This window comes from Ambystoma mexicanum, chromosome 2q (assembly GCF_040938575.1).
Source record: "Ambystoma mexicanum isolate Mex_15411 chromosome 2q, UKY_AmexF1_1, whole genome shotgun sequence".
NCBI classification, from domain to species: Eukaryota; Metazoa; Chordata; class Amphibia; order Caudata; family Ambystomatidae; genus Ambystoma; species Ambystoma mexicanum.
Genome location: NC_090924.1, coordinates 904332276 through 904620633, shown reverse-complemented (window position 1 = coordinate 904620633; position 288358 = coordinate 904332276).

Here is a 288358-nt window from a genome sequence, read left to right as displayed (position 1 = left end):
AACATAGCCACAACCTGTAAAGACAAGGGTGAGTTAACACACTGGGAGCATTAGAACATTTTTCTGAGTCGTTTCCTAGCCTTGTGCTCAACAGTAAAGTTGTGCGTAAAAAACACACAATCGTGCAGGCAGAATAAAAAGCGGGCCTTCTTGAGAGAGCTGTAGCAAGTCAGGTAGGGGCTTGAGGTGATGAAGAATTGGTTCCCACTATTCGAGTAGGGTCTGCCGTTGGTGGCAGAACAGTTTTCAAAAGGTGAGAATAGCTAGGGAGCGCAGGCTAACTCAGCTAAAAGCGAATAACTTTTCAGGGATATTCATGCATAAAAGAGATCGGTTGTGCCAGGGGGCCACCGGGAAGTGATGTAAGTACTCACCGACCCTCAGCACAGTCCGAACCAAACTTTTCTAGTTTAGTCGAGGTCGTTAGTAGGTTCAAGTCCTGTAGTTTTGTAGCACTCTGGCTCTCCGGGGCTGTGGGATAGAACGATTGTCCGTGACAGGACAGTTGACTTTTATCAGCTTCCAAAGGAGATACAAAGAAAGTTCTGGTGCAGCAGGCTTCAGGGCACGGGAGAGTAGGTCAGCAAGACACATACAGCTACCGTCACCAGCAGGTAGTGACACAGGAATCGCAGATGTGTGCAGCATTATGCACTCTCCTAATTTGGGACCTAGAGGAGCTGGCCTACAAAATTGGGTGAGAGTGGGCAATGGACCAATAACAAGCTATGCCCCAAGTCTCATGTTTCAGCTCGAGACAACATCGATTCTGTGGGATACCCCGAGGTAGAGCTGGACAGTTCACTTTATGGCCCAGTAACACTTTCGAAGGGGCTCATTCAGCGGGTAAGCAGGGGGCGCGAAGAGCAGTTGTTGCCACTACTCCAAAGGGGCAAAGCGGTTTTGCAGGCCTTCTTGATTGATGAAGCAAACAGGGGTCCGATGGGATTGCAGAGGGCTAAGGGTGCCAAAACCTGCTATTGCATTTCTGGCGGTTCCACAAGTTTGTTTCTTTGTACAGGATACTTGGCTCCTTCTGTAGTTCCGGGAGAACTCAGGTGATCAACCTGGAATGGATGAAGAGCCCATTCTCTTATCCAAGATTAGCTTCTCGCAACCATCGAGGACTTCCAATCGAAGATCTGCTCTCATGCAGGCATCCCAGTAGAGGACCAATCACAGTCCACGGTAGTCTCAGTCATTCAGGCACTCAAGTCATCCTGGCACCAGTAGTGTGGGTTGGGACCAGACAGTCCTAACCCTCTTCCTGGGCACACACACTTGACAGGCAGAAGCCTGCGAAAGAGATCTTTTTTGCGTGAGGCTGTGTGTCCAAATAAGGAAAACCTGGGTTACTCGACTTTGGTGAAGGCAAGGGACAGAATGGCCATGGGACAGAACAAAAGACATTGTGGCTCAGCCATTTTCAGACCTGGCCACACTATTGAACCAGACACGGTTAAACTCGATGTCATTAAGTAAAAAGAAGTAAAACACTTATAAAAAGTAACTGCTGCCACCAGTTCGTCCCAGACACACTCGTACAATCACCATAAAATCCTTTGAGGGTGTTTAGGGCCATAAAACAAAAAGGACCCCAGCGCACGCTACTGAAAGGAACATTGTGCACTGCTAAAAAGTTACCAAGAAATGGCAACATAGCTAAAGACTAAGGGAAACATAGTTTTCCAGTACTGACAGTCTAAAGGACATGTCAGTATCCCCATAACAAGGGAGCAAAAGCCCAGGGGAGCGGAGCTGAAGGCTGCACTCCACTGGCAAAAGTCAGGATAGCATAGCCAAAAAAAAAGTTAAAAGTTTGGGCGGTCCACAATTGGAAGGAAAATTACATACAGATGAAATCTTTCCTAACACTCAAGGAAACTAAGATCCTATCCCACAGGGTAAGGAGTAAGAAGAGAAGAATGCCCCTGTGAGTATTTCTTCCTCATCATGAGAAAAAGCCGGATTCACAGAGTGCACAACAAGAAGAGGGTAAGCGGGCACTACTTAAGGATAAATAAGGTTCTTACTGATCCAGTTATGAAGTTCATTGGTTGATATAGATTTAAGGGTGGGGTGCAACCCACTATATCACGCCTCTGTGCTGGGCATGTGTAGAACTAATAGTGAAAGACAAACCTAGGCTCAATAGCCTTCAGAGTGGGTTGCACACCCTAACTACCACACAAGTGGTTTCTTTAAGCTTCGATAAATAAGTTGATAATTAGTTCATAATTAATCGTGTTCATCAGTAATGCTTTGTGAATAAATTAAGAGTAGTACATTTGTTATAGGTTCAAAAAAGAATGTATGATTTATTCCCAGATGCCGTGAAACTGCCAATGCATTTCGGACTATAATAAGTCCTTCATCAGGGCGTTACTGTTTCATTTGATAGACACATATAGTCAAGATATAACCACCAGTCAGGGTGCCAATGTGTGTTAAGGTTTCCACGTCAAAACAACAATCCAATAGATGTTAAAATGAAAACATCATAGCTCTCAACTCACCCGCTTTTGGCGGGTGTCACCCTACCAAAGCATCTACACACCCGCCCACCCGCCAGCTCATCTGTTTCACCCGCCTTGGCAAAGGTGGGAGCTACGATTCATATTTTTGCCGGGACCCGATTTCGAGATCCCGAAATCGGGTCCCGGCGCGACTCTTCCTGCGCGAATGGAGGCGTGCAAAGCAAGTGTCATGCTTTTCACGCCCCCATTTCCTCCCCCTTCCCCTCCCTGGCGCTCTCCTCCAATGAGAGGATTGTGCCTGGGAGCATTCCTCCCCACCGCCCTCCCGTAAAAGGTCAGCGACATAGAAGTAGGACTGCCGTTTCATGTTTTTACGGCAGTCCTACTTTTATGTTTATGGCCTTTCTGGATTTTCACCCGCCTTGGTATCAAAAAAGGTTGAGAGGTATGAAACATGCAAATCATTTCGGACAAATAATATTTCGACATCAAGTGCATACAGGCCACATGACAATGACATACGACAGTAGACCAACATTGAAGAAAACATTCAAGAAAAGAGAAAAAACAAAAACAGCGCATATTAGTCAATAACTATCATCACATAGTGGAGCTTAATTGCCATTTGAGTGTTCCTTGGTGTATATAACTATTGGTTTCCATGCATTCATATCCCAATAATTACCATCTCCTTCCTATGTGCTCATCACTTTTAAATGGGTTTGCAAGTAAATGATAGTCGTGACTGTCAAACTAGACTCCTTGTTAGTGCTTTACCAAATTGTTGTTGTGGTGTCTAAGTAAAACCTGGTGCTGAGAACACTATATAAGTGCCTTATTTGTACTCCTTTGTCACTGTGATTCCTCGTGTAAAGTGACATGCCTCTTACCATTTATCATCTGCTGACCACTCTTTCTCGTAGAAGTACGTCGAGTTGGTTAGGAAAAAAACGAGCGTATTTTGTTCTGTGGAGGTACATGACACGCATTATTAAACAGCTGTGCGAGTGGCGTTAGCCATTATCAGAAATCGAGATTTCATATTTTAAGTTAGTGCAATGCTTACCCCCTAATTGATTGTCTTCTTCGTACCTAATCACAGTGTTCTGTTGAACTCTTCTGTCGCAAGATACATCTTTCTGCACACAGCCTTCTTAGAAGCAACTAAGGTAATAGCAGTGACTGATTTCATAGGTTTAGCAGATGGTTTACAATTACTAGCTAACAAAAGTCACTGTGTTACTGTGTAACAGTAATCCAGGTACTACACCAGTGTGCAACACCAAAGTACCTCTGTTGTTATACCACCGCTGCACACCAATTTGTTAGAATGGATTTCTATCTTTGAGTTACCCATTCACTAGGGTTTGTGGCCAATTCACATAACTAATACAGATTCAAACAACTATACATTGTTCAATGTTTTCCTCAAACACTAGACATGTTTTTTCTGCACATAAAACACAATGGTAACAGTCCTTGTTTCATTTACTCATATTTGTCTACCGTTTGTTCTTAAGTTTAAAGTCAGCTTAGTTTCAAGGAACCAAAACACAGATTTCTGCAAAACAACATATTCAGCTATTCAACATTCTGTTTTGCTTTTTGAACAGAGAAGACACTATTGATACAGATGGTCTCTAGATTACTGTTTAAATACGGCTCTTGTTTAGCTCCAAGGTTTCTTAGTGCAGGACAAACAATTCCACCTTAGCAGCTTCAATATGCTAATCTACGTTGACACAGTACAAAGTTCATTTTTCGCTGCTGGAGCCAAAAACACAATTTCTAGCATGGGGCAGAAAGCAGGAGTTAATCAAAATGGCGCATAACTTTAAGATGGCGGCGTAGACAGCTTATTGCAAGTTCATTTAAATGCGATTTACAGTACAATGAGAATGCACTTAGGCCAATGTTCATTATCAGGCAGTATTATGCGAAATATGCTTTTACAAACCCTCCTTTTGGCATAAGCCAAGAGCATTAAACATTAGCATCATCCGAAACCATATCTCATCATCTGAACATCATTCGTACAACCCTCAAATGTACCCATTTTGTTGGGAACCTTCTCGTTGTATGAAGAATGTAACAGAGGTTGGACTATGGTTGATGGTATAGGAGGGAGGCATGGCATCCCTATTACCTACAGGAGCCATTTTGAAGTTAATTATTGATTGGAAAGGTCTAGAGAGTCTGTCAGAAGGTCTAATAGAAACAACATTTAGCTTTCTCCTATTTGCAAACAGAGAACATCCTAAAGGTGTTAAGACTCATTTTTCAAATTTGTTAAGATTAGTTCCATCATAATTCCCAGTGACACTATTGTTCCATCGGCCAAATAATAATGCCCTTGCGAAGCATAGCAAGCAGTAGTTAAAGGGAAAGGATGTGTACACCAGACCAGTCCCTTTTCCCCATGTTGTGGCAGATGTGAACATACCCAGCAATTGGTCTTATTTGAAATGACATGGGTTGCATTCGTAATCATTATGAGGGTATTGTTATGGTAACCCCCTCTATGTTGGAGATCTCAAGGATGAAGAGTGTGCAAATGCACATAAGGAGAAGGCACAGTGGAGATACTTGCAGTTGGCAATAATATATCAAGCGGATGTGCATTTTCCAGATACCAAAACCCAAATGTCAATGCAATTGTAATATAAGCTGCTATTTTGACCAGTATCCATTTGATCCTACGGGACCATGACTCTCGATGAACGGATTCATTATCAACAAAACGATCAAGATCCTTTTTAGTACGAGTGGCCTCTAAAATAGGCATAGTTTCTCAGCTTCTGTTAAGAAGCCTCACTGTTAGGCTTTTTAGCTCATCCGTGGGTGGCACTTGACCACGTGGCCTATGTTGATAGAAGGTAACTTTGCCGGTCCCTGCCTCTTAATATATGCAGCAGAGGAATGACGAGGGACTGGCTCAACAGTGGTTTCTTGTGGTTTTCTTGTGGGCACAGCCTAGCTGTACTTTCCTATCCTATTTCCATTAATGTAATGCCAGCAAAATCTAAATCTAAATCTGGTTCTGTGGTCGCAGATCATACCTTGTGACTCTGGGTATGGAATGATCATGATCAGTGAACAAAGCGTCGTCGTGTCCTGAAGAAGATGAAGAAGCAGAAACAGGATCGGTCGACGGTGAAGAAGAAATTGAAGAACAAGCAACAATCTCCTCAGGCCCCACAGGCTCAGGAAGGACTTTCAAAGAAGCAACAACAATCTCCCCAGGCCACACAGGCTCAGGAAGAACTTTCCTGACACTCTCTGTGCCGATCAAAGCAGGTTCGTTGTGAGCATCGGGATCATCAATTCCCTTCTCCTGCCCTTTGTCATAGGGCAGAGGAAAAGGAATCCTCTTCACGTGTGTCGCGTAGATCCAGTGCTTCATTCCAGCCATTTGTACGGTGGTTTGTGTCGCCAAAAGGATCTGATCCGGTCCTCTCCAAAGAGTTGCAAGGCAGGTGCCCCTCTCAAAATTCTTGAGAAAGACTCAATGGCCAGGTCAAAGTCGATGACCTGGACCCTCGTATTTTACAGGGAGGGCTGCTCGTACCTGTTGATGAATCAAACACAGGTTTTGAGTCAACTGGTCACAATAATCAGACAAAAGCGGATACTCGACATCTTTCAACTGCTTGGGTTTTGGAACATTCCATATATTTGCTGGTCTTCCCATTATAATTTCATAGGGGGACCACAACTGCCCTTTGGTGTCGGTGTTCCTTTCCAATGTTATGTTGCAAGCATATCATGCAAATTTGGACAAAACGTTCAGCAGTTTTCTGAATATTGGTATTATACCAGACAGGATCTAACTGTTTACAAATCATTTTGGCACATATGTGTGTTGGGCCATGGGCCATGGTAACTAACCATAGCAGTGACATAGGCATTGGGTAGCATCCATCTTTGTTTTTCACTATCCACCCAACAACCCTCATCATCTAGACCCGCTGGACCCTCAGCCCACTGTTTGATTTCTTCTAGAGTAGCTTCAGCCTGAATTTCTTTTATACAGCTAATCCCTTCGTCTATCATGCAAGTGTCAGTGACCCCTTTTGTTGGATCCAACACGTACATTTTTTAGTGCAAATCAGTAGCAGTCTGTCTAGCTATTCTGTCAGCAAAAGCATTTCCTTTTCCCACATCGTCCGTCACTTCCTGGTGTGCGGCACACTTCATTATTGCTAACTGTGTAGGAAGCGCAAGTGCTGAAAGCAACCAGACTATTAAAGTACCATGCTGAATTTTTGTTCCATGTGAGATCAAGAATCCTCTCTCAGCCCATAGTCGGCCAAAGTTATGTACTACCCCGAAGGCTTATTGGCTACCTGTTTATATATTTACACTAAGCCCTTCAGAAATTTCACAAGCCCTAGTTAACGCAATAATCTCTGCGGCCTGCGCAGAATTATGTGGAATTTGTTTAGTTTCCATGATAGTGCTCAATGTGGTGATTGCGTAAGCAGCAGTGGATGTACCATCCGGAAGTTTGAAACAAGAGCCATCACAGAACAGCTCGCCTTGCAGATTCTTTAAAGGTATATCAACTAGATCAATTCTGCCTAATATACTGCTCTGTAGTATAGAGGCAGTCATGTCTTGCCACTACAGTCTGTTTCTTGTGGGAGAGGCAATAGTTCAGCCGGATTTAATGAGCAACATCTCTTAATTTGGATATGTGGAGCAAATAGAATCAGCTCGTACCTTGTTAGTCAAGCTGATGTTAGATGTGGCGTCTGCGTTCTGTTTAATAGAACGTCTATGGAGTGGGGTACCATCACCATTAAAGAATGACCTAAAATCATACCCTCAATTTGTGTCACGGATGCAGCAGCAGCAGCTACAGCTCTGAAACATCTTGGCAAACCACATGCAACAGGGTCTAACATGGAGGAAAAATAGCGGCACAGTATATTCTTGCCCCATGTTCCTGTGTTAATACAGCCAAAGCATATCTATCACATTCATGCACATACAACACAAAGATCTTTACGTAATTTGGTGTGCCCAGAACCGGTGCTGATCACAACACAGCCTTAAGCAAATCAAAAGCGTTCTGTCAATCCATGTTCCACGGTAAAGGCAAAGAAATACCCTTCTTTGTCAGTGCCAACATAGGTTTTATTATCAAGGAAACATTTGGGATCCACTGTCTACAATATGAGGCCATGCCTATCAAAGCTCTGACCTCTTTCTGTGTATTTGGGACAGACATACCAGAGATGCTTTGTATCCGTTCAGGTGTCAGTCTTCTTCCCTCCGTTGCAGGAGATAGCTTAAATAGGCGACGTCTGTTGACAATATTGAAACTTCTTCAACAAAGCCTTATGCCCATGTTCTGCAAAATGAATTAGCAGCAACACAGTGCCCTCTTTGCAAGCAACTTCAGAATCAGCAGCTAGAAGTAGATCATCGACGTATTGCAACAATGTGAAAGTGGGAGGCAACTCAAGCGTAACAACCTGTTCTTTCAATGCTCTACTATAAATGCTTGGACTCTCAGTGTACCCTTGCAGCACACAAGTGTATGTAAACAAGCATCCCCCTAGGGTGAACGAAAACAAATATCTACTATCAACATGTACAGGAATACTGAAAAAAGCGTTTTTCAAATCCATAACACTAAAATGTGTAGCCGTAGCTGGAATCATAGTCAGAATTGTGGTAACATCAGGCCCAATCGGACACTGTGGAGCAACAACCTTATTAACTGCGTGTAAGTCAATAATAAAACACAAAGGAATCGCACTATCCCCTTTCTTATAGACTGGCAAAATTTGACTATTACACACGCTTGCTGCAATTTCCTCAATTACACCTCGATGCACAAAATCAGAGACAATACTTTTTAAAGCCTGTTCACCTTCAACCGAAATCTTATACTGCAGAATACGTGGCAATTTTACACCTGGTTTCAACACAATTTGAACTGGTTCAATTTGTAAAATTCCGTTATTATCATTAACCGCCCATAAACATGTCGGAACCTTATTCAATTCAGTTGGTAAAGGCCTAGACAAAAATTGTGGAACAGAAGTTTATTGGGGCGAAATCGTTAAGTATACTCCATCTGGAGAACAGTAAATCACAGCATTCAATTTCTTTAATAAATTCAATGCAAACACATTTTCACCAGAATTTGTCATCAAAATAAATGGACACGAATCAGTGAATGGTCCCAGTGAGATCGGTATCAGCCGAGAGACCGGACTAACCACTGGCGTACCAGAGAACCCTACAGAAATGTTGCTCTGCCCTGACAGTGGAATATCTGGAACCCGTGAATGATCAATAGAACACTTCTGTGCTCCTGTATCTATCAAAAATAGATGCTCCCTATTCCCCACCTTCCTTTCAACGTAGGGGCCTTCCTGATCAATGGGAATGGGTACTGGTTCCAGACCCTGCTTCGGGCTGTCCTAATGGAACAGTACATCATCAAATGCAAGATCCTCAGAATAATAGACAGTCGAAGGATTATCAAAAATGTTTCATATTCCCACTATTAACATTCTGTTGCAGACTATCTTGCGAAGGTGTCTGTTGATTTTGTGCAAACTGACTTCTACCAGGGCCCCCTACCCCAGGACGGCCTCTGGCACCATATGTGCTATTTGATCTCTGCTGTAGGATCGGGCATTGTGCTCGCCAATGACCCTCCTGTCTACAATATGCAAATTAGTTCATGTGTACAGGACCTAGTTGTGCGCTACCGTGTGGTGTAAATTGGCCTCTAAACTGTGTATTCCCACGTCTGGCTCCTCGAGCTATGTGTTTCAACAATACTCTAGTTTTCAGGTCTCCCTTCTTCTTTTCCACCTTTTTCGTCTCTGTATTAACCCTATTCTCATAGTACTGAGCCATATGTAACACTTCAGATTTTGATTTTGCTTGCCAAGCACTCTAAGAAGTCATAATCTGTGATTGGATTTCAAGCAATAATCCACGCACAAATTTATCTACAAACAACCTTTTTCCTGGCCCTGTACTTAAATCTTGACCACTAAAATCTGAAAATACTTGCTCAAATCTGTTAAAATATTCTGTTGCACCCTCTGACTTCAATTGTATGCAAGCCGTAAGCTTATCCCATATAATTCTTTTTTCAGGAAGCAGAGTTTTCAATTTAGTCACTATTCTGTCTAGCAACATTAGTATCACCTGTGGCGGTTTCTCACCAGCATTTGTTTCCCTATCTATTCGTACTAAGGCATCCCATGTATCACCCATCCCTGCCTGATCATCTACAGTTCTAATCTGCTTCCACAAATCAGCAGGAAGGATCATGGGAAACAACAAATCTATTTCACTCAGCGTGAAAAGTGACAAATGCAAGACAGATTCAATTTCTTTATAAAATCCTGTTGTATTCGTCATAATATCTGGAATTGATTGCCTAATGGTATTCACTTCCTGTCTAGAAAATTGGACATGAACAAACTGTGAGACATAATGTGCGTCAATAGTAGTAACAGGTGTTCCTGCTACAGCATCAGCTGGAATCTCTACCTTTGGGACAAATGTCGGAGGAACCTCCCTCATCGGCAAATGTAAAGTAGGCAAATCTGAACGTCTATTTAGCAACAAGGCTAAATCAAGTGACAAAGTAGTCAAAGCAGTATCGGGCGAAAATGCTCTCTTATAAATGACCATCAAATCTGCGGGACAACAAACCTTTCTCTTCATAAATTCATCTTGTAGATACTCTACCATCACCTGTAACACTTTCCTTTGCATTGCTGGAGCATACTGAATAAACGTGTCATGCCCTTTAATGGGAGAAATTGAACATCCGAAATCCATCTAAGAGCGTCTCTTGTGTAAATGCGCATTTCTTCACTCATTACTTTCAATGGTGTAAGAAATCGCTTCTGCACATATGAAGCTTGCCGTTCACTTACATCCATCTCATCTTTCTGTAACCGATCTAGCTCCCTTTTAAATTCAAATACCTTCTCTGCATGCTCATATACTTTCTCCGCAGTGTCCCTTGAGTGGGCAAGGACATTTCATTAAATATGATAGTTCCTAGGCCATACTTACAGTACATTAAAAAAGCCGGCGACCCATTGGGTGGCGCCAGTTGACATTGTTCCAAAGATTGTCTATCTCTGCAGAATAATACCCTCAAACAGGATGACAATTTCTCAGGCATATCAGATTACTGGTGTTACCTGGTGTCGTTTGTATTTGCAAATACAAATCTGCAACCAATATCGGGATTCTTAGGGTCACCTGATTTCAAACAAAGCGGTCCGATCAGAATACAAATAGTTGTGAGTGGCTTTTTTTGCAAAATAGGCTTCGATACGGGGACCCTCGTCGTGATGTCTCACCAAACGCTGCTCACCGTCCAGGGATCGGGTCGTACAGTACTGCGGAGGAATTGCGTCTCACTTTGCAGGGGCCCCTTCACTGTCCGATCCCGGTCCGGCAGCCTCGTCTTTGTCTTAGCGATGTGACATCAATCCTGAGGGTCCCTATTCGGGCGCCATCTGAAAGATTAAATAAATATCGAGGCCTAATACCACTTAATAGAAATATGCCAGGCACGAGTACAATGGTACAAGTACACTTTTATTTTGCAGAACAGCTGTCTGGTCTCTCAACACCTTGCAATGTGTGGTAGCGGACACCGTGAGATGAGAGAGTGCTGGACATTACAAAGCATGCATATTTATACATTTCTCTAACAATCCCGGACACATCATCCAGCCCATCTTTGAGTTACCCATTCACTAGGGTTTGTGGCCAGTTCACATAACTAATACAGATTCAAACAACTATACATTGTTCAATGTTTTCCTCAAACACTAGACATGTTTTTCTGCACTTAAAACACAATGGTAACAGTCCTTGTTTCATTTACTCATATTTGTCTACCGTTTGTTTTTAAGTTTAAAGTCAGCTTAGTTTCAAGGAGCGAAAACACAGATTTCTGCAAAAGCACATATTCAGATATTCTACATTCTGTTTTGCTGTTTGAACGGAGAAGACACTATTGATACAGATGGTCTCTAGATTACTGTTTAAATACGGCTCTTGTTTAGCTACAAGGTTTTTTACTGCAGGACAAACAATTCCACCTAAGCAGCTTCAACATCCTTATCTACATTGACACAGTACAAAGTTCATTTTTCTCTGCTGGAGCCAAAAACACAATTTCTAGCATGGGGCAGAAAGCAGGAGTTAATTAAAATGGTGCATTACTTTAAGATGGCGGCGTAGACAGCTTATTGCAAGTTCATTTAAATGCGATTTACAGTACGATGCGAATGTGCTTAGGCCAATGTTCATTATCAGGTGGTATAATGCGAAATATGCTTTTACACTCTGCTCTGGTGAACTGATGTTTAGGAAACAACCCTAGTTAGTGTAACATGGAACACTTCTGGGAAGATAGCCAGACCAATTCCTGGTAGCTTGAGCAGTGAAGGTTAAGCCACAGGAGGAGTGGGGGTGATCTGAGATCTTTGATGAGCACACACAGAAAGATACCAAGAATTACCCTTGGACAGTGGTAAACGGAAATATACAATTAGGCCCAAGAATAAAGTCACAAAGTACAATTTCTCAGCAGCTGGCAAAGTTAGAGACAGACTTCTGAAGGGTGAAAACTGTTTCCAAGTGTCGGATGAGGATCTGCTGCAATGAACAAAGCTATTCCCAACTTTGGGAGGACTTTAGGAAGCAGGGACTACCCACGCCAATGAGAATACCACAAGGGATCCTTCGTGGGTAAAATATAAAGGATGTACAAGGGGCCACTGGTAAGTGGGTTCACTACTCACTGCCCATAGCTCGGTTTGGGTGCAAACATGGTAGGTCTGGAGGGGGTCGCCAGAGGTACGATTTCCCACCCTTGATTTGGCTTCAAAATGCACAGGTGCTGCGGGTGAAGATGCAGGTTAGGTTCACACCACAAGCTGTATCTCTCATCTCGGTTGAAGAACAAAGAAAACACCAATGCACCTGGTCTCAGGGCACAAGAAGTAATGCAGGATAACCACTTTCAGTGACTGTCACTGTCGCACAGTGACGCAGGGCACCCAACTCTTGTAATCTGATGCATGCTTCTCTCTCGAGGCGTAAAGCAGTTGGGATGATGAAATTCAGTGAAAAGGTGCTTTGCAGTGCAAGCTAGGATTCCTCAAAGGTTTGAGGCAAAACTTGATGCAATGACACTCCTGCATGGGTGCCAAGGTTCAAGCTGGACTGTCCACTGGCTGATCCAGGGACACTTCCGCACAAGCTCTTTTGCAGGGAAACCAGGAGGTGTCGATAGTGATTGGTCCCACCAGTCCAAAGGATTGAAGTACCTTCATAGGTCTTCTAAGATTGAGCGCAAAGCAGGGCTTTACCAGGACAACAGGGGGCTCAGGGTGCCAACCTTCTTCTGTGTGGTACCGGATGGTCCTTGGGTCTGCTCGGCTCTTCTGAATACTTGGCTCCATCTACAGGTCGATTTGGACCTGTTGCTGATCTGCGGCATTCAGGACCCCATCTCATCTCCACAAGTCCGTTCAGTGCTCGCCCCCAGCCGGCCAATGAGGAGATCTGCACCACTCATGCATGCCAGCAGTGGTTCAATTAGGGACCACTGCAGCTCTCATGTTCTTGTGCACACCAGACATCTTGGCACCAGTAGTGTGGATTGGGACCAAGCTGTTCCAGCCCACTTCCTGGTTACCCAACCACGTGACCTGAAGTACCTGCTGAAAGATGCAGCTTTTGCGGGCAACTGCAGGCCCAAATAAGGAATTCCTGGGCCACAAAGACCTGGGGGAAGGCCAACAGACTAAATGGCCAACATAGTAGACAAAAGACCTTGTGGCACAGCCATGACGGAAAACTAGCCACAGTCATGAGCCAAACGCTGCGGTATGGCTCAGTTAAAAGTTATAAAATTACATGAAAAAGCTTTTGCTGCCACCAGTGTTCTCCTAGGCAAATATTTCTGTCACCAAAAATTCCTTAGTGGATGACTAGGGCCAGAAAACATGAGGACCCCATTGAGTGGGACAGTAACGTATTTTGCGCAATGATAAAATGTTACCAAAAGTGGCAACAAAGTCAAAAAGACTAAGAGAAATAAAGTTTCTCAGTACTGACAGCCTGAAGGACGTGTCCCCATAACGATAAGCAAAAGCCCAGTGGAGTGCAGCTGAAGGCTGTGCTCCACTGGCAAACGTCAGGTTAGGATGCAGAAACAAAAGAAAAGCAAAAAGTTTGGGGGGATCCACAAATACAGAGGTGCTAAATCCTTCAGTTTGTTGACATGCTTCAGTTTCTGCGATCTGGGGAACCCCCCCAGTAAACAGGCCCAGGCTGAGTTTATAACTATAGTGACCCCGTTTTCTTCTAGTTACCCCGCTACTTCGCTCCAGAAGCGCTCAATCACCGGACAGGACCAGAACATATGTACCATATCAGCCTGCTCTTCATCGCATTTGGGGCATGCTTGTCTACCAGCATTTTCAAACCTTGATATCTTCAGAGGTGTCATATAAGCCCTGTGCATAATATATAATTGTATCTGTTTCAACCTGGCGTTTCTTGACACCTTTTTATGATACCACAGGGCACGTTCCCACATCCCAACCTCTATCGGGGCTCCCACCTCGGTTTCCCAGTCTAATCTTAGTTGTGTTGGTTCTTTCCCAACCTTGGACATTATCATTTCGTACAATCTAGAAATCTCATGCCCTCCCTCCGTTATATCATATATCGTGTCTACAGTACCATCTGGCTCTTCATCGAGTACCGTTTCAGGCCAAGTTTTCTTGATTTCCCGCACCAATCTACGTATGTAATATACTGACCCGCGTGTAGTCCTATTTCCTCACCCTGCTCTTCAAAATTGATGATGGTCCCCTTCCGCCAGACATCTCCCATAGTTACCAACCCCACCGATTCCCAGTGGTTCCTGATTATCATTCGTAGTTGCACATCTCCTCCAGCTAGCGCAACCAGCGGTATCTGCGGGGAGCATGGGGCTGGGTTTCCCCTCATCCGGCATGCTCGGCGCCAGACCCTCCACCCAAGCATCATCGTCTCAGGGCGCACTTTCATTTCTGTCTTGGGCAACCAAATCATTTCTTTTAAATAAAATGGGGCACAATCTGCCCTAAACAACCTGGATTCAGGGGTCACTTCGTCTGAGAGCCATTTAGCGATGTATTGCAGCTGGCTCGCTATATAGTAGACCTCATAGTTGGGGAGCCTTATCCCTCCTTTTTCGTAAAAGTTCTGCAACTTCCATAGTGCCACCCTATTCCTGGTGCCCTGCCACAGGAAATCCCTGCACATGCCGTTCAGTCTGGTGAAAAACTTCCTAAGTATGAGGTATGGGATGTTTCAAAATAATGCAGAAGCCTGGGTAAGACCACCATCTTGAGCATTGCACTACGCCCCATCATCGCTAGTGGCAGCTTCAACCAAAATGTCATTCTCTTTTCGATTTTAGCTATAGCTACCTCATTGTTATTCCTATGTTCTTTTTCAACCGTATGGTACACATCTATCCCCAGGTACCGAAATGTTTCAACAACCCAAGGAGCTTGCAACACCGGTAGCTGCCCGACAGGGGTCCCCATATAGCTGCCTAGCGGGAAAATGATAGACTTCTGAGGGTTCACCGCTATCCCAGACAGCCCCGTATACCTATCCATAACCTCCAGGATGTACTGGAGATTCTCTTCCGGGTGCTGCAGGTACAGCAGCAAATCATCTGCATATAAGGAGATCAAGTGACGCTCCCCTCCCACCTCGATGCCTATGGTATCATACTGTTGTCTGAGGTAAATAGCGAAAGGCTCTAGAGCTAGTATGTATAACATGGGGGACCATGGGCACCCTTGTCTAGTACCTCTGCCTTCTCTCAGAAATCACGGCTCCTGTTTTGACTCTGGCCAACGGCTCACTATATAGCATCTCTGCCCATCTTATGTATCCAGGCCCCATCCCATAGCCCGCCAAGGCTGCAAGCAGCCAGGGCCACTTGACAGAATTGAAGGCCTTTACCACGTCTAGAGACACTATTGCCATTTCACCCTCGTTCTTGTTTGCCCATTCGGCAATCCGATGGAGTCGCCTGTGGTTATGAGTTATGTTACTGTTCGGAACATAGCCTGTCTGATCGGGGTGTATTAGTTTGCCTATGACTCTTCGCAGTCTGCTTGCCAAGACAGCTGTCAGTATCTTGCTGTCCTGATTCAGCATTGATAGTGGTCTGTAGGAGCCACAGCTATGTCCAGGCTTGTTGGGCTTAGGAAGCGGTATTATAATTGCCTCTCTAAGCGACTCTGGCAGCCGTCCTATCTCAAACGCTTCGTTTAGCATATCTAACATCGGGGGGAGCACTTCTGCTTTATACACTTTATAAAACTCACTTGGAAACCCGTCCGCTCCTGGGGCCTTACTAGTAGGTAGCTGTCTCACCACTTCTTCTAACTCCTCTAGGGTAATCGGTGCATCCAGTTCCTCTCTTTCTTCAGCACTTATTGTAGGCAGACCTATGTCTTCTAGTGTTTCTTTTATTTCCTCATAACTGCTCCTCTCCACATCCCCATATAGTTCCCTGTAGTAGTTTGCAAACTCCTGATTAACTCCCTCCTGGGTGTCAGCTACACTGCCATCTTCTCTTGTTATTGTCCTAATGGTGGGTCTGGGGGTTTCGCTCTTGTGTAACCATGCCAGAAGCCTTCCCATTATATCTCCTCCCGCATGCTGTCTCTCTATATATTTCTTGTAATTTAGGTTACACAGCCTATCCCAATGCTCCGCACATGTCTGTTGCAATTTGAGTATCAGCTCTGTATCTATTCCAGTATCATCATTCTCCCTCTGCGCTTTTTCCAGCTCCCTTTCAGCTTCATGTAGATCGGTCAGGATTCCTCCTTGCAGGCTTTTAGATTTTGCTATGGCTACGCCCCTCAACACCACCTTAAAAGCTTCCCATAGCGTGCTCGCTGAGTCCACGCTGCCAGTATTCACCTCGAAGTAGTTTATGATCTCCTCCCTTATATCTTCCCTAAAAAGGGGATCTTTAAGCGCCTCCGCCCAGAGCTGCCACGTTGGGATCCTCGCTCTTGGGGGGTGGTATTGCCAGCCAACAACTAGAGGCAAGTGGTCTGACAAGACCCTCGCTTTATATTATGCCTGCACCGTTTCCATCATTATGTCCGACGTGGCAAAGACATAGTCCAGCCTCGTATGCAACTGTTGTGGGGCAGAATAGTGCGAGTACTGTCTTTCATGGGGGTGCTTCGTTCTCCACACATCCGCCAGACCAAAGTCGTCTAGCAGTGTTTGCAGCGCTCTTGCCGCCGGGGCAGGTCTATCCAATTTCCGATCTGATCTGTCCACCCTGGGGTTTAGTACACAGTTAAAATCTCCACCCCAGATCACCGCACTTCCCATACACATGCTAAGGTTAGTATTCAAGGTTCTGAAATATGTTGCCGTATTCTGATAGGGTGCGTATGTATTCACTATACTTATCTCCCTATTCTCCACCATTCCCCTCAGTATGACCATTCTTCCAACCGCTTCCGCAGTTTCCTGCAACATGTGAAAGGGGACATGCAGTGCCACCCAGATGAGCACACCTCTAGCATAGGCAGAATATGTCGAGCCCACCACGACCCCTTTCTATTTTTTCATAACCGTTCCCAGTTTTTCCTGTGTCAGATGAGTCTCCTGTAGCAGCGCAATATCTATCTTTTGTCTGCGCAGGTATAACATAACTTTATTTATTTTTAAATAGCTGTTGAGGCCCCTGACATTCCATGTGAGTATCTTAAGGTCCCCCATGGCTTGATCTAGTTCCCACCCCACCCCATCAGTGCAATATAGTTTCTGTTTCTGTTCCTGTCTATATAGGCTCGTACCCCGGTTCAAACTTCCCCTATCTACAAACACTTCAAACACCCCTCCCTCCCTCCCAACAGCCCTCCCTCCCAACACCCTTCAATTCCCCAACTCACCCAACTCCCCGTCCCCCCCCTCCACCCCCGCTCTCATCCCCAACATCCCCCCTCCCAACTGTTGCCCAGCTCCCTCCCTGGATCTCAGGCACCCCCGCATCTAGCTCTTTCTGGCTTCTGCCTGTACTCGAAGCTCCGCAGGGTGAGGCCGCCCTAGTGGCTAACCTGCTACAACTACAACTATTACTCGGGGGGATAGGGTGCTTGCGTCCTGCCACTCCTATTTGCTATAGTTCAAACGCACTTTGCTGTACATTTTGCGCATGTATACGCGCTACTATATTCAAGTCTTTTGAGTTCGCTAAAGTCCATGGTGTCCCCGCTAAATATTGACCTTGCTCAGTCGCACCCCTTACTCATAATCACCATCATTATTTCTACTGGGGTACCCGCTTTGCATTGTTTGTTTGTTTGTTTGTTTTGTTTTATTTATTTATAATGCGCTCCAGACCCTTAGGTTACCGGGCGCAGCAGCAAGTATATGCGAGACTTACAATGCTACAATGTTACATGAATTTACAATATTACAAAATTACATGAATGTACAATTAGCGGTTGCAGTATTTACATGAATGTACAGTTAGCAATATACAGAGTTAGCAGTTATAAACATAAGGGTTACTAACGCATCTGAGTGCATTAAGTAGGGCTACACTTGTGAAGGTTCAGGTGTCTAGTCGTTGTTAGCGTTAATATGTTTGATGAAGTTCCTTCTGAAGTGTGGGAAGGGTTGGTCTACTCTTAGGTTGGGTTGCGTCACATCAACATATATGCAATGTCCCCATCACTTATCGTGTTCCTCTTGAGCTTGCTCCGTATTTCGTTCCGGACAACCTGGAAGGTCTAGCCATGTCGTTGCTTCTTCGGGGGTGTAAAAAAAAAACATCTTGCTTTTGTGCAGCACTTTCAATTTTGCGGGGTACAGAAGCATGCACGTTATTCCTGCCATGCGTAATCTCCTTTTGATTGCCACATAACTGTACCGCTGCCTCTGGACCAACATTGTATAATCCGGATATGCTGTGATGGTGCATGAAGCCCTTTCGATCGTTCCTCCTTTGCGAAAGTACTCCAAGATCCTCTCAGGATCCTTATAGTTCAGTATTTTAGCGATTATTGCCCGGGGGGGGGGCCCTGACTTCGGCTTCCTCATAAGGGCTCTATGTGCACGCTCCACTGCGGATCCTTGCAAAAGTTTTCCGGCTCCTATTGCTTGTAAGAATAGGTTCTCAACGTAGTCTGTAGGGTCTTGGCCTTCCTCCCCCTCCGGCAGGTCGACCACGCAGATGTTGTTCCTCCTTGCTCTCCCTTACGCTTCCTCCGCACGGTTCTCCAGGTTAGCTACCTGCTGCTTTAATACGTGAACCTCCTTTGCATTGTTGGAGCTGGTATCCGAGTTGATTTTCACTGCACTTTCCAGGCTGCTCGTCCTCTCCGCCAATGCCCTAACATCCTGTCGTAGCAAGGCAACGTCAATGCCTACTGCGTCTATCTTGGCCTCCAGTGAAGTGCGCAGGTCTGCCATCGCTGTCCCCCATGAGTCTCTCAGCTCCGTGATAGCAGCTAAAATCTGATGATTTTCTGTCGCTACGGTGCTCTCTGCCGGTGCTGTCTTGCCCTTAGGCGCTGTGGTTGCTGGAGACAGTTGCGTCTTGGCGAATGCTTCCATTGTGGATTGTTTGTTCTTGTTCTTGCTTATGGCCCCTCGCCCAGTCATCTTGCAGCCTCAGTTTGTGTCCTAGGTTGCTTGCCTCAGATGTGTCAATCCTGTTCCTCTGATTCGATGCGGCCTCAGAGTAGCACTACAGATCTGGGTCTGTTGTTTAGGAAAACCTCTATTTAAGCTTGTGCTCGCTGGGTTAGTTCTCGAGTGGGTTGTGTCCTCCCACGTTTCAGCCTATTTTATTGCATCCTGGGGAGCACTCTTTCTTTCTGTCTAGTTCACCCGGCTTTTTGGGGCTCTGCGCACGCCGTGTGCAGCTGCCTATATCTTCTGCAGTCTTACTTACTTCTTCATTAGCGTGAGTCCACCCCACAGGTCGTGTCTTTCTTTGTTAGCATCCATTTTGTGACTTTGTGTAGTGTCATATGCTAGTATAAAGCCACCACTCGTGCCCCCAGCTCCCAATGCACCGCCCTTTTTTATCCTGAAGAGTCCTCGATTACCACTGCCTGTGTCAGCCCAGCAGTATCAAAAATGTTTCCCAGTGGCCGTTATCGTTAAATACACAATTGCACGTTCCGGTTGCCAAATATTATTTATAAGCCGCCGCTTGCTGCATCCATTGCGCCTTTCGCTTGAGCGTAATGCTCTGCTTCCAGTTCGGTACACACGAGCTATTATGTTGCCTAACGCGCCCATAGCGATGTTTCACAGAGTTCGGGTACGCGGCGCTTACTATTTCCACAACAAAGGCTTTAGGCGGCCACTCCAGCTGATCTCTTTTAAACTCGGGGGCCTCGCTCGTGCTTCGGTGTGCAGTAATATCGCCGCTCCCAGGCTTGCCTCCCCGTGACCGGGTGTTATGACAGACGGCTGCTCCCTCGAGCTGCTACAGTCAGCGATCAGCTTCTGCGAGTCTTGTTATACAATATAGTACCTCGCCGAATGTTTTTCAAATGATCCGATGATCTGCCGGGCACCACAGCAGACGCAGGCTTCACGAGCGCTGCTGTCAGTAGCCGCTCGCGCCAATGTAATTTTTGAGCTTTCTCTTCCAGGTTCGCCCCGCAGTGCAGCACGTCGATTGATGCAATTTTGCGTATTAAGTGTTCCGTTCTGCTCCCCGCTCGAAGCAAGCCCTTCATTTGCAGCTAACGGCCTGGCTCAGTCATTACGGCCATCGGGGTATTTGCTAGACCCGATGCCTTTGTCTGCCGCCATTTTGTGGGACTTCGTGTTCCCGACAGCAAACACTGAAAAGCTCATATCTTGGGCATCCTTGCCACAACTAACTGGTCCTTTGCTACTGTGGCAGGGAACGTGTTCGAACACCTCCGTTTGTGATTCCAGGAACTTTCAGTCCGTATAAGCGCTTCAAAACGGATCGTCGTCGGATCAATAGGAGCAGCCACTCCGGAGCACGTCCTACTCCATGGCTGGCTGGCCACGCCCCCCACTCAAAATCTTGCTTGCTGCTAAAATTCATTTAATGTAATGAAGCACTGTGAATTTACAAGGTCCTGAAATGTTAAGAGCCAAACATTTTCCTCAGCAAAACTGGATTGCCTATGAATGACAATTCCTGTCAAAAATCTGTGTGCAGCCACACTGGGCTACCTGTGAGTGACAGCCCCTGTCAAATGGGCTCTCCTGATTAAACTTTAAAGTTGTCTAAAACTAAAGATCTCCCGGATTAGCAAATATAAAAGGACTGTTGCTAAAAGGAACACGAATCTCAGTTGTTTTGATCCCACAGGTTTAAATCTAAGAATATAATTTATCTATGCCATCTGATGCAACAAGTTTGTTTTATGCTGAATTTCAAGTCAAGAAATTAAGAATTAACTTAGGCTGGCTGGGCCTGCAAGAGGTTGAAAAACAGGTTTCCACCCAAGGGAAGGACATTGATCTCAGCAGATGGTCACTGACACATGATAAGTGTGGGGTATGCCAGACTTGTGTCTGCAGGCAGGGACTGAACCATGGCAGATTTGAAAACGTCATAAACTAGGCTTGCAGAAGGAAATCCCAAAGGTGGGGACTGCTCCTTGCCTCCAGAGACAGACAAAAGGCTGACCATTTGCTGCTAAGAATATGTAATGAACATTTTTCATTTCCAGCGAAGCACTCTGATCCAGCATTCAACATCCAGCCTTTAACATCCTTCCAGATCCAGATGCCAATCACCAGGCCAAGCAGTAGCTGAACCATTTTCAGCTAGGCCTCAATCCTCAATTAATCCTGAACTAATCATTACAACCCAGTGAAGCGCTGTGGTGTGGGGAAGCATCCTGAAACTATATGGCTTGCTACCATAATGCTTGCCTGATGAACTCACAATCCCGCTAATCTGAAATATCCAGAAACAAGAAGGGCAGATGCCGTGCAGTTCCGGTGACCGGCCTAGTTGATGCGCTGTCCTTCCCTGATAGACCCGATCCATTGACCAGAATCATGACGGGCCAAAAATCTTAAATCCCAGTGGATTGTGGGTATTAATAGTATGCTAGAGAACTATTGTATACCTTGCCTTATCTTGTTCCACCCTAATCTCTGAACCATCCTTACTTTCATAACCAGTAACAGTGTCCAAATCTTTAGTGTTATCCTACCCTGTCTATTTGCTAAAGCGTCACTGTCATAGTCATTTTTATTTGTGTAACTCTCATCCAAAAATCCCACTTCGAGTGTTTGGACTGGTTCCGGCGGGGAAGGCGCTGGGGATCTGTTGCTGAAGTCAGGAATCAGTCTCAGAGTTTACTTCATCGCAACCTGGTTATCTAGCCTGCATGCTCTAGCCTTGAGTAGAAGCATAATCCATATTTTCTAGTTTTAAACTGAAGTTCTTGTCCAAATTCGTGTCTTTATTTTCGAAAAACACCTCTCACTAAAACCCCCATAGCTCCCTCAGTTTTAAAGTTAGAAACAAAATTCCAACTCCCACTGATACCTAACATCCTCAGCTATCTCCACTACCCGTTTTCATCAAAAACTGCATAGTAAACGTTTGCTGCGAATTTACATTTTGCAAATGTTTTACACGTGTGAATTGTCTTTAAATTATTTCCCACTTTGCCTTTGAGATTCCAATAGTTTTCTTTTGATGTAATCATTGCTTTTGCTTGCTTGCATCTGTTCAAAGCGGCTCCCGTAGACATTTAAAATAATTTAAGCATTTTTTAACTCATTTAGTGTTTTTGCTCAGCCAGTTTCAAAGCCATCCTGACAGTTGAAAAGTCAAATCCTTTTTTCTCTTGTGTTTAAGTGGGGAAGGTGGGAGGGATATCTGTTTGGTCTGTATTATTCCTGAGTACCTGCTCTCTCCTCACATCTATTTAAATTGCCTATTGGTGGGTTGAGGGGTGTTGCAGGGGGAACCTCTAACCACAGTGCTATCTGTTCCAAACTAACCCAAAAGTATTCTTTTCTTTGCTGCATTCTTGTGCTTATTACATGATTCTCAGTGCATTAAAGATATTATTCATTGGGCCTCATTACGACCCAGGCGCTAAGTGAAAAACGATGGCGGTAAATGATTACCGCCATCGTTTTCCACTAGGTGCGATCATGAGACGTGACCGTTAACTACGATGCCATTAGCGGCATCGTAGTTAACGCTGCCGCTAACTGCACCAAGGACGCGCGCACGTGAGATCCCACACCGTAATTACCGGCATGGCGCAAAGGTACGCGAATGCCGACCCAAGTGGACATGCACCTAACGCCATCACCCAGCCCGTTAAGTACCTTACCGCCATGGTGCTAATTACGCCATCGGGAACCAACCGTAAAGAGCCATGTAAAGTGAATCCAGCTTCCACAGGTGCACAGAATCAGCACAGGTGGAGGCAATACAGACTCAGGAAGTACAAAAAGAGCACACCCAACCCCTTCCCACACCCAGTCACACTCCACAATGATACCAATAGGACTAGCAATGTTGGGGCTGGAGGACCTGATAGCAATGCAAGTGCTACAACTGCAAATACAACAACACAACAACAACAACAAGAGGCTGCACAGAGGAGACGCAGGAGGAGAAGGAGGACAAGGCAGGGCCAGCAAGCCCCACCAGCACAGCCAGTGGCACCACGCAGGCAGCCCCCAATCCCACGCATCAGAGCCAGTCCATTCACCCTCACCGCTGAGCAGATCCGCACCCTGTACCGACTGGACCGGGACACCATCACCACCATTGTGGACATGATACACAACAACATCGTCAGCATGATTGAAACACCCACCGCCATCCCCCCCCTACTGAAGGTAGTGTCCGTGCTCCACTTCCTGGCCACAGGCACCTACCAGCACACAGTGGGGCACTTGCATGGCATATCACAACCATTATTCTCACGTACACTGATCCAAGTGCTGGATGCCCTCCTGAAGCACACAGATGACCACATCTCATTGCCACGGTCTGCCCAGGAGATTGCTAACACCAAAGTGGGTTTCCATGCACTAGCTGGCATACCTGGTTGCATTGGTGCCATTGACTGCACCCATGTGGAATTGTCAGTCCCACGTGCCATGGAGGTACCGTACCGCAACCGTAAACTATTTCACTCAATCAACGTGCAAATGGTCTGTGACTCTAACAGGATCTTCACACATTGTTGTGCCCGATTACCCGGATCAACCCATAATTCAATGGTCCTGCGTAACTCCACAATACCACGCTACATGGAGCGACATGCAGGGCCAAGATTCTGGCTACTCGGTGAGTCTCATGTCACGAGCATGGAAATGTGAAGTGGGTAGGTGATCGACGTACCAATGCATACTTCACCTGGCAGAAAGGGAGGGGGGTGATGCATACTTCACCTGGCAGAAAGCGGGGGGGGGATGATGCATACTTCACCTGGCAGAAAGGGCGGGAATGATGCATACTTCACCTGGCTGCGACTAGCAGTAGCCAGATCATACCCTGAGGCAGCACTTACGTCATCTGACACCTGTATACGTGATGCCTGACCTAAGCAGCCCTAACATGTGAATGAAGGTGTGTCCCAACCATGACACAACCATCTTCAAGTGCATTGTACAAAATGTGACCACATTGACTCCAACGAAATGCACCTACATGCACGTCACCAAACACCATCTACTGAAAGGCCTGTCCCCCATAACTGTGCCCAAAGGAGGCACATGATGGACTGGAACATCAATGCACCACAACACAGACAGCAAGGCCCACAAATTGTCCCTATTGACATCAGTATTGTTCACTGGGGTCATAATGAGGCAGACAGCAATGTTGTGATCATGTGAGCGTTAACCTCACAGGACACGTGCCAGGTCACCTAAAGATACGGCCTGAACGTACACAGTGGATGGGAACTCACAAGGCACTTGCCCCCCCTGCATACATTATGTTTTGGCATGCAAAACAGTACATGAGAGCCATGAACATATACCGGTTGCATAGTGTGAATCCATTAGCGCAATTAAAAGTGGTGCAAAGTAACAGTTGAATGCAAGGCATGGTGGCACGTCATGTTCATAAATCAATTCCATCCCTGACACATATATTGTCGCCCACATACAGGTGATGCAGGCTATCCCCTGAAGAGGTGGCTTCTTACACCAGTCCGGAACCCACAGAACCAGCATGAGGAGGACTGCAACCGTGCCCATGCGCGTACCCGTGTGGTGATTGAGCAGGCTTTCGGCCTACTGAAGGCACGTTTCCGCTGCATCAGCAGGTCTGGCGGGGCACTCCTGTACCGCCATGAGAAGGTTGCGAAGATCGTCATGGCATGTGTCATGCTACACAATATGTGCGTCAGACGAAATGTGCCCCTGCCCCCTGACGCAGAACTGCAACCACCTGACGATGAGGATGAGGAGGGTGGGGATGTGGCAGCACCTCAAGGAGGCAGCGATGCACAGGAGGGGCGTGAAATGCATCAGAATCTCACTGACCAATGCTTCTAGCACACACGGCGGGTGTGTGTAACATGGAGACGGCACTTGGGGCACTGTGTGTGTCTGGGACATGCACACTGTGGACTGTACAACAATAAAGCACACATACGCATTGAGCAATGTCCACACATTGGATTTGTGCTAAACGATAAAGTGTATTATAATAGTGAAAAGGTATGACACACCCACTCCCCCCTCCCCCCTCCCCCCTGAACAACCCAACACACCCACTCCCCCCTCCCCCCTCCCCCTGAACACCCCAACACACCCACTCACTCCTCCCCCTCCCCCCTGAACACCCCAACACACCCACACCCCCCTCCCCCCTGAACATCCCAACACACCCACTCCCCCCTGGAATCCCTACGAAGGTGTGGTTCAGTCTGTGCAGCAGTGTGTGATGTACTTCTTCTCCACTGTCCGGGCACTAATGACTGTCCCCTCCCCTGGCCCCCGGGGCACCCATGCCCGTGCTGCGCAGGATCCTCCCTGATCTGCGGATGGGGCTGCTCTGTGCAGAGCAGGTAGACGAGGAGGGTCCTGGCTGCACATTTGGGCGGCTGTCCCGAATGGTCTGCACCAGTTCTGAGAGGACGTGCCGCACAGCGGCGAGTTCTGTGCAGATGTCCTTCGTGGAGGACTCAATGGCAGCCGTGACTCTGTCTGCGCATTTCTTCATGGCATCCCTTGCCCCCACACACTCTGCAACGTGTTCATTGAGGAGGGTGGATAGCTGCTGCTGCCGGGTGACAATATCATCCAGGGTCTGCTGGTTCCTCTGGCTCATGGCCAATGGCATTGGCATGCCCATTGGGCTGCTCATCTCCGGCTGCGGGGATGGGGTGGCTGGCCAATCCTCGGCCTCCATCTGCCCCTGTGTGGCATCCGCCTGCAGGGGGCTTAGGGATGTGTAGGGGGAATTTGTGTGGGCAGTGGGGCGTCCATCATCAATCTCCCCGATGCTCCGTGCCTCACTGTCGGAGGATGCTGCTATGGCAGCAATTTCACCAAGGGTGCTGCTTGCAGCAGAGCCTGTCCCTTCGGTGGGCACGATGTGTGTCATGTGCGCTGCTGCTGCTGGTTCTGTGGTGACAGTTGTGGTGGCTGTCAGTGCCCTGTCCTTTTCCCCTGGCAGTGTTTGTGGCTGCTGGGGTGTCATCCTCGGGACGGCAGAGGTGGAGGCTTGCGGCCTAGGCACAGTTGTCCTGGCCCTCCTGGTGGCTGTGGAGGCAGTGGTTTCCTCATCCTGGAGGTCTGAATCAGAGCCTGTGATGGAGCAAAGGAGGGAGAGTGTTATAGATGGGTCTGCGGACATTGTGCGTGCATTGTGACGAATGACATCTTATCAGTAGGTACATGCTGCACATTTGAGGCAGGGGCATACAGGTTGTCTGCCTTTTGTGTGGAAGTAGCATGGGGGTATGTGGGGGCCGGCAGTTAGGGTGTGCATGCTGCATGTGTACAGGGTGGATTTCGGATGTGTCTGTGGCCAGTCTCCTGCTGATGTGTTGCATTTGCACTATGGGGCAACATAGTACATCACATGATTGGACTTTGGTGATTTTTGCAAGGCTTGATTGGAGCCACCTACCTGCATCTCCTGATGTCGGGACTCCTCTCTCCATCCCTCCGACTCCTTGTATGCTCTCCATTCCAATGGTGGATGCACATATTTCCTCCCATGCTTGCAATTTGATGGGGGAATCACATCCACCCCCGGTTGCCGTGCCCAGGTTCCTATTCGCCGAGAGGATGCTCCTGACGCGGAGCCTCAGGTCGTCCCAGCACTTTCTGCACTGCTGTGTGTTGCGGGGTACGCTCCCCACCGCACTGACACGCTGTGCCACCAGGGACCATATGGCCTTTCTTTTTGGCTATTGCCGGCCTGAACATTTGCGTAGAGAAGACCACCACAGCATTGTCCTGGAGGGTTTCAGCAAGCATGGTTCGTTCCTCCCGGGAGAAGCGGTCCTGGCGCTGCCGGTCGCATGCTTTCTTAACAACTTTGGGCATTTTCAGATTGGTAATTGGGTGGGTTATGGGTTTGGACAGGTCTCAGGGTCGGATGTGGAATGGTTGGGGAGGATGGCAATGGATTGTGTTTTTAAAGATGGCCGCCGTGCTCTTTCCCGTTCCGCCGCGATGACGCTACTTCCGGTTCCGCATATTTACGGTCACCGCTAACTGCGGTGACCGCTAATTACGGTGACCGCTCACTACGGTCGCCGCTATGATGGGTGGCGGTAGTGCACCTTGCGCAGCGTACTATGCCGGTAGGGGCCGTTTTACGGTCATTTGCGCCATGACGTAATTTACATTACCGGTATGGCGTAATGCTTGTGCGCGATGGGTCGGAATGTGCCGCTCTTTACGCCATCGGGCCACGGCGTAAACGTTCATTACGCCATGCCGGTAATGTTCAATACTTACCGCCTGGGTCGTAATGAGGCCCATTGTCCTTGTCACCCCTTGGTGATTGTTGTTACCTATTAAAATATATTGTGATTTTAAATTCTAAATAAATAAATAAATATTTAACGTTGCAAACTAGCCTGATTCCTGGTTCAGTGTGACCAGGGGGTGTGGGGGGGGGGTATTTTGAGAAGGGTGTGATATGAGTGGTATATCATTCAGAATATTGAATTTATAGACAAAAATAAATAAGGGTTTCATTTGTGCACTACATGCTAGTCGAGACTTGGGTGTGTGCCTGATTAAAATCCCTTACAGCTTGGGGGCTCGTGTCTGGGATCCTGAATTTGACCTACCACTCGTGACAGTCTAACACAGCATACTAGCCGGCAGGGTACATACACCTTGTTGAGTTGGCGTACTGTGCCACACGGTACAAGCACCCCTCAAAAGAAATACTCAAAAGAAGTGGGCCTGTTTGCAAAGTAAATTAACCCTGAGATATGTCAGAAGGAAATTAATATTTCTGGAATGGCAACCCCACAGGAAATTAATATTGCTAGGGAACACTTCCTGCACAAACTGTTTGTTAGGGGTGAGTGGCCAGAACAGGATGAACAGGTATGGCTGCAGGAAATAAAACAACACGTCCGTGCAATTGACCTTGATACCTAGCAGGACAAGGGTCCATTACAGCAAGCGCTTACCGAACTATACATGGCCCCAAAAATAAAAGAGGAGCAGTGTAAAATTGCCAAAATAGCGGCCTACCGGTACCTTCACATAGGAATCATACAGGAAAAGTATGCAGACAATATAGATTTGACAAAGAGGCAAGGGGAAGCACTGCAGAAAATCCAGACTAATCTGGACTCTGCAGACCAAAGGCTCCAGGAAAGCAAAGAATCAGAAACAGAGGCTAGGCAGTATATCACCAAACTCCAAGAAGATCTGGCTCTCTTGCAGCAAAAGAATGTAGAACAAGATCTCAAATTACAGATACTGCCAGAGGAGTATCAGGAAAGAGTTGACTCTCTACAACAGAGTCAACAGAAACTGGAGCACCAATTGAATTATAATAGAGTCTGTGCAGAACAGATAGTCACCTTACAAAACCGCATAGAATCCTTGAAAGAGGAAAATAATAAATTAATTATTAAAGACATCCACTCTCAAGAGGAATTTGATGAGGAGCACCAGAAATCCAGTGCATTTAAAAAACAGAGGGATGACCTGGCGGCACAGAGGGGCACTCTAACTCAGGAGAGGGACGCCTTAGGCCAGGAAGTCAGCCAATTAAAAACCAAGTTAGAGGAAAGAAAGCTGGCCCTTCAGGAGTTTAGTGAAATTAAAACTGATTATGAAAAGCTACTAGAGCACACCAGGCGGGTGGAGGATGCTCTGGCAAAGACTAATAAAGAGCAAACTCAGGAGGTGAGTCTCCTGCAGCAGAAATTGGTCCAGTATTTCCAATCCAGTCAGGAAGCACAGAGAGACCATGAGGCTCTCTGTGAAAAGAATGACAGGCTACACAAACAGATAGCCATGCAGGAGCAAATCATTGAGACCAGTAAGGCCCTAATAGAGGAGCAAAATGGTCAGATTTTGCCATGTCATCAGGAAATAGGGGCTTAAAGAGATGAGGTAAGAAGGGACAGAGAACCCCTGAGCATAACCTCAGGACCCCTGTCATCAGGGACTTTAATCCCTTCAGTTCCATGGACTCTGCCACCCTTGTGTCCACTGGCTCATGTGAACCAAGGGCCACGGGGATGGTAGACTTCAGCACAATGGGAAATATGGGACTGACGGATCAGCGCCTCCCAGAAATGGATGGGCGGGCATCGCTGTACAGATTTCCAAATGTTAGGGCTAGCCTCTGTGATCAGGAAGACTCCAGTGAGGGGAGAATCAGAGAGTTAGATCCGCAAAAATATCACCTACCAAGGGATCAGTCTGTCAAATTTGGTGGGTAACTTCATGAAACTAGACCCACCAAGAGTATCTTAAAAACCTCTTCCCAGCTAGGGCAGCGGGGGGTACTCAGCCAATCCTGGGAGCAAGGGAGAATCAGAAGACTCTTCTGAGCGCCACAGGTCTCAAGAGACTAGGCCCCCCATATTCTGCAAGCCATTCCCATGCTCGCAGAATCAGGGAGAGCCTAGAGGATCAGATAGCCACCTCCTGTAGCAGTGCCTCTGAGTCAGAGGATGAGTGGACAAGGGTGACTAAGACTAAAAAGGCCAACAAAACTAAGAGGGCCCTACTGAAAGATCCCCTGAAACAAATCAAGGCCATTAGGAGCGTCATAACTCCCTATCATAAAAATGCAAAATATTCAGTTTGGGAGCACCTCGAGTTGTATGAGCAAATGATGGATACTTTCCACCTCAAGAATAGCCAAAGTTGCATTCAATATGTCAAGTGGACATTTTCCCCTGAATACTCCAGCTTCTTTGCGGGGCTGGAGGATCAGAACCACTCAAGATGGTCCACCTATAGGGCGGTCATCGTAAAGCATTTCTCCATACATAGAAATCCTCAAGAGGCCCGCAAGGCGGCCTACAATCTGCAATGTGGGGAAGACCAGGCCCCACAAGAATTTGTACAAGAGTTAAAACGTGCCTTTGCGCAAGACCACCAGGAGGGTGCGCACAGACCGTAGGGAGTTCATTAATATCTTCTTTCATGTACTCCCTAAATACATCATGACCCAGCTGGTGAGGGACTTTCATGAGAAGAGATCACTAGACTGGGTCATTGAACAGGCAACTCGCATTTATGCAGTGCAAAAACCGGTAGAAAATAAAAGTACCACTAAAAACCCCAAACCAACCCACACCCCTGCTGGTGCTAAGGTGACGGAGGTGAAGGTTGCCCCCATTTTAGATCTGGAGATGGGGGGGCCTAAAAATATTCCTGCGCAAAATCCTCCTAACCAAAGACCCAGAAGGAAGGCCCTCGGGCCAATCCCAAACAGGTAGCCAGGGAGGTAACTCCACAAATGGGACCCCTAACTCCCCTGACTATATCAGCCCCGGTACAAAGGCAGCAGACCCATCCTGGGCTATGTGTTGACTCCCCCAACCCAAGGGGGGGATCCAACCAGGCAGTGACCCATCCAGGAAACTTCCCTCCTAACTTTCCCCAGGAGGGCACTAATCCCCCAAATGCCGGGTTGAGTTTCTTTCCCCGGTACCCGCCAAACATCAACCCCCGAAACAATCCTTCTTTCTATCCCCACTTTCCTGAGCCCAGACAGCCCAATCCGGGAGAGGGGAGGCCAAGGGTGAAGGGGTACCAGAACTATCCCAACCAAGGGAATCATGGGAGAAGGGACAGTTACCCTTCCCGTGATCAACCTAGGATGGACCAGAGAACCTCGTACCAGCCAGAGCGGGTGTCCCAACTGGAGCGCCAGGTCCAGAACTTGCCACAGGATCTGGGTCGCATGTTGAGGGCTCAGCAGAACCCTCAGATGAACATGACGACGCAGAACCCCTCAAATCAAGATCTCGTACTCCAGAGCAATGACGGGGAGAGAACCTGGACAATCCACCGGTTCCCAGGGAGGAGGCACAGGAGAAAGAGGGTGTAAAGCCTTAGATGAAGCTTCCTTCCCCACTTGTGAAAAGCCCCTGGAAACCCAGGAACCGGAAGCAAAATCTCCTGCCCCCGAAAGTCTGCAACCTAAGGAACAGAGGGCCGGGAGGAGAAATAAAGGGCCTCAAAAAACCCATTTTGTGGAGGAGATTAGAATCTTCCAATTTGAAGGAGAGGAGGATTCCAGGAAAAGGATTTTCTCCTTCAGGGATGGGGGACCTCCTCCCAAATAAAAACAGGTCCCGAGAGATCCTGATCCAGACTGGTTAGATGTGGGGACTGAGTTAAAACCACCCATCATTGAACCCCAGAATGACCAGCCAGAAAATCACCTGGTCCAAACCAATTTTGGTGACTGCCTCCAAAAAGGGGGATGGGGGCAGCCCAGAATCAGAACCAGAAGAGTCCAAAACTCCCCCCCCTATCCAACTGTCACCTTTTTCTTACAGATTCCCAAGCTCCCAAACAAAATCCTGGCCAAACTACCCCTCTGTCAGAATCAAGAGTAAAGAAATTAACCCACCAATTGGCCCAAAATGCGCATTATCTTTGCCCCCTTGAGGAGAAGGAGGGAAGATTTTATGCCCCGGTCCAAATACAGGGGTAATGTACATTTTTGGCACTGGTGGACACTGGATCCCAAGCCACCCTTCTGTCAAAAAGGGCCTTTGATCAGCTGAATTTAGGAGGGGGGGAGAGATACCAGATCCCTCTCACCTCTCTTCCTGGCCAACTTCAGAACTTCGATGGGAAGGAAATTCCTGTCGAGGGGACTGTTGATTTAGACATTAAAATTGGGTGACACAAGGTGAAACACCCGGTCATAGTTGTGACTCCAGAGGGCACGCCATGTTTACTAGGGAATGACATCCTGCGTAGATTGTCTCCCCTCATAGATTGTGTAAACAAGGTCCTCTGGACCCAGACTAACCGACCAATAAAATTAAAACATAGTGTCAACCATGTTAGTTTAAATGGCACATGCCACATGGTTGAACAAAAACCTGACCAAATTGAATTCCATTTTCGAAACAACCAAATCCCTGATGTGGCAGTAATTGCAGTAGGACAACAGACTGGTGATGGAAAGTCCTCTCTATTTCTGAAAATCCACCTTCCTTCCAGTTTAAAGTGACATTTCAGACTGGAAGGGACTACTCTGAAATTCTATACAAATTCACAACCAGAAAATCCCACTTCTATAGTCCAAAATGATGAGAAACCAGCTCAAAGCTTGGCTGACATTCAGAAAATTGGAGAACAGTTGTTCATCCCCATTCATTTAAATGGGGGGAAGGACTCTGTTCTCGCCCGAGTGTGCGTGAACAACGGTAAGAGCTTCATCAGCGAGGCCATGTTCTGAAAACTCCCAAAAGATCCAGCCATTCCCATATTTAAATTGATAGACAAATGGGAAACGGACCTGGAAACACCCAATTCCAAACATCTCCTGCCTAGCAGGTGTATGCTCAAAATGTCCATAGGCAACAAGAGCATACTCCATAATTGTTGGGTCGTGCGAGATGTCCCAGCCGCATTTTATTTAGGCAGTGACATTCTCAATCGCTTTGCCATTAGTTTGGACCTAATAAACTTCAAAGCCTGGTCCCGATTAGCGGGTAATCCCCTGGACTTTGATGACCCAGAGAAAGCATTTTGGTCAGCTCAATTGCTGCCATATGCAGTTGAAATTCAGATTGGAGAGGAAGTCACCATCCCAGTACGGACCCGACAATTCATACTTAAAGTAAAAATAAAAAGAGGACAGAAACTGAAAAATCCTGACGCATATGTTCACCTCAATGCCCATTTCCAACAGCAAGGGTTGGGGTTAAACCCAGCACCACTAGTCAATACAGAACACAACACCATTCCAATAGTGGTGGATAACAGCGACCTTAGGAGTATCACTCTGGACGCAGGCACCATTATTGGAATGGCGGTTGATGACCAACATTTTTTCATAGATTTAGGTAATGAACTGGTAGGACCAATCCCCAATTACTGTTTTGACAGTGATAGCGACAATGACACACCACCAGACAGGATCTTCACCCGGCATGGTGGGAATTTCCAGGTGTACTCTTCCTGCCCTTATGATAAGGAAGAGGTGACCTGTGACTTCAGGAGGGATGAGGTGATCTTTCAAGTCCACCAGAACTGCCTTCCCCACCTGAAGCCATCGTTCCAAGTCAGTACTTTAACCTGGGACTTCTCCACCCAGGTGGAGGAGGCCACTGAGATAGCCAAACCAGAAGTCTTTCCAGGCTTCAGGCAGATGGTTGAAGAGAGAGTCCACCTAGCTGATGCCTGTAAGACTCTGGAGCAGATGCAAACATTGAAACAAGTTTTCTTAGATTTTCAAGATCTCTTTGCGGTAGACTCATATGACTGTGGTTGCACCGAAATCCACACAACAACAATTCCCATGGACCCTGGCATGACTCCAGTGTTTGTGAAGCAATATTGCTTGCCTCTCGCATCAATGGAGTCCCTTACAGAAATAATTAAGAACCTTGAGTCCCGTGGGATAATTCGTCCACACTTCCCGATGGCCTCTTCCCTACATTGACCAAGGCCTGGCCCAGATCCAGGGGTCAAAGGTATACACTGCCATTGACCTGACCAATGGGTACTGGAATGTACCTGTCAGTAGGGAGGACCAATACAAGCTGGCTTTTACCTTCGGGGGGCAGCAGTAGACTTGGACCCGGAATCCCTTCAGATACATCAACTCTGGCAATGAATTTAATATCTTTTTGCATAAGGCCATGCCCAACTTGGGTGAAAGGGGTAACTTGGCCTATTTAGATGATGTTCTAATCAAAAGCTCAACTGTGGAGAAACACATAGCGGAGATCCGTTATGTTCTGACACAGTTGAGGGCTGCCAGAGCAAAACTCTCTTTCTAAAAGGCACAGTGGTGCAGGACTTCTGTCAAATTCTTGGGGCATGAGATAAATCCTGAGGGCCTCTGTCCCCAGGAAAAGAAAGTAGAAGCACTCCAGAAACTAAAAGACCCCACAACTCTGCGGGGGCTAAGGAGCCTCCTTGGACTGACTAATTATAGTAGAAAGTTCATTGAGGATTACGCAGAGGACCCGAGACCCCTGATCTATCTGTTGAAGGGGGGGGTCAAGTGGGAGTGGGGTCCAGAACAAGCAGAGGCAATAAGACAACTCAAAAGAAGCCTCTCACAAGCGCCTTGCCTAGCTTACCCTGTCAAAAGCAAAGAGTTCTTCTTGGAGACAGGGTTCTCAAATACATGCTTGACTGCAATATTATATCAAAAGCATGACAAGGTCAATAAAGTAATCTCCTATGCGAGTAAGACTTTGTCCTCTGTGGAGGAAAAATTCAACGACTGTGAGAAGGCACTCCTGGCAACGGTGTGGGCATTGAAGAATTACCGCCCGTTTATCCAGGGGGAACACATCATGGTGGAGACTCCACACCAGCATCTGCAATATCTCCAAAGTGACATAACCCTTGCCGGAAATGTGAGTAATTCCCGAATTACTACCTGGATTCTGTCAATGCAAGGCTTTCCTGTGGAGGTCAGATATGGCCAAATCAAGAAGAGTCCCCTCGCGGTCTGGCTGACTTGCATGCTTGTGCCAGAGAAAACTGTCTCGAGGACGAAAGTCTTAAAATCAAGGACAACATGGAGGCATACCTTAATTCCCCACACAAAGTCCATGACGAAGACAAGTGTGAGGGAATGCCCACTGTCTATGTGGATGGGTGCTCCTACCATGTTAACAACAGGGAAAAGGAACTGGTGGCCGGCGTGGGGAATGCATGGGTGAATGATGCCCCAGAACCCTCCACTGGGTACTAAATCGATCCCCGTAGTAGTCAAGTGGCAGAGCTGATGGCTGTGCATCAAGCCATCCTCACTGCTGTCCAACACCAACTCCACGAACTGGTCATAATCACTGATTCAGATTATGTACGTAACGGGTTTGTGGAGCACCTGGTTAACTGGAAAACCAGAGGCATGCTATGTGCTAACAATAAACCACTAAAACATGGAAAACTAATACAAAATATTGATGATCTAGTCACCTCGAATGGGATGACCATCTACTGGAAAAAGATTAAGGGTCATTCTAAAGTAGAGGGACTAGACAAAACTGGAAATGACCTAGCTGATCAGAAAACCGAAGCCATCCAAGGGGATCTACTCGATATCGAGTCCCTGTAGTGGGAAATCCAAGTCACTGCTATCACTAGGTCACAGACAAATGCTCACAATGAACTCTCAACTGCCCAATGGAGTAAGGAGACCCCAGGTGCTGATTTGATTACGGCTCAAAAAGGGGGGATCCAATAATTGGTAAGTTTTATGAACACAGTGAGGACCCTGAGAACTTTCCCCTGACGGATACTGATTGCATTGGGAAAGAGGACCTCAGAGTGTTGATGAAATGTCCAAAAATGTTCCGAATCCAAGGCGGCTTGTTGGTGAGGAGATCCATATCTGGCCATGACCAGTGGGTGGTCCCTACCTCATTTCGAAGCCTGATGCTAAGTCACGCCCATGATGCGGCCACAGCCGGTCATCAGGGGTTTCATATGACATTAGAAATCTTGCGAGAGGTTGCATACTGGCCACACATGGGGCAGGACCTCGACCAATACTTGAAGGGGTGTCTTGTGCGTGCACAATTTCAGCCAACATCACTCACACACCGTGCTCCCCTCCAAAAGATGGGGATGACACTGCCCTGGTCAGATTTGCAAGTCGATTTTATCGGGCCCGTGATTCTCTCCTCTAGGGGGAACAAGTACATGTTGACCGTAACATACTTTTTTACTAAATGGGTGGAATGTCTCTCGACCCCAATTTGCAAGGCAGAAACAGCAGCTGCCCTGATGATTAATCGCATCTTCTCGCATTTTGGACTACCTCAGAGGATTGAGTCAGACTGAGGTAGCCACTTCACTAGCAAAGTGATGACAAAGATGTGGGAGAGACTTGGGGTAAAATGGAAACTACACATAAAGAAGTTTGTTGCAGATTGTGGTCTAAGTTGGGACATTCGATTACCCCTTGTCCTGATGGCCATCAGATCTACCCCTTCTTCTGCAACAAAAATGTCTCAATTTGAGCTGATGACTGGACAAAGGATGGTGCTACCCCAGCATCTGCTCTACAGAACCCAAGAGCAGACCTTAATAAATGCCTCCACAACTCATGAGTATGTTGAGAATCTGAGAAAACACTTTCAACATGCTTTTGTGTATGCTCAGCGGAATCTAGAAAGATCGGCAGACAGTATGAAGACCCACTATGACCTTAAAACAACTAAAAAGGAATATCAAGTAGGAGACCAGGTCTACTTGTACAATTTCCAAAGGAACCAAGCCAAAGAGGGCAAATTTCTCCCAAGTTGGTGGGGACCTTTTGAAATTGTGGACAGAATCTCACCAGTCGCCTACAGAATCTGCACCCCCAAGGGCAGTTTGACAGAGGGGGAAGATAAGTGGGTCCAGATAAAACAGCTAAAGAGTTGGCACCACAGGCATACTTTGCGGCAGATAGAAGAGCTTACCAGAAACCCAGAGGGGGAAAATCCAGACAGCTAGAAAAATTATTAAATATTAATTGAGTACACCTGAGAAAATGAGTAAATGATCACTGAATACAGATGGGGAATATTGCCAATTGTTAGGGAATGCAAGTGTCTTTCCCACTGCTGAGATCCCCCGAAGATGTGTGGGTACAGTAGTGGGAACATTTTCATAACCGTGTTATGTTCTGTTTTCTAGTATATGCACCAAATCCCAGGAATCACCAAAGAAGACCACTTGGGGACCGGGAGGAAAAACCCAAGGAATCCGGAGTGTCGTCCGATCCCAACCCGAACCGTCGAGGAGAGCGTGTCGCCTCAATCACTGATGGGAGAAGCAACAGAATTTCTCCACATGGACTGAAAACAACATCCCAATCGCCCGACTCCCCCTCGACTGGAGGTAAAAACGAAGTTGTGAGGGGGAATTTGCGGGATGTATTGACCCACTCTGCTATACTATGCGGCCTCACTCTGCTATCTATGGTACGAGAAACAGCAAAATGGCGGCAAAACCCTTATGCGCGCCAAAACCTCCAAAACCGCATTTTCAACACACAAAAAGATGGCTGCACAACCTGCCACACATGGTGCATGTGTGGTGGAACAGAGCACATGATGCAGAAAAAGTGCCAGTGGGCTCCATGACAAGTAACATAGAGTGCAGAGGGAGCAGCAGTGCTTTGCAAGTGAAACTCCAAAATTTGCCTGTAAATGACATTTACTTTGCTGCTGAAACTTCAAAATGCCTGTACATAACACTTTCCAACACTCAAAATCTTGCTTGGATCTAAAATTCATTTAATCTAATGAAGCACTGTGAATTTACAAGGTTCTGAATTGTTAAGAGCAAAACATTTTCTCAGCAAAACTGGATTACCTGTGAATGACAATTCCTGTCAAAAATCTGTGTGCAGCCACACTGGGCTACCTGTGAGTGACAGCCCCTGTCAAATGGGCTCTCCTGATTAAACTTTAAAGTTGTCTAAAACTAAAGATCTGCCGGATTAGCAAATGTAAAAGGACTGTTGCTGAAAGGAACACAAATCTCAGTTGTTTTGATCCCACAGGTTTAAGTCTAAGAATGTAATTTATCAAACAAGTTTGTTTTATGCTGGATTTCAGGTCAAGAAATTAAGAATTAACTTAGGCTGGCTGGGCCTGCAAGAGGTTGAAAAACAGGTTTCCACCCAAGAGGAGGACATTGATCTCAGCAGATGGTCACTGACACATGATTATTGTGGGGTATGCCAGACTTGTGTCTGCAGCCAGGGACTGAACAATGGCAGATTCTCCAGGCCAGGAAATGGACATGTGAAAAGGTCATAAACTAGGCTTGCAGAAGGAAATCCCAAAAGTGGGGGCTGCTCCTTGCCTCCAGAGACAGACAAAAGGCTGACCATTTGCTGCTAAGAATATGTAATGAACATTTTTAGAGACTTATAACTAGTTTTCAGAAGTGGTGAAAAATAGAAAAAAGGCTGATTTGTTAATCAAATTTTTGGCCCTATATTTCAAAACGTGGTGGAACTGTAGCATATTCTGAAAAGGAATGGCAGTATATGCCGTTTTATGGGAACTGTATTTATGCTAGAATTGTTAAACTTTGCACACACATACCTATGGTGAACATGCATATTTGTGGAAATTTGGAGAACGTTTGGAAAATGTGTTCATGGCGAAATGGACAAAATGCTGCAAAAAGGCAAAACAATGTCTCACAGCTGTGGGATTTTGATGAACAGATGCTCCATAAAATATGTAATCCTTGTATGTGATTTTCATAGAGGTTACAAATATATAAATATGTATTTAGGACAAAATTCGATTTTGATACTAGTGGCTAGGGGAGGTTTCTAAGGATTGTAAAAACCAAACCATAAACTTGACATCATCTGTCTTTAATCCAATCACTCCGATGCAAGGCGGAGATGAGGCTCTGATCTAATCCCAGTTCACAGGGGCAAACTTAGTTAAGCCGGCCCATACACCCATTTTTGTGATGTCATTTTGACATGATGAATAGGAACATCTGACAACACATAGAGACTCTCTCTTTTGATTCCAGCGAAGCACCCTAATCCAGCATCCAACATCCAGCCTTTAACATCCTTTCAGATACCAATCACCAGGCCAAGCAGTAGCTGAACCATTTTCAGCTAGGCCTCAATCCTCAATTAATCCTCAACTAATCCTTACAACCCAGTGAAGCGCTGTGGTGTGGGGAAGCATCCTGAAACTATCTAGCTTGCTACCATAATGCTTGCCTGATGAACTCGTAGTCCCGCTAATCTGAAATATCCAGAAAAAGAAGGGCAGATCCCGCGCAGTTCCGGTGACCGGCCTAGCTGATGTGCTGTCCTTCCCTGATAGACCCGATCCATTGACCAGAATCTTGACGGGCCAAAAATCTTAAATCCCAGTGAATTGTGAGTATTAATAGGACGCTAGAGAACTATTGTATACCTTGCCTTATCTTGTACCACCCTAATCTCTGAACTCTCCCTGCTTTCATAAGCAGTAACAGTGTCCAAATCTTTAGTGTTATCCTACCCTATTTGCTAAAGCGTCATTGTCATAGTAATTTTTATTTGTGTAACTCTCATCCAAAAATCCCACTTCGAGTGTTTGGACTGGTTCCACCGAGGAAGGCGCTGGTGATCTGTAACTGAAGTCATGAATCAGTCTCAGAGCTTACTTCGTCCCAACCTGGTTGTCTAGCCTGCATGCTCTAGCCTTGAGTAGAAGCATAATCCATATTTTCTGGTTTAAAGTTCTTGTCCAAATTCGTGTCTTTATTTTCAAAAAATACCTCTTACTAAAACCTCCATAACTCCCTCAGTTTTAAAGAAAGAAACAAAATTTCAACTCCCACTGATACCTAACATCCTGTGTATTTAACCCACTTTTAACACATAGTAAAAGTTTGCCGCGAATGGACATTTAGCAAAAGTTTTACACGTGTGAATTGTCTTTAAATTATTTCCCACTTTGCCTTTGAGATTCCAATTGTTTTCGTTTGGTTAAATCATTGCTTTTGCTTGCTTGCATCTGTTCAAAGCAGTTCCTGTACAAATTTATAATAATTTAAGCATTTTTTAACTCTTTTAGTGTTTTTGCTCAGCCAGTTTCAAAGCCATCCTGACAGTTGAAAAGTCAAATCCGTTTTTCTCTTATGTTTAAGGGGGGAAGGTGGGAGTGATATTCTGTTTGGTCTGTTTTATTCCTGAGTACCTGCTCTCTCCTCAGATCTATTTAAATTGCCTATTGGTGGGTTGAGGGGTGTTGCAGGGGGGACCTCTAACCAAAGTGCTATCTGTTCCAAACCAACCCAAAAGTATTATTTTCTTTGCTGCATTCTTGTTTTGTTCATTACCTAATTCTCAGTGCATTAAATATATTATTCATTGTCCTTGTCACCCCTTGGTGATTGCTGTTACCTATTAAAATATATTGTGATTTTAAATTCTAAATAAATAAATAAATATTTACCGTTGCGAACTAGCCTGATTCCTGGTTCAGTGTGACCGAGGGGGTATTTTGAGGATATGAGTGGTATATAATTCAGAATATTGAATTTATAGACAAAAGTTAATAAGGGTTTCATTTGCGCACTACATGCTAGGCGAGACTTGGGTGTGTGCCTGATTGAAATCCCTTACAATAGCGCTGCATCGGCTGGCCCACACCCGGCCGTCGCCAGCACTGAGAGTCGCGGGGGCTAAGCCGCGACAAGTAGGAGGGCTACTGCGGTACACACGAAAGCTGTGCAGATGGCTTGGGTGGAGCCACTGCGGGTCAGATCTTGGTGGTAGTTGCAAATATTCCAACAAAATCTTTGAAGGCCAAAGTGGAGAAGGGTTCCATGTGAAGAACAGTTGAACACGGGTTAGTCCATCCTAAGACATGGGTGAGCGCTGTTCATAAGGGATGGGCTATGGGTTTCCTTGCCCTCAGCCAATCGAAAGGGAGTCAGGTTCAAATCCCTAAACCCGGAGTGGCGTAGACGGGTGCCCTCGTAGCATTCAGTGCGGTATCGCAAACGATCCCAAAGAAGTCGGTGGGATCCCCGGGGACAGTTCTCTTTTTTTTGTGAGGAGCAGGGCACCCTGGAATCGGTTCGTCCCGAGAGAGAGGCCTGAGCCTTGGAAAGCTTTGCGTTCTAGTTGCGTTGGGTTGAGTTCTCGCTGGTCCTTTAAAATCTGGGGGAGATGGTCTAAATCTCGAGCCGGGCCATACCTATATCCGCAGCAAGTCTCCAAGGTGAACAGCCTCTGGCATGTTGGATCAATGTAGATAAGAGAAGTTGGCAAGTCAGATCCGTAACTTCAGAATAAGGATTGGCTCAAAGGGCTGAGTCGGTCGGGTTGGGGCAAGAAACAGGGCTGGGCGCGTGCCATGGTTGTACGAGGTGTCTCTCCCCCAAGAGGCGGCGCCGACTCTGGCTGCGAGAAGGGCCCTTCCCGTGGATCACCCTAGCTGTGGTGGTCACCTTCTCTCCCTTCCCCTCCCAGGGTTTAGGGCTGACGTTATACCTCAGCCAACGATTAGCAGCTTACTTAGAATTGGTGCGGTCTAGGGGAATCCAATTGTTTAATTAAAACAAAGCATTGTGAAGGCCCCAGCTGGAGTTGACGAATGTGATTTCTGCCCAGTGCTCTGAATGTCAAAGTGAAGAAATTCAATGAACTGTGTGTAAAAGGCAGGAGTAACTACGACTCTCTTAAGACTCTTTTATGGGGTAGCCAAATGCCTCGTCATCTAATTAGTGATGTGTATGAATGGATACACGACATTCCCACTGTCCCCACCTACTATCTAGTGAAACCAAAGCCAAGGGAATGTACTTGTCAGAATCCACGGTGAAAGAAGCCCCTGACTCTAGTCTGGCACTGTGAGAGACATGAGAGGTGTACGAGAAAGGTGATGCCTTCACGCTGTTGGTGAAATATCACTACTTCTATCATTTGTTCACTTACCCGGTGTAACGCTCACCTGGTTCCCTCGGAGGCGCAGGTCTTGACTGGGCGGTGAAAACGTCTTCAACGTTAGGCGTAGGATTCGTCTGGCTCCCGGATTTGGCCCCTTCCTTACCGAAAGCTTGACCTGCAGAGTGAGGTGTCTGCAAGTGGAAAATCAAGGTATTAGTGGCTGGAAGGTTGGGAGTAGTTCTTAGCCCCTCTCTCCCTCTCTTCCCGTGGTACTCGGGTGATTGTTGTGCTCACCTTAAGTAAGTGAATGCTGAGCTCTCCATCCTGTGTCTTGTGCAGGGGCGCTGGGTCCAGTTACTTCACTGGATGTGAGTTCCGCCTCTTGCAGAGGGTAGATGAGAGCGAAGCCGCCGTTTGCAGCACGAGCGTGACTTGTAAGTATTAAAGTTTTCAGATTGCTCTCTTCAAATGTCTTTTTCCTTAAGTCTATGTCTTTTATCTTTTCAGATGCTGTCGATGCCAAAGAAACTGCTCTCCCCGATTTGTGGCAGAGAGCGTGACAAGAAGATGATGAATTCGAAGGCACGTAAGTAGGAAGGCTGTCTTAGGGCCGTAGAATGCACCTTAATGTCCCCTTTTGTCTTTACAGGTGCCGGAATGCAGTGCGAGCAAGTTGGAGCTAGCGCAACACAGGTAAGCAGTATTGTAACTGAGCGTTACTAACCAATGTTCTTTGTCTTTGCAGGCCCGATGCCGGACGAGAAATGCAGAAAAAACGTCTTGGATGCTGCCGATGGATCGGGTGAGTTGAAGCGCTAACTTTGCCTTTGTTTAATCTGTGCCGTTTGTTTTGCAGGAGCCGCTGAAGATTGAAGACTGGTTCCCAGCAGGTAATTATCGTAATTACAGGATCCGGAGCTGAAGATTCGCTGGAGCTGACACGGTGAGCGTCCTGCTGCAGATGCAGAATAACGCGAAGCATGTGGTACCAATCGGGCGTGGTTTAAATAGCCCATAGGAGTGCTTAGGTGTCTTCTTCCACAGCAGCCTCGCCCAGGTAAAAGAGTTCCTGCTTCCAGAAGGGTTCCAGCATCCATGATCCAGGGAGTGGTGCCTGCCCCACCCAGAAGGAAAAGTAGTCCCTGCCAGAAGAGAGTAAAACATCATCTTGCGGGTAAGCAGCATGGTCTGCTCCAGGTAGGTTCACCCAAGCACTTTTACACTTGATATGAGCCCGGCGCTTCCTGTGCCGGGACGGGTCCTTACTATGAGCCTGGCACCACCGGTGCCAGGACAAGGTCCAAAAGGTCCCAATTGGGACTTGCTGGTGCCGATAAGACATGTTATGAGTCTGCTTCCAAGGATGTTGGGTAGGTCCTGACTCCTTGAAAGCAGTGGTCATGACAGCACCCCCCCCTCAAGGCCCCTCCCAAATTTGTCTTCTCCGGGGGTTTTGGTTTATCAGGAAAACTTCGATGAAATTTCTTAACCAGACGAGGTGCATGAACATGTTCCGACGGTTCCCAAGATCGTTCCTGGGGGCCATAACCTTTCCAGTCAATCAGATAGTATAATTTAGATTTGGAAATCTTGGAGTCTAATATGTCCTGTATTTCGAATTCTAGTTCTCCGTCCACAAGAATAGGGTCTGGAGATTTTGTCAAACGGGTTCCAGGTTGCATGGGTTTCAGTAGTGAAACATGGAAAACTGGATGTATTTTCATATAGGCAGGAAGGCCCAATTTAACTGCCACTGGGTTGATTATGGCAGTGATTGGGTAAGGTCCCAGGTATCGTGGATTGAAAGTACGTGGTCCTTTTAGGGGTAAATGTTTGGTGGATAGCCAGACCAGATCTCCCACAAGATATTGAGGAGCTTCCTTTCGATGTAGATCCGCACACTTCTTGTATTGCTCCTTGGCCTGCTTAAGGTGAGATGTGGCCTCTTTAAAGGCTTGAGTGATTGTTGAATGCAGGTGATCTACAGCGGGTGTTCCAAGAGTCTGAGGTGGGTCAAGATTTGAGGTGCGAGGGTGGATTCCATATGAAAGGAAAAACTGAGTTTTTCCGGTTCCGGCGTGGACTGAATTATTATAAGCGTACTCCGCAATCCAGAGAATGTCTTTCCAAGTGCTCTCTGATTGTTGTAACATGCAGCGTAGATACTGTTCTAAGGTTTGGTTGGTCCTCTCGGTCTGCCCGTCGGTCTGGGGATGGTGGCTGGTCGAAAGCCTTATGTCAATTTGGGCTAGGCGACAACAACTCCGCCAAAAGTGGGAAATAAATTGACTCCCTCTATCTGAGATTAAAGCTGAAGGAAAGCCGTGCAACCGAACGATGTTTTCAAGGAATTCTCGGGCCAAAATTGGAGCTGTAGGTAACCCTTTCAATGGGATGAAATGAGCCATTTTCGAGAATAGGTCCACAATCACTAAGATTGTATTAAATCCGGAGCATGGTGGTAAATCCGTGATAAAGTCCATGGAGAGAGTATGCCATGGGTGTGGAGGAACGTCTATTGGACGTAGGAGGCCTGCTGGTTTCTCCTTCTGGCTTTTGCTTTGAGCGCACACACCACAGGAATTTATGAAATCCTTAATGTCCTTTCTCCAAGACGACCACCAGAAATGTCTTTTTATCTTTTCCAACGTTTTGGTAATGCCAGGATGTCCTTCCATTAAGGAGTCATGGTAACAAGAGATCACCTGTCTTTGTAAATCAGTACGTGGTAAATATAATCTTCCTCGAAAGTATAGTAGGTTCTTATCCATTGTGAAATCGTTTCCCTTGAGTTGCCAGTCTTGCACTTCTGCCGGAGTCAGAAGATCTTTAACTTTAGCTTCAATGTCTTCAATGGATTGTGCATCTATCAAACCCAGGATTCTCTGTTCCGGAATTATGGGGACGGGTTCAGGATTGGTCGTGAGGTCATCTACTCCAATTCGGGAGAGAGCGTCTGCTTTACCATTCTTGTTGCCTGGTCGGTAAGTTATCACAAAGTCGAATTCGGCGAAAAACAATGCCCAGCGAAGTTGTCTGGAGGATTGAGCTTTGGCTGATTTAAGGTACTGTAAATTACGATGATCCGTGATGACGGTGACGGTGTGTCGGGCTCCCAAGAGATAATGCCGCCAAGCTTTAAAAGCGGACTTGATAGCCAAAAGTTCCTTATCTGTTATAGTATAGTTGATTTCAGGAGCTGAAAATTTGCGGGACCAAAATGCCACGGGGTGTAACTGATTTGTTTCCGGGTCTCTTTGCGAAAGCACTGCTCCCATTGCGAGACTGGAAGCATCAGTCTCTACGATATAGGGAAGTTCCGGGCGAGGATGTTTTAAAACTGGAGCCGAGGTGAATTTTGTTTTCAGTTCCTGAAAAGCTTGTTCAGCCTCTGTAGACCACTCGAAACGCTTATTCTTTCTGAGGAGGGCTGTAATGGGTTGGACTACTCGAGAAAAATCTGGGATAAATCTTCGATAAAAGTTGGCGAAGCCCAACATGCTTTGTACTCCTTTCACTGACGTTGGTGAGGGCCACTTAATGATAGCGTCCACTTTTCTTGAGTCCATGTGGACTCCATTAGGTGACAAAATAAATCCCAAAAATTCGACCTCCGTGACGTGAAAAACGCATTTTTCCAATTTTGCAAAGAGTCTGTGTTTTCGGAGCCGCTCCAGTACTGCGGTGACATGTTTTCGATGTTCCGCCTCAGAGGACGAATAGACCAGAATGTCATCAATATAGACAACTACACATACGTCAATGAGCTCTCTGAGGACGTCATTCATAAAATATTGAAAGGCTGCCGGAGCGTTGCAAAGCCCAAAGGGCATTACTTGATACTCGAACAGTCCATATTTAGTACGAAAGGCCGTCTTCCATTCATCGCCCTCTTTTACTCGTACTAAATGGTAAGCTCCTCTGAGGTCCAGTTTTGTGTAGATACAGGCACTTTTAACCTGGTCAAGAAGTTCAGGGATCAATGGTAACGGATATCTGTTCTTAATCGTTATCTGGTTCAGGGCACGGTAATCTATACATGTTCTTAGGTCTCCCTCTTTTTTTGGCACGAAGAACAAAGCTGAAGAGGCTGGGGACTTCGAGGGACGGATAAATCCGTTAGCCAGGTACTGGTCCAAATACTGCCTCAGGTGAAGATTTTCAGGTTCTGTGAGGGCATAAATTCGACTGCATGGAGGAGTGGATCCTGGAACCAAGTCTATTTGGCAGTCGTATGATCTGTGAGGAGGCAGCGAATTAGCTTGATCTTTCCGAAAGACATCCTGAAATTCTCGGTATTCAGGAGGCAAGTGAGGACTTTCAGAAGCAGTTGCAGCTAGCTTCGTGGGGGGCTGCGGATAACAGGTAGGTGCGCATTCTGGAAACCGGATTGTCTTTGCTCGCCAATCAATTTGAGGATTGTGTTTCTCCAGCCAAGGGATTCCCAGGATAACTTGAAACTGTGGAGCCTTGATCACGTCAAATACGATTTTCTCTTGATGTCCATCTTGGCTTACCAACGTCACTTTCAGGGTGGTGTGAGTAACTGGTCCGGAAGCTATTTCCGTACCATCCACGGTGGTGATGACGTCTTTCACAGATTTAGGAACAAGAGATAGATTCATCCTGGCGGCCAATTCACAGTCCACGTAATTGCTGATGGCGCCACTATCAATGTATGCTTTAATGGCATGCATACGATTGGGTTGCTCCGGACTCACGAGGACCATGGGCATGGTAAAATGCGAGGTCAAAGAACTGGTTTTTACGCTCGGCAAGCGGACCTCTACACTTGTCGGGCGAGGTTGTTTTCCGACTCCGAACCTTTGGCACCCTTATCGGAAGCTCCTACTGTCTTCTTCTTTGGTTTCACTGGGCAATCTTGGAGGAAGTGCCCTGAGTTCCCGCAATAGAGGCACAATTGCAGTTGTCTTCTCCTTTCTCTTTCCTTTTGGGTTAGAGGTCCTTTCACCACCCCTATCTGCATGGGTTCCACGGTATCATTCCCTTTAACGGAGCTCTGTGGTCTTGAAAAAACTCGATTCTCAAACCTAGAACGATCGGCTTTTCGATTTTGTATTCTATGATCCAATTGCACCACCAGATCAATGTATTCGGAACAGTCTTGAGGAGGATTCACCACCTGGGCCAGAACGTCTTTAAGTTCTCCACGAAGGCCTCTATAGAAAAGGGTGACTCTCTTATCCTCAGGCCATCCGGTTTCAACCACTAGTCTGTTAAATGATGCAATGTAGGCCAGAAGATCTTGACTGCCCTGTCGTAGTGAAAGAAGTTCGTTGTCCAGGGCCTGTCCCTGAGAATGTCTTGCGAACAATTTTTCCATACTAGCTTGGAAGTCCTGGAAATTGTAAAGAATAGGGTTATCTTGAGTCACTAAAGGAATAGACCAATCTGCGGCACTTCCACTAAGATATGAAAGCACGAAGGCCACCTTAGCCTGGTCCGTTGGAAAAGCGGCAGGTCTACACAGAAAGTGCAAACGACACTGATTAATGAACACAGCAAATCTTTTTGGATCACCTGAAAAGCGTTCGGGCGGAGCCAAAGGTACATTTCCTGGTAGATTAATGTGCACCGGATTTGAGGAAGCCGTTGGGGCATGGCTTCCACCAGGGGTAGGCAGAGGAGTCTGTCCCGCTTGGGCTTGTAACAATTGTCTAGCCAAGTCGTCTGTTTGCTCCTTAGAAACCACTAGCTCTCTCCTTAGGGCATTTGTTTCCTGGCGTGCTGCGTGTACTTCTGCTCTCAACTCCCCGAGCAACTGGGCCAATTGGTCTGTGTCTGAAGTCTCCATTGCGCCTGGGCGGGAAATGTATGATGAGGCTTCGCGTTCTGTAACGCTCACCTGGTTCCCTCGGAGGCGCAGGTCTTGACTGGGCGGTGAAAACGTCTTCAACGTTAGGCGCAGGATTCGTCTGGCTCCCGGATTTGGCCCCTTCCTTATCGAAAGCTTGACCTGCAGAGTGAGGTGTCTGCAAGTGGAAAATCAAGGTATTAGTGGCTGGAAGGTTGGGAGTAGTTCTTAGCCCCTCTCTCCCTCTCTTCCCGTGGTACTCGGGTGATTGTTGTGCTCACCTTAAGTAAGTGAATGCTGAGCTCTCCTTCCTGCGTCTTGTGCAGGGGCGCTGGGTCCAGTTACTTCACTGGATGTGAGTTCCGCCTCTTGCAGAGGGTAGATGAGAGCGAAGCCGCCGTTTGCAGCACGAGCGTGACTTGTAAGTATTAAAGTTTTCAGATTGCTCTCTTCAAATGTCTTTTTCCTTAAGTCTATGTCTTTTATCTTTTCAGATGCTGTCGATGCCAAAGAAACTGCTCTCCCCGATTTGTGGCAGAGAGCGTGACAAGAAGATGATGAATTCGAAGGCACGTAAGTAGGAAGGCTGTTTTAGGGCCGTAGAATGCACCTTAATGTCCCCTTTTGTCTTTACAGGTGCCGGAATGCAGTGCGAGCAAGTTGGAGCTAGCGCAACACAGGTAAGCAGTATTGTAACTGAGCGTTACTAACCAATGTTCTTTGTCTTTGCAGGCCCGATGCCGGACGAGAAATGCAGAAAAAACGTCTTGGATGCTGCCGATGGATCGGGTGAGTTGAAGCGCTAACTTTGCCTTTGTTTAATCTGTGCCGTTTGTTTTGCAGGAGCCGCTGAAGATTGAAGACTGGTTCCCAGCAGGTAATTATCGTAATTACAGGATCCGGAGCTGAAGATTCGCTGGAGCTGACACGGTGAGCGTCCTGCTGCAGATGCAGAATAACGCGAAGCATGTGGTACCAATCGGGCGTGGTTTAAATAGCCCATAGGAGTGCTTAGGTGTCTTCTTCCACAGCAGCCTCGCCCAGGTAAAAGAGTTCCTGCTTCCAGAAGGGTTCCAGCATCCATGATCCAGGGAGTGGTGCCTGCCCCACCCAGAAGGAAAAGTAGTCCCTGCCAGAAGAGAGTAAAACATCATCTTGCGGGTAAGTAAGCAGCATGGTCTGCTCCATGTAGGTTCACCCAAGCACTTTTACACTTGATATGAGCCCGGCGCTTCCTGTGCCGGGACGGGTCCTTACTATGAGCCTGGCACCACCGGTGCCAGGACAAGGTCCAAAAGGTCCCAATTGGGACTTGCTGGTGCCGATAAGACATGTTATGAGTCTGCTTCCAAGGATGTTGGGTAGGTCCTGACTCCTTGAAAGCAGTGGTCATGACACCCGGTTAGGAGAGGGGGCAAGCCCCATGGGGATCTCGCTTCTGGCTCCAAGCACCCGGCACCTGCTGCTTGCGACGTGCTCCGGGGACAGTGGCACCTGTCAAACAATAACATAGGTGTCCTAAGGTAAGCTCAGAGAGAACAGAAACCTCCTGCGCAGCAGAAGGGCAAAGCTCGCTTGATCTCGGTTTTCAGTATTAATACAGACCGTGAAAGCGGGGCCTCACAATCCATCTGACTTTTTGGGTTTCAATCAGCAATTGTCAGAAAAGTTACCACATGGATAACTGGCTTGTGGTGGCCAAGCATTACTAGCAACGTCGCTTTTTGATCATTCGAAATTGAATCTTCCTATCATTGTGTAGCAGAATTCAAGCGTTGGATTGTTCGCCCACTAATAGGGAACGTGAGCTAGGTTATACCGTCGCCAGACAGGTTAGTTTTACCCTACTGATGATGTGTTGTTGCAATAGTAATCCTGGCAGACAAATAGGTGTGCACAAATTTGTGGAACACTCCCGTCCCCTGCACACAAAGTTCTAATGTGATCCAATCAACATGTAAAACCATCTAGATAATTATTTATGATTATAAACTTTCTACTCAAGAATGTCTTCACTGCATAGCATTTGTATAAACAATCCTGATTGTTTATGTAAATAATTAATAAACACAATTTGTTTTACACAATTATATATTCAACAAAATACTGATCTAGGTTTTTAAATCAGCAATCCATCAATCATATGTTCATATGATCTATGCGTTTCGGGAAATCTTTGCCATCCTCATGAGCTATTATTCGTAATGTTCATGCATCAAGTTGCACACTGATCTACAGAGTAAACAAAAAAACAGAGGGTATATTTATTTAGGGCGATACTGTGTCTGCAGCCAATCTATACGCATCAGTAATCAATATCTGTCATGATTTGTTTCCTTAGTATTCACCTGTTGTCAATCTGGCTAACACAGGCCAAGCTGTGTACAGTATGGTTTCTTAGCGGTTGAAGCTGTGAATGGTATCCAAAACATCCATGAGTTCCTAATAATTTAAAGTAAAAGCGTATCAAATATTTGTATCTAGTGCTGCCCTATAACTGCTGTAATCTCTCAAATCAACACTGTTCTCACCTTAAGTAGAGGATATCCGGTCAACTAGCTGTGTATAGATCTTTGTTATGACTTTCCAGAATTGGGAGAGACGTGTCTTAAAGTTTTCACCCTCTTGGGTAGAGAAATCTATGAAGAAATAACAGATACAAAAAACTCTGTTAGGACTCATTAATGCAGCTAATGTGTTACCCAAAACAGAGACATGTGAAAAATCTGAAGGTGTCTCACCCGCTCATCCCCGGAGATCTGTCATCCAGGTGGTCAGGACACAGCCATCGCTATTGGATCCAGTTCCAGGGGTGGACCAGTGGGGGAGGGTCACCTGGATGGGGGGTCTTCAGGGAGTGGAAGTGGGACACCGAAGGTTGAGATGCGGTACCCCCTTCCCATTAACAGCTGTTCCCCATCCTACCCTGTAGGATATGTAGAAGATCTACCCCCCCCCTTTTCTGACACAAACACTTTTCCATACTGTGGCCGGCAGCCAGACTTGTGGGGATTAACCGTCTCCAGACTTGGTGGAATCACCAGGGCATTACAGCCCAGGTAGTCCGGTAATTCCGGGGCAGGCATTCGGTTACTCCCCATTCCTGGTGAGTCCCAGAGGACTCCACGGGAATGGGGGGAGTGGAAACCATGCGGTAATGGTGCCGGTGTTTCCACATCCGTGTGTGGCCGGTGGCGTTACGCCCGTCAGGTCAGACCTGGCGGGTGTAACACCACACGGCCACATAGCTCTGAGTTAGCCGGTATGGAAAAAGGTGCCAGTACGGTTTTACCGGCACCGTTAAATCCAGACCGGCTAACTCATAATGAGGCCCATTGAGTGTCTTGAATATTATACTGTGAATGAAAGACCGTAGTGAACCCGACGGAAGAAGGCCCACGTTGCACAAAGGATCGAATCTGGCAGAGGGGGATCCCAAGGTGAAGAGTAATTGCCCCATGAAGACTCACTGAAGGAACTTTTTGTTTTTGTGGATTGCAACACATCATGTCCTCTGAGGCAAGAGAATTTATGTGAAAGAGACTTGGCCACAGAAGGCCCTGATATTTTGAAACCAAACTATAACCTTGTGCTGATGAGGCCCAGGAGTGTGCTGTGCCCAGGAGTCCCACATTGCCCTGTGCTAAAAACATGGGGAAGGCAGACCCCAGCCATACCATCCTGATGTATCATTTTGAGAACACTTCTTTCTTTTCTGATGAACATTATCCCATAATATGTTGTAATTTAGCGGTAAGGATTGGCAATACGTTTTTAGTAGAGACCCTTTTTATCTTTTTATTTGACAAGACGCCACTAGGACTGCCTTATTATTATTATTTGATGGTTGTAGCTTGCTACCATCTTAGATTTAGGTTTAGATTAGGCATTTATCTCACCCATTATACAGTTTCATAAACACATTTGAACTGTGATCACTTCTGTCTGTCTTTACTGTTGCCACCATGAGTTCCTTAAATATGGTGTCAGTAGTAGGATATGAATCAACTGATAAAAATTGAAACCCATGCTGATAATTGTGGTACCACGAGAAGGGGGAAATAAAATAACCGATCTCCTCGACTCTGACCCTGTATTCACCCTGAAAGAGGTGTTGTTCTCTCAACTACATGTTCCTCCTGCTGAAGTGTTGCTAGATACCTTCCTCTCTACCATTACCACATACAACCGTGTATCTGAATAATCCTAAACGTTCGGCCAGTTCTTTTATCATACCTAGTACTCTGATTCCTCCTTCCTTAGAACCTTTATTTTTTCTGGTACCCAGTCATCATCTGTCGTGCGACCATCAGGTTTAAGGATTAATTTACCAGAGTCCACTCCTCCGACTGATTCTGAATCAGAAGACTCAGAGGATCTTGAAACCCTATCTGAGGGAGTCGAACGTTTTTTAAAAACATTTTTTATTATTTTATAACAACACACCAAACATACAATGATTAGGACTTCCATGTTTAAGTATAACATAACATTACAGAATACGTTCTTCTATCCCATTCCCTCCTGGCCCATTAACTCGAGCCACTGAATCCGTGTCATCAGCCTGTTCCTCTTCAGGCGGGTCTATAGACATTGGGCCTCATTACGACCCAGGCGGTAAGTTACCGCCTGGGCCGTGACTTTACCACCATGGCGTAAACTACGTTTACGCCATGGTGGTTGGCGGACTTACCGCCCCATTCCGAGGTCGGCGGGGCGGTAAGTCCCCAATCCCCATTTACCCTTCCCCATTCCCATTTTTGCCCCATAGGGCATAATGGGAGTGGGTAAGGCGTTAATTACGCCACCGTAAATTACGGTGGCGTAATTAACTCCATGGTCCCTTAGCGCCATGGATTTTAACACCTGCTAAAAGCAGGTGTTAAAAGCGCCATGGCGCTAAGGGACCTCGTAGTTGGCGGTAAGGGGTCGGCGCAGCTAACGCTGGCGTTAACCCCTTACCGCCAGGGTCGTAATGAGGCCCATTGTCTTTTCCGTGTCATCATCACTGTGATAGGACTGGGAGGGGCTCGCCATAGTGGCCACCAGTTGCCTCCATTTGATTAAGGGTGCCACCTCTTCCTCTCCTCCCCTGCCGACTGCTTCAAACCAAGCCGCCGTTTCTGCCTCTGCCCACTTCATGAGGTTAGCCCACCACAACTCTATCCTAGGCCTATGGGCTGCCTTCCAGCACATTGCAATCCTTCGTTTGGCCAGGATGTAGGCCTGGTCTTTCATCTTACTAATGTGCCTCAGGTTACGTGGTCTAGGAAAGCCCCCGAGCATGCATGCCGAGGCTGACTCGACCTCCAGTGTAATACCTTTTCCTGCCAAGCGTATCTTCAGTTCTGGCCAAAACCTTCCCACCTCTGGGAAAGCCCAGAACATGTGTAACATCCCCGCTTCCTCCTCCCCGCACCTGGTGCATCTCTGAGTCGACTGGCCTCCAAACCTGGCAATCTTACTGTTGGTCAGATATGCTCTATGTGTGACAGACATATAGTTGGATCTGTTGGAGCCTAGCGTTCCGGGACACTTTCTTATGATATCTTTGGGCTCTGTTCCATAACCCGTCCGACATGGGTTCTCCCACCTCTTCTTTCCAGAGCTGTCTCAGTTGGAGCAATTCCTTCCCCACCTTGGACCCCAGTAGCTCATATATGCGGGATATCTCATGCACACCCTCAGAGATGTCATATATCGTCTCCATTGTGGCATCTGGCTGTTCTGCAAGGGCCGCCGCCAGCCACTTTTCTCGCACTCGCTTAACAATTCTGGAGTAGGTAATGTGTTTATGCACCCCGGTGACCTCTATTAGTTTCTGGAATTCCAGTGCCTCCCCCTCCTGCCAAATGTCTCCCAGGGTGGCCAGGCCCATTGGTTCCCAGTATCTACAGACCCCTTTCATCAATTGGGGGTCCTCTCTGCATAGCGCCACCAGTGGCACCTGCGTAGAGAACGGAGCCGGGTGTCCCACCATCTGCCATGCCCTCTGCCACACCTCCCAGCCAAGCGCCAACAGCCTCGCCATCTCTAGTACCTTTGGCTTTGATAACCACACTACCTCTGTAAGCAAGTAGGGGGCAGGTTCCATGCACAACAGTCTGATTTCGGCCGTTTCTTCTTCAGACAGCCACCTAGCCACATATTGCAGTTGTCCTGCCAGGTAATATAACTCAAAATTTGGCAGGTTTATTCCCCTCCTATCGCACGAATTTTGTAATTTCCAGAGTGCCACCCTGTTCTTGGAGTCATGCCATATAAAACCCCTGCAAAGGCTGTGGAGACTAGCGAAGAAGTGCCTAGGGATCCCATACGGGATATTTACAAAGAAGTGTAACAGTCTGGGCAGGACTACCATCTTAATCAGAGCAGCTCTCCCCATCATGGCCAGAGGCAATCTGGACCAAAGCCCCATGCTATTTTTAATGCTTTCAACTGCTTTTTCTGTATTGTGTGTATGTTCTTCTGCTGTCGTGTGGTATATGTTGATTCCAAGATATCGGAACGTCTCGGTTCGCCTGGGAATTGGCAATACCGGTAGGCTCCTTGGTAAGACAAGTCTATATCTCCCCAGGGGGAACATGCTAGATTTTAGGGGGTTTACTGCTATGCCGGAGAGGGTAGTATAACGCTCCATCACCTCCAGGATGTATTTATGTTCTCTTCTGGGAAGCGCAGGTACAAGAGTATATCATTAGCATATAATAAAATAAGATGCGGTCCACTTGCCGTGCGGATCCCTATCTCCCCATATTGTTGTCTTAGGCAGACAGCCAATGGTTCCAACGCTAGCATATACAACATGGGCGACCAGGGGCAGCCCTGTCTAGTGCCCCTGCTGAGGTGCCATTTGTCTGAGATAATGGCACCCATTTTAACCCTTGCAATTGGGGAGATGTATAACATTTTGACCCACCTAAGATACCCTGGCCCCATTCCGTAGGCTCTTAAAGTCGCTAACAGCCAGGGCGATCTTACTGAATCGAATGCCTTTACCGCATCAAGCGAGACGATCGCCAGTTCCCCCGGGTCCTCCTCTGTCTGATCAATAATATGGTGCAGTCTTCTATGGTTATCAGTTATGTTCCTACCAGGGACGTAGCCAGTTTGGTCGGGGTGTATCAGTTTGCCGATAACTCGCTTAAGCCTGTTTGCTAGCACTGCCGTAAGAATTTTGCCATCTTGGTTAAGCATCGATAGGGGTCTATATGACCCGCAGTCTGTGCTAGGCTTACCCGGCTTTAAAAGCGGAATGATCATCGCCTCCCGTAGGGACTCTGGCAACCTGCCATGCTCGAACGCCTCATTAAGCACAGCCAGCAACGGGGGAAGCAGCTCTTGTTTGTAGGTTTTATAGAATTCGCTTGGGAGTCCGTCTGACCCTGGAGGTTTGCAAGTGGGCAGGTGCTGAATCACTAACTCAAGTTCTTCTAATGTGATTGGGGCATCCAGGTCTGCCCGTTCTAAGTCATCTAAGGTGGGCAAGCCTATATCTTCTAGCGTTTCCTGGATTTCTTGGTCCCTCTCTTCGCCTGGGTCCTCATAGAGACGTTTGTAATATCCAAGGAACTCTTCATTCACTCCCTCTTGGGTATCCAGGATCTGGCCTCCCTCCCCTCTAATTTCCCTGATCGCCGGCCGTGATGCCTCGCTCTTATATAGCCAGGCCAGCAATCTGTCCGGCTTGTCTCCCCCCACATGCTGTCTCTCCACATACTTCTTATAAATTAATTTACATAACCTGTCCCAGTGTTCGCCACTAGCATGTTTAGCTGTCTCATTCTGGCCCCATCTTCCTGAGAGGTGCCACCCCTATGCATAATGTCTTCCAACTCCTCCTTTGTCTCCTGTAGCTCTCGATCGATGCCCCCCTGGAGCCATCTAGATTTTGATATAGCCCCCCCCCCCGCACTACTACCTTAAACGCCTCCCACACAGTTCCCATAGTTCGGACACTACCGGTATTGATCTGAAAGTACTCTGTGATCACCTCCCTCAGATCCTCCTGGAATCCCGAGTCCTGCAGAGCCTCAGCTCTGAGTTTCCACGTCGGAATCTGCACTCTAGGGGGTTGGTGTCGCCACTCTAGGACCAGGGGGGAGTAGTCTGAGAGCACCCTGGCCTTATATTCCGCACCTCTCATCTCACCTACCAGCTCAGCCGCGGCGAACACATAGTCCAGCCTCGTGTGCAGGTCATGTGGTGCCGCATAGTGTGAGTATTGCCTATCTGCTAGGTGCAACTGCCTCCAGACATCTACTAGGTGGAAATCTCTCAGGAGGGCCTGTAGCACCTTTGCAGCCGGGGTAGGTTTATCTAGTTTACCATCTGATCTGTCCATTTTAGGATTCAGTACACAATTAAAGTCTCTACCCCATAGGATCACGCCACCTAAAAGGGGGCTAATTTTGCCATATAGAGTCCGAAACTAAGCTGCTGTATCCTGGTTAGGGGCGTATAAATTTATAATACTCACTTCCCGGTTTTCCAGCATCCCCCGCACTACTATAATTCTGCCATCCGGGTCTCCCGTAGACTGAAGCAATTGAAATGGTACGTGAGGTGCTACCCATGTGATAATTCCTCTTGCGTACGTAGGCCGAGTATGTGGCTCCCGCAATGCTCCCCCTCCACTTCCTCTTGACCACCTCCAGTTTCTCCCTGGTGAGGTGGATCTCCTGTAATAATGCTATGTTGATCCTCATCCTTCTCAGGTATATCATTATTTTATTACGCTTCAGGTAACTATTGAGGCCCCTGACATTCCAGGTAACCATTCTAAGGCACCCCGACTCCATAGATACGATCTTCCGCCTTCTCTCCCTGCCTCCTATCCCGCCTAATAAGATTCTCAGTTTGGCTCGTTACCCACCCTCTCCCCACAAACTCCCCCTCCCCCCTTCGCCAACAACAAACCCCAACACACCACCCCTTCCCTCCACCCCTCCCAGCCCCAACAAGTGCCCAGCTCCATCCCTGGATCTCAGGCAACCCTGCGTTTGGTCCTGCCTCGGGGTGCCGAGGGCAGGAACACGGCAGGGTTTCACCGGTCTACCGGTGACCTGACTAAACTATTCCTTGTGGGGGTATGAGGACTAGCTCTGCAAGGCTCCTGTGCTCATGTCAAAAGTCTCAGTGCTCACAGATCATATCCACTTATACCACTAATCATGCACGCCCATCGGCGACATCTTATCTAATAATCAAGTCCCATTGTCTTAGGCTGCGACACCCCTTGGTGCCACGGGCACAGATTACTTATCTCTTCCTTCTCCTTCTCCCGTCTGGGTGCCCGACTCCTGGAGGCAGCTCTGCGTGTCGAGCCACCCCATAGCTTCTTACTGTCATGACCACAGGTTAGGTTTCCCATACTAGTCCTAAGAGATACAGGTTCATATGGAATTCATGTTGCCCTAGCTGGTTATTGATTCTAATTCCCCCATGTTAATGGTTGGTTGGAGTTTCCTTAATGGCTGCTAGGTGGTGCCTCTTAGTCAGTTAGCTAGCGGGTCTAGTTGTTTTCATGTGCCGGCTATTTAAGCCCCGCCCATCAGGAGGCTCGCGCTTCGCGTCGTTCGTCTGAGTTCAGATGGAACGCTCGCCGCGTACCTCCGTTTTCTGTCACAGCTCAAATATTCCTTGCCCACATACAATTACCGTTCGTTCCATTAGTAACTATTACTAGATATCAGTTCCCTTCCTGTTTTTTCCAGTTTGCAGTCGCTCCCGCTCCAGTCACAGTCCGTAGTCCGGAGTCCTGTCATAGCGGTCTCCTCACCTCACAGTCCGTTGCAGTTTCTCTCACGCAAGAACTCCTAGTGATATGCGAATGTATTTGCTTCATTTTGCTGCCTTATCAGATACTTCGAATTGTGTATAAATGTTATTAGGCTTCCTCATGCATTCTATGGTATTACGCTGTCATTAGCGGGTCCTTGCCTGGCTGTGGAGTTTGCCTTGGAAGTTCTGTTCTAGTCAGATATTTTGGTCACACTCATGTTCATTTTACGCAAGGTCATAAAGTGCTTCCATGTTTCCGGCTGAGTAGTTCTTTGACCCTTCTACTTAGTTTCAGGGGTTTACTATTCTGTCACGCATTGTTGTGAGGAAGTTGGCAAGTCGTAATAGTTCTTCACTGCTCTTTTGTCTGTATTTTTACACACGCATCTCACCACAGCATATTGCCCCTTTTTAGGTCAAATTAGGATAGGGTTAACCTTCATTTTGATCATTCCTCTTCCCAGTGATAATTGCTCCCCATCACAGAGCCTATTTAGCCTCTTCCCCTTATAAAGAAAAAAGTAAAATTCTCCTGTGTCCCATCTTCAGGACTTGCGCCCCTGTATAGAACAGGATGGAGAGCTCAACAAATTAAATACCAAGGTGAGCTATTGCTGGTCCTATAGTTACAAGTCTGTTCCTCCTATTTAAAAAGAAAACTAAGGAAGGGAAAATTGTTATTTTCTTCACAGAAATTCCGTGTCTAGCTCCCAGGAAGGTAGAAGTCAGTTGGAGTTCCAGAAGGTTCCCGCAGAGTTCAGGTGAGCGTTACACTTACGGGGATTCTAAAAACAATGTTCTGTTTTTGTGGAAAACCTTCAGCTTCGCCGGGTAGACCAACATATACTTGAGGCCTGCTTCTCGCAACCTTCTCTTCACATTCCCAAAGTTCATGCGACTACGTTGCACCAACAGGGTGTAATCTGGGTATGCGGTTATGTTTGCTGTCCCCCTTTGTATCGTTCCGCCCTTCCGGAAGTGTTCAAGGATTCTTTCCCGATAGTTCAGGATCTTGGCGACCATCGGCCTAGGGGAGTTTCCTGGCAGAGGCCTCCTCGTTAGGGCCCTATGCGCTCTTTCCACCATGAACCCCTGGGACAACGCTCCTCCGGTTATCTCCTGCAGCAGCATGGATTCAATGAACTCCGTGGGGTTAGGTCCCTCAGCTCCCTCCGGCAAACCAACGATGCAAATGTTATTCCTCCGGGCACGTCCCCCTGCCTCTTTCGCCCTGCTTTCAAGGTTGCCCACGCGTTGCACTAGGGCATGAAGTTCCGATTTGTGTGTTGCACAGTCCGCTATGTTCGGGCCCATCTCTTTTTCTAAGTTCTCTGTGCGTTCTGCCAGTGACCTGACATCTTGCCGGAGAAGATTCACTTCCTCTTGTACTGCCCCAACTTTGAGCTCCAGTGCTGCTTTCAGTTCGGTCATTGCCAGTCCCAGTTTAGTCTCCCAGGGCACTTTCAGGTCCGCAATCGCAGCAAGGATCTCCTGGTTCGTGTCCATGGTGGCTGCGCGCCCAGTGGGGGTTTTATCTTTACTCTTGGCTCCTTCCGGGCCCGGTGGTGTTCTGGCGTATTCGTCCAGTGTGGGTTGCTTGCCCTTCGTTCTTATAGGTTTGCTGGACATGGCGTTGTGCCAGAAACTCATGGGTGAGCCTCACCACTTGTGGTTACCAGCCCCGGCAGGGTCAGGCTGCTATTATCGGCTGGGCCCAAACAGGCCACACAAGGGGTATCTCGAGGCTACCCGTTTGCTACAGGAGTGGGTTGTGTCCTCCCACGTAATAATGTGGGTCTCCGCTCCGCTCTTTCCAGCACCCGTCTGTGCTGTGGGTCGGCTGATTAAGGTACAGTGTGTCCAGTCTAACTGCGGGCCCAAACAGGTCCTCCAGCTCTCCTCATGTGACCCTCTCCTTAGACCCGCTCTTTTCGCTAGTGACCGCTGGGTGGTTGCGACTATTCGGGATACCTGTCTCCCAAGATCAGTCTATGTCTTTAGTCCCCGCCACACCCCTCTGTGTACCGGACCTGCAACCCTCTAGGGACTATCAGCCAGCCATTGTACTCTCCCTTCCTCCGTACGGTGGGGGAGTGTTGAAAGCTCTTTGTTCCGGTTCCGAAAGACTGGCTCGAGTGAGGGGAGCACTAGCGGATTGCAGTTTACTTAGAACTCCACACTGACCTCCTGGGATCCAGTTTTGGGTGTTCGCCAGACTGCCCTCTTCATTTCACCTTGTGATGATCACGTCCGCCGGCGCCACAATGTATCTTTTTGGGCGCTCCACAGCTGGCTGCTGCCTCCGCAGCTCCGGGCACTCGGCTGTGAGGTCGGGTTGCTGCACCCGCCGCTCTTGCTGTAGGATGCCAGGGCCGCTTCGCGCTCGGGCTGCGGGGTCCAGCTGCCCCTGTCCTACTCCATGTGTGGTCCCAGCGCTGGTCGTTTGTTCTTCTGTGTGCCCGGGTACGCAGCGTGACCCAGGCGCTTCTTTGTGTTCCATGCTCCGCGCACACCATCCTTGTCTTCAGGAGCAACGATGTTATTAGTGGGCGCCTCTCGGGTCAACGCTGCTGTCTCCGACTCCTCAGGCAGGCAGCTGTTGGGCTGGGATCTGTTACTTGCCCCCTCTAGCCCCGGGATGTCCGGATCAGAACACTGCCTGGGCCGCAAGGTCCAGCAGCTCCTGCCGTTTCACGGATGCGGTCCTAGCGCCAGCCGCCCCTCCGCCTCGCTTCGCCTCCGGCTTCACATATCCCTGCGATCGGGGCCATCAAGAGCATATTACGTTCGTCCATGTCACCAAAGCTTTATCTTCTCCTTGCTCAGCCCGCGCTCCGGTTGCTCGTGCAGAGGGTGCTGCTTCAGGTCTGCACATTAGTTCCTTTGTCCTGTAGCGTCCGCCATTTTGCGTTTTCAGGTCTTCGTCCTCAGAATCTTCACCTGCTCATATCAGATATCTCCTTATGGCCATCAGCATATGCGCTCTGTATATTCATGAGCTAGCGCCTATGTTTTCATTTTCCAAAGGCTCGTGCATATGCACTTTATGTCCGGATTACTTCAGGATCAACAGGAGCTCCTCCAAGAGCACGTCTGCTCACATGGCCTTCTAGCCACGCCCCCAGGGAGTCGAAAGTTGTTTCTTTTCTGATTCAGACAGCACAGAAAGTACCCTTATCCCCGGAAGAAATGGACGACCTAGCCAATGTCATTGCCCAAATAGCGACCCATCAGATACAGGCTGAAAATAGACTCCAAGAATATGTAACTTGATTAATTGAATTGCAAGCAAGACCCTTACTACGCCAGGGCGTACTTCAACCATAACTTGAAGGCAAAGATTTAGCATTTTTTTTCTAAACTTCGAACGCCTGGCAGAACAACTAGGATGGGAAGAAAACCTTAAAAGATGCTATTTGGGTCATATGTTGAAAGGCAAACTACAAACTTCCTATCAACTACTCAACCTTGCACAGGGAGCCATCTTTCTATCCATCAAGGAAGGGTTGTTAATAAGAGTGGGGAAGACCGGCAATTTTTATCGGCAGAAATTACGAGCCTTTAAGTTGAACCCAGGAAAAACTCCTTTAGAACTAGGTGAACATGTCAAAAACATGGTGGCCCTATGGGTTAGTAACAAATCTTTAGAAGAACTGACGGAGATGATTACCCTACAACAATTTACATATTCCCTACCCCCTTTTTTGCAAAAATCCATCCTTCAGTAAAATCGACCTACCCTGAGTATGGCCATTGAGACTGCACAAAACCACCCAGATGCAGCTAAACACTACCATTCGGAAACAGAAGGACCATTAGCCCGTACAACAACCTCAACCGCAGGGAATAGATAAACAAGCCGGGTCGCATAGGATCAAGGAAGGGAGGGTAGAAATCAGGAAAACTGATCTGAAGAACAATGATAAAAGCAGAAGGGGGGAATTAAAAGGAAGCAGACCACCTCCTCTGGTCTGTTTTCATGTAGAGAAACAGGACACTTGGCTAGGAACTTTCCAAAGAATATAAAGGACGAACCTATGGAAATAGGATGCTTGAAGGGCGAAGAATGGGAAGAATCTGAGGAAGGGCTACCGACTTTTAGCATCTGTCTGTGTCAGACTCCTACTGATTTCACCTATGATAAGGCTTGGGTGAATGGGAGGAAAGTAAGGGCCTTGATCAACTCAGGTAGTAAACAAAGCGCTATACAGGCCGATTTAGTAACAACAAAAGACATAGACAATGCAACCTTAATTAGAGTGAAATGTGTACATGGAGATAAGGAAGTATATCCCAAAATACCTATACACATTGAAATCTGGGGAGAATGCTACGAACTAGCATCAGCCTTAATTCCTGTGCTACCCAAAGAGGTTATTCTGGGTCGAGACTTTCTCACCTTCTCTACTCTCTTACAAGAATCTCCACCTTCCTTTGGAGATTTTCTACCCCAGAGATCCTGGCAGGCGAACTACTGCTCCAAAACCTCTCCTGCATGGGAGTGGGAGAACTCAGAGTCTATGAAACCCAAAACAGTCCTTGAAACCAATTCATAGCTTATTGTAGAGAGACTGGTAAAACCACGCCACCTTTACCTACACCGACCAAACACAATCAATGGAATATGCAAGAGTTACTGGACATCTCTCGTCCCTGTTCTCTTCCAGGTCTTAACACTAGGAAACCTGGACAAAGAACAGGCATATTCACCTCGCATAGGGCAAGGGTATGTGAGAAACCTGAAGGTGTCTCACCCTCTAGTCGCCAGAGATCTGTCATCCAGGTGGCCAGGACACGGCCATCACTATTGGATCCAGTACCTGGGGGTGGACCAGTGGGTGAGGATCACCTGATGTGGAGGTGGGACACCGAAGGTTGAGATGCAGTACCCCCTTCCCATTAACACCTGTTCCCCATTCTATCCCGTAGGATATGTAGAAGCTGTACCCCCCCTTTTCCAACACAAACCCTTTCCCATACAGTAACAGGCAACGGACTAACATTCGAGCCGTTTACCTGCTATGTCCCAACACCGGGGTCAGGCAAAGTCAGGCAATTGATAATAACTACGCACACCTGACGGCCCTTTCCCTTCCCCACAGGGATAAAAGGCGGAGCATGAAAGCACACTTCGAGCAAGGCCAAACGCATGAGGAAGCAGTAATACCGAGACGGCAGTTCAAACGGAGAAGAAAGGCGGCGAGACCTGAGAGGATGACAAGGAGGGAAGTGCTCTTGCCCTTTTCAACCCAGACCTGCAAAGCCTCTGTGGAAAGAATAATAAGACCGGGATCTACAGCTGGGTGTAACAGATGCAAACAGTTCACGGGGGCATCCTGCATTGATAACCGAGGTGGGGAGGTACGTTTTCTACTGTGGTACCGTCCTTGATTTCAGAGGCAAGAAAAGCCAACGGGTTCAGCAAGGCTGGTAAGTCGGAGAGAGCTGATAGCAAACCGGACTGTGTTGAGCCCAAGGTAGCAAACTGCAACATTGTGTGAATCTTTTTGAACAAAGAACTTGCATGTTTAAGATTGAAATAAAGTCCACTGAAGGACCAGCTTCAGAGTGGTCAGGCTCCACGTTGGCACTCATTCGATGGACTCTGGCTGGTCCCCTTTGTTGAAACTACAAGTACCAGGAGGCCCCAGGATTGGCAATGGGTTTTTAGTATAGGCCCTTTTTATTTGACAATACGCCACTAGGACTGCCTTATTATTATTTGATGGTCGTAGCTTGCTCCCATTTTAGATTTCAGTTTAGATTAGTCGTTTATCTCACCCAGTATACAGTTTAATAAACACCCTTGAACTGTGATCACTTGTGTCTGCCTTTACTGTTGCCACCATGATTTCCTTGCAGACATTATTGTGATGTGGTAAAAAGATTATTTATAATGAGAGTATCCTCCAGTAGTCTTACCCTTATGAAGGGAACTGCTTCCCATGTGCTTCTAGGATAGCCGATCACTCCCCATGCATTAATGAGTCCTAACAGTTTTTTTTATCTATTATTTCCACATAGATTTCTCTACCCAAGAGGGTGAATACTTTAAGACAGGTCTCTCCCAATTCTTGGAAGTCACAAGGAAGATTTTTACACAAATAGTTTACCTGATATCCTCTACTTAAGATGAGGACAGTACTTAATTGAGAGATTACAACATATACATAGGGCAGTACTAGACACAAATATTTGACAGGCATTTACTTTAAATTACTAGCTCTTCCTGGATGTTTTGGATACCATTCACAGCTTCAACATCTAAGAAATCATACTGTACACAGCTTAGAATGTGTTAGCCAAACAGACACCAAGTGAATATTAAGGAAAATAATCATGACAGATATTGATTACTGATGTATATAGATTGGCTTCAGACAGAGCATCTAACTAAATAAATAAACTCTCTATTTTTTTTAACTCTTTAGATCAGTGTGCAACTTGATGCACGAAAATTACGGATAATGGCTCCTGAGGAAGGGAAAGATTTCCCTTTAAAAACCTTGATCATTATTTTGTTAAATATATAATTATGTAAAGCACATTGTTTTCATTAATTATTTACATAAAGAATCAAGATTGTTGATATAAATACTGTGGAGTGAAGACATTCTTGAGCAGAACATTTAAAATCTGAAATAATTACCTAGATGTCTTAGATGTTGATTGGATCACATTAAAACTTGGTGTGCAGGGGACGGGAGTGTGCCACAAATTTGTGAATACCTGTTTGTCTATTTGGTAATACAGCCTAGTATCAAGGTTGTTTTTCTCCCCCGCAACCAATTACTTGACCTCAAGAAAAGTTACCTTAGATTAACACAAAGGTGTGCACCTAGACAACTGGAGTGAGTATTGCTATAGTAATCCTGCTCAGTATAATAGGAACCACAGATTCAGACATTTGGTGTATGTGTTTGGCTGAGGAGCCAAAGGGGCAAAGCTACCATCTGTAGGATTATGAGTGAACGTCTCTATGTCAAAATCCCCTAAACCGTAACTAAATTGCAGTGCTGTGGAGCCTCTGTTGGCCTCGGATAGCTGGCCTCTATGCTCGTGCATACAGCCTCTCGCATTGGGACTCGGATTTGGAAAGAAGGTGGCTACCTCTGTTACCCGTTGTGCACTGCATGTACGTGGGGAACCTGGTGCTAAATCATTCATAGACAACCTGATTCTGGGTCAGGGTTTTAGAAGTAGCAGAACAGCTACCTCACTGTGATCTATTGAAAATCATCCTCTGTACCAAGCTTTTTCCAAAAAGCACCTCTGGTGCGAAAGGGTGTCCGTCCTTCCTGCTGAGCCAAGTGGTGCACAGAAACCATCCCACCCACCGTGGATGCACCCGAGGGGGTCCGGGCAGGCCGGGGAGCGCAGCTGTCAGCAGAGTGGCAGCACCCAGCCTGTGGGAGGCAGGGAAGAGAGGCTGGGCCTTGGTTGCGGATGGAGGCTTTAACACTGGGCCCAAGGAGCTGAGCTGGTAGCTTAAACCCCAGAACCTGGGTGGTGGCCTTAAGGCAGGCATGACCTCATGGCCACCTGGACATCTGGTTGGGGCGTGATGGCCCGGGCCGTCTGGTCCTTTGGCTGGACACGACTGGCCATCTGGCTGGGCATTCGACAAGATGGCCAGAGTCATGGCTGGCTTGGCTGACTCCAACATTTGTCTCTGGCCGGGCTCCATAAGCCCCCACAAAGTCAAGGTTGATGGGAAGTGTCGTAATGCGGGGCAACTGTGCGGGTAGATGGCAGACTCTTCCTCCGCACCTGGACCAGTGTCCCAGGAAGGCAGGGAGCCAACCCCCATCCAAGGTTACCAGGGGTCCCCAGTGCAGATTGTGTCCAATGGGCCTGAGTGCAGGGCGAGCCCAGCAGCTGAGGCCCATGCAGGACCTGGGGTCAAGTGGGAGTCCCAGGGGACAGCTACCAGGGGTCCACAAGGCAGTCTGTTGCCCCTAGGTTGGCATCCCAGAGCACAGGGCCTTAACCGACCAGCCCCAGAAGGCCAGAGGAGAATGAAAGTACCACCAAGCACAGCAGCTGGACACCCAGGCGTATAGGTATGCAGTCAGGGTGAGTCCCAGGTCCTGGCCAGAGCTCCGCGAGGCTGGCTGGGGTGTTCCCGGTCTGCACCATGCAAGAACCAAGCCAGGGTGCTCACCACCCGGCCATGGCCGACATCCTTGCGCATCCTGGCAGTTGCCTTGGACCTTTCCAGAGGAAAATACGAGCCCCGACTGGCCCCGGCAGCTGCCCCTTCCTTTGGGTGCACAGCTAAGCTCTAAGACCTCGATGCCAGAGTCCCGGATGCCCCATGTGCTGCAACCCCCTTTACCTGGGCATGGTCACTTAGTGGCCGACATAGGCGCAAAGACCCCTTACCCTTCCTGCCAAGTTTCCATTCATGACACTTCAAGCCAGTCCTGGTTTTTGCTTCCAATTGCATGCTGGAATTTGTAGTATTGTTTTTCTCATTGCAAGGGTGGGCGTACAAGTACCAGCAAGCAGTGCAGAAAAGAAAAGGCACTGTCTCAAAAATTCTGCATGGAACAGGGAAACTCAGCAGCTATGTATGGGCTTCAGCTGCCGGCAACATATTGCTATGCCTTTCAGATTGGAGAGGCCCAGAGGTACTACAGCTCTGGATTTTTGCTGATTATGAACACTCATACCATATGAGCAGGATTAACTGAGATGGGAGGAGCTTGTTATGAGGCATCAAACAGAGGGAAAAGGCACAGAGCTGACAGGTCCTAGAAGCTCACAGGAGACCCACCATCATGCCTCGCCCCTGCATATATGTTCTTAAAAGCAGTGTCCACCATATGGTCATCTGGTAAGCCATTTCTTCAGCAGGCAGAGATACTTTTCCTTTGAGGTTTGAGATAATGGAATCCACTGTTAAATGCTCCTATCCTTCAGCATCACCAGCCTGTGCCATATATTTCTTGGATAAAAACATGGGGAGGGGGATTTTTTCTGTGGCCTGTCGTTCTCTATTTTTTTTTTTTTAAAAAAAGCTTTATTTATCCATTTTGCAATTGTAAACGAAATAAAAACAAGCTTAACAACAAATAGAAGTAAGGAGTGCACAATAGAAGATGCAGAATTACTGAAATTACAGAGCGTCACAGTCCAAGATAAAGCCATCCTGTACATGCACATTCCCTCTGTCACTCCCATCCCAAACCCAACATGATAATCAGAGGATCCCATATCAAGGAGAAATGCCTTAGATTTTGTGGTTTGATGGAACGAGCTGGGTACTTTTTGCAAAATTCATGCAACGGGAGCTAAGTGGTGGAATATTTAGCGAAAGCACGCTGTAACACTGCCCCCACCTTTCTGCGGTGGCCACTGTTAGGACTGATTTTCTATACTCTGGCCTGGCCTGGTCGACAGATGTATAGAAGGCCAACCCATATTGTAACAGGGACAACTCTGGGGAGCTGTAGCCAAACCAGTTTAGGTAGCAGTGACAGGCTTAGATCTTCAGAGGTGGTGAGCTTGTAAGGGGTCCACAATGAGGTGACACAATGGGAATCACAAATTACACTTAGACAGGAAAAATACAGTTATTATTTATTGCCCTTAACACACTATGAAAATTGACTACTAGCAAGTAGGGGTATCACACAAGACTAATAAACAATAGATACATATATACAGTCACTTCTTTTAGGGCATAATACACATCAGAAACTCCTGGAAAGGAAAGGTTAGATTAGTATTATGCATTTATGGCGCACAGAGATGATTCTGTCATAACTCATGTGGTGGGAGCACGAGCGCTGGAATGCTGGCTCGCTGTGCAGAGTCGGCATTCCAGTCGTGCTCTTGAAAAGACTGTTGGGCTGTCTCAGTAGCGGTGCGCCACAGGTTTCTGCCGAAAAAAACTCAAGATACCTTAATTACGATTGGTGTCCGCCTTTTTGTCACTGGCGACGAAGGTGGAAGCAGACACTGTACAATAACCCATGCGGATGGTGCAGGTCTCGGTGCTCAGGCGGTACCGGTCGGAGGTCTGGTGCAGGTCTCGGTGCTCAGGCAGTACCGGTCTGAGGTCAGGTCTGGTTGGAGCCCCGTTGGTTCCATTAGCTCGGGATGCACCGCAGCACTTTGGGGGAGTGGCTGATCTCACTCCTACTCTGGTGCCTGCCAGTACGGCACAGGAGATTGGCTCGACAGAGGCAGCGAGTGTATGGAGAGATATCGTTGGTTCATAGGTAACTGAGGATATGTTACGTTGCAGATGTAGGGAGACAGACTGCGCATCAGAGCAGGAGTATCTTTGCAGCTTAAGCGGAGCCTGAGAGACGTTGGTGGCGGTGTCCTAGAGACATTTGTGAGAGACTTCGGTGGCGCTTCAGGGGACAGCGGAGGGCATCTTCGCTACATTCCTACAGGTACTGTGAGCACTGCCATTGACTCTGGTGCGGGTAGCAACACTTGGGCGGTCATTTGGGGGACAGCGTTATTGCTGCATTGCGCAGTCTTAGGGACAGCACCATTCCCCTACCGCGCGCAGGGGTGGCAATTGGCCCAGCAGCCCACAAGTGTCTCTGGCGGCTGTGGCAAGAAGGGAGGCTGCACCAGACTTCGGGAGGCATAGGTGAGGGGCAGGTCCTATAGCATCATGCAGCACACCAATGCCCGGCCTCCACCGACGTTTTTGGCGACCCTAGGTGAGCCGCCAGTCGCATGGGACTTGTGGGTGGACGCTTTCAGGGTGTACATGAGAGTGGCAGGTGGATCAAGGTACAGTAAGGATGAGAAAGAAGCAATGCTACTGAACTGCATTGGTACGGAAAGGCTTTGCATCTTCAGGCACCTCCCAGGGGAAGAGGTGTATGTGCCAGCTGTTGGAGAGGGGGAGAGAGTGTTCAGTCCTTATGAAACTGCTCTTAAGAAACTGGAAGGGCAGTTTGGCAAGAGAATAAACGTAGTGCTTGAGCACTATGACTTCTTCTCCAGGGCGGAAGGCACTGGGGAGAGCATTGACTCGTACGTCACGGCACTCCGGACACTTTTGGCCACTTGTAAGTTCACCGGCTCACACGACGAGTACATCAGGGATCAAATTATGATGAGGACCAGCAACTTCAAGGTCAGGGAGAGACTATGGATTGAAAGTGATCCCTCGCTGGAAAAGGTGATTGAAATCGCCAGAGCAATAGAAGAGTCGCAGGCCAGTGTCCAGGTGGTGACAGAGAAAGTGTAGAGGGATGGCCAAACTGAGTCAGTACAGGCCATTCTACCCTTTCACAAGAAGGGTCCTGCTGACTTTCGGAAGAGGGCGGAAAGGTCTGAATGGCAATTTGGCAAGACTGGCAAGGGGAACTATGGGGGCGAGGTGAAGGAGACTGGCAAGAGGTGTGGTTGGTCCAGTCGCCCCACCAGTGCCAAGGACTGCTCTGCTGGAGCTGTCGAGTGCAGGTGGTGCAAGTCCAAGGGGCACTTTGTCAGAATGTGTAGAGCTCTCACTGAGGAAGACACACAAGGAAGACAATCTGTCAGGATGAGTGAGGCTGTGATCTTACATGTGGAGGGAGAGACCAGAAAAGGGCCATGGGACACATTAACGGTTAATGGGGTACCCCTTGAAATGTTGGACTCTGGCTCCCCGTATACAATGATTTCACCCGAGGTATATATTGACAAGTTTGGGAAGGGGGTGGCAGATCTTAAACCCCCTGATATAAACCTGTGTGCTTACTGCCATGTGCCCATAAAAGTGTTGGGGTACGAGTGGGTGCAGGTTGAGTTTAAGGGAAGGTGCACACGGGGTAATCTGTATGTGGCACACAAGGGGGCCAGCGTGTTGGAATGAGCAGGCTGCCCAGGACATTGAAATCTGTCCCGGACAGAGGGTGCCGGTATTGTGTATCAAGGAGGGACCAGAGGAGACTAGGCCCGTGCAGTATTTGCGGAGCAGGTACCCTGATGTGTTTGCTAAGCGTCTGGGGCGGTTACGGGGATTCTCGCACAGCATAGTGCTCAAGAGAGGGGTGGTGCCCAAGGTGCACAACGTTAGGAGTTTACCGGTGCTGGCCAGGGCGAGCTTGAAAGCTGAGTCGAAAAAGCTGAAAATGGCAGGCATTATTGAAGAAATTGAAAGCTCGGAGTGGTTGTTCCATATGGTGTTGACCCGCAAACAGGATGGGGGGGTTGAGGATATGCATTGACCTTAGGGAACTTAACTCGAGCATTTGGGTGGATCGCCATCCCCTCCCCAACATAAATGAGTTGCTTTTGACCATGGGGCAGGCCAAGTGGTTTTCCACTTTCAACTTGCCATCAGCATACCACCAGATCGATTTGCACGTTGATTCACGTTCGTTGACTTCGTTCGTGACCCCATTTGGTGCATATAGGTTTTGCTGCATGCCGTTTGGGTTGGCTTCGGCGTCGGCTGTTTTTCAGCGTCTCATGCAGGAGTTGTTCGGGGTGTTCCTAGAGTTAGTTATTTTCAAGATGATATTTTGGTCTGGGGCAAAACCAGGGAGGAGCATGATTGCAGGGTGCATCAGATGATGGTATCTTGCAAGGGAGCGGTTTGACCATGAAATGGGCCTAGTGTCGGGTAGGGGTGACTAGTGTGTCATATTTGGGGCATTTGTTAGCTGCTGATGGCATAAGGCCGAAGGAGGAGCTTGTGAGGATCATGAGGGAGGCACCCAACCCCACCAACTAGGATCAACTCAGATCTCTCCTGGGTATGACCGAGTACTATGGGAAATTCATACCCTCATATGCTGAAAAATCCATGTGCATGTGGGCCCTCTTAAAAAAGAATGTTAGACTTGTTTGGTCTGAGGAGTGCCAGATTGAATTTGAGAGAATGAAAAAGGAGGTGGACGAGGCCCCATCTTTAAGATCCTTTGATCCTAAAAAAAGGACAGTGCTAATTGTCGATGCCAGCGAGGCTGGCATAGGAGCTGTTTTGGAACAGTGGCAGGAAGGGGAGTGGACGTCCATTGCTTTTGCGTCTAGAGCTTTGAGGGAAGCCGAAAAGAGATATGCGGTCATTGAGAGGGAGGCATTTGCTGCTGTGTGGGCTTCTAAACATTTTCGGACATTTCTTTGGGGGACCTATGTGATAAGGACGGATCACAAACCCTTGGTGTATGTGCTCATGACCAGGGGGACGGCGTCAGTGTCTCCCAGGATAGTAAAGTGGGTGGGAGATTTGCAAGAATTTAATTTCAGGGCAGAGTAAATCCCGGGGGAAGAAGAACATGGTGACAGACTGTTTGTCACGCTTATCTGTGGGGGTGCGCGGTGATGGGGAGTAGTCTGATTCAGAGGCACATGGCATGTTTACTTCCTGCAGTGGATAAGAGCGAGTGGGAGGTGGAGTCAGCAAAGGATGCTGAACTTACCTGCATTAGAGAAGGCCTCCAGAATGTGTCTCATGTGTTGTGGAGGCGTTTATTAGTGTCTGCTCTTGTGTTCTACAGAGCAGATGCTGAGGTAGCAACATTTTTTGTCCAGTCATTTGCTCAAATGGAGACATTTTGGTCACAGAAGATGGTGTAGATCTGATGGCCATCAGGACAAGCGGTACTTGTTCCCCCCCTAGAGGAGCGAATCATGGGCCTGATGAAATCGACCTGTAAATCTGACCAAGGAAGTGTCAGCCCCCTCTTTTGGAGGGGAGCCCGGTGTGTGAGTGAACTTGGCTGAAATTGTGCACACACAAGACAACCCTTAAAATATTTGTTGAGGTCCTGCCCCATGTGTGGCCAGTATGCAACCTCTCGCAAGATTTCTAAGGTAGTATGGAACCCCCGATGACCGACTGTGGCCGCGTCATGGGCGTGACTTAGCATCAGGCTTCAGAATGTGGTAGGGACCACCCACCGGTCACATCCAGAGATGGATCACCTTACCAAAAAACCGTCTTGGATTCTGAACATTTTGTGAAACTTCATCAGCACCCTGAGATCCTCTTTCGCAATGTAATCGGTTTCCGTCAGAGGAAAGTTCACAGGGTCTTCAATGTGTTGGTAAAATTTCCCAATAATCGGATCCCCTTTTTTGTGCAGTAATTAAATCAGCATTTGATGTCTCCTTACTCCACTGGGCAGTTGGGAGTTCATTGTGAGCAAGTGTCTGGGACCTGGTGACAACAGTGACCTATATTTCACCCAACAGGGACTCGATCTCAAGGAGATCCCATTGGATGGCTCCGGTTTTGGCCAACTGATCAGCCAGGTCATTTGCAGTTTTGTCTGGTCCCTCTATTCTGGAATGACCCTTAATCTTTTTCCAATAGATGGTAATCCCATTAGAGGTGACCAGATCATCAATATTTTGTATGAGCTTGCCATGTTTAAGTGGTTTATTGTTTGCACACAGCATGCCTCTGGTTTTCCAATTTATCAGGTGCTCCACGAACCCGTTCCGGACATAATCTGAATCAGTGATTATGACCAGTTCTTGGAGTCGGTCTTGCACGGCAGCGAGGATGGCCTGGTGAACTGCCATTAACTATGCCACCAGACTACTGTGGGGAGGGCACCGGGGCATCATCCACCCAGGCATTTCCAATGCCGGCCACCAGTTCCTTTTCCCGGTTGTTGTCAACATGGTAGGAGCACTGGTCCACATAAACTGTGGGCATCACCTGGCATGTGTCTCCTTCATAGACCTTGTGCAGGGAATTCAGGTACCCCTCCATGTTGTCTTGGGTTTTGAGACTTTTGTCCTCGAGACAGTTTTCTCGGGCACAATCATGCAAGTCAGCCAATCCGTGCGCGAGGGGACTCTTCTTGTTTTGGCCATATCTAACCTCCACAGGAAAGTCTCGCAGGGACAGAATCCAGGAAGTAATTCTGGAATTACTTACATTTCCTGCCCAGATTCTGTCACTTTGGAGGTAATGCAAAGGCTGGTGTGGAATCTCCACTATGATGTGCTCCCCCTGGATGAACGGCCAGTAATTTTTAAATGCCCACACCGTTTCCAGGAGTGTCTTCTCACAATCGTTGAATTTCTCCTCCACAGAGGATAAAGTCTTACTTGCTTAGGAGATTACTTTATTGACCTGGTCATGCTTTTGATATCATACTGCTGTTAAGCATGTATTTGAGAACCCTGTCTCCAAGAACAACTCCTTGTTTTTGACAGGGTAAGCTAGGCAAGGTGCTTGTGAAAGATTTCTTTTGAGTTGTTTCTCTGCCTTGGCTTGTTCTGGACCCCACTCCCACTTGACCCCCCCCTTTAACAGATGGACCACGGGCCTTGTGACCTCTGTGTAATCCTCAATGAACTTCCTACTGTAATTGGCCTGTCCAAGAAGGCTCTGTAGTTCACGCAGAGTAGTGGGGTCTTTCAGTTTTAGTAGGGCTTCCACTTTCTTTGCCTGGGGACAGAGACCCTCAGGGGTGATTTCATGTCCCAAGAAGTTTACATGTGTCCTATACCACTGTGCCTTCTGGAAGGACAGTTTTGCTCCGGCAACCCTCAACTGGGTCAGAACATAGCGGATTTCCGCTATGTGTTCCTCCACAGTTGAGCTTTTAATCAGGACATCATCCACGTAGGCCAGGTTACCCCTTTCACCCAAGTCAGGCATGGCCTTGTGTAGGAAGAGTTTATGTATCCGAAGGGAGTCCAGGTCCATGTGTACTGCTGCCCACTGAAGGTAAAGGCCGGCTTGTACTGGTCCTCCCTACTGACAGGTTCTGTCCAGTATCCGTTGGTCAGGTCAATGGTGGTGTACACCTTTGACCCTTTATCTGGGCCGGTCCCTGGTCAATGTAGAGAAGAGGCCATCGGGACATGGGGACCCATTTGTTCAGCTCCCTAAGGTCTGCGCAAAGTGTCCATTGGCCATTTGGTTTTAAAATTCCCAGTACCGGATTATTAAAGGTACTGTGGACTGGACAAATTATCCCACGGGTCGCTAGGTTTTTTATAATTTCTGTAAAGGACTCCAAGGATGCGAGAGGCAAGCGATATTGCTTCACGAATACAGGAGTCATTCAAGGGTCCATGGGAATTGAGGTAGTATGTATGTCGGTGCAACCGCAGTCGTACAAGTCCACAGCAAAGATATCTTCAAAATCTAAAGACACATGTTTAAACTTTTGCTTTTGTTCCTCGGTCTCACAGGCATCAGCGAGGTTGACCTGTTCTTCAACCATCTGTCTGAAGTCTGGAAAGACCTTGGGATTTGCGATCTCAGCAGCCTCCTCCAGCTGTTTGGAGAGATCTCTGGTGAGGGTGTTGACCTGGACAGAGGGTTTCAGGTAGGAGAGGCAGTCATTGTGGACTTGGAATAGCACTTCACCCTTCCTGATGTCACAGGTCACCTCTTCCCCCCCGTAAGGGCAGGAAGAGTACACCAGGAAATTACCCCCTTGCCGGGTGAAGATCCTTTCAAGCGGTATGTCATTGGGCCTCATTACAAGTTTGGCGGTAGCTTTGCCAGTAAAACCGTCAGGCTGCCGCCAAATTTGCTATTTTTTCTGGCCCCAGCAAATGGGCAATTACTGAGTTATTATGGCCAGCCGGACCCGGTAATTGCCTATTCGCGGGCGCCGGAAAAAAATGCTCCCCATTCCCATTTGAGCCCCCCAGGGCTCAATGGGAATGGGGAGGTCGGATGCACTGGCACCATTCGTGAATGGTGCCGGTGCATGCGAGATGCACTGCTCGCGGGTGCCGTACACCCGCCCGGTCAGACCGGGCGGGCGGGTAGGCACCCCCGAGCAGAACTCGTAGTTTGCTGGTCCGGTAACAACAGTACCGGCAAACTTACTGGTACCGTTGTTACTGTACCGGCAAATTTATAATGAGGCCCATTGTCACAGCCATAGCAGTCATTGGGGATTGGTCCTATGATTTAATTTCCTAAATCCATGCAAAAATGCTGGTCATTAACCGCCATTCCAATAATGGTGCCTCCGCCCAGAGTGATACTCATAGGGTCGCTGTTATCCACCAATATTGGAATGGTGTTGTGTTCTAATTCAACTAATGGTGTTGGGTTTAACCACAACCGCTTCTGTTGGAGATAGGCATTGAGGTGTACATAAGCGTCTGGATTTTGAGGTTTTTGTCCTCTCTTAATTTTTAAGTCAAATGGTAATTGTTGGGTCCATCCTGGGATGGTGACCTCCTCTCCAATTTGAACTTCAACCGCATTCGGCAGTAATTGAGCTGACCGAAATGCCTTTTCAGAATCATCAAAGGCCATGGGGTTGCCCCCCAGTCGGGACCAGGCCTTGTAATTTATAAGGTCCAAATTAATTTTCGACCCAATTGAGAATGTCATTGCAGTGAAGAACAACCTCCTGGAAGACAATAACCTACCTCCTAGAAGACAACAACCTGAAGAAAACAACTCTACACATCCTACAAAGTAAGTGTACTAGTGTAGTAGCATTCTTTCTGTTACTCAGACAGTACAGTGTAGCCGCATACTAGCCTACAAAATTTCTTTAAACCAACAACATTTACTTCACTTATATTCATTGTTCCTCAGCAGGTACACTTTGTATTCTTACCTGAACACCATTATCATACACCCACTAGTATCATGAAAACATCATACTGTCATTACTTATTCATGCACACTACACTCTCTTATGAACTAACCCAAATCCTTCACACTACTACACACACAGCTATTCTTACAACCTTCCCAACCCGAGCTAGCAGCCCATTGCATAATCACACAGCCCTCTATGTCTGCCTTCATATTCATGTACTCATTCAGAATGCACGCAAATATATTCTACAACTTTCAAACTCACAATTTCATTTTTTCTCCAACAGACAGAACAGAATGCCTACTACAAAGAAACTCAATCGAAAACAACGAAAAAATAGAGCACATAAAAATATAAGCATGCAAAATCCTCATCCACCTCTAGCAGAATGTATAGCAAATGTTCAAACAAAACTGCTAATACAGTCAGTCAACAAAACTGAACCAGCTAGCACTAAAACAACTAGGTCCCCTCTTCCAAAAAGTAAAAATAAAAACACGTGTGTAAAGAAGAATAAAACTGCTAATAACGCTACCACTATATCTACCAATGTTAACATGGCCAGGGTATTTTACAAAAAATGTTCCACCATAGAGTACTTCAAAATCTTATAAAAACAGCAGAAAAGTCACGCTCGACCCTTAAAAATTACTGCAGAAGACAAATCTTGCAAGCTCTCTTTGACAGCGCAATGCTCCTCAAAAGAAAATTGTTTATATTAATTTTAACCAGAATGAAACCACTAAAAACATTTATCAGTAAACTACAAAAAGTACTCCTAATTATGTGCAATGTCAACATAGATACCTTTGCGAACTTCTGTGCAGGTGAATTGATTCACACAAGCAGCACATTACCATATTTCAATGAAGAGGCTTATAAATAAGAACAGAAAACCCCAATTGCCATACACAGTAGTGGCCAAAGCTATGAAATGCTGGACAACACCTTTATGGCACAAGAAAGCCTTATTGAAAAAACATCCCCAACAAACTTACAATCAACTCTTCCTTCCACTGAACCAATCCGTCCAGTCTACAAATGGCCATGCACCTCAATGTGTAACATACAGAAACAATCCTTGAAATCTTTACGACAAATCCTCAATCACTATGTGAAAGTAAAAGACAAAATTAGAATAAAACCGTTACAAACCATGGACTCCTGTCCAGTACGCAATTACACTGGACTGCGAGGACATTCATTAACCTGCATTTTGTGGACCTGTTTGCAAAAGATCCTTCCTACACATCAAAATGCAACACACCATTCCACTGTACTGTTAATTCCTCTACTATGAAGCCCTGTTGCCAGTAGCAGTTTTATTTAACTCTGTGTATGTGTTGGATCGTTACATGTTCTGACAATGAATGACCAGTAGCACCTGTGCATTAACTTGATGACTGTTTGATAATTATTTGTCTGGAAATTAATGTCCCAGGACTCCAAACCCCAGGCCTAGTAGCACTTGTGTCCTAACGTTATGATTGGGCTGGCTCGTAATTATGTACTAGCTATGGACTATGTTCTTAGATCATCTGTGTGTGGCAAATTCAGCTCTTTTAAGGGACAATGATGCGATGTTGCTCATAATTGAAACCTTAAACTACACCTGGAATACTGAGCCATCCGCTGTAAATGAATGCCCTGGACTTGGAACCCTAGGCCTAGTAGCACTTATGTTTTACCATTATGACTGGGCTGGTTCCTTTCGGTACTGGCAATGCAGTACACTCTTAAACTAGGTAAGGGCTCTGGCGAGTTCAGCTCTTGTAAGTGACAACGATGAGCTGTCGCTTACAACTCATACCATACACTGTACCTGGAATACTCAGCCATCTGCCACACCTACAAATGCCTGACAGGCACAGCACTAATTAACACGGTCTGGCTTTTGACGCAGGACCCTTTGGGTTCATAAAGCACCCAACCACATATTCCGGAAGAACTCGTATACCTGTTATTTGGTCAGATCACTTTATTCTTCCCTTTGTGATCTCTGCCCCTTTTTTCAACAAACCCAAATGTCAAGCCTGAATTTATCGGTGCGTTTGGGCAAAGATTACCCCAGCCCAAGTTGATGGCTATCTGAAAGATAATATGCTTAATCTTACAGACCAAAAGGATGGCTTCCTGGGCCCATGCACTGCCCTTATAAGAGCAATGGCCCTCATTACGACCCAGGCGGTAAGGGGTTTACGCCGGCGTAAACTTCGCCGACCCTTACCGCCTGAGTACGAGTTCCCGTAGCGCCATGGTGATTTTAACGCCTGCTTTTTGCAGGCGTTAAAATCCATGGCGCTAAGGGACCTTGATGTTAATTACGCCACCGTAATTTACGGTGGCGTAATTAACGCCTTCCCCACTCCCATTATGCCCTATGGGGCAAAAATAGGAATGGGGAAGGGTAAATGGGGATTGGGGACTTACCGCCCCGCCAAGGTCGGAATGGGGCGGTAAGTCCGCCAACCACCATGGCGGAGTTGGCAATTTAGCGCCATGGACCATGGTGCTCATAGCACCATGGTTCTCCGCCAAGGTCGTAATGAGGGCCAATGTCTTTTACTGCGGACACACTAGCCCCTCTGAGACAGAGTGCCTGTCGTTTAAAACCATCAGCCCCTTGGTTTTCTCCCGAACTACGGCTTCTTAAACAAATATCTCGTAGGGCTGAACGTAAGTGGCATCTTACCTCTGACCATGAGTGTAGAGATTTCTGTAAACATACCCTTCACAACTACCAGAAAGCCATAAAATAAGCCATATGACAACATTACGCTGATGGTATTACTTTGGCCACCTGCTCTTCACCCAAATTGTTTAAAATAACTAATAAATTGTCCATGCCCCCTCATCCTGCGACCGACCCCTCCCACTTTCAAGCAGTGTGCTGAAATGAGTGTTTTTTTCATGATAAGATCTCTAAGATTAGGAACTCAACAGTGGATGTGGGGTCAGGTAGCTCAAATACTGCACCCTTGTTATCAGCACACCCCAGGGATTTACTCACTTATACTTTTCTTTTTGAACCTGTCCCAAATGAGATCATTGTCAAGGCCATTAACAAATTAAAATCTGCTTCGCCTGCTGACCCTATCCCTCTACATTTGGTTTAAGCCTTGTCTCTGGATTGTGCCCCCTTTTTTATGGCAGCTCTCAAGTACTCTTTTACGAACTGTGTTATACCAGCCCCGTTAAAACATGCCATTGTCTCCCCCTTTAAAAAAAAAAAACTTAACCTGGCGTTACCTGAACGTTATCACCCTATCTCACTGCTCCCTTTACTCATGAAACTCATGGAAACCATTGTTACTGCATAGTTCTCAACATTTCTCGAGGCAAACGCCCATTTACACTCATTCCAAGGAGGTTTCAGACCGCTTATGGGAACTGAGTCGGTAATGATCTCGGTTCTCGATGACCTAGCATTGATGCAGGACCACAGGGGTGTCAGAGTTCGGATTCTCTTTGACCTCTCCATGGCATTTGATACAATTGACCATACCACACTTATCCAGCGGCTTAAACAGATTGTGGTGTCAGGTGCAGCTTTGGCCTGGTTTACCTCTTTTCTATTGGAACGCCAGCAGATGATCTGCCTGTTCCCTTAATCCTCCACTCCCACTTGTTTTCTGTGGGGTCCCCCAGGGGTCCTCCCTGTCCCCTCTTCTTTTTGATCTCTACTTGTGTCCTCTTGCTAACCTCATCTCCTCACATGGTGTCTGCTTTTATACGTATGCGGATGACACTCAGCTGGTTTTCTGCCTCGGTTCCCCTACCTCAGAGCTTCCCTCCAAACTTAGGGAGTGTCTCTCTGAGATCGGGTGCAAGATGGCAGAGAACTGGCTGAATTTAATAGTGGTAATGCTGAGGTCCTTGTGACTGGCACTACCGATCCTTTGTCTGTCTGGAACTCCGATTACTGGCTTGATTCCTTTGACTCACTTCCGGCCCCTAGTGCTATGGTAAAAATGTTAGGTATAAAACTTCTCCCCTCCGGCTCGTGTGAGGCCCAGATCGCCTCAGTCTGTAGTGCAGGCTTGCTCAAGCTGAAAATACACAGGACAGTCCTGCTGTTTCTTTCTCCTACCTACCGAGCCTCGCTTGTCACAGCCTCTATCATGGGTTCTCTGGACTATTGCAACAGAATTTATCTGATGCAGCCCGAATTCCTGGTCCAGAGACTCCAGATTCTCCAAAACTTTGTGGCACGGTTGCAGCTAGGCATGCCCAAACTTGCTCACTTGGCCCTGCTCATTGCCAGGCGACACTGGCTGCCGGTAGAAGCCGGATCGTTTTGAAGGTTCTGTGCACCACACAATATGCCGTTCATTCTGTAAAGGCTTACGTTTCTTCAGTCAAACTTAAGGGGTATGTACCATCACGCAGGTTACGCTCAGCTTTTAAAAGTCTCCTAGTGGTCCTGCGCTTCGGCAAGACAAGGTCTGGGGGATGCTCCCTCTTTTCCTGGCACCACCGCTGTGGAATTCTCTCCCAGAGATCTTGCGTGAGGTCCTGGATTACCTTTGCTTCCTGAAAGCACTGAACATTTTTCTGTTTAGGGCTTAACTCTGCTGTCTTTCCCAGTTCTCTGCTAGCGCCCAGATGCCTCCAAGCCTTGGTTGTTACGCTTTACAAATTTAAATACATACATACATACATACATTCTCAGTGACCTGGATGCAACTGCTTATTGAGAAGGTGTTATTCAATGAGCATTTGCCCGCTCAGCTAGACACAGGGATGGTTAACAATAGATCTGCAACTGCCTGGACCCTGTATTGCTCCAGGACTAGAATTGCTTCTACCCTCTGCAGCCCCTGCCATGCCGAGACCTAAATACTTAACATTCCTAGGCATAGGGAAGCTACTAGCCCCATAAAGTAGGTGGGAATGACCAAACGCAACATTAATTATAATGTAAAGACAGGGAAAGGTATGAACATGATTTGCAAAACTGAATTGAGTTCACACTAGACCTAGATGTTCCTGAAGAACCAAAGCACCAAACCTCTATAATAGGGAGCAAAGTTCATTCAGTAGGCACAGGAAGCTAATCAGGAACAGGGGGGCCTCTTTCAACTGCAAGGATTCTCACACATACCTACCCATATACTGACTCTCGCCTCTACACCATGAAACAATAGAATGCAGCTATCCCTGTTGCAGTTTATTATGCGGTCACACCCAACTCATGGAGTTCCTTTCCCCACAATGAATGTGGCGCACAATAAAGCACTTTGGTTTTGATTCAGGTTCTATTTGGTGATGCCTCCAACCCGTCTCGCACCCAACCCCAACAAGTACCCAGTGCCACAATGGAATAGGAACCAGGCCGGTGTGCATTCAGAATATATTTATTAATTAATTTGTTTAGCCAAATATCCCAAATTAACATCAGCTACCAATGTTGTGGCAACACAAGAACAAAATGACTTCCGTAAAGGCACCAACATAGAGATATGCTGTCACAATGAATTCCTTTTAAATCACCCACCAATACATAAAAAGAGCAATTCAACACACACAGTGATTTCAAACAGGGTTATGCTTTTCTCCCAGCAACCCTCACCCTCCAAACATCCCTTAGACTTGACTCCTCTGAATGGAAGGCAGTGGCAGAGAGTGGGAACACAATGGGAAAATCGGATTTGCGGTCTTAATCACAGAAACAATATGAAAGAAAGAAAAGCAATGGAAATTCGTTTTGCCACACCTAAAAGGAACAGGTAGGGCTTCAGAGATTTAGTCAGCACACAATGGGAAAATCGGTTTTGGGGATATTTGATCACAGAACCAATATGGGAGATAGAAAAGTAATGGGAAAAAATCGTTTTGCCTCACCTAACAATAACACACAGGGCTTTGGGGTTTTTATCAGAGCACGATGGATACAAAGGGGCAATTTCAATTTGCACCTTGCAAAGGCACTACCAGGATTCACGCTTCTGATTTAAAATGAATGGGATCAATGGGGAATGTTGTTTTGCACCCTGCGCTCGCACGTGGAAGTAGGGCTTTGGGATTAATTCTTTGGGCAAATCTATATGTTTATAACGGTTCAAATCACACTGGAAAAAGGGTTGTTGGTTTTGAATGACAACAATCAGATCCCATGATTTCAATAGGGGAATTCATTGATTTACTTTGATTAATATGCTAAGGATCTACACAGACCAAAAGGATATTTTCAATGGGGAAATAATTACACAATGCTGTAAGAATATAGGCCCTACACAATCTATGGCTTTGGGGTAGGTCTGCTTACAGGAGAGGCCTGGAACTGGGCATCAGGGATTGTCAGAGCACTGCTGGGATAGCAAGGGGGCCAGGCAAGGGTCTCCTCTCTTTCCTCCAAGGGGTCTCAGTCAGTTTCTATGTCTCCTGGCTCTTGTCTCCAATGCAAAACTTAGGTCTTTCTGCTGGGATGTTTCTCGCCATATTTCGGCAGCAAGTTGGATCCCGGAATTAGTGGAAGAACCCTAGTTCTGATGCAAACTTGCTTATTTATAGGCCAAATGACATCACAAACTTGTCATGATTCTAGCCAAAGGGATTGGTTGATGATCACTACCCACCTCCCGCCTTTGTGCTGATAGGACAAGGGAATGCGGGAGTGCTTTGGGATAGCTGTTGGAGGAGAGAGCTTCATCATCTCACTTTGGGCCTCATTACGAGTCCGGCGGTAACCGCAGCGGTAAAACTGCCTGGTTACTGCCGGACTCGTATTACCATTCCGCCTCCGTGATTCCCGGAATTACCGGGGCATTACAACCCCGGTTTTCTGGGAATCACGGAGGCGGAATGGTGTTAATCCCCATTCCCATCGAGTCCTATGGGACTCGATGGGAATGGGGATCATGGAAACACCGGCAGCATCTCGTAATGCTGCCGGTGTTTCCTCGGCCGCCTGCAGGTGGGCGGTGTTAAACCCGCCAGGTCAGACTTGGCGGGAACATCACCTCCCGCCTGCAGAAGTCGGGATCAAGCGGTCCGGAAACAACGGTGGCGGCGGGTTTACCGCCACCGTTATTTCCGGACCGCCTGAGTTATAATGAGGCCCTTTGACAGGTGTGCTCGGCATGCTTTAGGACATAGAAATCTCACAACATGCAAGTACCCTTAATTTTCAAATCTTTACATGTATGAATATATTTATAAGAACTACATTTTAAAGTGAATCTGATGAGACTAGTCTCGAGTCTGCACGTCCTTCCTGCAGAGATACAGTTTTTCTTCATTTACTCAAGAACCATCCCAGTGAAAAATATGCCATTTTACAGTTGTCATATTAATTATTACGGGCATGCTTTTACCAACTTTTGAATCTCTTGGACTGAAGGGAAGGCCCAAATTACATTTTCAATAATAGCTTTAGTTGTATTTATCCCACCAAAATCGTTTTTGCATGGTTAGAAGGGGGTGACTGTCACCTTTAATAAAAGCCTGGAATGACGGTTGTGACATGAACGCTGCCCCTTTTATGCGATAAAATGTATTCCTCCCATTTAAGCAAACTGCAGTTTCATATCCTCTGTCTCTCTGGCCCCCAACCTTGCTCTCCCAGTTTCGTTTCTCTTCAGGCATGTGACCTAAGCAGAGCTGCCTGATAGCCTTGCTAATGGACTTTTTATGAGACTTTTGACTTGAAGGTCACTCCTGCTGCAGAACAGACCTGACTTTATCTGGTATCCACCGTATTTATGACCTAAAAGGTATTCCTGCTTGTATTCTTAAGAAAGGGCAATGATGGATGAAGACAACCAGGCCTGAATCTCCAGGGCAACAGAAGGAAGTCATGGAGGTTAGTTTCAAGTTTGGAGAAATGACTGTTCATGTAACCTGCAGCAAACAGCCTTTAACTCGCACATAATTGTAACTTTACGCAACATCTTATAAGGCTTTCACAGTTTCAACATACATGTGTGTTGCTTTGAAATTGTCCATGTGAATGAGCTAGTTATAGGCAGAAACCATGTTCACACTTGGAAAGTCTGGCGAGCATTTCGCTGGGCATATTGTCAATATAGATGAGGGAAAAACGAAAGTGACCTTTTATTTATTACGCATGAAATGCTCCGTTTCACTTTAGCTGCCTGGAGCACAATTCTGGTATCCCATTGAAGATACTGTGCACCGCGGTTTCTTTATCTGTCAGTGCAGCTCTCCATAGATTGTCAACCACAAGTCTTCCTTTTCCATCCTGACATGCATTGCGCACATTTTAGAATTTTTGGATTCAGGCCCACTTTCTTTCCTTTATGATTTAGTTTCCATAGGCCTTATATCAGACCTCATTTCTGGGCTGGCCTTATATTTCGGTGCACCCTCATAACTGACTCTTTCCTCTGTATTTCTGGCATCTCAGGGTATATTTCAACCCACATCCCCCACAATCAATTCGGCCTAGCTGCACACATAATTATACACCCCCTTGTGCACCTCAACGACCTTTAGAATGCAGCAATCCCCCATGAAAAATTTGGCTTAACTGCACGCATAATCTCAGGTACAAGCTCCACCTCTGCTGGAATGCAGCTACCCCCAAGGCAATTAGGCCTATCTGTACACATACTACTGGTTTCACACAATCTTCACACTACCTCTAACTGCAGTGCTGGAAATGGAGAACATGTATTGGGGGAACCGTCACTTCTTAGGAGGGGCGGGGCATTGGGAAGGAGGGGGTGCTGCCAAGAGGCATAGCCCCTGGCCAGGTTGCGCCACACAGTATCTCTATATAGAACCTAATCCTGGTGATTTGAATGAAAGCAAAGAGCATTATGGGAACAACATAATGCCCACAATTTGTTGAACATGTTTTATAGTGATTCATTAAGAAACACTTTGAAGAAAATAATGGACTCTTATGTTTTGCTTCGTCACAATATTCACCCTAATAAAGATATGTCTGTAAAATGCAGGACACATATACCAGTTTGAACAGCTGCAAATGTGTATGTGAAGTTTTGACAGTTTCTATATGCAGTCTCCAGTACTGCATGTTCTGAGCTACTCGTTGAAGAATGGGTTGTGCAGCGAGAGCAGCCTGCACTACAATGAGCAAACTGCTTTCAGAAGACTCTGCATGAACGCCAAGTCTTCTGAAAGCGGTCTTCTCTGTTTTGCCGTCTTTGTATGGCCAATTTCCTGCACTGAGCTGCACACATACACGCACTCCTTACTACCCTACTTTCTCCACTGACCTGGACTGCGTTCCCCCGAGGGCGTTCAACCAACAGAGCGTTGAGATCACATCAGTGGTGTAAGGCACTATATAAATGCTCAATACATAACATTAATTTATTTTTATAATACTATAGTCATAGATTTGGCTTTTTTTTTAAATTTAAAGTTACAATAGATCTTAACCAAGAGAGTAAATAAAAGCTTCAATTTACGAAGTAAAAACAATCAGCCTGAAATAGATTCATATATGCTGTGCCACTAATACTATCCTGGCAGTTTCCCATAAACTAATACCCTGTATCCAACCAAGATTTGATATGTACCCATAATTTGGTTAGATGATAGATCGGTGGTGTATTTTTCCCCTCAATGTACTGCAGTCACAGGCTATCACTATCCAGGTGTAGAAACTTTGTGTCCCCGGTTCTACAGACGGCACTGATTCTTCGATCTTGTGTTTTATGGCAAGAACAGAGGCGATGTTTATCTGACTCGATTTCGCTGCTGTGCCATAGTCTGCATTTCCGTTCCTCTCTTGGAATGCCATGCCTAGCCCCTAGTACTTCACTTGTATCCACCAGATTTAATTTTATTTTGATGTAGTCTGTGCGTAAAAATAAGTAAGAAAAAGCGAAGAGGCAGATCGGTGGTCGAGGTTGTGGTTTACGTAAACCCACATAGTCTCTGCTGCAACTCTTTTGCTTATAGTCAAGTTCCCGTAATTTGCATTTGAGCATATTTTTTTTATAGTTGGGCCTTGTCGTTTTATTTATGTCAACGGTAGTAGATTTTTTAAGAGTCTTAAGAATCTTCAAGGCTTTTTCTAAAACAGCTAGCGGTAGAATGATAAAACCAGCATTAACCAATGTGTGGTGATACATAATACATTGCATCGTTTTAAGGGTCAGTAAGCCTGGGCGTAGGACATGAGAGGACAGGGGGGACAAATCCCCGTCCCACAATTTTAAGTGCGGGGGATATAATGGCATTTATCCCTCCCAAAATTTTGTCTCTGCAGCGTGTAAAAATACATCTGGCACTGGCAGCCTGCAGACTGCCAGCGTGCGTGCAAGACAGAACAAGTACAAGTTATAACTAACAAGTACTTCTGATGCCTGCACATTTGGAACGGGGAACAAACTACACGTGCCCCTGCACAGTGCACTGCTGCGCAGCCTGAGCCTGAGCCTTCATTTTTCAGAAGCAAGGAGAAGCCAGGCAGCGACGCGTGCTCGTGCTGATCGAGAGAGAGACTAGAGACAGGGTGTGGGACTCTGACTCGACCTCCTCAGCTACTATGTACCTAAGGTAAGTGAAGTGTAATTCTGTAATCTGTACCCTGTCCTTGAGTTGGTCACTCACTGGACTGGGCATGACACAGCCCAGTCAGCCCACCCCTCGTCGTCCCAACCATAGACGGATTACAAAATATTTTCCGTAGCTTTTGTGTTTGTGCATAAATGTACTGTCTCTATGAATCAAATGCGAACCTTTCCTCTTCTCCCACTAATAGACCCTTATTTCTTGCAGGACCTAACGTACCATGAGACCGTGTAAACTGCATAAGTATGACACAGAAATAAGTTGTTAGATTAAATATTTGAAGCGCTTAGCAGTGTGATGTACTACGTAATCACCCACTGAGCAAAGAAAATAAAACTGACATTGGGCAACTTATGCATTTTTGTCCAGAAGAGACTATAGACATGGAAAGAAAGGAAAACTGGTTTTAGAGTTTCACTGGCCCTCATTACGACCCTGGCGGAAATCGAAAAACGATGGCGGAAATGCAATACCGCCATCGAATAGCGCTCGGTGCGATTATGACCCGTCACCGTAAAGTACGATGCCATTAGCGACACCGTAGTGAACGCCAACGCTAACTGCACCAAGTACGCGCACGCGCGCCATGCGAAACCGTAATTACCACCATGGCGCAACGGTACGCGAATTCTGACCCTAGCGGACATTTACCTAACGCCATCAAGCATGGCGGAAAGTACCATTCCGCCATGGTGAGAAGAACGGCAACGCGAACCAACCGTAAATGGCCCTACTGAGTGCCTGTACACCACTCCCTGGCCACATTGCACAACTCCTCGTAGGTGCAATGAAGTCACACAATGCAACCAGTGAAATGTACACGTCACCCATGCATGCCAACGAACAAATGAATGTAGGGGCTCCAAGTGCCTTGTGAGTGGCCATCCATATTTGCCATGTCACCATTGCCGTACTGATGCAGCACAGGCACGTGAAGGGTCAAGTACAGCAATATGAACTGAAATATGAGACAAAACAACAACAGGCCCCCATCGCTTGACACCAGTGTAAGGCAACATTCAAAGCAGTAACCTGAGGGAGACTGCACCAGCCCTGTACTCTTGCCAGTAAACAAACCAACCATCAGCATAAGCATGTACCACACAAGTTGGCAGAGTGACTGAGCAGCCAGGCCCATCTCAAGAGGGGCCAATGGGAGCTGCAGGGCACAGATGGCACGAATACAGAAGCTATTCCAATGGACATGACCTCAGTCTCCCTCCAAGAAACGCACGCAAACACAGGCACCTGTGACCAGCCATATTCTGATAATCACATCATTCCACCAATCCACCTGGCTGACCGGCATCTGTTACACAAAAGCTAATCCCCCGCCCCTGAGCATGACATCATTAAAACAGTCATAATGGCAGCCCCTATCCCTGACCTCACTGGGCTTCGTAGGCAAACGCGCCCAGTACAGTACCACGCAACTATAACCAGAAGCCGGAACCCAATGCAGATCTACTCACAATACATCGCTCCACAAATAGGAATATGCTACATTACTTGCAAAGAATAACGCTACACGGTTAATATCATAATAGAAATTTAATGCACTACAAAATCACCAAGCCCATACAGACATTAGGTCATGAACTCCAAAATACATTTCAGTATTGTGGGCTGCATCCGCAATAAATGACCAGCTTCTGCTTGTGTGACGCCCTGTTCCTTCATGGTACACAGGGGCTACATACACGTTCAAAAAGGCAACATGGAAGCGCCTAGAACCGCAGGGCCGTCCCATTAGGTAGGCACTAGTCCAGCTGAAAGGTCGATATGTTGCTCCTAGCCACTAGTACTGCGTAAGGGCATGTGGCCCATTGGCGATCGTCCCATAAGATCGTAATGGTGCTCCACTGATTAACACGAAGCAGCAGGTGTCGGGAGTAAAAGCCATCTGCAGGAGTGGCATACAGATGGCAGCGGCAAAAGGGGAGGAGATACCTGTCACCCAAATGAAATGAAAAAGAATGGTATGGGCATCAGAACTTAATTTGAATTACTCACTTCAATGATCACACTAAATCTACAGCCATATGCATGTTAGCCCACTCAAAAGGATCATTCACACCCAAAAATCACTTGCGAATCATAACTATATAAATCGAGGTGAATACACTATTACAAACGAGTGTTTGTGTGCATGCGTCTGTTAAAACAGAATCCATTAGATGGGATTAGTAACGTGCATAGACACAAGTGTTTGAAGGCGCGTCGAGACAGGGAGGGTTCAACAAGGGCAGATAGACGATGGTCCCACTATGGCAGCTCTGCATCACATAGCGCAGGGGAAGTGGATAGATTCCAAAAAGCCATGTACATGGTAAACTCTCAATTAAATCATCTGTCCATGCATCCATACATCATACCCTCATCCCGGTATGAAAACGACTGATTATTTACTCACATTACATGTGAAATTTCCATTGAGTCTGTGCGTAATGCAGTCTGCAAAATCCACTGTGCTCCAGGCCGGAATTCTAGTGTTGTGAAGTAACATGTATTTGGGAACGTCCTGCCTTATCGTCCACTACGCTATTGCGCATCCCATACTATTCATATCAATCATTGCATTCTCGCCATGGCCCCTGTCCCAAGGACATTAAACAATAGAACTTAATATCTGCAGTCAGACCTGTGGGCGTCTCCTCGCCGCTAGCTGAAAACCGAAAGCGCTGTCCTTCGAATTCCACATTTGCAGCATCACGTCGAAAAGGCATCTGTGACCGCTTGAAATCACAAATTCATCCATGTAGTGCGGCAGTGTGTGAAAATGGCAACTGGCTTCACTCACAAATGGGACGCCCCGCCCGTCGGTGAACCTCGGTACAGTGCTGCATGAGGGTCCAGCGTTAATCGAGTACTACATTCCACTGACCCTTCACAAGTTTGTTCGCGACTGTAAAGATAGTATGTGAAACAATGGGACCATTGCAGAATGAACATATGAACCAATATTCCACTGCCATCGGGATTAAATACATGATTGTAATAGCAAGATGCCATGCGTCGAATTGCAGCGTTGTGTGCGGGACGTGCTCGCCCAAAGGGGATTGCAGCTTGCACAGGTGGAATGAATCACCACAGGTGGAGGCTATACAGCCTGAAAACACATAAATTGCACACCCAACCCCCTCCCACAACCACACCCACTCCAAAATGCTACCGGCAGGACTAGCGATGTTGGCCCTGGGGGACCTGATAGCACTGCAAGTACTCCAACTTCAAGAAGAAGACGAACACCAACTACTACAACAACCGCCCGCACAGAGGAGACGGAGGAGGAGGAGGAGGGCAAGGCAGGGCCAGCAAGGCCCACCAGCACAGCCACTACCACCACGCAGGCAGCCCGCAATCCCACGCCTCCGAGCTCATCCGTTCAACCTCACTGATGAGCAGATCCACACCCTCTACCGTTTGGACCGGGACACCATAACCGCCATTGTGGACATGACACACGCTGACCTTGCCAGCATGATAGATAGCCCAACCGCCATCCCACCCCTACTGAAGGTGGTGTTTGTACTACACTTCCTGGCCACAGGCACCTACCAGCACACAGTCGGACAGTTGCATGGCATTTCACAGCCACTGTTGTCACGGACACTATCGCAAGTGCTCGATGCCCTCCTGAAGCACGCAGACGACTACATCTCTCTACCACGCTCGGAGCAGGAAATTACGAACACGAAAGTGGGATTCCATGCACTTGCCGGCATACCGGGTTGCATTGGTGCCATCGACTGCACCCATGTGGAATTGGTTGTGCCACATGCCATGGAGGCCCAGTACCGCAACCGAAAACAATATCATTCTCTTAATGTACAAATGGTGTGTGACTCCAACAGGATCATTACACATTGTTGTGCCCGATTTCCTGGATCAACCCATGATTCTATGGTCTTGAGGAACTCTACAATACCACGCTACATGGAGCGACACGCAGGGAACAGATCCTGGCTACTCGGTGAGTCTCATTTCATGCATGATAATGTGGGGTATGTGATGCGGCAATGACCTGGCAGGAAGGGGGGGGTGATGCGTATGTAGCTATGTCATTCCACAAACATCCTTTATTGTCCACATACAGGTGATGCCGGGTATCCACTGAAGAGATGGCTCCTTACACCACTCCGGAACCCACAGAACCAGCATGCGGAGGACTACAACCATGCCCACTCACGTACCCGTGTAGTCATAGAACAGGCATTCGGCCTACTGAAGACTCGTTTCCGCTGCCTCAGCAGGTCTGGCGGGGCACTCCTGTACCGCCATGAGAAGGTTGCAAAGATGGTCATGGCATGTGTCATGCTACACAACATGTGCGTACGTAGAAATGTGCCCATGCCCCCTGACGCAGGACTGCAAGCACCTGAAGATGGTCATGATGAGGGTGGGGATGTGGCAGCACCTCAAGGAGTCCGCGAGGCACAGGAGGGCCGTGAAATTCGTCAGATTCTCATAGATTCATGCTTCTAGCACTCACGCCTGGTGGCTGATACATGGACACGGGACTTGTGGCACTGTGTGTGTCTGGAACATGCACAATATGGACTGTACGCCTATAAAGGCCTCGTACACAAAGATCAATGTCCACACATCTCATTGGATGATTGTGAAATGTTTATAGCATATGTGAAATTATGTTACACACCCCATCGACCCGCCACCCAAGAAAGCCCAACACACCCCCTCCACCCTCCTACCTCCCCCCCGAACACCAGTGTCCAAAGATGCTCATTGTCAGTGGGCAGACGCTATTGCAAGCCCCTTCTCCGGGTATCAGGGGCACCCCTGCCTGTGGAGCGCAGGTTCCTCCCAGATCTACGTTGGGGGCTGCCCTGGACGGAACTTGCAACGGATGATGTCTCTGCCTGCTCACGTCCATGCATGTCCCTAAGGGTTTGTGAGAGCTCAGTGAGCACACGGCGCACAGCGGCAAGTTCAGCACATACGTCTTTGGACGTCGCATGCAGTTCCCCCCTCAGGCTCTCGGTGCTTCTCTCCATTTGTACCCTCAGGCTCTCGGTGCTTCTCTCCATTTGTACCCTCAGGCTCTCGGTGCTTCTCTCCATTTCTGACCTAAGTGTCTCAGTTGATGTTTCTATGGCTGCCTTAGTACCCCCACATTCATCAGCATGCTCCTTGAGGAGCGTGGCCAGTTGCTGCTGTTGCACGATCACCTGGTCGAGGGACTGTTGCCTCTGCTGGGCCATGGCCATTTGCGGTGGTGTCACAGAGGGTCTGATCACCTCATGTTGCCTTGCCACAGGGCTTGTGGGGGATGGCCAGTCGTCGTCTTGTGGGTGCCCCTGCGTGGTATCCTCATGGTGTACGGGATGAAACAAACAGGGGGATTGAGACAGGTCATGGATGGATCCTACATCGACAGCACCGTTTTCTGTGTCGGAGCATGCTGCCATTAATGCAGTGTCACCTATGGTGCTGCTGCCACCAGAAGCAGTGCCTTCTGTGGCATCCATTGGGGGGACCTGTGGTGCTGCTGTTGTGGGCATGCTGGCTGCTGGGGTGCCTGTTGAAGTCCCCTCCTGTGTGCTGCAACTTGATTTGTGCTGCTGCCGTGTCTTGATCTGTGCAGCTGAGGTGGAGGGTCTTTGGCCGTTGGTCTTGGCCCTCTTTGCAGGTGTGCTGGTAGGGGTGTCCTGGAGCTCGTCGTTTGAATCGGACCCTGTGGTGGAGTAAAGGAGGGCGAGCGTTATTTATGGGTCTGTGGAAATTGGAATGGCAATGTATCACATGCATTGGGGTGGTACCTGAGGGTGATTTGGGTCAGGGCCTTGGAGGTGGTTTCATTTTTGTGTGGATTGAGGATGCAGTTGTTTTGCAGCCTGCAGTTAGGGTGTGCATGCTGCACGTGTAGAGGGTGTTTTTAGGATTTTTAATTATTTATGTATTTAATGTGAGTTTTAAAGTGCGCTATCAGGCCAATGTATGTGGACGTTCTCCTGGACATGTGTTTCTGTTGCACTATGTGGACACATGGTACTTCACATGATTGGACATTGTGGATTTAGCATTGTTTTATTTGGCCCACCTACCTGATTCTTCGGATGTCTGCACTCTTTTCTCCATCCCTCTGACTCCCTCTATACTCTCCATTCCAATGGTGGAGGCACAGATTTCTTCCCAGGGGGTCAACTTGATGGGTGATTCCGATCCTCCCCCGGTAGCTGTGGCAATGTTACGGTTGGCAGATAGTATGCTCCGTACGCGTATCCGCAAGTCGTCCCATCGCTTTCTGCATTGCTGTGGGTTGCGGGGTGCGGTCCCCACCGCACTTACCCGCTGTGCCACCAGGGCCCATATGGCCTTCTTGTTCGCAAGTGCCGTCCTGGTCATTTGCGTCGAGAAGACGACGGCAGCATTCTCCTGGAGGGTCTCTGTGAGCACGGTGAGTTCCTCATGGGAGAAGTGGACCTGCCGCTTGCGGTCGCACGCTTTTTTCGCAACTTTTCCCATTTTTATTGTTTTCACTAGGGTGGCTAACGGGTTGGGATGTGTTTCAGGGTAGGATTTTTGATGGTTGTGTTGGGATTCTGATTTTATAGGTGTACGGCGTGCTGTTTCCCGTTCCGGGACCATGTTTTTACTTCCGTTTCCGTATATTTACGGTCACCGTATTTTGCGATTACCGCTCATTACGGTGACCGCTATGTTGGGTGGCGGAATTGCACCTAGGGCGCCGTACGACGGCGGTGAGGGGCGTTTTGGGGACATTTCCGCCATCGCAGACTTTGCACTTCCGCCATGGCGTAGTGCTCGTGCCCGATGGGTCAGAATTAGCCGCACTTTACTCCGTCGTGCAATGGCGGAAACGCTATTTACGCTATGGCGGTCCGGTCAGTTACTTTCCGCCAGGGTCGTAATGAGGGCCACTGTGATTAAACACGCTTCCTTGTACTACAGGGACGCATGTCAGGAAATAGAGGTGTCTGAACAAACCTACCAAGTAAAAAAGGGACTTATTCCACTTGAGCACATCTTGAACACACAGCACTGCTCCAGTTGTGTCTGTGGCACTCAGGAGCCCATTCACCAATGTGTGTGTTAACAACACTCCCGAGCACTTGCGCACCACGTTTTCAGAATGGAGTTTTGTTTTTTTAAATGACCCTGAATCCAATGGCCAATGAATTCACCTTTAGCCAATGAAAGGCTTTGTCTGGCCCGCTGGCATCCTTCACGTTTCTGGGCCCGCATCTGATCTGTTGCCCTTTGTGTTTCTAGTAATCTAGGCCTTGTGCAAGCTCATCGGGTTAATGCACTTGCAGCAGAGATCTTGCCATAGTCCAGAACTGGGGGCCTCGACTTTTCATACCCCGGTGGGCTTGCCGTTTGCACATAAGTGCACTCTTGAGTTGGCTAATGGTGGCGGTGCCTTTCTATGACATCAGTTGTTAATGACCCTGAAACAGCCTAAGCGCCCCGTCCTTGACGATGGTGGACCTGATGTACTCTTCTTTTGTGGCATTCTTACACACATGAACGCAACTCGACGGATGGGGAAAGGTGTTTGTATTGGCCATAGCCAGCGGCAGTTCCGCACGGATGTTTCCGTTCCATCGTGTCTGTGTGCCCATCTGTGCCATTGGAGAGAGACACAAAAGCAGCGGGTTGGAAGCAGCATTAGAAGCATTAATCAAACCTCCCTATGTGTTTTGGCAGTCTCGAGTGTTTCCTTAAGAGGATGAGGACAGGCTACCCATATTGGGGGACAAGGGCTTCACGGTGTACTTTACTGATAATTGATGGAGCCCTGAAAGGCCAGGGGATGGTTATGTGCCCGGCATTAAAGAAACATTGCCTAGTAGCCTGGGTAGGACTGCTGCTCCATTTCGAAGGGTTTGAGACAGTGTGTGTGTGTGTGTGCCACTGTATGTGTGTGTGACTGTCAGTGACTGACCAAAACTAAACTGTAAAGTGACTGTTCACCCAGAGGAATGACCACTGCTGTTCCTTCTTGGTTCGGCTGGTGTTATATGCAACTTTTTTGCTCGTGTGTTTATTACATTGTGTTTGCAAAGCAGTCTCTGCATTTTTGGGGCCACTGTAGTTGAGCTGATGTGTTTTCGACTCATTTTGTCCATTCCCCGTCCATTTTATTCCTTTATATTTATATTTTTTTTATCTAAATGCTTTTTTCCGATCATGTAACCAGAAAATGCTGTTTCTCATCTTTGGTCTCCCACACAACCAATTGTGTGATCCCTAGCAAAGCTTGTTATATTCCAGCATATCAAATTTCTTTTAGGGGGCACCTTTAGAAGCTGGGCATTCTAATACTCGGTGCCTGTTTGGGGAGATGTGCAGGTATTTTCCACAATACACCTAGACGGGTGTTTGTGAAACTCACAAAAATTACAAAATGAAAGCAAATTCACACCAATATAATAGTGACCATTAAGGTGCGGGGCATGAAGTAGACTAAAATCCAAGATCCTGGAAGAGGGTGGAGTGGGGTTGTGTGTAAGATGGTGAAGGGTTTTGCTAGAGGTTTAAAAGTTGCGAATTTAGCACCCGATTCATGGAAATATCTGCACAGAAAATAGGGACTTTGCACACCTAACCGCACCCGAAATCCCGTTTGTCGATCCATAGAATCGACTACACTGTACTTTTTCACAGGGACTTAGTGCAGGCCTGGCACATCAATGCGAGAGGCAGAAGGCCTTTTGCGAGATGCAACGCAGAGCGTTGGCGTGGCTTGCGCGGAGGGCAGGGTAGGGGGCAGAACTCGGAAAAAGAGGAAGAACACGGAAAATGTGGCCATTACGAGGCACGGTGTTAAGACTGATTTCCTATACTGTGGCCTGGTGGACAGATGTATAGAAGGCCAACCTATATTGTGACAGGGGCTGTCAGGTTGTTAGTGAGGGCTATACAGCCCGCCCACATCGTTGTGTGGGCAGACCGCCGTTGCGGTCTTACCTCCCGGCACAAGGGAAGTGATGTTGGGCTAGGGAGGGGGCGGGATGTTGGGACGGGCAGTTCCTGTTTGAGTATAGATTAAAGAGGTTGCACCGTACCCCGGCTCCCGTGTGATATTGTTCACCGCGGTTAGGGGACCCGCGCAAAGCCCTACATTTGGCGACGAGGGGTACATCGTACCCACTCGCAAACCCAAAGATACCGCCCGTCGCCCAGCACTACAGGGGCATTCCAATAAATATACAACATCAGGTCGAAGAGGAGCTGGACAAGCTAATCAAGCTCAACGTCATTGAACCAGTCTCAGGGCCCACTCCATGGGTGTCCCCCATCGTTCCCGTCCCCAAGAAGTCACCGGACGGATCGATACGCCTGTGTGTCAACATGAGGAGAGCCAACGTGGCCATTGAGAGAGAAAGGCACCAGGCGCCCAGGATCACCGACATGATACACCTGCTCCATGGTGCACAGGTCTTCTCGAAACTGGACCTCACCAAAGGCTATCATCAAATTGAGATTGCTCCCGAATCTAGGTACATCACGACATTTGTCACACACCTGGGTCTGTTCCAATACAAAAGGCTTAGCTTTGGGATATCCTCAGCAGCAGAAATCTTCCAGGAGGAAATACATAGAGTCATCAGGCACGTGCCCAACTGCCTGAATTACTCGGATGACGTCCTTGTATTTGGAAAGACCAAAGAAGAGCACGACACTGCTCTCCACAGAGTGTGCGCCGCACTGCAAGAGGCCGGGCTGACGCTCAACAAGGCCAAATGCGAATTTGGGAAAGGCTCCCTAAGATTCTTCGCCCACATATTCTCTGACAAAGGGATGCGACCAGACCCGGAGAAGGTGGCGGCACTCAACTCAGCCGCACCCCCAACGAACACAACAGAGCTTCGCTCCTTCCTGGGGCTGGCCAGCTACTGCTCCAGATACCTGAAGGACTACGCAACCATCAGTAACCCGCTGCGCCTCCTAACGTGCAAGGATCAACCCTACACATGGTCCTCAGACTGTCAAAAGGCCTTTGAGGCGATACGAGATGCCATTTCCAAGGCAGAGGACATGGCGTACTATGATGCGAAAAGGCACACCGAGGTGATAGTGGACGCCAGCCCCGTAGGCCTGGGCACCATATTAACGCAAATTGACCCTCTGGAACCCGCGAAAATATACGTGGTCGCATACGCCAGCAGGAGCCTAACCCCGACAGAACAAGCCTACTCCCAGGCGGAAAAGGAGAGCCTAGAGGTGGTATGGGCATGTGAGTACTTTCACCTGTTTGTGTACGGCAAGGAGTTCACCATCGTCACGGACCACCAGGCACTGATCACAATATATGGGGACCCCAAGTCTAGGATGCCGCCCAGAATAGCCAGATGGGGCCTACGACTGCAGGATTACAAGTTTATCATCAAGCACCGGCCTGGGAAAGATGAAAATCCTGCGGACTATCTGTCACGCCACCCGATTGGCCCCGCCATACCCCAACCATCCATCGCTGACGAATACCTCAATTATGTGGTGCATCACCTACAGCCGCTACCAGTGGGGTGGGCAGACATCATTGCACACTCAGAGCAAGACCCGGCTCTACGCATCGTACACCACTGCATACAAGAAGACAGAAGGGCACACATGCGTCAACAGGCGCAGCACGAAGCGGAAGAGGTCCGAGAGGATGTCAAACTAATAGACCACGTCCGGGACGAGCTCTCCATCGTCGATGACCACGTAATACTAAAAGGATGCAAAGTACTCCCCCCGAAGTCACTGCGCACCAGAACAATCCAGGTAGCACACGAAAGCCACCGAGGAGTGGTTGCCACCAAGATTACTAAGGGAAAAAGTGTGGTTCCCCAAACTCGACATGATGGTGGAGGAAATCATAGGTCAATGCACGACCTCCGCACCCAAACCCACTCCAAATGTCGCCACTACCGAAAAAGGTATGGGAAGAACTGGCGGTGGACTTCTTTGGACCCCTAAGAAATGGCACATATGTGTTAGTGCTAATAGATGAACACTCCCGATTCCCAGACGCACAGATTGTGGACAGCACGGCAGCCTCCAGCGTCATCCCGGTACTGGACCGCATGTTGTCCACATACGGAATACCCAGGATCATAAAATCCGACAATGGAGCACCGTTCAGGAGCACAGATTTTGAGAACTTTGCGAGATATATGGGCTTCCACCATCGGAAGATAACTCCGAGATGGCCACAGGCCAACATGAGGTCACACAATGGGAGTCACAAATTACCATTAGACAGAATATATAAAAATACAGTTATTTAATTATGGCCAAATATACTATAAGAAAAATGAACACAAGCATGTAGACTTACAACCAATACCATCAAACTAAAATACATATATACAATCACAGGTTCAAGTGCATAATACAACTCAAGATACTCCTGCAAGGGAGTGAACAGATGAGTATTACACACAAAAAGGTACACAGAGAATTAAACCCTAACTCATATTGTCCAACCCTAAATTGCCTGGAGCCTTGTGCCCTATTGTTCAGGATACAAAGATACAGCACTCAGAAGGCAGGGGAAAATGTAGGTAGGGTCTGTGGGGTCCAGTGATTCTTAGAGACAGGGTTCAAGATAGATAGTGTCCAAAATTCCCCCCAAAAGTTAGAAGTCTTGCCAAGGTAAGTATTGGCAAAGCAATAGGTTTAAGATAAAGAGTATTATAAGTCCATTGACTTACAATGGGAGTGTAGGGGCATGTAGGGGTATGTTAAAAGCTCAATAACTTACCCCCCTCACTCCGAATCGTCCCAAGACTTTCCAGAACAAAGGAAGGGTGTCCTGGCTTGCTTTTCCTGCCGAATTCCGCGGTCCACGATTTTCACGGGTTGCAGGTTCAAGTGATTCTCCGGTTAGGATCTTTTGCTGGTGCAAGGACTCTTGATGAAGAATTGCAGAAACAAACGATGCAGCACCCTTCTCGGGTCTGGAGGCGGGTCAGAAAGCAGGTTTCGGACCGTGCACGCCGTGCACAGCGATGCAGCAGGACTCAGTAGCTCGGGTCCCCTTGGTGCTAGGACGTCGAAATTTCGCAGACAGTGTTGTTGCAATGGCAGCTGGGAGTGTACCAAGTTTCAGGCAGAAACTCGGAACAGCAACGAAGATAACCTGGTAGCCCAAAAACAAAGCTGGTCAGCCACAGGACAATTCCCGAGCACTTCCGAAGGCGGTTTTTGCACTGGGCATCGAGTAGGCTTCGGGAATGGATGGTCCCTCCAATCCAGGGGTTGTAGCACCTTCGCAGACCTACTGGAGATCAAGAGACAGACAGGGCTCCACCGGGACTGCAGCAGAAGTTGGTTGCCCGGCCTCCTTCAGACAGGTTACAGGTTTCTTTGCGGGTCTTCTCAGCTGGACGGATTCTTGGCTCCTTCAGGTTCTTCCACGATCTCTGAGAATTGCATGCAGGAGCCCTCTTCTTATCCTAAAAGCCAGGTAGGAGTCGAAACTCCCACTAGCCAATGGCAGAACTAGCCCACACACACCCCCCACAGTGGTTCAATCAGGACCACTGGCGGGAACACTCATGCATACCACTCAGACACACAGAAACCAGGATGTGTATTAGGGTCAGACTGACTCAGCCCACATCCTGCCTGCAAACACACAAAGCCCTCCAGTAGCCCGCCAAAAGCTCCTGCTTTCCCGGGCACTGGAAGTCCTTATAAGGATCTTTCTGACCTCTGAGGCCAGGAAGAAGGCTAAATAACAAGATGCAAAAAGAATGGGCGAAAAACCTTGTGGCACAGCCATGTTTGGCCAGTAGCCACAGTAAGTAGCCAAACGCTGTAATCATGGTTAAGGTAAAATGAAATTCCCCAAAAAGTGGGGAAAAGTCACTGCTGCCACCAGCCCACCTTTTAAGCACCTCAAAATAACCAAAAAATCCTTTGAGTGTTAGTCAAGGGCAAAACAAAAATGAACCCCATTGCACTGCAGTGTAAGCTGCTTTGTGCAATGATAAAAAGTTACCACATGTGATACAAAAGTAACCACAAGTAGCACCATAGTCACAAGACTAAGGGAAACACTGTTTCCCAGTACTGATAGCCTTAAGGACATATCAGTTTCCCCATAACATGTGAGCAAAGGCCAGCACAGTGAAGCTTAAGGCTTCACTGTGCTGCAAAAAGTACAGGTCAGATTGAAAAATAAAAGCAAAAAGTTTGGGGGTTCCATAATGATGGAAGAAAAGGTGCAGTAAAGAGAATCTTTCCTAACACACGCCCCCCCTCAGGCTAAGGGACAGGGGGAACTAATCCACCCCTGGATGGGTCCTCTGTTCCAGTCAGTTAAACCTGTTGGACAGCCCATCAACACTGATATATTTGGGATCTGGCCTATGCCCAATAGTGAAGTTCAAGGCCTGAAGACTCATGAACCACCTGAGCCACTTTGGATTCTCTCCCTTAACATCTATCAACCCCTTCAAGGTTTGAGGGGGAACATACACAGTGAAGTGAGTCCCATAGAGGTAGGACCTCCACTTCCTAAGGCACCATACATTGGAAAAGCAATTCTTTTCCACCTGGAGCCAACTGAGTTCTCCACTCCTAAACTGGTAGCTGACTAGACATATAGGGTGTTCCTCACCTTTGTCATTTAACTGTGAAAGTCTTCCAACTATCCCAGTGTCATAGGTACATGTCTGCACTATGAAAGGTCTCTTCCAATCAAGTGCCCTTAGACCAGGGGCCTGACCTAGGGATTCTTTCAGGCCAGTGAAGGCCTTCTCACACTCAGGATTCCATAAGAAATCTTTAGGTCCCCTATGAGTAGTGAGGGCAGTCAGAGGGACAGCCTGCTATATTTCTATAGGCTGCCACTTTACTCCTGTATTTCCCAGTGAGGCCCATGAAAGTCCTCACTTGGGCTTGGGTAGTGGGGGTTGCCCAGTTCTGTACATGAAGTACTTGACTGACAAGAGGTTGCATCTTGTCCCCACATACACCAACTGTATGCATGAGGAAGGCCAATGGCTCCTGTTCATTGTGACACTTGGCTGTCTTTCTGAACAAGTTGGCCTGATGAAGGTCCTGACACCCAGTCTCTTGAGTCAGACCCAATTCCTCCCAAGTGGGGGTTGAATCTGCCATGTCATCCAGACATGTATTGCTGAGATCCATTTTCCCATTCAAAACAGGGGCTAAGCTCAGTTGACAGGTGTCAGTTGCAGCCACCAATCTGGAAGACCTTACACTGAAGTAGGGCTCTGAAAAGGCCGAAACTGCTGTCTCCTTCTCAGCACACACTGACAGGGATATGTTGCCATACCCTGCAGAGAGATCATAACAGCCTCTGTACTTTTCAATACAGAGCTGACCCACTAAGGTGTTACCCTTTAGTGAAGAGTGTGCTTCTGTCGTGGGGACAGAACCCAGAGCTCTAGTGTCCATACATAATCCAAAACTGGCTTTACGTGTATATCCCTCCAGTTCCTCAGAACTGAACTCTTGACAGCTAGAATCCTCGGACACTCTTTGTTCCAACACAGGGTGGATCTCACACCAACTGCCAGAACTTTGTCTTGGTTCTGGACCACCACAACACCCAATCTTGGTGGGTTCACTTATTCCCAGTATACAGTCCGGTTCCCACCATCCTGTTATAAAGGGTGTCAGTGACAACAAGAGGGGAGATTGCCTCAGCAAACTCTCCAGCTCACCTTGCTGATGTGGGGTCAGGTGAGGAGACACTAGGCCATCCTCACTGAAGCCATTTGAAAGGCTGCATTGACACAGGGTAGGGAGACCCAGAGATTTCTCTGGCTCCCACTCTATAGCCATAAGCAGGGCTCCAATTTTATCTCTCAAGATAAAATCCACCATACTATTCACAGGAAACTGTATGGCTATCTGTACAGGTTCACCAAAGCCTTGAGAATAGTTTACCTTGCCAAGCTGTGAAACATGACTAGGACCAGACCACTGACAGGTAGTCAGAGATTTGTAGAACAGATTTGACAGGAGAAGGTCCCACCTCCTTCTCTGGGGCTCACAGAGATCTCCAATCAAACTCCTGAGAGATCTGACAGATCTCTCTCTCAGACTATCCTGTGGGTGACAGCTCAGTGACACTTGACTGTTCCCTTCACGATCCCTCCACTGGGTCTGATCACTACTGATGACAGCAGAGGTGCTATCTCTGTAGCTGTCATTCAACATGGTGTCAATGACTGACTTGGCAGTCATTCCCTGTGGGTTGGAATAAGGGCATATGGGACTATGCTCAGTAATCCCTGATTGCAACCTATTGACCGAGGTCTCTAGAGTCAAAGGGCTAATAAAATTAGGCCTTGTTTCTGGTAACACTGAGTTCACTCCTAAAAGTGTACTCTGGAGTAACTGAATTCCTGTCTCACTTATGTCAACCTGGTGACATAGGGTGAGACCCCTACATTGGTTTTCCTGTGGGACCCCCATCATGGGCCAGCAGGAATGTGTGTCAGACCACACAGGTGATATCCTGACACTAGGATGCATCACAAGGGGAAAGTCACACACCAACTGTAGTAGGAAGGGCCTCACAACCTGAGTAACCTCCAACCTCTCAAGGTTTGCTCTGGTGGGCTCTGTGGGCTTACTTTGCAGTAACCCGCCTTCCTGGTGAATTCTTTGCTTCACTGGAGGAGAATCCTCTAATTGGAAGCAGGCCTTTCTCCATAGGCCTAACCATGATGGTTTCCTTTTCTGTTGGCCCATACTTCTTGTTCTCCTAGGACTCTCCTCTACCTGTATACTAGGCAGCTGAGGAGGCCCATAGGATTCAAGGTTTTCTGGGGGTCCCTCTTCCAAACTAGGAGTGGGGACCCTTCCAACTACCTCAACATCAGTTGTAGGTAAGGCAGGAGGAATATTCTCCTTTCCTCTGTCTGTTTGTCTGACTCCACTGGCCATGGGTTTCCCCTTAGGCCTAGGCTTTCTCTTAGGCTTGGCTGAGACAGCCTGATTCTGAGACATAGTGCTTGAAGGGTCTGGTGAGGGCCTATCAGGACCTAAGTCTTGAAGACTCAACTCACCCAGTACTCTTCTAGGAGCCACTCTCCTGACATTGACAGATGCCCTGACAATTTCTCTGTTCAAAGCTTGAATGACAGATGCTACTGGAACATTAAGAGAGGGCCTACCAGTCAGCTGACTATCCCCCACAGGAACTCTGGCGAGAACCTGTGGGTTTACCATGAAGGAAGCTACTTCAGTAGGACTGGGCCCAGTGTTTCTAACAGTAGAGGTACTTACACCTACTACCTGAACACTATCCCCAACAGAATTATTACTATGCAATAGAACAGGAATGGGAGCCAAGGCTCCAGCACTGCTAGTTTCCAAGGAATCTAGACAAAGTTCAGACTCTTCCTCTGAGGGAATGGAGTCTAAAGGGAAGGACACCCCTGCTATCCCTTCTTCCTCATACTGAGAGAAGGCCAAACTAGCAGAGTGGACCCCCAAGGTCTTACCCTTACATTTGGGGTCCCCCTTCCTGTGGTCACTTACTCCACAAGTGTAACATGCACCACTGGCACTTGACACATAGGGAGTCTTAGAGTAGCCACTTACTTGCTTGGGAGGGTTAGTCCCTCTACCCTGGCCTGATTCTGATGACTTCTCCTTATTAAACTTTTTGTGGGCCTACTTGGAGATAGTTTTATCAGTATTGCACCCTCTTTCTGCTTCTTTCCCTTCTCCTGCTTACCTGAAGCAGGCTTGTCCTTATGGGACACTCTATGTGAAACCCATAAATCAGTAGCAATGGTTAGCCTCTTTTGATTTAACTCCTTTGAGTCAGCCAAATGCTGCCTAAGTTCTGGGGAACAAGAGGCAAAAATATGTTCAAGCATGACCAAATGAATCATGCCATCAAAGGTGGTTACCTGATAGCCTTCTATCCAGCCACTCAGGTTTTTCAGAGAATCTGCAACAAAACTTACATAGGTCATACATTCTTTTCTATATTATCTAAACCTCCTCAAATATTGGGCAGGAGTCTTCCCAAACTTGAGGATAAGAGATTGCTTAGGTTTTACAAAGTCTAACCTATCAGCCTTTGACATTTCCATAAGGGCACTACAGCCAGAATTGGCAGTCTGCTGGTCAACCATGCAATTCTGTCAGCATCACTCACTCCTTGTACCTCATAAGCATATTCAAAAGTTACAAGCCAGTCAATTATATCATTATTTTCCTCATACATACTCAAAAGATCTTTAGGAAACTTAGGATGTGAAGAGGACCCAGAACCATCTCCAGATCCTCTGGAAGAACCTTGTGAAGCCTGAATCTTGGCAAGCTGCAGCTGGTGATCCCTATCTTTCTGCTTCTCAACTCTCTCCAGCTCCAATTTGGCCATGGCAAACTCAAGTTCTTTTTCCTTGAACCTGAGGGTGTCTTTCTTCAAATTGAACAATGCCTCAGCATTAGAGTAGGCCTCAACCAGAAGTTCAGAGGATGCACTTTCTCCCTCCTCATCTACAACACCAGTCACTGGAGTGACAGTAATGACATTACTGGTGCTGGGTCTACCCCTAGCTCCACTATCAGGACCATTAGTTAAGATAGGCACAACTTTGTTTCTTTCAAAATCCAGAATTTTTACAATTAACTCAGCTTTTAAACCAGAGACTGTCAAGCCTCGGTAAACACACAACTTTCCCAATTGCTCCACTTTTAAGGCACTCAAAGTGGTGAAAGTGATTGTTTCCATGATACTTAGTTTAGTAGGTGACTTATATCCACAAGGCAATCAAATATTATAGTGTCTTGTGTAAGTATAATCTGGACACACCACCAGTGATCTACACTGTGGCACCCAATACTGATCCTGTTCAAGAAACACCCAGATGTTATGTGGAGAGGGTCATCCCACCGCTGTACACCCATTTGTTAAGACTGATTTTCTATACTCTGGCCTGGTGGACAGATGTATAGAAGGCCAACCTATATTGTGACAGGGGCAACTCTGGGAAGCTGTAACCAAACCAGTTTAAGGTAGCAGTGACAGGCGCTCTAGGCTAAGATCTTCAGAGGGGTGAGATTGTAAAGGGTCCACAATGAGGTCACACAATGGGAGTCACGAATTACCCTTAGACAGGATGTATAAAAATACAGTCATTTAATTATGGCCAAATACACTATAAGAAAAATTAACACAAACATGTAGACTTATCAACCAATACCATCATACTAAAATACATATATACAATCACAGGTTCAAGTGCATAATACAACTCAAGATACTCCTGCAAGGGAATGAACAGATGAGTATTACACACAAAAAGGTCCACAGAGAATTAACCCCTAACTAATATTGTCCAACCCTAAGTTGGCTGGGGCCTTGTGCCCTATTGTTCAGGATACAAAGATACAGCACTCAGGAGGCAGGAGAAAATGTAGGTAGGGTCTCTGGGGTCCATTGATGGATTCTTAGAGCCAGGGTTCAAGATAGACAATGTCCAAAATTCCACCCAAGAGTTAGAAGTCTTGCCAAGGCAAGTATTGGCAAAGCCAATAGGTTTAAGATAAACAGTATTATAAGCCCATTGACTTACAATGGGAGTGTAGGGGTATGTTAAAAGCTCAATAACTTACCCATCTCACTCCAAATCTTCCCAAGACTTTCCAGAACAAAGGAAGGGTGTCCTGGCTTGCTTTTCCCGCCAAATTCCGCAGTCCACGATTGTCACGGGTCGCAGGTTCGAGTGATTCTCTGGTTAGGATCTTTTGCTGGTGCAAGGACTCTTGATGAAGAAATGCAGAAACAAACGATGTAGCTGCCTTCTCGGGACTGGAGGTGGGTCAGAAAAGCAGGTTTTGGACCGTGCACGCCGCGCAGAGCGATGCAGCAAGACTCAGTAGCCACGGTCGGACTTTCCGGTCTTTCTTGGGTCCCCTTGGAGCTAGGATGCCGAAATTACGCAGAGGGTGTCATTGCAATGGCAGCTGCGAGTGTACCAAGTTTCAGGCGGAACTCTCGGAACGGCAATGAAGATAACCCGGTATCCGAAAAACAAAGCTGGTCAGCCACAGGACGATTCCCGGTCACTTCCGAAGGCCGTTTTTGCACTGGGCACCAAGTATTCTTCGGGAATGGATGGTCCCTCCAATCCAGGGGTCGTAGCACCTTTGCAGGCCTCTGGAGTTCAAGAGACAGACAGAGTTCCACCGGGACTGCTGCAGAAGTTGGTTGCCAGGCCTCCTTCAGACAGGTTAAAGGTTTCTTTGCAGGTCTTCTCAGCTGGACAGATTCTTGGCTCCTTCAGGTTCTTCCAGGATCTCTGAAAATTGCAGGCAGGGGCCCTCTTCTTATCCTAAAAGCCAGGTAGGAGTTGAAACTCCCACTAGCCAATGGCAGAACTAGCCCACACACACACCCCACAGTGGTCCAATCAGGACCACTGGCGGGAACACTCTTGCATACCACTCAGACACACAGAAACCAGGATGTGTATTAGGGTCAGACTGACCCAGCCCACATCCTGCCTGCAAACACACAAAGCCCTCCAGTAGCCTGCAAAAAGCTCCTGCTTTCCCGGGCACTGGAAGTCCTTATAAGGATCTTTCTGACCTCTGAGGCCAGGAAGAAGGCTAAACAACAGGATGCAAAAAGAATGGGCGAAAAACGTCGTGGCACGGCCATGTTTGGTCAGTAGCCACAGTAAGTAGACATATGCGGTAAACGCGGTTAAGCTAAAAACGAAATTCCCCAAAAAGTGAGGAAAAGTCACTGCTGCCACCAGCCCATCTTTTAAGCACCTCAGAATAACCAAAAAATCCTTTGAGTGTTAGTCTAGGGCAAAACAAACATTAACCCCATTGCACTGCAGTGTAAGCTGCTTTGTGCAATGATAAAAAGTTACCACATGTGGTACAAAAGTAACCACAAGTAGCAACATAGTCACAAGACTAAGGGAAACACTGTTTCCCAGTACTGATAGCCTTAAGGACATATCAGTTTCCCCATAACATGTGAGCAAAGGCCAGCACAGTGAAGCTTAAGGCTTCACTGTGCTGCAAAAAGTACAGGTCAGATTGAAAAATAAAAGCAAAAAGTTTGAGTGTTCCATAAAGATGGAAGGAAAGGTGCAGTAAAGAGAATCTTTCCTAACAGACGGCCCGCAGGGAGTCCACCGCAAGCCCACTATTGCTTGGAATGATACGTATTCATGGATCCAAGTGCGCAACCTCTTGGCGGGGAAATGACAATGCAAAGCCCTAATGCTATCCGCCACCTGAAGGCAGGCATACAGACACTTGTACATAGGATTCACCACACAGAGGTAAGATCTGGTGTCAGATTTAGGGGTGCGTGTACGCAGCCCTGGTTCCGATCTGACTTAGGGGTGCACGTACACACTGTCGCTGGGTGCAGGAACGGTTTACGGGGTTCGCACGCAGATTGTCAGAGTTTTACCTGAGCTACGATAAAGTCAGGACTAACCTTAAATGATATGATAAGTCAATGGAGCAAATGTCTTAGGCAATGGAGTGTTGCGGCTCCGGTCGTTGAGCAGCACGATGTCAAGTTGTTCCTGCGTCTGGGCAACACACTTCGACGGGCTTCCAGCGGTTATAGCAAACCTGCGAACCCTGGTCAACGACGATGGACTTGGATGTCCGGGTGCTTCACTTCGGGTTCCGCGGCAGTCCCCTTCTCCGGTCGGCAGCCTTTTGAGGGTCTGACTTTCAGGGAGCTTTGGCAAAGACCAGCTGGTGCATGATGGTCCCTTGTAGCTCGGGAAGAGGTCTCTTAGCCAGGTCCTCTCTTGGATCAGTTCTTGAAGGCACATATGTATATAAGGTATATATTCACCTCTGACCTGTCCTGTAGTGGGAGCTGGTGCCAGGGTGCGTCGCATCTTGCCTTGTGACACAGCATCATATTATTTGGGCTATCTTAGCAACTTTCATGGGTTTTTGGTGGATGCCACGTGGGCAGCAGACTCATTTTACGCCATAACCTATTCCTTTAAAAAACACTAGAATGATCTATAAAGGGCACGTAAAGTGCCAATTCTGGTTTAGATAAAGCCATTGACTTAGGCATGTTTACTACAAAGCCCTGTGTAGTTAATAGCTTAATTGGAGCTGGGAACATACTACTGGTGTAATACAAATGTCTTATCCAGGGCTGTCTTCAGCCACTCTATTAGCACTATGCATTTCCTTCACTGAAGTCCTGCTAAAAACCAGCAATGGCAAGTGTTTGCTTCTGTATACGTGTTCGGCATTTGCCTAGCACTGCTATTATATGTCCAGGTACTTGCACCATTTTGCAGTTGCTACCATCAGTGGGTACCTAATACCACTATGGCGGTGCCTGGCAAGTGCCATTTTCATGCCTACATTAAACCCCAAACTGTTGCCGTTGCCAACGCTTGTTTTAAAATAGGGATGCAACTGCATATTTGGTACCAACCACAAACTGAATAATGAGTTGTTGACAAGTTTTAATAGAGGCCATCATAAGCCATCTGGGTGACCCAGAAAAAAAATAAAGCAGAGCCTGGAGTTTCACAACAGCACTTATTCCGCTATCCATGTAAATCCAGTGAATACCCTGGTGCCGAGGTATGATTGCAGCTCATACACTGCTGTAAAGGGGCACAGTCATGTTCCATCATTGAGGGTTCAAGTTGAATAGGATAGGATGGGTCCCATGTCCCCCGCAGATTTTATGAGTCTCCTATGCCCCTGTCAGTAAAGAGCGCACAGAAAGTTCACTTTGACGAAATTCCACCAGAGACGAGTTCTATTTGGGAGTTGTAATAATGATTTTCAACAAAGGGACTCCAATCTGTAACTCGCTTTTGTTCTTTTCGTCCCATGCCTCGATGCCATACATCAGTTTCCTTACCATTTTAGCATTATATATGGTGACTGATTAGCCCAAACCCGTTTGATAGCTCCCATGAGTTGTCGAATCTCCACTTCCAGAGTTGCCAAGCAAGCTTTCAAAGAGAGATTAATTGCTCTTGTTATGTATTTTTTCATCCATTGTTTTAAAGCTTTATCAACAAATTACATCATGTATTCAATGAAAAACATACAGTAAAACACTTGTGAGAGTAAATGCCTTTCGAGAGATAACTTTTTAGGGTGTCCTTTAACCAAATGCAAAACCTTTTTTTTTATCTTAAAGCTACTCTGGATTTGCATACAGTTACTTTTTTAAAGCTTGGTAAATATAAATGTACTTCAACCATTTTGGCCTGTTAACCAGTATTTGATGTGCGACCACCCCGCCCCTTTGTTCTATCTCCCCGTCGCCCTCCCCACCCTCTAGCTTTCATTTCTAGAGACAGCACTGCTCTTGACCCCTCTTTTTAAAACGCTCTCCCAGCCCCCCAATATTTTTGGGCTGGCTTTGCCAAAGTGTAACAAAAAAAATGATATTGCAAGTCTCCAGGGTGATAGACCAACCGTATTGCATGAAACATCTCATTATTCCGGGCGTGCACATAGCAAACATACGTATGCTGTCTCTCAATCTGTGCCCCGGGCCCTGACGACGCACTCGCTCTGCGTGCTTCCTGGACACGCACACAAAAACAATCACTCTGATTTGTGGTGAAAAATCTCGCTGGGCAACGGCCACGGCAAAAATAATGCAGGCGGCTTTTCTCAAAATTGCAAACCAAAGCAAGAACTCCTTACCGGAAGCTTTCGCTGTTGGACATCAACTTGATAACATAGGTGCACGACACGAGGCTCCAACAGGCGAACCAGGCTCTGGCGGAATTTATCCTTTCAATCTGCAAAAAACTCCGCCTTGACTTGATTTGATCTGTTTTTACATCAACTCTTCAAAACTCTGTCCAATCCCTGGTGTCTGCACCTGTGTAGGTTTTCGAAACTTATGGAAGCAAGATCTGATACTTCTTGTAAAAATCATGTTTTTCTTTGATTATGTACAAGTAATAAAAAAAAAAAAAAAAAAAAAAAACAATCACTCTCTCTTTTCGTCGACGGCTGTACCTCTTCTACAGCAGTTAGAACTAAGCCCACCGCAACAAAAGGGAGGCAGGCCCAAGAATCGAGGCGGGCTTCCAGCTCTGCTCTCCTGGGACTGTAATGGCAGCGTGCATCTAGCACCGGTCGCCCCGAAAGAGCGTTGCCCAAAAGATTCCCCAGGCCCCTGTTTTTTCTGCATTCATTCCACACTTGATTTACACGCAGCAGTCAGGGGACAGACATCCTGTCATCATCCCAAAAGGCATGTCTCATTAAAAAAATGATCTCTCTTGATCTAACCGCCAACGTGCTCCTTCATAATCAAATTATGTAAGCTTAGCCCTCATGAAAACTCGCGATATTCTCATATAATTGTCATCAATCATTCTTATTGTGTTGGAGATTTTCGAAAGTATGTCGGGTCATTCAGGGTTTTCAAATGTGTGTACTGCCCTCTAGTGGCATGCATGACCACTGTCCGAGAGACTACTTCGGGTCGATTTTCTATTATTTTCCTTCAAGTGAACATATCATGAAATATTTTCTAAATACCTATTTTGCCTCGAATATTTCCGGTACACGGTACGGACTTGTTCGGAAGTTTAAAATATATATGTAATTCCAGGCGTTTGTATAACCTAAACCGATTCTGGATTTTAACTTCGGTTTGGGGTGTATTTATGTTTTCATTTTTTATAGGTTTTAGATATTCCTGTCACCTCGCACCAGCGGGCACAGCCAATGGGCGCTCTGGAGCGAACATGTGTTGTAACTAGGACAGTAGTCAACTTGCCACCGAGTAACTAGTTCTAAAATGAGGTTGTATAATCTTTCCGAGTTTGCCACGACAGTTGAAGAAACATGATATTCAAACTACAACCAATGTCTTCTGGTTCCCAAAGCAGTTCAGCTGCTAGTCTATGCTGGCACTCGTTTTAAACTATGGAGTCGATACAGGAAATCGACTACATTAACACTGAAATTATCAATCAAACAATCGATGGCATCCCCGCCACTTACTTTACCATCTGTTAATCCGCCTGCGCTTCCCCCAGTGGGTGCCGGAACCCCTAAACAGCTAAATACCCGTGACCATTGAATGGAATAAAGACATATTACGGAGAGCAGCATACAGGTATGCATAGGCCCCCAGGCATTGCCCATGAATGCTTCTGAAGCGGCCTGGTCATAAACATAGCGCTTGGAAACACTTGCCTGTGTGTAGGCGCTATATAAATAAAGAATACCATACATACAAAATAAAAGAAACACACAATAACACACAATGAGATTTGAAATAGCAATGAAGGCAGGTAATACAATCATATTAAAAAGGAATGGAAGTAGCATAACATTTAGTTCAGTGGATGTTCATTACGTCAGAAACTACATACTTTGGTGTATTTTTTAAAAATGTGTATATGATTTATATTAGAAACCTTTACAATTACATTTAATACAAGAAAAAGAAAACGAAGAAAAAAGAAAATATATATATATATATATATATATATATATATATATTTAAAGAAAAAACCAATTCCCAGATCCTGGATCGAACCGGGAAAAAAGTCGGCGGAAATGCACTCCCAAGAACAGTAGAGAATGCCTGAATAGCTCTCTACAAAGAGGTAAAAGCACACCAATGTTAATCCAGACTGACAATGCTTTATTCTTCATGTCAGCATGGTAAGGAAAAAAGACCAGAAAACGACGCGTTTCACGGTACACAGACCGCTTGATCACGTTAGAAAAGGTATATATATCAGTAAATTGTCAATACAGCATTACCCTGCACTCCTTCCAAAATGTAAACAGAGCATATAAAATCAGTGCACAGAGGATAAAAAAAATCAGGCAATTAAAATCAATATAAGTTCCAATTTCATACGACACATTGCATAGGAAACAGTCGAATTAACTAATATATGAGAAATACAGTACAATCGTTAAGCAGACACAGAGACAGTGTAGACAGAAATGCATTAAACAAGGAACTCAGCACAAGGGTGCATATCGATCTAGAGATTTGCTGAATCCTGCAACCGCAAGGCCCTCTGTAGTATTGGAAATTGAGAGACATCTCGACCAAATAAACATTTCTGCCCCCAGAAGTCCGAAAGTGTTGAATTTTCCCAAATGGAGTGCCCTTAATCCTTTCAATGCAGCACAGTCTAAAAACAAGTGGCGGGCAGTTTCAGTGACCCCTGAAGTAATACAAAAGCGGCAGAGGAGTTCCAAATCTTTAATCACATTCCTTCTGTGTAGAACCTCCTTAGTGGGCAGAATGTTCCATCTAAGTTTCAGGAGGAGGGAGCGATAGTAGCGGTTGGGAAATTGTGTCAGAATAAAAGACAAAGTACCTCTCTTCTTATGGTCCAATTTTAGGTCACAGAGAGAGGGGTAAGAGTGGAATTTTTCCAATGTATTATTCCAATCAAAGGAATAAAGAAGTTTTTTCACTTTATTCGGATTGGTCAGCAGAGTATCCCTGTCCATAGACAGATCTAATAAAGTCTTATCACAGAGATCTCTGAATTTTAGAAGATATACATTTCGATCCAAAGATCCCTGTGAGAGAAGAATGTTACCCAAATCGTCATAAAGAGTAGCCTCTTTAGGGCAGAGCAGAGAACAGAATAGCGCCAGAACCCGCCAAAGGATTTTGGCTCACAGAGACACCAGACCCAGTTCAAACCTTATAGCCACTGTAGAGATACTATTGGGAAGTTTCATAACCTTTCTCCAAAAGATACCCTCAAGGGAGTCCCAAAAAGTCAGGATATCCAAGTAATGGAGTTCCATGCCATATATTAATTTAGGAATAACCTTTCCTTCGAAAAGTCTACCGCTGGCTTGAAAGAGAACCTACCATACTTGTTATCCAGCTTAATAGTCTGTGAAATAAGGGGGAGTGCTTTATATCTGAGCGATCGTCTGAGTTCAGCAACTGATGGTTGGGCCAGAACCAGAAATCCCAAGTAAACAATTTTATGAGCTCTCACAATCGGATTCCCACCAATTTTCCACACTTGTTTATTCCCTTTTTTCCCTTTAGAGAAGACCATCGTGCAGGTTTTACTCGGGTTGATTTTTAACCCATTTATTGCGGCATATTCTTCAAACTTACATATTCGTCTTTGTAAGCCCACTTTAGTCTGATCAAAGAGAAGGATATCATCAGCATATGCCAACCACGAGAACCTGAGATCCCCTAGTTTTGCATTCACCAATCCTGCATCCCTAAGGTACTCCCTTGTATCTGCCAAATAAAGGATAAAAAGACAGGGAGCCAGAGAGCAACCCTGTCTCACCCCTATACGTGTCCTTATTCTTCTGGAGAGGGTCCCCTCTAGGTTAATCCTTTTATGGACCCCCAAGTTCTCATACATGGCCATAATCAAATTAAGCAGGCCTGCCGGGAGCCCCCACTTTGACAGTTTAGCCCAGAGACGTGACCTAATGACTAAATCGAAAGCATTTGACAAATTGATTGAGGCAACATATAGAGTACCACCAAATTTGCCCCATATTGAGCCTTGTAGAGCAGTTAAAATAAAGCCATTTAAGTTGGTTGAATGACCAGCCCTAAACCCTGTTTGATGTTTCGGTAGAATGCGATTCTCCTTAATCCAAACATTGGCATGGGATAATAGCAGGGAAGCAAAAAGCTTACAATCCGCATCAATAAGAGAGATCGGTCTGTAGTTCTTAACCATAGTCCGCTGACCTCTCTTAAAGATGGGAACAATATGGGCAGTCTGCCAACTAGTAGGTATAGTACCAGTTTTTACTATGTCCTGAAATAGCATGCAGAGTAACTTAGCCCAAATTTCCGGTAGGGCTTTAAGTGTATTATTGGTCAAGCCATTAGGGCATGGAGCCTTAGATTTCCTGGCTTTGACGATTAGCCCAAGAACCGTCTCGTAATCAATAGAAGGCTCCCACATGATATTAAGTGCAGCCTCCCCAGTTGCAGCTTCTTCCCAACCCTTTTCCCCTTTACCAAAAAGCTTGGTGTAGTAATCTACCCATTGAACATCCGGGATGGCATTCAATTGATCGGTAGCCGAAATAGAGTCTTGAGATGAGAAGAGAGCCCAGAAAGCCCTGAGATCCCTTTTAACCAGAACTCGTAGCATTAGCTCTGCATCATTTTGAAGCAAACTGGATTTTCTTGCTATCCAATATTTTTTATATTTTTGATGTATAGATTTAATCTTAGCTTTTTTATTGACCTGGTCAATATCAAGAAGTCAGGTTTCTCTGATAAGTTTGCGTACATGGATCTTTTCTCTAGCCAGCTCCTGATCAAACCTGTGGACATGATCCCTTTTGGTTTTGCCCTTCCTGAGTGTATCGTAAAGACTACTATGAAGAACATTAAAAAAGCTATCATAGTGTTGAGTGTTAAAAACCACTTGTTTCCACAGGAGAGAAGTGTGGTTCAGTGAAGAAAGGAGTTGGTCATTGAGAAAATTAATATTACCCGGTGACCAGCGTACCCCCGTACCTTGTCCCAAAGTTTTTAGATTTCGTGGCCCCGCACAGGGCAGCTTTTTAGTTGGAAGACAAAAGGAAACAGACAGAGACCCATGATCACTCCAGGTGTTAAAAAGAACCGGAACTTCAGAGGAGAGAGGATGCAGGGAATGATCTACAAAGACATAGTCTATAGTAGAAGTTGACAGGCCTCTGTGCCAAGTAGGGCGTAGAGGGTGGGTAGAGTCAAAGATACCATTCAGACATATCAAGCCCACCAATTCCAAAGAGAGATTCCAAAGTCTGCCCCAGGCATATTTCTGACCCCTCTGGTTATCATCCTCCAGATCCTGCTCCAGATCCCCGTAATCGGCATCAGACGATATAGAGCAGTCAGAGTTCAAACCACCTGCCAAAATCACTTTCCCCCTGATATTGGCAGATTTCCAGGCTAAAATCAAATCCGTTAGGCTTTCCAAAAAGGACTCAAGAACAGCTAGGCCTTGATGCCAATAGATGTTAATCATAAGAATATTAACCAAACCCTCTCTGGAGACGGTCTCCACTGCCAGAATCCCAAATGGCGCATCCGAGATAGCCACGCTCCTAAGGCCAAGAGAAGCTCACAACCCAATAAGTAGTCACCCTCACGCTCTCCCTCCCAGACTAGGTTTTGCATTTTGAGAGTACATTTCATAGCCATCAATGAAGGGAGATGAGAGCAGCCAGGTTTCCTGCAGATAGAAACAGTCTGAACCGTTAATCATAGCTACTGTATCAGTATTTGTCAGGAGATGTAAATTTCCCCTTGTATTCCAGGACATAAGAACCAATGTATTAGAGACTATTTTATTTGTTACAAGGTCCGGACTTATAGAACAAAGCTCAGTTCCACAGGCCAGAGGTAACCTGGGCCCAGTTTCTAGCATCTCCATGATTTCTGGACGAGAAATGCCTCAGTTGAGGCTGTGAGAACCTTTCCGGGTGTTAAACCATAGTCAGATTTCCCCTCTACTCCTCAGATCTTCCATGCATACATCTGTCTTGGTTTTACCAATTGTATTTCAAAGCCAAGCTCCTTTAAGCCCTCTTTTTGTCCTGTTATCAAGTCCAGCACCACTCTTGATTTCAGAACAATATTGCTGAGATCTGCACGGTCCTTAAAAGGGAAGTAGATCCTTTCTAGATCATAGCTAGAGATCAGAGACAGTGTTGAAAATTAATGTAGAATTTTCAAAATAGTCCCTCGGTTAAGACATATAGGCATGTCATTACCCCAGAGACTAATAAGTTGTAGGATCTCTAGCGGTTCTTTTTTCCCCAGGGTTTGGGGCCGTGCATCTGCAATATTCTTAGTAAATTGGTTTAATTGATCATCTTCCGAATCAGGGTCCCTTGCGCCCTGTAAAAATTGTCCTTTTCTGTATTGAGTGAAAACACATCGGAAATCTTTCCTGGCCATTAAAGGGACTCCCATTAGCAGACTCTATTTGAGCGGAATTTGAAATACTGGGGACATAGAGATCCCCCACTGCCCTAAATCCCGCCATACATTCCCCCAAAACCGAATGGGGGAGACCCATATGGCCATCGAGAGGAAGAGATGATTGGCCAGCTATAACAGGAGAACATGTGACAGCAGCATTGGCCTGGTCTAAACCCAGGGTAGGGCTAACGTCCACCACAGAGGAGGACTTCATTCTATATAAACCTAAAAGAAGTTGTTTCATCATGTCAAGGTTAACCAGGGTCGCAGGTTTAGAAGTTATGGAAGTCAGAGAGTCAATAGAAATTGGACAAGGTGACAATTTCACAGGAGAGATAGGTGACACTTTCACAGAACAGGAGATGTCAGAGTGATATTCTTTTTGAGTATTCAGAATAACCGGACTGCTATTTTTTAAAGGCTCAGAGACCACTAGGATATCATTAGAAATAGGGAGAGCAGGAATGTCCTGAGCCAAGATTGCAATACCCAAGACCATAGGACAGTTGCTATCATCCGGAGCAGGGGTAAGGATAAGGATGATAAGGATGTGTTATTCATATAGCGCCTTAATCCAAAGCGCTTTACAGAGCACATATTTACATACAATATCACCCAACCGAAATTGGTACTCATTTATCGACCTCGGAAGGATGAAAGGCTGAGTTGGCCTTGCCAGGATTCGAACCTGCGACCTGCAGATCACGCTCCGATTACAGCAGCGAGCGCTCAACCCGCTGAGCTATCTTAGCTATCTTACCAGAGGATCTGTCTGGATACCTACGGCTGTTTTAGCAGGTATTAGATTGGCCACAGTAGCCAGAGAACCGGCATTAGGAGCGGCAGTGAAAGGTACCGCTACCTCCCCAGAGGTGGAGACCCCCTTCCGAAGCATAGTGAGGCTTAAGAGAAGAGAGACTGTAGGTAAAACCACATTTTTTAAGAATTTGTTTGTGAGTGAATTTAATTTTTTAATATTTTTCTGGTTTTTAGTTTTCTTAATTTGTTGTATAGTTTTTTTTACCTAAAGCGACAGAGCCCTTAAAGGGTAACGTTTGTTTAGTTAGATCTATGAGAGCAGGGGCATTCTCCAGATTTAGCTGGAGTTTTAAGCCTGGAGTGGAAATATCATCAGCTCCCTTATCTCGTTTAGGATCTTCAGGTGTATTAGGGTCACAAGCGTCTGTAGGGGCAGATGGACTGGGAGTATAGACAGTCAGCCTATCTGGAGCTTCCTCTGGGGGTGTAGCCAATTTATTTAGGTCTATGATAGCAGTCACCTTTTGGAGGTTGAGTGGTAATTTTGTTCCTACGACATGAGCAGTGACGACTCCCTCGTTCTGTAGAGATGATGTTGGCAGAATTTGAGCCGATACTCCCCTCCCTGGAGAAAGAGAAGAGATTGTGAGAGGCATCTTATATAGTCCTTCCCTAGAGGCACTAGCCATTGCCAGATTGCGGGCCCTAATAATAGCACCCCCTTCAGTGCTTATCTGAGACCTGGCGGCGGTCCCTGGGACAGAGCCGGGAGGGCAGGAGAGTCTTGCCAGAAGTGTGGATATGACCTGCCCCACCCAACGGAATGCCCGGCGGCCGAAAAGACTGGTGGACGGTGTGGGCTGCCAGACCACTTCTCAAGAGTGTGCAACGCGGCAATGCCGGTGTTGGTGCCACGAGGCCCGGCCCATCTTCATTCGCCAGGGTCGACCGCCCAACGTCGCCCAAGTGGACCAGGGCGAAGAGGATGCACAGGCAGAAGAAGCTGACGAAGAGGAGGAAGAGAACATCTTCTTTGTCTGAAGTGTGGAGGTCCTGAAAGGAAAGAACAGGAGACAGCCAAGATGCGTGGTGGAGGTAAACCATTCTCCAGTCCCGGTCCTGGTCGACACGGGGGCGTCCGTCAATGTAATGGCCCGTGGACACTATGACGCCATGAACCGGCCTCCCAAGTTGGTCGCACCCAGGGCCCGTATTTTTGCGTTTGGTGGTCTGGACCCTATCCCAATAGACGGTGCTTTTGTGGCGAAGGTGGAGCACGATGGATCCCAAATCACTGCACGATTCTATGTGACACCAGTGAGCACCAATACCTTGCTGAGCTGTGCAGCGGCGGAGGCCCTTGGCATCGACAGTTTCGCATACTCCGTCTACCTGGAAGACATCAACGATTTGCTTGAGAAGTATGCCGCACTATTTAAAGGGATTGGACAGATGGCTGGTGACCCAGTGAGGTTACACATTGACGAATCTGTGCAGCCCATCGCCCTGAAGCATCGCAGGGTACCTTTTCACCTTCGTGAACATGTCGACAAGGAGCTGGACAACTTGGTCGATCTCGACATCATAGAGAAGGTGGAAGGTCCGAATCTGTGGGTGTCCCCAATTGTGGTGGCACGAAAGCCGAAACAACCGGATGCTGTCAGAATCTGTGTGGACATGAGGTTGCCGAACAAAGCAATTAAGAGAGAGAGACACCTCACCCTGACGATAGACGACATCATTGCCGAGGTACAAGGCGCTCGCTTCTTTTCAAAGCTGGACCTCCGGGCGGGCTACCACCAGGTTGTCCTCCACCCCGAGTCGAGGTATATCACCACCTTTACTACTCACCGAGGTCTGTACCGTTATAAGAGACTGAGTTTCGGTGTGTCCTCAGCGGCTGAGGTGTTCCAAAACATCATCCGGGGCACCCTAGCAGATCTGGAGGGCGTCCTGAATGTCAGTGATGATATCCTGGTGTTTGCCAGAACGGAGGTAGACCACCTGAGACGCCTGGCGAAGACGTTTGAGAGGCTGCAGTCCCTGGGCCTCACCCTCCACAAGGAGAAATGTGAATATCTGCGACCATTAATAGAGTTATTTAGCTTCGTGTTTAAAGAAGGGGGGGTGTCACCTGATCCGAAGAAGGTGCAGGACATTAGAAGGGCGCAACCCCCTGAATCTGTGTCGGATGTGAGGAGTTTTCTGGGTATGGTTACATACTGTGGACGATTCATCCAGAATCTTGCCTCCAGGTCGGAGCCGCTCAGAGCACTGACAAGAAAAGATGCCACCTGGAACTGGGCCCGCTTGAACAAGCGGCTTTTGATGATATCAGGGGCACCCTGGCAGCAGAGGACACCATGGCTTTTTTTGATCCTGTGTTACAATCAGAGATCATTGTTGATGCCAGCCCGTTTGGCCTGGGCGCTGTGCTGACGCAGATTAACCATGATGGGGGTGTCCGCCCGGTGGCCTACGCCAGCAAGGCGCTATCGGAGGCGGAGCAACGGTACTCGCAGATTAAGCGAGGCGCTGGCCGTGCTCTGGGGCTGCTGGCACTTCCAGCTCTACGTTCTTGGACGCCCGGTAACGGTGGTGACGGATCACAAGCCGCTGCTCCCCATCCTGGCGGGGTCGTCATCCAAGCCCCCAGCAACAATTGAGAGGTGGATGCTCGCCCTCCTGGAATATGGAGTCACCCTGGTGTATCGGCTGGGGGCGAACAACGCGGCGGACTATCTCTCCAGACACCCGGGTTCGCCAGGAGTGGAGGACTATGACACCTGTGCGGAGGAGGCCGAAGAGCACATCCGGGTGGTGGTGGAGGCGGCCACGCCGAATGCCATACCCTTGGGGGAACTTGAGACAGCTGCAGCGGACAATGAGTATTTCAAGATCTTAAGGCACTCAATGCAACAGGGATCCTGGAAGTCGGTGCTGGAGGCCCTGGTGGGGCGCACTCAGGAGGCCAGAACTGGACTTGAGCAGTTATGGAAGGTCCGGGAGGAACTATCGTTTTCAACGTCCGGCCTTCTACTCCGGGGAGATCGAATTGTTGTGCCCCAGTCGAAGGTGGGGGACGTGATCGCCCTTGCACACCGTGGTCACCAGGGCACTGCCAAGACCAAAGCACGCTTAAGGCTGAAGGTGTGGTTCCCGGAACTACTGCGGAAGGTGGACGACTTCATGGTGGCCTGTGTTTGGTGTCAGGCGGCGTCTCCCCTGCAGCGTGAACCTGTCATAGAGGCGATGCCTCGGGGGACGCGTCCGTGGGAAGTCGTTCATGCAGATTTTGGCTCCACCACGATGGGCACCCACTTCCTCGTGCTGGTTGATGAATACTCAAGGTACCCCGAGGTGGAGTTTGTCGAGTCAGTGTCATTTGAGCACATCGTGGTGGCCGTGGAGAAGGTGTTTGCGGCCCATGGTTTCCCACACACGGTGTGCTCGGATAACGGGGCTCCGTTCCAGAGTGAACGGTTCTCGGAACTGATGGAGAGCTATGGGGTGGTGCACAGGAAGATCATGCCGCTCTGGCCAAGGGCCAATGGTGAAGCTGAACGGTTGATGAGGACTCTAAATAAGACCTTTCGGATGGCCCAGGGCCAAGGGCAGTCCCTCCAGAGAGCCCTCTATCAGTTTCTGAGGGTGTACCATACCACACCGCATGCGTCCACCGGAGTGGCCCCGGCAGAAGTGTTATTCAAAGGGTGCCCTCGAGGGCTGTTACCGGAGGTGGGAGAGAAAGAACCAGGGGTGATCGACAACCAACAGGTCGAGACAGACCGGCGAATAAGGATTGAGCAGGAGAACCTCTGGAGGGGGCTTCGCCCGCAGCGGCTGGAGCCGGGTGACGAGGTCCTAATTCGGAATAGACACCCCCATGGAAAACTCTCCCTACCGTATGAGCCGGTGCCGCTGTACGTCGTTGCAGTCAAGGGATCCATGGTGACTGCATCGGATGGCTGGTCTGAGGTAACTTGCAATGTGAGCTTCTTTAAGAAGTTGCGGGATCCAAGGACTGATCCGCCCCCTGACCCAGACTTAGCGGTCGTTCCTGAGGACGAAGGAGAAACACCATGTCCGCCTGAGTCCCCGGCCCGGGGAATGACTATGGACCGATCACCCGTGCCGGAGGTGAGTAGGAGGTACCCCCAGAGGGCTGGGCGAGGGAAACCTGCTCACCTCAGCGACTACGTCTTGGGACAGTTGTCTGATCATCCTGACAAGGGAAATTGTTAAGGGGACCCGGGTGGATGTCAATAAAGGGTTTTTTTCAGAACGGGAAATGCAAAGTTTATAGGTGTAGTGTGTTTTGGTTTGAAGTGTATAGTTCGTGAATGTTTGTTGTTTGTCCTCCCGAAAAAGGAGGAGTGTGGCGCTGCCTGATGATGGAGCGCGCATGCGGCGGCATGACGTTACACGCCGCCGCGTGCAGCATAAATAAACAGGGCGTTTCCCGACCGTGTCAGAGCGACCGGGAAGACCGAACCGAGAGGATGTGTGAGCGTGAGTCCTTGGGGGTCTGGGGCTTACGGGCAGCGCTCGGGGGGCTCCAGTAACCCCCAACATCTCCCATGGACGGGAGCGGGAGACCCCCTGCAAACATCATGTAGGTTTTTCTTACCATTCATGCAAGGACTGGACTCGTGCAACACCAGCAGTTTATCCCTGTGAACTAGGCCTTTCAACACAGAGGGAAACTAAGGAAAATCTGCTCTCAAAATGCCCTATTTTATTTGTGAAATTAACACGTTTTCCAGAAAAGGCACCATTTAGAAAACTGTGAGAGATCTTACAGCTTTGTTTATTCATTTCACCTACCTTAAATACAATGAAAACATTCTGACAATGGGTCTGCTTCTGGTGTGATCTGATGATATTCAGACCGCTGTGTTGACTGGGGGCCTTTAGCTAGACGGATCATACGTTGGTATGTGTGTGCGTGGTCCAACTAGTGCAAACTGCTTTTGATTTCCCTTCTTTCCCTGGGCGATAGTGATCATTTTTTGTTTTTTTAGAATTGTAGCCTAATCATTGGACACATTTTCTAATGTAATTCTACAATTTGTAGTATTAATTTGTCATTGAGATGCTTATTGTCACGGGTTTTCCTTACATCTCACCGTGCCTGTGACAATCGCTGGCAGCCTTCTGTTCTGGTTCCCAGTCTCGGACTAGCCTAAAGTGCATTAGGCCGATGGCTGAACCAAAAACTCAAAATGCTGGTATGGGCAGGTTTTTTTGGTCAAAGCCGGCCACTCTTTTGCCCAATGTGGGCCAGATTGATGAGTTAATTCACTATGCAGCTAGTAGTTTTGACCAGTGTTGCTGAATACATATTCTTTAAAATGCACGATTTGCATCACATTTTGTGAAAACTCCCCTCGGTACTATTCAAACAGTGTCACAAAAGGAATGAATATCCATTTGCAACTGTGGGCCAACTTTTCATTGGTGCCCGAGACAATTTTATGGTCCAGTCCGACCCTGCTGGTTCCTGCTCTCCCTGGGGGAGGGGGGGACAGGAGGGAGGGGGGGATGTCTTCCTAAGCCATAGAATGGCTCGTTCCGACCTAATACCCCTCTTGATAACATTCATATACATGACAGGTGCATTTGTAGTGGTCACGTTCACACCCAGGGGGGTCTATTCACCACCGTCCCCTTCCTCCTCAAAATCTTAGATAAAGCCGCCCATACCCAAATCCAACACTACCTGGAAACCTATGCCATTCTAGGAAGAAGACAAACGTGATTCCGCAAAGGCCATGGGACGGAAACTGCCCTCCTAGATTTAAAGAATTAAATCACCAAAATGATGGACACAGGCAAACCTGCTCTCCTTCTACTGCTCTATCTCTCTATTTGACCTAGTGGACCATGGCGTCCTCACCTCTTACTTATTCAATGCAGCTCACTTCTCTCACAAAGCAACCACATGGATCACATCATCATTTCTAGAAGTCAGAGCCATGAAAATGTACTCTAACCAGGTCAACGCTCCCCCCACCACCATCAGCTGTGGAGTCCCACAAGGGTCATGCACTGCACCGATCCTCTGTAACCTCTTCACTAAACCCCTCTTTGATTTACTGGACACTATCGGCATAGCTTACACAAACTATGCCGACGACACACAAGTACTCCTCCCCCTCACCGGAGACTATGACCAAGACACAGAAGCTCTCCTCCACATTTACACCACTATCCAAACTTGGATGGCTATTAATGTTCTTTGCCTAAACGGCGACAAAACCGAGATCATCATCCTGGCCCCTAGCGAAAATCTAACCAAGCTCAGCCAAGATTATTCACACATGACCATTGACAACATTAACATACCTGTCTCCACTGACGTGAAGACCTTAGGAGTCTACCTAGATGCCACACTCTCCATGACAAGACAAGTCAGCGCCATTTCCTCCGCATCCGCACTGACCACCAAACTCATCTATGCCATAAAACCCTACCTTACCGCACCTCTCCATCGCCAGAGCCACCATAGGGGCCAGACTGGACTGCTGCAACGCCCTTTTAGCAGGCACGTCAACCAAAAACCTAAACAGGCTCCAAATAGTGCAAAACAATGCGCTCTGCGCTGCACTGCACATCCCCAAATTTGACCATGTATCACAGGCCCGAGGAAATGCATACTGGCTCCCAGTCAAGGAAAGAATCAATTATAAAATACTCACCCTCACACCCAAATGTATCAATCACACTGCACCTCCCTACTTATCAGAAACCATAACCAGGAATTCTTCCCTCCGTCCTAAAATAAGCCACCATGCTAACCAACTCCAAGTTCCCACTATAAGAAGAGCCAAAGCTGGCGGCATTGGCTTCCCTCACATAGCACCCAAGCTGTGGAACGTACTCCCCAACTCTCTCAGAGCCGAACCTCCTCTGTACTCCTTTCGTAAATCCCTTAAAACCACACTTTTCACATAACCTCTATCCTTTGCCCTCTCCTCCCCTGACCTTCAACTGTACCATAACGAGTTATGTCTGTAATGCCAGCATATATAACCAAATATGCTCTGGTAAAGCAAATTGCCTTGTAATCATTATTTGCCTTCCTTTGTAAGCAGCTTAATGTCTCATATGTAACAGCGCCACGATGCCCACGGGCTGTTGTGTGCTTTGAAAATATGAATAAATAAATAAATATTATGGCATGGGCAGTTAACAGAAGTTTTTTTTAAAAATTATCATTGTTCTTTAGTAACGTCGTCGATGGCTCTCTCTGCAGCTGGTTATGCTTGACATGCAGATTGTTTCTAATTGAGTTGCAGCAGTACTCATCGCTTGAGTGGAAATTCCAGCGTTTAGAACTCACACATAACATACAGACCCTACCCGAACATAGGCCCCAGGCCTATGTTGAATGATTGTAAATCGGAATTAGTCAGATTCATGTGTGTGTCTGCTGATGTGTCGCCTGCCATTGCAAAGGACTGAATGAAGTAGGGTGCCGGGCTTCATCACCTTGGCTCATATCATCAAATTCCGTCCAGTGATGCAATGCACAGTGAGCCAGCCTACCGAATTCAGCAATGAGATGGTGGAGCCTGCGCCCGCACTGATAGATGGCCACCCTGCATTTGGAAACTGAACAGGAACAAAGGATAACATCAGCCTCATTTAGTAAGCGAAACTATAGACCAGTGATTTGAATCGACTTTGTGAAGGCTCCATGAGTTTAAAAAAGTGAAATGATAGGCAGGATTGGCTGGGTTTTAGCAATACTTTTATTGGCCCTCATTACGACCCTGGCGGAAATCGAAAAACGATGGCGGAAATGCAATACCGCCATCGAATAGCGCTCGGTGCGACTATGACCCGTCACCGCAAAGTACGAAGCCATTAGCGACACCGTAGTGAACGCCAACGCTAACTGCACCAAGCATGCGCGCGCGCGCCATGCCAAACCGCAAACACCACCATGGTGCAACGGTACGCCAATTCCGACCCTAGCGGACATGTACCTAACGCCATCAGGCATGGCGGAATGTACCATTCCGCCATGGCGAGAAGTACGGCATCGCGAATCAACCGTAAACGGCCCCACTGAGTGCCTGTACACCGCTCCCTGCCCACAAAGTACAACTCCCCGTAGGTGCAATGAAGCCACAATGCAACCATTGAAATGTACAAGTCACCCATGCATGCCAACGAACAAAAGAAACACAAGAGGGGCCAATGGGAGCTGCAGGGCACAGATGGCACGAATACAGAAGCCATCCCAATGGACATGACCACAGTCCCCCACCAAGAAACGCACGCAAACACAGGCACCTGTGACCAGCAATATTCCGAAAACCACATCATTCAACCAGTCCACCTGGCTGACCGGCATCTGTTACACAAAACCCAATCCCCCGCCCCTGAGCATGACAACATTCAAACTGGCATATTGGCAGCCCCCATCCCTGACCTCACTGGGCTTCGTAGGCAAACGCGCACAGCACAGTACCACGCAACTAAACCCCGAAGCTGGAACCCAATGCAGATCTCCTCACAATACATCGCCCCCCAAATAGGCATATGCCACATCACTTGCAAAGAAAAACGCTACACGGGCCAAATCAGAATAGAAATTTTATGCACATCAAAATCACAAAGCACATACAGCCATCAGGCCATGAACTCCAAAACACTAATCACCATTGTGGGCTGCTTCCGCAAGAAATGACCAGCCACTACCTGTGTGTCGCCCTGTTCCCCCATGGTACACAGAGCCACATTCACGTACGAAAAGGCAACATGGAAGCGCACAGAACCGCAGGGCCGTCCCAATGGGGAGGCACTAGTCCAGCTGAAAGGCCGAAATGTTGCTCCGAGCCACCAGTACTGCGTAAGGGCATGTGGCCCATTGGCGATCGTCCCATAAGATCGTAATGCTGCTCCACTGATTAACACGAAGCAGCAGGTGTCGGGAGTAAAATCCATCTGCAGGAGTGGCATACAGATGGCAGTGGCAAAAGGGGAGGAGATACCTGTCAACCAAAAGAAAAGAAAAAGAACAGAATGGCCATCAGAACTACATACCAACAACTCACTTCAATGATCACACGAAATCCACAGCCATATGCATGCTAGCCCACTCCAAAGGAACATCACCACCCCAAAACCACTTGCGACTCATAACCATCTATATCGAGGTGCAAACACCATCACAAACGAGTGTCTGAGGGCGCCTCGAGACAGGGAGGGCTCAACAAGGCCAGATGGACGATGGTCCCACTATGGCAGCCCTGCATCACATAGCGTAGGGGAGGCGGATAGATCCCAAGAAGCCCTGTACATGGCAAACTCTGTATCAAATCACCTGCCCATGCATCCATCCATCATTCCCTCATCCCGGGATCAAAATGCCTGAATAATTACTCACATAACATTAGAAACATCCATTGAGTCTGTGCGTTATGCAGCCTGCTAAATCCACAGTGCCCCAGCCCGTAATTCCAGTGTTGTGAAGTAACATGTATTTGGGAACGGACGGCCTCATCGCCCACATAGCTATTGCGCATCCCAAACTATTCATATCAATCATTGCTCCCTCGCCATGGGCCCTGTCTCAAGGACATAGAACAATAGAACGTTACATTTGCAGTCAGACCTGTGGGCATCTCCTCGCCGCTAGCTGGAAACCGAAAGCGCCGCCCTTCGAATTCCTCATTTGCAACATCACGTCGAAAAGGCATCTGTGGCCGTTTGAAATCACTAATTATTCCATCGAGTGCGGCTGTGTGTGAAAATGGCAACTGCCTTCACCCACGAATGGGACGCCCCGCCCGTCGTTGCAACTCGGTACAGTGATGCATGAGGGCCCACCGTTACTCGAGTACTACGTCCCACTGACCCCTCACAAGTCTGTTCGCGACTGCACAGATAGTATGTGAAACAATGGGACCACAGCAGAATGAACATATCAACCAATCTTACACGGCCATCGGGTACAAATACATGATTGCAATAGCAAGATACAATTCCCCGAATTGCAGCGTTGTGCGCGGGACGTGCTCGGCCAAAGGGGAGAGCAGTTTGCACAGGTGGAATCAATCACCACAGGTGGAGGCCATACAGCCTGAAAACACATAAATTGCACAGCCAGTCTCCTCCCACAACCACACTGAAATGCTACCGGCAGGACTCGCGATGTTGGCCCTGGGGGACCTGATAGCACTGCAAGTGCTCCGACTCCAAGAAGTAGACGAACACCAACTACAACCAGCCGCACGGAGGAGACGCAGGAGGAGGAGGAGGCCAAGGCAGGGCCAGCAAGGCCCACCAGCACAGCCACTACCACCACGCAGGCAGCCCGCAATTCAACGCCTCCGAGCACATCCGTTCAACCTCACTGATGAGCAGATCCACACCCTCTACCGTCTGGACCGGGACACCATAGCCGCCATTGTGGACATGACACAGGCTGACCTTGTCAGCATGATAGATAGCCCAACCGCCATCCCACCCCTACTGAAGGTGGTGTCTGTACTCCACTTCCTGGCCACAGGCACCTACCAGCACACAGTCGGACAGTTGCATGGCATTTCTCAGCCACTGTTCTCACGGACACTATTGCAAGTGCTCGATGCCCTCCTGCAGCACGCAGACGACTACATCTCTCTACCACGCTCGGAGCAGGAAATAAGCAACACAAAAGTGGGATTCCATGCACTTGCCGGCATACCGGGTTGCATTGGTGCCATCGACTGCACCCATGTTGAATTGGTCGTCCCACATGCCATGGAGGCCCAGTACCGCAACCGAAAACAATTTCATTCCCTGAATGTACAGATGGTGTGTGACTCCAACAGGATCATTACACATTGTTGTGCCCGATTCCCTGGATCAACCCATGATTCTATGGTCTTGAGGAACTCTACAATACCACGCTACATGGAGCGACACGCAGGGAACAGATCCTGGCTACTCGGTGAGTCTCATTACATGCATGATGATGTGGGGTATGTGAATTGTCAATGACCTGCCAGGAAGGGGGGGGGGGGTGTGCGTACGTATCAATGGCATTCCACATCATACGTTTCTCGTCCACATACAGGTGATGCTGGATATCCACTGAAGAGATGGCTCCTCACACCAGTCCGGAACCCACGGGACCAGCATGAGGAGGACTACAACCATGCCCACTCACGTACCCGTGTAGTCATTGAACAGGCATTCGGCCTACTGAAGACCCGTTTCCGCTGCCTCAGCAGGTCTGGCGGGGCACTCCTGTACCGCCATGAGAAGGTTGCAAAGATGGTGATGGCATGTGTCATGCTCCACAACATGTGCGTACGTAGAAATGTGCCCATGCCCCCTGACGCAGAACTGCAAGCACCTGATGATGGTCATGATGAGGGTGGGGATGTGGCAGCACCTCATGGAGTCTGCGAGGCACCGGAGGCCCGTGACATTCGTCAGCATCTCATTGATGTATGCTTCTAGCACTCACGCCTGGTGGCTGATACATGGACACGGGACTCGTGGCACTGCGTGTGTCTGGGACATGCACAATATGGACTGTACGCCTATGATGGCCTAGTACACAAAGATCAATGTCCACACTTCTCATTGGTTGATCGTGCACTTTTTATGGCATATGTGATATCATGTTGAACACCCTATCGACCCGCCACCCAAGTGAGCCCAACACACCCCCTCCACCCTCCTACCTCCCCCCCGAACACCAGTGTCCAAAGATGCTCATTGTCAGTGGGCTGTCGCTATTGCATGCCCCCTCTGCGGGTATCAGGGGCACCCCTGCCTGTGGAGCGCAGGTTCCTTCCAGATCTACGTTGGGGGCTGCCCTGGACGGAACTTGCAACGGATGATGTGTCTGCCTGCTCACGTCCATGCATGTCCCTAAGGGTTTGCGAGAGCTCAGTGAGCACACGGCGCACTGCGGCAAGTTCGGCACATACGTCTTTGGACGTCGCATGCAGTTCCCCCCTCAGGCTCTCGGTGCTACTCTCCATTTGGACTCTCAGGCTCTCGGTGCTACTCTCAATTTGTGCCCTTAGCGTCTCTGTACCTCTCTCCATTTCTGCCCTAAGTGTCTCTGTTGATGTTTCTATGTCTGCCTTGGTGCCCCCACATTCATCGGCATGGCCCTTGAGGAGTGTGGCCATTTGCTGCTGTTGGACGATTAACTTGTCGAGGGACTGTTGCCTCTGCTGGGCCATGGCCATTTGCGGTGGTGTCACAGAGGGGCTGTTGTCCTCATGTTGCCTTGCCACAGGGCTTGTGGGGGATGGCCAGTCGTCGTCTTGTGGCTGCACCTGCGTGGTATCCTCATGTTGTACGGGATGGGACAGACAGGGGGATTGGGACAGGTCATGGATGGATCTGACCTCGACATCCCCGTCTTCTGTGTCCGAGCATGCTGCCATCAATGGGGTGTCACCTATGGTGCTGCTGCCACCAGAGGCAGTGCCTTCTGTGGCATCCATTGGGGGGACCTGTGGTGGTGGTGTTGTGGCCATGCTGGCTGCTGGGGTGCCTGTTGATGTTCCCTCCTCTGTGCTGCCACCTGATTTGTGCTGCTGCCGTGTCTTGATGCGTGCAGCTGAGGTGGAGGGTCTCTGGCCGTTGGTCTTGGCCCTCTTTGCAGGTTTGCTGGTAGGGGTGTCCTGTAGCTCGTCGTTTGGATCGGACCCTGTGGTGGAGTAAAGGAGGGCGAGGGTTATTGATGGGTCAGTGGGAATTGGAATGGCATTGTATCACATGCATTGGGGTGGTACCTGAGGGTGATTTGGGTCGGGGTCTTGGAGGTGCTTTGATTTGTGTGTGGAGTGAGGGTGCAGTTGTTTGGCAGCCTGCAGTTAGGGTGTGCCTGCTGCACGTGTAGTGCGTGTATTAGGGGTTTTTAATTATTTATGTATTTATTGTGGGTTTTGACGTGCGCTTTCAGGCCGATGTGTGTGGACGTTCTCCTGGACATGTGTTTCTGTTGCACTATGTGGACGCATGGTACTTCACATGGATGGACTGTGTGGATTTGGCATTGTTTTATCTGGCCCACCTACCTGAATCTTCGGATGTCTGCACTCCTTTCTCCATCCCTCCGACTCCCTCTATGCTCTCCATTCCGATGGTGGAGGCACAGATTTCTTCCCAGGGGGTCAACTTGATGGGTGATTCAGGACCTCCCCCGGTGGCTGTGGCAATGTTGCGGTTGGCAGAGAGTATGCTGTGGACGCGTATCCGCAGGTCGTCCCATCGCTTGCGGCATTGCTGTGGGGTGCGGGGTGCGGTCCCCACCGCACTTACCCGCTGTGCCACCAGAGCCCATATGGCCTTCTTGTTTGCAAGTGCCGTCCTGGTCATTTGCGTGGAGAAGACGACGGCAGCATTCTCCTGGAGGGTCTCTGTTAGCACGGTGAGTTCCTCACGGGAGAAGTGGACCTGCCGCTTGCGGTCGCACGCTTTCTTCGCTACTTTTCCCATTTTTCTTGGTTTCGCTAGGGTGGTTGACGGGTTGGGGTGTGTTTCAGGGTAGTGATTTTAGTGGTTGTGTGGTTTTGGTGTTTTTATAGGTGTACGCCGGGATGTTTCCCGTTCCGGGCCCATGTTTTAACTTCCGTTTCCGTATATTTCCGGGCACCGTACTTTCCGGTAGGCGCACACTGCGGTGACCGCTAAGAGGGGTGGCGGTATTGCACCTAGGGCGCCGTACGGCGGCGGTGTGGGCCGTTTTGGGGTCATTTCCGCCATCGCGGACTTTGCACTTCCGCCGTGGCGTGGTGCTCGTGCCCGATGGGTCGGAATGGGCCGCACTTTGCTCCTTCGTACAATGGCGGAAACGCTATTTACGCTGTGGCGCTCCGGTCAGTCGCTTTCCGCCAGGGTCGTAATGAGGGCCATTGTGTCAAAGCAACCCTGAAGACAATTGCAGAGGAGGCTGTTTTTTTTACATTACCACACGCAATAGTTAGGGCCTAATTCGTAGAAGGTTTTGTGCAAAGGGAAAAAGTACACTTTGCACCATGCAAAATGTAAGTTACCGATTCATAGATCGGACTTTGCGCTGGCCAATACGTACTTTGCGCTGTGCTGAGCGCATTGCGCGAAAACAAAACACAAAGGGCCTGATTCGTAGAAAATGCCCAAAGTCTTTTTTATTTTTATTTAATTTTTTATTGTGCATTTAGTCATAGAAGAAAAGGATGACTTTTTACACATTCCAACAGTTTAAAAATACAAAATTTACGAAACTAAGAAAAGTATGAATAATAAATAAATAAAATAAACATTAAATCTAAAAATACACGTGTCAAAGATGCTGAACTATACAATTAACGCAATTTAAAAGTAAGATAAAACTAATTTGAGATATAAATAACATCTCTGTTGGCTAAACACAGGATCTAAAAATAATCTTTAAATAAGTAGAATATAAAAAATTTGGAACATGACATCATTATTTCAAATACAATTTCAAAGTGATTTTGATAAAATTCAGTTCATTCAAGATTTTTAGAAGTGCGATTGACAGCGCGATTTCTTTTCCTGCAGATAACCTATGGCAAAAATCTTGAGTTGAGATCTGTGTGATTTCCTGCACACATTTTAAGAAATATTTCTGTTAAAGCCGAAGTGGAAGAGCAAACTACTAATATATGTTTCAGGTCTTGGATGAACCCTCCTTCACATAAGGTGCAGGGGCCAGCAGAGAGATCTAATTTATGCCAGCTATGGTTCATCTCATTTGTTTTTATGAGATTTAGACGAAAATGTAATAACTCTTGGCACCAGATGGGGTTAGGGAATCTTCTAATATATGGGAGAACATACGAGCTGGACTTTTCGCACAAAGTAAACTATTGTTTTTTTTTTTTTAGATTGGTTAGCGTCACTCTTGTTTTAATCCAATCAGATCTCATTAGAGCATGCTAAACTTTGTCAGGATTATTTTTGAGTGTCTGTCTTGTACACTCACATTGCTCGAGTATCTTTTCTGCATCAGCTTGCAGATTGGATAAATAGTAGTTGGTGCCTAAATTAATGAGATCATGCATATCTAGATAAAAGACTGGTCGAGAGGTATGAGAATCAATCTATAAAGCGCCAGCACTTTCCAACAGAAATGAGAATAGAGGGAATGTAGGCTCAATTCGTATCTCACCCGCGAAATGGGTAACGACTGTGGTAAAGTTAGTGTTTCCCTCCACAAGCGACCCTCAAGGCGATCCCAGATAACCTTTCGTGCACACAGAGAACATTCCATCCCGTATAGGAGCGAGGGGATAATTTTACTCTTATATAGCTTTATTAAAGGCATCAAGGAGAATCGTCAGGAAGAGTCTAAGAGTTTCATTAATTGACACATATATTGATTCGTTTTGCACTCTAATTCCGATGTCAAAGCATGCAATGATGGATTAGCTCTGAGAGTGAAACCTAAGTATTTTACTTTTTTCACTATTTGAATTTCCTGCTTATCTATTCTCCACTGTGGTTTGAATTTTCTGTTTAGTGGTTTCCCATTAATAATGATGTTTGATTTTTTTGTAGGATTGATTATCAAATCATTGGACTTTGCATACGCTTCCAAGGCTGAAATTGGATGGGTTAGCCCTAAAGGGGTGTTGTCTATAAGGGTTATATCATCAGCGTATGCTAATATATGAATTATGGATTTTCCAATGAAAGGTGAGGCAAAGGTGTAGTTAAATAAACTGGGCGCCAAATCAGCGAGATATAAATTGAAAAGAAGCGCTGCAAGTATACACCCTTGCCTAACACTATTATCAATGGTTATAGTTGAAGATAGTTCACCTGACAAGTTCAGTCTTACCTGTATGGAAGTTTGGTCATGTAGAGCAATAATTATTTGCAGAAGACCGGGAGGGATGTTCCATGATTGCAATTTTCTCCATAACTCCATAAGAAATCAAAAGCCGTAGATAAATCAATCAAAGCTATATTGAGAGGGAATGTTTTTTCAGGCTTTGGGCTTGCAGAGTATTAAGGGCCAGCCCACTCCGGATCATTGAGAGACCTTTTAGAAATCCTACCTGGAATTTAGATTAGAATATATTGGCTGATGGCCATTTTTCTAAATCTTGTAGAACCAATCGTGTGAAGATCTTACTGTCATAATCCATTAGAGAAATCAGCCGATAATTTGCCGATAATTTGCCGGATCAAGTTTGTGATCTTTTTTTATAGATGGGGATAGATGGGAATTATTATGGCTCTTTTCCAAGACGTAGGTATTTCTTAGGTCTGCACAATTTTCCTGAATAGGATGGTGAGAATTGCAGCCCAAGTGTCATGGTCAGATCTGAACATCTCGTTGGTTAAGCCATTAGGGCCTGCAGCTCATGATCTGGAGGATAATAAGAGTAAGCTCAAAATCTCACACTCCTCTACATGCAAAGTCCACTTTACGGTGTTGTCTATGTGGGAATGTGATAAACTGAATGTTGTTCTTTGAAATAGACTTCCCATATAGTCGAGGACAAGATGTTTGTTTTACAAACAGTTTGAGAGGTATGTTGAATATTTATTAGGGCCCAGAAACTTTTTGTTTGTGAGGACAGGAGTTTTTCTAACCTATTTTGCCCGTCTTTGATGTGACGTAATTGTCGGTGCCTGCAAGACCATTGTTTATATGAATTTTGCAATTTTGATTTCTCAACAATGTAAGTATGTGGCTCAAGATGCATAGCTTTTAATTTATGCAGGCTTTTATTTAGATGTTTTTTTGTGGAAATTAGTTATTTGATCAAAGGTGTCAATAAGTCATAAGGGAGGAGGATATCAATCCTCTCTCCCGAACCCCAGAAGCCGAATAGATCGACCCTCCCACCGTGGTTGGCATGGGCACCTGAATATTAATAATACAGGAAACCACGTGGCAGCCAATGGGGGGAAGACGGAGTTGGGGAAAGGGGATGGAATGACAAAGGTAAGATAGGGTAAGGAAACATGCATACATAGAAAAACCTAACTGCGCATAACTCCTGCTTAAAAAACAGCTCCTCACTTAATACCACATGAATTCTACTCTCCAACCCTGGACTTGTAACCCTAATACATGGAACTCAAAGACAATTACATATTCAAAAGACTCACAAAAGCACATTAAACATATAGGTTAGAGATCATGACTTAAATGCAGCAAAACACCAATAACCAACTCTTCCCACACAGGACGTTACATTGCATAAGCAGGATGGCACAAACTAGGGAATTCCCTGTATTTATTGTGAAATAGACACATGACCCTAAAAGGGCAAGCAGAAGCCACAAAACAAGGAACATCACACAGTACATGTAATTGAGATAAGCCTTGTGTGTGCAAAAGTTCCATTAACAGCCCATGTGCGTTGGCTATAAGAGTAACTCAGCGTTTTAGTTACACCATCTCTCAGTCACAAGCATATGGCAATCAAAACATGTGCATTCTTTTGTAGAACACACTTCACTGAATGTCCGGGCGCCTCATGAGGCAGTCCGGACCTGAAGAAATGAAGCAGAGTTTGAGCCTGGCCGCCTCCTTTCACCGCCACGACCCAGGCTTTAGTATCTAAGCATTCAAATAAATGCATAGGCAACACTTAACTGGATGTCTGGGCACCTCCTGAGGCTGCCTGGACCTGAAGAAATGAAGCAGAGTGAGAGCCCAGCCGCCTCCTTTCACCGCCGTGCCCCGGGTCTCTTACAGCATGACTCCCGACAGAGTCTCTGGAGTGGAGAGTCCAACGCCCCCTCCAGTGTGCCTTCAGCTACAAAGCCTCACTGCCTCCTCAGCATGCTACTTCACTGCCACCGCCGCCCGTGCTCTCGAACATTAATCATCAGCACCGGAGCATGGGCGGTTGACGGTTATAAGCATGCCCCTAGATTGCTCATATCCGCTTAGTGGCACGCGTATGGAACTACACAATGCCCATTGCCTACAAGAAAGTGTAGTTTTCCACATTTCACTTTAGTTTTACACACCTTTTCCTTAGTTTTACACACCTTTTCCTGCCTAACTCCTGAATCCTGACAGTACCTCCTCTCCCAGGGCTCTTCCCAAGCCCTGCTTTTTCAGGATTTCGTAAATGAAACAGTCTTACCAGGCGCGGAGCATTCACCGAACTAGCGGGTTCCCATGAGCAGTCTTCCAGTCCATAGCCCGCCCATTGAATCAGATACCACTAGCCTTGATGTCTTCTCCTTGAGTCCAACATTTTCTTCACCTCATATTCCGCCTGACCTTCCTTGTAAATAGCTGGGGGTCTCTGCACACGTGTTCCGGGCACTGCAGGTTTTAGCAAACACACATGGAATACTGGATGTATCTGTAAAGTATGAGGCAATCATAATTTCACAGCTACTTCTGATACACATTTCACAATTTTATAAGGTCCAAGAAATTTGGGTGCAAATTTGCGAGATCCAATTAAGGGCAAATTTTGTGTGGACAACCATACTTTGTCCCCCACCTTGTATTGAGGGGCCTTCCATCTCCTCTTATCTGCATATATCTTGTAATCTGCCTTTGCCTGCTCTAAATTGGCTCGAGCCTTCTGTCTGATGGTCAGAAGTAATTGTTTCCTTTCCTGGAGCACTGGAAGGTTTGCCACCTCAGGTAACTGCTCAGGCAACATTTCCTGCACCTGCCCAGGCACTCATTGGGAGCCATACCTAGTGATGCATGCTCCGTATTGTTGTACGTAAACTCGGCTAACCATAATGCTTGGACCCATGACCCCATGCCTTCATGTAAATAACAGCGCAAGTATTGTTCAAGCGTCTGATTAACTCTTTCAGTCTGTCCATCCGTCTGAGGATGATAACTCGTGGACAAGGCACAATTGATTCCTAACATCTGATAGAAGGCGTGCCAAAATGTAGACATAAATTGAAGACCTCTATCTGATACAATGCTACGAAATAATCCGTGTAGCCTAACCACGTGTTGCAAAAATAGTTCTGCCAACTTCTCTGCTCCTGGAATTCCTCTACAGGGCACAGCATAAGCTTGTTTAGACAAGTAGTCCACCACCACCCATATAGTGTCATATAGTGTCATACTGATCATCCAGAGGTAAATCAGTGATAAAGTCCACACTTTCTCAGGAGTAGGCAATGGTTTAAGTAACCCTGCTTTTTTAGTATGGTGAGTTTTACTTCGTACACATGTTTCACATCTCTGCACATACTGATTGATATCCTGTCTCAAATTTGGCCACCAAAAATATCTTTCTAACATATCCTGCGTCTTTTTACTGCCCGAATGACCTGCCAAGGGCGAATTATGACACCAATGCATTGCTTTCTTTTGTAACTCCAATGTGGTCCATCATAGTAAGGAAGCTTATCTCTAAAGGTTTCTAAAGGATCATTCACTCCCCAGTCCAGATTCTTTTGTTTTTTCATTTCTTTTTTCACCTGATTCAATAATTTGTCACCATAGCTCTGACCACTTTTTCTGCTGGAATTATGTATGGACTTTACCTCAGTCACCATTTTATCTAGATTTTGCTGGCGGGATAATGCATCTGCTTTACCATTTCTTTTTCCCGGCCTAAAAGTCACCCCAAAATAAAACTTATTGAAATATTGCGACCACCGCAATTGCCTGGGACTCAACGTATGGGCTGTCTTGAAGTACTATAAGTTCTTATGGTCAGTAACAACCACTACTTGGTGCTTGGCTCCCAATAAATAATGCCTCCACTCCAGAAACGCAGCCCGAATTGCTAGCAGCTCCTTATCTGTGATAGAATAATTTTGCTCACAGTTAGTGAGTTTCCGCGAATAGTAAGCCACTGGGTGCCAAACCTCCTCTTGATCTTTCTGAGACAACACAGCCCCCACCGCCACATTTGACACATCAGTTTCCACTCAAAAACATTTTTCCGGATCCAGGTGTCTTAATACTGGTGCTGATGTGAAAGCATTCTTCAACTCTTGGAAAGCCCTTTCCGCTTCCTGATTCCAACAAAAACTCATTGCTTTTCTTAATAATTTAGTTATAGGTGTCACAGTCTGTGAAAAATTAGAAATAAATCTTCTAAAGAAGTTAGCAAAACCCAAAAAAGACTGAATATCCTTAACACATTGAGGTGTGGGCCAATTCGGAACTGCCTGTACCTTACTCTTGTCCATAATTATTCCTTCAGGAGTCAAAATAAACCCCACAAACTCGACCTGTGTGGTGTGAAAGGCATATTTTTCTAATTTTACATATAACTGATACTCTTGCAATTTTTTCAACACGGCTCTAACATGGCCTACATGCTGATCCTCTGCCGCGGAATAAATCAAAATGGCATCAATATATACAATAACAAAAATGTCAAAAAATTCACTCAATACCTCCTGCATAAAATACTGGAATGTCGGAGGAGCATTACACAAACCAAAAGGGATAACCAAATACTCAAATAACCCAAACGTAGTCCGAAATGCAGTCTTCCACTCATCCCCTTCTTTTACCCGAATCAAATGATATGCGCCTCGTAAATCAAGTTTGGTATACACCACTGCTGTCTTTACCTGATCTAACAGTCCTGAAATTAAAGGCAATGGGTATCTATTCTTTATCGTCACCTTGTTCAAAGCACGGTAGTCAATGCATGTTCTAAGTGTTCCTTCCTTTTTTTGAACAAAAAACAAAAGAGATCAGACTGGTGACTTAGAGTGTCTAATAAACCCTTTTTTCAGCATGTCACCCAAGTACTCTCGAAGATGTTGATGTTCTGTTTCTGTCAAAACATATATCCTGCTACAAAGCAATTTGGCCCCCGGTTCTAACTCAATTACACAATTATATGGTCCATGGGGCGGCAATCTGTCTGCTCCCCCTTTATCAAAAATACTAACAAAATCTTGATACTGATCAGGAACCTTAAATCCCACAGCTCGCACTACTTGGGATGCGGATGTCTGGTCCACCAAAAACAAAGCGGGCCCAACTCTTCCTCCATGTGGCCCATACATTCTTAACCCTCAAAACAAACCTCTCTAGTAACCCAATCAATCCTCGGATTATGCTGTGTTAACCAAGGAATGCCTAAAATGAGCCCAAACTGAGGTACCGCTATCAAATCCAGTACAATCTCTTCCACATGCCCTGACCCACACCTCATTCTTATGGGTTGAGTTTATTGACAAATGGGCCCTGAAATTAAGGGTGAACCATCCACCGACTGCACCCCTTCCACCTGTGTCTTTTCTCTCAACGGTAAACCCAATCTTTTGGCCAAACTAATATCAATGAAATTCCCGGTTGCCCCAGAGTCCACCATAGCTGTCACCATTTGTTTCGTACATGCAAAAAATAAGGTCATCAAAATGTACAAGTGGGAGTTACCCTTTCGTGTAGTATTTGCTACCCACGTGGGGAACCTTCCTGCCACTGGGCCCGACACTTGAGTTCCCCCTAAGGCCGGCCCAATCCTTTTCCCGACTCCCCCTGGCTCCTTTCCCCACCAGCAACCTTCTTCGGTGTGTTTGGACAAGTCCGAATATAATGTGCTGGTTGCCCACAGTACAGACACAAATTACTAGCCTTTCATTGCTCCTTTTCTTCTGCCGATAATGGACCTCTGACCCCTCCAATCTGTATAGGTTCTCCTTCACCATTTCTGTTTACCTTTCCCCTATCCAATCTTCCAAATGGTACCACCTCTGGTCTTTTCCTGTCTCCCTTGAGCCCATTCATGCAATGGTCCAACCTTAGTGCCAAATCAATCATGGATGTACAATTACTGGGCTGTGGCTCTACCTGAGCCATAGCATCCTTTAACTCTTCTCTTAAACCTTGGTAAAACAGAACCGTCTGTTTATTTTCTGGCCAATCTGTTTCAATTACCAATCTATTAAATTGGGTTACATACGAAACCAAATCCCGTGTACCCTGTTTTAATGCCAATAATTCTTTATCTTGTGCTAAAGTAAGTTCCCTGTGATCAAACAATCGACCAAATTCTGCCAAAAAATTGTCCCAGTGATAAAATAACGGGTCATCCTTCTGCACCAATGGCATGGCCCAAGCTGCAGCATCTCCAGTTAAATATGATGTGACAAATGCGGTCCTAGCTTGAATAGTTTCAAAAGCTGAAGGTTTGCACAAAAAATGCAATCTACACTGTGTCAAAAACATCCTAAATTTCTTGGGATCTCCTGAAAATCTTTTAGGTGCCGCCAGAGGCACACTACTTGGGGCCTAGACAATCACAGTAGGTGACCTAGCTGCTGCCCTTCCTGTGGAGGACCCTGCTTCCTCCAAAGGTGCACCTTGCGCTACTAACCCCTGCACTTGTGTCTTCCGAGTGACTGATTCCTGTCTAACCTGTACTAATTCCACCTGAATTTCTTGTAACGCTTTTAGCATATCCGCTAATGAGGGAGGGTTCTCCATTTGGCCTGGGTGGTTCAATAATCACGAAATCGGGGGCTGATGATTCTGTCAATAAGTCATGAGGGAGGAGGATATGAATCCCCTCTCCCGAACCAAAGAAGCCGAATAGATCGACCCTCCCACCGTGGTTGGCACGGGCGCCCGAATATTAATAATACAGGAAACCACGTGGCAGCCAATGGGGGGAAGAAAGAGTTAGGGAAAGGGGATGGAATGACAAAGGTAAAATAGGGTAAAGAAACATGCATACATAGAAAAACCTAACTGCGCATAACTCCTGCCTAAAACACAGCTCCTCACTTAATACCACATGAATTCTAATCTCCAACCCTGGACTTTTAACCTTAATACATGGAACACAAAGACAATGACATATTCAAAAGACTCACAAAAGCACCTTAAACATATAGGTTAGAGATCATGGGCCTCATTACGAGTCCGGCGGTAACCTGCCAGTTTTTCCGGCTCGGTTACCGGCGGACTCGAATTACCATTCCGCCTCCATGATTCCCGGAATTACCGGGGCATTACAACCCTAGTGACCCGGGAATTCCGGAGGCGGAATTCGGTAAATCCCCATTCCCATAGGACTCAATGGGAATGGGGACCATGGAAACACTGGCAGCATCTCGTGATGGTGCCGGTGTTTCTACGTCCGCCTGCAGGCGGGCGATGTTAAACCTGCCAAGTCAGACCTGGTGGGAATGACACCTCCGCCTGCAGGACTTGAGATCAGGCGATCCGGAAACAATGGTGGCGGTGGGTTTACCGCCAACGTTATTTCTGGACCGCCTGACTCGTAATGAGGCCCCATGACTTAAATGCAGGAAAACACCAATAACCAACATAAGCCTGATGGCACAAACTAGGGAATTCCCTGTATTTCCTGTGACATAGACACATGGCCCTAAAAGTAAAAGGGCAAGCAGAAGCCACAAAACAAGGAACATCACACAGTACATGTAATTGAGATAAGCCTTGTGCGTGCAAATGTGCGATTAACTGGCCTCTCCAGTTCTCCCAACACCTCCGTAATGAACCAGTCCTTATCTGGTGCTTAACCAGAATGCCTGTCCGTAATACCCTGCAGGCACAGCCCATATGCGTTGGCTATAAGAGTAACTCAGCATTTTAGTTAACCATCTCTCAGTCACAAGCATATGGCAATCAAAACATGTGCATTTTTTTGTAGAACACACTTAACTGAATGTCCGGACGCCTCATGAGGCAGTCTGGACCTGAAGAAATGAAGCAGAGTTTGAGCCTGGCCACCCCATTTCACCGCCGCGACCCAGGCTTTAGTATCTTAGCATGAAAATAAATGTGTAGGCAACACTTAACTGGATGTCCGGGCTCCTCCTGAGGCCTCCCGGACCTGAAGAAATAAAGCTGAGTGAGAGCCCAGACGCCTCTTTTCACCACTGCACCCCGGGTCTCTTACAGCATGACTCCCGATAGAGTCTCTGGAGTGGAGAGTCCAACATCCCCTCCAGCGTGCCTTCAGCTACAAAGCCTCACCACTTCCTCAGCATGCTACTTCACTGCCTCCTGTGCTCTCCAACATTAATCATCAGCACCACAGCGCGGGCCGTTGACGGTTATAAGCATGCTCCTAGATTGCTCACAGCTGCTTAGTGGCACGTGTATGGAACTACACAATGCCCATTGCCTCCTGGGAAATGTAGTTTTCCACATTTCGCTTTAGTTTTACACACCTTTTCCTTAGTTTTACACACCTTTTCCTGCCCAACCCCTGAATCCTGACAGAAGGTGTGTGCATGGGACTTTCTTGGCACATCTCTTTTACATCGTGGTGGATTTCACTCCCAGATAAATTCTTTGAAATGGCAGGGATGCTTAGCCTTTCAAATTAATTATCTGGACCATGATTAACTAAGTGTTGGAGTTTTTGTTTAGCACGCGACCCCTGCTCGGAAAGCACACAATGCAATTTCCTTTTGAATTGATCTGCACTCTATGTATGATCATATGTTTTCAGTTTCATATTTCTCTAAGGAGAAAGACACCAGTAGTGAATTGTGAGTGTGATGCTGGAAATGCATTGGAGGGACAGGGCCTCCATGTCCTTGTTCTGTAGTCCTTTTATCATGTGTGTTCTGTGTTATTTTCTGCTCAGGAGTCCATGTGGGTCTCCTGGCAGTGCAGCTCTTCCTCTTTTTGGTATGGCGAACAGACCCTTGGGATATTTTTATGGCACCCATGGGTGGGAGTACAACACTGTACCCCTTGTGTATGTTTCTGGGCACCTGTGGGTGGCCCATAGAGCAGGGTTTGGGCTGGTGGCAGCTCCATGCTGAATTTGACAGGTGTTCTGAGTATCCTCCATTTTGGGATACCCAGGCCCTGCCATTGGAATCAGTTTATTCTTTATAGGAGACAAGATGGCACCTGTGGCCTCTTGCTTTCTATTGCCTGTTACCTTGTTTTCCCTAAGTCCAGGGAAGCCCTGACTCTGTCCCTTCCCCTGACTGGCTGTTGGGTGGAAGTTCCACATGTGGTATTGTGGGGAAGTCCAGGCCAGACTGGCTGGAGCCTTCCCAGTGACTGTATGTTGTGGGTACACCCCCGGGGTGGGACCTGGGTGAATGGAGTGTGTGACCAATATACATTTCATGGTATAGGTTTCTGGTTTCTGGTGTGTAACACAATGACCGAGACAGCCCTGCCTGAAACTGGTATGAATGCAGTGTGGAGTGCTGAATAACTGTGTGCTTGTCCCAATCCAAATTCCTTGTTGTCAGTGTCTGGATGGAGAAGAATGGCCTGAATACACTGTGAGCTTGATTGGCTGCCTGTCTGCATGAATGCCCTGCTGAATGATTGGTTGCTTGAGTCTGACCCAGCAGAGTGAATGAGAGACTTAACAGTATATCTGGGGACCTCTCAGTGATGGAAATCGATGCTGCTGCCTCAATGCCATGCCATTGTTCACCCTTTTCTTCGAGGGATCTCGATGATCCGGGGCTCCTGCCTTAAAGGAAGTTCACTCAAGAAGGATCCGTCGACAACCCGACGTCGAACTCTGCTACTCTCAGGTACATTGGGGGTAGTAGAACATTCATAGAAGGAAATAAGACTCTGCTAAACAATATATGGACTGGGATTTTTTATTATCTTATTTACAGGTTGCCTAGGTGGGGGATTCCTCACACAGAACTGTCTTTGGTGGGGACCCAGTATTCTGCCAAACTAACTTGTTTCTCTCCCAAGTCTATGATTGATACCTTTTGCTGTTCATTTGCATGCAATTTGAAACTGTCAGCAGTTTGTGCATTTTAATGGAGTCAAAGAGTAATTGTGGTACCACATAGAAATTGTACATTTATCATTATAGTATTGCCTGAGCACAAAGTGTGTTATTGTATGTGTATATAACTTGAACCTTATTTATATAAAGAACTGTGTTATCACTAACATAGTGTGTGGACATTCCTTTGTGGGAGCTTGGGGACTACACTGTACTTAAGAACCAGCCCGCATCACCTCCTGAGAGCTTAAGCCTTGATTGTTCGCACATAGCTACCTTATAGAGAATCTTGGCTGGGGTGCTCTGTGCTTCTACTCTGCCATATAGAGGGCAGGAGTACAGAAAACCCCTCTCCAGTGTTTACAGTGATCACTGTGAATCAAGGCAGCAACCTTGACCCTTTTACATTGATGGAATAGGTCAGAGGACACTATTATATAATCTATGACAGATGAGCTTTTACCATTTACCAAGTCATAACAGGAGGGCAGTCAGTATCAACGTTGCCATTCAGGATGTAAAGATTCCAAGATGTAAACAACTGTTCCCACAATTCACCATTGATATTACTAAACATTGATTTTGACAATAGCCTGGCTTCTGATGAACATGTGGCATTAAATTTGCAGCCAATTAGTATGAGATCATTGGGAAATTGTACATTGCAATCAGTAAGAATAACAGAAAGGTCTTCAAGCAACACGGTTAAGTCATGACTGGCTGTGTTCCATTAAACATTTATCAACTGTAAACCTCTTGTTGCAACGCCCCCTCTAATATTGCATCTTGACACTTGAATTCTATGTATGTCATTACTTATGCATTGTGCCGTGCGAAATATCGAATTACGAACTGCTGTCAAAAGGCTGCCCGATGGATGCCCTCACTTTAAACAGGTTGCATTTTGCGAAATTACATTGAAACCATCTAAACAAAAAGGGGAGCTAAGCCAGGTTTCTTGCAAGAGTGCTGCGTCAAACTCTCTAAAAAGGACGTCACTGTTCACTTTGTATTGGAATAATAAAGAACCTTGTGTGTTCCAACTCACTAACTTAATTGTACCATCAGTCTAAAGATGGTGAGCTGTGACATTCAAATGCTGAAGCACCTGGGTTATGATGTCTGGAAGTAGAGTGAATAATTTGGAATTGTCTTTATTTGCATGGATTAATTCTTTGGGACCGAATTGCTTCCATTTCTGTTCGGTGTTGGCTAGATGTAGTAATTGTTTTCGAGGCAGTAACCTGGCTCAAAATCGACCCATGTGGAATAGTTTGAGTCAACTGAGGTTTATGAATAAAAATCTCTACCACAATGTTCTTAAAGTCTGTTGCACATGAAAGAAGCGCCTGGGCACCTTCAGTTGATTTCAAGATTAATTCAACAATGTGAGTGATTTTTTCATATGGAAAAGAGAGGCGGTCTATGTCATTGGATGAAAAGAGACAGAGATCCGGTATTCTTTTTGTGTAGGATAGAATGTTACTTCTGTTCAAGCTTGCTGGACTTGTAAGTGATTTCAACCTGGCACTCCACCTAAGTCAATGCCTAGCGTGTTATGCACAATTGGAACCCTTAATTATATATTTTTGTCTAGAAGTTCTTTTATTTCTGAATGATGTACCCTTATATCACGCCCCTCTCTTTGAATCCCCCCCGGCCTCACTGAACCAGGAAGCAGGTTGTTTTGCAAAGTTAAAAGATTTATTTTATGGCTTTGAACAATATATATAATATATATATATCACACTTTTATGAATTTGAACAATATATATATCATACTATTAATATTTATACAATGATCACCATTGGGTGATGTCACCACAATCAACAATCTCTTTAATCAGAATGAGTATGGATAAGAAGACAATGCAGCATAGAATAATACTTGATATGGATAGGACAACAATGCAGCACCGAATAATACTTGATATGGATAGGAAAACAATGCAATGTCACTTTTTCCCCCCTGTACACTACTCAATCCCCCCTAATAGGCAAGATGAAGAGATGGAAGGAGAGAACACAGGTTTCAGGAATGAACACTCAACCAATGCAGTTTGAATCCCAATTCCCCCGAGCAAGCATAGAGAGAAACTGGAAGGATTTCAAAACAAGTCAAATGCTTTTGAATGGGGCTTGTAATGAATGGGAAAAACACTGAAAAATGACTTTTATTCTCTAAATTGGATTCAAAACTAGTGGGAGCCGCTTTGGATAGTTTCAGGTGAACACTAGCAATGATGATTGAATAACTAGCAGATTGAAAACTGAATTCTGAAGTCAGATGCAAAGAATCGCTGTTTTTGCAGGAAGCCTTTCCGCGAGCGAGAAACTGCGGTTCTAGATTTGTTTGAAAGCTGAGGATGTTAGCTTCAAATTGACACTTAAATTTAATTTCTAGCATGTACGGTACGGAAGTTATGAAGGTTTTAGTAGAGGTCGGTTTTTCTCAGAAAGAGTCAAGATTTTCAAATGAAAGATGCGCTTTTGAATTACAAACAAGGATTTCTTTACACTAAGGAGTCTATGAAGCCACAAGTTACACGACAGCACAGCCACCGATCCAGTGACGCCCCCGGATGGTTTCTACCTGCCGAGACGCTTGCCTTTCTTCAGAAAATATATTAGCGCAAAGATGAATTTATCACTACAATTAACAAAGGACTATATGGATGAGGGAAAGATTCAGAAAAGACAAAAAGGAGATTCTAAAATGCAGTTCTGGATATGATAGAATGGTTTTGGATTGGATTACTTAAGGATACGATACTCGCTATGGACAATTCTATGCTATAGATACTCACAACTATTGTTTGGAATAGGCCCGTCAAAGATCTGGTCAAGGGTTTTGGACTGGAATTCTGCTATCCCACCGGACAGGATTCAGGCGCTTGGTTCTGCACTCAGCACGGCACTGGGGACACTGCATGGACTCTGGTCTGGATCTGACGGGTGGGTTCTGGGTTGCATCTATTAGGTTGCAGCTCTGCTCTATTGGTTTGGATCTCTGGGTTCTGGTAAGAGTCCTTGGCAAGAAAGCAGAAACAGCACAGCCAGGATGTTGAATTGTTGGTGTGCCCCTCAGGTTTCAAGGTTTTAAAGTCCAGCTGAGAAGGGTTCAGCTTTGGAATTGGGCCTTCTGCTTTCAGGGTTCTGGAGTCTTGGATCTGGGTTCTCCTGCAAAGTGCTTCGCCAGTAAATCAGTTGATGGGTGAATCTGTGTGTGTCTCTCTAGGTCCTAAACTGTCCCTATTTATGTATTTCCCTAAGAGGTGGGTAGACTAAATTATACTAGGCACACCCTCTAGGAATCCTATTGGTTAGAGTCTGTCCTCTCTCCTGATTTGAGAAGGAACACATGGTTTCATGATGATGTGGCATTTTACAATCCAGGGAGTACCTCCCCTTTGTTTCAGTATAACAACTCTATTTTTCACATACATCATATTTACAATATCACCAACTTGTTAACGATACATTTTTACATCACAGCTTTAGTAGAGCACGTATCAGTCAAAGTCCCAACTCAGTGAGAGCTTCGGTTCAAAATTGACAGTTTTTCGCGCCTTTGGTTGGGTACCCAGTGTCAGATCTGTCCACATTTTTTTCCATACGTGCGCATGACATCTGGGCATAATCCTGTGAAGTTACATATTTCTAGCATTATCACAATTGCTACAAAATCAAAATGTCGGTTGTTCTGTCTCTGAACATCGCACAGAGTTCAGAGTAGTCTCAAACTGTGAGCAGCATTTTCATATTAACAACCTATAAATTACAGATTTTTACAAGTTTTGCACAGTTCTCTATGAGTCTTTTTTTAAAAGATATTTTCTACAGTTTCAGATACACAAATCTGTCTGGTCCCGCCTCCATGGTTTGCTGGGCCCAGAGCAGTCCAGGGCTCTCTTCCTGCTGGCAGTTGGTTTCTGTTGACACCTGAATTTACATTCCCTTTCAGTCCAGGAAGCCTATTGTCTCTTCTCAGAGAAGCAGAGCAAATTCCCCTCCTCCTTTCATTAACATCTAAATGATAGTTCCTGGGCAGAGAGCAAAAGGAAGGCAGCCTTTGTTGGAGCAAACTGTGGAATGTGCTTTTGAAGTCCAGTGTGGCTGGCCTCAGTTCACTGTAAAACACTTTGTTCAAAATTGTCTTTTGCTAAAAATAAACCTTACATTTTCAACAAATATACACACTGATCTCTTAATTCCAGTCTTTTTAAAATATAGAAATTGAATTGTAGCAACCTATATTGCTTTTGATGGCAAGTCTCTTCTTTTCCACAATTTGATCTTAATGTACAAGTTTAAACTACAGGGTAAGTAAATGACAGCTTTGACACAGGCGAGCGGCGGTGCTGCGCCCATATCTGACAGGTTTTTCCAGGCAAGCACCCTTTTGAATGGGGATATTTTTGTGATGCAAGGTGCTTCTCCTGACATTGTGCTTATAGGGTTTCCTTAAATAAGGTGATGGTGAACACCCCACAAGGATGTTGGATCTGCTCTGCTGTTTGGGGAGCATGATTTTGCAATTTCAACAGCCAAGGAAAAACGGACTTTAAAGCACTTCTGGGTTATCCTGGGAATGCAGCACTGCCTTTTCAGGTAATTCCATTTCACTCTATGGGCAGCCCAATGACAGGTTTTGGCAGTGTGGTCTCCTGTTTTACCACTGACATGGGCAAAATGGATTGGCAGCCTATTTTTCCGGTTTCCCTGCACACTTCTCAGAGATTTTTAGCGCATAGGGCTTTTTGGCGGCCATTCTGTTGTTTCTGATGAAAGCAGCACACAGTGATGTTGCAGTGCAGAGCCTAGTGGGTCAGAACATCCCACAGCCTTTCCTTTGATTAATTAATTGGAACCATGCTTTTGGTACAGCAAATAGCTTATTGACAGGTCTGATATTATAAACTATCTCTGCATCAATTGGAGAAGAAGGAATCGATGGGTGAACCTCAGATGTGACTGTGAGCTCGACTGATTGCGGAATTAACTCAATATTTATAAAAGACTCTGAGCTTGTAACTGAAGGCCTTATTTGAGTCTTCTTTCAAAATATTGGCGCTAATTTCAAGACTTTCAAAGGAGTAGTTTTGGCCTTGGGTAAATTATCCGTTTGAGAACCAATATGTATTTTTATTGGAGCTACTGCAATAGGTTGTTCTGTGCAAGATAGTGTATTGGCAGTCGCTGGTCGGGGAGATTGTATATTATCTTTCATTGGTACTTCAAGTATCGGCTCCTTTGCGCATTTTAACATTTTTCCATTCATTTTTATGTGATTGCCCAAGGCTTAGAAGAAGTTCCCTTAACCCTCCTTTTTTTGCTTTCTGCTTTGCAAGCTCCCTTTGGGTTGGTCTGAGAGATTTACTTCAGCTGACTTTCTATGAACATATCTTTTTGATTTCTTTTTGTGAGTACTTTGTCGAATTTTGAGCATCCACCCCTTCATTTATGATGATTGGAGTTGCGTCCTTGTCTGGGGATTTATTGGAACAATTTGCAGAGGACTATGTTTTTACTGGCTGTGTTAAACCGTTCTGGTTAAGGCAACCTTGCGCGGATGGGAAATTTGACTCTTGGTCATCAGCGATCTGTGCTAGCCTCAAGTATTCTTCTAGGGTCGATGCTGATAAAGGAGTGTCATCTTGACCGTATGACTCCGCAGTATGAGCTTGCAGCTGTGCACTTTTTGGGGTTGCATGTGTATTTAGAGCGAATTTCATAGTTTTGATTTCAGACCACACAATCTCGTTGTGATTTTTCAATTGGCTGGAGTCATTATTGAGAGTGGTGAATGTGGCTGTCTGATGTTTGTCATTCATAGACAATTGCGTAACAATGTCTTTGAATTGAGTGTGAATTACTCTATTCAGACCAACTAGTGTAGACTCACAACTGCTGACCTCTTTTGTCCCCTCCATGACAATGCCAGAATAAGTGTGAACCTCGTCCTGTAGAGATTCAAAGACATTAACCAATGAGTTTAGGATAAAATCCAAAGCTGATAGAGTTGGATCTTGGCCCCTCTCATTGTGTGCGTTAATAGTTTTCTCAGTGGATTCATCACTGATGTAAATATTGTCACACCCACTTTTCTAGCAGGATCTTGAAGCTTCAATAGTTTGAGAACTGATCGATGAAGTTGACACACGAAGAGATCCTGCATCATTTTTATGGGTTTAAGATCTGTCTTCTCCCAGGCATTTAAACTTTGGGATCTAGGTTTTCTTTTTTGAGCAAGATTATGTATGTGACGTTTCATGGTGGAAGTACACTATATTCCAAGTTGGAGTTTAGTGTGTTTTTCACTAATTGAGAAGAAGTCACTTGTATACACGATTGCTCTTTGATTGGCTGCAGTAAACAAGGCAAAGGGCAGCATTGTGCTGGATTTTTAATAAGCACGTGTATTAATATGAGAATTATGTACAGGACTTTGTGATCCTAGACCATTAGGTGGTGTAATGTCACTACTAGATATTATTGATGAGTAGTGATCTGTTTCTGGAGCTTTCAAATCTTCTTTAAAAGTGGAACTGCGTAGTTTGTATATTTTTTTTGTTTTTATTTTTGTTTCAGCAGTTGTTAAACAACTTTATCACAGATGAGTCACCACTATCTTCTCTCGGTAAATACTGAAGTCACAACAAAGTCAAACAAGAACAAGTGACGCGAGTGAGCAGAGATCTAAATGGCACAGAATAGAAACGTATGAAGCGGCTGCACGTTTAGAATAGGAGCTTGGAGGACCGTGTAGAAGCAGTCAGCGGACACTCTACCAGCAGTCTATAAGCACTGGCCAAAAAGTTACAAGCAAAATAGATTGCAGCATGCAAGGGCTCAAAGGAGAAATCGCAGACAGTCACCCGAGGTAACTGGAGTACAAAAACAAATGCAGTGAGTACACTCGCAACGTAGTAGGGCTCAAAGGCTGAATACGCCTGGAGTCACCCCGAACAGAAGCACAGAAATTCACAAACGCAGCAGCATTTGGCGAAATTTTCAAACTGTCTCTTGTGGAAATGTATGAGGGCTCAAAGGCAGTAACTGCAAACAGTCACCCACAGCAATTATAGGATTTTTCAATTGACGGTATTATGAAAACAATCTTCGTCAACACGTGCAGTTACTTCTCCAGTTAAGTAAACAAGTGTTGCTCACCTTGCTAGATTTAGGGCCCGATTCATGGAATGATTTGTGCGGAAAATAGGGGGAATGAGCGCGAAAGCGCGCGCAAGTGCGAGTTTGTGTATTCATGGAACACAATGCGTGGGGATTATGAGGGACTTGCGAGGAATCCGCGCCAGTCCAATACCTCACTGCGACACCACAAACCCCTTGCGCGAGACTCGTAGTGAAGGGCGCATTGGCGCGCAGTCACCTAAAAAGGGGGCAGAACACGTGGAATGGGGAAGAACAAGTGAAAATATGGGCATAATGAGGGATGTACCAAAGTAAAATCCTTGCAACGCCCATAGGCGTGCTAAAACCCGTATTCATGAAATTGAACAGGGCTCGCAGGCGCATGGTAAAATACATGAAATTCCTGAAACACGTATGCCACGTGATAGCTGGCGGATACGTCAACGCACACAAAAATAAATGCATAAAAAGCCAGCGCGATCAACAAATGCGTGTATACAGCTACGATGAATGTACCATTTGTTGCAGCAGTGATTCGGAGGAGGAGGAGGATGGGCAGGGCCTGGATTTTCTACCTAGGACCAGCCTTTTTGGGATGGCTGATGACCAGGTCTATGGCAGGTATAGGTTTTCACCTCATATCATATTAGACCTGGTCACGGAGTGGGAGGATGACCTTACATAACCCACCCTGTGCTCCCAAGCACTGAGCCCCTTGGAAAAGGTGCTTAATGTTCTACATTTCCTGGCTACTGGGTCATTTCAGCGGACAACTGCCATAGTTGGTGGCATTTCACAGCCCATGCACTCACGCTGCCTACACCAGGTGTTGGCAATAATGACTGCACACCCCCTCAGTCCGCAGGCACATCTACATGCCGAGAACACCTGCAGAAATGCAGGCCGTGGTCCGGGATTTTTATGGGGTGGCGTACTTCCCTAGAGTGCTTGGTGCCATTGATTGCACCCATGTGGCTCTACGTCCACCTAGGGTGACAGAGTACATATATCGCAATCTCAAGCACTGGCATTCCATCAACGTGCAGGTTGTATGTGATGCCAAGGGTATCATTACTTCTGTGTATGTAAACTATCCAGGGTCCACCCATGATAGTTTCATATTCAGAATGTCACCCCTACACCAGGCCCTGGAAGCTGGGAGGCATGGCAACACATGGCTCATTGGTCAGTATAAATGCCCGTGCACATGCATGCATGCCACACACACACAAATACACACCAATGACAAACATTGTCGCCTGTACAAGGGACAGTGCCTACCCTCTGAGCACCTACATGATGCCGCCAATACGGAACCCGGCCACACCACCCCAGGTAAGATACAACACAGCCCATATTGCAACTCGGGGCATAGTGGAGCGCACATTCAGAGTGCTTAAGTCACGTTTCCGCTCCCTTGACCACTCTGGTGGTGAGTTGCTCTATGCACCACCACTAGTGTGCAGGATCATTGTGGCTGCATGTGTCCTGCACAATGTTGCAACATGGCATGGCGTACCGGTGGAAAAGGTGGTGCCCCCACACCCTCAACCCCATGCATGCCGCTTGCGCATGGCAGGTCAAAGGGCACTTGGCCAGGCTGCCCGTACCAAGCTTGTGGCTACATTTCTCATCTAAAATCCAACCCCTGTGAAGTGCACACAGCCCTGGCACATTCCAGGTGCCATTCAATGATGACAAAGGGACAATCATCTGTGCCCACCTAACCACCCTGAGAATGTGTCTATGGAAGTGCAACATTGTGTGCATCCCTTAGAACTAAAACAAATTTAATTTTGGGTTTCCAAAAGAAACACATAGAAGAGGGAATACGCCACTAGCACCATGCCAAACTAGACATCCAATCACCTGTGTGTCGTGCCATATGTCATGTTAAATTATCACCAGACTGTGCTATGGTATGTAATGTCAAAATAGACAGATAAATGGCCAATATATAACACAGGTGTCTCAATGCACTCAACAATGTATGAAACAACTACAAAAATAACACCCGCTCATAGAGATCCATAATAGTCTGGACAGGAACTATACTACACTATCAACAGTGCATGTAACAGTGAATCTGTGGGGCAGTGATTCATCATATTTTCACAAGTGCATCAATATGCCATCATGCTGGGACCGAGGACAGGGTGGAACAGACAGACACCGTACCGGCATGGTGCAATCAGAATGAGCAAGTGCACAGATGTTCAGAGGGGTGTGGTATTCAGAGGGTGGTAACACGTTCAGGGCTAGTTCAAGTGCAACCAATCAGTGGATGCTTGTGTAAGTGCAGAGAGATGCAACTGTCTCGAGTCATTCCCCAAGTGCATTGATGATGACACTAGTCCACGTCAAGGAGGCAACTGCCCCACAAATTGCTGGGATTGACAGTGGCGCATGAGACCTTGAGGCGCATCAAGCAGACAGTCATCAAGCAGCCAGGACATAAGGAATGCAGGGAGTGAGAGAGCATTGGGATTGCTTAGCAGGGAAGAGGGAGAGAGAAGGAAGAGTAGAACATGAAACACATGGGTAGGTCATGGAAAACAAAGAAATGAGTCCCCAAACCGAGAGCAGCAGAATGTGTATCCCAGAGGTTGGCCCCTCCTGACGATAAAGATCCCCTGCAAAAAATCTCCATCAATAACTGGCTCACCTGTAGAAGGTCTGTGTAACATGATGAAATGGCTCTGGAGGGACAGCCTTGAGGAATGAACATTGGCAGATAGGGAGTAAGTACACACTAATAGTTGGACCATAAATTCGACCCAGCAAATCTGAGAAACATTCCTAATCCCACAAACCCTGATAGGGATCTGATGTACCATTCATTAGACCAGATAAAAGTTGAATGAGGCACACCTCAGCTCAAACAACTGCCCTTGCCATAGTCCACAAACAGTTGACCATGCTGCACATGCGCAACCAACCATGAAAGGTGGACACACAGTCAGAAAGCACTGTTATCATAATCAGTAAACAGTGTCCCCAGCAATACATCAGATTAACAAGACCATAACCATAATTGGCATCACCCCTGGGTGAGTAATACAATCCCCGAGCAATAGTGACAGAAGTAAAGGTTAGTAAAGCCAGAGAGAACACACACAGTACCCCGTTCCCATGCAAACACCACCGAAGTGTCAGCAAATGCCATGCACTCACCTGTCCGTGGAACTCACCTGCCTTGCATACGATGCACACCATTGGGAGATGCTCTACCTACATGGAATGTAATGCAGAGTAACAGCACAAAATACATGCACATACATGATCACAGTTGACACCAGAAAGAAAATATGCATACAACACAGAGTGCAGGAGCAACACAGGGTGACACAGAGTGAATGGCCATTGACATTGATTTGTACATTAATACAGTGTACCAAACCGGAGAGAGGGAGAGAGAGAGTGGCACAGAGAGTGAATAACAAGCAAATGACAGATCAAGGAGTCCCTGACCTGGTTTACCGATGTACAATGTCATGCTTCACAGCACAGTCAGTGCACCCATTGAGGTATCCACATAGGTAGCTCACACAGTGACATGACCTCCATTCAAATTACCACAACACCATGTGAGCATGCAAATGGCAAATAAGAAAACTGACACATGCAGCAAAGATGCCCAACAATGAAGCATGCTCAACATGCAAGACTGTGCAAATGCTTACCAAATAACTGTGTCTGCATGCTGTAAATCCCACATGACCTTCACCACTAAGTGTGTTTCCTAATTTGTTAAAGGAACAACATTGTCTGGTGGAGGGCATGAGGAGTGTGGACTTCGAATGGTGCAGGATGTCTCACCCGGGACAGCAGTCACTGTCGCATCACGGATTACTGGAACAACATGGGCGAACATATCAAACACCCATTGTGCAGTATAATTGACACAGCACCCATATGCCAGGGGAAAAACAGAGCTATGATTACCTGCACATGCCATCCTGTGGACCCCCATGCAAACATGCTAGATGACTTCACTAGGCATGCCTGCACGTACACCACTGCACATGTATAGTCCCTGAGGAGTTAATGGCACACCTCATAGGCAATCAATGCATAAAATAACAAAGACCACAACCAGGATGGGGCAAAACAAAATATGACATGACAACATCTGGCTGGGGGGTGGAAAAAAAAGAAAGAAATGTCAATATTGGACCAGGGGTGGGGGTGTCTACCCAGGAGGGGGGAGGGACAGGGTGCACGTCAACACACACATCTGTGGAATTTGAAAAAAACAATTCCCTCCATGGGTACATGGACCGCAAGGCTATCATGGATTGAGAGGGCTGTCGCCACCTTCCTGTGTACAATTCGAAGGTGGTAGTGGTAAGGGAGGTAGACCATGTGGAGCCCTGGTCTGGTCCTCCATGGCAGCAGCCAGGCGGGACCCAAATGAATGCATCTGCAACATGAAGTTCCTCCGAGATGGTATGACTCAACAGTTCAATCTGCTGTTGGTTTTGTGTACTGCAGACTGCCTCTAGCACTTCCATAGAAGCTCTGAGGGCCAGAAACACTTGCCTCAGGATTTCCCTGTGCGCCCGACCCTCTGCAATTAGGGATGCCTTCAGAGACCTCAGTTTGGCCCGTCGGCTCCTGTTGCTGGCCTCCATGTGCAGCCTGTGTGAGTGGATTGTGGACCACAATGCCTGCAGCTGGTGCTCTACCTGTGTTTGTCAGGAGCATATGGAATTGGCCACCCTATCCATGCCCTGAGCCAACATCTCATAGGAAGCACCCTGTTGTTGTGCAATACTATACATGGACTGCTCCCACACTGTCTTCCGAGCCGCTACACGTCCACCACATGTGCGTGCCCCATGCCTGCCGGACTCAAGGGAGCATGGCCCTTGATGAGAAGCCGCTGTCTGTGGCTGCAGGACTGCATCCCTCCCTTGGTCATCCATCCCAAGACCAGAAGCCAGTAAAGTGGAGCGTGGCCTTGCTGCCATAACCACCACAGATGGACGTGGAAACACTGACTGGCCCTGTGAGGGGACGTGACCCCCTGCAGACGCACGGGCTACTACAGCTCCAACACTTGATGCACTCACCTCCGACAGCATAGAGGAATGGACATCCAGTTCACCACCAGAGCTACTGGTATCATTGGAGTCAGACTCATACTAAGTCCTGCCCCGGATTACCTGTAGCACCAGTGGATTCTCATGGGCTGCCACAACACGTCCTCCGCTGGTACTCTGTTGGGGCTCAGGCTCCCGTTCCTCCTCTACCTTCTCCCATGAATCTGGTGGCTCATCACCTGCACATGGAGACATAATGACATGAACAATAATGTTAAATGTATCTACTACATGCATCGTCATCACAATGCTGTCCTGTAACACATTGCCATGCATGTTAACATGCCATAATTTGCATACAGACACTATGTGCAAAAATCCTTGAGATCGTGGCGTATGCAGACTTGCCACAGTAAAACTAAAACATGAGGTTTGTGACTCATCAAGTGGATATGCAACATGACATTAACCTGCAGGAGAACATGTGCACACCTAATTACAGCCAAGTCCACTACAATTATATCTAACACCGGTGTACCACTGGCACAGGGAGTGCACACAATGTGGAAAAGCCCCAAGTGTGGTGTCCCAGGTGTGTGATGTGGAGAGAGTGATGGCATGTGCTGGGAGATAGGAGGAGGGGACAGTGACACACAAGAGGGACAGGGCCATGCACTCATCGGGGTGTGTTGAGTGCGGCAGGTCAACATGGATGACGTCAGACAAATATCTTACAAGGGGGTCAGTGCCATGGCTGCGGCAGGGATTTGCACAGTGTAGTAAAATGCTATGTCACTCATGGCACAATGTCCCACCCGCTGACAGTGTACATGGAAGGTATGGGTATGATGCTGGAAATGCATTGGAGGCACAGGGCCTCCCTGTCCTTGTTTTGTAGTCCTTTTTCATGTGTGCTCTGTGTTGTTTTCTGCCCAGGAGTCCATGTGGGACTCCTGGCAGTGCAGCTCTTCCTCTTTTTGGTTTGGTGTACAGACCCTTTGGATAGGCTTATGGCACCCAGGAGTGGGGGGTACAACCCTGTATCCCTAGTGTATGTTTTTGGGCACCTGTGTGTGGCCCCTAGAGCAGGGTATGGACTGGTGACAGCTCCATGCTGAATTTGACAGGTGCTCTGAGTATACTCCATTTTGGGATACCCAGGCTCTGCCATTGGAATCGGTTGATTCCTGATAGAAGACAAGATGGCCCCTGTGGCCTCTTGCTTTCTATTGCCTGTTACCTTGTTTTCCCAAAGTCCTGGGAAGCCATGACTCTGTCCCTTCCCCCTGACTGGCTGTTAGGTGGAAGTTCCATATATGGTAGTGTGGGGAAGTCCAGGCCAGACTGGCTGGAGCCTTCCAAGTGACTGTACTTTGTGGGTACACCCTTGGGGTGGGACCTGGGTGAATGGAGTGTGTGACCAATATGCACTTCTTGTTATGGGTGTCTCGTTTCTGGTATGTGACACAAAGACTGAGACAGCCCTACCGCAAACTGGTATGAATGCAGTGTGGAGTGCTGCATGGCTGGGCACTTGTCCCAATACACATTCCTTGTTGTGAGTGTCTGCAGGGAGGAGAATGGCCTGAATGCACTGTGAGCCTGATTGGCTGCCTGCCTGCATGAATGCCCTTCCGGATGATTGGTTGCCTGAGTCTGACCCAGCAGAGTGAATGAGAGACCAAGCAGTATATCTGTGGACCTTTCACTGATGCAAACTGTTCAGAAGCTGAAGTCAAAACTGATGCTTAATCTCGAAGCCAAGCACCAAAGAAGAAGGTTGACTGCTGTTACCTTTGACACAATCCGATAGCTGCTGTGTCACCGAGAGACTGATCCAAGAGAGGACCTTGCTAGGAGACCTCTTCCCAACTGTCAACCAGAGACAAGGACTGCCAAGGAATCTGAAGAGAAGCACCCAGACTGCCGTCCACTGTCGTCGACCAGGGTTTTCAGTTTTGCTATAACTGCTAGCGGCCCGTCGAAGCTGCGTTGCCCAGAGGTGGGGACAGCTTGACGCCGTGCCACCGATGACCGGAGCAGCAACGCTCCACTGATTAAGACACTTTGAAATCAAGGATGCTCTCGCCAGCACCGCCGACCGCTTTGTACCACCGGAGAAAGTCAAGGCTGCAGACATGCCGAAGAGCATTGGCCAGTGGGTTTCCAACCCCCCGAAGACCGCAGAGACGCTGATGACTCGACGCCCTTGCTGGGCCAAAGTTCTTCATAAACTCTTTGCAGCAACAAACTATTATCATCGAGGTGCACCACACGCCTCATCTTCGCAGGGCGTCCACGACTGATCATCAACGAGCACCTCCAGGACCGAAGCTGCTGCATCAACATCTTTGTTCATCATTTCCTCGAGGGATCTCGACGAGCCGTGGCTCCTGCCTTAAAGGGAGCTGCTCAAGAAGGATCCGTCGACGACCCGATGTTGAACTCTGCTATTTCGGGTACATTGGGGTGTTAGAATCTTTTTAGAGGGAAATAAGACTCATATAAACAATATATGGACTGGGCGTGTGTTATATCTTTATTTACAGGTTGCCCTGGTGGGGGGATCCTCACACAGAAATGTGTCTAGGTAACAGGGCCAGTATTCTGCCTATTGTTTAACCAACCTGCTTTCCTCCTATGTCTATTGTTGGTTCACATTATTAACTGATTTGTATGTCATTTGAACTGAATACATTTGATGTATTTTAATGGAATCAAAGAGTAATTGTGGTACCATATAGCAACTGTAAATATTTGTCATTTTAGATTAACCTGAGCGCAAAGTGTGTTATTGTGGTTGTGTCCATAACTTGAGCCTATTTATATAAAGAACTGTGTTTTCACTAACATAGTGTGTGGACATTCCTTTGTGGGTGCTTGGGGACTACACTGTACGTGCAAACCAGCCTGCATCACCTCCTGAGAGCTTAAACCTTGATTGCTCGACCATAGCTACTGAATGGAGAATCTTGGCTGGGGTACTCTGTGTTTCGACTCTGCTATATAGAGAGCAGGAGTGCAGATACCTGCCCCAGTCTTTACACTGGTGGCAGCAGTGGGATGCTAATGGTTTTAAGAATCAGTGTGTAACCTTGTGTTACTCTCTGCCATTCTGGCCGGTTCTCAGGTAGAAGAGCCTCAGGTCAATCAGGGGGAGGAAGCAGAACCAGACTCTCAGTTCTCTGCACTCTATCCTGGGTTCTTCCTGAACCCAGGCCTCCTCAACTTGAGGGAACTCTTTCTTATGATACACCCCTCTGCTGTTAAGAGATAACAGCCAGAGGAGTAAATCACACCAAAGAGCGGGGAACACGCGCACCGCTTACACCAAGCTGTGAAAGAAACAACAACTGATTAACAGGATGGTCAAACGAAAACAAGCCATAGGGTTCCCTGCTTTCCTCCCGTATACCTTAATCGGAATGATTTGGAACCCAGAGTATAGACCTAGAAAAGACAGAGGACACTCATTACCCCCTTAATTCTATTAGCGTTTATAGAAGAAATTAGGGTAAGGATGAATCAGGGGTTAGCACAGCAGGGGTATTCGAGTAGCAATGTAATTGAAGTAATCAATGTATTGGAAACAACAGCGTGGATAAATTAACAAAATAAGAAGTTAGTATAGGGTACTAGCCCGAGCAGAACGAGGGTCGCACTAGTGCCGTGTTGGTGCACTGATCTGCAGAGCATTCAATTGTGCACTAATATCAGGATTGGTGAATGTAATGTCCCCACTTGTAGTCAGGAAGAAAGGCGTGGACTTAATAAAGGTTGATGGTTCAATGTCAGAGATGGCATAGGCTTGGTGTGTTGTATTTGATTTTTACAGAGTACAAATGAATCCAAGAATAGCAAAACCCTTATCTAGTAAGCACGTGTTAGCCCCAATAGAATTCTCACTGTGTGCAGTCCGTGGTGGAAGTTCTTAGATGCCAGGAATGCCAGAACGCTGAGCGGAATGGAATCCGCTTCAATTCCGGTATGGCAACAGTAAGCAGAAGTGCAGCTCACGTGGAAAGTCCTGAAATGACGTCTGAGTCGGTGTTACTCACCACACTAAACAGCTCGGGGCATTTATTTAGGGACCCAGCAGGAAGCGTTGTATAAGTGGAGTGACAATCAGTCTCCAGTTATCCAGCACCCCTGAATGCAAAGATTCAGGCTTCCTCAAAGAGGGACTCTTCTTTACGATACACCTCTCTGCTATTCAGATCAGGACAGACAGAGGAGTTGATCGCACAAAAGAGCGGGGAACACGCACACCGCCAAACCAATGCTGCAAGAAATCATAGGAATCTTTAATAACAATAAATCTCTGTTTGACTATAAATCCTAAGAAACCTCACACCTGTGAATATCTGATGGCAAGGTGACTATAACGTGAAAAAACAGTTCCTGACCTTTAGTTCTGAACCTATAAAAGAAAACCCCAACTATAACCTCAGAAACCTGGTAATTAGGATTCTTACAATGATGACTAAGTGATACTACTAATCTGAGTGAAGACTGATTTGGAGATTTAGAATATTACCAGGGTGGCAGTACTAAGCAACGAAAGGAGAAAATAACAAACAGGAAGATTAGTACAGGATAGTTAACCCGGGCGGCACGAGGGACGTGCTAGTTACGGGTTGGTGCATTAATCGCCAAAGCGTTAGAAATGCACAGTACTCGAGGATCTGGGAATAGCACAAAGCTGGTTCGTGTAGTGTAGTCAGGGAAATGGACGATGAAGTTCCAAAATCTCTTCCTGATGAAGCGAGGAGCATGTGATTCTAGTGGTTTAGTAGGTTTTCACAGGGCAGGAAGAATGATCACGCAGAAGGAGTACCCCACTTTCTATTTGAGATATGTAACTGAATACCGTACAAAAGATGGCAGAAGAACTCACGTGTAAATAGAAGTGAGTGGCGGTAATCCGGGGTCAGTAACAGGGATGCAGTTCAACTCAAAGCAGGAGGAAACTGGAGGCAGTCCGGGGACGTTCCGCTTTCATGTACCAGGTAAGCAGAGCTCAATTCAAGGCAGGAGTAGGACAGAAGTAGTCCGGGGACGTTCCATGTTCGTGTACCAGGTAAGCAGAGTTCAATTCAAGGCAGAAGGAGGACAGAGGCAGTCCGGGGACGTTCCGCATTCGTGTACCATATAAGCAGAGTTCAATTCAAGGCAGGAGGAGGGCGGAGGCAGTCCGGGGATGGAAGCAGAGTCTGAACACCAAAACAAACAAGGAAATCTTCAGTTGAGAACTCCGGAAAGATTGTAGACAAGTGTGATGAAGACGCCACAATTAGCAGCACCATAACACACCACCAATGCCAGATTTGAACCTCCAGGGGGTGGGGATACCACGTACGTGAGTTGTTGGCACGCATGTAACGCGTCACCTGACGTGGGTGCGCTCTGTATGCAAACAGCTTCCATGGCAACCTGTGACTCTGCCATACGGATGCAGTGATGCTACATTTCCAGCGAGAAACAGGGGAATGCATCAATGTATCTGAAGAACCCTGTTGCCGATGCATAACAGCATCCACCCTCAAAGACAACAGCAACCCCCTGGCGGAATGGAAAGGCCTTAACAAAGCGGCGCAATGGAGATTAGCCATGGGTTCCTAGGTGCGGTCCTCAGAACCAAAGCTCTTCCAATCCACCAAGTAAAGGACGGATTCCCGGGACACCCTGCAATCCAAGATGTGAGACACCTCATACTCTTCCTCACCATCCACCAGGACCGGCAGAGGATGGGACAGCAAACGGGTGGATGGAACAACAGGTTTCAGAAGAGACACAGGATGGATCTGCCATGACTTTGGAAGGAGCAACCTGACTGCAACAGGGTTTATATCTGAAGAGATGACATAAGGACCCACAAAACGAGGCAGTAGCATCTTCTTGCCCGCGATCTTCAGGTTACGCAAATATTTCCAAACCTTCATGCCAACTTGATATGTAGGTGCAGGCAATTGATGGTTGTCAGCGTATTTCTTGACATGTTCCTGCATCCGGAGTAGATCACAACGTACGTCACGGTGTACTTGATCCAAATCACGTACTCAAGCCACGGCAGCCGGGTTGGACCCAAGAAGAGTAGGGTCGAGAGGCAAGGACCGGGGATGGAACCCGTATAATGCAACACCAGCAGATGAATGCAGAGAATTATTGTACCCAAATTCAGCTTGTGGCAAAGCCGTAAACCAGGTTTGTTGGAATTGGAGGCATAGACACCGTAAGTACTGTTCAAGAGTAGCATTAGCCCTTTCTGTTTGGCCGTCTGTCTGAGGATGGTAAGAAGAGGAGTACCTGTCATCGATGTGAAGCGAGGTCATAAGAGCGCTCCAGAAACACGAGGTAAACTGCGTTCCACGGTCTGACACTATAATAGATGGCAACCCAAAATGCCTGAAGACATTGGCCAGGAACAGTTTGGCTGACTGGGGTGCAGACGGCAAACCGGAACAAGGCGGAGTTTTTTGTAAAGTATTCAATGACCACCCAGATGTGTCTCTGACAAATCAACAATAAAATCCATCAACGCCATCTGCCATGGCTTGTAAGGGACCGGTAAAGGTTGCAACAAACTCACCAGCTTGGATTTGGAGGATTTACACTGGGCACATATCGCACAGGACGCTATATAATTATTTACGTCTTCTGATGTTAGTCCACCAAGCCCAACGCCGTAAGGCCTCTAGTGTTTTCTAGTGACCTGAGTGTGCAGCAGCCACAGAGTCATGGGCCCATTGGAGAGCTATAGTATGGGGCTGACCAGGTGGTATGAAAATACGCCCTTGGATAAACGGTAAACCCTGAACAAGGTCCAGTTTGAATTCTGTTACCTCAATCGGATAGGTAGATACCCATTCTTTAATGAGCAAGCGCAAGGAAGGTTGAACCGTACAACTGCATATTACCCCATCCGGCAGTAGTGATGGCGGTTTCATCCTCAATAAGTGCTTATCTGTATGAAGATGGGATAGAGCGTCTGCCGACACTTGAGCCCTCGCTGGGCGATAAGTGATGGTAAAACAATATTATGAAAAGAATAAATGACAGCGTGCTTGTCTGGTTGTGAGGCATTTCATTGATTTGAAGTCTAGTAGACTCCTGTGATCCGAAAAGACGGTAACTGTATGCTGGGCACCCAGCAAATGGTGTCTCTATTCGGAGAAAGCCTCTCTGATGGCCAGTAGTTCCCTTTCAGTGATAGAATAATTTCTTTCATAGGCAGTCAATTTGCGGGAAAAGAAGGCTATTGGATGTATATCGCCAGACTGAGGACACTCCTGTGACAATACTGGACCAATAGCAAACCCAGAGGCATCAGCTTCCACAAAGAATGGTAGATCGGGATCCGGGTGCTTCAGAACAGGTGCAGAAGTGAATGCAGATTTCAAAAGATCGAAAGCGGTTTGTGCCTCAGGGGTCCATTGATAAGAGACTTTAGCACTCTTCAATGAAGTGAGAGGCGTAGAGATTGCAGAAAAAACCATGAATCTGTAAAAATTGGCAAATCCTAAGAACGATTGTAGTGCTTTAATCGTCTTAGGTACCGGCCCCACCAGAACGGCTTTTACTTTGGCAGAACTCATGCGAACACCATGATTTGTCAAATCATAACCAAGGAACTCTACCTGAGACGCATGAAAGATGCACTTCTCTGCCTTAACAAATCATTTATGTTCAAGCCGTCGCTCGAGTACCGTTCTGACATGCTAAATGTAATCCGTGAATGTATGGGAATAGATCAATATGTCGTCTAAGTAAACTACGACATATTGGTCTAAGATGTCGTAGAACAGGTAATTCATAAAGGCCTGGAAAGTAGCCGGGGCTTTACAGAGCTCAAAGGGCATAACTAAGTATTCATATAAACTGTAACGTGTCTTGAAAGCCGTTTTCCACTAGTCACCTTCTCGTATGCGTACCAAATTGTATGCCCCTCTGAGGTCGAGTTTAGTGAATACTTGTGAAGATTGGTCAAGAAGGACCAATATCAATGGAAGCAGGTACAGGTTTTTTATGGTTACCGCATTCACAGCCCGGTAGTCAATACAGGGGCGTAAATCACCCTCTTTCTCGGGGACGAAAAAGAGGGGAGACGCCGCCAGAGACTTTGAGGTGCGAATGAAACCCATAGCAAGAGCCTTATCAATATACTCTTTTAGCACTTTGTCTTCTTTCAGAGTCAGGGATTACACTCTTCCTACAGGGATTTTTGCCCCAGGTACCAAGTCTATTGGGCAATCATAGATTCTGTGCGGAGGCAACATCTCTGCCATTCCTTTATCGAATACATCCAGATAGTCGATGTACTCTGAAGGGATAGATGTAACGCTCACCTGACTCCCACGGGGGCGCTGGCCTGGTTCGCGCTGCTGTGACCTCATCTAAGGTGATGCGCAGGGTTCGGAAGACGGACTGGACCGGGCCCCAGATCTGGCTTGTCTGACTCGCAGAAGTATCCTTCTGTAGGTGAGAATAGTCTGTTAACTGTATGCGGGGTAATGTAATCGGCCTCCCACTTACCCCTCTCACCCTCCTCAAAACCCTTCTGTGCTTCCCCGTAGCATCTCACCTTAGGGTCTGGAAGGACGAGCTCTCCATCCTGCTTCTGATGCAGGGGCGCGTTGGTATCCAGTTACGTCACTGGATTTTCGGATGGGTGAGAACCAAACTTGCTTGGCTTCCAGGTAAGTTTTTCTATAAGTGGTTCCCCTTGTGTCCATGCATTAATGTTCTAATGCTAGTGTCTTTTTCCCCATAGGGGCCGGGGTACGGAATGCCGGGGAACAGGCACCGACCCGAGGTGAGCGGTGAAATCCTTGTGGAAATCAGGTAAGTCTTTAATGAGTGTTTTGGTAATGTCTTTTCATTCACTCATTAACGCTGATGTCTTTTTCCCTTTAGGGGCCGGGGTCCGAAATTGCCTGGATGCGGCGCGGACCCGAAATGAAAAGGGAATGACTCAACAGGTAAGTCTTGACATGGAGTTTTAGCTTCCCTTTTCCCTTCTTTCTCTCACCTTTGTTCTTGTCTTTTTCTCCCTAGGCGCGGGGGCGCGACTGCGAATCCGGATGGTCGCTGCTGAACATGGAGGCGCCCTGTAAAGGTGAGTAGAATGCGGCGCTGCAGCGATCGATGCGATGTGCTTTTAAAAATAAATGTCTTCCTTTTCAGGATTGTCGGCGAAATGTCTCTGGGATGCAGATTTAGCAGGTGAGGCCTTTTCCTTCTTCTGTTCTCTTGTTCCCTTCCTTTGCAGGTGATTCAGGATGCTGGCAGGTGTGGCAGAAGTCAAGATGCAGAGCAGACACGGTGAGCGTCCAGCTGCTAGATGCAGAACAACGCGAAGCATGTGTGGCTGATCGGGTGTGGTTTAAAAAGCCTTGGAAGAAGTTCCTAGAATGTGTCCTTCCTCCAATCAGGTATGTATCCTTCCCTGACCACGCCCGGGTGGTAAATGAGTCCCACAGGTAAAGTAGTTCCTGTCAGGCCTCAAGGAGGCCGGGGTTCTGCAGCATGGTCTGATTCAGGTAAGTGCACCCAAACACTTTCATAATGAGCCTGGCGCCTATGGCGCCAGGACTGACGTTTTCTATGAGCCTGGCGCCATAGGCGCCAGGACGCTGTCCAAAGGGCCCCTATAAGGGGTTGCTGGGACCTTCCCCGGGGACTTGATGTCCGCTTTTGGGGACGCAGGGCCTGAGCCGGCTCCCCGGGAGCGGACATCGTGACAGCACTCCCCCCCAAGGCCCCTCCCAAGGTTGTTCCCTCCGGGGGTTTTGGTTTGTTTGGGAAGAGTCGGTGGAATTTCCTGACTAATCGAGGTGCATGCACATGGTCACTGGGTTCCCACGACCTCTCCTGAGGTCTGTACTCCTTCCAATCAATTAGGTAGAAAAGCTTTGACCTAAACATTTTTTAATCTAAAATGTTCTTCACTTCGAATTCGGGTTCCCCATCTATTTGAATAGGTTCTGGAGGTTTGAGTAGTCGGGTTCCGGGTACCACTGGTTTCAGAAGTGACACATGAAAAACAGGGTGAATTCGCATATTAGCTGGTAAATCAAGTTTAACCGCTACTGGGTTAATTATTGCCGTAATAGAATAAGGTCCCAGATATTTTGGGTTAAAAGTTCGAGGCCCTTTGAGCGGTAAATGTCTGGTAGCTAACCACACTTGATCCCCAATCTGATACGGAGGTGCTTCACTCCGATGTAGGTCAGCATTCTCCTTGTATTATCTCTTGGCTTGTTGTAAATGCGTGGTTGCCTCTTTGAAGGCTCGGGTAATGGTAGAATGCAGATGTTCTACTGCGGGCACTCCGAGGTTCTGAGGTGAGTCGAGGTTTGAGGTTCGAGGGTGATGTCCAAACAAGGTATAAAAAGGACTATGGCCGGTTCCAGAGTGTACTGAATTATTATATGCGTATTCGGCTATCCAAAGAATGTCTTTCCAGTTGCTTTCAGATTGCTGTTACATACACCGTAAGTACGGCTCAAGGGTCTGATTTGTCCTCTCGGTCTGACCATCGGTCTGAGGGTGGTGACTGGTCGATAATCTTACGTCGATTTGTGCCATTTGACAACATTTGCGCCAGAAGTGGGATATGAATTGGCTTCCCCGGTCAGAGATTAGTATAGATGGGAATCCATGTAGCCGAACAATATTTTCGAGGAATTCTTTGGCTAGGACAGAAGCTGAAGGTAAACCTTTCAAAGGAATGAAGTGGGCCATTTTGGAAAACAAATCCACAATTACCAGAATGGTATTGTATCCCGAACAAGGAGGCAAGTCCCTAATAAAATCCATTGATAGGGTGGCCAGGGTGCTGGCGGTATGTCTAGAGGTTGAAGGAGACCGGCTGGTCTTTTCTTTTGACCTTTATTTTGGGCGCAAACACCACAGGACATCACAAAAGATTTAACATCTTTTCGCCAAGAGGGCCACCAGAATTGTCGTTTCACCTTTTCCATTGTCCTGGCAATACCGGGGTGTCCCTCTATTAATGTATCATGATAACCTGAAATAACTAGTTCATGTAAATCCTTGTGCGGCAGGAATAAGCGTCCTTGGTAATAAGGTAAACCATTATCTATGGTAAAGTCTGATCCCTTTTGTATCCAATCCTGTAGGACTGTAGGGTCCAGGAGTTGTTTCACTCTGACTTGAATGTCTTCAAGCGTCTGTAACGAAGTCATGCCTAGAATTCTTTGTTTGGGAATTATTGGTACTGGTTCTGAGTTTGTATCAGATTCTCCCATTCCAATTCGGGATAAGGCGTCTGCTTTGCCGTTCTTGCAGCCAGGTCGATAGGTAATCACGAAATCAAATTCAGCGAAAAACAAAGCCCATCGGAGCTGCCGTGATGACTGAGCCTTGGCGGTTTTCAAATACTGTAAATTCCGGTGATCAGTGATCACCGTGATGGTATGTCGAGCGCCAAGCAGGTAATGCCGCCAGGCTTTAAAAGCGGACTTCATGACTAACAGTTCTTTGTCAGTGATTGCGTAATTAATCTCTGGTGCCGAGAATTTTCTGGACCAAAATGCTACGGGATGCAGTTGGTTGGTTTCAGGATCTCTTTGAGACAGAACTGCTCCCATGGCTAGGCTGGATGCGTCAGTTTCGACGACATACGGGAGATCTGGACGTGGGTGTTTCAATATAAGTGCGGAGGTAAACTTAGCTTTTAAATCCTGGAAGGCCTGCTCGGCTTCTTCAGACCATTCAAAACGTTTATTTTTCCTCAAGAGTGCAGTAATGGGTTGTACTATGCGTGAAAATTCCGGGATAAACCTGCGATAGAAATTGGCAAAGCCGAGCATGCTTTGAACCACTTTTACAGAGCTAGGTGATGCCATTTGAGGATGGCATCCACTTTTCTTGAGTCCATTCGGACTCCTTTGGGTGTCAGGATGAAACCGAGAAACTCAACTTCTGTGGTATGGAAAACACATTTCTCCAGTTTAGCAAATAGTTTGTGTTGGCGCAGTTTTTCCAGAACTGCCCTAACGTGTTTTCTGTGATCAGATTCCGAAGAGGAGTACACTAGAATGTCATCGATATAGACGACAACACAAACATCGATGAGTTCCCGAAGGACATCATTCATGAAGAATTGGAAGGCAGCAGGCGCATTGCACAACCCGAAAGGCATTACATGGTATTCGAATAATCCATATTTTGTACGGGAGGCTGTTTTCCATTTGTCGCCTTCTTTTACTCGCACCAGATGATATGCCCCCCGGTGATCTAACTTGGTGTATATGCAAGCGTCCTTCACCTGGTCAAGGAGTTCAGGAATCAGAGGCAGAGGATAACGGTTTTTAACCGTTATCTGGTTCAATGCGCGGTAATCGATACAAGTTCTAAGGTCGCCTTCTTTTTTAGGCACGAAGAACAAAGCCGAGGATGCCGGGGACTTTGACGGGCGAATAAAACCATTGGCGAGGTATTGATCCAAATATTGTCTCAAATGCAGGTTCTCAGCTTCGGTAAGGGCATAAATCCTGCTACAAGGGGGTTGTGCACCGGGCACCAGATCGATTTGGCAATCGTACGATCGGTGAGGAGGTAACGTGTTGGCCTGTTCCTTTTGGAAGACGTCCTGAAAGTCCTGGTATTCCGGAGGTAATTGCATGGAGGCAGAGGTTACAGATGCTAGATTAATCTTCAGGTTTTCTGGGTAGCAGGTTTGTGCACAATCCGGGAATTATTCTCTTAGCTCGCCAATCAATTCGAGGATTATGTGTCTCTAACCAAGGAATTCCAAGAATAACCTGAAACTGTGGAGCTGTGATTACATCAAACACAACTGCCTCCCGATGGCCGTCAGGACCAATAAGAGTCACCTCAGTAGTGGAATGTGTTACCGGTCCAGAGGCAATTTCAGTTCCATCGACTGTGGTGATGACATCTTTGCTGGTTTTAGGACGGAGAGGGAGGTTAATCCTAGAGACCAATTCACGATCCACATAGTTTCCGATAGCCCCACTATCGATGTATTCCTTTATTGCATGCAACCGCTTAGGCTTTTCTGGATCTACGAGAACCATTGGCACAATGAAATGCGAGGTCTGAGAGTTAGTTTTCAAGCTCGGAAAGCGGACCCCTACGCTTGTCGGGCTGAGTCGTTTCCCGAAACAGAGTCTTCATGGTTTTTATCAGCGGCTCCTACCGCTTTTCGGGGCGGTTTTGCCGGGCAATCTCGTAGAAAGTGTCCAGAGTTCCCACAATAAAGACATAATTTTAACTGCCGCCTCCTTTCACGTTCCTTTTGAGTTAAGGGTTCTTTAACCCCTCCAATTTGCATAGGCTCAGAGACATCAACTCCCTTGCGGTTAGCTTGGGTCTTGACCAACACCCGGGTCTCAAACCTGGACCAATCTGTTTTTCTGTTTTGAAGTCTGTGATCCAATTGGACCACTAAGTCTATATATTCTGTGCATTCTTGGGTCGGATTTACAACTTGGGCCAAGACATCTTTAAGTTCTCCGCGTAGACCTCGATGAAATAACGTGACTCTTTTATCCTCTGGCCATCCAGTTTCCACAATTAGTCTATTAAAGGTTGCAATATAGGATAGGAATCCGGATGGTCGCTGCTGAACATGGAGGCGCCCTGTAAAGGTGAGTAGAATGCGGCGCTGCAGCGATCGATGCAATGTGCTTTTAAAAATAAATGTCTTCCTTTTCAGGATTGTCGGCGAAATGTCTCTGGGGTGCAGATTTAGCAGGTGAGGCCTTTTCCTTCTTCTGTTCTCTTGTTCCCTTCCTTTGCAGGTGATTCAGGATGCTGGCAGGTGTGGCAGAAGTCAAGATGCAGGAGCAGACACGGTGAGTGTCCAGCTGCTAGATGCAGAACAACACAAAGCACGTGTGACTGATCGGGTGTGGTTTAAATAGCCTTGGAAGAAGTTCCTAGAATGTGTCCTTCCTCCAATCAGGTATGTATCCTTCCCCGACCACGCCTGGGTGGTAAATGAGTCCCACAGGTAAAGTAGTTCCTTTCAGGCCTCAAGGAGGCCGGGGTTCTGCAGCATGGTCTGCATCAGGTAAATGCACCCAAACACTTTCATAATGAGCCTGGCGCCTATGGCGCCAGGACTGACGTTTTCTATGAGCCTGGCGCCATAGGCGCCAGGACGCTGTCCAAAGGGCCCCTATAAGGGGTTGCTGGGACCTTCCCCGGGGACTTGATGTCTGCTTTCGGGGACGCAGGGCCTGAGCCGGCTCCCCGGGAGCGGGCATCGTGACAATAGATGAAGTGGAAGTACCTGATATGGCCCCAATATGCGAGGAGTGAACCACCAGGGCATTAGATGGTCTACCCTGGGTAATGCCATGCAACGGCATACATTGTGTGTTGCATACCACCGAAGGAAATTGGATCGCTTGTGTAGCCCAATCAATGGCAGGGTTGTGGTATTAAAGCCACGGAATATCCAATATGACCTTATAGGCCGGGGCTCTGATGATGTCAAAGGATATTTCTTCAGAATGTCCATCCTCTGTGCCCATGACCAGTGGTACGGTTTGATGAGTAACCATACCAGAGACAAGGAGTGATCCATCCACTGCATTGACCGTCTCTGGTTGTTTCTTGCGTATCAAAGGAATTTCTGATACGGAAGCAAAACATTGATCAATATAATTACCCGTGGCACCGGAATCGATGATAGCCGCTGCCCTACATGAGACCCCTTGGGCCGAAGTAAACGTGACAGGAAGGCAAAACAACGGGACTTGTACAGGTCTGGGTGAGTCCAATAGTGCACCTCCCAATGTAGGGATTTAGTGTTTCCCGCCTTTCTTTTGGTTTTGTTGGAGCATTCGGGTAGCAAATGGTCTGCAGCACCACAATACATACAGAGGTTGTGAGACCTGCGATACTCATGTTGGGCTGGTGTCAGTGGGCCTCTAACAGCTCCGATCTGCATAGGCTCCGGGGCTGGTAAGTGTGAAGCAGCGGTTTCAGAGGTTGTAGAGGCCGGAAGAGACGACCTCTTCTCTCCCCGTCTTTCTGCCCTACTGGCATCGATTTGCAGTACTAAGTCAAGTAATTCCCCAAAGGCCGTGGGAACAACGGATACTGTGTACAACGTGTCCTTTAATTCCCTGGAAAGGCCTTGATAGAAAATGGCAGCATTCTTCTCCTCAGGCCAGTCTGTTTCTGCCGCCAATTGGTTGAACCGTGCCAGATATGCAAGTAAGGAGGAGTTCCCTTGTCTGTGTTTGCGTAGCTGCAAGTCAGTAGCCTTAGTGGCGTATCGAGTGTCAAACACCTTACTCATCATAGTAAGAAGAGCATCGCAGTTTGTGGGATATTTTGACCCATTCCAATGTGCCCCACTGCATCACTTTACAAATGGGGAAAGAAACAGCCTAAAATGGATGCGCTGACTGCTGTGCGCACCAAACTCTACAAAACTGCGTTTGGGTACAACCAAGAGAAGGCTGCACACCCTGCCACACACAGTCAAGAGGGGGTGAAAACAGAATTGTCACTGCAAGAGCATGCCAGTGGGTTTTGTTACATACAACATGGAGCAAAACAGAAGGATTATGCTGAAAACCAAAAATGCCTTTTAAAATGTAGCTTTGCAACCTTCAAAAGTGCTGTTTTGGCGCTAGATCCATTTATTTTCCATTGAATCTTTGAGATTAAGAAAGGTACTGAAATGTCAGGATCATTTAGTGTGGACAGAGGAACCGGGCCTCATTGATTGACAGCAGTTCTGAAATGTATCTAAGGAAAAGGCAGTCCAGGATCATTTGTTTTCAGTTCCACAGGAAAAATGCGGCTAAAATTGCAACATGTAACAATTTCAGCTGTGCAGACAGAAACTTTAAACAAAGGCTGGATACATGTATCCAGACTGCAAAGAAATCCCAGCACTCAAGGGAAGAACTGGTGCTGAATAAAATATATGTGCTGCATAGGAAAAGTGGATTTAAAAGAACTCAGTTTAATGTGTTTTTCCAGTTGGAAAGTGCAAAATCGCCTATCTTGAAAGCATGTTTTTGTTGGAAGGCCTAATTCTTGAAGAAATGTCAAAGGATTGCTAATGTAAGAAATCCCTATAAACTGTGTTCATTTTATATGTTTTAATGGAAGTTGTAGGTAACTTAAAGTTAAAACCTAGTCTTGAGTTAATTAACTATTACATTTCTGCTTTGACAGTCCTCAACCTGGGAAAGGTTGACACTTCAGATTGACACTTCACAGCTGGCAGGAAGGACTAATTGCTGGGGGGAGGCTTGCATACACCTGGCAAAGGAACCATTAGACTTTCGTCTGGGCCCCAGGCAAAGACAATGTCAGGCTTGAACACTCATCCCTACAGGGGGGGAGCAGGATATTCCATTCTCTGGGAGGAGCTTTCTCATTGAACTTCAAAGGACTTGCCAGTTGCTCACACTTCTGAAGCAAAAAAAAAAAACCTGACATGGATTTTGAATTTAAATTGCTTATTTTGCCACAGAACTTCAATACATAAGTAAATGAGTGAACAATACATACATAGAAATTTGAAATCATGCTAGCCAGTTGAAAACTTGGTAGGATTTCTTACTGCGTAAGGAACAAAAGTTATGCAAAAACACTAATTGCACAGAGACTATTAATGCTGCAACTCTAATATTATTTACTCATGTTCTAGGGGTGATTGCACCTATATGTACCGAATTAGGAATTGTTAGACCAAACCTTTATGATCAAAATTGACAGAATTCAATAGAAAGAAAAGACCAGGTCTCACCGACGTATGAGATGTAAATGTAACCAACAAAATATGTAATGTATGTGTCTGATTTTATTACAGGGCATAAGCATATAAATGTGTATTTGTGGGAAAGTTAAATTTTGGACCCAATAATTATGGGAGGTTCCCAAGTCACATCATAAAACACGACAACACTTTCTGTCATCCTACCAGCAGAGCAAGGCGGGAGCTGTGCCTGTGACCAACCATAGCCTTGTGGGTGTGGGTAGTAAGTCTGCCCCTACCATAAACTGAGTGATGTCAATTGGCAGGATAAATAAGGGAACCTCACAAAACACAGACACTGATTCCTGACTCCATCCTGATTTGTGTGTGACGCTCTGTTCCTGAATTCTTCATCTTGCTACTGATTCCAGATTTCTTTACCAAGCCAAGGCCTCAGCATTTTCTGAACTCTTTTCGGCTAGGCCCAAATCCTGAACCATCCCAAACTTCAGGGAAATAATTCTGATCCAGTTTGGCTTGCTACCATTAATGCTTGCCTGCTGAAACTCGCCATCCTACTGATCTACAGTGTCCAGCAACCAGAAGGGCCAATCCAATCCAATCCAGTCCAGTCTGAGGTGCCAATCCATTGACCAGAACCGCCAAGCTGACCGATCCCACCAGAAGTGCCCTGCTATCTGTAGACCGGATCCGGATAACCAGAACCCTGACGGTCCAATCTTAAATGACAGTTGACAGAACATGAAATAGTGTCACACCAGTCTTGAAACCTTGCTTTGATTCCTTTTGCTAGTGATAATTTCTTTAAAATTCTTTTGTCTTGTGAAATCCCAAACCCTTAAACCTTAAAATCATCCCACGGGTAATCTGACTGAGTCCACCAAGGCAGACACGGAAGTGCTGGTGTTGGTTTCCGCGGACCACTCAGGAGCTTAATGTGTTTCAAACTGGTAACCAACCTGAATACCCTAATTTAGAGTATAATTGTCATTATAAAACTGATTTCTGTTTTAATTTTCGCGCCTTTATTTTCAAAAACACCTCTCATTCAAACTCATATAACTTCCTCAATTTTACAGCTAGAGACTTAATTTCAACTCTGACTTAAACCTAAGACCCTGAGCTACATCCACACATAGATAAAGCATCAGAAACAGTATATTTTACCTGTTTTTCTTAAAAATCACACAGTGAAAATTTGGTGGGAATTCACAATTTTGCAAAAGTTTTACACATGTGTTTTCCCATTCAAAGTATTTCTAAACTTCCATTCTGATTCAAAGTGTGTACTGTTGCTCATATTATAGCTTATGTTTGTTAGAATCTTGGTAGTGTTGCTCCCATAGGAATGTATATAAATTTAAGGATTTTTGCACACTTTTCATTGTTTTTCTCAGCCATTTTCAACTGTCATTTTAAAAGTGTAAAATGTTCAAAATGTGTTTCTCTCTTGTTTAGGGAGGGAAGATTGCATTTTAAACCCTGTACACTATTCTTTCTTCCTGGATACCTGCTGCTTACTTACATCTGTGTAGAATTGCTTCTTTGTGAGTTGAGTAATTTGCATGGGGAAATCTTAACTGAAGCGCTATCTTTTCAACAAGCCAAAAGTGTTCTTTTCTCTGTGTTTCATATTCTGTGTGCTAAAAAGTGAATTCAACTGCATTATCTACTTTCCTATTTGTATTGCCACTCCATTGGTGATTGCTGCCCCATAATTATTAAAACTTGTGTTTGATTTGAATTTTAAATAAATAAGTAAATATTACCTTTACCAACCAGCCTGATTCCTGGTCCATTGTGACCTGGGGGTATTTTGAGGAGGGGTGTGATATGAGTGGTATATCACTCAGAATATTGAACCTATAGACACAATAAATAAGTATTTCATTTGTGCATTGCATGCTAGGCTGAGACCCGGGTGTATTGCTTCATTGAAATCCTTAACAAGTTATAGAGGACATGGCTGTTAGATTCCAGTAAGGGATTAGCCCATGCTGCGGCGGTAGCCCACAAATGGGAAAGAACAAAAGCCGCTTTAGTTGTAGATGTGGGAAAAGAAGCAGGACAACACAAAAAATGCAGCTTGTATTGATTGACGAAGGTCCTATATTTTTTAGGATCACCCAAAAAACGTTCCGGGGGAGCCAACGGAAATTGGGTGGTAAGCATCACAGGAGCGGATTCCTGGTTCAGTGCAGGAAAACCAGACACTGAAGCCGTGGCTCCTGTTACTGCCCCCTGTGGTGCTGTAGTGGTCACCAATGCCTGGATCGCATCCATGCGTTGACGTAATTCTTGTTGCGCACTGGTCTGATCCGCCCGTATATCGGTGACCATTTGTATAGTTTGCGCCAAAGCATCTGTCGATTGATTTAGCGACCCAGCAGGAAGTGTTGTATAAGTGGAGTGACAATCAGTCTCCAGTAATCCAGCACCCCTGAATACAAAGATTCAGCTTTCCTCTTTATGATACACCTCTCTGCTATTCAGATCAGGACAGACAGAGGAGTTGATCGCACAAAAGAGCGGGAAACACACGCGCGGCCAAACCAATGCTGCAAGAAATCATAGGAATCGTTAATAACATTGAATCTCTGTTTGACCATAAATCCCAAGAAACCCCACACCTGTGAATACCTGATGGTAAGGTGACTATGACGTGAAAAAACAGTTCCTGACCTTTAGTTCTGAACCTATAGAAGAAAACCCCAACTATAACCTCGGAAAACTGGTAATTAGGATTCTTACAATGATTCACTGACATGAGTGGAGACTGATTTGGAGATTTAGAATATTCCCAGAGTGGCAGTACTAAGCAACGAAAGGTGAAAATAACAAACAGGAAGATTAGTACAGGATAGTTAATCCAGGCAGCATGAGGGACGCGCTAGTTACGGGTTGGTGCATTAATCTGCAAAGCGTTTGAAATGCACAGTACTCGAAGATCTGGGAATAGCACAAAGCAGGTTTGTGTAGCGTAGTCAGGGAAATAGACGGTGAAGTTCCAAAATCTCTTCCTGATGAAGAGAGGAGCATGTGATTCTAGTGGTTTAGTAGGTTTTCACAGGGCAGGAAGAATGATCACGCAGAAGGAGTACCCCACTTTCTATTTGAGATATGTAACTGAATACCGTACAAAAGATGGCAGAAGAACTGAAGTGTAAACAGAAGTGAGTGGCGATAATCCAGGGTCAGTCCGTTTTCAGTAACAGGGACGTAGTTCAACTCAAAGAAGGAGGAAAATGGAGGCAGTCTGGGGACATTCCGCTTTTGTGTACCAGATCAGCAGAGTTCAATTCAAGGCAGGAGGAGGACAGAGGCAGTCCGGGGATGTTCCGCGTTCGTGTACCAGGTAAGCAGAGTTCAATTCAAGGCAGAAGGTGGATGGAGGCAGTCCGGGGACGTTCCGCATTTGTGTACCAGTTAAGCAGAGTTCAATTCAAGGCAGGAGGAGGACGGAGGCAGTCAGGGGACGGAAGCAGAGTCTGAACACCAAAACAAACAATGAAATCTTCAGTTGAGAACTCCGGAAAGATTGAAGAAACAAGTGTGATGAAGACATCACAATTAACAGCACGGAACACACCACCAACGCCAGATTTGAACCTCCAGGGGGAGATTTGAACCTCCAGGGGGAGGGGCTACTAGCATACGTGAGTTGTTGGTACCTACGTAACGCATCACCTGACGTGGGTGCGCTCTGTATGCAAACAGCTTCCATGGCAACCTGTGTCTCTGCCATACAGATACAATGACGTTACGTTTCCAGCGAGAAACAGGGGAACGCATCAATGTATCTGAAGAACCCTGTTGCTGATGCTTAACAGTTGGCAACAGGTGGTCTGAAGTATCAAAGGAGGAACCGTAAGCAGTCTGTGAGACGTTGGCAACAGACTCCACAATGTCAAGAGGAGAGGGATTGGAAGTTCGTGTCAGTTTTAGGTAACAATGACACAGAAGTAGTTTGGAGTAATGCTACAACAAGAAGCAGCGTTGTTACTGCAAACACTTCCTTCATGCCTTGTATCAGGGGCAGAGTCTACGAGCCCGCGTAACTGGTGATAGCGTATGATCCATCAGGTGACGCAACTCACGCTTGCTATACAGTGTATTGGGAGCAGGCGCTAGTCACCATGGTATCTTCCAACGCTGCCAGGTTGGCGCGGACATGCAACGGGAATGCAGGAACACACGCCGGTTAGCACGAGGACTGCACCGTGCCTCGCGTGTAACACCTTGCTACTTACAAAATATCTACCGTTTGCTAAATTGAGGTTTAGTTGTGTACTAGATAACTACGTTACAAGCAATGGAATCTATTGCAAATGGTCAATTGACTAGGAAGAGCTTAGAGGCTCTGCAGAGTACTTGTGAAGCCAGGGAGTTAGACTTTGAGGATAAGGCTAGGGCTGAGCTGATAGCTGCCCTGGTGGAGTACCAGACTGATTGTGAAGCTCTTGAAGGGGGGATGCAACCATAGAGGCCCCGGCCCTGGGATTGTTATTGAAACTGATTCTGGGAGTGCCACCACTCCTGCTGCCCTGCTGCCTCTATTTCGAACCCCAGCAATGTTTCTTCAGGGAATTCCTTGGACCTTGAATTGTTAAAGATGAAATTGGCCTTTGAATATAGAAAGTTGGAAACTGAAGCTACTTAAGAAAGAGGAGTTGGCACAACAAGTGATTCTCAAAGATAAGGATCTTGAACTTAAAAACAAGGACACTGAATGGCAGAAAATTCAGCTAGAGATAGCTAGAGTGGAGACTTCAGCAAAACCAGTTGAGAGTGTCAGATCCCCTGCCCCCAAGTTTATGAAATATTTGGTTGCTGTGTATGTGGAGGGTTCAGATATCCTCCAATGGATTGAAGCATTTGAGATGGCTTGTGGAATCCATGATGTTGACAAAAGAGATTGGGCTAAGTGTTTGTTAAGCAGAGTGCTTCAGACTGGATATGACTGTATTCTGAAACTGAGCGTGGAAGAAAGGTGTCATTATGAGCGCATGAAGCCTACTTTGATTGCCAAGTTTGGCAAGACACTTACCCAACACCTTAAGCGGTTCAGGGAATTTAAGAAAAGAGAGAATGTGTCTTGGGGTGACTGTGAGTGCTGCACATATGAACAAGATGGGGTGGATTGATGGTTACAAAGTAAAAACGTTTGTTGAATTGTCACACCTTTTGTTTTTTTAGCATTTTTCTGAAGACTGTTCACCAGTATGTTGCTGACCAGAACATTTTGGTTCCCTTTAAGCTGGCCAGGCTGGCTGACAAGTGGGTCTACCACAGGATGTCCCCTAAGGACTCCAGTGGGAAGGACAAGGACAAAGAAAAGGGGACCTCTGAGAAAGCTGAGGAGTCACAGAACCAATCACAGTCGAGTAAACCAAAACCTTCCTCTCCTAAAACCCCAAAATCTAGTGGGGATAAGTCCTATGTGGGTGGGAGTAAAAGTAGTGGTCCACCTGTTGCAAAGCAGGCTCCCAGTGGCCCCAGTACTGTACCCCACATTCCTGGCACTTGTTGGGACTGTGTGGCTCTGGACCACAAGAAGGGTAACCCCAAGTGTAAGGTTAAGGCCCTTGGAGTCCAGGCTGTCAGCCTGACCTACCCTTACCCCATGTCTGAGGTGGAGGCCACAGTCCTCCCCTCCTCTATAGGAATCACATTTGGTGCTCCTGTAGAGAATTCCCTGGTATGCCTTTGGGCCTGGGATCAGTACGCGGAAGTACTGGCTACAAGCCCACATATAACCCAAAGGTTTTTAAGAAGTGTCCTCCTGAATGGCCAGTCTTCTACTGGCTTGAGAGACACTGGGGCAAGCATGACATTGGTGGACGGGACCCTGCTCAAGCCAGAGGACTATGTAGGTGCTCCTCTGAGAACCACCAGGTCAGCTGGTGGGCCTCCCAAATTATTGCCTGTAGCCTTAGTCAACATTATGATTGGAGACAAGACAGAAAAGCTTCCTGTCCTGGTTCAGGACAATGTACCTGCTAACATTTTTTTAGGCAATGATCTAGTGGAGTTGGAGTTGATCTCTGATGATCTTCTACTGACTGCTGCTGCAGTCACTAGGTCACAGGTACCTTTGGGTCTGACTGCCAGTCAGGAACCCAAGCCAAAGCGGCAACCCAAGGCAAGAAGACGGAAGAGTAAGAAGGCCACCTCTTTGAATGGGGCTCTTTCTCTTCCTGCTGCTTCAGCAGCACCCACTGAGATTCATGCTCCGGACGGGCTGGGTCCAGTGGTAAACCCAAACTCAAATCCTGAGGCAGAAGACCCTCCTGCAGGAGAAGTGGTCAACCCAGAGCATCACCCCAACCTTGAATGCCTGCTGGCTGAAGGGGAGCCCTCTAGGGGTGACTTCTGTAGGGGACAGAGAGAGTGCCACTCTTTCGAGGGTCTGAGGAAACATGCCCTGGCCCAGGCACAAGGAGAAGTACCTAGGTCATTACAGATTTTTTGGGAGGGTTAGCTCCTTTGCAGTGAGCCTACTAAGCCTGAACCTGGTGCCTTCAAAAGATTGGTGGTACCCCAGGTTTACAGGCCCTTCCTTCTGCAGCTGCCACATGAGGTACCCTTAGCTTGTCATCTTGGGACCAAGAAGACAAAGCACAGGCTCTCTGCCCATTTCTACTGGCCCTGGATGGGAGTAGAGGTGGAGTTCCACTGCAGGACCTGTCCCACTTGTCTGGCAAGACGGGAGGCAGTGTCATTGCCCCACTGCAGCTATTGCCAGTGGTTGGCACACCATTTGAGAGGGTGGGCATCGCATTGTTGGTCCCCTTGACCCTCCCACTCCAGGTGGCCATCGGTTCATCCTGTTCTTGGTAGATCATGCCACCAGGTACCAGGTACCCTTTGGACTGCTACTGACAAGGTGGTTACCAGGGCTCTCCTGGGCATTTTCACCAGAGTTGGATTCCCTAAGAAGGTTGTCTCTGACAGAGAAGCCAACTTCATGTCGAGTTACATGAAAACGATGTGGAAAGAGTGCGGGGTAACCTACAAGTTCTTCACCTCCTACCATCTCCAGACCAATGGTCTGGTTGAGAGATTTAACAAAACTCTCAAGGGCATGCTAGGTGCTTTGGAAGAGCCCCTGAGGAGGAAATGGGATCTCCTCATGACCTGCCTGCTGTTCGCTTACAGAGAGGTTCCTCAAGAGGGTGTTGGTTTCAGCCTCTTTGAGTTGCTCTTTGGACATTCTGTGACAGAGAACCATAAGGCAAGCCAGGAATTGAATAAATACTGGCATGACCTTAAAGCATCACAAGTGGATTGGACTCCAGGACAGGAGATCCTTGTGATGGAGCCTACCATGCCTCGTGCTTTTGGCAGATAAGTGGACTGGATCCTTCAGGATCATCTCCAAAATGGGCAAAGTCAATTATCTGTTTGACATGGGAGTCCCTGGGGTAGCCCCTCAGGTTTCCATGTTAACAGGCTTAAGCTTTTCCACTGGCAAGCGGAAGTCTCATACCTCTTGCTAGTTTCCGAGCAAGAAGGGGATGAGAGTGAGCCCCTTCCTGATTTGCTGTATAGCAACCCTCAGGATGGCTCAGTGGAGGGAGTGCATCTCTCTTCAGATCTGACACCAGAGAAGCACAGGACCTGCAGGCCTTTGCTCCAGCAGTATGCCCCTCTGTTCTCGCTGATAACAGGCATCACCCCATGGTGCAGGCACGAAATTGACACTGGTGACAGTGTACCTGCCAAAAGCAGATGCTACAGGATGTCAGACACTGTTAAGAACCACATCCAGGCTGAGGTGAGGTTGCCAAGATGTTAGATCTGGGTGTTATTGAACCCTCAACGAGTCCCTGGTCCAGTCCAGTGGTCCTTGTCCTCAAGGCAAGTTCCCAGGCAGGTACCAAGGATTGGCGGTTCTGTGTGGACTACAGAGGAGTCAATGCCTTCACCAAAATGATGCACACCCATTGCCCATGGCTGATGAGCATAGGTGCTGCCAAATTTGTGAACCCCTTTGACCTTACCTCAGGCTATTGGCAAACAGCTCTAACGGACCATGCCAAGGAAACGACTGCATTCTCAACACCTGAGGGGCTCTACCGGTTTAGAGTCATGACTTTTGGGTTGAAAAATCCACCTGCCACCTTCCAGAGATTAGTCAATCATGCGCTCAGTGGGCTGGAGGCCTTTTGTGTGGCCTACCTAGACAACATTGCTGTCTACAGTTCCACCTGAGAACAGCATTTGACTCATCTGTATAAGGTGTTGCAGGCCTTGAAAAGGGATAATCTCACTATCAAAGCCACCAAGTGCCAGACACCTCAGGGGAAAGTCACTTACCTTGGTCATGAGGTAGGAGGGGGTCAAATCCAACCTCTCCCCAGTAAGGTACATTATGTGCATGACTGGGAGACTAGAATTGAAGAATAGGAGAGGGTGCACAGCTTGTTTCTTTAGTGTTGATTGAGTTAATATCTGTTGAGTATTCGCTTAGACTTACTTAGAAGGGTGCAGCCCATAGTACTATGCCACCGTGTTGGGCACACATTATGTGCTGAGAAAGAAAGGACCTAGGCTAAATAGCCATCGGTGTGGGCCGCACTCCTAAATTTATCCAATAGGGTTTAAAACATTTGGTTGAGATTATAACATGACAGTAAAATCAAGTTCCATAGTGTTTCTTCAAAAAGTGCTTTTATTTAGCAAGTTAATCCTTTGTACTTTCTTTCCTTGGGTTAACAAATGGTTAAACTTCACCAAATCGTTATTTGCTGATACAATGGCAAAGGAAAAATAACCTAGGGCTAATGCATTTCGGAAAGGTAACTTTCCTTCTTCAGAGCCAGGTTAAATGCACTAAAAATCTTGCTGTTAGAACATTTAGAAAAACATCAGGTATGCATGCATTCAAAAAAACAGGGTACCCACAAATAACAAACACATACATATAAAACAGAGAGAAGAGAACATTGAATAGTCAGTAAATTGTATATATCACATTGCGCATATATGAGGCAGAATTATTTAAGCCAGGTTAACTCAAAAACATAATAATAATAAAGTTGTGTTTAAGTAAAATCCTCCAGTAGCTCTGATTCACGTATTAATTCACTAATCCACCTAGTGTTCTATGGCAAAGTCCTCATTGAGATATTGCTTGCTCCTATGTCTAAAGAGTAAAGTGGTGCCATATAAATCAAACAACTTCGCCTTGTGGTGTCGCTAACCTGAAAATGTTAGAAGCGAGCGTTCAGTTCGAAGCGTTCCTTCCCAGAACGCTGCAAGACAAAATGGTATGCTGCATTTAGTTATGGCCGCTCGTGATCTGTTCTAACGTGCGCTTATCTATGTGAAAGTAGTGACCGCTTACCTTGTAAATGCTTGACACTCTCAAACAATGTGCTTCTCCGATGGCGGATAGCTTGAAAGCTGTACTCACGTCTGTGTATGCATATCTAACGTTGCCATGGTGATGTGAATACCAAGATGGCGGATCACGGGTACGTGAAACGGCCATTTTGGTGTGGGAAATTACAAAATCTGATAATCGTGTTTGGGCCGATACTTGGCAAGGACCATCTCTTTAAAAGTTGGGATGATGTCCTCGATAAGGAGAGAATCCCCTCTCTACCTTGTTATGACGTTACTGTCGTATGATAGTGAAGTATGTGGATGCGAGCTTGTAATTATAAGAAGAAGAAGCTGAGGATAATACACTTCCGAAGGAAATATTGAGTAAACACTTGGAGTAAGAACCACTCTAAACAGAGAGCTATATAAACCTTTGGAGTAGATTGTGAGTAACAATATACACAAATATAACAAGGTGAATGAATGAACTGAAAACAAACAAAACAATACCCAAGAATGTATCGTGTATGCTTATACATACAAAGCAAACTAAATTTAGTTCTCTGTGAATTGCATGGGTTAGTTAACATACAATCTATATTCCACTTTGTGGCATATAGCGCTTGTTGTTACAATACTGGTGAGTACTTGGATGCTCAAAATTGACATGTCTGAAAGACAGGTTGATTGGATATTTTATAAGAAACAATTAAGGTCTAACTCGTCATTCATTCCTCGAGGTGACAATGCTTCCAGTCTGTCAATCCAAAAGGATTCTCTTTGTTGTCTCTTCTTCTTGGTATCCGTGCAGGTATTCACAATGACTTCTAATACCTGAAATTTGATTTGTGAGATGTTGTGCTTCTTTTCGTTGAAATGTTTAGCTACTGCTGAATTAATGTTTTTGTTTCGAATGCATGACTTGTGCTCATTAAGACGAATCCGTACTTTTCGTCCTGTTTCGCCCACGTAGTACAGTCCACAAGGACAGCGTATGCAATATACACAGTTCTCCGTGTTACATGTGGCGTAGCATTTTAAAATAATTCTTTCTCCTGTGTATGGGTGTAACACAAAGGACCCTTTTATTATGTTATTGCAGTTGCTGCAGTTCAGACACGGATACGTGCCAGTTCTTTTTGTTGAACTTCTTGGTTTGTCATCGCGTGTGTTCACAAGAAGGTCTCTTAGGTTGTTAGATCTCTGATAAGCGAATGTGGGTGGATCAGTAAACAACTCTTTGGTTCTTTCATCTTTGGTCAAAATTTGCCAATGTTTTTCTACGGGACGAAGTCTATACATGGGCAGACAAATATCAAAGTCAACCGCAACGACCAAGTAACCCCAACCCCAGCTCTGACAATAGCAGCTCAGATACAGATTCTAGCAGAGACGGACATATTCCAACAGCAACCACAGCGGAAACGGAAGATGGGGCAAGAGGATTCACAAGACCGGGCACAAGCAACATTGCTACTCATCCTTCCACTTTTTTAGACGCAAACCAAAGAGGAAACGAACGAGGAGGGGGCAGAGGAAAAGGCCCCGGAGTGCAGACTCGACACCAGTCTCGAATAAACTAGTGGTCAACTAGTGGTCAACAACCTAAGAGACCTTCTTGTGAACACACGCGATGACAAACCAAGAAGAAGTTCAACAAAAAGAACTGGCACGTATCCGTGTCTGAACTGCAGCAACTGCAATAACATTGGTTTGAAACCCACCTTATGCAAGGAAAGTAAGGAGTTTGTGAAAAAATGGGAGCAGATTCTCAATAAGTGCTCCCTAGATTTAATCTTATTGACCATCAAAGAATTATCAGCAAACCTATTGGTCCTGGAGCAAGAAATTAAGGATCTCACAATCGAGATCACTACACTTACCAGTGCAGATACATTTAAAGATATCTTGATTGACACCAACAAGAAATTGGAGAGTTATACAACAGACTTAGAAGCCAGGAAAATAAGGAAATTCAGACGCGACACTTTTGACTATCTACGGGACGAAGTCTATACATGGGCAGACAAATATCAAAGTCAACCGCAACGACCAAGGAACCCCAACCCCAACTCTGACAATAGCAGCTCAGATACAGATTCTAGCAGAGACGGACATATTCCAACAGCAACCACAGTGGAAACGGAAGATGGGGCAAGAGGATTCACAAGACCGGGCACAAGCAACATTGCTACCCATCCTTCCACTTTTTTAGACGCAAACCAAAGAGGAAACGAACGAGGAGGGGGCAGAGGAAAAGGCCCCGGAGTGCAGACTTGACACCAGTCTCGAATAAACTAGTGGTCAACATTTCGCAACGTACGCTGAGTCAACAAGAAGAAGCAGTATTGCAAAAAGGTTTAAAATTCGTACCAACTTTTGGCACGAATCTATTCAACACTAAGGTTGAACTACACAAATTAACTAGAAAATTGAAACTTAAAGTGTTCTTTGCAGAAATGGAACACGAAGCGAAAGAAAGAGAGCCAACAGAATTTGTCGAGTTCAAACCAAAAAGCAAATTTATCCAACCCATTAGTGTACCTGCAATTGATATCTTTGAAAAGATGGTAATCTCGGATCTGGAAAAAATCAAATATGGAACACCACAAAGGAAGAACTTGAGCAGAGGAGAGATGGCATTGATACGCAATTTATACTCTGATGATAGTATCACTATAAGACCAGCAGATAAAGGGGGAGCATTGGTGATACAGGACACACAAGACTATGAAAGAGAATGTAAAAGACAACTGGATGACCAAACTGTTTATTTGAGAATTGAATATGACCCAACCAAAGACATCAGCAACAATCTGGCAATTCTATTAGACAGGGCGGAAGAAAGAGAAATGATTACAAAGAAAACAAGAGCATTTCTACAGACACCAAAACCAACTGTCCCACACTTTTATCTCTTACCAAAGATACACAAAGGATTGACAAACCCACCTGGGAGACCAATAGTGGCGGCCACAGGTGGCATCTTGCAACCACTTGGCACTTACATCGACTACTTTCTCAATCCGTTAATACAAAAAACACAAACCTTTGTCAAGGACAGCACACACTTTCTGAACATTCTGGAAAAGATACAATTGTCTGAACATGATACACGAGCATTCCCCACAATATGGGTCAAGAAGCAGTCGAATGGCTCCTCTTACAAGAAGGAGAAATAGGGGCAGGCAAAGAATTCATCATGTCTCTCCTGATTTTCATCTTTACAAACTCCTATTTCAGATACAAGAATGACTATTATATTCAAACATCAGGCACAGCCATAGGTGCAACCATGGCACCGCCATATGCCAATGCTTTCATGTATTGCTTTGAAATGATGAACATCTTAGAAAAAGCGCAATGGAAAGACAAGCTCCAAGTGTGGGTACGATATATCGATGATATTTTCGGTATATGGCAGGACACAAGAGAAACATTGAATGAATTTCTTCAATACATCAATAGTATTGACCACCGGATACAATTTACCTCCGAAATAGGGAACCCTGGGATACATTATCTCGACATACAAGTCAAAGTACATAATCAGCAGATCACCACAACTCTTTTTTCCAAACCTACAGATAGGAATAACTTACTGCACCGGATGAGTTTTCATCCTCAGAACACTTTACGCAATCTACCCTACGGACAAATGCTTCGCCTCAAGAGAATTATCAGTGACCAAAGTGAGTTTGAGCAAGAACTTGCTAAATTAAGTAAGAGATTGGAAAACCGAGCATATCCCGAGGAGGATATCAAAATGGCCACAGAGAAAGTAGCAACCAAAACAAGATTAAGCACTCTGACTCCTAAAGATACTAAAACATCACCATCTCTGGTATACGTGTCCAAATTCTCAACCCAGAGTATGCAAATCAAGAGGTGCATTAACAAACATTGGCAAATTTTGACCAAAGATGAAAGAACCAAAGAGTTGTTTACTGATCCACCCACATTCGCTTATCAGAGATCTAACAACCTAAGAGACCTTCTTGTGAACACACGCGATGACAAACCAAGAAGAAGTTCAACAAAAAGAACTGGCACGTATCCGTGTCTGAACTGCAGCAACTGCAATAACATAATAAAAGGGTCCTTTGTGTTACACCCATACACAGGAGAAAAAATTCTTTTAAAATGCTACGCCACATGTAACACGGAGAACTGTGTATATTGCATACGCTGTCCTTGTGGACTGTACTACGTGGGCGAAACAGGACGAAAAGTACGGATTCGTCTTAATGAGCACAAGTCATGTATTCGAAACAAAAACATTAATTCAGCAGTAGCTAAACATTTCAATGAAAAGAAGCACAACATCTCACAAATCAAATTTCAGGTATTAGAAGTCATTGTGAATACCTGCACGGATACCAAGAAGAAGAGACAACAAAGAGAATCCTTTTGGATTGACAGACTGGAAGCATTGTCACCTCGAGGAATGAATGACGAGTTAGACCTTAATTGTTTCTTATAAAATATCCAATCAACCTGTCTTTCAGACATGTCAATTTTGAGCATCCAAGTACTCACCAGTATTGTAACAACAAGCGCTATATGCCACAAAGTGGAATATGGATTGTATGTTAACTAACCCATGCAATTCACAGAGAACTAAATTTAGTTTGCTTTGTATGTATAAGCATACACGATACATCCTTGGGTATTGTTTTGTTTGTTTTCAGTTCATTCATTCACCTTGTTATATTTGTGTATATTGTTACTCACAATCTACTCCAAAGGTTTATATAGCTCTCTGTTTAGAGTGGTTCTTACTCCAAGTGTTTACTCAATATTCCCTTCAGAAGTTTATTATCCTCAGCTTCTTCTTCTTATAATTGCACGCTCACATCCACATACTTCACTATCATACGACAGTAACGTCATAACAAGGTAGAGAGGGGATTCTCTCCTTATCGCTGACATCATCCCAACTTTTAAAGAGATGGTCTTGCCAAGTATCGGCCCAAACACGATTACCAGATTTTGTAATTTCCCACACCAAAATGGCCGTTTCACGTACCCGTGATCCGCCATCTTGGTATTCACATCACCATGGCAACGTTAGATATTCATACACAGACAGGAGTACAGCTTTCAAGCTATCCGCCATCGGAGAAGCACATCGTTTGAGAGTGTCAACCATTTACAAGGTAAGCGGTCACTACTTTCACAAAGATAAGCGCACGTTAGAACAGACCACGGACGGCCATAACTAAATGCAGCATACCATTTTGTCTTGCAGCGTTCTAGGAAGGAACGCTTCGAACTGAACGCTCGCTTCTAACATTTTCAGGTTAGTGACACCACAAGGCGAAGTTGTTTGATTTATATGACACCACTTTACTCTTTAGACATAGGAGCAAGCAATATCTCACTGAGGACTTTGCCATAGAACACTAGGTGGATTAGTGAATTAATACGTGAATCAGAGCTACTGGAGGATTTTACTTAAACACAACTTTATTATTATTATGTTTTTGAGTTAACCTGGCTTAAATAATTCTGCATCATATATGCGCAATGTGATATATACAATTTACTGACTATTCAATGTTCTCTTCTCTCTGTGTTATATGTATGTGTTTGTTATTTGTGGGTACCCTGTTTTTTTGAATGCATGCATACCTGATGTTTTTCTAAATGTTCTAACAGCAAGATTTTTTGTGCATTTAACCTGGCTCTGAAGAAGGAAAGTTACCTTTCCGAAATGCATTAGCCCTAGGTTATTTTTCCTTTGCCATTGTATCAGCAAATAACGATTTGGTGAAGTTTAACCATTCGTTAACCCAAAGAAAGAAAGTACAAAGGATTAACTTGCTAAATAAAAACACTTTTTGAAGAAACACTATGGAACTTGATTTTACTGTCATGTTATAATCTCAACCAAATGTTTTAAACCCTATTGGGTAAATTTAGGAGTGTGGCCCACACCGATGGCTATTTAGCCTAGGTCCTTTCTTTCTCAGCACATGACTCGGAGACTCCCACTACTCAAACCCAAGTGAGAACCTTTTTGGTCCTCACTGGGTATTATCTCAACTTCATGGCAGGAAGGTTAATTGGACCGAAGACTGTCAGAGAGCCTTTGTTATCTTGAAAGAATGTCTGTGTAAGGCACCTGTGTTGTGTGTGCCTGATTACAGCAAACCCTTTATCGTCCAGACAGATGCCAAAGGGAGGGAACATCCGATCATATTCATCAGTCGACAACTCAAGGGTAGAGGACTTCTTTTGAAAAGGAATGCTTCAGTATAGGTTGGAGCCCTATGCGTTTTAGGCCCTACCTTACGGGGGTCTACCTTCAAGGTCCAAACCGACCATAAACCCCTGAAGTGGCTCATGCAGATGAAAGGTGAAAATCCGAGACTGATCAGGTGGTCTACTAGCCTGCAAGGGCTAGACTTCACCATTGAGCATAGCCCAGTGGAGAGTCATGATAATGCAGATGGCCTTTCCAGAAGGTATGTTGACCATCTTGATGAGGGTGTCAATCTTGTGGGAGATAAGATGCCCTAACCTAAGTCTGAGGGGGGCGACAGTGATGCTGGAAATGAATTGGAGGGACAGGCCTCCCTGTCCTTGTTCTGTAGTCATGTTTCATGTGTGTTCTGTATTGTTTTTCCTGGCAGTGCAGCTCTTCCACTTTTTGGTTTGGTGTACAGACCCTTTGGATACCCGTATGGCACCTATGGGTGGGGGTACAACCCTGTACCCCTAGTGTATGGTTTTGGGCACCTGTGTGTGGCCCACTAAGCAGGGTATGGGCTGGTGGCAGCTCCATGCTGAATTTGAGAGGTGCTCTGAGTATCCTCAATATTTGGGATACCCAGGCCCTGCCATTGGTATCAGCAGATTCCTGATAGAAGACAAAATGGCCCCTGCAGCCTCTTGCTTTCCATTGCTTGTTACCTTGTTTCCCAAAGTCCTAGGAAGCCCTGACTCTGTCCCTTCCCCCTGACTAGCTGTTGGGTGGAAGTTCCATATATGGTATTGTGGGGAAGTCCAGGCCAGACTGGCTGGAGCCTTCCCAGTGACTGTGTGATGTGGGTACACCCTTAGGGTGGGAACTGGATGAATAGAGTGTGTGACCAATATGCAATTCTTGTTATGGGTGTCTGGTTTCTGGTATGTGACAGAAGGACTGAGACAGCCCTGCCCGAAACTGGTATGAATGCAGTGTGGAGGGCTGAATGGCTGGGTACTTGTCCCAATTCACATTCCTTGTTGTGAGTGTCTGGAGGGAGGAGAATAGCCCGAATGCACTGTGAGCCTGATTGGCTGCCTGCCTGCATGAATGCCCTTCTGGATGATTGGTTGCCTGAGTGTGACCCAGCAGAGTGAATGAGAGACCAACAGTATATCTGGGAACCTTTCGTTCAGAAGCTGAAGTCGAAACTGATGCTTAATCTCGAAGCCGAGCCTGAAGAAGAAGGATGACTGCTGTTAGCTTCGACGCAATCTGAAAGTTGCTGTGTCGCTGAGAAACTGACCCAAGGGAGGACCTGCTAGGAGACCTCTTCCCGAGCTATGAGGGACCATCATGCACTGCTAACCTTCTCCGAAGCGCCCTGGAAGTCAGCCTTCGAAAGACTGTCAACCGCAGATGGGGACCGCTGAGGAGTCATAAGAGAAGCACCCGGACAGCCGTCCACTGTCATCAACCAGGGTTCACAGGTTTGCTATAATCACTGGAGGCCCGTCGATGCCGTGTTGCCCAGAAGCGGGGACGGCTTGACGCTATGCCACTGACGACCGGAGCAGCAACGCTGCGCTGATTAAGACACTTTGAAATCAAGGACGCTCTCGCCAGCACCGCCGACCGATTTGTCCCGCTGGAGAAAGTCCAGGCCGCTGGCGTGCCGAGGAGCATCCGCCGGTTGGTTTCCCGTCACCCGAAGACTGCAGAGATGCTGATGACTCGACGCCTTTGCTGGGCCAAAGTTCTTCATAAACTCTTTGCAGCAATAAACTATCGTCGTTGAGGTGCACCGCACGCCTCATCTTCACAGGACGTCCATGAATGATCGTCGACAAGCACCGCCAGGACCGAAAATGCTGCCTCAACGTCTTTGTTCATCTTTTCTTTGAGGGATCTCAACGTTCCGTGGCTCCTGCCTTAAAGGGAGCCGGTCAAGAAGGATCTGTCGACGACCCGATGTTGAACTCTGCTATTTCGGGTACATTGGGGTGGTAGAATCTTTTTAGAGGGAAATATGACTCATATAAACAATATATGGACTGGGCTTGTGTTATATCTTTATTTACAGGTTGCCCTGGTGGGGGGATCCTCACACAGAACTGTGTCTAGGTAACGGGGCCAGTATTCTGCCTATTGTTTAACCAACCTGCTTTCCTCCTATGTCTGTTGTTGGTTCACATTATTAACTGATTTGTATGTCATTTGAGCTCAGTACAGTTGATGCATTTTAATGGAATCAAAGAGTAATTGTGGTACCACATAGAAACTGTATATATTTGCCATTTTAGATTAACCTGAGCACAAAGTGTGTTATTGTAATTGTGTACATAACTTGAGCCTATTTATATAAAGAACTATATTTTAACATAGTGTGTGGACATTCATTTGTGGGTGCTTGGGGGCTACACTGTACTTAAGAACTAGCCTGCATCACCTCCTGAGAGCTTAAGCCTTGATTGCTCGACCATAGCTACCGAATAGAGAATCTTGGCTGGGATACTCTGTGCTTCGACTCTGCCATATACAGAGCAGGAGTGTAGATACCCCCTCCAGTCTTTACACTGGGTAGCATGAAACCACCTATGGACACGTGTGGATGGAATTTCTACTACATGCAGTGAATGATGTGTAGCATGTGCTTCAGACACAAGCACTTGACTGGCATAGCTGAGTCACCAACATCACTGATGTACACAGCCAGATGCCACGTTGTGTTGGCATGCCGGAGATGTCTTTTAGTATCTGATGGTTGTGGATGACTACTGTCCCGAAGCCATGTTCAACCTATGTGCAGCACACGGATTCCATGCACTCTCCAGTACACTAAGCACGGGTCAGTGCACCTTGACATGGTTCACCCATGGCAGTCGTACAAATGCAGGCAGAAGTGCTACACAATCATACACATTTATTTAGTCTACATACACATATTCAGGATGCACATGCTTCATCACTCACTGGATGTTTCCTCGTAGTCTGGCAGGCTTCCCACGCCTGGCAGCTGATCCACATGAATCAACTCGCTCATGGCCTCTTCATGTGGCATGAGCTCCAGCTCCTGTGGTGACCCACCTCCAGTCACCAGAGCAGAAGCAAGGTTGGTACCCAGCTTTGATTTGGTTCGCTGGTGGAGGTCATTCCACTGTTTCATGACCTCACGAGCGGTGCACCTCTCATTCCTCAAGGCGTTGATGCGATCCATGACTCACTGCCAGGTCACCATACGCTGAGCAGTCGTATGTCTGGTCCCTGGCTGCATGCATATGTCATGGTGGTCGTTGCGCACGTAGTCCACGAGGATCTGGAGTTCATCATTGAAGCTCCTCTTCCTCGATGTGGCTCTCTCCTTTGCTGTGCTCTGGGATTGAGCCTTTCCCTGTTCTGCACGCTTCTGCCTCTTGGAAGGTGGTGTAGACCCTGTGTGGCTGGGACCACTCAGGGCATTAGGGGCTGGACCACTAGTGGACTGGGCCATGCCATCACCCACTGATGTTGGGTCAGTTACTGGCCCTGCAGTTCCCTCAACATTGGAGCTGGGTCCAGGGCCTTTAACTTTACGTCCCTTCCCCTTGGACACATGTGTGTCTGTGTACCTGGGGTGGGGGGCAAACAACAAATACTGCTATATCTCCCTGACCCTTGTGGTTGGGGGCAGCAGCTGCATCTGCAGGTGCCTCAACCTGGGTGCTTCGGAGAGCAGATGACCCTGTAGATCCCTGACCCATGGTGGGGTCAGGTGTTTTATGGTGACGTCCCTTCCCCTTGGACACACAGTCATCAGCTGCCCCTGCGTGTCTGTGTACCTGGGGGGGACGTCAACTGATACTGCTGTAGCTCCCTGACCCTGGGTGCAGGGGACGGCAGCATCACCTGCAGCTCCCTGACCCTGTTTGGGGTGGTGCACAGCTCTCTCTGCACGTCCCCGACCCAGGCCACCTCGGCCACCTCTGCTTCCTTTCCCTCTTGGGGCTTTCCCAAACATGGTACAGATGGATTTTTACAATGGGAGGCCCAACAAGTAATTCAGCCTCATTACGACCCTGGCGGTAAGGGGTTAGCGCCAGCGTTAGCTGCGCCGACCCCTTACCGCCAATTACGAGTTCCCTTTCCGCCATGGCGGTTTTTACACCTGCTTTTAGCGGGTGTAAAAAACCATGGCGGTAAGGGAACTTGGTGTTAATTACGCCACCGTAATTTACGGTGGCGTAATTAACGCCTTCCCCACTCCCATTATGCCCTATGGGGCAAAAATGGGAATGGGGAAGGGTAAATGGGGATTGGGGATTTACCGCCCCGCCAAGGTCGGAATGGGGCGGTAAATCCCCTTACCGCCATGGCGTTAACGTAGTTAGCACCATGGCGGTAAAGTCACGGCCCTGGCGGTAACTTACCGCCAGGGTCGTAATGAGGCCCATTGTCCTGGGCATTAGGAGTGAGGGGGCAGGGTGCGTGATGTAAAACGTACTAGTGTGGTCCAGCAAGGCTCAATATTACCCCTGGTGAAAAAATGAACTGGCGCATAATGCACAGGCATCCCAAATATCAAAGATGCGTGTACGTGACCCCTCAGTAGCTCTTGTGAAAATAAAAAGCGTTATGCGATACACTGTGGCAGCCAGCAACACAAAAAATGTGTACGTGAAGCCCACGAAAGCCACTGTGATGTTAATAATGGGGGTACGCGATACACAGGGGCACCCAGAGAATGAATAATGCATACGCGACTCACCGCTAGCCTCAACAAAAAAAAAATACACACGCATGTGCACCAAGGCAAATCCCCCATTAAAATAAGAAGTTTGCACTGTCACAGTAGTGAACAAATTGTTGTCATGATTCCTGCCCCTCATGTCCCCAGCCCTCCAAGATGTCAGGCTGGAGCCAGGCCCCGATCACATACATGGCCCTCAAGGGCCTCTCCATCCCTTCAAAGACCCACTTGGAGTCAGACTTGGCGCTTGTGGCACCAGACTCACTCACTCCCATAGGATAACATTGGGGATTGGACTTGTAGTGCATTGATGGGGACAAGATGGATGCCCCCACATATTTCGGTTCCCAGAACTGCATGTGCAGTCTAGTCTTTTGGGTGTGGTTCAGCCCAGAGACTATTTAAGCCACGCCCAGGCTGAGAAACATGCTTTGTGTTTTCTGCACCTGCAGCGTGACACTCACCGTGTTCGGATCGGTCTCCAGTAGGCCTGCATCTTTCATCTGCGCTCAGCTCCTGCAAGAACAAGAACACCGTTAGGAACAGCCTTACCTTGCAGCGCTTCTGCCCATCATTCATCGCTTCTTCTGTTCTGCGGGCATCTTCGGCGGTGTCATTCCCATCCCGGCACGCTGCTTCCTAAGGAAAAGGGAAAAGAACAGAAAAAGACATTAGTAAGCATTCAGCAAATCTTCGCTTATTTTTAAAGACTGTACGAGCTTCAAACGCTTACCTGAATCCCAGCCCCTATGCGGGAACTCTGTCTCCGGAACTTCTCATCCATCTGCAAGAGGGGAAAGACACTCCAGGTTAGCGTGGAAACATCTAGAGGTGCCGCATACCGCGCTTACTCACTGCATTTCCTCTTCATAACCGGCATCCACGCTGAAAACTTTGCAGCACCTAAAAGACACAGAAAAAGAACTCAGTTCAATACAAATACGAAAGGGTCGCATTGCGCATCGCGCTCTCACTCACCTTCAGCGCTACTCATCTCAGCAGCATGTCGCCATTCCCGGACGCCGGCCAGCATCTAAGGAAGGAAAGGAACAAAGTTAGAGAAGTGTTCAAAGGACTCATTATACTTACCTGTCGGACTCTTGTCAGTGAAGTAACTAGGCAGCAACGAGCCCGCATCAATCAACGTGCCCCTGCGCTGAAAGCAGGACGGAGAGCACACTTTCCAAGAAAACAAGGTGAGCTGTGGATCAAAGGGAAGGGTTGGCCCCCGGGGAAGAAGGGGTTCAAGCACACAGAGACAATAGGGAGTTAAACTCTACCAATCCTCTGTTTCAGGCCCAGTCTCCAGTCAAGTAGACTCCAGGGAAGGGTTTGAGATCGTAAGAGGTCAGAACAGGCTGAGTGACATCCCCATGGATACCAGGTGAGCATTACAGAACACAAAGCCTCACATCAAAATCCACCTGGACGTCATGGAAACGTCAGAAACTGACCAGTTATCCCACATGTTGGGGCAGCTACTTTCTGAAGTACATGCAGCCAGGCAGGAGACCAACACCCTGAGGAGAGAGCTTATAACACACTGATGATTTAAGCCGGCAACTTCTCCAGTCACAAGCAGGGCATGCACCATTTCCGGGAAGCGTGCCCTCGATGCCAGCACCATCAGCCAATCCCGTTCAGATAACCCTTCCTGGGGCAGTTCCCTTGGCCCCGCCCAAACGATTTACGGGGGATCCTAAGAGGTTTGCAACGTTCATGAACCAGTGCCGCCTGCACTTCCTTTGTAGACCAGGGGCCTTTCCGAATGACCAATCACGGGTCGCTTTTCTGCTATCCTACCTGAGTGGTTGCGCCGCAGACTGGTCTGTACCCTTTGTGACCCAAGACGATCCTTTGCTGAATGACTTCAGGGGCTTTCAGCAGGAGATGGAAAAGCTGTTCGCCCGTTGTACTCATGGGCAGGCATTAGACAATGAACTTCTGTCCCTACGCCAAGGGAATCAAGCCCTATTAATATAAATAGCCACGTTCAATAGACTCGTAGTTGAAGCAGAATGGCCAGTGGAGAAGAGAACCACGTTATTTCATCAGGGGTTGCGGGGGGAGCTCAAGGATGTTCTCGCACAAGTAGTGAACCCCCCAAAAGACTGCTTAGAATTCATTGACCTTGTTGTTCAGCTGGATCATAGGTTGCAGGACCGAAGAGCAGATCGAACCAGACCGGACCCTCCCCTATGTTTGTGCGTTCAAAGGACAATATTGCCCGCACAACGGAAGGTTCAGGAGAACCAATTCAAATCGGGGGGGTCAGATCCCCCTTGACTAAAGCGGAAAGGGATAAAAGGAGACAGCAGCAGTTATGTCTGTACTGTGGAAGGTCAGGTCATTTCCTTAAAGAGTGCCCGGTGAAGCCACCGAGGAGGACGGTAGGGGCCATGGACAAGGAAGTTACCATCAAGGAATCAGAAAACTCCCCAGCCCGGCAAGTGTAGGGGTCCACTTGTCGAGCGAAGAAAGTGAACTACAGACCTCCCATTTTGCACTATCTGTGGTCTTGATCAATCACCAACAACCATCTCGGATGCACGCAGTAAGAGCGTACATTGACAGTGGAGCCGTTGGGAATTACATCGACCAGGATCTTGCGGCAAAGATGGGGCTTCCGTTACGCCCTAAATCAACCACTGACACTGTTACCACAGACGACGGCACAGAAATAGCTTCTGGTCCAGTATCCCAATGCACTGCAGCTTTAACACTTCTGTGCCAGGATGGACACCAAGAATCTATTGTTTTCGACCTCATTAAGGCACCACAGTTCCGGTTGATTTTGGGAATGCCATGGTTGGTAGTTCACAATCCTTAAATCGATTGGCGAGCAAAAGAATTGGACTTTCCCGAGACTTGCGCCCACACATGTTATCGCCAAGAGAAACAATCAATAGACACCAGAACCTCCACGCTTGCGACTGTGGCAATCGGCACCCTACCAAGTGAATACCAGGGCTTTCAAGATGTCTTTCAGAAAGAACAGGCTAATACCCTGCCACGCATAGACCATACGATTGCCAAATTGACCTGATACCCGGCGCACAAATCCCTTGTGGGCGAATTTACACACTCACGGAACCAGAAAACCAGCAGCTGAAGGCCTATCTTGACCAATACCTGGCCAACGGGTTCATCCGTCCCTCGAAGTCTCCAGCAGCCAGTCCTCTATTCTTCGTACCGAAAAAGGAGGGGGACTTGAGATCGTCCATCGACTATCGCGCACTGAACCAGATTACCGTAAAAAAACGCTACCCCCTGCCACTGATCCCTGAATTGCTTAATCAAGTCAAAGATGCCCAAATCTACACCAAACTAGACCTCATGGAGGCATATCACCTTGTTCGCGTAAAACAGGGGGACGAATGGAAAACCGCTTTTCGCACCAAATACGGCTTGTACGAATATCAAGTAATGCCCTTTGGCCTTCGCAACACGCCTGCAGCATTTCAGTACTTCATGAACAATGTCCTACGAGAATTGATTGATGTCTGTGCTCTAGTGTTCATCAACGATATCCTACTATATTCCGCATCAAAGCAGGACCACTTTAAACACGTCCGATCCGTAATGGAGAAACTCCGTCAACACCAGCTCTATGTCAAGCTCGAAAAGTGCTCATTCCACGTCTCCAAGGTGGAATTCCTGGGCTTTATTCTCAGCCCGAATGGAATCCGAATGGATGTACACAAGGTTGATGCTATCCTGAACTGGCCATCCCCAAATTCATTCAAGGGGGTTCAAAGTATGCTGGGTTTTGCCAACTTATACCGCTGGTTCATCCCAGGATTTTCGCAAATCGTGCATCCCATCACGTCATTGCTAAGGAAAAGAAACAAAAAGTTCCAGTGGACAACAGAAGCCGAGGAAGCTTTCCAGGAACTCAAAGCAAGATTCACATCTGCCCTAATCTTACACCACCCTCACCCTGATTGCCCATACCTGGTGGAAACGGATGCCTCAAGCATGGCTATGGGAGCTGTCCTCTCACAAAAGGACCCCGAAACGGGCCAGTTACACCCTGTTGCCTTCTGGTCATGTAAATTCACACCCCCTGAACTCAATTACGCTATCACAGACAAAGAACTCCTGGCCATTAAGTCAGCCTTTAAGGCATGGCGGCACTACCTCTTGATCGCCAGACACACAATCACCGTAATAACTGACCACCGGAACCTCCAATACCTAAAAATGGCAAAGGCCCAATCCTCACGACAACTAAATTGGGCTCTTTTTTTGCTGAATATGACTACGTGATTACATTTCGACCAGGGATGAAAAACGGGAAGGCCGATGCCCTTTCCCGTATGGGGGTGGAAGAGCAAGGGTATCAGACCCCTGACCCAATAGCAATCATCCTGAGTGACAAGCTCCTAGGAATCACAGCAACCATAACTCAGAAAGAATTACATGAAGAAATCCAAAACCTGATGAGTCCGGAGCAATTACAAGCGTGGAGTGCACAAGGAGAACATTACATGATAAAAGATCAGTTGCCCTACTTCAGGAATCCTTTATTCTTACCAAACCAAGAACTACGAGAACAAGTCATGTCCGTTTATCATGATTCCTTGATCGAGGGCCACCCCGGAATCGCTAAAAGCCTAGCCAAGGTAAAACGAAATTATTGGTGGCCTACGTGGCATAAAGACATTGGGCCTCATTACACGGTAGGCGGTAACCATGGTGCTATTAGCGCCATGGTTGCCGCCGGTATTTTACTGTGTCCGCCTTGGTGGATGGCGGAATTACCGCCCTACTCCAAGGTGAGCGGGGGCGGTAATTCCCCATTCACCAAGGCACTTCCCCATTCCCATTTTTGCCCCCATAGGGCATAATGGGAATGGGGAAGGCGCTAATTACGGTACCGCAAACTGCGGTACCGTAATTAGCTCCAAGGTCCCTTTACGGCACCCTACTTTAACGGCTGGTAAAACCAGCCGTTAAAGTCGGGTCCCACAAAGGGAACTCGTAGTAAGGCGGTAAGGGTTTACCGGTACCGGTGCCCTTACTGGTACCAGTAAACCCTTACCGCCTAACGTGTAATGAGGCCCATTATCTATTTCATCCTATCTTGTGGAGTGTGTGCTCAAAACAAGTCATCCAAGCAGAAACCGGCTGGGCTATTACAACCATTGGAAATCCCACCAGCACCCTGGCACACGTTGTCCCTCGATTTTATTACTGACTTACCACCCAGTCAAGGGTTTAACACTATTTTTGTGGTCGTGGGCCTATTTTCAAAAATGGCACATTTCATTCCTCTTAAGGGGCTCCCAAATGCTTCCACTCTGGCAAAGGTATTTCTTGAAGGACTCGTACGGCTCCATGGGTTTCCTTCAGTTTTAGTCTCAGACCGAGGTACTCAATTTGTATCTAACTTCTGGAGAAAATGCTGCTCTATGGCCCAGATCGACATCCGGCTATCCACCAGTCACTATCCCCAAACGGATGGTCAAACTGAGAGGACAAATCAGACGCTCAAGCAGTATCTGCGTTGCATTTTACACCAAGCTGAAGGAAGCTGGTTCGACCTATTATGGATAGCTGAATATGCTTATAATAATTCCCTACACACCAGCACTGGGCAGACACCCTTTTATACCATGTATGGCACGCACCCACATACTTCTGAGTTGGACGTTCCTACAACCCTGGAAATGCCAGAAGTCAAAACCTTGCACACAACCATTTCTCAAACATTTAAAAGGGCAGCTGAACACCTACTTCAAGCCAACAATCGCCGAAAAAAACGACCAAGTGGGAGACAAAGTCTGGCTGGCGTCTAAACACGTGTCCATTAAAGGAACCCATACTTTCCGTCCAAGATACCTGGGTCCATTCACCGTAACCTCTGTGATAAATCCTGTGGCGGTCAGACTAGCTTTGCCGTCAAACATGCAGATTCATCCTGTGTTCCACGTGTCTCTCCTTAAACCTGTTCAACCTGGGACCCGGGTAGCAACGCCACCGCAGCCAGTAGTAGTCGCTGGGGAGCCAGAATTCGAAGTCAAGGACATCCTGGATTCAAAGTACGTCAGATCCAAATTATACTACTTAGTAGACTGGAAGGGGTATGGTCCACAAGACAGGACATGGGAGCCTTGTGAGTACATCCATGCACCTCGCTTGCTTAGACGATTTCATCAAAACCATCCAAACAAACCAGGACCAGACAGAAGAGCCACCTTGAGAGGGGCCTTGGGGGGGAGTGCTGTCATGATTCCTGCCCCTCATGTCTCCAGCCCTCCAAGATGTCAGGCTGGAGCCAGGCCACGATCACCCACATGGTCCTCAAGGGCCTCTCCATCCCTCCAAAGACCGACTTGGAGTCAGCCTTGGTGCTTGTGGCACCAGACTCACTCACTCCCATAGGATAACATCGGGGATTGGACTTGTAGTGCATTGATGGGGACAAGATGGATGCCCCCACATATTTCGGTTCCCAGAACTGCATGTGCAGTCTAGTCTTTTGGGTGTGGTTCAGCCCAGAGACACCTGGGATACCCAGAGACTATTTAAGCCACGCCCAGGCTGAGAAACATGCTTTGTGTTTTCTTCACCTGCAGCGTGACACTCACCGTGTTTGGATTGGTCTCCAGTAGGGCTGCATCTTTCTTCTGCGCTCAGCTCCTGCAAGAACAAGAACACTGTTAGGAACAGCCTTACCTTGCAGCGCTTCTGCTCATCATTCATGGCTTCTTCTGTTCTGCGGGCATCTTCGGCGGTGTCATCCCCATCCGGGCACACCGCTTCCTAAAGAAAAGGGAAAAGAACAAAAAAAAGGCATTAGTAAGCATTCAGCAAATCTTTGCTTATTTTTAAAGACTGTACGAGCTTCAAAAGCTTACCTGAATCCCAGCCGCTCTGGGGGAACTCTGTCTCCGGAACTTCTCATCCATCTGCAAGAGGGAAAAGACACTCCAGGTTAGCGTGGAAACATCTAGAGGCGCCGCATACCGCGCTTAGTCACCGCATTTCTTCTTCATAACCGGCAACCACGCTGAAAACGTCGCGGCACCTAAAAGACACAGAAAAAGAACTCAGTTCAATACAAATACAACAGGGTCGCATTGCGCTCTCACTCACCTTCAGCGGTACTCATCTCAGCAGCATGTCGCCATCCCCGGACGCCGGCCATCATCTAAGGAAGGAAAGGAACGAAGTTAGAGAACTGTTCAAAAGACTCATTATACTTACCTGTCGGCCTCTTGCCAGTGAAGTAACTAGGCAGCAACAAGCCTGCATCAATCGACGCACCCCTGCGCTGAAAGCAGGACGGAGAGCACACTTTCCAAGAAAACAAGGTGAGCTGTGGATCAAAGGGAAGGGTTGGACCCCGGGGAAGAAGGGGTTCAACCACATAGAGACAATAGGGAGTTAAACTCTACCAATCCTGTATTTCAGGCCCAGTCTCCAGTCGAGTAGACTCCAGGGAAGGGTTCGAGGTCGTAAGAGGTCAGAACAGGCTGATTGACGTCCCCGTGGATACCACGTGAGTATTACAGAACACAAAGCCTCACATCAAAATCCACCTGGGCGTCATGGAAACGTCAGAAACCGACCAGTTAGCCCACATGTTGGGGCAGCTACGCCCCGAAGTACATGCAGCCAGGCAGGAGACCAACACCCTGAGGAGAGAGCTGATAGTAGCCAAAGAACGCACTGATGATTTAAGCCGACAACTTCTCCAGTCACAAGCAGGGCATGCACCATTGCCGGGAAGCGTGCCCTCGATGCCAGCACCATCAGCCAATCCCGTTCAGATAACCCTTCCTGGGGCAGTTCCCTTGGCCCCACCCGAACGATTTACAGGGGATCCCAAGAGGTTTGCAACATTCATGAAGCTGTGCCACCTGCACTTCCTTTGTAGACCAGGGGCCTTTTCGAATGACCAATCACGGGTCGCTTTTGTGCTATCCTACCTGAGTGGTAGTGCCGCGGACTGGTCTGTACCCTTTGTGGCCCAAGACGATCCTTTACTGCATGACTTCAGGGGCTTTCAGCAGGGGATGGAATTTCTTCGTCATAACTGGCATCCACGCTGAAAACGTCACGGCACCTAAAAGACACAAAAAAAGAACTCAGTTCAATACAAATACGAAAGGGTTGCATCGCGCATTGCGCTCTCACTCACCTTCAGCGCTACTCATCTCAGCAGCACGTCGCCATCCCCGGGCGCCCGCCATCATCTAAGGAAGGAAAGGAACAAAGTTAGAGAACTGTTCAAAAGACTCATTAAACTTACCTGTCGGATTCTTGTCAGTGTAGTAACTAGGCAGCAACAAGCCCGCATCAATCAACGCGGCCCTGTGCTGAAAGCAGGACGGAGAGCACACTTTCCAAGAAAACAAGGTGAGCTGTGGATCAAAGGGAAGGGTTGGACCCCGGGGAAGAAGGGGTTCAAGCACACAGAGACAATAGGGAGTTAAACTCTACCAATCCTGTGTTTCAGGCCCAGTCTCCAGTCGAGTAGACTCCAGGGAAGGGTTTGAGGTCGTAAGAGGTCAGGATAGGCTGAGTGACGTCCCTGTGGATACCAGGTGAGCGTTACAATTGCGTGGCACCCCAAAAATTTCCGAAGTCCACACGTCCAACCGCTCCAACTCGCATGTGCGGTGTAATGTTCTCCTACGCACTCCTTTATCCTGAATCTGAACGCCAACGCCCAGCGCGTGTCACGTAACTTACACAATATGGCCATTCCCTCTGATTTCACGTGTATGCGCTAATTTTGCATGCACGGAGTAGCCGTCACTCTGTTTCCGGCTACCCATGTGAGAAGCACAGAAGACCCACGCTCCTGCCTGCGAGCCTTTTTACCTGCCTCCTACTGCCCTGAACTTCCTCCTACGAGCCATCTGTTGCTGCCTACCTGTGCCTGCTGCCCACCTGCCCTGCAATTTGAGGGCCTGCTGTCAAGCCATTGCCAGTGCTCCTATCCTTGGCCCTGTGACCACCTCAGCTGATCCCGAAGACTCCCAACATGCCATTCCATCACCACCGCTCCACAGCCCAGCCCCAGGACCACCTTGCCAACCCCCATCTGCCTCGGGGGTTGCCATGTCTCAACCAACATCTTCCGAGGTTAGTGGCAACCCCATGGCAGCGAGGCAGAAGGCTGTCAACTTCACAGCCAGGGAAGTTGACATCCTGGTGGAGCATGTCCTGGGGCATTATGATGCCCTCTTCCGTGGACCAACGCAAGTCGGCAAGGAAGGACGGAAGCTGATCTGGGACCAGATCATGGGTGCCATCAATGTGGAGGGGCTGGCATCCTGTGACTACCACCATGTGCAAAAGCGCTGGGAGGACCTCAAATCCAAGACCCACAGCAAAGACCTGCGCTTCATCCAGTCTGGTGCCAAACGGGGGGTGGGTGGGGCGCAGGGCTGGATTAACATGACTGACATGCGGGTCCTGGAGAAATTCTACCTGGTACTGCTGCACACCCAGATCAGCGATTTTTCAGCTCTGTCTGGAGTCGTCAGGTGAGTGTCCATGTGTTGCTGGCCTCCACAGTGCATGTACATGTTGATGTATGGTGGGAGTGTGCACCTTGGCCTTACAGCAAGTATGCCTCTTGTACGGATGTCTGTGTGCATGTCACAGACAGTGCTAGACATGTATTCTATGAACTATGTGTAATTTCAATGGTCTTACTTTTGCATTGTGTCTTGTGCTACAGCATTTCACGACGTGCAGGTGGTTTGTCACATGTGTCTGAGACGTGCCCGTGTGAGAGGTGTGACAGATGGGTGGTGTTGTCAACATCATGAACATGCATGGTGTACATGTGGATGTGTCTAAGATGTGACTGTGGGACTGGCCATCACTCCTGGATGGATGTAACAGGTGCATTTCAATGTGTGACCTAGTTTTGTTGCGTGATTGCTGTTGAGGGGACTCTGATGTGATAGCTCAGTGCAATGCTTGAGGACTGTCAGGTGATGTGTGTGCATCACATGTGTATGGCCCGTGACGCATGTGTGGGTAGCATGCGCAATTGATAGGTTGTGACAGTGCCATGTCCACTGATGTGATTGTCTGTTGTGAAGGACAGACATGTATATGTGTATGTATGTACATTGCATGTACCTGTGCGTTGTGGAGGGTGATGGTGATTGTAACCTTTAGCAGTGTACTTCATGCGCATATTTTTGGTGCCAAATACACATCGGTGCAGTACCCTGATGTTTGTATTCTTGTCTCCTTATCAACAGTTGCGCTGGAAGAAGGGGGAGGAGAAGGTGCTGTGGAGCAAGGCAGCAGGGATGCCTCCACCGGGCAGAGACGCAAGGCCCAGTCACGCCCCCTGGACACAACATCTTCAGGGAGCGAGGAGACTGGTGCCGTTTCTCAAACATTGGCCACAGCTGTTGAGGGGAGTTCCAAGAGGGCGAAGGTGGCTTTGGACTCCTCGGCAGCAGGGGGGGGGACAATTGAGCACACACCAGGGCCATCGATTGTGGAAAGACGCTGTGGAGGCATCCAGGCTGGCAGGGTAGGAGGAGAAGGAGGGGGCTGTATTAGCCCAGCCCATGGGGCCCACCGGGGGTGGTAAGGTCGGTGTGACTGCTGCAGTCCTGACCCACAGGCATGAGGCTGTGCAGGTCACTGTGGAAGTACCTGTGCAAAATCCTGGCCCTGGTTCAGCGCCTCAGGCCAGACCCATCCGCAGGTGTCGGTTGTTTCCACCCAGACCGACACCCCATTGCCTGCGGATGTTGCCATTCAGGACAGAGTGGTACCACTACTAGTCAGTATCGAAAGCGTACCTGTGCCAATCGTGATGATGTGCAGGCTTGCCCTGGTGTGCTTGCACATCATCACAATGACGTCTGGCGTCTCCTGAACTGGCTAGTAGCATTCCTGGTTTCGAATTGGATGCATGGGCTGGCCACTAATGTAACCCCCTCCTCGTCTTGCTCTTCTGTGTGCCGGTCATCCTCCAGGGCACCTTACGGCCCAGTTACCACCATGGTTCCCTGTGCACCAGTCCAGCCCTTGTTGTCGGCCCATCTGGTGGCGCTAACATCCCTGCATGAGTTGGGAGTCAACAGTGGATCAGCTGAGGTTGTCACCATGCCGATCCAGGGAACAACAGCAGAAATGGCAATGGTGGGAGCGCAGACACCCAGCAGCAGGGCATGGGCCCGACACCCCCGGGTGATGTTGCAGGATGTCCACACAAAGCAGGCACTGGGCGATTTGGCAGCAGCAGGCTCGAAGTAGGAGGCTATTGTACTCAGGGCATCCCTTCTCAAGGAGGCAGGTATCCGGCGTCAGGCAGGACACAAATGTGGATGTCTTCCATGTTCGTGTGATATGGGCAGCAAGGCAGCGGGCTCTGGAGGCAAGAGTCACCATGGCCAGGGCAGAGATTGCACTGCGTCGGGCAGAGAGGCGGGCTGACATCCTGGAGGATACTTGCAAGGAGTGGGAGGAGACAGTGAGGTCCATGCTCGGGTCCTGTACATCCTGTGTACATCGGTTTGTAGATTTAAGTTTCCTATCATTTTTCATTATTATTTGGAGCTTGGATCACGGACATTACTCCATTTATTTGTACATATTTCTGGAGGTGTAAGTTTCCTTTTATTTTTTATTTGTTGTGGAGTGGATTCTGGACTATCCTCCATGTTTTCTTGTACATAGTTTTCTGATGTGTTTGAGGTGTTTTATTTGTAATTTAATAGATTTTTTAGTGTGAATATTTGTATACACATTTTTTTCCTTCTCTTCTATTTTTACATGGACATCTTTTAAGATTATGATTTATGATTTTATTTACAGTATGTATGGTTCAAATACAACTGTATAATATATCAATTTTTTACTCTCACAGTCTTTGTCGGTCACAGTTATTTTTGCAGTGTGCCTGTTAGTTAGTCCATTCAGTAGACCTGATCCTGCCTTTTGTTAGTGATGTGTGTGGTTGCTTACTTGCATGTGTTATGCTCAGGGTTTATTTGCGGGTTGACCATACACATGGGGCTGCCCATTGCTGATGTCTCGGTGCGTGGTGCACTGTCTGGTTGTCAAGTCCAGCAGACATGGGCAAACCAGTGATGTGTTCATTAGGGATTATCTTCTAGGAATGGCAGCTGAATGAAGCTCAGGCTGTGGGACACCTGGCCAGTGTGTTTTCATGTGGAAAACATTGAGGGTGGTTTGGTGTCATTCCTGAACAATTTGTCCCTGGGGATTGATGCCATGACATTATCACATGGCCGGCAGGCCCTCACTTTTGCATTCACTTGTTACATGTGTATGTTGGGAGATGGTTGTGAACAGCTATTCTGTTTGCCAAGCTGCCACACTCATGGATGTGGCCCGGGTGAATGCATTAATTTTTGTTTGCAGGATACATGTTCCGGTGTATATCCAGGCCGATGTCACTACACAGCAGTCAAGGTGCACGACACACAATCGATGGAGTGATGATGTGTCAGTATGTCAGGGTTCATCATGCAGGTGATGTCCCATGTAGAGGGGGCTGCCAGCAGGGTGGCATCATGGGTGATGGGGGCTAGGGTGTCCCATGTGGAGGGGGTGCCGTCATGGTGGGGTCACAGGTGATGGGGGCTGGGGTGGGGGTGTCCCATGTCGAGGGGGCATCCTGCAGGATGGGGTCATGGGTGATGGGGGCTGTGGTGGGGGTTTCCCATGTGGAAGGGGCTGCCTGCAGGGTGTGGCCATGGGTGATGGGGCTGGGGTGGGGGTGTCCCATGTGGAGGGGCCTGCCAGTAGGGTGGGGTCATGGGTGATGGTGGCTGGGGTGGGGGTGTCCCATGTGGAGGGGGCTGCCTGCAGGGTGGAGTCACGGGTAATGGGGCCTGGGGTGTCCCATGTGGAGCGGTATGCCTGCAGGGTGGCGTCACAGGGGATGGGGGCTAGGGTGTCCCATGTGGAGGGGGCTGCTTGCAGGGTGGGGTCACCAGTGATGGGGGCTGGGGTGTCCCATGTGGAGGGTACTGCCTGCAGGAGTGGGTCACGGGTGATGGGGGCTGGGGTGGGGGTATCCCATGTCGAGGGGGCTGCCTGCAGGGTGGGGTCATGGGTGATGGGTGGGGGTGTTGTAATGCTGGAAATGCATCGGAGGGACAGGGCCTACGTATCCTTGTCCTTTACTGTTTTTATCATGTGTTCTGTCGTGTTTTCCACGCAGGAGTTCATGTACAACTCCTGGCGGTACAGCTCTCTCTTTTGGTTTGGTGTACAGACCCATAGGATGCCCCTAGTGTATGTTTTGGGCACCTGTGTGAGACCCACAGAGCAGGGTACGGGCAGGTAGCAGCTCTGTGCTGAATTGACCGGTGCCCTGAGTGTCCTCCATTTTGGGATGCCCAGGCCCTGTAATTGGAGTCGGTAGACTCCTGATGGAAACAAGATGGCTCCTGTGGCCTTCCATCACCTGTTACCTCGATTTTCCCGAAGTCCCGGTAAGCCCTGACTTTGTCCCTTGCCTCTGACTGGCTGTTGGGTGGAAGTTCCATATATGGTAGTTTGGGGAAGTGTTGACCAGACTGGCTGGAGCCTTTCCAACGACCGTATGCTGTGGGTTCGCCTCTGGGTGGGACCTTGGTGAATGGAGTGTGTGACAAATAGACACTTCTTGTTGTGGATGCCTGGTATCTGGTGTTTGACACAATGACTGAGACAACCGTGCCCGAAACTGGTATAAATGCAGTGTGTAGTGTTGAATGGCGCGGTACTTGTCCGAATCCACATTCTGAGTTGTCTGGATGGAGAAGAATGTCCTGAATGCACTGTGCGCCTGATTGGTTGACTGACTGCTGAATGCCCTTCTGAGTGATTGGTTGCTCGAGTGTGGCCCAGCAGAATGAAAGGGAGATCAACAGTATATCCGTGGGCCTCTCACTGCTAGAAATCGTTCAAAAGCTGAAGAGAAACTGGAGTTGAAACTGAAGCTTGATCTTGAAGCCCTGCTGGAAGAGAATAATTGCAGTTGCTCTACTTCGCCGATCTGAAAGTGGTCGAGTCTCCAAGAACTGATCCAAGAGAGGATCTGGTCAGGAGACCCATCCCCGAGCTACGAGGGACCATCGTGCGCCAGCTGATCTTTGTCAAAGCTCCCTAGTAGACAGACCTACGAAAGGCTTCCGACCGGAGACGGGGACTGCCGCGGAATCCCAAGGAGAAGCACCCAGACTGTTGTCTGTCCCCGCTGACGACCGCCATCGCTGACTGGAGCCGCAGTGCTCCTGTTGCCTAAGAACATTTGATCCAAGGACGCTCTCTCCTGCACCGTCAACCACTTTGTCCAGCCGGAGAAAGTCAAGGCTGCCAACGCGCTGAGGAGCATCCACCGGTGGATTTCCCACCACCTAAAGACCACAGAGACGCTGGATGACACGACGCTTTGCTGGGCCACAGTTCTTCAAACTCTTTGCGGTCCTGAACTATCGACACCGAGGTGCCCTGCACGCCTCTTCCTTGCAGGACGTCTATGCGCCGTCGCCACCGAGCAGCGCTAGGAACGAAGCTACCACTTCTCTGCCGTAGTTAACCATGTTCATCGCCGGACGTTCGACGACCCGTGGCTCCTGCCTTAAAGGGAGTGCACTCAAGAAGGGCCGTCGATTTCCCGATGAGGAACTCTACAACACCAGGTACTTTGGGGTTGCAGAAGTATGGGAAAGACTCTTATGAACAATATATGGACTGGTCTTGTGATATATCTTTATTCTACAGGTTGCCCAGGTGGGGGGATCGCCACACAGACCTGTGTCTAGTGGTAGGGGCCAGTATTCTGGCAAATGTTCAAACCAACTGCTTTCCTCTTATATCTATTGTTGGCTTCCTTCACAAACTGATTTGTGTGACCTTTAACCATACAGTTGAGGCACTTTAAAGAGATCGAATAGTGATTGTGATACCACGTAGAACTGTATAGATTTGCCATTGTAGATAACCGAGTACAAAGTGAGTTATCGTGATATTGTACATAACCCTGAACATTAATTATATGAAGACAATGTTTTAACTAATACAGTGTGCAGACATTCCTTTGTGGGTGCTTGGGGTCTACACTGTACTTAAGAACCAGCCCACATCAACTCCTGAGAAGCTAGGCCTTGATTGCTCGACTACGTTACCAATAATAGAGAATATTGGCTGGGGTCCTCTGTGCCTCTCCTCTGCCATATAGAAAGCAGGAGTACAGACCCCCCCCTCCAGTCTTTACACTGGTGTGATACTTATGGTTTTAAGAATCAGGGTATAACCGTGCCACTTACAAAATATCTGCACTTTGTTAAATTGAGGTTTAGTTGTGTACAGAATAACTGCATTACAAGCAATGGAATCTATTGTGAATGGTAAATTGACTCGGATGAGCTTAGAGGCTCTCCAGAGTGTTTGTGAAGCCAGGGAGTTAGACTTTGTGGATAAGTCTAGGGCTGAGCTGATAGCTGCCTTGGTGGACTACCAGATTGATGGTGAAACTCTTGAAGGGGGGATGCAACCAATGAGGAGTCTGCCTCTGGGGTTGTGGCCGAATCTGTTTCTGGGAATGCCACCATTCCTGCTGCCTCTGTTCCGACCTCCAGCAATTCCTTGGAACTTGAGTTATTAAGGATGAAGTTGGCCTTTGAATACCGCAAGTTGGAAATAGATGCTGAGCTTAAGAAAGAGGAGTTGGCCCAGCAAGTGGAACTCAAGAATAGGGATCTTGAACTCAAAGACAAGGGGCCTCATTACGACCCTGGTGGTACGGAGTGAACGGCGCCGTAAAAGGTGCCGGCGCCGTTCACTCCGTACCGCCGCATTACGAGTTCCCCTCACGGGACACGGTAAGCACGCCTGTGAAAACCAGGCGTGCTTACCAAGTCCTGCGAGGGGAAGAGGGAGCAAACAACGGGCCATCTCGTAATGGCCCGTTGTTTGCTCCCTCTCCCATTCCCATTCAGCCCTATGGGGGCTGAAATGGGGAAGGACCGTGTCCGGGTCCTTGGAGGGAGGAATTACCGGGCCTTCCGAACTCGGAATGGCCCGGTAAGTCCTCATTCCGAGGACCCGGACCCCGACGTGATTTCGGCGGCAGCCATGCCGCCGAACTTGTAATGAGGGCCAAGGACACTTCCAGTCCCCAGCCACCAAGTTTACGAAAGATTTAGTGCGTGCGTATGCAGAGGGTTCTGATATCCTCCAATGGATTGAAGCGTTTCAAATGGCCTGTGCAATTCATGATGTTGATAAGAGAGATTGGGCTAAGTGTTTGTTAAGCAGAGTGCCTCAGACTGGATATGACTGTATTCTGAAACTGAGTGTGGAAGAAAGGGGTCAGTATGAGTTCATGAAGTCTGCTTTGGTTGCCCAGTTTGGCAAAACACCTACCCAATACCTTAAAAGGTTCAGGGAAAGAGAGAATGTGTCTTGGGTTGACTGGGTGAGTGCTGCGCACATGAACATGATGGGGTGGATTGATGGATCCAAGGTGAAAACTTCTGTTGAATTGTCCCACCTTTTGTTTTTTTAGCATTTTTCTGAAGCCCATTCATCAAAGCTGCGTCAGTATGTTGCTGACCAGAACATTTTGGATCCCTTTAAGCTGGCTAGGTTGGCTGACAAATGGGTATCCCACCGGGTGTCCTATAAGGACTCCAATGGGAAGGACAAGGACAGAGAAAAGGGGACCTCTCAGAAGGCTGAGGAGTCCCAAAAGCAATCACAGCCAGGTAAACCAAAACCTTCCTCTCCTAAAATCCAAAAACCTAGTGAGGATAAGTCATCTGTGGGTGGAAATAAGAGTAGTGGTCCACCTGCTGCAAAGCAGGGTCCCAGTGGTTCTAGTACCGTGCCCCACACTCCCGGCACTTGTTGGGATTGTGGGGCTCTGGATCACAAAAGGGGTGACCCCAAGTGTAAGGGTAAGGCACTTGGGGTGCAGGCTGTCAGCCTGACTTACCCCTACTCCGTACCTGTGGTGGAGGCCACTGCCCTGCCCTCCTCTACAGGGATCACATTTGGTGCTCCTGTAGAGATTTCCTTAGTGTCCCTTGGGGCCTGGCACCAGTACGCAGAAGTACTGGTAACTATGCCACAGAACACCCGTAGGTTTTTCAGAAGTGTACTCTTGAATGGCCACCCTTCTACTGGTTTGGGAGATACCGGGGCAAGCATGACAGTGGTGGGCAGGACCCTGCTCAACCCAGAGGACTATGTAGGTGCTCCTCTGAGAACTACCAGGTTAGCTGGTGGGCCTCCCAAATTATCCCCTGTAGCCTTAGGGCACATCACGATTGGAGACAAAACAGTGAAGCTTACGGTCCTGGATCAGGACAACGTGCCTGCAAACATTTTGTTAGGCAACTATTTGGTCGAGTTGGGAATGATCACGGATGGTCTACCCATGGCTGCTGTGGCGGTCACTCGATCGCAGGTCACACAGGGTCCCGCTGCGAGCCAGGTACCCTCGCTGACGGGGAAACCCAAGGCGCAAAGGAAAAGGAAGGGTAAGAAGGCCACCTCTGTGGAGGGGACTCCTTCTCTTCCTGCTGCTGCTGCAGCATCCACTGGGACTCATGCTCTGGACGGGCTGAGTCCAGTGGGGAACCCAGTCTCAACTCCTGTGGGAGAAGAGCCAGAAGACTTTCCTGTGGGAGAGGTACTCAACCAAGAGGACCACCCCGACCTTCAATGCTTGTTAGCTGAAGGGGGACCCTCCGGGGCGGACATCTGTAAGGGTCAGAGAGAGTGCCACTATCTCAAGGGTCTGAGGAAACAGGCCCTGTCCCAGGCACAAGGAAAAGTGCCTAGGACATTCTGAATCTATTGGGGGGGGAGGGTGAGCTCCTTGTTAGTGAGCCCACTATGCCTGAACCTGGAGCCCTGAAGAGGTTGGTGGTACCCCAGGTTTACAAGCCCTTCCTGCTGCAGTTGGCGCATGAGGTGCCCTTAGATGGTCATCTTGGTACCAAGAAGACTAAGCAGAGGCTCTCTGCCCATTTCTACTGGCCATGGACGGGAGTAGAAGTGGAATAACACTGCAGGATCTGCCCAACTTGTCAGTTATCTGGCAAGACTGGAGGCAGTGTCATTGCCCCACTGCAACCATTGCCAGTGGTTGGCACACCGTTTGAGAAGGTGGGCATCAACATTGTCAGTCCCCTTGACCCTCCCACTTCAGGTGGCCATCGGTTAATCCTGGTTTTGGTTGATCATGCCACCAGGTACCCTGAGGCTACACCCATTTGGACTGTTACTGCCAAGGTGGTTGCCAGGGCTCTCCTGGGCATTTTTACCTGGGTTGGATTCACTAAGGAGGTTGTCTCTGACAGAGGATCCAACTTCATGTCTAGTTACATGAAAATCATGTGGAAAGAGTGCGGGGTAACCTATAAGTTCTCCACCTCTTACCATCCTCAGACCAATGGTCTGGTTGAGAGGTTTAATAAAACTCTCAAGGGCATGCTAGGTGCTTTAGAAGAGCCCCTAAGGAGGAAATTGGATCTCTTTCTGCCATGCCTGCTGTTCGCTTACAGAGAGGTACCTCAAGAGGGTATTGGTTTCAGCCGCTTTGAGTTACTCTTTGGCCATCCCGTGAGGGGGCCCCTTGCCTTGATCAGAGAAGGTTTGGAAGCTACCCCTCAGGTCCGGGCAAGCAAGTGGGGTACTATGTGTTAGGCCTCAGACGGAGGATGACACAGATGATGGGTAAGGCAACAGCGAATCTCAAGGCCAGTCAAGAATTGAATAAGTACTGGCATGACCTTAAAGCCTTGCAAGAGGATTGGACTCCGGGACAGGAAATACTTGTGATGGAACCTACCAAGCCTCGGGCTTTGGCACACAAATGGACTGGACCCTTCCGGATAATCTCCAAGATGGGCGAAGTAGTCAATTATCTGGTTGACACAGGAGTCTCTGGGGTAGCCCCCCAAGTATTCCATGTCAACAGGCTCAAGCCTTTACATAGGCGAGGGAAGTCTCATGTCTCTTGCTAGCTTCAGAGCAAGAAGAGGATGAGAGTGAGCCCCTTCCTGATTTGCAGCATAGCAATCCTCAGGATAGCTCAGTGGAGGGAGTACATCTTTCTCCAGATCTGACGACAGAGCAGCAGAGGGCCTGCAAGGCTTTGCTCCAGCAGTATGCCTCTCGGTTTTCACTGACACCAGGCCTTACACCGTGGTGTAGGCATGAGATTGACACTGGTGACAGTGTGCCTGTCGAAAGCAGGTGCTACCGGTTGTCAGATACCGTTAAGAACCACATCCAGGCTGCGCTCACCAAGATGTTGGATCTGGGTGTTATTGAACCCTCAACCAGTCCCTGGTCCAGTCCAGTGGTCCTTGTCCCCAAGGTAAGTTCCCAGGCAGGTACCAAGGATTGGAGGTTCTGTGTGGACTACCGAGGAGTCAATGCCATCACCAAAACTGATGCGCACCCATTGCCCAGGGCTGATGAGCTCGTGGACACCATAGGTGCTGCCAAATTTGTGAGCACCTTTGACCTTACCTCAGGCTATGGGCAAATAGCTCTGACGGACCATGCCAAGGAAAAGACAGTGTTCTCAACACCTGAGGGACTCTACCAGTTTAGGGTCATGCCTTTTGGGTTGAAGAATGCCCCTGCCACCTTCCAGAGATTGGTCAATCATGCGCTCAGTGGGCTGGAGGCCTTTTGTGTGGCCTACTTAGATGACATTGCCATCTACAGTTCCACCTGGGAAAAGCATTTGACACATCTGGATAAGGTGTTGCAGGCCTTGAAAAGGGCTAACCTCACTATCAAGGCCACCAAGTGTCAGACAGCTCAGGGGAAAGTCACGTATCTTGGTCATGAGGTAGCATGGGGTCAAATCCAACCTCTCCCCAGTAAGGTACAGGATGTACATGATTGGGAGACTCCCACTACTCAAACCCAGGTGAGAGCCTTTTTGGGCCTTACTGGGTATTATCACAATTTCATGGCAGACTATGGTACCATAGCTGCACCTCTGACAGCTCTGACTTCACCCAAACAACCTAGGAGGTTTAATTGGACGGGAGACCGCCAGAGGGCCTTTAATGATTTGAAGGAAAGTCTGTGTAGGGCACCTGTGTTGTGTGCACCTGATTACAGCAAGCCCTTTATCGTTCAAACTGAGGCCTGCAACACCGGAATTGGAGGTGTCTTGTCCCAGTTAGATGACAAAGGAAGAGAACATCCGATCATCTTCACCAGTAGACAAATCAAGGGTAGAGAACTTAGGTGGGCTACTGTTGAAAAGGAATGTTTTAGTATAGTTTGGAGCCTTAGGTATTTTATACCCTACCTTACCGGGTCTACCTTCAAGGTCCAAACAGATCATAAGACTCTGAAGTGGCTTATGCAGCTGAAGGGTGAGAAGCCCTGACTCTGTCCCTTCCCCCTGACTGGCTATTGAGTGGAAGTTCCATATAAGGTAGTGTGGGGAAGTTTTGACCAGACTGGCTGGAGCCTTCCCAACGACCGTATGTTGTGGGTACGCCTGTGGGTGGGACCTGGGTGAATGGAGTGTGTGACGAATAGACACTGCTTGTTGTGAATGTCTGGTATCTGGTGTTTGACACAATGACTGAGACAACCCTGCCCTTAACTGGTATGAATGCAGTGTGTAGTGTTCAATGGCTTGGTACTTGTCCGAATCCACGTTCTGTGTTGTGAGTGTCTGGATGGAACAGAATGGCCTGAATGCACCGTGCGCCTGATTGGCTGACTGATTGCTGAATGCCCTTCTGAGTGATTGGTTACCTGAGTGTGACCCATGTGTGGGAGCGAGGGGCCAATGGGCCCCTCTCTGCCATCACCTCTCAGTACAAAACTCGGACCAAGTGCCTCTAGTGGTGGGTACGCCCCTCGCCCTTATGCAATGTTAACTTTGGGTTACATTCGCATAGATGGGGCCACCGAGCAGGACACGGGGCATCCATTTTTGTACCCCCTTTCGACTCCATCTTGGTGACCAGGCCTCACTGCGATAGTACAAAATGCCTCTCTCCCTTTTCCCCACCGCAGCAGCTCGGAGCACATGCCCCCACCCTCCTTCCCACTCTAACTGGAAAACTCTGCAGCTCCGTTCTCACGCTGAAGCCGGAGCGGCTTGCAACAAATAATAAATGTAACACATCTCTATTCCTCTGAGATCACTGTCTTGCATGTGAACCAACATGAGCCAAGCACATAGCTCGTCCATCTCCACAAGAGTGTCCTTGCCCTCTTACCCTCGCCAGTTGAAACTTATTGCCATTCTAACCCTGTGTCCCGGCAAGTTATCCCTTTCATGTGCTAGACCGCTGTCCATGCTATGAAGCCCACCTGACAGACCCCCAACTAACATTAGACTCCTGCTGCAGTATATCGTGCCCAATACTAACAAATGCCACATACCTGAGATTCTTGTGAGACTAACCCTACAGTTCAATGACAGTATTATAGTGGTCAAGGCCCATAAATCTGTGACCTGTATAACCCAAATGTTATAGATGATATAAACCCTTGAGTGATTGGTACAATGACATGATACACTACTAAGGGTCTTTTGATCAACCATTATTTAGTGCATGCATTATTCAGAATGTATTTTCTTAGCTTAGATAGTGACCACAGTGTTTCACAGCGAACTGACCTTCACCCATCCGGAGCACAGATGTCTGACGTCAATCCTCCCGCCAACCAAGCAACCAACCCGGAGGAAGAGATGATGCCCACACCTAAAACACCACCCCGGCTGACCAATCCAGGTCCAACGTAGCATCATATGTTAGAAATGTCAATGTACTATATAAATGTGTTGTAACCTTGATGTGGTCAGAGCGCTCTCAGAGATCTAGATAAACTTTTCCTTGAACTCTCGCAGCCTGCTCTTTTGTGCCTTATTCCCTGTCCAGGGAGTGTTTGTATTATTCATTTTTACATGTATAGTCGGGGAGGGCACAAACATTTGGTGACCCCCTGCGATGTGATCGGAGAGGTGTCTTGAGGCCGGCGCTGTGCGGCGAGATCCGGGACGCCCCCCAGCAAAACCATCGCCTCTGCGGCCGTCTAGCCTGTGCGCACTACGAAGAAGGGTCAAGGGTTCCCGGTTGACGAATACCCGACTGAAAATCTGCTCGCAGAGGCAGGCCACGGCTTGGTTGGGGTGCGAGCTTGACTGGGATCGGACTGTGAGCGGCCACCCTCGAGTTACCTGACTGAACACGTGAGTGCCGGTTGCGAAGGTTACGAAGGAAAGCTAAGGGGGAAGTAAGGGGGACAGGTGGTAATGGGTTATAGGGAAGAGTAGGGCCTGTGTGAGTGATGATGAGGCTTTTCTGATCTGTCCTTTATATGGCCATTAGGTTTTTGTAAGAAGTGAAGAGAAAAAAGAGAAGTGGTATGCTAGCCCGAACGGGGTAGAAGGCGGCGCCGCGTAGCATTGTCTCGTCCAGTGCAGAATAAATAAGTGAAGATACAGAGAAAACAGTGGGAGTCTTGTATATTGAGTAGACTCGGAGTAGTTATTTAGAACATTCTTTTTCTGGGTACGAAAGGATTCTTGGAAAAGAGTAAGAGGGTGTAAGAGGTGGGGAGTGAATGAGAAGAGTAGGCGAAACGGGGAAGGGGTGTTAAAAAGAACAAAACGGGGAGAAAAAGTGTGCAGGTAGTGCATGTGCATGATAAGTGATATATATGTGCTTTTGTGTTCTGTCCATTTTTGTCAAGGATATCCAAATACTGTGATTGATTTGTGGATAAAAGTGGTAAAATATGCAAAAATGAACTGTTGAATTTGAACATGCAACCAGTATAAGGGACCATTGAAAATTGATTTATATATATATTGATACATATATGCGCATACAAACTACAAGTAACTGAGAAGATTCGTGGTGTATTGTCCAGCTAAAAGGAAAGAAAGACCAGTGAAGAAGTGATTAAAGGGAAAGAGAGGTTGAAGGGCAAGTACAGACAAAGGGAAGAAGAAAAAATATCGTCATGGAGGGAATAACACCACTAGCACATATTTGTCAGCACCTTCCGTTATACAGTGAGAAAATACAAAAATAACACGATCAATGGTTGATGGAGATAAAAGGAGACAGTGTGACGCCAATTTGGCCAGAAGGTGGGTCATTCGATAAAAGGGTGTTAGATTTAGTATCCACACACTTGTTAGCAAGGTATAAGGGGAAACAACTACAGAATAGAAGAGAAGTACTAGACTTGTGGCGAATGTTTGAAGAAGTTACGCCTACAGCAGAGGTAAATAAATAAAGAACGAACGAAACACAGAAAACGCAGGAAGAGGTAAGCGGAACGCCAAAGGGCGAGTGCACGACCACTATAGCTGAGGGCGATACAACCAAAATATATCCTTTAATGTCAAGGCCAGCAGTAGGATACTGTGAGCCCCTGTACATACCAGCATGTCCCACCCCCGCACCCTCAACCGGAGCAGTTGCCACGGCACCGCCACCCTATGATAAAGGAGGTTTGTATGGCCCAACAAGTGCACCCCCCGTGAATTTGGCACACTTCACTGGAGAATTAGACCGCCAGCTAGTGCATGCACAGATGGAAATAACGCGGCTAAGAGCATTGTGCGAAAGAGGCCAAACGCTGCCAGGGGGAGGAGAGGTACCACCATTATCCATGGTGGAACTAACGCCAACATTGAGCACAGCAGGGGTAGGGGTCCCAGCAATCTCAGAGCCAGAGCGATCAATATCATCACAAGGAACACGCATACCACAAGGGCAAGAGAAAGAGTGGCGGTCAGGGGAGTTCCTGTTTAATCTAAATGAAAAACCTGTGAGGATTATATGCCACCCACCCCAGAAAGTGAGAGAGGGGAAGAATGTGAAGGGAACAATGAGCAAGAATCAGAAATAGAAGAGGTGTGGAGTGACTTAGACGAATATGAAGAGGCAGCTGCCGAGGCCGGGTCCCCCACTGCCAAACCGCCGTTACCCAGATACACCATCGCCACCACTATGGCAGGGTAGACTAAGGCAGCGAGGAGGAAATATGATGGTAAGTAAAATAAAGAAAGGTGCGGTAAGTAAGGTAGGAAAGAAACACAAGTTGCAAATGCCATTGATACATAAAGGAGCAGGTAGGCCACACTACATTTCATGGGCTCAAATGGATAAAAACAACTTGCTAAAGGTCCTCCCCCCACTATCGGGAGGGGCTGGGAAATGGATACTCGCCTTTGAGAAAAACAAGCAGGAGTGCCGCTAGTGATAGGGGATGTGAAGAGTTTATTAGTGTCAGCAATTGGTGACCAAGCAGACGCAGTGTGGGAAAAGGCCGGATTCCCTGGACTAACGATGAGTTGTGACTGCCACAATGGGTCGGCGTTCAATAACGTTCGAGCACAAGTATGGGATGCATTGAGGCGTACATTTGCAGATATTCCAGATTTACATTTAGTGATGCAGTGCACAATGGAGGAGAACGAGGATCCTACGCACTTCATACTGCGGGTGCAGGATTTATGGAGAAGCGAAACTGGCACGGCATGGAACCAGTCCACCGCCTTGTTTTATTTTATCATTAAAAAGGGGCTCCCGAAGGAGGTGCAGAAGGCCTTGGACAAAATAGCTGGGATAGAAGCCAAGGGCTGGCCTGAAATACAGAGCATAATTGTGCACCACTGCAGGAGGATCAAAGAGAGAGAAAAGGAGATAGCACAAAAAAGGCTAGCAGATGAGGCAAAGCTGGTACAGAACAAATTAGTGAAGGTCGCCGCCGTCAACGCCAGCGTAGCCACAGAAAGAGAAAACGAGGGAGATGAAGGAGCGGGAAACAGACCAGCAACAATAGCGGCACTGCGGGCCACAGGAGGACAAGGGCAGTGGAACGGAGAAGAGCAGTACAGTGGACAACAGTGGCAAGAAAGACCAGCAAGAGGAAGAGGTGGGTACCGTGGCCGGAGAGGGGGGTTTGGAGGTATGGGGAATAGAGGATTTGGTGGTCAAGGAATGAGAGGCGGACCACAAGGGTCATGCTGGAATTGTGGGAGATGGGGACACTACTCCAGGGATTGTAGAATGCGGCCTTCAAGGTATTTCCAGGGGCAACAGCCCATGGAGAACGAACAAGGTTGGGGGTGCCCACACCCAGGTAGCCTCTATGGACTACCGATGGGAGGAGGGAGACAGCAAGACCAATGCTATAACGAACCTCACATGCAGCAAGGACAGCAACCAACACTACAACCTATGGCAAGACAAAACGCAGTAGGAAACGCAAACAATAATTGTTATGCAACAGCCGCAAACGGTGCGCCCGCACCATACCCTGGTGTGACTGTGGTTGGAGACAATGGCCCTCATTACGACCCTGGCGGAATTCGCGGTGCTAAATGCACCGCGGAGCACGGCGGAAAGCTGCCGATAGCGCCATGGGGGTTGGCGGATTTTCCACCCCATGCCGACCTTGGCGGAGCGGTAAATCCCCAATCCCCATTTTGCCCTTCCCCATTCCCATTCTTGCCCCATAGGGTATAATGGGAGTGGGGAAGGCGTTAATTACGCCACCGTGAAGTACGGTGGCGTAATTAACAACGAGGTCCCTTAGCGCCATGGATTTCTCCGCCCGGTAAAACCAGGCGGAGAAAGGCTCCATGGCGCTACGGGAACTCGTAGTAGGGCGGACGGGTCCGCCACGATTACCGCTGGCGGTAACCCACTCCGCCAGGGTCGTAATGAGGGCCAATGTCTTTTCAGTACCAGGGCAGGAAAGACATTCAGATTAGGACAGCCCACAGGGAACACTTGCATGTCCAGTCCTATCCACCACCCTATGTGCAGAAGAGGAACCACTAGTGGGGGCAGAGATAGGAAATAAGCAGTTTATCTTTATGGTAGACTCAGGAGCGGAGAAATCATGTCTTATGGAAGGGCGGTTTCCGCTCTCAGGCAGGAATTTAGAGACTCAGGTGTTCTCTGGGGCTATTTTAAAAGTTCCCTACACTAAAGATCTTGATATAACGGTGGGAGGAAAAACAGTGCGCGCACCATTACTGTACCACGAAGACGCGCCGATCAATTTGCTGGGGAGAGGTTTGTTAAGCAAATTAAATATGACCATCTCGTTTACAGAACGAGAAATAGTGTGTTCAACCCCAGGAGTATGCCCAGTACGAGCCATGTTGATGATCAGCACAGTAATGAACGAAGTTGTGGGGCGAGGGATACCCATTGATATAAGTATGTTTATTTATGGCATCAAGGTATTAGCACGAGCGGTGCCAGAGATAATGAGAAAAGAATGGAGAACACCATCAGATTTCATATTCCGCCCAATTGCACACACAGACGTCGTGCCAGGCACGATAATGTCCATAGACATCGAGGCAGTTCAAGTATCCAGCAAATGTATTGTGGTCATAGGACTGGACGCGCATGGGTGCGAGTGGAGAACTGTGTTATGCATAGACCCAAACATAATGCTACGAGATATAACAGACGAGGAATTAGGAATTATTCACTGATGGTGAAAATGATGGAGAAATAATAATGGAAATAAGCATACCATGTAATATTATGATCCAGTACAGAGAGGTACACAACCCACTCATGGCTAGCATTAATGCCCCACTGACTATATTTGAGGAAGACATGGCAAAGGTAGCACCTGAAATTTGGACCACAGGGCCCCACGATGTAGGGTTACTGCATGAGGTGACACCAATAAAAATAAAACTCAAGCCAGGTGCAATACTGCCGAGGGTAAAGCAATATCCCATATCAAGAGAAGCAGAGGAGGGAATTAGGGAAACCATAAATGCACTCCTAAAACAAGGCATCATAGTACCATCAAACTCCCCATGTAATATGGCGATTTTCCCGTTCAAAAAAGCAAAAGGAGGGGCGTGGAGGATGACCCAGGATCTCCGCCCACTCAATGACATCATTCAAAAAGAGTTCCCATTAGTTCCTAACCCGGCATCAATATTGTGCAGCGTAGCAAAAGAATCAACATGTTTCACTGTAATTGACTTGAAGAATGCTTTCTTCTCCATACCACTCGACCCAGGATCCCAATACCTGACAGAGTTCACATTAGGGAACAATAGGTATGAACATCGCAGACTCCCACAAGGGTATTGCGAAAGCCCGAGCATTTTTAACAGGGTGTTACGTGAGGTCATTGGCAAGATAGAAATAAAGAGTACCATCATCCAATACGCAGACGATTTACTCGTCTGCGGCCATACAGAAGAAAAGTGCAGCGAAGACTCGATAGCACTACTGAATGTGCTTGTTACGCTCACCTGGCTCCCACAGAGGCGTCAATCTGAACTGGACAGCTGCGGTCTCCACCAACGTGACGCGTAGGGCCGAGATGACGGACTGGACTGGCCCACCTAGCTTCATTTGCTTGGCCCGTAGGAATATCCTTCTGCAAATGGATAAAGGGAATTAACCACCTGTGGAGTCAAGTGTAAATTCCCCCAACCCTGCTGTTCTCCCCACAGATCACCTTTGATGTCCCCTCCTATAGTCTCACCTGATGGTTTTAAAATATGAGCTCACCATCCTGCATTGAGCGCAGGGGCGCGTTGATAACCAGTTGCTTCACTGGCTCGAAGGAATCGGTGAGTTCCAGAACAATAATGACTCCAAAAAATATGTAGTTCGTAAGAGTTCACATGTCTGACTTTCACTCTTGTCCGATTCCTTGCAGTTTGCAGCTTGACCCCAGCGAAGAGTTCCTCGTGGTAGCTGACGAAGTTCAGGTAAGGATTTGGCTTATCCTACACAGTTCAATAAAATAAGGCCAGAATGTAAGCTGCCCGTTCCCTTATTCAGGTGTGGCGAGAAAATATGAAGTTCGAGGAACTATGCCTCCGGCGGTAAAATTAGGAAAATCTATTGTGGTGAGAAGAGTTCCCCTTATTGTCCCGTTGTCTCACCTTGTCGTCTTTTTGTTCCCCTTAGGGGCCGGGGTGCGACGAGGATGCAATGGAGACTGCGCCAAACCCGTGAAGAGGAATAGTACCCCCGGCGGTAATCAAGTAAGTCTATGGGGGGTAGTTACTATTGCCTCTGTTTATTTCCTTGGCTCACCTTTGCTGTTCTTGTGTTCCCCTTAGGTGCCAGAATGCGGCGGAACATGCAGATTGATGCAGTGGATCGAGAGGATGCTGCGAGGGCCGGTGAGTTCAGCGCGGCGCTGCAGCAGGCGTGGCGGCGCGCGTAAATGCTTCTTTCTTCCAGTTCGAAGGTGCGGTGGATCCGGAATACAGGTAAGGATCGAAGGTTTGCTCTTATTCTAACCTTTCTCCTTCTGTTCCTCCCTTTTTCTAGGAGCTGCAGACTCAATGCGGGCGTGGCAAAAGACTGGATGCAGGCTTGCAGACACGGTGAGCGTTACGCTGCTGGATGCAGAATAATGCAAAGCGTGTGCTGCTCTTTGGGCGTGGTTTAATTAGCCTTCAAAGTAGTCCCAGGTGAGTATTCTTCCCCAGCCCCACCCGAGTAAAAAAATAGTCCCTAGGTAAAATAGTACCTTCCAAGCCTCATTTGGCTTGGAGCTCTGCAGCATGGTCTGCACCATGTAAGCTTGCAGCAAGGTCTGCATCAGGTAAGTTTACTCTATGAGCCTGGCGCCTATGGCGCCAGGACTGACTCTCCATATGAACCTGGCGCCATAGGCGCCAGGACCGCACTCAAACAGCCCCTAACAGGGGCTTTTGGGCTTCCTCAAAACAACTTGATGCCTGCTTCCGGGGTTGCTGGACCTGGTCTGGTTCCCTGGGAGTAGGCATCATGACAGCACCCCCCCCCAGGGCCCCTCCTAAAGTCGTTCTTCCCCGTGGTTTTGGTTTGTCTGGGAAATTTCGGTGGAATCTCTTCACCAATCGAGGTGCATGCACGTGGTCACTGGGTTCCCAAGACCTTTCCTGTGGTCCGTACCCTTTCCAGTCGATTAAATAAAAAAGTTTTGACTTCACCATCTTGGAGTCCAGGATATTCATAACTTCAAATTCGGGTTCCCCGTCTATAAGGACGGGGTCTGGTGGCTTGGTTAGTCTTGTCCCTGGTTGCACTGGCTTCAAAAGTGACACATGAAAGACGGGATGAATTTGCATATTAGCAGGCAAGTCCAACTTGACGGCCTCCGGGTTGATAATGGCCTTAATAGAGTAATACCTAGGGTTAAAGGTCCGCGTTCCCTTGAGAGGTATGTGTTTTGTGGCCAACCATACTTGGTCCCCTATCTGGTACTGTGGAGTATCACTTCTATGCCGATCAGCATCTTTCTTATATTTATCCTTCGCCTGTTTCAAATGTGCAGTTGCCTGCTTAAAGGCTTGTGTAATCATAGCGTGTAGATGGTCCACTGCGGGCATTTCTAAGTGTTGGGGTGAGTCAAGGTCTGAGGTTCGAGGGTGGTGCCCATATAGGGTATAAAAGGGACTTTGTCCAGTTCCAGAATGTTCTGAATTATTGTATGCATATTCGGCGATCCAAAGGATGTCCTTCCAATTGCTCTCAGTTTGATGTAACATACAACGCAGGTATTGTTCAAGAGTCTGGTTGGTCCTCTCCGTTTGACCATCGGTCTGGGGGTGGTGACTGGTCAATAATCTCACGTCGACTTGCGCCAATTGACAACATTTCTTCCAAAAATGTGAAACAAATTGTCTGCCCCGGTCAGAGACCAACACGGATGGAAATCCATGTAAGCAAACAATGTTTTCGAGGAATTCTTTGGCCAGGATTAAGGCTGAAGGTAGTCCTTTTAAAGGAATAAAGTGGGCCATCTTGGAAAAAAGATCCACAATTACTAGAATGGTGTTAAACCCATTACAAAGAGGTAGATCAGTAATAAAGTCTAACGATAAGGTGTGCCATGGTGTAGGCGGAATGTCTAAAGGTTGTAAGAGTCCAGCTGATTTTTTCTTTTGACTTTTGTTTTGGGCGCAAATGCCACAAGAAATCACAAATGATTTAATATCCTTTCGCCAGGTGGGCCACCAGAATTGTCTTTTAATCTTAGCTTCAGTTTTTACAATACCTCGGTGCCCCTCCATTAGGGTATCATGATAACGGGAAATGACTTGCTCTTGTAGTTCCTTGTGTGGCAGAAACAGTCGCCCTTGGTAATAAGGCAGATCATTGGTGACAGAGTAGTCCGGGCTTTCTTTACCCAGTCCTGCAGGGCTGTAGGATCAAAGAGTTGCTGGATCTTTACCTGAATGTCCTCTAGTGTCTGTAGAGTAGTCATGCCAAGGATCCTTTGTTCGGAAATTATCGGTACTGGTTCTGGGTTCACTTCTGCCTCTCCCATCCCTATACGGGATAAGGCGTCTGCTTTACCATTCTTACAACCTGGTCGATAGGTTATCATGAAATCAAACTCGGCAAAGAACAATGCCCATCGGAGTTGACGTGACGATTGGGACTTGGCTGTTTTTAAATACTGTAAGTTCCGGTGATCGGTGATCACAGTAATGGTATGCCTGGCACCGAGAAGGTAATGCCGACAAGCCTTGAAGGCGGATTTAATGGCTAATAACTCCTTGTCGGTAACCGCATAGTTTAACTCGGGTGCCGAGAACTTTCTGGACCAAAATGCTACTGGGTGAAGCTGGCCAGTTTCAGGGTCCTTTTGAGACAGGACAGCTCCCATGGCTAGACTGGATGCATCAGTTTCCACTATATATGGAAGTTCAGGACGTGGGTGCTTTAACACAGGTGCAGACGTGAATTTCGCTTTTAGCTCTTGGAAGGCCTTTTCAGCTTCTTCAGTCCATATAAAGCGTTTATTTTTTCGCAAGAGTGCTGTGATGGGATGTACGACATGTGAAAAATCTGGGATGAATCTGCGGTAGAAATTGGCAAAGCCGAGCATGCTTTGTACTCCCTTAACTGAACTTGGTGATGGCCACTTAAGGATTGCGTCCACCTTTCGTGAGTCCATTCGGACTCCCTTTGGGGTCAGGATAAACCCAGGGAATTCAACTTCTGTGGCATGAAAAACGCATTTTTCTAGTTTTGCGTATAGTTTGTGCTGGCGTAATTTCTCAAGGACTGCTCGGACGGTCAGATTCTGAAGAGGAGTGTACTAGAATATCATCAATATACATGACAACACAAACGTCAATGAGTTCACGAAGGACATCGTTCATGAAGTATTGGAAGGCTGCTGGTGCATTGCACAACCCGAAAGGCATCACCTGGTACTCGAATAACCCATACTTAGTGCGGAAAGCAGTCTTCCATTCGTCGCCCTCTTTTACACGTACCAGATGGTATGCCCCCCGGAAATCTAACTTGGTGTCTATACAGGCGTCCTTCACTTGGTCTAATAGTTCAGGGATCAAAGGCAATGGGTATCGGTTCTTAACAGTTATCTGGTTCAATGCGCGGTAGTCTATGCATGTTCTGAGGTCACCTTCCTTTTTGGGCACCAAGAACAAAGCTGAAGATGCAGGTGGACTCGGATGGGCGAATAAAGCCATTGGCAAGGTACTGGTCTAAATATTGTCGCAGGTGAAGGTTCTCAGTTTCCGTAAGGGCATAGATCCTGCTACAAGGGGGTTGTGCACCGGTTATGAGATCGATTTGACAATCGTACGATCTGTGAGGAGGTAAGGTGTTTGCCTGTTCCTTTTGGAAGACATCCTGGAATTCTTGGTATTCTGGAGGTAGTTGAATAACGGCTGTGGTTACTGTGGCCAGGCCTACGTTTTAATTTTTCTGTGGGTAATAGGTTTGTGCACAATCCGGGAAAGTTAATCTCTTCTCTCGCCAATCAATACAAGGGTTATGTGTTTCCAACCAAGGTATCCCCAGTATTATTTGGAACTCTGCGGCTTTGATTAGATCAAACACAATAGTCTCTCGATGCCCATCCTGACCCAATAGTGTCATCTCTGCGGTGGAATGAGTTACAGGCCCAGAGGAAATTTCAGTTCCATCGACTGTGGTGATGACATCTGAGGTGGTTTTTCGGCAGAGAGGTAGATTCATCCTGGAAGCCAATTCATAGTCCACATAGGTTCCTATGGCCCCGCTATCAATGTATGCCCTTACTGCGTGCATACGCCATGGCTGCTCTGGATCTACGAGGACCATTGGTATGATGAAATGCGAGGTCTGAGTATCCTTCTTCACGCTCGGCAAGCGGACCTCTACGCTTGTCGGGCGTGGTCGTTTCCCGAGTCTGACTCCATATGGCTTTTATCAGCAGCTCCTACCACCTTCTTGGGTGGTTTTACAGGGCAATCCCGTAGAAAATGTCCAGAAGTTCCACAATATAGACACAATTGCATTTGTCGTCTCCTTTCTCTTTCCTTCTGGGTTAAGGGTCCTTTAACCCCTCCGATTTGCATGGTTTCTGAAGCATCTGCTCCTTTGGGGTTAGCGTGAGTTTTGACCAATACCCGATTCTCAAACTTGGCCCCATCGGCCTTTCTGTTCTGAAGTCTGTGATCTAACTGGACCACTAAGTCTATATCTTCAGCGCAGTCTTGAGGTGGGTTCACGACTTGAGCCAAGACATCCTTGAGTTCTCCTCTAAGCCCTCGATGAAATAACATGATTCGTTTTTCCTCAGGCCATCCAGTTTCCACTATCAACCTATTAAAGGTCGTGATGTAGGATAGAAGGTCCTGGTTACCCTGTCGTAGGGACAAATGTTCATTATCCAGGGCCTGTTCTTGGGAGTGCCAGGCAAATAGTCTTTCCATGCTAGTTTGAAAGCCCTGGAAATCCCAAAGAATTGGGTCATCCTGAGTGACAAGTGGAATTGACCAATCAGCTGCACTGCCTCTGAGATATGACAATACAAAGGCTACCTTGGCTTGGTCGTTTGGGAAGGCTCCAGGTCTGCATAAAAAGTGCAGGCGGCATTGGTTCATAAACACGGCAAACCTTTTGGGATCTCCGGCAAAGCGTTCGGGTGGAGCTAATGGAATATTTCCTGGTAGGTTTATTTGCACAGGGTTACTCGATAACACAGGAGCTGAGTTACCCCGGAACCAGGTAGCGGTGCCTGTCCAGCCTGGCTTTGCAATAGCTGCCTAGCAAGGCCATCAGTTCGCTCCTTTGACAAAATCAGTTCTCTCCTAAGAGCATTAGTTTCTTGACGGGCCAAATGCACTTCAGCCCTCAGTTCCCCTAGTCATTGGGCCAATTGGTCAGTCTCTGAGGTATCCATAATGCCCGGGTGGGAATTTGTGGGTAGGCTTCGCATTCTGTTACGCTCACCTGGCTCCCACAGAGGCGTCAATCTGAACTGGACTGCTGCGGTCTCCACCAACGTGACGCATACGGCCGAGATGATGGACTGGACTGGCCCACCTAGCTTCATTTGCTTGGCCCGTAGGAATATCCTTCTGCAAATGGAGAAAGGGAATTAACCACCCGTGGAGTTGAGTGTAAATTCCCCCCACCCCCGCTGTTCTCCCCACAGATCACCTTTGATGTCCCCTCCTATAGTCTCACCTGATGGTTTGAAAAGATGAGCTCTCCATCCTGCATTGAGCGCAGGGGCGCGTTGATAACCAGTTGCTTCACGGGCTCGAAGGAATCGGTGAGTTCCAGAAAAATAATAACTCCAAAAAATATGTAGTTCGTAAGAGTTCACATGTCTGACTTTCACTCTTGTCCGATTCCTTGCAGTTTGCAGCTTGACCCCAGCGAAGAGTTCCTCGTGGTAGCTGACAAAGTTCAGGTAAGGATTTGGCTTATCCTACACAGTTCAATAAAATAAGGCCAGAATGTAAGCTGCATGTTCCCTTATTCAGGTGTGGCGAGAAAAAAGTTAGAGGAATTATGCCTCCGGCAGTAAAATTAGGTAAGTCTATTGCGGTGAGAAGAGTTCCCCTTATTGTCCCGTTGTCTCACCTTGTCGTCCTTTTGTTCCCCTTAGGGACCGGGGTGCGGCGAGGATGCAATGGAGACTGCGCCGACCCGTGAAGAGGAATAGTACCCCCGGCGGTAATCAGGTAAGTCTATGGGGGTAGTTACTATTGCCTCTGTTTATTTCCTTGGCTCACCTTTGCTGTTCTTGTGTTCCCCTTAGGTGCCAGAATGCGGCGGAACGTGCAGATGGATGCGGTGGATCGTGAGGATGCTGCGAGGGCCGGTGAGTTCAGCGCGGCGCTGCAGCAGGCGAGGCGGCGCGCGTAAATGCTTCTTTCTTCCAGTTCGAAGGTGCGGTGGATCCGGAATCCAGGTAAGGATCGAAGGTTTGCTCTTATTCTAACCTTTCTCCTTCTGTTCCTCCCTTTTTCTAGGAGCTGCAGACTCGAGGCGGGCGTGGCAGAAGACTGGATTCAGGCTTGCAGACACGGTGAGCGTTACGCTGCTGGATGCAGAATAACGCGAAGCGTGTGCTGCTCTTTGGGCGTGGTTTAAATAGCCACCAAAGTAGTCCCAGGTGAGTATTCTTCCCCAGCCCCACCCGAGTAAAAAAATAGTCCCTAGGTAAAATAGTCCCTTCCAAGCCTCATTTGGCTTGGAGCTCTGCAGCATGGTCTGCACCAGGTAAGCTTGCAGCATGGTCTGCATCAGGTAAGTTTACTCTATGAGCCTGGCACCTATGGCACCAGGACTGATTCTCCATATGAGCAGGGGCTTTTGGGCTTGCTCAAAACAACTTCATGCCTGCTTCCGGGGTTGCTGGACCTGGTCTGGTTCCCCGGGGGTAGGCATCATGACAGCGCTAGCTACCAAGGGGTACAAGATGGACAAAGGAAAATTGCAATACTGTCTCGCCGAGGTTGTATACCTCGGACAGCTAATATCAAAATATGGGAAGCGAATACTCCTAGACAATAATAATAATAATCCCAAAAACTGTGAAAGACATGCAAAAGTTTCTTGGCATTTGTAACTATTGCCGAGCATGGATCCTTGATTTCGCCCCTTACTACAAGCGTTAAAAGAGGCACAGAAACATAGGGCCGCAATAAAATGGATGCAAGAAATGATAACACAGTATTTGAAATTAAAAGACCTCATTGCTGATGCCCCAGTCCTCACGAACCCAGATTATGAGAGGGAATTTTTCTTGCTTTCACACTGTAATGGAACACCGATGACAGCAGTACTGACACAAAAAACATCTTTAGGTCACAAACCGTTGGCGTATTACAGTGGGACACTAGACCCAGTAATGCAAGGCCATTTCGCGTGCAAACAGGCTCTCGCAGCTGCGGCCTTCGCAATTGAAAAGAGCGCCACCATTGTCATGGGATGTTCAGTAATACTATATGCGGAGCATTCCCTATTCGCCATCCTTGAGCGATCAAAATCAACACTAACGACACAAAGAACAGCGTATGAAATAATAATTTCAAGCCCCAACGTACATGTTGTAAGGTGCAAAACAGTAAACTCAGCAACATTTATTACAGAGCCCTGCACGACAGAGGACATACAGGAACACGATTGTGCCACATATGAGGGGGAAGGTGATGACATCCCAAAAGCAAGTGAAAATGCCCTACAGGAGGGAGAAATATATTTCATATATGGGTCAGCATCAATAAACCCCCGAAACAGGGGAAAAACATGTCGGAATGGCGGTAGTGCGCATGGAGGAAGATGACTATGAGACGGTTGTGCAAAAGCACCTCCCATCCCATTACTCAGCACAAGCAGCCGAACTAACTGCCCTGATCGGAGCACTGCACACAGCCAAGGGCTGTGCGGTGACAACATACTCAGACTCAGCATATGCAACTGCCACAGTGCACTCAGGGTTGTCACGGTGGCGTAGAATCCAAGTGATTTGACCGAATGTCAAATTATGGAAAATGAAATGACTGAAAACAAAGTGTTTGAATGACCAAAAGTTCGAACACTTTGTTTTCGGTCATTTCAGGCCCGATAATTTGAAAAAACACTCATTCACACACACACACACACACAACACACACCGATAACAACCCCCCTCCCACACCCTCAGCACACCCCCACCCACACCACCAACATAAACAAACCCCACTTACCTTGTCTTCACGCTGGGTTCCTGCAGCGCCAGATCCCACCAGCGCTGCAGGGTCCTTTTCTTTTCTTTTTTTTTTTAACACGGAAGGGTGCAGGGGGGGGGACCCGCAGCCCCCGCTCACTATACCATAAAGTATAGTGACCGGGTCAAAGCAGGGGACACCCCCGCAGCCCCCGTTTCAAAGAACAGCGTATGAAATAATAATTTCAAGCCCCAACGTACATGTTGTAAGGTGCAAAACAGTAAACTCAGCAACATTTATTACAGAGCCATGCACGACAGAGGACATACAGGAACACGATTGTGCCACATATGAGGGGGAAGGTGATGACATCCCAAAAGCAAGTGAAAATGCCCTACAGGAGGGAGAAATATATTTCATATATGGGTCAGCATCAATAAACCCCGAAACAGGGGAAAAACATGTCGGAATGGCGGTAGTGCGCATGGAGGAAGATGACTATGAGACAGTTGTGCAAAAGCACCTCCCATCCCATTACTCAGCACAAGCAGCCGAACTAACTGCCCTGATCGAAGCACTGCACACAGCCAAGGGCTGTGCGGTGACAACATACTCAGACTCAGCATATGCAACTGCCACAGTGCACTCAGGGTTGTCACGGTGGCGTAGAATCCAAGTGATTTGACCGAATGTCAAATTATCGAAAATGAAATGACTAAAAACAAAGTGTTTGAATGACCAAAAGTTCGAACACTTTGTTTTCGGTCATTTCAGGCCCGATAATTTGAAAAAACACTCATTCACACACACACACACACAACACACACCGATAACAACCCCCCACCCACACCCTCAGCACACCCCTACCCACACCACCAACATAAACAAACCCCACTTACCTTGTCTTCACGCTGGGTTCCTGCAGCGCCAGATCCCACCAGCGCTGCAGGGTCCTTTTCTTTTTTTTTTTTTTTTAACACGGAAGGGTGCAGGGGGGGGCCCGCAGCCCCCGCTCACTATACCATAAAGTATAGTGACCGGGTCAAAGCAGGGGACACCCCCGCAGCCCCCGTTTCATTATTATTATTTTTTTTACCACGGATGGCTGCAGGGGTGTCCCTCACAGCCCCCGCTCACTATACCATAAAGTATAGTGAGCGGGGCAATGCGGGGGACACCCCCGCAGCCCCCGTTTTTTTTCCAATGCTACCACCAAAGGATCGAACTTTTGGTGTTCGATCCATTGGTGGTAGCATTTTTAGAACATTTGGTCGTTTTGACCATTTGTTTTCGGTCAAATCGACCTAAACCGTGGCGTAGACGGGGATTCAGGAGGGCAGACGGTTCTCCAGTACAGCATGCAACATTGTTGAATGAGTTAATAGATGCATAAGCAGTACCATCGGTAGTGGGAGTGGTGAAATGCCAAGCCCATACCAATAACACAAATGCAATCTCATTGGGAAACGCGGCAGCCCACGCAGCAGCGAAGGAGGCCTCGTATTTCAATATAACACCAACACTCGAATGCATTGTAAAAGCAACCATCACAGACCCACTAGAAGAAGCCTACAATAATACCCCAATAGCGCAGATAATAGAATTACAAAGAAGAGCACCACAGGAGGAGCAAGAACTGTGGAGCAAACGGGGATGTAAACAATCAGCCACAGATCTCATTTGGAGACAAGAGACAACAGGAAAGGTTTTAGTGACCATAGAGTTACTAGAAATAGCATTCCAACAGCTGCATTTCCCCGGCCATGTAGCAAAACAACACATTGCCGCAGACATCCAGGAACACTGGTTCGTCCCCAATTTACAAGAGCACCTGTCGAAATTCATTGTAGAATACATAACATGCCAAACATATAATTCAGGAATGACATTGAGAACACTGTGCGGTACCCCGCCCCAACCAACAGGACCATTTAGAGAGCTCCATATAGACTATGCTGATATGGGAGAGCGGTGTAATGGAGCAAGATATTTGATTGTGGTGGTGTGCCCCTTTTCAAGATGGGTGGAAGCGGGCCCATGTCCCCACCCAGACGGGAAGTGTGCGGCCAAGTTCCTTGTTCAGGAAGTGTTTTCCCGATGGGGAATATGCGATGTGATAAGATCAGACAGCGGTACGCACTTCATGAATGACCTCTTTAAGGAAGTGACATCACTCTTGGGGGTAAAACACAAACTATGTTCAATTTATCATCCGATGGCGAATGGGATGGTAGAAAAGATCAACGGATTCCTGAAGAGTACGTTATCTAAGCTGTGTAACACACTGAAGAAGAAATGGGTGTATTGCTTGACCATAGCACTGTTCCCACTGTGGACGCAACCATGTAAAGACCACCATCTGACCACCCACAAAATTGTGACTGGGAGGCGAATACACATGCCAGCATCCCCGACTATAAGAGCATCGGATGCGCACAGGGCTGCCACAGTGCTGGGGGAAGAGTTCAAGAAATACCTGACCCAGTTAACACGCGCAGTACGCAGCATAGCGCGACAAATAGCACCGCCTTTTACTGAAAATGTGGTGACTGATACCACCACCCCGGCCACAGACAGTTCAAGCGGGCCACTGATGCCAGGGGCACATGTGTACATCCGCAGCTTTGTGAGGAGGTGGAATTCACCCAGGTTTCATGGCCCTTATGAGGTCATCTATAGTACACCCACTGCGGTGAAGGTGAAAGGATTGAAGTATTGGGTGCACTTATCAGACGTGACGAGGGCACACGATAGTACAATCCCCCAGGAGGAGCAAGATGGTGCCACTGGTACTACAAATGAGGTTGAAAAAGGATAACTAAATTGTCAGTAAAGAAAACATGCAGAGATAAAAGTTATGATATGTATTTTGTTTTGCACAACATATCTCCTATTTCCTTCTTTTCTATGTTTTCCTTCTTTCCTTTTTGATTGATCAATATCCTAGCCATGCACCTCAACTCTCTCTCTACCCCCCACCTTCGTTTCGATTATTGTTCCACGCTTTTCTCCATCACTGTTTTATTATCATTCTCTCCATAGCAAAAGTACATGTGCAGTAGAGTAAATGAACAAATATGACTAAAAATAATGATTAAACATGAAGTTGAACAAAAAATGTAAATACATGTATATATTGTGGTGACTTAACAAATTTATATCGCCCCTCAAGGTGACAAATGGCCCAACGACCTACAATCACGGAGAACCAATTAATGCTAGATAGTGATAGGGACGCCATTAGGGCTAAAAGGTTCAGTAACGTTGAATGTGTTTTGAAATGTGCTGCAATTGTGATGTCAGTAATGTTTTTTTTTGCAGCTTGGTATTATACCTTTTATCTTTTGTTAATGACATGCACAGGGGAGGAAGCGGGGCTAACATGATACGAGAAGGATCGCACATGATATGGACTGGGGTAAAGACTATATGGAAAGAATCACATGAGATTAACATCAACAATATAGATGTGATGCAACCCTCAGAGTACACCACTGTGTCAGGACGAGGTGGGGGGGTCTGTACTTCCGCTCTCTATATGGCAGAGGAAAGGCACAGAGGACCCCAGCCGAGATTCTCTGATATGGTAACGCTGGACGAGCAATCAAGGCCTAGCTTCTCAGGAGGTGATGCGGGCTGGTTCTTAAGTACAGTGTATCCCCAAGCCCCCACAAAGGAATGTCCACACACTGTATTACTGAAAACACAGTCTTTATATAATTAATATTCAAAGGTTATGTACACTTATCACAATAATGCACTTTGTGCTCCGGAAAATCAACAATGGTAAATATCTACAATTCTAAAGTGGTACCACTAATATTCGATTAGAGTGCATTCAACAAGGCTGTGAAAATGCCACACGGATCAATAGCAATGAAACCAGCAATAGAGAGAAGAGAGAAAGCAGACGGATGAAACAATAGGCAGACGACTGGTCCTTGCTACTGGACACAGCTCTGAGTGGAGATCCCCCCACCTGGGCAACCTGTAAAATAACGATATATAAAACAAGCCCAGTCCATATATTGTTCAAGAGTCTCGTTCTCTCCTACAATGTTTTACCCCCCCAATGTACCTGGTGGAGTAGAGTTCGTCGGCGAGGCGTCGACCGATCCTTCTGGAGTGACTCCCTTTAAGGCAGGAGCCACGGATCGTCGAGAGGCGTCGCGGACTCGGGGTTCGGTGTCGGGGAATCGGCGGCCCTTCTTGAATGTCGCCCCTTTCAAGCGGGAGACACGGGGCGCCGAACGTCCGACCGTGAACCGGGTAGAACGACGTCGATGAGGCAGCAGGCTTTGATCCGAGCGGTGCTCGTCGACGACAGAGCGTTGGCGTCCTGCAAGGAAGAGGCGTGCGGGGCACCTCGGTGACGATAGTTCTGGACCGCAAAGAGATGAGGAAGAACTGTGGCCCAGCAAGGGCGTCGAGTCGTCGGCGTCTCTGCGGTCTTTGGGTGGCGGGAAACCCACCGGTGGATACTCCTCGGCGCGTCGACGGTCAGGCCTTCTCCCACAGGAGACGGCACGGCGATGCAGACGAGAGCGTCCGTTGATCAAGTTGAAGTTCTTAGGCAAACGGGAGCACGGCGGCTCCGGTCGGCGACGGCGGTCGTCGACAGTGGCGGACAACAGTCCGGGCGCTTCGCTTTGGGATTCCTCAGCAGTCCCCGTATCGGGTCGGCAGCCTGTCGTAGGTCTGTCTACCAGGGAGCGTTGGCAAAGGTCAGCTGTGCACGATGGTCCCTCGTAGCTCGGGAAGAGGGCGCCTTACCAGGTCCTCTCTGGGTCAGTCCTTGGAGACACAGCAGCCTTTAGATCGTGAAGGAGAGCCACGGCAATCCTTCTCTTCCGGCAGGGCCTCAAGGTCAAGCGTCAGTTACTCCAGTTACTCGTCGTAGTGGACTTCAGCTTCTGAACAATTTCCAGTGGTGAGAGGTCCCCAGATATACTATTCGGTCTCTCATCCACACTGCTGGCACACACTCAGCAGCCAATCGTACAGAAGGGCATTCATGCAGTCGGTCAGCCAATCAGGCACGCAGGGCATTCAGGCCACTCTTCTCCCGCTCAGACACTCACAACAAGGAATGTGGATTGAGACAAGTACTCAGCCATTCAACTCTACATACTGCATTCAGTCCAGTTTCGGGCAGGGCTGTCTCAGTCTTTGTCTCTCATGGCAGAAACCAGACAGCCACAACACGGAGTGCATATTGGTCACACTCCCCATTCACCCAGGTCCCACCCACAGGAGGTACCCACAACATACAGTCAGCGGGAAGGCTCCAGTAAGTCTAGCTGGGCCTTCACAACAACACCATATACGGAACTTCCACCCAACAGCCAGTCAGGGGGAAGGGACAGAGTCAGGGCTTCCCAGGACTTTGGGAAAACAAGGTATCAGGCGATAGAAAGCAAGAGGCCACCGGGGCCATCTTGTTTCCTATCAGGAATCAACTGATTCCAATGGCAGGGCCGGGGTACCCCAAAATGGCGGATACCCAGCGCACCTGTCAAATTCAGCATGTAGCTGCCACCAGCCCATACCCTACTCTGTGGGCCACCCACGGGTGCCCAAAAACATACACTAGGGGCTCAGGGTTGTACCCCTACCCATGGGTGCCATAAGGGTATCCCATGGGTCTGTTCACCAAACCAAAAGAGAGAGCTGCACCGCCAGGAGTCCCGCATGGACTTCTGCGCGGAAAACACGACAGAACACACGATAAGAACAGAAAAAGGACAAGGATACGGAGGCCCTGTCCCTCCGATGCATTTCCAGCATCACAGTCGCCCCCCCCAGACTGAGGTTAGGGTGCCTAATCTCCCACGGGATAGACACCCTCATCCAGACGGTCAACATACCTTCTGGAAAGGCCATCTGCATTATCGTGACTCTTCCCTGGTCTGTGCTCTATGGTGAAGTCTAGCCCTTGCAGGCTAATGGACCACCTGAGCAGTTTCGGATTTTCACCCTTCATCTGCATAAGCCATTTCAGGGGCTTATGATCTGTTTGGACCTTGAAGGTGGACCCCGTAAGGTAGGGCCTAAAACGCCTAAGGCTCCAAACTATACTAAAACATTCCTTTTCAACAGTAGCCCACCTAAGTTCTCTACCCTTGAGTTGTCTACTGATGAATATGATAGGATGTTCTCTCCCTTTGTCATCTAACTGGGACAAGACAGCTCCAATTCCGGTGTCGCAGGCATCCGTCTGGACGATAAAGGGTCGGCTGTAGTCAGGTGCACACAACACGGGTGCCCTGCACAGACTTTCTTTCAAGCCATCAAAGGCCCTCTGACAGTCTTCAGTCCAATTAACCTTCCTAGGCTGTTTGGGTGAAGTCAGAGCTGTCAGTGGTGCGGCTATGGTCCCATAGTCCGCCATGAAATTGCGATAATACCCAGTGAGGCCCAAAAAGGCTCTCACCTGGGTTTGAGTAGTGGGAGTCTCCCAGTTCTCTACGTCCTGTACCTTACTGAAAAGAGGCTGGATTTGACCCCCTCCTACCTCATGACCAAGATAGGTAACTTTCCCCTGAGCTATCTGGCACTTGGTAGCCTTGATAGTGAGGTTAGCCCTTTTCAAGGCCTGCAACACTTTATCCAGGTGTGTCAAATGCGCTTCCCAGGTGGAACTGTAGACGGCAATGTCGTCTAGATAGGCCACACAAAAGGCCTCCAGCCCACTGAGCGCATGATTGACCAACCTCTGGAAAGTGGCAGGGGCATTCTTCAACCCAAAAGGCATGACCCTAAACTGGTAGAGTCCCTCTGGTGTGGAGAATGCCGTCTTTTCCTTGGCATGGTCCGTCAGAGCTATTTGCCAATAGCCTGAGGTGAGGTCAAAGGTGCTCACAAATTTGGCAGCACCTATGGTGTCCACGAGCTCATCAGCCCTGGGCAATGGGTGCGCGTCAGTTTTGGTGACGGCATTGACTCCTCGGTAGTCCACACAGAACCTCCAATCTTTGGTACCCGCCTGGGAACTTGCCTTGGGGACAAGGACCACTGGACTGGACCAGGGACTGGTTGAGGGTTCAATTACACCCAGATCCAACATCTTGGCGACCTCAGCCTGGATGTGGTTCTTAACGGTATCTGACATACGGTAGCACCTGCTCTTGACAGGCACGCTGTCACCAGTGTCAATTTCATGCCTACACCAAGGTGTAAGGCCCGGTGTCAGCGAAAACAGAGAGGCATACTGCTGGAGCAAAGCCCGGCAGGCCCTCTGCTGCTCTGTTGTCAAATCGGGAGAGAGCTGTACTCCCTCCACTGAGCCGTCCTGAGGGTTGCTATGCAGCAAATCAGGAAGGGGCTCACTCTCATCCTCTTCTTGCCCTGAAGCTAGCAAGAGACATGAGACTTCTGCTCGCCGGTGGAAAGGCTTGAGCCTGTTGACATGGAATACCTGAGGGGCTACCCCGGAGGCACCCAGGTCAACCAGATAATTGACTTCGCCCATCTTGGAGATTATCCTGAAGGGTCCAGTCCATTTGTCTGCCAACGCTCTAGGCTTGGTAGGCTCCATCACGAGGACTTCCTGTCCCGGAGTCCAATCGACCTGCGAAGCTTTAAGGTCATGCCAATACTTATTCAATTCTTGGCTGGCCTTGAGATTTGCTGTTGCCTGACCCATCATCTGTGTCATCCTCCGTCTGAGGCCTAACACATAGTCCCCCACTTGCTTGGCGGGACCTGGAGGGGTGGCCTCCAAGCCTTCTCGGATCAAGGCGAGGGGCCCCCTCACGGGATGTCCAAAGAGTAACTCAAAGGGGCTGAAACCAACACCCTCTTGAGGTACCTCTCTGTAAGCAAACAGCAGGCATGGCAGGAGGAGATCCCATTTCCTCCGTAGGGGCTCTTCCAAAGCACCTAGCATGCCCTTGAGAGTTTTGTTAAATCTCTCAACCAGACCATTGGTCTGGGGGTGGTAAGAGGTGGAGAACTTGTAGGTTACCCCGCACTCTTTCCACATGGTCTTCATGTAACTCGACATGAAGTTGGATCCTCGGTCGGAGACAACTTCCTTGGGGAATCCAACACGGGTAAAAATGCCCAGGAGAGCCCGGGCCACCACCTTGGCAGTAATAGTCCGAAGGGGTATAGCCTCAGGGTACCTGGTGGCATGATCAACCAAGACCAGGATGAACCGATGTCCACCTGAAGTGGGAGGGTCCAGGGGACCGACAATGTCGATGCCCACCCTCTCAAACGGTGTGCCGACCACTGGCAATGGCTGCAGTGGGGCAATGACCCTGCCTCCAGTCTTGCCAGATAACTGACAAGTGGGGCAGGTCCGGCAGTGGGACTCCACTCCCACTCCCATCCGAGGCCAGTAGAAGTGGGCAGAGAGCCTCTGCTTAGTCTTCTTGGTACCAAGATGACCAGCCAAGGGCACCTCATGCGCCAACTGCAGTAGGAAGGGCCTGTAAACCTGGGGTACCACCAACCTCTTGAGGGCACCAGGTTCAGGCTTAGTGGGCTCACTAACAAGGAGCTCACCCTCCCAATAAATCTTGAATGTCCTAGGCACTTCACCTTGTGCCTGGGACAGGGCCTGCGTCCGCAGACCCTCGAGAGAGGGACACTCTCTCTGCCCTTTACAGAAGTCCGCCCGGGAGGGTCCCCCTTCAGCTAACAAGCATTGAAGGTCGGGATGATCCTCCGGGTTGAGAACCTCTCCCACAGGAGAGTCTTCTGTCTCTTCTCCCACAGGAGTTGAGTCCGGGTTTTCCACTGGACCCAGCCCGTCCGGAGCATGGATCCCAATGGGTGCTGTCGGAACAGCAGGAAGAGAAGGTGTTCCTCCCACAGAGGTGGCCTTCTTGGTCTTCCTTCTTCGTGCCTTAGGCCTCGCCTTTGGCTCGGGTACCTGACTTACAGCCAGACCCGGTGTCACCTGTGACCTAGTGACCGCAGCAGCAGTCATGGGAAGACCATCCGAGATCAACCCCAACTCTACTAGATCATTACCTAACAGAATGTTAGCAGGGACATTGTCCTGAACCAGGACAGGAAGCTTTGCTGTCTTGTCTCCAATCATGAGTGTGACTAAGGCTATAGGCGATAATTTGGGAGGCCCACCAGCTAACCTGGTGGTTCTCAGAGGAGCACTTACATAGTCCTCTGGCTTGAGCAGGGTCCTGTCCACCACTGTCATGCTTGCCCCAGTGTCTCTCAAACCAGTAGAAGGCTGGCCATTCAAGAGGACACTTCTCAAAAACCTACGGGTGTTCTGCGGGATAGTCGCCAGTACTTCTGCGTACTGGTCCCAGGCCCCAAGGGACACTAAGGAAATCTCTACTGGAGCACCAAATGTGATTCCGGTAGAGGAGGGGAGGACGGTGGCCTCCACCTCAGACACGGGGTAAGGGTAGGTCAGGCTGACAGCCTGTACTCCAAGTGCCTTACCTTTACACTTGGAGTCACCCCTTCGGTGATCCAGAGCCCCACAATCCCAACAAGTGCTAGGAGTGCGAGGTACGGTACTGGAACCACTGGGAGCCTGCTTTGCAGCAGGTGGACCACTACTCTTATTCCCACCCACAGAGGACTTATCCCCACTAGATTTTTGGTTCTTAGGAGAGGAAGGTTTTGTTTTATTCGACTGTGACTGCTTGGGGGACTCCTCAGCTTTCTGAGAGGCCCCCTTCTCTTTATCCTTGCCCTTCCCACTGGAGTCCTTAGGGGACACCCGGTGGGAGACCCACTTGTCAGCCAACCTAGCCAGCTTAAAGGGGTCCAAAATGTTCTGGTCAGCAACATACTGACGCAGCTCTGGCGAACAGGCTTCAGAAAAATGCTCAAAAAACAACAGGTGGGATAATTCAGCAAAAGTTTTCACCTTGTACCCATCAATCCACCCCATCATGTTCATGTGCGCGGCACTCACCCAGTCAACCCAAGACACATTCTCTCGTTTCTTAAAATCCCTGAACCTTTTAAGATATTGGGTAGGTGTCTTGCCAAACTTGGCAATTAAAGCAGACTTCATACACTCATACTGACCCCTTTCTTCCACACTCAGTTTCAGAATACAGTCATATCCAGTTTGAGGTACTCTACTTAACAAACACTTAGCCCAATCTCTTTTATCAACATCATGAATCGCACAAGCCATTTCAAACGCTTCAATCCATTGGAGGATATCTGAACCCTCCAAAAACACACCAACCAAATCTTTCATAAACTTGGTGGCTGGGGACCTGCCACTCTCAATTGGTTTAGCTGAAGTCTCCACTCGAGCTTTCTCTAACTGGATTCTCTGACATTCAGTGTCCTTATCTTTGAGCGCAAGATCCTTATTTTTGAGTTCAAGATCTCTATTCTGTAGCTCCACTTGTTGTGCCAACTCCTCTTTCTTAAGTTCAGCATCTATTTCCAACTTGCGATATTCAAAGGCCAACTTCATCCTTAATAATTCAAGTTCCATGGAATTGCTGGGGGTCGGAACAGAGGCAGCAGGAATGGCGGCATTCCCAGAAACCGATTCAGCGACAACCCCAGGGGCAGAGTCCTCACTGGTTGCATCCCCCCCTTCATCAAGAGTTTCACCATCAGTCTGGTAGTCCACCAGGGCAGCTATCAGCTCAGCCCTAGACTTATCCACAAAGTCTAACTCCCTGGCTTCACAAGCACTCTGGAGAGCCTCTAAGCTCATCCGAGTCAATTTACCATTCGCAATGGTCTCCATCGCTTGTAATGCAGTTATTTGGAACACACCTAAACCTTAATTCAATAAAGTGCAGATATTTTGTAAGTGGCACGGTTATACACTGATTCTTAAAACCATAAGCATCCCACCGCTGCCACCAAGCTTGTCAGGACGAGGTGGGGGGGTCTGTACTTCCGCTCTCTATATGGCAGAGGAAAGGCACAGAGGACCCCAGCCGAGATTCTCTGATATGGTAACGCTGGACGAGCAATCAAGGCCTAGCTTCTCAGGAGGTGATGCGGGCTGGTTCTTAAGTACAGTGTATCCCCAAGCCCCCACAAAGGAATGTCCACACACTGTATTACTGAAAACACAGTCTTTATATAATTAATATTCAAAGGTTATGTACACTTATCACAATAATGCACTTTGTGCTCCGGAAAATCAACAATGGTAAATATCTACAATTCTAAAGTGGTACCACTAATATTCGATTAGAGTGCATTCAACAAGGCTGTGAAAATGCCACACGGATCAATAGCAATGAAACCAGCAATAGAGAGAAGAGAGAAAGCAGACGGATGAAACAATAGGCAGACGACTGGTCCTTGCTACTGGACACAGCTCTGAGTGGAGATCCCCCCACCTGGGCAACCTGTAAAATAACGATATATAAAACAAGCCCAGTCCATATATTGTTCAAGAGTCTCGTTCTCTCCTACAATGTTTTACCCCCCCAATGTACCTGGTGGAGTAGAGTTCGTCGGCGAGGCGTCGACCGATCCTTCTGGAGTGACTCCCTTTAAGGCAGGAGCCACGGATCGTCGAGAGGCGTCGCGGACTCGGGGTTCGGTGTCGGGGAATCGGCGGCCCTTCTTGAATGTCGCCCCTTTCAAGCGGGAGACACGGGGCGCCGAACGTCCGACCGTGAACCGGGTAGAACGACGTCGATGAGGCAGCAGGCTTTGATCCGAGCGGTGCTCGTCGACGACAGAGCGTTGGCGTCCTGCAAGGAAGAGGCGTGCGGGGCACCTCGGTGACGATAGTTCTGGACCGCAAAGAGATGAGGAAGAACTGTGGCCCAGCAAGGGCGTCGAGTCGTCGGCGTCTCTGCGGTCTTTGGGTGGCGGGAAACCCACCGGTGGATACTCCTCGGCGCGTCGACGGTCAGGCCTTCTCCCACAGGAGACGGCACGGCGATGCAGACGAGAGCGTCCGTTGATCAAGTTGAAGTTCTTAGGCAAACGGGAGCACGGCGGCTCCGGTCGGCGACGGCGGTCGTCGACAGTGGCGGACAACAGTCCGGGCGCTTCGCTTTGGGATTCCTCAGCAGTCCCCGTATCGGGTCGGCAGCCTGTCGTAGGTCTGTCTACCAGGGAGCGTTGGCAAAGGTCAGCTGTGCACGATGGTCCCTCGTAGCTCGGGAAGAGGGCGCCTTACCAGGTCCTCTCTGGGTCAGTCCTTGGAGACACAGCAGCCTTTAGATCGTGAAGGAGAGCCACGGCAATCCTTCTCTTCCAGCAGGGCCTCAAGGTCAAGCGTCAGTTACTCCAGTTACTCGTCGTAGTGGACTTCAGCTTCTGAACAATTTCCAGTGGTGAGAGGTCCCCAGATATACTATTCGGTCTCTCATCCACACTGCTGGCACACACTCAGCAGCCAATCGTACAGAAGGGCATTCATGCAGTCGGTCAGCCAATCAGGCACGCAGGGCATTCAGGCCACTCTTCTCCCGCTCAGACACTCACAACAAGGAATGTGGATTGAGACAAGTACTCAGCCATTCAACTCTACATACTGCATTCAGTCCAGTTTCGGGCAGGGCTGTCTCAGTCTTTGTCTCTCATGGCAGAAACCAGACAGCCACAACACGGAGTGCATATTGGTCACACTCCCCATTCACCCAGGTCCCACCCACAGGAGGTACCCACAACATACAGTCAGCGGGAAGGCTCCAGTAAGTCTAGCTGGGCCTTCACAACAACACCATATACGGAACTTCCACCCAACAGCCAGTCAGGGGGAAGGGACAGAGTCAGGGCTTCCCAGGACTTTGGGAAAACAAGGTATCAGGCGATAGAAAGCAAGAGGCCACCGGGGCCATCTTGTTTCCTATCAGGAATCAACTGATTCCAATGGCAGGGCCGGGGTACCCCAAAATGGCGGATACCCAGCGCACCTGTCAAATTCAGCATGTAGCTGCCACCAGCCCATACCCTACTCTGTGGGCCACCCACGGGTGCCCAAAAACATACACTAGGGGCTCAGGGTTGTACCCCTACCCATGGGTGCCATAAGGGTATCCCATGGGTCTGTTCACCAAACCAAAAGAGAGAGCTGCACCGCCAGGAGTCCCGCATGGACTTCTGCGCGGAAAACACGACAGAACACACGATAAGAACAGAAAAAGGACAAGGATACGGAGGCCCTGTCCCTCCGATGCATTTCCAGCATCACAGTCGCCCCCCCCAGACTGAGGTTAGGGTGCCTAATCTCCCACGGGATAGACACCCTCATCCAGACGGTCAACATACCTTCTGGAAAGGCCATCTGCATTATCGTGACTCTTCCCTGGTCTGTGCTCTATGGTGAAGTCTAGCCCTTGCAGGCTAATGGACCACCTGAGCAGTTTCGGATTTTCACCCTTCATCTGCATAAGCCATTTCAGGGGCTTATGATCTGTTTGGACCTTGAAGGTGGACCCCGTAAGGTAGGGCCTAAAACGCCTAAGGCTCCAAACTATACTAAAACATTCCTTTTCAACAGTAGCCCACCTAAGTTCTCTACCCTTGAGTTGTCTACTGATGAATATGATAGGATGTTCTCTCCCTTTGTCATCTAACTGGGACAAGACAGCTCCAATTCCGGTGTCGCAGGCATCCGTCTGGACGATAAAGGGTCGGCTGTAGTCAGGTGCACACAACACGGGTGCCCTGCACAGACTTTCTTTCAAGCCATCAAAGGCCCTCTGACAGTCTTCAGTCCAATTAACCTTCCTAGGCTGTTTGGGAGAAGTCAGAGCTGTCAGTGGTGCGGCTATGGTCCCATAGTCCGCCATGAAATTGCGATAATACCCAGTGAGGCCCAAAAAGGCTCTCACCTGGGTTTGAGTAGTGGGAGTCTCCCAGTTCTGTACGTCCTGTACCTTACTGAAAAGAGGCTGGATTTGACCCCCTCCTACCTCATGACCAAGATAGGTAACTTTCCCCTGAGCTATCTGGCACTTGGTAGCCTTGATAGTGAGGTTAGCCCTTTTCAAGGCCTGCAACACTTTATCCAGGTGTGTCAAATGCGCTTCCCAGGTGGAACTGTAGACGGCAATGTCGTCTAGATAGGCCACACAAAAGGCCTCCAGCCCATTGAGCGCATGATTGACCAACCTCTGGAAAGTGGCAGGGGCATTCTTCAACCCAAAAGGCATGACCCTAAACTGGTAGAGTCCCTCTGGTGTGGAGAATGCCGTCTTTTCCTTGGCATGGTCCGTCAGAGCTATTTGCCAATAGCCTGAGGTGAGGTCAAAGGTGCTCACAAATTTGGCAGCACCTATGGTGTCCACGAGCTCATCAGCCCTGGGCAATGGGTGCGCGTCAGTTTTGGTGACGGCATTGACTCCTCGGTAGTCCACACAGAACCTCCAATCTTTGGTACCCGCCTGGGAACTTGCCTTGGGGACAAGGACCACTGGACTGGACCAGGGACTGGTTGAGGGTTCAATTACACCCAGATCCAACATCTTGGCGACCTCAGCCTGGATGTGGTTCTTAACGGTATCTGACATACGGTAGCACCTGCTCTTGACAGGCACGCTGTCACCAGTGTCAATTTCATGCCTACACCAAGGTGTAAGGCCCGGTGTCAGCGAAAACAGAGAGGCATACTGCTGGAGCAAAGCCCGGCAGGCCCTCTGCTGCTCTGTTGTCAAATCGGGAGAGAGCTGTACTCCCTCCACTGAGCCGTCCTGAGGGTTGCTATGCAGCAAATCAGGAAGGGGCTCACTCTCATCCTCTTCTTGCCCTGAAGCTAGCAAGAGACATGAGACTTCTGCTCGCCGGTGGAAAGGCTTGAGCCTGTTGACATGGAATACCTGAGGGGCTACCCCGGAGGCACCCAGGTCAACCAGATAATTGACTTCGCCCATCTTGGAGATTATCCTGAAGGGTCCAGTCCATTTGTCTGCCAACGCTCTAGGCTTGGTAGGCTCCATCACGAGGACTTCCTGTCCCGGAGTCCAATCGACCTGCGAAGCTTTAAGGTCATGCCAATACTTATTCAATTCTTGGCTGGCCTTGAGATTTGCTGTTGCCTGACCCATCATCTGTGTCATCCTCCGTCTGAGGCCTAACACATAGTCCCCCACTTGCTTGGCGGGACCTGGAGGGGTGGCCTCCAAGCCTTCTCGGATCAAGGCGAGGGGCCCCCTCACAGGATGTCCAAAGAGTAACTCAAAGGGGCTGAAACCAACACCCTCTTGAGGTACCTCTCTGTAAGCAAACAGCAGGCATGGCAGGAGGAGATCCCATTTCCTCCGTAGGGGCTCTTCCAAAGCACCTAGCATGCCCTTGAGAGTTTTGTTAAATCTCTCAACCAGACCATTGGTCTGGGGGTGGTAAGAGGTGGAGAACTTGTAGGTTACCCCGCACTCTTTCCACATGGTCTTCATGTAACTCGACATGAAGTTGGATCCTCGGTCGGAGACAACTTCCTTGGGGAATCCAACATGGGTAAAAATGCCCAGGAGAGCCCGGGCCACCACCTTGGCAGTAATAGTCCGAAGGGGTATAGCCTCAGGGTACCTGGTGGCATGATCAACCAAGACCAGGCATGAACCGATGTCCACCTGAAGTGGGAGGGTCCAGGGGACCGACAATGTCGATGCCCACCCTCTCAAACGGTGTGCCGACCACTGGCAATGGCTGCAGTGGGGCAATGACCCTGCCTCCAGTCTTGCCAGATAACTGACAAGTGGGGCAGGTCCGGCAGTGGGACTCCACTCCCACTCCCATCCGAGGCCAGTAGAAGTGGGCAGAGAGCCTCTGCTTAGTCTTCTTGGTACCAAGATGACCAGCCAAGGGCACCTCATGCGCCAACTGCAGTAGGAAGGGCCTGTAAACCTGGGGTACCACCAACCTCTTGAGGGCACCAGGTTCAGGCTTAGTGGGCTCACTAACAAGGAGCTCACCCTCCCAATAAATCTTGAATGTCCTAGGCACTTCACCTTGTGCCTGGGACAGGGCCTGCGTCCGCAGACCCTCGAGAGAGGGACACTCTCTCTGCCCTTTACAGAAGTCCGCCCGGGAGGGTCCCCCTTCAGCTAACAAGCATTGAAGGTCGGGATGATCCTCCGGGTTGAGAACCTCTCCCACAGGAGAGTCTTCTGTCTCTTCTCCCACAGGAGTTGAGTCCGGGTTTTCCACTGGACCCAGCCCGTCCGGAGCATGGATCCCAATGGGTGCTGTCGGAACAGCAGGAAGAGAAGGTGTTCCTCCCACAGAGGTGGCCTTCTTGGTCTTCCTTCTTCGTGCCTTAGGCCTCGCCTTTGGCTCGGGTACCTGACTTACAGCCAGACCCGGTGTCACCTGTGACCTAGGGACCGCAGCAGCAGTCATGGGAAGACCATCCGAGATCAACCCCAACTCTACTAGATCATTACCTAACAGAATGTTAGCAGGGACATTGTCCTGAACCAGGACAGGAAGCTTTGCTGTCTTGTCTCCAATCATGAGTGTGACTAAGGCTATAGGCGATAATTTGGGAGGCCCACCAGCTAACCTGGTGGTTCTCAGAGGAGCACTTACATAGTCCTCTGGCTTGAGCAGGGTCCTGTCCACCACTGTCATGCTTGCCCCAGTGTCTCTCAAACCAGTAGAAGGCTGGCCATTCAAGAGGACACTTCTCAAAAACCTACGGGTGTTCTGCGGGATAGTCGCCAGTACTTCTGCGTACTGGTCCCAGGCCCCAAGGGACACTAAGGAAATCTCTACTGGAGCACCAAATGTGATTCCGGTAGAGGAGGGGAGGACGGTGGCCTCCACCTCAGACACGGGGTAAGGGTAGGTCAGGCTGACAGCCTGTACTCCAAGTGCCTTACCTTTACACTTGGAGTCACCCCTTCGGTGATCCAGAGCCCCACAATCCCAACAAGTGCTAGGAGTGCGAGGTACGGTACTGGAACCACTGGGAGCCTGCTTTGCAGCAGGTGGACCACTACTCTTATTCCCACCCACAGAGGACTTATCCCCACTAGATTTTTGGTTCTTAGGAGAGGAAGGTTTTGTTTTATTCGACTGTGACTGCTTGGGGGACTCCTCAGCTTTCTGAGAGGCCCCCTTCTCTTTATCCTTGCCCTTCCCACTGGAGTCCTTAGGGGACACCCGGTGGGAGACCCACTTGTCAGCCAACCTAGCCAGCTTAAAGGGGTCCAAAATGTTCTGGTCAGCAACATACTGACGCAGCTCTGGCGAACAGGCTTCAGAAAAATGCTCAAAAAACAACAGGTGGGATAATTCAGCAAAAGTTTTCACCTTGTACCCATCAATCCACCCCATCATGTTCATGTGCGCGGCACTCACCCAGTCAACCCAAGACACATTCTCTCGTTTCTTAAAATCCCTGAACCTTTTAAGATATTGGGTAGGTGTCTTGCCAAACTTGGCAATTAAAGCAGACTTCATACACTCATACTGACCCCTTTCTTCCACACTCAGTTTCAGAATACAGTCATATCCAGTTTGAGGTACTCTACTTAACAAACACTTAGCCCAATCTCTTTTATCAACATCATGAATCGCACAAGCCATTTCAAACGCTTCAATCCATTGGAGGATATCTGAACCCTCCAAAAACACACCAACCAAATCTTTCATAAACTTGGTGGCTGGGGACCTGCCACTCTCAATTGGTTTAGCTGAAGTCTCCACTCGAGCTTTCTCTAACTGGATTCTCTGACATTCAGTGTCCTTATCTTTGAGCGCAAGATCCTTATTTTTGAGTTCAAGATCTCTATTCTGTAGCTCCACTTGTTGTGCCAACTCCTCTTTCTTAAGTTCAGCATCTATTTCCAACTTGCGATATTCAAAGGCCAACTTCATCCTTAATAATTCAAGTTCCATGGAATTGCTGGGGGTCGGAACAGAGGCAGCAGGAATGGCGGCATTCCCAGAAACCGATTCAGCGACAACCCCAGGGGCAGAGTCCTCACTGGTTGCATCCCCCCCTTCATCAAGAGTTTCACCATCAGTCTGGTAGTCCACCAGGGCAGCTATCAGCTCAGCCCTAGACTTATCCACAAAGTCTAACTCCCTGGCTTCACAAGCACTCTGGAGAGCCTCTAAGCTCATCCGAGTCAATTTACCATTCGCAATGGTCTCCATCGCTTGTAATGCAGTTATTTGGAACACACCTAAACCTTAATTCAATAAAGTGCAGATATTTTGTAAGTGGCACGGTTATACACTGATTCTTAAAACCATAAGCATCCCACCGCTGCCACCAAGCTTGTCAGGACGAGGTGGGGGGGTCTGTACTTCCGCTCTCTATATGGCAGAGGAAAGGCACAGAGGACCCCAGCCGAGATTCTCTGATATGGTAACGCTGGACGAGCAATCAAGGCCTAGCTTCTCAGGAGGTGATGCGGGCTGGTTCTTAAGTACAGTGTATCCCCAAGCCCCCACAAAGGAATGTCCACACACTGTATTACTGAAAACACAGTCTTTATATAATTAATATTCAAAGGTTATGTACACTTATCACAATAATGCACTTTGTGCTCCGTAAAATCAACAATGGTAAATATCTACAATTCTAAAGTGGTACCACTAATATTCGATTAGAGTGCATTCAACAAGGCTGTGAAAATGCCACACGGATCAATAGCAATGAAACCAGCAATAGAGAGAAGAGAGAAAGCAGACGGATGAAACAATAGGCAGACGACTGGTCCTTGCTACTGGACACAGCTCTGAGTGGAGATCCCCCCACCTGGGCAACCTGTAAAATAACGATATATAAAACAAGCCCAGTCCATATATTGTTCAAGAGTCTCGTTCTCTCCTACAATGTTTTACCCCCCCAATGTACCTGGTGGAGTAGAGTTCGTCGGCGAGGCGTCGACCGATCCTTCTGGAGTGACTCCCTTTAAGGCAGGAGCCACGGATCGTCGAGAGGCGTCGCGGACTCGGGGTTCGGTGTCGGGGAATCGGCGGCCCTTCTTGAATGTCGCCCCTTTCAAGCGGGAGACACGGGGCGCCGAACGTCCGACCGTGAACCGGGTAGAACGACGTCGATGAGGCAGCAGGCTTTGATCCGAGCGGTGCTCGTCGACGACAGAGCGTTGGCGTCCTGCAAGGAAGAGGCGTGCGGGGCACCTCGGTGATGATAGTTCTGGACCGCAAAGAGATGAGGAAGAACCGTGGCCCAGCAAGGGCATCGAGTCGTCGGCGTCTCTGCGGTCTTTGGGTGGCGGGAAACCCACCGGTGGATACTCCTCGGCGCGTCGACGGTCAGGCCTTCTCCCACAGGAGACGGCACGGCGATGCAGACGAGAGCGTCCGTTGATCAAGTTGAAGTTCTTAGGCAAACGGGAGCACGGCGGCTCCGGTCGGCGACGGCGGTCGTCGACAGTGGCGGACAACAGTCCGGGCGCTTCGCTTTGGGATTCCTCAGCAGTCCCCGTATCGGGTCGGCAGCCTGTCGTAGGTCTGTCTACCAGGGAGCGTTGGCAAAGGTCAGCTGTGCACGATGGTCCCTCGTAGCTCGGGAAGAGGGCGCCTTACCAGGTCCTCTCTGGGTCAGTCCTTGGAGACACAGCAGCCTTTAGATCGTGAAGGAGAGCCACGGCAATCCTTCTCTTCCAGCAGGGCCTCAAGGTCAAGCGTCAGTTACTCCAGTTACTCGTCGTAGTGGACTTCAGCTTCTGAACAATTTCCAGTGGTGAGAGGTCCCCAGATATACTATTCGGTCTCTCATCCACACTGCTGGCACACACTCAGCAGCCAATCGTACAGAAGGGCATTCATGCAGTCGGTCAGCCAATCAGGCACGCAGGGCATTCAGGCCACTCTTCTCCCGCTCAGACACTCACAACAAGGAATGTGGATTGAGACAAGTACTCAGCCATTCAACTCTACATACTGCATTCAGTCCAGTTTCGGGCAGGGCTGTCTCAGTCTTTGTCTCTCATGGCAGAAACCAGACAGCCACAACACGGAGTGCATATTGGTCACACTCCCCATTCACCCAGGTCCCACCCACAGGAGGTACCCACAACATACAGTCAGCGGGAAGGCTCCAGTAAGTCTAGCTGGGCCTTCACAACAACACCATATACGGAACTTCCACCCAACAGCCAGTCAGGGGGAAGGGACAGAGTCAGGGCTTCCCAGGACTTTGGGAAAACAAGGTATCAGGCGATAGAAAGCAAGAGGCCACCGGGGCCATCTTGTTTCCTATCAGGAATCAACTGATTCCAATGGCAGGGCCGGGGTACCCCAAAATGGCGGATACCCAGCGCACCTGTCAAATTCAGCATGTAGCTGCCACCAGCCCATACCCTACTCTGTGGGCCACCCACGGGTGCCCAAAAACATACACTAGGGGCTCAGGGTTGTACCCCTACCCATGGGTGCCATAAGGGTATCCCATGGGTCTGTTCACCAAACCAAAAGAGAGAGCTGCACCGCCAGGAGTCCCGCATGGACTTCTGCGCGGAAAACACGACAGAACACACGATAAGAACAGAAAAAGGACAAGGATACGGAGGCCCTGTCCCTCCGATGCATTTCCAGCATCACACACTGTAGGATCAACAAGTGTGTCAGTGTTATGTTTCAATATAAATATGAGTAATGCTTATGGATATAACGAATATGATGGAGATTATTATTGGCCAAATGATTTAACACTAGTACTCATTCACAGACAACCACACACCCTACCTCACACAACATTGCTGCTACTGATGACGACACATACACCATATTGAATAGCAATGATACAACCTGAGCTGGAATGTTTCCAATACATTACAAAAGGGTGAAAAACAATAACAAGGAAGGGAGGAGGAGGAGAAAAAGGGGGGCGGGAGGGAAAAGATACAATATTTATCATGACCTAGGGTTAGACGAAATAGAAGATCCCCACCACCCTGACCAATCAAATAAATGGTATTCCGACATGAGTGCCACGGCGAAGCAAGCAACAAATGAAAGCTGCTACGTCTGTTCACTCATCCCGCACGCATCAGGAACACCGAAAATGTTTGTACCGCAGGAAGTGCCCTTATCGGAGGCCCAATGTTTAATTCATCTGGTTTTATGCAGAATAAAGAGCACGTTCCAAGCGCACACCGTCACATTGAAAAAACTGGAAAATGAGAAAACGTGCAGAAGCAGAGGCCAAGGAGTAATTTGTCTCAAGGAACCATTTCTTGTCATCAAGGGGACGCGATATGCAGAAAATAAGTGGCACGAAGAAACTATCGAATGCAAAGCAGAAGCACTTTGAGGCCTATCCAATGACACTTTCCAATGGATAAAGGAGGTATGTGACCCATCTGGTCGCGACATATCACAAAGCTAACATGGGTCACAGTATTAGAAAAGCCTATCAAAATACAGAAAGAGGTGCCACATGAGCTGTGTTTCCATGGGGAGGGAAGAGTGAACATGGGAGAGACAAGGAAATGTAACAAGACGGTCATAATACCTGACATGAAGAAAGGCACCGCTGCACTGATTGACATGTACTGGATTTGCGGCAAACAAGCTTACCTGCACCTCCCCGCATCGTGGAAAGGAACTTGTGCTCTAGCCACCCTCCACACAGCCCTGATGGTAATACCAGAGAGCCACATCCAAGGGTCAGCAGGGCAATCGGCTGGCATATCGGCAGCAGGGCAATCGGCTGGCATATCGGCAGCAGGGCAATCAGCTGAACCATCAACAGCGGCCCAACTAATAATAACAGAAGCTCCAGCGTATGAACTATTGTCAGAATATGAACTAAAGAAAAGATTGACACGAAGTAAAAGATCCTCCAATTACATCTCATCCGAATCATCCTTGCTGAGATCCTGCAGAAATACAAGCTCTTTTCATCAGCAGAGACATTCTTCGCCTCACTTCTTGTCCCAGGACTGCAAGCACGAACAAACGCCAAATGGTTGCAGATAGTGCGCTGGGAGCTCCTTCAACTGGCTAAAAACACTGAAGAGGGGTTCAACGTGATAAAAATAGTGCTCCGCGCGCTGTGCCAAATGACAATGCAAAACAGATATGTCCTAGATCTCCTCACGGCGATGGACGGTGGTGTTTGCCGAAAAATTGGGGGGGGGGGGCGTGTTGCACATTCGTGCCAACTGAAGATGCTGATAACGGGACACTCTCAGATGTGATAACAGAGGTACACAATCTAGGAGAGAGAATGAGAACGGAAGGAGGAGCAGAAGAAAGCACATGGTTCGACAATTTGTTCAGTTGGATACCATCATGGGTAAATGTGGCAATGAAAATACTGATCCCCATCATCGTCTTTGTGCTCCTGTTCTTTTGTGTGTGCCAACTGGGACTACGGGGTTGTGAGAAAAGCATGCCAACCTCAGCTATGATGATGGTAACAATGGGCCGACCTACAACGGTAGCTACCATGATAGAGGCACAAATGCAAACAGGGGAGTACACTATACCACAATACTGTCAGTCTAGAAATACGGATACCTCTACTTTGAGACCGCAAACGCATTTTGGTGGCCGTGGGCCAACCGTCTCATGCACGATACGACAGAATATAGGTTTTCGAGTTTGCCAATAAACGGCCATTTTGATGTAACAAGAATCGCCATTTTGTTTTCTAACCATTGCTCATTGCTTTCTGTTTCTATTGCTTCGCAGAATATTTTCCGCTTACACTGCTCGACTGTGAAACATTGTTGTCTGTATGTGAAAAGGACAAGGCTGCAGGGCCGTGAGGATAACAAGAGTTCGCTGAAACACAAATGTAGGGAGCACCAGGAAGAATGCCCGGCTCCTTCCCGAATGTAGCCTTGAAGCAGAGCTGCAGGGCATTTAATCATTTCACAGCTGCCAGCCAGTCTCGTTATATGGTAGAATATGTTAGAATAATACCGCTAAAGGCTTGAATTATGCTTTTCTTACCGCCCCCCTTTTGCTGAGCCCGCTAGAGCATGTCGGCTCCCAGGATGCGAATAGCACCTGATAGATAGCAAGGTCCGGAATGCAACTCCCCCCGTATGTAGTTCGCTTCCAAGAACAGAAGCGCTGTGTTCTATTCAACAACCGGAAGATGCCTTCGCACTCACAAATTGCAAATTGTTACTAGAATAGATGTTTGAAGGTGTCATAGTGGTCGGAGATGTCCATCATCACACCAAGTTCAAAGAAACCCAATAAAGGGGGGTGTTAAACATGTCCTAGCTGATTGTTTGATATGCATTTTGTATATATGTAACTGATGTACGTAATTCACTCTCTTGCGTCCCTCGAGGTCTAGAGATACACATCGCGGGGCGTGAGACCGAGTTGGCCAACTGAGACTTTTGCTTTGCAATAAAACCCTAGCTTTGGGAATACAACCTCGTGTCTGGCGTCTCTATCGTGTGTGGTGACTCGCCTTGTTTCCATAGACGTCAGGGTCCCCTAGGGGCCCCTTTCAAGATGCCGCCCGAATAGGGACCATCCCCCACTTGTTCGATTGCGTAACGTTGTAATTGAGAAAGGCAGAGAACGGCGAGGACGGGACGATGGAGCCGGGATCAAGAGGTGTTCGGGGCGCCCTGTAAAAGTGATGAGAGACTCCTTTGCAGATCTGCACACATCTGATCCCTGATCGAGGTGCCTGGCTAGAGAACAAGGAGGCAAGGGTCCCGAAACGAGGCGGAAGCCAAGAAACGCAGACACGACGTCCTTTGGTGCGTCAGTATACAGACGACTTGATTTATCAGGTGAGTCATTCCCCGATTCAAAGCATCCTGATATTGGTTGAGAGTTGACTTTGCAAAATCAAACGCCCTAGGTAAGGTTGATTAACCAGGCGGAAGGTTGAAACATGCCTGGGGTATTGTCCACCCTAGCAGGGTTTTTCCGCTGCGGTAGACAATCTTTGGAAGATGGCCAAATTGTACCACCTGGGGGAACGCTGGCGTATGAGATGCATGTGAAGTATGGAGTGGGTGCGATAATATTCTGTGAGACTTGGCATAGGCAAACCAGAAAGCAACAAGACCATCAGTGGCCGATTAATGGTAGTTTTGAGATAGCGAGGATAGACAACCTGGAAAGGGTTTTGATAAGAAAAAAAGCGCGTCCTGAAGCATTTGAGACTATTGAAGACTGGAGAAAGGAAGCAATGCTCCGATTTAAAAGCAGAGCAAAGCATGCGCGCAGGCATAAATCAAAAGGTGAGGTAGCGGAAGAAAAAGAAGAGGAGGAGTGGACTGAGAGTCTAAGAAGGGCAGGCAGGCGTGAGCAGTTGAATATAGAAAAGATATACCCACAACGAGAATTACACATAGCAGATGAATTAATAGAAAATATATTGACCCGTACAAATCAAGGCCCAAGATCAGAAGTAAGACCAGACACGTCAGTAGCTATTGCCCAGACCCCGCCCGTAGCTCAAGGTCCCCCTCCGGTAGCTGAAGCCCTCCCACAGCCACAGACCGCGCACGTTACACTTCCTATTAGCCAACCAGGCCCACAACAGACACTCCCTGTTCCCATTGTCCCATCCGCACCTCCCGCCTTAGACACAGACTCGGTCCTGTCCGTTCCTCCCGGGGTTGAAGTTGAAACCGCGGGGGCAAGAGGCGGGACTGACCAACGGGGGTGCACGAGGGTAACCCGCAGCGCAATCAGCAAAGAAAGGAAGGTGGAATTGCAACAACAAGCAGAGATGTATATAGACGGGAATGATGGGACGGCAACATTGGCTTCGATATATGACTTCCGTAGAAGCAACGAAACACAGGTAGTGTTGGAATGCATGGGTGAATATTTGGTGGAAAAATGGAAACAGCTAATTGGGAAATTACCACTGCAGCGATTGTTAGATTTCAATGCATTAGCACGCTTTAGGGAGAGGGATGAAGTAGTGAGAGAACATGTGTATAGACTTTTTGAGCTTAAAGATGAATTGGATAATGATTATGCCGAAATGTTTACTGCACCTGCATACAGGAGTAGGGAAGTCGGGAGACCTGGAACGGGGGAAAAGGGGCCGCATAATAAACAACAGCAGTTACCATCGCCGGGACAGAAGGAGATGGTGAACGAATTATCGTTGCTAAAACAGGTGGGGGCAGACTTGAAGGAATGTCTAATTAGAACACAGGTACTATTGCAGCAAGTAGTAGGACATAATAGAGGGCGAGGGAATGCACAAGGAAGTAGTAATTTGAATATGCATGGGGGAACAGTGGGACCGAATCAGTGTGCATATTGTAAAGAGGAAGGACATTGGCAAGCGCAATGCCCGCATCTACAGAATAGAAATGGGTCTGGTCAGAGGAGACAGCATAGAGGATACCCAGGAGCGAATGGACCAAATAGGAATAGTATGCAGCAGCATCATAATAACGGAGGTAATCAAAACCAAGGCCAAAACCAAAATGCCCCAAACCAGAGTCAGGGACAGCAAAATCAACAATATGAAAATCAGAGTGGGGGAAATAGAGGAAGAGTGGAAATGTTTTCGATACACAGCCAAACACGTATTACAGTAATAGTAATGATTACACATCGGACGATGTGTTATTTCCCCAATAGGACAGCCCGGGACAGGGGTCGGAACCAGTGTCTATTCCCGTAAATCAGAGAGGACCCTACGTAGAAATGAGAGTCGGGAATGAGGAGCACCGCTTTCTTGTAGATTGAGGAGCACAAAAGTGTTCAATAGACCATCACTTGGTTCCGGATATACCACTGTCAGGGCAAAAGAATATATCCGTAGGGTTCGCATGTACACCAGTCATAAAGCCATTGTCCAAACCAGTCCCAGTTACCATAGGACCATTTACTGAACATTGTCCTTTCCTTCTAACAGAAAATTGTGGAGAAAATTTGTTAGGATTAAATTTGTTGAAAAAATAGGTTCTGTTATACATTGCACGGCAGACGGAGTGTTTCTAACGATATGGCCACACGATGCCCCGTGTCAGAATTCATGTCTGAAGCGTTACCAGGGGAGCTAAGTAAAGTACCAACCTGTATATGGGAAATGCATGACAACGATGTGGGATGTTTAAAAATAGAGCCAGTAAAGATTATTTTGAAAGAAGGTGTTACCCTACCACGAATACCCCAATACGAAATTTCAGTTGAAGGTGAGAAAGGATTGAAGAGCATTGTTACTGATTTGGTGAAATTAGGGTAATCGAGGAAATCACAGGCAGTACATGCAACAGCCCGATTCTTCAGGTTTATAAAAAAGGAGGTAATGAGGTACCATACCGTTTCATAATTGATCTACGTGCATTGAATAAGGTAGTAGATCCGCAATTTCCTCTAGTGCCAGACGTCACTACAATATTGACAATGATACCTGTTTCAGCAGAATATTTTAGTGTAATAGATTTGAAAAACGCATTCTTTAGTATTCCAGTGGACAAGGACAGTAGATATTTGGTCGCGTTCACACTAGGAGGACGATCATTTACATTTAGCGGGTTCCGCAAGGTTACACGGAAAGTCGAAGTATTTACAGTAGAGCATTAAAAGAACAGCTAGACATGCTGGAATTACCCATGGGTTGTGTACTTTTGCAATACATAGACGATCTATTGCTAGCTGCAGACACAGAGGAGATTTGTAAAGAAAGCACTGTATTACTACTGTCACACCTACTGGCACATGGCCATAAAGCTAGTTTGAAGAAATTTCAGTATAATCAAAAGGAGGTGGCCTATTTGGGCTACCTACTTTCGAAAGGAGGGAGAATACTAATGCCAGAACACATAGAAAGTATTTCTTGTATGCCTATTCCAAAGACACAAAAAGGAGTCAGAGCCATAATAGGCATTGCTGACAATGGATTGGTAATTTTGGGTTAATTGTGAAACCATTAGTGAATTTAACTAGAAAGGATGCGGTTATGCCTTGTGGGATGTTTTACCCATGCATACAAGCCCTACCATAAAACTGTGCAGTACTGGCATGGAAAACATCATGATGGCCAGAACTCCCCAGAGAGTGCACAGGGAAAACATGAAGAATAGGCTGCCACCCATTTTTGCCTATGTTGTGAGCACAGGAGGGCACTGCCTAAAACCACCATTGGGCTACACACACAGTAGCCTGAAACCATTGGGAATGGCAATGCTGATTGCCAAAAAAGCAACTCAGAACTGTGGGGAATTCATTTTCTTAATCCCAAAAATGGTTGCATTACCAGTACTCACCACTATCAGAAAGCCAGCGTTTTAAAACCACCAGACTTTTGTGTAAAACTGAACAAATGAAACAAAACCAGACCAAGGAAAGACTTGCTAAGAGGTGGATACAATGTAAAACTATATTCTGAAATGACTTGAAGGAAGTAATTATTTAATGTATATGTAAAAATTGTAAGTGATTTAAACTGGGAACAAAAAGTGGCATTTAGCTGAAACCTGGCTTAATGAAACTGGATTCTGCCTGACAACTACCCCCGACAGGAGTTGAAACCTGCTCAGCCACTCTTCCCCTTGCCAAAAGGAGTTGTCACCTCTCTGATTAGATTAGGGGTGGAGCAGCTGGGGACTACAGGGAGTTGAACAAAGGCCTGTCCTGGACTCAGGCAAATGTTATATTGGGGCGTCGTAAAATAGCTTCCTCTTGGGAGAAACTGGGGGGCAGCTGTGCCTCTGTGAACAAGCTGGCTTGGGGGAAGTGGATAAACCAGTTATTCCACCCTGTGATGTGGGAAGCCACACCCCTTTTTGACCAGGGCATAATTTTAAAAAGATAGATAACTCATAGTGCGGACTGGTCAAAATTATATAAATAATACCATTATTTTTGTGATTTTTCTGTGAACATTTTAAGAGGCGTTAGGACCCTGTGGTGTATTCTGGGGGGTTGCTAGCGGAAAATAGGGTCTCACTCCAAATGTATGCATGTTAAAAATCTGACACTTTATCATCTGTAACCCATATCCCTGGTGCACATTTGTGTAAAATCTGGAAAGGTTTAGAGGTCGTTATCTGGATGAAAAGGGGAGAATTTTGTCATCAGTGGACACAACATCGTACAAAGACAGGGATCGGATGGTTTGGTGCTACAGAAAATATGTTAACTGGACCTATAATATTAGAAAAATGGTACATAGATAAATATGTATTTGGGTCAGAAATAGATTTGTGTGCAATCTGACAAGGGGAGGTTCCTCTGACCATAAAACCTACAGCATCACTCTGACTCACATTTCCTTCCCCCAATCAAGGGAGAGAGGAGGAATTGGCCAATGACAAGTAGAGAGGGGCAGGCTTGGCTAGGCCCAGGCACACACCCATTTTCAAAACACATAAAAAGAGGCTGCTGGGACAGGTAGAGACATTCAATTCCATTTGCTGCGGAGCATGCTGACCGATGACTTCAAATCCATCAATCTCCAGAACCTGTAGCAGAAATTAACTACAGAATTTGTAGCAGAGAGGCCTGAATCCACCAGCTGAATCTTCTTCAGCAGGCCTCAAAACTAACCAAACTATTCAGCAGCCGGGCGAGCTGTTTGAAGTGTTGCCGAGAATTTTTGCAAGAACCTGTAGCAGTACCCAGAAAGCAGTGTTACATCCAGAATCCAGAGAGGCTAGATCAACAGAGCAGAGCTGACCCAGATCGCTGTGAGCAGAACCGGTGCCTGATTGACCCTCCGAGCAGACAGAACCACAGCCAGACGTGTTGACCAGATCCGTGACGAGGCCTAGTTCAAATTTACATTGTGAGTACCTAGCAGAACTGTGCAGAACCAATCTCTTAGTTAAAATAATCTAATCCAAACTATTTTAACCTAAGTAGAACTGCCTCCTAGAAACCGTGTCATCTGTCATTTTTAAAGCTGCACAACTGTCACCTGTCAGTTCTGCAGCTGCAAGCTGTCACCTGTCATTTTGAGTTTTACTTTCAATCCGAAAATCTACCTTTATTAAATCGTCCGTATCTCTGGAACCGTTTGGGCTAGGAACGAGATTTAACTTTCCTCTGAAAGCTTAGAAGCTAGGCTTTCCAACAAGCATAGAACCTTATACTTTTTCCGCAATCACGATTTACGCACTCGCGAAATTTACCGCGATTTGCGATTTTGGCTCAATTTCTCCACTTGTCAAAATAGCAGCTCCAGTCTTTCTTTTGTTAAAATCCGTTGCAACTTGGTAATAACTCATAGAGCATTGCCAAAGTGAGCCTGAACTAATACCAACACGCATCTTCCACTCACCCTGAATCTCTAGAGGGAATTAAAATCAGTTGGCACATTTCCCATCCATTGCCATCACATTTAAAAAGCATTTTGGGCCTGTGTTTCGAACTCCTACCTGTTTCCTCTAAGCTTGCTGGGGGGAACTGAATTTCGTATTGTATTTGATTGCATTCCTGAGAACTATGTGCTCCTCTTTCCATCTCGTTCCATTTCTTACATTGCATAGGGGAGGGGGGTGAATTGCCAGAGAAAAAGTGATTATCTTATCTTTTGCTAAAAATCATATCAAGTATTTCTGTACTGCATTTTATTCCTCATTGCTTTTCCCTTGAAACCATAAAAGTATTTTTGCTACTTTATCCATCCTATACTAACTCCTCATTGATTGTAAAGAAGTGTGCTAGTGCCAGATTACCCATTGTTGATCAACATCATATGTCTAAGTGTACTATCAGATATTAATTTATTATAAAAGTGTGATATATCAATATTGTTTCATTTTTCAAATAAACCTTTTAATTTGCAAAACAAACCTACTTCTTGGCTCAGTGGGGTCAGGGGGATTCTAAGAGGCGGGTGTTATACAAGGATGGTCATCCAGAGTACTGAACTAGACATAGAAATACATTAATAAGGGTTTTCCTCAGCATCCCAGACTAGGCATTGACTTGGCTGTAGTGTTGATTGAATATCGCTTACAGCCTTTGCAATGGGACGAGGAATGTCAGAAAGCATTTGATGAATTGAAAACTGCATTATGCTCGGCTCCAGTTTTGGGTACGCCGAACTATGAGAAAATGTTTAGACTATTTCTGTGTGAAAGTGAAGGATGTGCATTGGCGGTTTTGACACAGGAACAAGGTGGAAGAAATAGGCTGTGCGGCTATTTTTCTTCTGCGCTGTACCCTGTAGCACGCGCACTACCACGATGTTTGCGATCTGTCGCAGCGGCTGCTGCGTCAGTGAAACAAACAGAAGGGATGGTCTTGGGGCACACTTTAATTCTGATGGTGCCACATGCCATATACGTTCTATTAAATAGGACACAGACGCAACACCTCACCTCTGCTAGATTGACAAGATATGAGATTATCTTGTTCGCGCTCCATATCCAAATTATGAGGTGTTGTAGCGCTTTGAATCCTGCAGAATTAATGCCACTGACCTTAAAAGAAATTGGGAAGAATGAATTACCCCCCTCCCCTCCACGATTGCTTAATGGTCACTGAGGAAGAAACCAAGGGAAGAGTTGATTTAAGTGATATTCCACGGGAAGAGCCGGATGGAGAGTTATTTTGTGATGGCTCATGTTTTAAATTACTAGATGGCACGACAACTGCCGCATACGCTATCACTACCCTAGAGAGTGTTGTAGAAAGTAAAAGAATCCCCTATAATTCAGCACAAGCCGCGGAAATAATAGCATTGACCAGAGCCTGCGAGATTTCTGAAAATTTGAATGTGAATATATATACTGATAGTCAGTATGCTTTTAGAGTGGTTCATAATTTTGGTCGACTCTGGGCTGAGAGAGGGTTTCTGACATCACATGGTGCCAGAATTCAACATGGCCCTTTGATTGTATGATTGCTGTCTGCACTCACGTTTCCAAAGCACCTAGCAATAGTGGAATGCGAGGCACATAAAAAAGTGACATGCAAAATGGGAGAGGGAAACGCGTTTGCAGACAGAATTGCAAAACAAACTGACACTGATTTGAATACCAAGATGATGACGGTTCAGACAGAGGAAGTACCCTGTATGATAGAAGATGGAGTTGCGACTGTCAAAGAAATGCAGGGCGAGGCTACGGCCGATGAAATACAGGGATGGGCAGAGGGATCTGCTGAGTTGAATCTGGAGGGTTGTTGGGTGGACAAGGGAACTAGAAATTGGATGTTGCCAAATTCGTATGTGACTGCAATGGTCACGATGGCCCACAGCCCTACGCACATCTGTGCCAAAAAAATGATACAGCATCTTTCTACAGTATGGCAGAATGTAAACATAAAAAAGAATGCAGAGAGGTTGGTGCAGAACTGTATCATGTGTTTACAACACAATGTAGGAAAGGGAACAGTGACTCCAACAGGCAGTTTTGGCCCGCCCTCCATGCTGTTTGAGGTAGTTCATTTTGATTTCATAGAAATGGAGAGGTGCCAAAACTTAAAATACCTCTTGGTGGTGATCTGTGCATTCAGTAAGTGGGTGGAGGCATATCCTTTGAAAGATTGCACAGCAATGAGTACGGCAAAAGTAATGTTGAAGGAGTACTTTTCCAGATTTGGCTTGCACCGAGTCCTATGGTCTGATAATGGACCGCATTTTGTGCGTGCAGTGGTATTACAGATATGTGCTGGTCTCCAGATTGATAAGAGATTCCATAGTTCAAGGCATCCGAGTTCTGCCGGTCTTGTGGAGAGGCACAACAGGATTCTGAAATCAAAGATCAGTAAGATTTGTGCGTGAAGCAAGTTGAGTTGGGTGGATGCATTACCAATAGCACTATTATGCATGCGTACGTCTATACAGGCTAAAACTGGACTCTCCCCGTACGAAATCGTAATGGGGTGCCCAGCAAATGTTTGGTGCGCACCTCAGCCAAAACGACTTAGTGAAATAGAACATCCTGTGCTTAGTACTTATTGTGGCCTTTTAATGCAGTAATTGCGTTTGATTCATCAGAAGGTGCAGGAGGCATTACCAGTGAGATACACCGGTCCGGGGCACGCGCTGGAGCCAGGAGACTGGGTGCTGCTAAAAAACTTCGAAAGAAAGTCATCATTAGCACCCAGGTGGCGCGGGCCCCATCAAGTACTTTTGGCGACGCAGACGGCAATACGGGTGGATGGAAGGAAGTCATGGATCCATGCCACCCATGCCAAGAAGATTCCAACTGCACTGAAAGACTTGCCTGACACTGATGACTGGAAAGAGACAGCGGTCCCAGAAACGAAAGAAACTGTTGCCAGTAAGCATCCACCTAATCTGCCAAAACGAGAAGTGAAACTCGAAACAAAGCCTGAGACGATTGCCAAAGAGGGGGAAGGGCAAAGAGTGCCACAACGTTGCCCAGCAGAATCGATATCACTGCTGACCGACGCGAAATCTGCCTTGCAGATACCAGCAAAACCAAATCGTGTACCCCTTTGGCGCCCACCAGCACTTGCCAGCACACCAAAAAACGGATCTGCATCATTGGCGCGGCGCACACCAGCACCTGCAGTAGTACCACAGGCTGACTTTGAGCCTGAATCTGGAAGTGCACCGGCACTGTTCACGGATCATACGATACCAGGAGCAAGGCGATACAACCTGCGGCCTCGGAAGACAAAGTGATCCGCAGTTCTTTTTGGTGTTTATGTCAACCTCTGGTTCAGCTCATGGACGGAGAAAGAACCAGAGGTGTAGAGGAGAGAAGCGTGAGAATTGTGCAAATCGGAAAATGCAAGACTCGCGGCTCCTCGGTGCGATCATAAAAAGTACATGTGTCTGGAACCAGAACGGACAAGCTGGGCGCATATGGTACTATGGCAAGTGAGATAACTGATTAACAGTAGATGTGTCCGGAACCAGAGCGGACAAGCTGGGCGCACATGATACTGAGGCGATAAGATAACCGATCAAAGGTCCTCTAAGCAGTATAAGAAGGGACAAGTGATCTTGCCTAAAAACGAATAATCAAATCCAGGCTAAAAAGGACAGGCAGAACTGAACTGTGACAAAGAATTCCATTGAACTTATTAACATCAGAGCAAGCGCGATGAAGAGAGATATCCACAATGAACTGTGATAAGGAAGAAAAAGGACGTCAAGAAACATGCCGGGACCGGTTCCAGCCTCCTCCTGCACCACCACCGCTGAGAATGAGTCAGTTATAAAGACTATGGGCCTCATTCCGAGTACGGCGCTAACCAATGGCGCTATTAACGCCTTGGTTGACGCCGTACCCGGACCGGCAGCGCCTTGGTGGTTGGCGGAATTACCGCCCCATTCCAAGGTTGGCGGGGCGGTAATTCCCCAATCCCCATTTACCCTTCCCCATTCCCATTCCTGCCCCATAGGGCATAATGGGAGTGGGGAAGGCGTCAATTACGCCACCGTAAATTACGGTGGCGTAATTAACATCAAGGTCCCTTAGCGCCATGGTATTTAACGCCTGCTAAAAGCAGGTGTTAAAAGCACCATGGCGCTAAGGGAACTCGGAGTATGGCGGTAAGGGATTACCGCCACCGCTCTCGTTAGCGGTGGCCGCTATCCCTTACCGCCATACTCGGAATGAGGCCCTATAAGTTTAAGAAAAACGCATGGTAAAACAAATTGTATGCTGGTACTAACGATAATAATGTGCTTTATGAGCGTGGTAGCACCAATATCGACAGCCCTAATATTATGGTGGGTAGAAACAATACACCCACTAGAAATGTTTTTACCAATAATTAATATATCCACTACTGAAAGCCCGGTTCAGGTGATCACTTATACCCTAACCCCAATGGAAGAAAAACAAAGGGAAGGTTTGAGAAATAACACCTTACTGCTGATAATGAACATGACACATGCAATCTTGAAGAAAACAAACTGCTGGGTATGTGCCCATTTACCATAGCATGCCGGGAAAGGAATAGGGTGGTATGTGCAGCCATTACCATTAAGTTCTGCATGTAGTGCATCTTTAGGTGCAATGTTCTATGGGAAATGGAATGAGAGTAATACAGGTCAATTACACAGAACCAACATGAATGAGTTTGAGGAGATAATAATGAAGCCTGTGGGTTGTTCCATTTTCCATAAAGCACAAGTAATAGCCCCAGAGCCCACGAGGAAAAGTACACGGAAGATAACACGACAAAATAGACGAGATAGATTGTCCCCGCCAGAAAAACATCTGTAATGACGTTTCGTGTAAGAACAAAAGGGGAAAAAGATGCAATTCCCCCATCTTACACGGTGAATTATAGCCCAAGAACTGTCCCTTTTTGTCTAAAAAAGAAAGGCTCTTTTTTAGTCGGAACATATACTGGTTGTATGAATACAGTGGTACTAAAATGGGAAATAGAGCCAGTATACTAAGGTGATCCAGTTTACTTTGTATGTGGAGAGAAGGCATACCCTTGGTTGCCCAGAAACTGGGGAGGTACATGTTACCTAGGGCTACTGTTCCCAGGAGTACTTCTCTTAGAAACAGCAGCCATGGCCAGATTATCCAAAACTAGAGTCAAAAGGACTGGCGAAGGTGTTTTAATAGCAACTGATGTAGTGAAATCATTCATTTCATTCTTAGGACAGATAGTGAACTCCTATAATATAAGGCAACTGTCCAGAATCCAAAAAAATACAATAAACACAACAACAGATATATTATTTAACATGACGTTGGAAGAAAGAGGAATCAGGTTAATGACGCTGCAAAATAGAATGGCTCTCGATGTGATCCTGGTTGATCGTGGGGGAATTTGCAAAATAGTGGGATCAGCATGTTGCGTTTATGTCGATGACTATTCCCCCACGATCTTTGAAGCAATAAAGAAAATGCACGTTCTAAGTTCTGAACTCCCCACTGGAGAAGGGAGCTGGGGAATAGGATCTTGGTTTTGGGGAATGTTACAATCTTGGGGATGGAAGTTGATCTCAATATTAGTAGTGGTGTTCGGAATATTCTTAACGTGCTGTTGTTGTATACATTGTTTACCCATAGTTTGCGCAGAGGTAACTGAGGAATGTACGGAAGGATGCATGCATATGATAACAAAGAAAAAACAACCTCATGATCGAACTAGCCCAGACCCAAATGAGATGAGGGCAGTAAAAGAGTTGATGGCAATAGATATTGATGAAGATAATGATGGCCATGATAGCATGCAAGACTCAGACATAAGTACTTCAGATTCATCATCACTAGAGGAGGTTTCAATAAATAGATGAGACGTTTGGCATACGGCCAAAGGAGGGTTTGTCAGTCTAGAAATACGGATACCTCTACTTTGAGACCGCAAACGCATTTTGGTGGCTGTGGGCCAACCGTCTCATGCATGATACGACAGAATATAGGTTTTCGAGTTTGCCAATAAACGGCCATTTTGATGTAACAAGAATCGCCATTTTGTTTTCTAACCATTGCTCATTGCTTTCTGTTTCTATTGCTTCGCAGTATATTTTCTGCTTACACTGCTCGACTGTGAAACATTGTTGTCTGTATGTGAAAAGGACAAGGCCGCAGGGCCGTGAGGATAACAAGAGTTCGCTGAAACACAAACGTAGGCAGCGCCAGGAAGAATGCCCGGCTCCCTCCCGAATGTAGCCTTGAAACAGAGCTGCAGGGCATTTAATCATTTCACTGTTACGCTCACCTGGACCCCACAGGGGTGTCGATCGGACCCGGACAGCTGCGGTCTCCGTCAACGTGATGCGTAGTGCAGAGATGACTCTCTGGACTGGCCCGCCTAGTCTTGTCTGCTGGACCCGAAGAAGTATTTCCCTGCAAGTGGAGACAGGGATTAGCCACATGTGGGTTTTAGTGATGGCCTCCCAACTGTTCTCGCTCTCCCCCACTAAGCACCTCCAATATCCCCTTAGTAACCTCACCTTATGTTTGTAAAAGATGAGCTCTCCATCCTGCGTGTCTTGCAGGGGCGCGTAGATACCAGTTACTTCACTGGTTTGAAGGCGTTGGGAGAGTTCCGGTAAGCATTGACTCTGAAGTCCCAGGCGGGATTGGTAAGTATCAAGTTCAAAGAGTTCAATGTGCCCGATGTTCACTCTTGTCCCCTTCCTTCCTTAAGTTGCAACTGAGTTTGTGAGAAGAAGGTCTTGTAGCTGCTGCTGGCGTTCAGGTAAGAATCTGTGTTACCCAACGCTGTCCGGTAACTATCGCATGCGTTAATGTGTTGTTTTTCTCCTTCTTTACAGATGCGGCATATGAAGATATGGAGAATAATACCGCCGGTGGTAAATCAGGTAAGTCTATGGTGGTAAGAGGTATTTGTTGATTCCCTTGGCTCACCTTGTTATTCTTGTGCCCCTAGGTGCCGGAGTACGGCGAAGAAATGATGGAGACAGTGCCAGATCGAAAGATGCTGTGAGAACTGGTGAGTATGGCGCCGTGCTGAAGCTGGCTAAGCGACGCGTGCAGGACTGATGTACTTTCCAGGTCAGGAGATGAAATGGATCCGGAATCAGGTGAGGAATTTGAAATAAGTTTGTTTTCTAACCTTGTCCTTTTCTTCCTCTTTATTCTAGGAGCTCTGGATTCGAGGCGGGCATGGCAGAAGACTGGATGCTGGCTGCAGGCACGCGGGCGTGGCAGAAGACTGGATGCTGGCTGAAGGCACGGTGAGAGTCACGCTGCTGGATGCAGAATAACACGAAGCATGTGCTGCTGTTCGGGCGTGGTTTAAATAGCCTCCAAAGTAGTCCCAGGAAAGAACTTCCCCAGGACCACATCCAAGTAAAAAATAGTCCCTGTAGTAAAATAGTCCCATCCAGGCCTCACGTTGGCTTGGATTTATTTGCAGCATGGTCTGCATGAGGTAAGTAATGTCTATGAGCCTGGCGACTATGGCGCCAGGACTGATTTTTATTATGAGCCTGGTGCCTACGGCGCCAGGACTGAACCCAGACAGCCCCTAGCTGGGGCTGCTGGGGTTTTTGTAAATGTCTGGATGCCTGCTCCCGGGGCTGATGGGCTTGATCCGGATGCCCGGGGGTAGGCATAATGACATTCACAGCTGCCAGCCAGTCTCGTTATATGGTAGAATATGTTAGAATAATACAGCTAAAGGCTTGAATTATGCTTTTCTTACGGCCCCCTTTTGCTGAGCCCGCTAGAGCATGTCGGCTCCCAGGACGCGAATAGCACCTGATAGATAGCAAGGTCCGGAATGCAACTCCCCCCCGTATGTAGTTCGCTTCCAAGAACAGAAGCACCGTGTTCTATTCAACAACCGAAAGATGACTTCGCACTCACAAATTGCAAATTGTTACTAGAATAGATGTTTGAAGGTGTCATAGTGGTCGGAGATGTCCATCATCACACCAAGTTCAAAGAAACCCAATAAAGGGGGGTGTTAAACATGTCATAGCTGATTGTTTGATATGCATTTTGTATATATGTAACTGATGTACGTAATTCACTCTCTTGCGTCCCTCGAGGTCTAGAGATACACGTTGCGGGGCGGGAGACCGAGTTGGCCAACTGAGACTTTTGCTTTGCAATAAAACCCTAGATTTGGGAATACAACCTCGTGTCTGGCGTCTCTATCGTGTGTGGTGACTCGCCTTGTTTCCATAGACGTCAGGGTCCCTCAGGGGCCCCTTTCAATACAGGATGACAGCAATTTACAGGCAATATGGGGATATAGTTGATAATTTGCATCATACAACGATGAAAGAACCAAGGGAGTTGCAATGGTACCAAGAAGTATGGGTGGATCTAGATGGGGATGGAGGAATTTACTTAATGTGTACATCAGACGAATATGCCAGAAGAGGAAATAGCTTAAGAAGTGTAAGCAGAGCGTGGATGCCAATAAAAGGCACCCCCGCGTGGGACGAGGCTGTGGCGGAAGCTGAGTACTACCGAAGGGAGAATGACAAGAATAAAAAGTAGAAATATTCGTTACTTTAGATGTAACAAAAGGGGGGAATGTGTGGGAGCGAGGGGCCAATGGGCCCCTCTCTGCCATCACTTCTCAGTACAAAACTCGTACCAAGTGCCTCTAGTGGTGGGTACGCCCCTCGTCCTTACGCAATGTTAACTTTGGGTTACATTCGCGTAGATGGGACCACCGAGCAGGACACGGGGCATCCATTTTTTGTACCCCCTTTCGACTCCATCTTGGTGACCAGGCCTCACTGCGATAGTGCAAAATGCCTCTCTCCCTTTTCCCCGCCACAGCAGCTCAGAGCACATGGCCCCCACCCTCGTTCCCACTCTAACTGGAAAACTCTGCAGCTCCATTCTCACGCTGAAGCTGGAGCTGTTTGCAACAAATAATAAATGTATCACTGTCTTGCATGTGAACCAACATGAGCCAAGCACATAGCTCGTCCATCTCCACAAGAGTGTCCTTGCCCTCTTACCCTCGCCAGTTGAAACGTTTTGCCATTCTAACCCTGTGTCCCGGAAAGTTATCCCTTTCATGTGCCAGACCACTGACCGTGCTATGAAGCCCACCCAACAGACCCCCAACTAACATTAGACCCCTGCTGCAGTATATCGTGCCCAATACTAACAAATGCCACATACCTGAGATTCTTGTGAGACTAACCCTACAGTTCAATGACAGTATTATAGTGGTCAAGGCCCATAAACCTGTGACCTGTATAACCCAAATGTTATAGATGATATAAACCCTTGAATGATTGGTACAATGACATGATACACTACGAAGGGTCTTTTGATCAACCATTATTTAGTGCATGCATTATTCAGAATGTATTGTCTTAGCTTAGATAGTGACCACCGTGTTTCACAGCGATCTGACCTTCACCCATCCGGAGCACAGATGTCTGACGTCAATCCTCCCGCCAACCAAGCAACCAACCCACAGGAAGAGATGATGCCCACACCTAAGACACCACCCCGGCTGACCAATCCAGGTCCAACGTAGCATCATATGTTAGAAATGTCAATGTACTATATAAATGTGTTGTAACCTTGATGTGGTCAGAGCACTCTCAGAGATCTAGATAAACTTTTCCTTGAACTCTCGCAGCCTGCTCTTTTGTGCCTTATTCCCTGTCTAGGGAGTGTCTGTATTATTCATTTTTACACGTATAGTCGGGGAGGGCACAAACACCCAGCAGAATTAATGGGAGATCAACAGTATATCTGGGGGCCTCTCACTGCTAGAAATCATTCAGAAGCTGAAGAGAAACTGGAGTTGAAATTGAAGCTTGACCTTGAAGCCCTGCTACAAGAGAAGAATTGCTGTTGCTCTACTTCACCGAACTGAAAGCGGTTGTGTCTCCAAGAACTGATCCAAGAGAGGACCTGGTAAGGAGACCCATCCCCAAGCTACGAGGGACCATCGTGCACCTGCTGATCTTTGCCAAAGCTCCCTGGTAGACAGACCTACGAAAGGCTGCCGACTGGAGATGGGGACTACCGTGGAATCCCAAGGAGAAGTACCCGGACTGTTGTCCGTCACCGCCGACGACCGCCATCACCGACCGGAGCCGCAGTGCTCCCGTTGCCTAAGAACATTTGATCCAAGGACGCTCTTGTCTTCCCCGTCAACCACTTTGTCCCGACGGAGAAAGTCGAGGCTACCGACGCGCCAAGGAGCATCCACCGGTGGGTTTCCCACCACCTAAAGACCACATAGACGCCGCACAAAACAAAGCCTTTGCTGGGCCACAGTTCTTCAAACTCTTCACGGTCCTAAACAATCGACACCGAGGTGCCCCGCACGCCTCTTCCTTGCAGGACGTCTATGCGCCGTCGTCGACGAGCTCCGCTAGGAACGAAGCTGCCACTTCTCTGACGTAGTTAACCCTGTTCATCGCCGGACGTTTGATGACCCGTGGCTCCTGCCTTAAAGGGAGTGCACTCAAGAAGGGCCGTTGATTTCCAGATGAGGAACTCTACAACACCAGGTACTTTGGGGTTGCAGAACTATTGGAAAGACTGTTATGAACAATATATGGACTGGGCCTGTGATATATCTTTATTCTACAGGTTGCCCAGGTGTTGGATCTCCACACAGAACTGTGTCTAGTGGTACGGGCCAGTATTCTGCTAATTGTTCTAACCAACTGCTTTCCTCTTATATCTATTGTTGGTTTCCTTCACAAACTGATTTGTGTGACCTTTAACCGTATAGTGGAGGCACTTTAAAGAGAATGAATAGTGATTGTGGTACCACGTAGAACTGTATAGATTTGTCATCGTAGATAACCGAGTACACAGTGAGTTATTGTGATATTGTACATAACCCTGAACATTAATTATATAAAGGCTGTGTTTTAACTAATACAGTGTTTGGACATTCCTTTGCGGGTGTTTGGGGACTACACTGTACTTAAGAACCAGCCTGCATGGGGGGGCGCTGTTGCGCCGAAGCAAGATGGCCGCTTAAGTGGAGAGCTCCGGACGGGGAGAGCAAGAATCCTCGCTTCCACACCCTCAACACTGCCTAATCCGTTAGACATTGCTGGTGCCTCTTCGAGAGCCCCTCTGACGCATCCCTGCGGAATTCCGGGGTTAAACGCGCCCTGGGTGCCGAGCTGTGCTTCCCTATCATGTTTGGGCTGCTGCTGCCTGCTCCCCCCGCCCCACGCCGAACTGTGGTGGCCAGCGAGGTTGCCCCCCTTGCTCCTCTCACTACCCTACTGTGGGCAGCCTTGGGGCTCTGACCCCTTGCGTGTGTGGCCGCCACCTCCTTCACAGCATCGGCTGGATACAGAGGCTCCTGAGCTCCTGCGCCGCCTACCTGATTACCGCGGCTGTCCCTTCTACCCGCACATCAGCTGCCTTCCCCCCCCGGCTGCCCCCTCCTCAGGATCACTGTACCCGGACAACTACAAGGTAGGGGGACAGGGGGACAAGTGGAACCGTCGCCGGCCATCCTTGTAACTAGCTTGATTGCGCTTTGCGTGCCTCGCGGCCCGCCTCCCTCCACTCCCGCTGTGATTGCGGATCCTCTGCCTGACCTGGGCTGCGCGGGCTGGCACTCGACCCCGGGCGCTGTGAGCTGCGGCGGAGCTGCACCCCCGCCCGCAGCCCCCCCGAGGCACCTGCCTGGATCGCGTCTGGGCCCCGCGGCGCCATTGTCTCTCTTCTGCTGGCGCCCTGCCCCCCTGCACATTTATTGGGGAGGCCTAAATACACGTTCTGCAGTCCTCGTGCCTGCGCTGGGCAGCTCATCGACAAACACCCTACTGCGCATCTTCACCGCTATGCCATGGACATTGGCTCTCCCTGCCGTTACAGCTGTACAGATACGCGTCTGTGCTAACATACGATACCTCATCAGACTCTGAAGGTACTACTACGAACTACTGAAGTGGATCCTGTGGGCTCCCTGCTGCCGCACTGTGCCGAATTTAATCAGATGGTCTAACCACGCCATCCTCCGGGTGCGCTGCACGGCTTAAGCGCTCCACACCCTCCTGATTAGTGGCTGTACCTCCCTTGGGCACCTGTTTTGCCCTGCTCATGGCTCCCCCACAGTGACTGAGTTGACCACACCTTATACCACACTGGGCCGACTCTTGTGGAACCCCGCTGCCACTGATCCGAGCCATCTCTTTCTGCACTACTTCAGTGGGCCAGCTGGCCAGTAGAACCATCTCGCCAAAGCTCCCCGGCGGCTGTGTCTGGCGCGCCTCGGTCCTTACTGGGCTGTGAGAGGTCGCCTTCACGCTGCACCCAATGAACCTCATCGTTATCCTTGTGCTAACCCATCCCAGGGCATTCAGCAACGTGGTATTTGATATTCCTGACTGCTATTTTCGCCTAAGGTCCTGGGTACCACACACGCCTCGTCACCATGACCAAGGGAGCTGGGGCTGGGGGAAAAAAGTAAAGCTCTCTAAACATGTTTGCTAAAACGCCCTCCAGGCCGCCGACTGAGCCCCCAGAGGAATCACCAACCGCCTCGTCATCCGTAACCCCGAATGACTCGCAGAAAATGCTGGAGTGGAGTACATGCACGAGGGCTTCACCACGCTGCATACTAAATTAGATGCTATGAATGGTACCATTTCATCTATAAAGGCCCATATCGAAAGAACGGACAGCAGGGTCGCCGAGGTCGAGACAATGGTTGGCGCCGCGGAGGATGACCTGGGTTCTCTTCGTGCCGCTGTGACTACACTTACCAGTCGGGTCTCGGCGGTTGAGAGGAAAAATGATGACCTCGAATCCCGCTCTAGGCGGAATAACCTCCGCATTGCTGGCGTACCAGAGGACAACATTAAGGAGCCCATGGAGGACTACGTGGAACGTATCCTTCTAACACTCCTTGACAACCCTAAGCTCTCGACACATTTTGCAGTGGAAAGGGCTCACCGCTCCCTGACCGCAAAGCGCGGACCGAGGGCACCGCCCCGTCCCATCATAGCCAGAATCCTAAATTTCTGAGATCGGGACGCCCTCCTGCGAGTGGCCAGGGCAAAGGGGGAGCTACTTCTTGGAGCGGCGAGGGTACACCTGTACCCGGATTTCTCTGTTGCTGTGCAACAAGAGAGCAAAACATTTCTGGCGGTAAAAAAATTACTTAGAGACTTAGCAGTTAAATACTCCATGATCTCTCCCGCAAAACTAAGGATCGAACACTCTAACCAAACATTCTTCTTCACTATTCCAGAGGAGGCCTCGAAGTTTATAGACGAACACATTCCTGGCTAATCTGCTCATCGTCAATACCAGATTCATGTCCATTATGGTTATTGGTGTGCCCGAGCCGCACATGGGACCGCCGTCGGCTAGTCCCCCCTATGATGGCCACTCACCAAATTAAGTTATCAGTTGCTGGTTTTGTTAATGTTGCTCCATTATTCCTCCGCTAAAGTGGCCCCACTCGCCACATTGTCTAATGGTGCTCGGAGTCACTTGATTTCCTGATGGGTTCCTAGTTTGCCAACTATCCTATCGACACAGCTGCGACCCCGGTGGTATACCCCGGGATCCTGACTCGGCCATTCTTTTGCTTTTGAGATGGTGTATCAAGGCCCATGGCTACACCCCCTATGGTCCACTTATCCTCCTCCTCTCTGCCATGGCCTCTCCACACCTCGCACCTACTCCGAGCACCCTGGTTAATCCTACAGTATTGCAGAATCTCCTCAATCTCTCCCCTGTCCGGCGCGCCATCGCCCGGCTGCTAACAGACCCCCAGGCGCTGATGCCTAGAAGTTCGTAGTTGTTCTGGTTTTGTTTGGGTTTTACCCCTCTGATTGGGGGAGGGATCTGGGTAGGGGGTGGGGGTTGGGATGTTATGGTTAAAAAAGTCTTGGCGACCGCCGGAGGCGCCGCATGTGCCACAGCAGAACATCCTGTGCATTTGGTTAGGGGGCCACATATATCCAGATTTTTCAACTTCCTGTTGTTGATGACCCCTTTGCAGAAATACTATCAATACCCCCAGAGTTATGGCTAGTACCGATCTGACTTTTATGAGCTGGAACGTATGGGGGTTGGGCAATTACAAAAAGATGCGGCAGATACAGCTGCATGTTGAGCGACACAGGGTTAAAATCCTGTTTGCAGGAAACCCATGCCCGCTCTGAGCAATGTGAGCGATTTGCTAAGCGGTTGGCGCCTCAGAGGTACTATACCAACTATTCCACCCAAAGCCATGGTACTCTTACCTTGATACACAAGAGCCTGAAGTTCACATCTCACCACTCCCACATAGATTCTCTTGGTAGATATGTATTGGTCATTGGCAACTTGCAACACCAGGGGGTAAGCCATCCTAAATATATATGGTCCCAATGTCGACGACCCCGATTTCTACCTACACCTGGCTTCCCTACTTGACAGCTACCCCCTGATTCCCATTTTGTGGGGAGGTGATTTTAACACAATACTGGATGTCACCCTAGATAGATCGGGCTCTAGGCCTCGCCAACTATCCAAAGCAGCATATACTATCCTTACAACGCTTCCCCGCCTGGCACTAGTGGACGCCTGGCATCTAATGAAACCTGATTCTCGTACATACTCCTTTTATTCCTCAATACATGATTCGCAATCCAGAATAGACAGATGGCTCATTACGGACATGCTGGTCAGATACCTATCTCACCTGGCTATCCTCCCCAGGACGCTATCAGACCATTCAGCGTTACTCATCTCCTTAAACTGGGGAACGGACGCCAATAGGACTAGGCAGTGGAGGATGAGCCCTCATTCGCTTCTCGATCAGGTCTTCGCGACCGAGCTTGAATCCTCCATTGAGGAATTCTTTGAGATCAACACAAACTCAGTATCAACACAAGCTGTCCTCTGGGAATCCTTTAAAGCGAACACAAGAGGAATCGCCATTTCCAAAGGCTGTGGCATCCTTAAGGGAATCCGCGCAGATATTGTCGCTAGCGAATCAGCCCTGGCTACCTTCGAGTCCCAATACGCCCACGATCACTCTCCAACCACTCTGGCGGCACTGGGAGTGGAGCTGGATAGGTTCCGAGGCCTTGCCGAGCGTGAGGTTAAATTTCTGGACTCCCCGCGGTCTGTGAGGAAATACGGTGAAGGAGAACGACCCGGCCGAATGCTAGCTAGACTGCTGTGACGCGAACTTGGAGCCCCCAATATCCTGGCCATAGCGAGGCCCGACAGCTCACTGGCCACCTCCCCTCAAGATATCAATTCTGAGTTCCTCTTGTTCTACACCTCCCTGTATGCGGAGGCCGACGGCCCCCAGGTCCCAGAAATTGACTCCTATTTAGAGAATCTTCCCCTATCAGTCCTGTCGGCCGACGTCAGCTTCTTCGTTGAGAGGCCTCTCACTTCGGAGGAACTTATCGAGGCCATTGAGTCGCTGGCATCTGGAAAGGCCCCTGCCCCGGATGGGCTCCCCATTGATTTTTACAAACTATACAAATCCCACCTGGCCCTACACCTGCTGGCCCTTTGGGAAGAATCGTGTGATAGGGGAATACTCCCCCCATTTCTTCTGGAGGCATTGATTACAGTGCTCCTCAAACCTGGTAAGCCCCCCAAGCAGTGTGGCTCATACCGACCACTATCGTTGATTAACAGCGATGTTAAAATATACGCTAAACAGCTAGCCAACCGCTTAGCCCCATACATGCCCCACATCATCCATCCTGACCAGGCGGGATTTGTTCCGGGTAGATCCATATCCCTGAATTTAAGAAGACTCTTCAATGTGATTAGCAGGATCAGCCCGTCCACACAGGCGGTTGCAGCCACTCTAGACATGCAGAAGGCATTTGACTCGGTCTCTTGGAAATACCTATGGAGAGTCCTTGAGAAGTGCAAATTCGGCCCTAACTTCTGAACCTGGATTAAGCTGCTTTACACCGCTCCATCGGCTAGAATCCGCACGGAGGACAGGTGCTCCGCTCCCTTCCAGGTATCCAGAGGCACACATCAAGATTGCCCCTTCTCCCCGCTCATTTTCGCCATAACCATGGAACCCTTCGCTGACATGGATCGGCAATCACAAGCGCACAGGGGATTGCGCACAGCTGGCCAATCCGATATAGTCTCCCTCTACGCCGACGATGCCCTGTTATACATCCGCTCCCCTGAAACCAACCTCGCCCCTATACTAGCAGATGTTGCCCGCTTTGGAGACATATCTGGTTTGAAAGTGAACTGCTCCAAGTCTGCCTTATTCCCGCTCACGGACTCCACGCGACACCTCTCGGACTTGTGTGGTTTCAACTGGTCTCCATCTAGTATCACTTACCTGGGGGTGGTGAGAGGACAATTACCAGAATTACCTAACTAACCTGGCTACAAAAACCTCCAGCTGGGCCAAAATCCCCATCTCACTAGAAGGCAGAATTGGAATACTTAAAATGGTGGTATTGCCTCAACTACTTTACCGATTTACCAATCTGCCGGTGTGGCCTGGGGACGCTTTCTTCCAAACACTACGCTGCATAAGCAAATCCTTTCTCTGGCATTCAGGGGCAGTCCACCTCAAACTGTCTACACTGACCACCCCCAAGAATTTGGGCGGATTCAGCGCCCCAGATTTCATCAGATACTGGGCGGTAGCCCAATCCCAGTTTGCTGCCCATTGGTTTAACACCGTTGATCCTCCCCCACATGTTCGCCTGGAGAAGCTAACGGTCTGTGACCGAGTGATTGGCACCCTGATCCTCAAGCCAATCCCCCCTGACTCAGATTGCGCTGACCCCGTAACTAGCACATCATTAGCATTGACAAACTCTGGACAATGGTCGACGTACGTCACCCATTCCAGGGGGACCTGCCATTATGGAACTTCTTCCCCGATGTCCCACATATTCCACAATCAGTGGTGTCTCACTGGGCGGATGCCGGCTTCCTTACACTCCGTGATGCCTACGAGCAGGGGAACTTCATTGAGTGGCCTGATCTCCCTGTCTCCCTCAAGCACCGGTCCTCAGTGTGGTTACAACACTCCTCACTCCGGGAGAATCTCAAATCCAGATACCCCGAATTTCCCTCTTTACCGCCGGATGAACCGATAGTTGCAGAGCTCTGTTCCTTTCTCTCCTTCAGGGGCAAGGTGTCGCGACTTTACTCCCTGTTGCAGACTAGAGCAGCTCCCCACTTTACCAGGCTGAGACACAGGTCGAAGGAGGATCCTGGGGTCAAGCTTACTGACGAGAGATGGTTCCGAATGTGTGTCCTACAACACTAAATTTAAATTAATCCAATTCAAGGTGCTATACAGGTACCATCATACACCAATGAGACTTCATCGCATGTTTTGCAGCGTCCCTCCCAGTTGCCCCAGGGGTGGCATGGATCAAGCCTCTTACATCCACATGCTATGGTACTGTCCCCGTCTGACCCAATTCTGGTTGGATATCTGTTCCACACTCTCAGACATTTTGGAACACACTATTGCCCCCACCCCACTGCATTGCTTGTTCCATGACCTCCCTCAGTTGCCCCCCGATTCTAAGAAACTAGCAGGTCTCTGCATGCTGTTGGCAGTTCGCTGCATATTGTTATGTTGGCTCCGCCCTAGGGCGCCTACCTACGCAAGTGGCTCAGGACAATCACTTGGGCTCATGATAATGAGGAGTACTGGAGTGCAATGCAACACTCTCATTCAAGGCCAAGAGACATTTGGCGGAACTTCCAAGATTATACATCCGCCATGGCCTCACCGTCAAACTCTTCTTCGTCCTCCCCCGACGGTTCCCCTTAGATGTTGTTCCCCTTGTAACAGTTGTTATTACGTTGTCTGCTGCCTTGCCTCCGGTATGCTTCAGTTGACTCAAGATGTACTGCCCAATATGTGTATTGCTTGGTTTTTATTGATGGTGCCATCTGGCTCCTGTTGTTCTCTGGTGTGTTGTCAAGTCAAATAAAAAAAGTAAAAAAAAAAAAAAAAAAGAACCAGCCTGCATCACCTCCTGAGAAACTAGGCATTGATTGCTCAACTACGATACCAATAATAGAGAATCTTTGCTGGCGTCCTCTGTGCCTCTCCTCTGCCATATAGAGAGCATGAGTACAGACCCCCTCCAGTCTTTATAGGTGTCCCATGTAGAGGGGGCTGCCTGCAGGGTGGGGTCACGGGTGATGGGGCCAGGTATGCCATGTGAGGGGGCTGTGATGCTGGAAATAAATCAGAGGGACAGGGCCTCTGTATCCTTGCACTTTAGTCCGTTTATCATGTGTTCCGTCTTGTTTTCTGCGCAGGAGTTCATCTGGGACTCCTGGCAGTATGGTTCTTCCACTTTTTGGTCATGGTGAACAGATCCTTGGGATACCCTTATGGCACCCATGGGTGGGAGTGCAACCCTGTACGTCTAGTGTATGTTTTTGGACACCTGTGTGTGGCCCACAGAGCAGGGTATGGGCTGGTGGCAGCCCCATGCTAAATTTGACAGATACTCTGAGTATCCTCCATTTTGGGATACCCAGGTTCTGTCATTGGAATCAGTTGATTCCTGATGGGGACAAGATGGCCTCTGTGGCTTATTGCTTTCTATCACCTGTTACCATGTTTTCCCAAAGTCCTGGGAAGCCCCGACTCTGCCCCTTCCCCATACTGGCTGTTGGGTGGAAGTTCCATATATGGTAGTATGGGGAAGTCCAGGCCAGACTGGCTGGAGCCTTCCCAATGACTGTATGTTGTGGGTACGCCCATGGGGTGGGACCTGGGTGAATGGAGTGTGTGACGAATACGCATTTCATGTTATGGGTGTCTGGTATCTGATGTGTGACACAATGACTGAGACAGCTCTGCCCGAAACTGGTATGAATGCAGTGTGGAGTAATGAATGGTTGGGTGCTTGTCCGAATCCACGTTGTGTTGTGAGTGTCTGGATGGAGAAGAATGGCCTGAATGCACTGAGAGCCTGATTGGCTGGCTGCCTGCCTGCCTGAATGCCCTTCTGAATGATTGGTTGCCTGAGGGTGACCCAGCAGAGTGCATGAGAGACCAAACAGTATATTTTGGGACCTCTTACTGATGGAAATCGTTCAGAAGGTGAAGTCGATACTTGATGCTTAACCTTGGAGCCCAGCCAGACGAGAAGATCTGCTGCCGCATTTTTTCACCCACTGAAAGCTGTTGTGTCTTCAAGAACTGGCCCAAGAGAGGACCTGGCAGGAGACCTCTTCCCGAGCTATGAGGGACCATCCTGTACCAGCTGATCTTTGCAAAAGCTCCCTGGAAATCAGACCCTTGAAAGGCTGCTGACCAGAGAAGGGGACTGCCACGGAATCCTAATTGAAGCACCCAGGCATCCAAGTCCATCGTCGTTGACTAGGGTTCGAGGTTTGCTATAACCACTGAAAGCCTGTCAAAGTTTGTTTGTTTGTTTGTTTTATTTATTTCTATAGCGCACCTTAACCCGGCGGTATCTGGGCGCATTCGACAGTTACAAGTTTTACAGGTATACAAGGACCTGGAATACAGAATTACAGAGATATGCAATCAGCCAGTAATAAAGACAATAAGTCACACACAATGTGCAGTCCTATGTTCTAAGTCAGTAGTTCAGAGGTGAAAAGGTATACAGTAGGATAGTTAGAAGGCAGAGTAGTTCTCTCGTTTAGTATTTTGATGTTAATACTTCTCTGTTAGCCATTTGATAGAATTACTTCTGAAATTTGAGAATGACTTGGTAATTTTCAAGGATAGAGGGAGCGAGTTTCAAAGCTGTGCAGCCATGACTGGTAAACTAATCCCCCTTGACTTTTGTAATTTGTCTCTGGGGACTATCAAGCCAAGGGTGTTGGATGACCTATTGACTCAAGATGATGATTTGAGGTTGAACTTTTCTGTTAGGTATAAAGGGGCCACATGGTTCAATGATTTACATGTGAGGGACATAGTTTTGAGCTGGATCTTATCCTTGATTGACAGCCATATATTCTGTCTTCTTGTTTCAGATATATGAGCTCTCCTTGAGATGCTCGGAGCAGATCTAAGAGCATTATTTTGCAATGTTTGTAATTTATTGAGAACATATTTACTTGCTCCAGGTAAAGTCTGTTACAATAATCCAGTTTAGACAGTATTAGTGCTCTGGGGAGGGTAATGCAACTCTCCTTAGAGAGCAACGGTTTGCATGCCCTGACAGTTTCCCCATATAGGCAGTAGCCAAGGCCGTAACGTTCACTTGTTTATGTAAATTCAATGTAGTGTCGAGATAAAAACATAGAGTTTTTACCTCTTTGGCCACTGGGATCTTATTTCCATCAATGTTGAAGGAAACTGTGATGCTGGAAATGTATCGGAGGGACAGGGTCTCCGTATCCTTGTCCTTTACTGTTTTTTATCATGTGTTCTGTCGTGTTTTCCGCGCAGGAGTTCATGTGGGACTCCTGGCGGTGCAGCTCTCTCTCTTTTGGTTTGGTGAACGGACCCGTGGGATAACCTTATGGCACCCATGGGTGGGGGTACAACCCTGTGCCCCTAGTGTATGTTTTTGGGCACCTGTGGGTGGCCCGCAGAGCAGGGTATGGGCTGGCTGTGAGTCAGGTACCCGAACCAAAGGCGCGGCCTAAGGCAAGACGAAGGAAGAGCAAGAAGGCCACCTCTGTGGAGGAACCTCCTTCTCTTCCTGCTGTTCCTACAGCACCCATTGGGATCCATGCTCCGGACGGGCTGGGTCCAGTGGTAAACCCCATCTCAAGCCCTTTGAGAGAAGAGCCAGAAGACTCTCCTGTGGGAGAGGTTCTCAACCCGGAGGATCATCCCGATCTTCAATGCTTGTTAGCTGAAGGGGGACCCTCCCGGGCAGACTTCTGTAAAGGACAGAGAGAGTGTCACTCTCTCGAGGGTCTGAGGAAACAGGCCCTGCCCCAGGCACAAGGAGAAGTGCCTAGGACATTCCGGATTTATTGGGAGGGTGAGCTCCTTGTTAGTGAGCCCACTAAGCCTGAACCTGGCGCCCTCAAGAGGTTGGTGGTACCCCAGGTTTACAGGCCCTTCCTTCTGCAGTTGGTGCATGAGGTGCCCTTGGCTGGTCATCTTGGTACCAAGAAGACTAAGCAGAGGCTCTCGGCCCATTTCTACTGGCCCCGGATGGGAGTAGAAGTGGAGTCCCACTGCAGGACCTGCCCAACTTGTCAGTTGTCTGGCAAGACTAGAGGCAGTGTCATTGCCCCACTGCAGCCATTGCCAGTGGTTGGCACACCATTTGAGAGGGTGGGCATTGACATTGTCGGTCCCCTTGACCCTCCCACATCAGGTGGACATCGGTTCATCCTGGTTTTGGTAGATCATGCCACCAGGTACCGTGAGGCTATACCCCTTCGGACTGTTACCGCCAAGGTGGTTGCCAGGGCTCTCCTGGGCATTTTTACCCGTGTTGGATTACCCAAGGAGGTTGTCTCTGACAGAGGATCCAGCTTCATGTCTAGTTACATGAAAACCATGTGGAAAGAGTGCGGTGTAACCTACAAGTTCTCAACCTCTTACCACCCCCAGACCAGTGGTCTGGTTGAGAGATTTAATAAAACTCTCAAGGGCATGCTAGGTGCTTTGGAAGAGCCCCTAAGGAGGAAATGGGATCTCCTCCTGCCATGCCTGCTGTTTGCTTACAGAGAGGTACCTCAAGAGGGTGTTGGTTTCAGCCCCTTTGAGTTACACTTTGGACATCCTGTGAGGGGGCCCCTTGCCTTGATCACAGAAGGTTTGGAAGCCACCCCTCCCCGTCCCGCCAAGCAAGTGGGGGACTTTGTGTTAGGCCTCAGACGGAGGATGACACAGATGATGGGTCAGGCAACAGCGAATCTCAAGGCCAGTCAGGAATTGAACAAGTACTGGCATGACCTTAAAGCATCGCAAGTGGATTGGACTCCGGGACAGGAGGTCCTCGTGATGGAGCCTACCAAGCCCGACCCGTGACTCCTGCCTTAAAGGGAAGGCACTCAAGAAGGGCTGTCGATTCCCCGCCGAGGAACGCTACAACGCCAGGTACTTTGGGGTTGCAGAACTATTGGGAAGTCTAGTGTGAACAATATATGCATTGGGCTTGTACCTTTATTCTACAGGTTGCCCAGGAGGGGGGGATCTCCACACAGAGCTGTGTTTAACAGTAGTGACCAGTATTCTGCCAATTGTTCAACCATCTTGCTTTCCTTCCTCTCTCTACTGTTGGTTTCCTCTTTATTGATCTGTGTGACATTTTGACAGCAGGTAAGAACGGTGTAGCCTTGATTCCGTTGCAATCGCAAAACATGGTTGGCTACAAGTGGTATGTGGGCCAAGCACCATATGTAATAGTGAAGAACTGGTTGAGCGCAATGAATACGCTTACTAGTGATAAAGGCAAGGCGTATGTGTATTTAGAGATAGCTAAATTGCATTGGTATGGGTAGCTCTGTTAAGTAAGATAAGGTACGGAGTCTTAGGGTATGGCTCCGGAGCAAAGCTAGTGTGGTATAACGCTCAGTTTGTTGCCCAGATGCAGGGACAACTTGACGTCGTGCTGCTCAATGACTGGAGCTGCTACGCTACACCTATGCCTAAGACATTTGATCCAAGGACTCCCTTGCTCATCATCGTCGACCGCTTTGTCCGGCTGGAGAATGTCAAGGTCGTTGACCACTGAGGAGAATCCGCCGGTGGGTTTTCTGCCACCTGAAGACCTCAAAGACTGACGAAGAACCGAGAGCCAGCCGTGGTCACGTCCCGATCGCCGACACCAGGCGCTGACGACCCGACGCCCTTGCTGGGACAAAGTTCTTCATAGACTCTTTGCGGCAACGAACTATCATCGTCGAGGTGCACTGCGCACTTCATCTTCACAGGACGTTCACAAGCTTTCATCAACAAGCACCTGCTTCCCCGACAACAGCGCTCACCTTTCTTCACTTGGAATATCGACGACCCGTGGCTCCTGCCTTAAAGGGAGTTCACTCAAGAAGGGCCTGTCGACGACTCGTCGAAGAACTCTACGAAACCAGGTACATTGGGGTCGTAGAACCTTTTAGAAGGAATCAAGACTATATTAAGCATATCTAGACTGGGTTTTTCAATACGCTTTATTTACAGGTTGCCCAGGTGGGGGGATCCTCATCCAGAACGGTCTCTAGGTAACGGGAGTCTGTGTTCTGCCATTGCTCGATTTAACTTGCTTTCTTTCTGTGGTTTATCGTTGATTAATCTTATAATCTGATTTGTATGTCATTTGAGCTGTTAGCAGTTGATGCATTTCAAAGGAATCGATAGTTAAGAGTAGTACCACGTAGACCTGCATATATTTGCCATTATACTATTGCCAGAGTGTTATCGTGATTGTGTATATAACCTTGAACCTTAATTATATAAAGACTGTGTTATTACTAACATAGTGTGTGTACATTCCTTTGTGGGTGCTTGGGGACACTACACCGTACTTAACAACCAGCCCGCATCACCTCCTGATAGCTAAGCCTTGATTCCTCGCCCATTGCTACCGCTTAGAGAATCTTGGCTGAGGTACTCTGTGCTTCTACTCTGCCATATAGAGGCCAGGAGTACAGGTAAGCCCCCTCCAGTCTTTACAGGTTGCCTGTAGGGTGGGGTCACGGGTGATGGGGCTGGGGTGTCCCAAGTGGAGGGGGCTGCCTGCAGGGTGGGGCCACGGGTGATGGGGCTGGGGTGGGGGTATCCCATGTGGAGGGGGATGCCTGCAGGGTGGGGCCACGGTTGATGGGGTTTGGGGTGTCCAATGTGGTGGGGGCTGCCTGCAGGGTGGGGTCATGGGTGATATGGGCTGGGGTGGGGGTATCCCATGTGGAGGGAGCTGCCTGCAGGCTGGGGTCATGGGTGCTGGGGGCTGGAGTGGGAGTGTCCCATGTGGAGAGGGCTGCCTGAAGCGTGGGGTCACGGATGATGTCGGCTGGGTTGGGGGTATCCCATGTGGAGGGGCCTGCGTGCACGGTGGGGTCACGGGTGATGGGGGCTGGGATGGGGGTGTCCCATGTGGAGGGGGCTGCCTGCAGGGTGGCGTCACGGGTGATGGGGGCTGGGGTATCCCATCTGGAGGGGTCTGTCTGCAGGGTGGGGTCACAGGGGATTGGGGATGGGGTGGCGGTGTCCCATGTGGAGGGGGCTGCCTGCAGGATGTGGTCACAGGTGATGGAGGCTGGGGTGGGGGTACCCCATGTGGTGGGGTCTGCCTGCAGGGTGGGGTCATGGGAGACGGGGCTGGTGTGGGGGTGTCCCAGGTAGAGGGGGCTGCCTGAAGCGTGGGGTCACGGATGATGTTGGCTGGGTTGGGGGTATCCCATGTGGAGGGGCCTGCCTGCACGGTGGGGTCACGGGTGATTGGGGCTGGGGTGGGGGTGTTCCATGTGGAGGGGGCTGCCTGCAGGGTGGCGTCACGGGTGATGGGGGCTGGGGTATCCCATCTGGAGGGGTCTGTCTGCAGGGTGGGGGCACAGGGGATTGGGGATGGGGTGGCGGTGTCCCATGTGGAGGGGGCTGCCTGCAGGATGTGGTCACAGGTGATGGAGGCTGGGGTGGGGGTACCCCATGTGGTGGGGTCTGCCTGCAGGGTGGGGTCATGGGAGACGGGGCTGGTGTGGGGGTGTCCCAGGTGGAGGGGGCTGCCTGCAGAGTGGGGTCACGGGTGATGGGGCTGGGGTATCCCAAGTGGAGGGGGCTGCCTGCAGGGTGGGGTCACAGGTGAAGGGGGCTGGGGTGAGGGTGTCTCATGTGGAGGGGGCTGCCTGCAGGGTGGCATTACAGGTGATGGGGACTGGGGTATCCCATGTGGATGGGGCTGCCTGCAGGGTGGCGTCACCGGTGATGGGGTCTGGGGTATCCCGTCTGGAGGGGGCTGCCTGCAGGGTGGCGTCACGGGTGATGTGGGCTGGGGTGAGGGTATCCCATGTGGAGGGGGCTGTCTGCAGGGTGGGGTCACGGGTGATGGGGTTTGGGGTGGGGGTGTCCAGTCTGGAGGGGGCTGCATGCTGTGGATTGCAAGAGTGTTGGGGTGCCATTTGGCTGGTGGTGGGCCAGGCCTTGCATGGGAGAGCACGCATTTTCTAGGGGGTGCACACGGGGTTCGCAGGGTGTTTTCGCACCATTACGTTGGGATGCAGCCGGGGATTGCAAGGTGTTTTTGCGCAATTATGCTGGGGTGCAGGTGTGGATCGTGAGGTGTTTTCACGTGATTATGCTGTGATGTGGATGGGCATCATGGGGTGTTTTTGCGTGATTACGTTGGGGTGTGGACGGGGATCGCGGGTTGTTTTCGCGTGATTACGCTGGTGTGCAGCCAGAGATTGCGAGGTGTTTTTGCACGATTACGCTGGGGTGCGGATGGGGATCACGGGGTGTTTTTGCATGATTATGCTGGGGTGCGACTGGGGATTGCGAGGTGTTTTCGCGCGATTACCCTTGGGTACAGACCGGGATCGCAGTGTGTTTTTGCGAGATTATGCTGGGGTGTAGCACAGGATTGCGAGGCGTTTTTGCACGATTGCGCTGGGGTGCAGACAGGGATCGTGGGGTGTTTTTGCGCGATTGGGCTGTTGTGCGGCCGAAGTGATCACAGGGTGTTTTCATGTGATTTTGGTCGGTGGGCTGTATTCTGGCCCAGAGGCGGCACATTGCACCATGCTAGGCATTTCACTTGATTTTTACGGGGCGTGTTGGGGGCGTTACTCACACAGCTTGCTGTTACTTGTGCCATGGCTACTGATGCCTCGGGAAATCAATGAATATGCGTGCTGGCGCAGACTCCTTCTCGGGGCGCGGCCCTTGCAGCTTTTCTGCGCCAGATTCTATGAATCTGGCCCTAAGTCACAAAGCTGTTGTTTTTTGTTATGGCTGGATAAACAAACTTGGTTTCTACCGGCTTCCACTGTTGAACATAGCAGAACACTTCCTTCAACACTTCGCTCAACGCTTCACCTACAGAAAGTTCATATGTAGTCCAGCCTCTTAAAGGTGCAGATACCAAGAGGTAATGAGAACAGGTTTCATACAGCCGGCGTTCCTCAAAGCTGATCATGGAGTAGGTAGGTGATGAAGAGATGGACTACAGCCAGAACATTTTTTGGAATCCAATCAAGGCAAGAAGATGTTCCACAAGATCCAATGTCCAAAGTACCAAATCCAAGGATAATCTACAAGAGTTCCAGTTAAACAAATCCAGAGTCACAATCCAATTAATCCAAGTTCCAATAGAATAACCAATTCACCATATCCAACAGGGAAAAAACTGCAGCAATCGAGGAAAAGTGGCAAAGTCAAAACCCCAAAAATACAGAGGGTAAAAAAATACACAAATGCAAGTGGCCACCCGTAAAATAGCTGAGAATGCCCAAAGTCCCTGCAAAGCACTCTGCCCGCAAACCTACTCTGCGCCTACCTGCACATAAAAGCATGTTTTGTGCGTTCTTCCCATTCATGGAATTTTAACCGCAGTTACTCAAGGCGCAAGTAGCCCCCGGAACGCATACGACATGCCCCCATGAAAAGCAAAACCAGCAATATATTTCGACTTTTGCGCCTACCTTATACATGCCATCAAGTACCCTGGCAATACTGTGGGCCATCGCCCCGCAACCAAGGCAGCACCACAGCGACAATGTGTACAAACCCCCCTAACCCAAAAATGCACCTGAAAATCTGTGCACCATGTCACGTAACGGAAGGCAGCGGCTGCTAAATCTGCGTGCTAACCCCTGTAATTTAAGACTGTACCCTGTTAATCTGCATACGATAACCCCTATCTCCAAGTGGCACCTCAACTACGTGCTGTCACCCCTAAATTGCTATGTAAACCTTACCTTTGCGCTTTGGATCCTATGCGTACAGTGCTCTGTGCCTCCTATCATGTGGCGGCGAGTCCACAAGATTTGCGTGTAACTTTTCCCAACGTAAAGTTGCATGTTGTATTCCATGAATTCAGTTATGTTTGCGATTGACTGGGTGTGTGATTTCAATGCGTGGCCTGTCCATCAACACACCCACGTTCTTCCTAATTTTGCAGCGAGAATGGGGAATATGCATGTTCCGCCCCCTATTTATTTTGCTGCGTGGGCTTATCCCATACTTTGCAGGAGTGTCACGCAAATCGCTCGACTGCACACAAAGACCTGATGGACCCACGCAGGGTCCCGGAAATACAAGCAAAGTCCATTCAACGTATCGCTGAAAGGAGTTGTGCATGCTGAAAAATGCACCAATTTACTTTTCAGGGCACAAAAAAATCTATAAATCAGGCCCAAAGTAGGTAATTGTGGAAATGGCATTTTCTATGTCCCTTTTAATTTGCAATGTAGTACATGACTTAATTTCCTCACTGTATTCAATATATTGCACAACTACATTTTCCAAAGTATTGGGTGACTTTTAATTTTCCCAAATGCATTTTCCTCTGTGTCCCCTGCACTGTGTGGGTGGGGGGTTGTGGACCCAAGGCATGATCCGTCAACAAAGAACTAGTTCTATCTGGTGCTCAGCTGCAGCCTGGAACCCCTTTCAACTCTTCCTTCCACCCGCCCTGCCCTATAATTAATCTCCCCTTTGTCTTGGCATGACGCTGCCTCTCTGAACCCTGCAAGCCAGTTGCACTTGTTGTGTCCAACAAATAACCTCCCCTTTGGCCCCAACTGCCAGGCACTGTATAATTTCATCTCCCAGAACCTACAAGGAACATCCCCTCTGGGCTCAAAATGCCAGCTCCCCTGATCTGGGAATCACACAGAATGCCTGAAAGTGTGTGTGCCACTCTGCATCCCATCTCCCCGTGTGCATATAATGAGATACAGGTCATGCCATATTGATAACTCACACATCTGAAACACATGGCGGCAAAGTCACACAAAATGTGTCAAGCACACAAAGCCAGGACCACAATGTGTGCAGACCAGACACTCAGACATTCAGGAGTCTAGGCCTCAACAAACACTTCAACACTTGATGTCGCTCAATCGAAATGTCAAGATTACGAACATAGGGTATCCTGCTCATCTGCTGAAAGTGGATGCATTTAAACATCCTCAGAATCAAAGTAAGATTGTACTAGGCACTTTATAGAAGAATTTATGATTGTGAATGTGTATGAGAAGATTGTATTTATTACGCTTGTAGTGATTTGATGTTTTGTCATGAAATTGCATTAATTTCAATTTTACATGTGTTAGTGTTTATTCTGTTTTGTTGATTCGGACACAGGGTTGATGAATTGGTGATCCATCATGTGATTTTAGAATTAAATTATACATCATTGTACAATATGAACAATAACAATAATTAAAATATTGTGTTTACTAACAGTGTAGTTTCCAAATAACTTGTGGGTTGTGTGTTGTTACAATATTTATACCAGGGGTACCCAATTGCATTTAACCCTGGGGTCTCTTTCTAGTGTTTTTGTGATTTTTCAGTACTTCCAGTGTTTCTGAAATCTTTTTCTAGTACTGCACTTTCCTACCATGACCACAGGTTGAAATAGTAATACTGATTAGGTATCTTATAAATTATGTTATGCTATGCTATGGTGCATTTATATAATACCTTATGTACCATTGGTATAATCTCAAAGCGATGTGGGTTGAATGCCCTCGGGAACTGTGATCCATATCAGTGGAGAGAGTAGTGTGGCATAACATGCTTGGGTGCACTTGGTATGTGTCCAACCAAAGTGCTTTGCACGGGTTGGCTGCATTCTAATGATAGGTGTGGTGCGGTGGATGTGCGAGATCAGTGTAATGTGCGCAGCAAGGAGGGTTGTCTCCAAGTCTGCATTCTGGCTGCTTTGGGTCCTGTGTAAGAGATTATGTGTGATGCTAGGCTGATGTATCGTGGGGTATAGCTGCATTCTACCAGGCTGTTGAGGTGTTCTAGGAGCGATGTAGGTATGTGTACAGCTAGGCCGAATTGATCGAGGGGTGTAGCTGCATTCTATTGTTTGATAATGTAAAGTGGAGTGTGAGTATATTGGTAGGAATGAGTGTATGTGGTTATCATTCCCCTGCTGACCTCCTGGCTGAAACTGCACTGGCTACCTGGCCACCCTCTGATCTCAGGCCCAGGTTCCCCTCCCCCCAGTCACACACACCTGCACTGCCTTCCTGGCAACCTCAGCACTTGGGACTGTTTCTGTAACCCTAAAGTCCCACCACCAGCTCTTGACACCTGATTTCTGCACTTACCTTTGCACTTGCCGCTTGCTGGCCGTTACTTACTTTGTGATTATTTATTCCCTTGTCCTGCACTGTCCCTTCCCCCTCCCCCTGCACTTTCCCTTCCCCCATCCCATGCACTTGGGCGATCTAAATGACACCTGGCCTACTAGGATTGTTGTCTGTCCTCCCTTTGTTCCCCCTCCTTTGCCTTGTCGCGCCTTGAAACACTTGTGTATAGGCACGTTATAAATGCCATATCATATCATTGGGAGACTCCCCTTCTTGAGATGCTTTCGGAGGTCAGCGTGCAGGTAGTGTCTGCTCTGGTGGTTGGTTGTAGTCAATCTCAGAGAGAGGTAGACTGGCCGGTGAGGGAATGCTGTGTTATCTCAGTCGGGTGGCCCTTTTCCATACGCTTTGTACTAGGACTCTGAGGGCCTATTTTCTGTGTCCCTGGTGGAAGTTTAAGCTGGGAGGCTCGGTGCTTCCTGGGTTATCACATGATTCTCCGGCGAGCCCAGTCAAGCATAGTTACTTCTGTGCCTCTGGTGCAGGGTTCTAGGTTAATATTGCTAGGTAGGCAGGGTTAGCCTGTATTGATCATATACCACCATCGTCTGCTGCCTTAGCTATGATGATAGATATTTCGCAAAGCTATTGGCTAAAACCTCGCTCTTTGGAGAAGGCAATGAGCCAACCTCAACCACTAACTTGAGTAATTGGGATGAATTGGCACAACTCAAGAAAATACTTATTAGGACAGAGTTGCATGGAACAGTGTTATTGGAATATCTAAGAAATTCAACTTTAACCCAAGGACTGGTGGTAAATAATGAACCCAGATTGTTCCTAGATTTTATTTTACAGTGGAGCTACATTTCAAATAAATGTGGTAGGGAATGGATAATATTGATTATAGACATGTCTGAACAAATATTCATAGAACTTACTGAGTTTATAAAATGAAATTAAGCAACTAGGCCCACTTGAAAATTAGAAAAAAAAGTTAGAAGACATTTTGAAAGAGATGAATGAATTCATGGAATACACTGTAAGAGAACATATCCGAAGAATGAAAAAAGATTTATCCAATTTCAGCCATGAAAAAGCCTTCCACTATACAAAAGACGGGTTTAAGTTCAGAGACAATACAGACCATACCAGACAAGGAGGAGGTAGAAGAGTTAGGTTCAGGAACACATTGTACAGTTCAGGTGACAAAACCTGAGGAGAAGAATCAAGAGCCGGAGGGCTGGAACCACATAGTAGAGGTGGACCCCAGATGAACAATTTCAGAAATGGAAGAACAGGTGGTCGTAGAAACAGAGGAAGAGGCTGGAGACAATATAACACAAGACCTTTTTTAGGACAGGACCGGGAGTTAGGAGAATGGGATTTGGAACCACAAGTAACCAGGAGCAGGAGAGTATTGTAATGAATCTAACTATGAGCCCAATGCCTACAAAATGTCATAGTTGGAGAAAGGCCTAGGCTACGTTACTACCAATTCACATGACAAATTAGAATTCAGGTTGAAATTTAGTCAACTAATGAGGAAAATCCACCTGAAGCAATTTTTTAAGACAATAGCTTCACAGGCGAAGAAAATGAATCTGGATTTAAGAATAGGTTCACTTTTTTTACGCCACCTATGCAGAAGCTCGAGTGTTTTAAAGTAAGGTCCTAGATGAAGTTACAAAATTAGAACAACAAATAATCTCTGGCAAGTTTGTCAATGTGTCAAAAAAACAAAACCAGGCTATTGAAAGTCTAAAAAAGAACTCAGAGATTATCATACCTAGAGCTGATAAAGGCAGGGCTATTGTCCTAATCAATAGAACACATTACATACAAGAATGTCTCAGCCAATTAAAGGATAACATGTGTTATCTTAGATTGAAAGAAGACCCCACAAACCATTTAGAAACGATTATAAAAGAGAAAGTGGAAAAGCCGGACACAGGGGCAAGATTAGTAGACAAGAGTGAGATTTTCTAATGTAAGAGAATCAGAGAATTCCAAAACTTTATATCCTGCACAAAGTACATAAAATCTTACTTAATCCCCTTGGCAGGCCTACTGTACCTGGAGTAGATCCAGTGCTCAAACCACTTTCACAGTTTGCAGACACATGTTCAAGACCACTTGTAATAGATATGCAGTTGTGTCTACAAGATGCGACTGCAGTTATCAAGATACTGGAAGGTATCTCCTTTGACCCTGAATGGGAACTCTTGATAGGACTAGATGTAATCCTGTAATACATTATGATTCCACAGAAAGGTAGTCTAGACATGATAGAGGAATTATTAAAACGAAAAGATTAGAAGGACAAGTGACAAATTGATTCATCATGTGGTGTTTATCAATGGCCCTAAAAGAGAATTTCTTCATGTTCCAAGAACATTTTTATAAACAAATACATGGCACAGTGATGGGTGCTACAGTAGCACCAAATGTAGAAAACCTGTATGTTGAAACGCTATATGTCAATTCGAATCCATACAAAGGTAACATCTGTATATGGAAAAGATATATAGATGATGTTTTGCTCATTTAGAAATGGGACAAGACCACAGAAGAGACATTTGTCACCTGGCTTAATCAGCAGGATACGTTTCTGAAATTCACTGCAACATTCACCAATACAAAGGTACAATTTTTGGATGTAACCATTTTGTATGATGAAATCACTCAAAAACCTTGGATAAACCCCTTTTACAAATCTACAGACAGGAATGTTCTTCTTAGGAATGACAGTATCCATCTTAAACATACTCAAAATAACCTGCCATTTGGCTAATACCTTACACTATGAAGACACAGTTCCAGCATTCTTCTATTTGAACAGGAATCCATCAAACTAAAAGAAAAATTGATTCATAGTGGTTATCTGAAATAAATTAGTCAGACAAGGTTATCAGAGAGTCACAAACAATAATCGTGAAGCCCTGTTAGAGTATAGACCCAAAGCAAAAAGTACAAGAAATCTTGTATTTGTCAGTCCGTTTACTAATGTGTCTGATAGAATCATAAAAAATATAATTAAAAATGTAAGAGTCTTTGGGAAAGTGACAACCAGCCTTAGCCCTTCCATTTTTGCATTTAAAATAATCAGAAATCTAAAAGATGTTCTAACAAGAAATGAAATACAGTTACCCCCAGAGAAGAGGCTTCCAGAAATGTGGGGTCTAGATAAAAAAAGAGGACACACACCTTGCGGAAACTGTAGATGCTGTACACTAACGAAAGGAAGCATGGAAAGTGATTTGGGTTTAAGAACGCCATGGTAACAGCATGCAGTAACTAACTGTAATAGCACAATGGTCATCTGCACAATTTGGTGACCGTGTAAATTAAAAACAGAGACAAATACACACCAGAATCATGGAGCACAAAAGTTGCATATGTAATAGGGGGGAAAATACACCGCTAGTGAAGCATTCAATAGACCCAAATCATAAACCTGAGGATATCTATTGGGCAGTTATTTACAAATTGAAACTTGGAAGAGAGGAAAACAGAGATAAAGAAACATTATTTAGGAAAGAACAAGAACGGATTTTTCTAACAAAAAGCAATACACAAGGGCTAAATGAGAATATTGAGTGGTTGCGTGTCAGTGATTAACATCAGCTACATTCGAACATAACTATAATTTCCATCCAACCTTTCCCTCTTCTTCATGCCAGAAATTATGCATGTTACCAGGGATGAGTTGAGTCGGGATAGACCCCTTGTTAGCTACATAGGCGACAGTGATAAGTCATGTATGATTTCTTTGAAACCTTTACATGTTAGAACCCATGGGCTAGAGCATCCATATGATCAGAGGGTAACACTGTGGGCAGGTTCTTACAGAGTGTACATTATATGAAAGAAGATCTAAGGTTTGTAAAAACCATAAATAAACATGACAACGGAAGTATTGTTTGACGGCTTTGTTTTCCAAGAGCACTGCTTTGTTTTCCAAGAGCCAACATTTACAGCCAAGTTCCACACTACACAGATGGCCGTGTGGTAGATATATACAGCAGTACAATGTAAGGAGGCAGTCCTAGAGTCTCCTCTCTGGCTAGGTTTGATTAAGACCCTTTTCTGAAGGACCAGTTTCTGACCTATTTTTCAAGAGGTAACTTTGATAGCCAGGTCTCCACAACCTTCAGATAGCGGTGCGGCTGATACATACAGCAGAACAATGCAAAGGGATTCGGTTATCAGAGTCTCCCCTATGACTGGGTTTGATCAAGATCTTTTCGGATGGACGGTAAAGAACGAGAAGTTGTGGAGAACTCCAGTATGTGACCTTTAATGTTCGGTCAAGAGAGGTACTCAGAGTACTTTTTTACTACCTGAGAGTATTACAATGCGAGCGCAGGAAGTTTACCCAGACTAAAAGCAATATGAGTTGT